Source organism: Rhinoderma darwinii, unplaced genomic scaffold, assembly GCF_050947455.1.
Source record: "Rhinoderma darwinii isolate aRhiDar2 unplaced genomic scaffold, aRhiDar2.hap1 Scaffold_569, whole genome shotgun sequence".
Lineage (NCBI taxonomy): Eukaryota > Metazoa > Chordata > Amphibia > Anura > Rhinodermatidae > Rhinoderma > Rhinoderma darwinii.
Window position 1 is genome coordinate 9,662 of NW_027464121.1, and position 264,591 is coordinate 274,252.

The 264,591-nt window shown below is 48.7% G+C and overlaps 1 protein-coding gene across 1 annotated transcript; it reads left to right on the forward strand.

Moving 5' to 3' along the window:
- Positions 1-129,451: 129,451 nt before the first annotated feature.
- On the forward strand, positions 129,452-242,854 carry LOC142724073 (transient receptor potential cation channel subfamily M member 2-like). Its single transcript, XM_075848952.1, has 24 exons — positions 129,452-129,623; positions 133,337-133,419; positions 133,643-133,805; positions 134,014-134,194; positions 134,956-135,116; positions 135,918-136,098; positions 137,544-137,605; positions 138,856-139,056; positions 141,904-142,006; positions 142,457-142,578; positions 143,121-143,453; positions 143,706-143,834; positions 181,986-182,115; positions 182,200-182,345; positions 218,207-218,319; positions 218,411-218,527; positions 219,317-219,521; positions 221,077-221,195; positions 223,792-223,927; positions 224,019-224,190; positions 224,283-224,463; positions 237,471-237,652; positions 239,276-239,408; positions 242,713-242,854. The coding sequence occupies exons 1-24, from the start codon at positions 129,471-129,473 to the stop codon at positions 242,852-242,854; spliced, it is 3,648 nt and encodes a 1,215-aa protein (XP_075705067.1). The 5' UTR covers positions 129,452-129,470.
- The last annotated feature ends 21,737 nt before the right edge of the window (positions 242,855-264,591 follow it).

Sequence of the window (264,591 nt, forward strand, 5' to 3'; positions counted from 1 at the left end):
CCCCCTCCTCTATATGTATATATTCTACAGCAGTGACCTCCTCCTCTATATGTATATATTCTACAGCAGTGACCCCCTCCTCTATATGTATATATTCTACAGCAGTGACCTCCTCTATATGTATATATTCTACAGCAGTGACCTCCTCCTCTATATGTATATATTCTACAGCAGTGACCCCCTCCTCTATATGTATATATTCTACAGCAGTGACCTCCTCCTCTATATGTATATATTCTACAGCAGTGACCTCCTCCTCTATATGTATATATTCTACAGCAGTGACCTCCTCTATATGTATATACTCTACAGCAGTGACCTCCTCCTCTATATGTATATATTCTACAGCAGTGACCTCCTCCTCTATATGTATATATTCTACAGCAGTGACCTCCTCCTCTATATGTATATATTCTACAGCAGTGACCTCCTCTATATGTATATATTCTACAGCAGTGACCTCCTCTATATGTATATATTCTACAGCAGTGTCCTCCTCCTCTATATGTATATATTCTACAGCAGTGACCTCCTCCTCTATATGTATATATTCTACAGCAGTGACCTCCTCCTCTATATGTATATATTCTACAGCAGTGACCTCCTCCTCTATATGTATATACTCTACAGCAGTGACCTCCTCCTCTATATGTATATATTCTACAGCAGTGACCTCCTCCTCTATATGTATATATTCTACAGCAGTGACCTCCTCCTCTATATGTATATATTCTACAGCAGTGACCTCCTCTATATGTATATATTCTACAGCAGTGACCTCCTCTATATGTATATATTCTACAGCAGTGTCCTCCTCCTCTATATGTATATATTCTACAGCAGTGACCTCCTCCTCTATATGTATATATTCTACAGCAGTGACCTCCTCCTCTATATGTATATATTCTACAGCAGTGACCCCCTCCTCTATATGTATATATTCTACAGCAGTGACCTCCTCTATATGTATATATTCTACAGCAGTGACCTCCTCCTCTATATGTATATATTCTACAGCAGTGTCCTCCTCCTCTATATGTATATATTCTACAGCAGTGACCTCCTCCTCTATATGTATATATTCTACAGCAGTGACCCCCTCCTCTATATGTATATATTCTACAGCAGTGACCTCCTCTATATGTATATATTCTACAGCAGTGTCCTCCTCTATATGTATATATTCTACAGCAGTGTCCCCCTCCTCTATATGTATATACTCTACAGCAGTGACCTCCTCCTCTATATGTATATACTCTACAGCAGTGACCTCCTCCTCTATATGTATATATTCTACAGCAGTGACCTCCTCCTCTATATGTATATATTCTACAGCAGTGACCTCCTCCTCTATATGTATATATTCTACAGCAGTGTCCCCCTCCTCTATATGTATATACTCTACAGCAGTGACCTCCTCCTCTATATGTATATACTCTACAGCAGTGACCTCCTCCTCTATATGTATATATTCTACAGCAGTGACCTCCTCCTCTATATGTATATATTCTACAGCAGTGACCTCCTCCTCTATATGTATATATTCTACAGCAGTGACCTCCTCCTCTATATGTATATATTCTACAGCAGTGACCTCCTCCTCTATATGTATATATTCTACAGCAGTGTCCTCCTCCTCTATATGTATATATTCTACAGCAGTGACCTCCTCCTCTATATGTATATATTCTACAGCAGTGTCCTCCTCTATATGTATATATTCTACAGCAGTGACCTCCTCCTCTATATGTATATATTCTACAGCAGTGACCTCCTCCTCTATATGTATATATTCTACAGCAGTGTCCTCCTCTATATGTATATATTCTACAGCGGTGACCTCCTCCTCTATATGTATATATTCTACAGCAGTGTCCTCCTCCTCTATATGTATATATTCTACAGCAGTGACCTCCTCCTCTATATGTATATATTCTACAGCAGTGACCCCCTCCTCTATATGTATATATTCTACAGCAGTGTCCTCCTCCTCTATATGTATATATTCTACAGCAGTGACCTCCTCCTCTATATGTATATATTCTACAGCGGTGACCTCCTCCTCTATATGTATATATTCTACAGCAGTGACCTCCTCCTCTATATGTATATATTCTACAGCAGTGACCTCCTCCTCTATATGTATATATTCTACAGCAGTGACCTCCTCTATATGTATATATTCTACAGCAGTGACCCCCTCCTCTATATGTATATATTCTACAGCAGTGACCTCCTCTATATGTATATATTCTACAGCAGTGACCTCCTCTATATGTATATACTCTACAGCAGTGACCTCCTCCTCTATATGTATATATTCTACAGCAGTGACCTCCTCTATATGTATATATTCTACAGCAGTGACCTCCTCCTCTATATGTATATATTCTACAGCAGTGACCTCCTCTATATGTATATATTCTACAGCAGTGACCTCCTCTATATGTATATATTCTACAGCAGTGACCTCCTCTATATGTATATATTCTACAGCAGTGACCTCCTCTATATGTATATATTCTACAGCAGTGACCCCCTCTATATGTATATATTCTACAGCAGTGACCTCCTCCTCTATATGTATATATTCTACAGCAGTGACCTCCTCCTCTATATGTATATATTCTACAGCAGTGACCTCCTCCTCTATATGTATATACTCTACAGCAGTGACCTCCTCCTCTATATGTATATATTCTACAGCAGTGACCCCCTCCTCTATATGTATATATTCTACAGCAGTGACCTCCTCTATATGTATATATTCTACAGCAGTGACCTCCTCCTCTATATGTATATATTCTACAGCAGTGACCTCCTCCTCTATATGTATATATTCTACAGCAGTGACCCCCTCCTCTATATGTATATATTCTACAGCAGTGACCTCCTCCTCTATATGTATATATTCTACAGCAGTGACCTCCTCCTCTATATGTATATATTCTACAGCAGTGACCTCCTCCTCTATATGTATATATTCTACAGCAGTGACCCCCTCTATATGTATATATTCTACAGCAGTGACCCCCTCCTCTATATGTATATATTCTACAGCAGTGACCCCCTCCTCTATATGTATATATTCTACAGCAGTGACCTCCTCTATATGTATATATTCTACAGCAGTGACCTCCTCCTCTATATGTATATATTCTACAGCAGTGTCCTCCTCCTCTATATGTATATACTCTACAGCAGTGACCTCCTCCTCTATATGTATATATTCTACAGCAGTGACCTCCTCCTCTATATGTATATATTCTACAGCAGTGACCTCCTCTATATGTATATATTCTACAGCAGTGACCTCCTCCTCTATATGTATATATTCTACAGCAGTGACCTCCTCCTCTATATGTATATATTCTACAGCAGTGTCCTCCTCCTCTATATGTATATATTCTACAGCAGTGACCTCCTCCTCTATATGTATATATTCTACAGCGGTGACCTCCTCTATATGTATATATTCTACAGCAGTGACCTCCTCCTCTATATGTATATATTCTACAGCAGTGACCCCCTCCTCTATATGTATATATTCTACAGCAGTGACCTCCTCCTCTATATGTATATATTCTACAGCAGTGACCTCCTCCTCTATATGTATATATTCTACAGCAGTGACCTCCTCCTCTATATGTATATATTCTACAGCAGTGACCTCCTCCTCTATATGTATATATTCTACAGCAGTGACCTCCTCCTCTATATGTATATATTCTACAGCAGTGACCTCCTCCTCTATATGTATATATTCTACAGCAGTGACCCCCTCCTCTATATGTATATATTCTACAGCAGTGACCTCCTCCTCTATATGTATATATTCTACAGCAGTGACCCCCTCTATATGTATATATTCTACAGCAGTGTCCTCCTCCTCTATATGTATATATTCTACAGCAGTGACCCCCTCCTCTATATGTATATATTCTACAGCGGTGACCTCCTCCTCTATATGTATATACTCTACAGCAGTGACCTCCTCCTCTATATGTATATATTCTACAGCAGTGTCCTCCTCCTCTATATGTATATATTCTACAGCAGTGACCCCCTCCTCTATATGTATATATTCTACAGCAGTGTCCTCCTCCTCTATATGTATATATTCTACAGCAGTGACCCCCTCCTCTATATGTATATATTCTACAGCAGTGTCCTCCTCCTCTATATGTATATATTCTACAGCAGTGACCCCCTCCTCTATATGTATATATTCTACAGCAGTGTCCTCCTCCTCTATATGTATATATTCTACAGCAGTGACCCCCTCCTCTATATGTATATATTCTACAGCAGTGTCCTCCTCCTCTATATGTATATATTCTACAGCAGTGACCCCCTCCTCTATATGTATATATTCTACAGCAGTGTCCTCCTCCTCTATATGTATATATTCTACAGCAGTGTCCTCCTCCTCTATATGTATATATTCTACAGCAGTGACCCCCTCCTCTATATGTATATATTCTACAGCAGTGACCCCCTCTATATGTATATATTCTACAGCAGTGACCCCCTCCTCTATATGTATATATTCTACAGCAGTGACCTCCTCCTCTATATGTATATATTCTACAGCAGTGACCTCCTCCTCTATATGTATATATTCTACAGCAGTGACCCCCTCCTCTATATGTATATATTCTACAGCAGTGTCCTCCTCCTCTATATGTATATATTCTACAGCAGTGTCCTCCTCCTCTATATGTATATATTCTACAGCAGTGACCCCCTCCTCTATATGTATATATTCTACAGCAGTGACCCCCTCTATATGTATATATTCTACAGCAGTGACCTCCTCCTCTATATGTATATATTCTACAGCAGTGACCTCCTCCTCTATATGTATATATTCTACAGCAGTGACCTCCTCCTCTATATGTATATATTCTACAGCAGTGACCTCCTCCTCTACATGTATATATTCTACAGCAGTGACCTCCTCTATATGTATATATTCTACAGCAGTGAGCTCCTCCTCTATATGTATATATTCTACAGCAGTGACCCCCTCCTCTATATGTATATACTCTACAGCAGTGACCTCCTCCTCTATATGTATATACTCTACAGCAGTGACCTCCTCCTCTATATGTATATACTCTACAGCAGTGACCTCCTCCTCTATATGTATATATTCTACAGCAGTGACCTCCTCCTCTATATGTATATATTCTACAGCAGTGACCTCCTCTATATGTATATATTCTACAGCAGTGACCCCCTCTATATGTATATATTCTACAGCAGTGACCCCCTCCTCTATATGTATATATTCTACAGCAGTGACCTCCTCTATATGTATATATTCTACAGCAGTGACCTCCTCCTCTATATGTATATATTCTACAGCAGTGACCTCCTCCTCTATATGTATATATTCTACAGCGGTGTCCTCCTCCTCTATATGTATATATTCTACAGCAGTGACCTCCTCCTCTATATGTATATATTCTACAGCAGTGACCTCCTCCTCTATATGTATATATTCTACAGCAGTGACCCCCTCCTCTATATGTATATATTCTACAGCAGTGACCTCCTCCTCTATATGTATATATTCTACAGCAGTGACCTCCTCCTCTATATGTATATATTCTACAGCAGTGACCCCCTCCTCTATATGTATATATTCTACAGCAGTGACCTCCTCCTCTATATGTATATATTCTACAGCAGTGACCTCCTCCTCTATATGTATATATTCTACAGCAGTGACCCCCTCCTCTATATGTATATATTCTACAGCAGTGACCTCCTCCTCTATATGTATATATTCTACAGCAGTGACCTCCTCCTCTATATGTATATATTCTACAGCAGTGACCTCCTCTATATGTATATATTCTACAGCAGTGACCTCCTCCTCCTCTATATGTATATATTCTACAGCAGTGACCTCCTCCTCTATATGTATATATTCTACAGCAGTGACCTCCTCTATATGTATATATTCTACAGCAGTGACCTCCTCCTCCTCTATATGTATATATTCTACAGCAGTGACCTCCTCCTCTATATGTATATATTCTACAGCAGTGACCTCCTCCTCTATATGTATATATTCTACAGCAGTGACCTCCTCCTCTATATGTATATATTCTACAGCAGTGACCCCCTCCTCTATATGTATATATTCTACAGCAGTGACCTCCTCTATATGTATATATTCTACAGCAGTGACCTCCTCTATTTGTATATACTCTACAGCAGTGACCTCCTCCTCTATATGTATATATTCTACAGCAGTGACCTCCTCCTCTATATGTATATATTCTACAGCAGTGACCTCCTCCTCTATATGTATATATTCTACAGCAGTGTCCTCCTCCTCTATATGTATATATTCTACAGCGGTGTCCTCCTCCTCTATATGTATATATTCTACAGCAGTGACCTCCTCCTCTATATGTATATATTCTACAGCAGTGACCTCCTCCTCTATATGTATATATTCTACAGCAGTGACCTCCTCCTCTATATGTATATATTCTACAGCAGTGACCTCCTCTATATGTATATATTCTACAGCAGTGACCTCCTCCTCCTCTATATGTATATATTCTACAGCAGTGACCTCCTCCTCTATATGTATATATTCTACAGCAGTGACCTCCTCTATATGTATATATTCTACAGCAGTGACCTCCTCTATTTGTATATACTCTACAGCAGTGACCTCCTCCTCTATATGTATATATTCTACAGCAGTGACCTCCTCCTCTATATGTATATATTCTACAGCAGTGACCTCCTCCTCTATATGTATATATTCTACAGCAGTGTCCTCCTCCTCTATATGTATATATTCTACAGCGGTGTCCTCCTCCTCTATATGTATATATTCTACAGCAGTGACCTCCTCCTCTATATGTATATATTCTACAGCAGTGACCTCCTCCTCTATATGTATATATTCTACAGCAGTGACCTCCTCCTCTATATGTATATATTCTACAGCAGTGACCTCCTCTATATGTATATATTCTACAGCAGTGACCTCCTCCTCCTCTATATGTATATATTCTACAGCAGTGACCTCCTCCTCTATATGTATATATTCTACAGCAGTGACCTCCTCTATATGTATATATTCTACAGCAGTGACCTCCTCCTCCTCTATATGTATATATTCTACAGCAGTGACCTCCTCCTCTATATGTATATATTCTACAGCAGTGACCTCCTCTATATGTATATATTCTACAGCAGTGACCTCCTCCTCCTCTATATGTATATATTCTACAGCAGTGACCTCCTCCTCTATATGTATATATTCTACAGCAGTGACCTCCTCCTCTATATGTATATATTCTACAGCAGTGACCTCCTCCTCTATATGTATATATTCTACAGCAGTGACCCCCTCCTCTATATGTATATATTCTACAGCAGTGACCTCCTCTATATGTATATATTCTACAGCAGTGACCTCCTCTATTTGTATATACTCTACAGCAGTGACCTCCTCCTCTATATGTATATATTCTACAGCAGTGACCTCCTCCTCTATATGTATATATTCTACAGCAGTGTCCTCCTCCTCTATATGTATATATTCTACAGCAGTGACCTCCTCTATATGTATATACTCTACAGCAGTGACCCCCTCCTCTATATGTATATATTCTACAGCAGTGACCCCCTCCTCTATATGTATATATTCTACAGCAGTGACCTCCTCCTCTATATGTATATATTCTACAGCAGTGACCTCCTCCTCTATATGTATATATTCTACAGCAGTGTCCTCCTCTATATGTATATATTCTACAGCAGTGACCTCCTCCTCTATATGTATATACTCTACAGCAGTGACCCCCTCCTCTATATGTATATATTCTACAGCAGTGACCTCCTCCTCTATATGTATATATTCTACAGCAGTGACCTCCTCCTCTATATGTATATATTCTACAGCAGTGACCTCCTCCTCTATATGTATATATTCTACAGCAGTGACCTCCTCCTCCTCTATATGTATATATTCTACAGCAGTGACCCCCTCCTCTATATGTATATATTCTACAGCAGTGACCTCCTCCTCTATATGTATATATTCTACAGCAGTGACCTCCTCTATATGTATATATTCTACAGCAGTGACCTCCTCCTCTATATGTATATACTCTACAGCAGTGACCTCCTCCTCTATATGTATATATTCTACAGCAGTGACCTCCTCCTCTATATGTATATATTCTACAGCAGTGACCTCCTCTATATGTATATATTCTACAGCAGTGACCCCCTCTATATGTATATATTCTACAGCAGTGACCTCCTCCTCTATATGTATATATTCTACAGCAGTGACCTCCTCCTCTATATGTATATATTCTACAGCAGTGAGCTCCTCCTCTATATGTATATATTCTACAGCAGTGACCCCCTCCTCTATATGTATATATTCTACAGCAGTGACCTCCTCCTCTATATGTATATATTCTACAGCAGTGACCTCCTCCTCTATATGTATATACTCTACAGCAGTGACCTCCTCCTCTATATGTATATATTCTACAGCAGTGACCTCCTCCTCTATATGTATATATTCTACAGCAGTGACCTCCTCTATATGTATATACTCTACAGCAGTGACCTCCTCCTCTATATGTATATACTCTACAGCAGTGACCTCCTCCTCTATATGTATATATTCTACAGCAGTGACCTCCTCCTCTATATGTATATACTCTACAGCAGTGACCTCCTCCTCTATATGTATATATTCTACAGCAGTGACCTCCTCTATATGTATATATTCTACAGCAGTGACCTCCTCCTCCTCTATATGTATATATTCTACAGCAGTGACCCCCTCCTCTATATGTATATATTCTACAGCAGTGACCTCCTCTATATGTATATATTCTACAGCAGTGTCCTCCTCCTCTATATGTATATATTCTACAGCAGTGACCTCCTCCTCTATATGTATATATTCTACAGCAGTGACCTCCTCTATATGTATATATTCTACAGCAGTGACCTCCTCCTCTATATGTATATATTCTACAGCAGTGACCTCCTCCTCTATATGTATATATTCTACAGCAGTGACCTCCTCCTCTATATGTATATATTCTACAGCAGTGACCTCCTCCTCTATATGTATATATTCTACAGCAGTGACCTCCTCCTCTATATGTATATATTCTACAGCAGTGACCTCCTCCTCTATATGTATATATTCTACAGCAGTGACCTCCTCCTCTATATGTATATACTCTACAGCAGTGACCTCCTCCTCTATATGTATATATTCTACAGCAGTGACCTCCTCCTCTATATGTATATATTCTACAGCAGTGACCTCCTCCTCTATATGTATATATTCTACAGCAGTGACCTCCTCTATATGTATATATTCTACAGCAGTGTCCTCCTCTATATGTATATATTCTACAGCAGTGACCCCCTCCTCTATATATATATATTCTACAGCAGTGTCCCCCTCCTCTATATGTATATATTCTACAGCGGTGACCTCCTCCTCTATATGTATATATTCTACAGCAGTGACCTCCTCCTCTATATGTATATACTCTACAGCAGTGACCTCCTCTATATGTATATATTCTACAGCAGTGACCTCCTCCTCTATATGTATATATTCTACAGCAGTGACCTCCTCCTCTATATGTATATATTCTACAGCAGTGACCTCCTCCTCTATATGTATATATTCTACAGCAGTGACCCCCTCTATATGTATATATTCTACAGCAGTGACCCCCTCCTCTATATATATATATTCTACAGCAGTGTCCCCCTCCTCTATATGTATATATTCTACAGCGGTGACCTCCTCCTCTATATGTATATATTCTACAGCAGTGACCTCCTCCTCTATATGTATATATTCTACAGCAGTGACCTCCTCCTCTATATGTATATATTCTACAGCAGTGACCTCCTCCTCTATATGTATATATTCTACAGCAGTGACCTCCTCTATATGTATATATTCTACAGCAGTGTCCTCCTCCTCTATATGTATATATTCTACAGCAGTGACCTCCTCCTCTATATGTATATATTCTACAGCAGTGACCTCCTCCTCTATATGTATATATTCTACAGCAGTGACCCCCTCTATATGTATATATTCTACAGCAGTGACCTCCTCCTCTATATGTATATATTCTACAGCAGTGACCTCCTCCTCTATATGTATATATTCTACAGCAGTGACCTCCTCCTCTATATGTATATATTCTACAGCAGTGACCTCCTCCTCTATATGTATATATTCTACAGCAGTGACCCCCTCTATATGTATATATTCTACAGCAGTGACCTCCTCCTCTATATGTATATATTCTACAGCAGTGACCTCCTCCTCTATATGTATATATTCTACAGCAGTGACCTCCTCCTCTATATGTATATATTCTACAGCAGTGACCTCCTCCTCTATATGTATATATTCTACAGCAGTGACCTCCTCCTCTATATGTATATATTCTACAGCAGTGACCTCCTCCTCTATATGTATATATTCTACAGCAGTGACCCCCTCTATATGTATATATTCTACAGCAGTGACCTCCTCCTCTATATGTATATATTCTACAGCAGTGACCTCCTCCTCTATATGTATATACTCTACAGCAGTGACCTCCTCCTCTATATGTATATATTCTACAGCAGTGACCTCCTCCTCTATATGTATATATTCTACAGCAGTGACCTCCTCCTCTATATGTATATATTCTACAGCAGTGACCCCCTCTATATGTATATATTCTACAGCAGTGACCTCCTCCTCTATATGTATATATTCTACAGCAGTGACCTCCTCCTCTATATGTATATATTCTACAGCAGTGACCTCCTCCTCTATATGTATATATTCTACAGCAGTGACCTCCTCCTCTATATGTATATATTCTACAGCAGTGACCTCCTCCTCTATATGTATATATTCTACAGCAGTGACCTCCTCCTCTATATGTATATATTCTACAGCACTGACCTCCTCCTCTATATGTATATATTCTACAGCAGTGACCTCCTCCTCTATATGTATATATTCTACAGCAGTGACCTCCTCCTCTATATGTATATATTCTACAGCAGTGACCTCCTCCTCTATATGTATATATTCTACAGCAGTGACCTCCTCCTCTATATGTATATATTCTACAGCAGTGACCTCCTCCTCTATATGTATATATTCTACAGCAGTGACCTCCTCTATATGTATATATTCTACAGCAGTGACCTCCTCTATATGTATATATTCTACAGCAGTGACCTCCTCCTCTATATGTATATATTCTACAGCAGTGACCTCCTCCTCTATATGTATATATTCTACAGCAGTGACCTCCTCTATATGTATATATTCTACAGCAGTGACCTCCTCCTCTATATGTATATATTCTACAGCAGTGACCTCCTCTATATGTATATATTCTACAGCAGTGACCTCCTCCTCTATATGTATATATTCTACAGCAGTGACCTCCTCCTCTATATGTATATATTCTACAGCAGTGACCTCCTCCTCTATATGTATATATTCTACAGCAGTGTCCTCCTCCTCTATATGTATATACTCTACAGCAGTGTCCTCCTCTATATGTATATATTCTACAGCAGTGACCTCCTCTATATGTATATATTCTACAGCAGTGACCCCCTCCTCTATATGTATATATTCTACAGCAGTGACCCCCTCCTCTATATGTATATATTCTACAGCAGTGTCCTCCTCTATATGTATATATTCTACAGCAGTGACCCCCTCCTCTATATGTATATATTCTACAGCAGTGTCCTCCTCCTCTACATGTATATATTCTACAGCAGTGACCTCCTCCTCTATATGTATATATTCTACAGCAGTGACCTCCTCTATATGTATATATTCTACAGCAGTGACCCCCTCCTCTATATGTATATATTCTACAGCAGTGACCTCCTCCTCTATATGTATATATTCTACAGCAGTGACCTCCTCCTCTATATGTATATATTCTACAGCAGTGACCTCCTCTATATGTATATATTCTACAGCAGTGACCTCCTCCTCTATATGTATATATTCTACAGCAGTGACCTCCTCTATATGTATATACTCTACAGCAGTGACCTCCTCCTCTATATGTATATATTCTACAGCAGTGACCTCCTCCTCTATATGTATATATTCTACAGCAGTGACCTCCTCTATATGTATATACTCTACAGCAGTGACCTCCTCCTCTATATGTATATACTCTACAGCAGTGACCTCCTCCTCTATATGTATATACTCTACAGCAGTGTCCTCCTCCTCTATATGTATATATTCTACAGCAGTGACCTCCTCCTCTATATGTATATATTCTACAGCAGTGACCTCCTCCTCTATATGTATATACTCTACAGCAGTGACCTCCTCCTCTATATGTATATATTCTACAGCAGTGACCTCCTCCTCTATATGTATATATTCTACAGCAGTGACCTCCTCCTCTATATGTATATATTCTACAGCAGTGACCTCCTCCTCTATATGTATATATTCTACAGCAGTGACCTCCTCCTCTATATGTATATATTCTACAGCAGTGACCCCCTCCTCTATATGTATATACTCTACAGCAGTGACCTCCTCTATATGTATATATTCTACAGCAGTGACCTCCTCCTCTATATGTATATATTCTACAGCAGTGACCCCCTCCTCTATATGTATATATTCTACAGCAGTGACCTCCTCCTCTATATGTATATATTCTACAGCAGTGTCCTCCTCTATATGTATATATTCTACAGCAGTGACCTCCTCCTCTACATGTATATATTCTACAGCAGTGACCCCCTCCTCTATATGTATATATTCTACAGCAGTGACCTCCTCCTCTATATGTATATATTCTACAGCAGTGACCTCCTCCTCTATATGTATATATTCTACAGCAGTGTCCTCCTCCTCTATATGTATATATTCTACAGCAGTGACCTCCTCCTCTACATGTATATATTCTACAGCAGTGACCTCCTCCTCTATATGTATATATTCTACAGCAGTGACCTCCTCCTCTATATGTATATATTCTACAGCAGTGACCTCCTCCTCTATATGTATATATTCTACAGCAGTGACCTCCTCCTCTATATGTATATATTCTACAGCAGTGACCTCCTCCTCTATATGTATATATTCTACAGCAGTGTCCTCCTCCTCTATATGTATATACTCTACAGCAGTGTCCTCCTCTATATGTATATATTCTACAGCAGTGACCTCCTCCTCTATATGTATATATTCTACAGCAGTGACCCCCTCCTCTATATGTATATATTCTACAGCAGTGACCTCCTCCTCTATATGTATATATTCTACAGCAGTGACCTCCTCCTCTATATGTATATATTCTACAGCAGTGTCCTCCTCCTCTATATGTATATATTCTACAGCAGTGACCTCCTCCTCTACATGTATATATTCTACAGCAGTGACCTCCTCCTCTATATGTATATATTCTACAGCAGTGACCTCCTCCTCTATATGTATATATTCTACAGCAGTGACCTCCTCCTCTATATGTATATATTCTACAGCAGTGACCTCCTCCTCTATATGTATATATTCTACAGCAGTGACCTCCTCCTCTATATGTATATATTCTACAGCAGTGTCCTCCTCCTCTATATGTATATACTCTACAGCAGTGTCCTCCTCTATATGTATATATTCTACAGCAGTGACCTCCTCCTCTATATGTATATATTCTACAGCAGTGACCTCCTCCTCTATATGTATATACTCTACAGCAGTGACCTCCTCCTCTATATGTATATATTCTACAGCAGTGACCTCCTCCTCTATATGTATATATTCTACAGCAGTGACCTCCTCCTCTATATGTATATATTCTACAGCAGTGACCTCCTCCTCTATATGTATATATTCTACAGCAGTGTCCTCCTCTATATGTATATATTCTACAGCAGTGACCCCCTCCTCTATATGTATATACTCTACAGCAGTGACCTCCTCCTCTATATGTATATATTCTACAGCAGTGACCCCCTCCTCTATATGTATATATTCTACAGCAGTGACCTCCTCCTCTATATGTATATATTCTACAGCAGTGACCTCCTCCTCTATATGTATATACTCTACAGCAGTGACCCCCTCCTCTATATGTATATATTCTACAGCAGTGACCTCCTCCTCTATATGTATATACTCTACAGCAGTGACCTCCTCCTCTATATGTATATATTCTACAGCAGTGTCCTCCTCCTCTATATGTATATATTCTACAGCAGTGACCTCCTCCTCTATATGTATATATTCTACAGCAGTGACCTCCTCCTCTATATGTATATATTCTACAGCAGTGACCCCCTCCTCTATATGTATATATTCTACAGCAGTGACCTCCTCCTCTATATGTATATATTCTACAGCAGTGACCCCCTCCTCTATATGTATATATTCTACAGCAGTGTCCCCCTCCTCTATATGTATATATTCTACAGCAGTGACCTCCTCCTCTATATGTATATATTCTACAGCAGTGACCTCCTCCTCTATATGTATATATTCTACAGCAGTGTCCCCCTCCTCTATATGTATATATTCTACAGCAGTGTCCTCCTCCTCTATATGTATATATTCTACAGCAGTGTCCTCCTCTATATGTATATATTCTACAGCAGTGACCCCCTCCTCTATATGTATATATTCTACAGCAGTGACCTCCTCCTCTATATGTATATATTCTACAGCAGTGACCTCCTCCTCTATATGTATATATTCTACAGCGGTGACCCCCTCCTCTATATGTATATATTCTACAGCAGTGTCCTCCTCTATATGTATATATTCTACAGCAGTGACCCCCTCCTCTATATGTATATATTCTACAGCAGTGTCCTCCTCCTCTATATGTATATATTCTACAGCGGTGACCCCCTCCTCTATATGTATATATTCTACAGCAGTGTCCTCCTCTATATGTATATATTCTACAGCAGTGACCCCCTCCTCTATATGTATATATTCTACAGCAGTGACCTCCTCTATATGTATATATTCTACAGCAGTGACCTCCTCCTCTATATGTATATACTCTACAGCAGTGACCTCCTCTATATGTATATATTCTACAGCAGTGACCTCCTCCTCTACATGTATATATTCTACAGCAGTGACCTCCTCCTCTATATGTATATATTCTACAGCAGTGACCTCCTCTATATGTATATATTCTACAGCAGTGACCTCCTCTATATGTATATATTCTACAGCAGTGACCCCCTCCTCTATATGTATATATTCTACAGCAGTGACCTCCTCCTCTATATGTATATATTCTACAGCAGTGACCTCCTCTATATGTATATATTCTACAGCAGTGACCTCCTCCTCTATATGTATATACTCTACAGCAGTGACCTCCTCCTCTATATGTATATATTCTACAGCAGTGACCTCCTCCTCTATATGTATATATTCTACAGCAGTGACCTCCTCCTCTATATGTATATATTCTACAGCAGTGACCCCCTCTATATGTATATATTCTACAGCAGTGACCCCCTCCTCTATATGTATATATTCTACAGCAGTGACCTCCTCTATATGTATATATTCTACAGCAGTGACCTCCTCTATATGTATATATTCTACAGCAGTGACCCCCTCCTCTATATGTATATATTCTACAGCAGTGACCTCCTCTATATGTATATATTCTACAGCAGTGACCTCCTCCTCTATATGTATATACTCTACAGCAGTGACCTCCTCCTCTATATGTATATATTCTACAGCAGTGACCTCCTCCTCTATATGTATATATTCTACAGCAGTGACCTCCTCCTCTATATGTATATATTCTACAGCAGTGACCTCCTCTATATGTATATATTCTACAGCAGTGACCTCCTCCTCTATATGTATATATTCTACAGCAGTGACCTCCTCCTCTATATGTATATATTCTACAGCGGTGACAGAGAAGCGTCACCCCACAGAACACGTCATATAGAGAAGCGTCACTCCACAGAACACGTCATATAGAGAAGCGTCACTCCACAGAACACGTCACATAGAGAAGCGTCACTCCACAGGACACGTCACGTAGAGAAGCGTCACTCCACAGAACACGTCACATAGAGAAGAGTCACTACACAGAACACGTCACATAGAGAAGCGTCACTCCACAGAACACGTCACATAGAGAAGCGTCACTCCACAGAACACATCACATAGAGAAGCGTCACTCCACAGAACACGTCACACAGAGAAGCGTCACTCCACAGAACACGTCACACAGAAGCGTCACTCCACAGAACACGTCACATAGAGAAGCGTCACTCCACAGAACACGTCACATAGAGAAGCGTCACTCCACAGAACACGTCACATAGAGAAGCGTCACTCCACAGAACACGTCATATAGAGAAGCGTCACTCCACAGAACACGTCACATAGAGAAGCGGCACTCCACAGAACACGCCACATAGAGAAGCGTCACTCCACAGAACAAGTCACATAGAGAAGCGTCACTCCACAGAACACGTCACATAGAGAAGCGTCACTCCACAGAACACGTCACATAGAGAAGCGTCACCCCACAGAACACGTCATATAGAGAAGCGTCACCCCACAGAACACGTCATATAGAGAAGCGTCACTCCACAGAACACGTCACATAGAGAAGCGTCACTCCACAGAACACGTCACATAGAGAAGCGTCACTCCACAGAACACGTCACATAGAGAAGCGTCACTCCACAGAACACGTCACATAGAGAAGCGTCACTCCACAGAACACGTCACATAGAGAAGCGTCACTCCACAGAACACGTCACATAGAGAAGCGTCACTCCACAGAACACGTCACATAGAGAAGCGTCACTCCACAGAACACGTCATATAGAGAAGCGTCACTCCACAGAACACGTCACATAGAGAAGCGTCACTCCACAGAACACGCCACATAGAGAAGCGTCACTCCACAGAACACGTCACACAGAAGCGTCACTCCACAGAACACGTCACATAGAGAAGCGTCACTCCACAGGACACGTCATATAGAGAAGCGTCGCTCCACAGGACACGTCATATAGAGAAGCGTCACTCCACAGGACACGTCATATAGAGAAGCGTCACTCCACAGAACACGCCACATAGAGAAGCGTCACTCCACAGAACACGTCACATAGAGAAGCGTCACTCCACAGAACACGTCACATAGAGAAGCGTCACTCCGCAGAACACGTCACATAGAGAAGCGTCACTCCACAGAACGCGTCACATAGAGAAGCGTCACTCCGCAGAACACGCCATATAGAGAAGCGTCACTCCACAGAACACGTCATATAGAGAAGCGTCACTCCACAGAACACACCACATAGAGAAGCGTCACTCCACAGAACACGTCACATAGAGAAGCGTCACTCCACAGAACACGTCACATAGAGAAGCGTCACTCCACAGAACACGTCACATAGAGAAGCGTCACTCCACAGATCACGTCACATAGAGAAGCGTCACTCCACAGATCACGTCACATAGAGAAGCGTCACTCCACAGAACACGTCATATAGAGAAGCGTCACTCCACAGAACACGTCACATAGAGAAGCGTCACTTCACAGAACACGCCATATAGAGAAGCGTCACTCCACAGAACACGTCATATAGAGAAGCGTCACTCCACAGAACACGTCACAGAGAAGCGTCACTCCACAGAACATGTCATATAGAGAAGCGTCACTCCACAGAACACGTCACATAGAGAAGCGTCACTCCACAGAACACGTCACATAGAGAAGTGTCACTCCACAGAACACGTCACATAGAGAAGCGTCACTCCACAGAACACGTCACATAGAGAAGCGTCACTTCACAGAACACGTCAGATAGAGAAGCGTCACTCCACAGAACACGTCACATAGAGAAGCGTCACTCCACAGAACACGTCACGTAGAGAAGCGTCACTCCACAGAACACGTCACGTAGAGAAGCGTCACTCCACAGAACACGTCACATAGAGAAGCGTCACTCCACAGAACACGTCACATAGAGAAGCGTCACTCCACAGAACACGTCACATAGAGAAGCGTCACTCTACAGAACACATCATATAGAGAAGCGTCACTCCACAGAACACGTCACATAGAGAAGCGTCACTCCACAGGACACGTCACATAGAGAAGCGTCACTCTACAGAACACGTCACATAGAGAAGCGTCACTCTACAGAACACGTCACATAGAGAAGCGTCACTCCACAGGACACGTCATATAGAGAAGCGTCACTCCACAGAACACGTCACATAGAGAAGCGTCACTCCACAGAACACGTCACATAGAGAAGCGTCACTCCACAGAACACGTCACATAGAGAAGCGTCACTCCACAGAACACGTCACATAGAGAAGCGTCACTCCACAGAACACGTCACATAGAGAAGCGTCACTCCACAGAACACGTCACATAGAGAAGCGTCACTCCACAGATCACGTCACATAGAGAAGCGTCACTCCACAGAACACGTCATATAGAGAAGCGTCACTCCACAGAACACGTCACATAGAGAAGCGTCACTTCACAGAACACGCCATATAGAGAAGCGTCACTCCACAGAACACGTCACAGAGAAGCGTCACTCCACAGAACATGTCATATAGAGAAGCGTCACTCCACAGAACACGTCACATAGAGAAGCGTCACTCCACAGAACACGTCACATAGAGAAGTGTCACTCCACAGAACACGTCACATAGAGAAGCGTCACTTCACAGAACACGCCATATAGAGAAGCGTCACTCCACAGAACACGTCACATAGAGAAGCGTCACTTCACAGAACACGCCATATAGAGAAGCGTCACTCCACAGAACACGTCACAGAGAAGCGTCACTCCACAGAACATGTCATATAGAGAAGCGTCACTCCACAGAACACGTCACATAGAGAAGCGTCACTCCACAGAACACGTCACATAGAGAAGTGTCACTCCACAGAACACGCCATATAGAGAAGCGTCACTCCACAGAACACGTCACATAGAGAAGCGTCACTTCACAGAACACGCCATATAGAGAAGCGTCACTCCACAGAACACGTCACAGAGAAGCGTCACTCCACAGAACACGTCACATAGAGAAGCGTCACTCCACCGAACACGTCATATAGAGAAGCGTCACTCCACAGAACACGTCACATAGAGAAGCGTCACTCCACAGAACACGTCATATAGAGAAGCGTCACTCCACAGAACACGTCACATAGAGAAGCGTCACTCCACAGAACACGTCACATAGAGAAGTGTCACTCCACAGAACACGTCATATAGAGAAGCGTCACTCCACAGAACACGTCACATAGAGAAGCGTCACTCCACAGAACACGTCACATAGAGAAGCGTCACTCCACAGAACACGTCACATAGAGAAGCGTCACTCCACAGAACACGTCACATAGAGAAGCGTCACTCCACAGAACACGTCACATAAAGAAGCGTCACTCCGCAGAACACGTCACATAGAGAAGCGTCACTCCACAGAACACGTCATATAGAGAAGCGTCACTCCACAGAACACGTCACATAGAGAAGCGTCACTCCACAGAACACGTCATAGAGAAGCGTCACTCCACAGAACACGTCACATAGAGAAGCGTCACTCCGCAGAACACGTCACATAGAGAAGCGTCACTCCACAGAACACGTCACATAGAGAAGCGTCACTCCACAGAACACGTCATATAGAGAAGCGTCACTCCACAGAACACGTCACATAGAGAAGCGTCACTCCACAGAACACGTCACATAGAGAAGCGTCACTCCACAGAACACGTCAGATAGAGAAGCGTCACTCCACAGAACACGTCACATAGAGAAGCGTCACTCCACAGAACACGTCAGATAGAGAAGCGTCACTCCACAGAACACGTCACATAGAGAAGCGTCACTCCACAGAACACGTCACATAGAGAAGCGCCACTCCACAGAACACGTCAGATAGAGAAGCGTCACTCCACAGAACACGTCACATAGAGAAGCGTCACTCCACAGAACACGTCACATAGAGAAGCGTCACTCCACAGAACACGTCACATAGAGAAGCGTCACTCCACAGAACACGTCACATAGAGAAGCGTCACTCCACAGAACACGTCACATAGAGAAGTGTCACTCCACAGAACACGTCATATAGAGAAGCGTCACTCCACAGAACACGTCACATAGAGAAGCGTCACTCCACAGAACACGTCACATAGAGAAGCGTCACTCCACAGAACACGTCACATAGAGAAGCGTCACTCCACAGAACACGTCACATAGAGAAGCGTCACTCCACAGAACACGTCATATAGAGAAGCGTCACTCCACAGAACACGTCACATAGAGAAGCGTCACTCCACAGAACACGTCATATAGAGAAGCGTCACTCCACAGAACACGTCACATAGAGAAGCGTCACTCCACAGAACACGTCACATAGAGAAGCGTCACTCCACAGATCACGTCACATAGAGAAGCGTCACTCCACAGAACACGTCACATAGAGAAGCGTCACTCCGCAGAACACGTCACATAGAGAAGCGTCACTCCACAGATCACGTCACATAGAGAAGCGTCACTCCACAGAACACGTCACATAGAGAAGCGTCACTCCACAGAACACGTCACATAGAGAAGCGTCACTCCACAGAACACGTCACATAGAGAAGCATCACTCCACAGAACACGTCACATAGAGAAGCGTCACTCCACAGAACACGGCACATAGAGAAGCGTCACTCCACAGAACACGTCACATAGAGAAGCGTCACTCCACAGAACACGTCACATAGAGAAGCGTCACTCCACAGAACACGTCATATAGAGAAGCGTCACTCCACAGAACACGTCACATAGAGAAGCGTCACTCCACAGAACACGTCATATAGAGAAGCGTCACTCCACAGAACACGTCACATAGAGAAGCGTCACTTCACAGAACACGCCATATAGAGAAGCGTCACTCCACAGAACACGTCACAGAGAAGCGTCACTCCACAGAACACGTCATATAGAGAAGCGTCACTCCACAGAACACGTCATATAGAGAAGCGTCACTCCACAGAACACGTCACATAGAGAAGTGTCACTCCACAGAACACGTCACATAGAGAAGCGTCACTCCACAGAACACGCCACATAGAGAAGCGTCACTCCACAGAACACGTCACACAGAAGCGTCACTCCACAGAACACGTCACATAGAGAAGCGTCACTCCACAGAACACGTCACGTAGAGAAGCGTCACTCCACAGAACACGTCACATAGAGAAGCGTCACTCCACAGAACACGTCATATAGAGAAGCGTCACTCCACAGAACACGTCATATAGAGAAGCGTCACTCCACAGAACACGTCACATAGAGAAGCGTCACTCCACAGAACACGTCACGTAGAGAAGCGTCACTCCACAGAACACGTCACATAGAGAAGCGTCACTCCACAGAACACGCCACATAGAGAAGCGTCACTCCACAGAACACGTCACATAGAGAAGCGTCACTCCACAGAACACGTCATATAGAGAAGCGTCACTCCACAGAACACGTCACATAGAGAAGCGTCACTCCACAGAACACGTCACATAGAGAAGCGTCACTCCACAGAACACGTCACATAGAGAAGCGTCACTCCACAGAACACGTCACATAGAGAAGCGTCACTCCACAGAACACGTCACATAGAGAAGCGTCACTCCACAGAACACGTCATATAGAGAAGCGTCACTCCACAGAACACGTCACATAGAGAAGCGTCACTCCACAGAACACGTCAGAGAAGCGGCGGCTTTACACTCTCCATCTGACGCTGGGTGATGTTCGGCCATGAAGCTCCCGGACACAGTGTGGATGTTAATACCAGGGAGGTCTGTACTCTGCAGTTATGGAGTTTGCGGAGTGTTGGTGACTTTTCTGCACTTGCCCCCCCCCCCCCTGGATACAATGATGGGGGGGGGGCACATACTTTTCTCCATATAGTGTATTTTTGTGTTGCAGTAAGAAGTCCCCGGCCTGATCAGTGGAGACTGGACCTGGACTGGTTCTATAAGAAGGATGAATGATTTCGGCTCCCGGTTTAGTGGCTCCAGCAGAATCTAGAACCGTACGAGGTCGCGATCAGGGGGGGGGGGGGACGCTGAGTCCGGTCCCCGCAGTCACCAACGCGACACAAACATCTGACTAATTATCCACAATTGTTGAGTAATCACCAAGAACAGAAATGAAACTTCAAGGGGAAGTTCCTATTGAGGAAAAATCATTTTGCAAAAGGCGCTGCTAGCCGAGGTCTTCACTGCCGGTGCTGAGTGTCTGGAGATCGGGGAGATCGGGGTGATCGTCAGCTCTTCTGCTTCATTGCTGTGAGTTTAGTCTTATCTGGCTCCTCTCGTACTGTGACTTGTATCTGCTGTGACTACGTGTGAGCCCCTGCCTTGATCATGGGATGTAGTGATGGGGGTGTCGTTCTCTGTATGTGTCATGTGTACGGCTCTCCACCCCCATCATGGGTCACCAATGTCCTAGGAGTAGTACCAGTGGCGTAACTACCGCGGTAGCAGCAGTAGCGGCTGCTACGGGGCCCGGGGCTTGAGGGGGCCCGGTGGCGCCGCTAGCAGCCGTTATGGCTACTACAGCGGTAGCGTCGCTACTGTGGGGCCCGCGACGCCGAGCCTTACACAGGCCATCTCATGCCTGTAGGTGTCGCTAGCACCGGAGGGGGCCCCAGTGCTAGCGGCAGCCAAATACATGAATGGCCGGGCATGTTCCGTGCCTGACCATCCAGTGCCTTACAATGACACTGATTGGCTAGCGGCGCGATGACATCATCGCGCCGCTTCCATGCTTGGAAGGTGCTGATTGGCGGGGCAAGTCATTCTGCCCCGCCAATCAGCGTCATTGGAGGACGCTCGTTCAACTCCTGCAGACATGCTCAGAAGAGAGCATGTCTGCATCGCCAGTGAACAGCGTGGGAACCGGAGAATGTGAGTATGTCAAGATTTTGGTTTTTTTCCCCTCATAAAAATGTGAATGGCATTATCTATGGGGGGGGGTCATCTTTATGTGGGCTATTATATATAGGGGGTCTATATGTGGGGCAGTAGCTACAGGGGGGGTCTATATGTGGGGGTGTGGGCCATTATATACAGGGGGCTCTATATGTGGGCCATTATATACAGGGGGGTCTATATGTGGGGGTGTGGGCCACTATATACAGGGGGCTCTATATGTGGGCGATTATATACAGGGGGCTCTATATGTGGGCCACTATATACAGGGGGGGTCCATATGTGGGCCACTATATACAGGGGGGTTTATATGTGGGCCACTATATACAGGGGGGTCTATATGTGGGACACTATATACAGGGGTGGGTTACCTGTGGGGCACTAGCAACAGGGTGGCTATATGTAGTGCACAGTCTACAGGGGTGGGCTATATGTGGGACACTATATACAGGGGGAGCTATATGTGAGACACTATATACAGAGGTGGGCTATACGTGGAGCACTAACTATAGGGGAAGCTATATGTAGGGCAGCACGGTGGCTCAGTGGTTAGCACTATTGCCTTGCAGCTCTGGAGTCCATATGTGGGCACTATCTACAGGGGCTTCTATGTAGGTCACTATCTACAGGGGGCACGGTGTGTGTGTGAGACAGTTATATTTAGATGTGTTGAGAATTTTAACTTCGTTTTATAGGTGCAGAAATGTTTTAAAAGTGAGAAGCTGAAGACATCTGAACGGAAAACTGCAGAAATGGGTCATGGCGGGTAGAAATCCATCATAGATGTCTGAACCGGAGGGAGAAGAAAAGAACTAGAATCTGAGACGTCACCGGTGAGTCACTTAATGTAAATGTTTATTCTGCCTCTAATCAGTAATGTAGTCACTGTATGATCTGCAGCGAGATGATGGTGATAGGATTTTTTTTGTGAAACCGCATCTCCCAGCATATCCTTACCATTGTTCCGGCCATGCTGGGAGCTGTAGTTTTACGCCGTACAAACTTATACGCAGTGGCGTAACTACCGCTATAGCAGCCGTAGCGACTTCTACAGGGCCTGCAGCATGAGGGGGCCCGTGCCACCCGCCGGCACGGCCCCCTCCCATGGCCGCAGGCTCCGCTAGCAGCCGCTATGGCTGCTACAGCGCGACGCCACTGAAGGGGTTGTTCCTACATAAGACATGTATCCCCTATCCACAGGATAGGGTATACATGTGTGATCGCTGGCAGCGATGAGGAGAACGGGGGACCGAAAGTCCCCCCTAAGTTCTCCATGACAAACCTCGGACTTCCGGGGTCTGTGTCGGCAGCTCCGTAGAAATGAATGGAGCGCCGGTCGCGCTTGTGCGCATGCGTGACCAGCGCTCCTTTCATTTTTATTGAACTGCGCAGACGCCGGAAGTCCGAGGTTAGTCATGGAGAACTTCGGGGGACTTTCGGTCCCCCGTTCTCCTTATCGCTGCCAGTGATCACACATGTATCCCCTATCCTGTGGATAGGGGATGCATGTCTTTTGTAGGACAAACTATAGGACGTTTTTTTTTTGGGGGGGGGGGCTATATAGCGTTATCTACAGGGGGGGCTGTATGGCGTTATCTACAGGGGGGCTGTATGGCGTTATCTACAGGGGGGCTGTATGGCGTTATCTACAGAGGGAGTCTGTATGGCGTTATCTACAGGGGGGCTGTATGGCGTTATCTGCAGGGGCTGTGTATGGTGCTATCTATAGGGGGGCGCTGTGTGGTGGAATCTATAGGGAGGCACTATCTACAAGGGGGGGGGGGTTGTGTGATACCCAGCAGAGGGGGGGCCCCAGTCAAAAGTTTGCTATGGGGCCCAGTCTTTCCTAGTTACGCCCCTGAGTAGTACCGTGATGACAATAGGGGACATTGCCTGTCGAGCGAACACTAACCACAGGGGGGGGGGGGGTAAATGGACAGGCAGAGTCGTGATGTCAGCAGCCCGGGGATGACATCACAGGATCATCACTGTGTTCATGTGAGAAGCAATCACTCACCACTTAGGTCTATTGTTTATGGGAGGATACGCTCAGTATTAGGCCCTGTTCACACAGTTTATAGAGTTTTTTTGGTGCGGAAACCGCACCGAAAAAATTGTCAAAAAGCGCCCAAAAATGCCTCCCATTGATTTCAATGGGAGTTGGACAAGTTTTTTACTGCGTCACGGTAAAAATAAGCGGTTGATGTGTGTACAATGAGAAAGATGATGTAATTATAGGGGGACGAGCACAGGTCTGTATGGATGGAGGGGGCCCAGAATCTTCTCCTGGGGTGGGGCATTGTAACCAGTGAGCATCTTCTCTATGTATCATGTAGACCACAGAGCTGAATACCAGCAGACGTTATGTGACAGGTGAAAGACCGGCACCCCCAGGACACACAGGGGGAACCCACATATCTAACACCAGCTACAGTACAGGCTAGTGATTCACTCATGTGTAGCCAGTCTAATGCCCCCAGTGGATGTCTGTGGTGCTGCCCTGTATAGAGGGGTCGAGTGTCGCTCTGCCCTATTTACTGTAGATCCATTACCATGTAACAAAGGTGACGGGAGATGGGGGGGGGGGTCACATGAACCAAAGACGCCTCTGGCCTTAGAATGCTCCTAATTACTGCACCTCTATAATGTGTCAGGTACAAACTAGTCCGGCTCTCACCCAGAATAATGAAAGTCTATGAGGGAGAAGCTGATCATACAGTCATGTAGAGGAGACAGGAGGTGAGGAGAGAAGCTGATCATAGTCATGTAGTGGAGACAGGAGGTGAGAGGAGAAGCTCATCATACAGTCATGTAGTGGAGACAGGAGGTGAGGAGAGAAGCTGATCATAGTCATGTAGTGGAGACAGGAGGTGAGGAGAGAAGCTGATCATACAGTCATGTAGTGGAGACAGGAGGTGAGGAGAGAAGCTGATCGTACAGTCATGTAGTGGAGACAGGAGGTGAGGAGAAGCTGATCATACAGTCATGTAGTGGAGACAGGAGGTGAGGAGAGAAGCTGATCATACAGTCATGTAGAGGAGACAGGAGGAGAGGAGAGAAGCTGATCACACAGTCATGTAGAGGAGACAGGAGGTGAGGAGAGAAGCTGATCATACAGTCATGTAGTGGAGACAGGAGGTGAGAGGAGAAGCTGATCATACAGTCATGTAGTGGAGACAGGAGGTGAGAGGAGAAGCTGATCATACAGTCATGTAGTGGAGACAGGAGGTGAGAGGAGAAGCTGATCATACAGTCATGTAGAGGAGACAGGAGGTGAGAGGAGAAGCTGATAATACAGTCATGTAGTGGAGACAGGAGGTGAGAGGAGAAGCTGATCATACAGTCATGTAGTGGAGACAGGAGGTGAGGAGAGAAGCTGATCATACAGTCATGTAGTGGAGACAGGAGGTGAGGAGAGAAGCTGATCATACAGTCATGTAGAGGAGACAGGAGGTGAGAGGAGAAGCTGATCATACAGTCATGTAGTGGAGACAGGAGGTGAGGAGAAGCTGATCATACAGTCATGTAGAGGAGACAGGAGGTGAGGAGAGAAGCTGATCATGCAGTCATGTAGTGGAGACAGGAGGTGAGGAGAAGCTGATCATACAGTCATGTAGAGGAGACAGGAGGTGAGAGGAGAAGCTGATCATACAGTCATGTAGTGGAGACAGGAGGTGAGGAGAAGCTGATCATACAGTCATGTAGTGGAGTCAGGAGGTGAGGAGAGAAGCTGATCATACAGTCATGTAGTGGAGACAGGAGGTGAGAGGAGAAGCTGATCATACAGTCATGTAGTGGAGACAGGAGGTGAGAGGAGAGAAGCTGATCATACAGTCATGTAGTGGAGACAGGAGGTGAGAGGAGAGAAGCTGATCATACAGTCATGTAGTGGAGACAGGAGGTGAGGGGAGAAGCTGATCATACAGTCATGTAGTGGAGACAGGAGGTGAGGAGAGAAGCTGATCATACAGTAATGTAGAGGAGACAGGAGGTGAGGGGAGAAGCTGATTATACAGTCATGTAGTGGAGACAGGAGGTGAGGAGAGGAGCTGATCATACAGTCATGTAGTGGAGTCAGGAGGTGAGGAGAGAAGCTCATCATACAGTCATGTAGTGGAGACAGGAGGTGAGGGGAGAAGCTGATCATAGTCATGTAGTGGAGTCAGGAGGTGAGAGGAGAAGCTGATCATACAGTCATGTAGAGGAGACAGGAGGTGAGAGGAGAAGCTGATCATAGTCATGTAGTGGAGACAGGAGGTGAGGAGAAGCTGATCATACAGTCATGTAGAGGAGACAGGAGGTGAGGAGAGAAGCTGATCATAGTCATGTAGTGGAGACAGGAGGTGAGAGGAGAAGCTGATCATACAGTCATGTAGAGGAGACAGGAGGTGAGGAGAGAAGCTGATCATAGTCATGTAGTGGAGACAGGAGGTGAGGAGAAGCTGATCATACAGTCATGTAGAGGAGACAGGAGGTGAGAGGAGAAGCTGATCATACAGTCATGTAGTGGAGACAGGAGGTGAGGAGAAGCTGATCATACAGTCATGTAGTGGAGTCAGGAGGTGAGGAGAGAAGCTGATCATACAGTCATGTAGTGGAGACAGGAGGTGAGGAGAGGAGCTGATCATACAGTCATGTAGTGGAGTCAGGAGGTGAGGAGAGAAGCTGATCATACAGTCATGTAGTGGAGACAGGAGGTGAGGAGAGAAGCTGATCATACAGTCATGTAGAGGAGACAGGAGGTGAGGAGAGAAGCTGATCATACAGTCATGTAGTGGAGACAGGAGGTGAGGAGAGAAGCTGATCATACAGTCATGTAGTGGAGACAGGAGGTGAGGAGAGAAGCTGATCATACAGTCATGTAGTGGAGCCAGGAGGTGAGGAGAGAAGCTGATCATACAGTCATGTAGTGGAGACAGGAGGTGAGAGGAGAAGCTCATCATACAGTCATGTAGTGGAGACAGGAGGTGAGAGGAGAAGCTGATCATACAGTCATGTAGAGGAGACAGGAGGATAGGAGAGAAGCTGATCACACAGTCATGTAGTGGAGACAGGAGGTGAGGAGAGAAGCTGATCATACAGTCATGTAGTGGAGACAGGAGGTGAGAGGAGAAGCTGATCATACAGTCATGTAGTGGAGACAGGAGGTGAGAGGAGAAGCTGATCATACAGTCATGTAGTGGAGACAGGAGGTGAGGGGAGAAGCTGATCATACAGTCATGTAGAGGAGACAGGAGGTGAGGAGACAAGCTGATCATACAGTCATGTAGTGGAGACAGGAGGTGAGGAGAGAAGCTGATCATACAGTCATGTAGTGGAGACAGGAGGTGAGGAGAGAAGCTGATCATACAGTCATGTAGTGGAGACAGGAGGTGAGAGGAGAAGCTCATCATACAGTCATGTAGTGGAGACAGGAGGTGAGAGGAGAAGCTGATCATACAGTCATGTAGAGGAGACAGGAGGATAGGAGAGAAGCTGATCACACAGTCATGTAGTGGAGACAGGAGGTGAGGAGAGAAGCTGATCATACAGTCATGTAGTGGAGACAGGAGGTGAGAGGAGAAGCTGATCATACAGTCATGTAGTGGAGACAGGAGGTGAGAGGAGAAGCTGATCATACAGTCATGTAGTGGAGACAGGAGGTGAGGGGAGAAGCTGATCATACAGTCATGTAGAGGAGACAGGAGGTGAGGAGACAAGCTGATCATACAGTCATGTAGTGGAGACAGGAGGAGAGGGGAGAAGCTGATCATACAGTCATGTAGTGGAGACAGGAGGTGAGGAGAGAATCTGATCATACAGTCATGTAGTGGAGACAGGAGGTGAGGAGAGAAGCTGATCATACAGTCATGTAGTGCAGACAGGAGGAGAGGGGAGAAGCTGATCATACAGTCATGTAGTGGAGTCAGGAGGTGAGAGGAGAAGCTGATCATACAGTCATGTAGAGGAGACAGGAGGTGAGAGGAGAAGCTGATCATACAGTCATGTAGTGGAGACAGGAGGTGAGGAGAGAAGCTGATCATACAGTCATGTAGAGGAGACAGGAGGTGAGAGGAGAAGCTGATCATACAGTCATGTAGTGGAGACAGGAGGTGAGGAGAGAAGCTGATCATACAGTCATGTAGAGGAGACAGGAGGTGAGGAGAGAAGCTGATCACACAGTTATGTAGTGGAGACAGGAGGTGAGGAGAGAAGCTGATCATACAGTCATGTAGTGGAGACAGGAGGTGAGTGGAGAAGCTGATCATGCAGTCATGTAGTGGAGACAGGAGGTGAGGTGAGAAGCTGATCATACAGTCATGTAGAGGAGACAGGAGGTGAGGAGAGAAGCTGATCACACAGTCATGTAGTGGAGACAGGAGGTGAGGGGAGAAGCTGATCATACAGTCATGTAGTGGAGACAGGAGGTGAGGGGAGAAGCTGATCATACAGTCATGTAGTGGAGACAGGAGGTGAGGAGAGAAGCTGATCATACAGTCATGTAGAGGAGACAGGAGGTGAGGAGAGAAGCTGATCACACAGTCATGTAGTGGAGACAGGAGGTGAGGAGAGAAGCTGATCATACAGTCATGTAGAGGAGACAGGAGGTGAGGAGAGAAGCTGATCATACAGTCATGTAGTGGAGACAGGAGGTGAGGAGAGAAGCTGATCATACAGTCATGTAGTGGAGACAGGAGGTGAGGAGAGAAGCTGATCATACAGTCATGTAGTGGAGACAGGAGGTGAGGAGAGAAGCTGATCATACAGTCATGTAGTGGAGACAGGAGGTGAGGAGAGAAGCTGATCACACAGTCATGTAGTGGAGACAGGAGGTGAGGAGAGAAGCTGATCATACAGTCATGTAGAGGAGACAGGAGGTGAGGAGAGAAGCTGATCATACAGTCATGTAGTGGAGACAGGAGGTGAGGAGAGAAGCTGATCACACAGTCATGTAGTGGAGACAGGAGGTGAGGGGAGAAGCTGATCATACAGTCATGTAGTGTAGACAGGAGGTGAGGAGAGAAGCTGATCATACAGTCATGTAGAGGAGACAGGAGGTGAGAGGAGAAGCTGATCATACAGTCATGTAGTGGAGACAGGAGGTGAGGGGAGAAGCTGATCATACAGTCATGTAGTGGAGACAGGAGGTGAGGAGAGAAGCTGATCATACAGTCATGTAGTGGAGACAGGAGGTGAGGAGAGAAGCTGATCATACAGTCATGTAGTGGAGACAGGAGGTGAGGAGAGAAGCTGATCATACAGTCATGTAGAGGAGACAGGAGGTGAGGAGAAGCTGATCATACAGTCATGTAGTGGAGACAGGAGGTGAGGAGAGAAGCTCATCATACAGTCATGTAGAGGAGACAGGAGGATAGGAGAGAAGCTGATCATACAGTCATGTAGTGGAGACAGGAGGTGAGGAGAGAAGCTGATCATACAGTCATGTAGAGGAGACAGGAGGTGAGGAGAAGCTGATCATACAGTCATGTAGTGGAGACAGGAGGTGAGGAGAGAAGCTCATCATACAGTCATGTAGAGGAGACAGGAGGATAGGAGAGAAGCTGATCATACAGTCATGTAGTGGAGACAGGAGGTGAGGGGAGAAGCTGATCATACAGTCATGTAGTGGAGACAGGAGGTGAGGAGAAGCTGATCATACAGTCATGTAGAGGAGATAGGAGGTGAGGGGAGAAGCTGATCATACAGTCATGTAGTGGAGACAGGAGGTGATGGAGAAGCTGATCATACAGTCATGTAGTGGAGACAGGAGGTGAGGAGAGAAGCTGATCATACAGTCATGTAGTGGAGACAGGAGGATAGGAGAGAAGCTGATCATACAGTCATGTAGTGGAGACAGGAGGTGAGGAGAGAAGCTGATCATACAGTCATGTAGTGGAGACAGGAGGAGAGAGGAGAAGCTGATCATACAGTCATGTAGTGGAGACAGGAGATGAGGAGAGAAGCTCATCATACAGTCATGTAGAGGAGACAGGAGGATAGGAGAGAAGCTGATCATACAGTCATGTAGTGGAGACAGGAGGTGAGGGGAGAAGCTGATCATACAGTCATGTAGTGGAGTCAGGAGGTGAGGGGAGAAGCTGATCATACAGTCATGTAGTGGAGACAGGAGGTGAGGGGAGAAGCTGATCATACAGTCATGTAGTGGAGACAGGAGGTGAGGAGAGAAGCTGATCATACAGTCATGTAGTGGAGACAGGAGGTGAGGAGAGAAGCTGATCATACAGTCATGTAGTGGAGACAGGAGGTGAGGAGAAGCTGATCATACAGTCATGTAGTGGAGACAGAAGGTGAGAGGAGAGAAGCTGATCATACAGTCATGTAGTGGAGACAGGAGGTGAGGAGAGAAGCTGATCATACAGTCATGAAGTGGAGACAGGAGGTGAGGAGAGAAGCTGATCATACAGTCATGTAGTGGAGACAGGAGGTGAGGAGAGAAGCTCATCATACAGTCATGTAGAGGAGACAGGAGGATAGGAGAGAAGCTGATCATACAGTCATGTAGTGGAGACATGAGGTGAGGAGAGAAGCTGATCATACAGTCATGTAGTGGAGACAGGAGGATAGGAGAGAATCTGATCATACAGTCATGTAGTGGAGACAGGAGGTGAGGAGAAGCTGATCATACAGTCATGTAGTGGAGACAGGAGGTGAGGGGAGAAGCTGATCATACAGTCATGTAGTGGAGACAGGAGGTGAGGAGAGAAGCTGATCATACAGTCATGTAGTGGAGACAGGAGGTGAGGAGAGAAGCTGATCATACAGTCATGTAGAGGAGACAGGAGGTGAGGAGAGAAGCTGATCATACAGTCATGTAGAGGAGACAGGAGGAGAGGGGAGAAGCTGATCATACAGTCATGTAGTGGAGACAGGAGGTGAGGAGAGAAGCTGATCATACAGTCATGTAGTGGAGAAATGAGGTGAGGAGAGAAGCTGATCATACAGTCATGTAGTGGAGACAGGAGGATAGGAGAGAAGCTGATCATACAGTCATGTAGTGGAGACAGGAGGTGAGGAGAAGCTGATCATACAGTCATGTAGTGGAGACAGGAGGTGAGGGGAGAAGCTGATCATACAGTCATGTAGTGGAGACAGGAGGAGAGGGGAGAAGCTGATCATACAGTCATGTAGTGGAGACAGGAGGTGAGAGGAGAAGCTGATCATACAGTCATGTAGTGGAGACAGGAGGTGAGGAGAGAAGCTGATCGTACAGTCATGTAGAGGAGACAGGAGGTGAGGGGAGAAGCTGATCATACAGTCATGTAGTGGAGACAGAAGGTGAGAGGAGAGAAGCTGATCATACAGTCATGTAGTGGAGACAGGAGGTGAGGAGAGAAGCTGATCATACAGTCATGTAGTGGAGACAGGAGGTGAGGAGAGAAGCTGATCATACAGTCATGTAGTGGAGACAGGAGGTGAGGAGAGAAGCTCATCATACAGTCATGTAGTGGAGACAGGAGGATAGGAGAGAATCTGATCATACAGTCATGTAGTGGAGACAGGAGGTGAGGAGAAGCTGATCATACAGTCATGTAGTGGAGACAGGAGGTGAGGGGAGAAGCTGATCATACAGTCATGTAGTGGAGACAGGAGGTGAGGAGAGAAGCTGATCATACAGTCATGTAGTGGAGACAGGAGGTGAGGAGAGAAGCTGATCATACAGTCATGTAGAGGAGACAGGAGGTGAGGAGAGAAGCTGATCATACAGTCATGTAGAGGAGACAGGAGGAGAGGGGAGAAGCTGATCATACAGTCATGTAGTGGAGACAGGAGGTGAGGGGAGAAGCTGATCATACAGTCATGTAATGGAGACAGGAGGTGAGAGGAGAAGCTGATCATACAGTCATGTAGTGGAGACAGGAGGTGAGGGGAGAAGCTGATCATACAGTCATGTAGTGGAGACAGGAGGTGAGGGGAGAAGCTGATCATACAGTCATGTAGTGGAGACAGGAGGTGAGGAGAGAAGCTCATCATACAGTCATGTAGAGGAGACAGGAGGATAGGAGAGAAGCTGATCATACAGTCATGTAGTGGAGAAATGAGGTGAGGAGAGAAGCTGATCATACAGTCATGTAGTGGAGACAGGAGGATAGGAGAGAAGCTGATCATACAGTCATGTAGTGGAGACAGGAGGTGAGGAGAAGCTGATCATACAGTCATGTAGTGGAGACAGGAGGTGAGGGGAGAAGCTGATCATACAGTCATGTAGTGGAGACAGGAGGTGAGGAGAGAAGCTGATCATACAGTCATGTAGAGGAGACAGGAGGTGAGGAGAGAAGCTCATCATACAGTTATGTAGTGGAGACAGGAGGTGAGGGGAGAAGCTGATCATACAGTCATGTAGTGGAGACAGGAGGTGAGAAGACAAGGTGATCATACAGTCATGTAGAGGAGACAGGAGGTGAGGAGAGAAGCTGATCACACAGTCATGTAGTGGAGACAGGAGGTGAGGGGAGAAGCTGATCATACAGTCATGTAGTGTAGACAGGAGGTGGGAAGAGAAGCTGATCATACAGTCATGTAGTGGAGACAGGAGGTGAGGGGAGAAGCTGATCATACAGTCATGTAGTGGAGACAGGAGGTGAGAGGAGAAGCTGATCATACAGTCATGTAGAGGAGACAGGAGGTGAGAGGAGAAGCTGATCATACAGTCATGTAGTGGAGACAGGAGATGAGGAGAGTAGCTGATCATACAGTCATGTAGAGGAGACAGGAGGTGAGGAGAGAAGCTGATCATACAGTCATGTAGTGGAGACAGGAGGTGAGGAGAGAAGCTGATCACAGTCATGTAGAGGAGACAGGAGGTGAGGAGAGAAGCTGATCATACAGTCATGTAGTGGAGACAGGAGGTGAGAGGAGAAGCTGATCACACAGTCATGTAGTGGAGACAGGAGATGAGGAGAGAAGCTGATCATACAGTCATGTAGTGGAGACAGGAGGTGAGGAGAGAAGCTGATCATACAGTCATGTAGAGGAGACAGGAGGTGAGGAGAGAAGCTGATCATACAGTCATGAAGAGGAGACAGGAGGTGAGAGGAGAAGCTGATCGTACAGTCATGTAGTGGAGACAGGAGGTGAGGGGAGAAGCTGATCATACAGTCATGTAGTGGAGACAGGAGATGAGGAGAGAAGCTGATCATACAGTCATGTAGTGGAGACAGGAGGTGAGGGGAGAAGCTGATCATACAGTCATGTAGTGGAGACAGGAGGTGAGAGGAGAAGCTGATCGTACAGTCATGTAGTGGAGACAGGAGGTGAGGGGAGAAGCTGATCATACAGTCATGTAGTGGAGAGAAGCTGATCATACAGTCATGTAGAGGAGACAGGAGGTGAGGAGAGAAGCTGATCATACAGTCATGTAGTGGAGACAGGAGGTGAGAGGAGAAGCTGATCATTCAGTCATGTAGAGGAGACAGGAGGTGAGAGGGGAAGCTGATCATACAGTCATGTAGTGGAGACAGGAGGTGAGAGGAGAAGCTGATCATACAGTCATGTAGAGGAGACAGGAGGTGAGAAGCTGATCATACAGTCATGTAGAGGAGACAGGAGGTGAGGAGAGAAGCTGATCATACAGTCATGTGGTGGAGACAGGAGGTGAGAGGGGAAGCTGATCATACAGTCATGTGGTGGAGACAGGAGGTGAGGAGAGAAGCTGATCATACAGTCATGTACTGGAGACAGGAGGTGAGGAGAGAAGCTGATCATACAGTCATGTAGAGGAGACAGGAGGTGAGAAGAGAAGCTGATCATACAGTCATGTAGAGGAGACAGGAGGTGAGGAGAGAAGCTGATCATACAGTCATGTAGAGGAGACAGGAGGTGAGGAGAGAAGCTGATCATACAGTCATGTAGTGGAGACAGGAGGTGAGGAGAGAAGCTGATCATACAGTCATGTAGTGGAGACAGGAGGTGAGAGGAGAAGCTGATCATACAGTCATGTAGTGGAGACAGGAGGTGAGAGGAGAAGCTGATCACACAGTCATGTAGTGGAGACAGGAGATGAGGAGAGAAGCTGATCATACAGTCATGTAGTGGAGACAGGAGGTGAGGGGAGAAGCTGATCATACTGTCATGTAGTGGAGACAGGAGGTGAGGAGAGAAGCTGATCATACAGTCATGTAGTGGAGACAGGAGGTGAGGAGAGAAGCTGATCATACAGTCATGTAGAGGAGACAGGAGGTGAGGAGAGAAGCTGATCATACAGTCATGAAGAGGAGACAGGAGGTGAGAGGAGAAGCTGATCGTACAGTCATGTAGTGGAGACAGGAGGTGAGGGGAGAAGCTGATCATACAGTCATGTAGTGGAGAGAAGCTGATCATACAGTCATGTAGTGGAGACAGGAGGTGAGGGGAGAAGCTGATCATACAGTCATGTAGTGGAGACAGGAGGTGAGGGGAGAAGCTGATCATACAGTCATGTAGTGGAGACAGGAGGTGAGAGGAGAAGCTGATCGTACAGTCATGTAGTGGAGACAGGAGGTGAGGGGAGAAGCTGATCATACAGTCATGTAGTGGAGACAGGAGATGAGGAGAGTAGCTGATCATACAGTCATGTAGAGGAGACAGGAGGTGAGGAGAGAAGCTGATCATACAGTCATGTAGTGGAGACAGGAGGTGAGGAGAGAAGCTGATCACAGTCATGTAGAGGAGACAGGAGGTGAGGAGAGAAGCTGATCATACAGTCATGTAGTGGAGACAGGAGGTGAGAGGAGAAGCTGATCACACAGTCATGTAGTGGAGACAGGAGATGAGGAGAGAAGCTGATCATACAGTCATGTAGTGGAGACAGGAGGTGAGGAGAGAAGCTGATCATACAGTCATGTAGAGGAGACAGGAGGTGAGGAGAGAAGCTGATCATACAGTCATGAAGAGGAGACAGGAGGTGAGAGGAGAAGCTGATCGTACAGTCATGTAGTGGAGACAGGAGGTGAGGGGAGAAGCTGATCATACAGTCATGTAGTGGAGACAGGAGATGAGGAGAGAAGCTGATCATACAGTCATGTAGTGGAGACAGGAGGTGAGGGGAGAAGCTGATCATACAGTCATGTAGTGGAGACAGGAGGTGAGAGGAGAAGCTGATCGTACAGTCATGTAGTGGAGACAGGAGGTGAGGGGAGAAGCTGATCATACAGTCATGTAGTGGAGAGAAGCTGATCATACAGTCATGTAGAGGAGACAGGAGGTGAGGAGAGAAGCTGATCATACAGTCATGTAGTGGAGACAGGAGGTGAGAGGAGAAGCTGATCATTCAGTCATGTAGAGGAGACAGGAGGTGAGAGGGGAAGCTGATCATACAGTCATGTAGTGGAGACAGGAGGTGAGAGGAGAAGCTGATCATACAGTCATGTAGAGGAGACAGGAGGTGAGAAGCTGATCATACAGTCATGTAGAGGAGACAGGAGGTGAGGAGAGAAGCTGATCATACAGTCATGTGGTGGAGACAGGAGGTGAGAGGGGAAGCTGATCATACAGTCATGTGGTGGAGACAGGAGGTGAGGAGAGAAGCTGATCATACAGTCATGTACTGGAGACAGGAGGTGAGGAGAGAAGCTGATCATACAGTCATGTAGAGGAGACAGGAGGTGAGAAGAGAAGCTGATCATACAGTCATGTAGAGGAGACAGGAGGTGAGGAGAGAAGCTGATCATACAGTCATGTAGAGGAGACAGGAGGTGAGGAGAGAAGCTGATCATACAGTCATGTAGTGGAGACAGGAGGTGAGGAGAGAAGCTGATCATACAGTCATGTAGTGGAGACAGGAGGTGAGAGGAGAAGCTGATCATACAGTCATGTAGTGGAGACAGGAGGTGAGAGGAGAAGCTGATCACACAGTCATGTAGTGGAGACAGGAGATGAGGAGAGAAGCTGATCATACAGTCATGTAGTGGAGACAGGAGGTGAGGGGAGAAGCTGATCATACTGTCATGTAGTGGAGACAGGAGGTGAGGAGAGAAGCTGATCATACAGTCATGTAGTGGAGACAGGAGGTGAGGAGAGAAGCTGATCATACAGTCATGTAGAGGAGACAGGAGGTGAGGAGAGAAGCTGATCATACAGTCATGAAGAGGAGACAGGAGGTGAGAGGAGAAGCTGATCGTACAGTCATGTAGTGGAGACAGGAGGTGAGGGGAGAAGCTGATCATACAGTCATGTAGTGGAGAGAAGCTGATCATACAGTCATGTAGTGGAGACAGGAGGTGAGGGGAGAAGCTGATCATACAGTCATGTAGTGGAGACAGGAGGTGAGGGGAGAAGCTGATCATACAGTCATGTAGTGGAGACAGGAGGTGAGAGGAGAAGCTGATCGTACAGTCATGTAGTGGAGACAGGAGGTGAGGGGAGAAGCTGATCATACAGTCATGTAGTGGAGAGAAGCTGATCATACAGTCATGTAGAGGAGACAGGAGGTGAGGAGAGAAGCTGATCATACAGTCATGTAGTGGAGACAGGAGGTGAGAGGAGAAGCTGATCATTCAGTCATGTAGAGGAGACAGGAGGTGAGAGGGGAAGCTGATCATACAGTCATGTAGTGGAGACAGGAGGTGAGAGGAGAAGCTGATCATACAGTCATGTAGAGGAGACAGGAGGTGAGAAGCTGATCATACAGTCATGTAGAGGAGACAGGAGGTGAGGAGAGAAGCTGATCATACAGTCATGTGGTGGAGACAGGAGGTGAGAGGGGAAGCTGATCATACAGTCATGTGGTGGAGACAGGAGGTGAGGAGAGAAGCTGATCATACAGTCATGTACTGGAGACAGGAGGTGAGGAGAGAAGCTGATCATACAGTCATGTAGAGGAGACAGGAGGTGAGGAGAGAAGCTGATCATACAGTCATGTAGTGGAGACAGGAGGTGAGGAGAGAAGCTGATCATACAGTCATGTAGTGGAGACAGGAGGTGAGGAGAGAAGCTGATCATACAGTCATGTAGAGGAGGCAGGAGGTGAGGGGAGAAGCTGATCATACAGTCATGTAGAGGAGACAGGAGGTGAGGGGAGAAGCTGATCATACTGTCATGTAGTGGAGACAGGAGGTGAGGAGAGAAGCTGATCATACAGTCATGTAGTGGAGACAGGAGGTGAGGAGAGAAGCTGATCATACAGTCATGTAGTGGAGACAGGAGGTGAGGAGAGAAGCTGATCATACAGTCATGTAGTGGAGACAGGAGGTGAGGAGAGAAGCTGATCATACAGTCATGTAGTGGAGACAGGAGGTGAGAGGAGAAGCTGATCATACAGTCATGTAGTGGAGACAGGAGGTGAGGGGAGAAGCTGATCATACAGTCATGTAGTGGAGACAGGAGGTGAGGAGAGAAGCTGATCATACAGTCATGTAGTGTAGACAGGAGGTGAGGAGAGAAGCTGATCATACAGTCATGTAGAGGAGACAGGAGGTGAGGGGAGAAGCTGATCATACAGTCATGTAGAGGAGACAGGAGGTGAGGGGAGAAGCTGATCATACAGTCATGTAGTGGAGACAGGAGGTGAGAGGAGAAGCTGATCATACAGTCATGTAGAGGAGACGGCGTGAGGAGAGAAGCTGATCATACAGTCATGTAGTGGAGACAGGAGGTGAGAGGAGAAGCTGATCATACAGTCATGTAGAGGAGACAGTAGGTGAGGAGAGAAGCTGATCATACAGACATGTAGTGGAGACAGGAGGTGAGGGGAGAAGCTGATCATACTGTCATGTAGTGGAGACAGGAGGTGAGGAGAGAAGCTGATCATACAGTCATGTAGTGGAGACAGGAGGTGAGGAGAGAAGCTGATCATACAGTCATGTAGTGGAGACAGGAGGTGAGGAGAGAAGCTGATCATACAGTCATGTAGTGGAGACAGGAGGTGAGGAGAGAAGCTGATCATACAGTCATGTAGTGGAGACAGGAGGTGAGAGGAGAAGCTGATCATACAGTCATGTAGTGGAGACAGGAGGTGAGGGGAGAAGCTGATCATACAGTCATGTAGTGGAGACAGGAGGTGAGGAGAGAAGCTGATCATACAGTCATGTAGTGTAGACAGGAGGTGAGGAGAGAAGCTGATCATACAGTCATGTAGAGGAGACAGGAGGTGAGGGGAGAAGCTGATCATACAGTCATGTAGTGGAGACAGGAGGTGAGGAGAGAAGCTGATCATACAGTCATGTAGTGGAGACAGGAGGTGAGAGGAGAGAAGCTGATCATACAGTCATGTAGTGGAGACAGGAGGTGAGGAGAGAAGCTGATCATACAGTCATGTAGTGTAGACAGGAGGTGAGGAGAGAAGCTGATCATACAGTCATGTAGAGGAGACAGGAGGTGAGGGGAGAAGCTGATCATACAGTCATGTAGTGGAGACAGGAGGTGAGAGGAGAAGCTGATCATACAGTCATGTAGAGGAGACGGCGTGAGGAGAGAAGCTGATCATACAGTCATGTAGTGGAGACAGGAGGTGAGAGGAGAAGCTGATCATACAGTCATGTAGAGGAGACAGTAGGTGAGGAGAGAAGCTGATCATACAGACATGTAGTGGAGACAGGAGGTGAGGAGAGAAGCTGATCATACAGTCATGTAGAGGAGACAGGAGGTGAGGGGAGAAGCTGATCATACAGTCATGTAGTGGAGACAGGAGGTGAGGAGAGAAGCTGATCATACAGTCATGTAGTGGAGACAGGAGGTGAGGAGAGAAGCTGATCATACAGTCATGTAGTGGAGACAGGAGGTGAGGAGAGAAGCTGATCATACAGTCATGTAGAGGAGACAGGAGGTGAGAGGAGAAGCTGATCATACAGTCATGAAGAGGAGACAGGAGGTGAGGAGAGAAGCTGATCATACAGTCATGTAGTGTAGACAGGAGGTGAGGAGAGAAGCTGATCATACAGTCATGAAGTGGAGACAGGAGGTGAGGAGAGAAGCTGATCATACAGTCATGTAGAGCAGACAGGAGGAGAGGGGAGAAGCTGATCATACAGTCATGTAGTGGAGACAGGAGGTGAGGGGAGAAGCTGATCATACAGTCATGTAGAGGAGACAGGAGGTGAGGAGACAAGCTGATCATACAGTCATGTAGTGGAGACAGGAGGTGAGGAGAGAATCTGATCATACAGTCATGTAGTGGAGACAGGAGGTGAGGAGAGAAGCTGATCATACAGTCATGTAGTGCAGACAGGAGGAGAGGGGAGAAGCTGATCATACAGTCATGTAGTGGAGTCAGGAGGTGAGAGGAGAAGCTGATCATACAGTCATGTAGTGGAGACAGGAGGTGAGGAGAGAAGCTGATCATACAGTCATGTAGTGGAGACAGGAGGTGAGGAGAGAAGCTGATCATACAGTCATGTAGAGGAGACAGGAGGTGAGAGGAGAAGCTGATCATACAGTCATGTAGTGGAGACAGGAGGTGAGGGGAGAAGCTGATCATACAGTCATGTAGTGGAGACAGGAGGTGAGGAGAGAAGCTGATCATACAGTCATGTAGTGGAGACAGGAGGTGAGGAGAGAAGCTGATCATACAGTCATGTAGTGGAGACAGGAGGTGAGGAGAGAAGCTGATCATACAGTCATGTAGAGGAGACAGGAGGTGAGGAGAAGCTGATCATACAGTCATGTAGTGGAGACAGGAGGTGAGGAGAGAAGCTCATCATACAGTAATGTAGAGGAGACAGGAGGATAGGAGAGAAGCTGATCATACAGTCATGTAGTGGAGACAGGAGGTGAGGAGAGAAGCTGATCATACAGTCATGTAGTGGAGACAGGAGGATAGGAGAGAAGCTGATCATACAGTCATGTAGTGGAGACAGGAGGTGAGGAGAGAAGCTGATCATACAGTCATGTAGTGGAGACAGGAGGTGAGGAGAAGCTGATCATACAGTCATGTAGTGGAGACAGAAGGTGAGAGGAGAGAAGCTGATCATACAGTCATGTAGTGGAGACAGGAGGTGAGGAGAGAAGCTGATCATACAGTCATGTAGTGGAGACAGGAGGTGAGAGGAGAAGCTGATCATACAGTCATGTAGTGGAGACAGGAGGTGAGGAGAGAAGCTGATCATACAGTCATGTAGTGGAGACAGGAGGTGAGGAGAGAAGCTGATCATACAGTCATGTAGTGGAGACAGGAGGTGAGGAGAGAAGCTGATCATACAGTCATGTAGTGGAGACAGGAGGTGAGGGGAGAAGCTGATCATACAGTCATGTAGTGGAGACAGGAGGTGAGGAGAGAAGCTGATCATACAGTCATGTAGTGGAGACAGGAGGTGAGGAGAGAAGCTGATCATACAGTCATGTAGAGGAGACAGGAGGTGAGGAGAGAAGCTGATCATACAGTCATGTAGTGGAGACAGGAGGTGAGGGGAGAAGCTGATCATACAGTCATGTAGTGGAGACAGGAGGTGAGGGGAGAAGCTGATCATACAGTCATGTAATGGAGACAGGAGGTGAGGGGAGAAGCTGATCATACAGTCATGTAGTGGAGACAGGAGGTGAGGAGAGAAGCTGATCATACAGTCATGTAGTGGAGACAGGAGGTGAGGGGAGAAGCTGATCATACAGTCATGTAGTGGAGACAGGAGGTGAGGGGAGAAGCTGATCATACAGTCATGTAGTGGAGACAGGAGGTGAGGAGAGAAGCTGATCATACAGTCATGTAGTGGAGACAGGAGGTGAGGAGAGAAGCTGATCATACAGTCATGTAGTGGAGACAGGAGGTGAGGAGAGAAGCTGATCATACAGTCATGTAGTGTAGACAGGAGGTGAGGGGAGAAGCTGATCATACAGTCATGTAGTGGAGACAGGAGGTGAGGGGAGAAGCTGATCATACAGTCATGTAGTGGAGACAGGAGGTGAGGAGAGAAGCTGATCATACAGTCATGTAGTGGAGACAGGAGGTGAGGAGAGAAGTTGATCATACAGTCATGTAGTGGAGACAGGAGGTGAGGGGAGAAGCTGATCATACAGTCATGTAGTGGAGACAGGAGGTGAGGAGAGAAGCTGATCATACAGTCATGTAGAGAGGAGACAGGAGGTGAGGAGAGAAGCTGATCATACAGTCATGTAGTGGAGACAGGAGGTGAGAGGAGAAGCTGATCATACAGTCATGTAGTGTAGACAGCAGGTGAGGGGAGAAGCTGATCATACAGTCATGTAGAGGAGACAGGAGGTGAGGAGAGAAGCTGATCATACAGTCATGTAGTGTAGACAGGAGGTGAGAGGAGAAGCTGATCATACAGTCATGTAGAGAGGAGACAGGAGGTGAGGAGAGAAGCTGATCATACAGTCATGTAGTGGAGACAGGAGGTGAGAGGACAAGCTGATCATACAGTCATGTAGAGTAGACAGGAGGTGAGGGGAGAAGCTGATCATACAGTCATGTAGTGGAGACAGGAGGTGAGAGGAGAAGCTGATCATATAGTCATGTAGTGGAGACAGGAGGTGAGGAGAGAAGCTGATCATACAGTCATGTAGAGGAGACGGGGTGAGGAGAGAAGCTGATCATACAGTCATGTAGTGGAGACAGGAGGTGAGGAGAGAAGCTGATCATACAGTCATGTAGAGGAGACAGGAGGTGAGGAGAGAAGCTGATCATACAGTCATGTAGTGGAGACAGGAGGTGAGAGGAGAAGCTGATCATACAGTCATGTAGTGGAGACAGGAGGTGAGAGGAGAAGCTGATCATACAGTCATGTAGTGGAGACAGGAGGTGAGAGGAGAAGCTGATCATACAGTCATGTAGTGGAGACAGGAGGTGAGGAGAGAAGCTGATCATACAGTCATGTAGTGGAGACAGGAGGTGAGGGGAGAAGCTGATCATACAGTCATGTAGTGGAGACAGGAGGTGAGGAGAGAAGCTGATCACACAGTCATGTAGTGGAGACAGGAGGTGAGGAGAGAAGCTGATCATACAGTCATGTAGAGAGGAGACAGGAGGTGAGGAGAGAAGCTGATCATACAGTCATGTAGAGGAGACAGGAGGTGAGAGGAGAAGCTGATCATACAGTCATGTAGTGGAGACAGGAGGTGAGAGGAGAAGCTGATCATACAGTCATGTAGTGTAGACAGGAGGTGAGGGGAGAAGCTGATCATACAGTCATGTAGAGGAGACAGGAGGTGAGGAGAGAAGCTGATCATACAGTCATGTAGAGGAGACAGGAGGTGAGGGGAGAAGCTGATCATACAGTCATGTAGAGGACACAGGAGGTGAGGGGAGAAGCTGATCATACAGTCATGTAGAGGAGACAGGAGGTGAGGAGAGAAGCTGATCATACAGTCATGTAGTGGAGACAGGAGGTGAGGGGAGAAGCTGATCATACAGTCATGTAGTGGAGACAGGAGGTGAGGGGAGAAGCTGATCATACAGTCATGTAGTGGAGACAGGAGGTGAGGAGAGAAGCTGATCATACAGTCATGTAGTGGAGACAGGAGGTGAGGAGAGAAGCTGATCATACAGACATGTAGTGGAGACAGGAGGTGAGGAGAGAAGCTGATCATACAGTCATGTAGTGGAGACAGGAGGTGAGGGGAGAAGCTGATCATACAGTCATGTAGTGGAGACAGGATAGGAGAGAAGCTGATCATACAGTCATGTAGTGTAGACAGGAGGTGAGGGGAGAAGCTGATCATACAGTCATGTAGAGGAGACAGGAGGTGAGGAGAGAAGCTGATCATACAGTCATGTAGTGGAGACAGGAGGTGAGGGGAGAAGCTGATCATACAGTCATGTAGTGGAGACAGGAGGTGAGGAGAGAAGCTGATCATACAGTCATGTAGTGGAGACAGGAGGTGAGGAGAGAAGCTGATCATACAATCATGTAGTGGAGACAGGAGGTGAGGGGAGAAGCTGATCATACAGTCATGTAGTGGAGACAGGAGGTGAGGGGAGAAGCTGATCATACAGTCATGTAGTGGAGACAGGAGGTGAGGGGAGAAGCTGATCATACAGTCATGTAGAGGAGACAGGAGGTGAGGGGAGAAGCTGATCATACAGTCATGTAGAGGAGACAGGAGGTGAGGAGAGAAGCTGATCATACAGTCATGTAGTGGAGACAGGAGGTGAGGGGAGAAGCTGATCATACAGTCATGTAGTGGAGACAGGAGGTGAGGAGAGAAGCTGATCATACAGTCATGTAGTGGAGACAGGAGGTGAGGAGAGAAGCTGATCATACAATCATGTAGTGGAGACAGGAGGTGAGGGGAGAAGCTGATCATACAGTCATGTAGTGGAGACAGGAGGTGAGGGGAGAAGCTGATCATACAGTCATGTAGAGGAGACAGGAGGTGAGGGGAGAAGCTGATCATACAGTCATGTAGAGGAGACAGGAGGTGAGGAGAGAAGCTGATCATACAGTCATGTAGTGGAGACAGGAGGTGAGGGGAGAAGCTGATCATACAGTCATGTAGTGGAGACAGGAGGTGAGGAGAGAAGCTGATCATACAGTCATGTAGTGGAGACAGGAGGATAGGAGAGAAGCTGATCATACAGTCATGTAGTGGAGACAGGAGGTGAGGAGAGAAGCTGATCATACAGTCATGTAGTGGAGACAGGAGGTGAGGAGAAGCTGATCATACAGTCATGTAGTGGAGACAGAAGGTGAGAGGAGAGAAGCTGATCATACAGTCATGTAGTGGAGACAGGAGGTGAGGAGAGAAGCTGATCATACAGTCATGTAGTGGAGACAGGAGGTGAGAGGAGAAGCTGATCATACAGTCATGTAGAGGAGACAGGAGGTGAGGAGAGAAGCTGATCATACAGTCATGTAGTGGAGACAGGAGGTGAGGAGAGAAGCTGATCATACAGTCATGTAGTGGAGACAGGAGGTGAGGAGAGAAGCTCATCATACAGTCATGTAGAGGAGACAGGAGGATAGGAGAGAAGCTGATCATACAGTCATGTAGTGGAGACATGAGGTGAGGAGAGAAGCTGATCATACAGTCATGTAGTGGAGACAGGAGGTGAGGAGAAGCTGATCATACAGTCATGTAGTGGAGACAGGAGGTGAGGGGAGAAGCTGATCATACAGTCATGTAGTGGAGACAGGAGGTGAGGAGAGAAGCTGATCATACAGTCATGTAGTGGAGACAGGAGGTGAGGAGAAGCTGATCATACAGTCATGTAGTGGAGACAGGAGGTGAGGGGAGAAGCTGATCATACAGTCATGTAGTGGAGACAGGAGGTGAGGAGAGAAGCTCATCATACAGTCATGTAGAGGAGACAGGAGGATAGGAGAGAAGCTGATCATACAGTCATGTAGTGGAGAAATGAGGTGAGGAGAGAAGCTGATCATACAGTCATGTAGTGGAGACAGGAGGATAGGAGAGAAGCTGATCATACAGTCATGTAGTGGAGACAGGAGGTGAGGAGAAGCTGATCATACAGTCATGTAGTGGAGACAGGAGGTGAGGGGAGAAGCTGATCATACAGTCATGTAGTGGAGACAGGAGGTGAGGAGAGAAGCTGATCATACAGTCATGTAGAGGAGACAGGAGGTGAGGAGAGAAGCTCATCATACAGTCATGTAGTGGAGACAGGAGGTGAGGAGAGAAGCTGATCACACAGTCATGTAGTGGAGACAGGAGGTGAGGGGAGAAGCTGATCATACAGTCATGTAGAGGAGACAGGAGGTGAGAGGAGAAGCTAATCACACAGTCATGTAGTGGAGACAGGAGGTGAGGAGAGAAGCTGATCATACAGTCATGTAGTGGAGACAGGAGGTGAGGAGAGAAGCTGATCATACAGTCATGTAGTGGAGACAGGAGGTGAGGAGAGAAGCTGATCATACAGTCATGTAGTGGAGACAGGAGGTGAGGGGAGAAGCTGATCATACAGTCATGTAGTGGAGACAGGAGGTGAGGAGAGAAGCTGATCATACAGTCATGTAGTGGAGACAGGAGGTGAGGAGAGAAGCTGATCATACAGTCATGTAGAGGAGACAGGAGGTGAGGAGAGAAGCTGATCATACAGTCATGTAGTGGAGACAGGAGGTGAGGGGAGAAGCTGATCATACAGTCATGTAGTGGAGACAGGAGGTGAGGGGAGAAGCTGATCATACAGTCATGTAATGGAGACAGGAGGTGAGGGGAGAAGCTGATCATACAGTCATGTAGTGGAGACAGGAGGTGAGGAGAGAAGCTGATCATACAGTCATGTAGTGGAGACAGGAGGTGAGGGGAGAAGCTGATCATACAGTCATGTAGTGGAGACAGGAGGTGAGGGGAGAAGCTGATCATACAGTCATGTAGTGGAGACAGGAGGTGAGGAGAGAAGCTGATCATACAGTCATGTAGTGGAGACAGGAGGTGAGGAGAGAAGCTGATCATACAGTCATGTAGAGGAGACAGGAGGTGAGGAGAGAAGCTGATCATACAGTCATGAAGAGGAGACAGGAGGTGAGAGGAGAAGCTGATCGTACAGTCATGTAGTGGAGACAGGAGGTGAGGGGAGAAGCTGATCATACAGTCATGTAGTGGAGAGAAGCTGATCATACAGTCATGTAGTGGAGACAGGAGGTGAGGGGAGAAGCTGATCATACAGTCATGTAGTGGAGACAGGAGGTGAGGGGAGAAGCTGATCATACAGTCATGTAGTGGAGACAGGAGGTGAGAGGAGAAGCTGATCGTACAGTCATGTAGTGGAGACAGGAGGTGAGGGGAGAAGCTGATCATACAGTCATGTAGTGGAGAGAAGCTGATCATACAGTCATGTAGTGGAGACAGGAGGTGAGGAGAGAAGCTGATCATTCAGTCATGTAGAGGAGACAGGAGGTGAGAGGGGAAGCTGATCATACAGTCATGTAGTGGAGACAGGAGGTGAGAGGAGAAGCTGATCATACAGTCATGTAGAGGAGACAGGAGGTGAGGGGAGAAGCTGATCATACAGTCATGTAGTGGAGACAGGAGGTGAGGAGAGAAGCTGATCATACAGTCATGTAGAGGAGACAGGAGGTGAGGGGAGAAGCTGATTATACAGTCATGTAGAGGAGACAGGAGGTGAGGAGAGAAGCTGATCATACAGTCATGTAGTGGAGAGAGGAGAGAAGATGATCATACAGTCATGTAGTGGAGACAGGAGGTGAGGGGAGAAGCTGATCATACAGTCATGTAGTGGAGACAGGAGGTGAGGAGAGAAGCTGATCATACAGTCATGTAGAGGAGACAGGAGGTGAGGAGAGAAGCTGATCATACAGTCATGTAGTGGAGACAGGAGGTGAGGAGAGAAGCTGATCATATAGTCATGTAGAGGAGACAGGAGGTGAGAAGAGAAGCTGATCACACAGTCATGTAGTGGAGACAGGAGGTGAGGAGAGAAGCTGATCATACAGTCATGTAGTGGAGAGAGGAGGTGAGAGGAGAAGCTGATCATACAGTCATGTAGTGGAGACAGGAGGTGAGGAGAGAAGCTGATCATACAGTCATGTAGAGGAGACAGGAGGTGAGGAGAGAAGCTGATCATACAGTCATGTAGTGGAGACAGGAGGTGAGGGGAGAAGCTGATCATATAGTCATGTAGAGGAGACAGGAGGTGAGAAGAGAAGCTGATCACACAGTCATGTAGTGGAGACAGGAGGTGAGAGGAGAAGCTGATCATACAGTCATGTAGTGGAGACAGGAGGTGAGAGGAGAAGCTGATCATACAGTCATGTAGTGGAGACAGGAGGTGAGGAGAGAAGCTGATCATACAGTCATGTAGTGGAGACAGAAGGTGAGGAGAGAAGCTGATCATACAGTCATGTAGTGGAGACAGGAGGTGAGGAGAGAAGCTGATCATACAGTCATGTAGTGGAGAGAGGAGAGAAGATGATCATACAGTCATGTAGTGGAGACAGGAGGTGAGGGGAGAAGCTGATCATACAGTCATGTAGTGGAGACAGGAGGTGAGGAGAGAAGCTGATCATACAGTCATGTAGAGGAGACAGGAGGTGAGGAGAGAAGCTGATCATACAGTCATGTAGTGGAGACAGGAGGTGAGGAGAGAAGCTGATCATACAGTCATGTAGTGGAGACAGGAGGTGAGGAGAGAAGCTGATCATACAGTCATGTAGTGGAGACAGGAGGTGAGGAGAGAAGCTGATCATATAGTCATGTAGAGGAGACAGGAGGTGAGAAGAGAAGCTGATCACACAGTCATGTAGTGGAGACAGGAGGTGAGGAGAGAAGCTGATCATACAGTCATGTAGTGGAGACAGGAGGTGAGAGGAGAAGCTGATCATACAGTCATGTAGTGGAGACAGGAGGTGAGAGGAGAAGCTGATCATACAGTCATGTAGTGGAGACAGGAGGTGAGAGGAGAAGCTGATCATACAGTCATGTAGTGGAGACAGGAGGTGAGGAGAGAAGTTGATCATACAGTCATGTAGTGGAGACAGAAGGTGAGGAGAGAGAAGCTGATCATACAGTAATGTAGTGGAGACAGGAGGTGAGGAGAGAAGCTGATCATACAGTCATGTAGAGGAGACAGGAGGTGAGGAGAGAAGCTAATCATACAGTCATGTAGTGGAGACAGGAGGTGAGGAGAGAAGCTGATCATACAGTCATGTAGTGGAGACAGGAGGTGAGGAGAGAAGCTGATCATACAGTCATGTAGAGGAGACAGGAGGTGAGGGGAGAAGCTGATCATACAGTCATGTAGTGGAGACAGGAGGTGAGGGGAGAAGCTGATCATACAGTCATGTAATGGAGACAGGAGGTGAGGGGAGAAGCTGATCATACAGTCATGTAGAGGAGACAGGAGGTGAGGAGAGAAGCTGATCATACAGTCATGTAGAGGAGACAGGAGGTGAGAGGAGAAGCTGATCATACAGTTATGTAGTGGAGACAGGAGGTGAGGAGAGAAGCTGATCATACAGTCATGTAGAGGAGACGGGGTGAGGAGAGAAGCTGATCATACAGTCATGTAGTGGAGACAGGAGGTGAGAGGAGAAGCTGATCATACAGTCATGTAGTGGAGACAGGAGGTGAGAGGAGAAGCTGATCATACAGTCATGTAGTGGAGACAGGAGGTGAGGAGAGAAGCTGATCATACAGTCATGTAGTGGAGACAGGAGGTGAGGAGAGAAGCTGATCATACAGACATGTAGTGGAGACAGGAGGTGAGGAGAGAAGCTGATCATACAGTCATGTAGTGGAGACAGGAGGTGAGAGGAGAAGCTGATCATACAGTCATGTAGTGGAGACAGGAGAAGCTGATCATACAGTCATGTAGAGGAGACAGGAGGTGAGGAGAGAAGCTGATCATACAGTCATGTAGTGGAGACAGGAGGTGAGAGGAGAAGCTGATCATACAGTCATGTAGTGGAGTCAGGAGGTGAGAGGAGAAGCTGATCATACAGTCATGTAGTGGAGACAGGAGGTGAGAGGAGAAGCTGATCATACAGTCATGTAGTGGAGACAGGAGGTGAGGAGAGAAGATGATCATACAGTCATGTAGTAGAGACAGGAGGTGAGGAGAGAAGCTGATCATACAGTCATGTAGTGGAGACAGGAGGTGAGGAGAGAAGCTGATCATACAGTCATGTAGAGGAGACAGGAGGTGAGAGGAGAAGATGATCATACAGTCATGTAGTGGAGACAGGAGGTAAGGAGAAGCTGATCATACAGTCATGTAGTGGAGAGAGGAGAGAAGCTGATCATACAGTCATGTAGTGGAGACAGGAGGTGAGGAGAGAAGCTGATCATCCAGTTATGTAGTGGAGACAGGAGGTGAGAGGAGAAGCTGATCATACAGTCATGTAGAGGAGACAGAAGGTGAGGGGAGAAGCTGATCATACAGTCATGTAGTGGAGACAGGAGGTGAGAGGAGAAGCTGATCATACAGTCATGTAGTGGAGACAGGAGGTGAGGAGAGAAGCTGATCATACAGTCATGTAGTGGAGACAGGAGGTGAGGAGAGAAGCTGATCATACGGTCATGTAGAGGAGACAGGAGGAGAGGAGAGAAGCTGATCATACAGTCATGTAGTGGAGACAGGAGGTGAGAGGAGAAGCTGATCATACAGTCATGTAGTGGAGACAGGAGGTGAGGGGAGAAGCTGATCATACAGTCATGTAGAGGAGACAGGAGGTGAGAGGAGAAGCTGATCATACAGTCATGTAGTGGAGACAGGAGGTGAGGCGAGAAGCTGATCATACAGTCATGTAGAGGAGACAGGAGGTGAGGAGAGAAGCTGATCATACAGTCATGTAGTGGAGACAGGAGGTGAGGAGAGAAGCTGATCATACAGTCATGTAGTGGAGACAGGAGGTGAGGAGAGAAGCTGATCATACGGTCATGTAGAGGAGACAGGAGGAGAGGAGAGAAGCTGATCATACAGTCATGTAGTGGAGACAGGAGGTGAGAGGAGAAGCTGATCATACAGTCATGTAGTGGAGACAGGAGGTGAGGGGAGAAGCTGATCATACAGTCATGTAGAGGAGACAGGAGGTGAGAGGAGAAGCTGATCATACAGTCATGTAGTGGAGACAGGAGGTGAGGCGAGAAGCTGATCATACAGTCATGTAGAGGAGACAGGAGGAGAGGAGAGAAGCTGATCATACAGTCATGTAGAGGAGACAGGAGGTGAGGGGAGAAGCTGATCATACAGTCATGTAGTGGAGACAGGAGGTGAGGGGAGAAGCTGATCATACAGTCATGTAGTGGAGACAGGAGGTGAGGAGAGAAGCTGATCATGCAGTCATGTAGAGGAGACAGGAGGTGAGTAGAGAAGCTGATCATACAGTCATGTAGTGGAGACAGGAGGTGAGGAGAGAAGCTGATCATACAGTCATGTAGAGGAGACAGGAGGTGAGTAGAGAAGCTGATCATACAGTCATGTAGTGGAGACAGGAGGTGAGGAGAGAAGCTGATCATACAGTCATGTAGAGGAGACAGGAGGTGAGAGGAGAAGCTGATCATACAGTCATGTAGAGGAGACAGGAGGTGAGAGGAGAAGCTGATCATACAGTCATGTAGTGGAGACAGAAGGTGAGGGGAGAAGCTGATCATACAGTCATGTAGTGGAGACAGGAGGTGAGGGGAGAAGCTGATCATACAGTCATGTAGTGGAGACAGGAGGTGAGGGGAGAAGCTGATCATACAGTCATGTAGTGGAGACAGGAGGTGAGGGGAGAAGCTGATCATACAGTCATGTAGAGGAGACAGGAGGTGAGGGGAGAAGCTGATCATACAGTCATGTAGAGGAGACAGGAGGTGAGAGGAGAAGCTCATCATACAGTCATGTAGTGGAGACAGGAGGTGAGGAGAGAAGCTGATCATACAGTCATGTAGTGGAGAGAGGATACAATACACACACGCAATCTATGAGACCCTCCAATGTATCCCTAACTTTTACCTATACACTAAAGGGTTAAATAGCTGGAGTTAATAGTGGTGAAGAGTTTACCGGGGAAACCTCTCAGGAAAGGGCGTTGTTTCTGATTTCCCGTATGGGAAGGTTGATTTCTTGCACTGTAATTTCCGGTCATTGGGAAGCTTCTTCTGAATAACGGACGGCCACTCTAATCTTCTAGCTGCCCCCAATGAATCTGGATGAAGCTGCTCCGTTGACCAATCTCCCCTGAGGAATCGTTTGGTCAGGAGGAAACGAGTTGGGAGAACATTCATCTATCATTTATCATTGAACTGAGGTTTCCCACTTTCTTGGCATTGGATTGAACTGATGGAGGACTACTAACACCAAAAAAAGGGTAGGAGGGCAACAGTCCCTAAAATCTCCATATTACCTCTATGTAATTCATGCAACATAAATAAAACGAACAAATGTGGGGGAACCTCCAGAGAAGAGAAACCACAAAGATTAATAACCCTTACAAAGGTGGACTATTTGGGGTCTTAAAAATATGCTGAAAATGCAGATCATAAAGAATATATGAAATATTGCAGGCGGCGGCGGCGTGGGAAATCTTCATGTCAAGAAACACAGAAAAAGTTATATTTTATATATACTCCCAATCTATTCTCTCTTTTTTACTAATATTACAGAGAACGAAATTAAAATCATTGTTGTCCAGGTGGTGGACTCTAAATAATACCACCAGAAGTTATTCAAAAATCCCCCTGTATATAGTGCCACACAGCCCCCTCCCTTGTATATAGTGCCACACAGCCCCCTCCCTTGTATATAGTGCCACACAGCCCCCTCCCTTGTATATAGTGCACCACAGCCCTACCCCTAGTAAATAGGGGCACACAGCCCCCTCCCTTGTGTATAGGGGCACACAGCCCCCTCCCTTGTGTATAGGGGCACACAGCCCCCTCCCTTGTGTATAGGGGCACACAGCCCCCTTCCTTGTGTATAGGGGCACACAGCCCCCTCCCTTGTGTATAGGGGCACACAGCCCCCTCCCTTGTGTATAGGGGCACACAGCCCCCTCCCTTGTGTATAGGGGCACACAGCCCCCTCCCTTGTGTATAGGGGCACACAGCCCCCTCCCTTGTGTATAGGGGCACACAGCCCCCTCCCTTGTGTATAGGGGCACACAGCCCCCTCCCTTGTGTATAGGGGCACACAGCCCCCTCCCTTGTGTATAGGGGCACACAGCCCCCCCACCTGTGTATAGGGGCACAAGGCAATGGCGCATCCGAGAAAGTTGTATCAGCCAGGGAGATGTCAATCAAACATGAAAAGTTGGGTTTGGAGGCCGAACTATGTGACTCTTCAGGACAGCAGCACCGACCCATGACCCTCTAATGAGTAATTAGCATATAGCGGCACTGCCCCATGACCCTCTGAGTAATTAGCATATAGCGATGACCGAGAAGTTAGCAATGAATCTCCTGTAATAATTAGCGAACCCCAAAAAACACTGTAACGCCTTCAGGGAGGCAGGTTGGACCCATTCCGCCACAGCCTGAACCTTGGCGGGGTCCATGCGGAATTCATGAGGAGTGAGGATTTGACCCAAAAATGGTATCTCCTGTACCCCAAACACACATTTTTCGGTTTTTGCAAACAGTTTATTTTCCCGAAGGACCTGGAGCACCTTCCTGACATGCTCAATGTGGGAGGACCAGTCCTTGGAAAACACCAGTATGTCATCAAGGTACACTACAAGAAATATTCCCAGGTAATCTCTCAAAATCTCATTTATGAAATTCTGGAAGACCGCCGGCGCATTACACAACCCAAAGTGCATGACGAGGTATTCGAAATGACCTTCGGGCATGTTAAACGCAGTCTTCCACTCATCCCCCTCTTTGATGCGGATAAGGTTATACGCCCCCCTGTAGATCAAACTTAGAGAACCATTGGGCCCCCTGAACCTGATTAAAGAGATCAGGAATCAAAGGAAGGGGATACTGGTTCCTTACAGTGACCTTATTCAGGTTACGGTAGTCAATGCATGGCCTAAGACCACCATCCTTCTTCCCTACGAAGAAGAAACCAGCACCTACCGGAGAAGTAGAGGGGCGAATGTAACCCTTGGCCAGGCATTCCTGGATATACTCTCTCATGGCTTCACGTTCGGGACAAGAAAGATTAAATATCCTACCCTTAGGGAGCTTAGCTCCTGGTACCAATTCGATAGCGCAATCGTATTCTCTATGAGGAGGTAACACTTCGGAGGCCTCCTTAGAGAAAACATCAGCGAAGTCCTGAACAAACTCAGGTAGAGTGTTCACCTCCTCAGGGAGAGAAATAGAATTAACAGAAAAACATGACGTCAAGCATTCATTACCCCATTTGGTACGATCCCCAGTATTCCAGTCAAACGTGGGATTATGCAACTGCAACCAGGGAAGGCCTAAAACCAAATCGGACGATAATCCCTGCATCACCAATACAGAGCACTGCTACAAATGCATGGAGCCAACAAGGAGTTCAAAAACAGGGGTATGCTGTGTAAAATAACCATTAGCAAGAGGAGTGGAGTCGATACCCACTACCGGGACAGGTTTAGGCAAATCAATCAATGGCATAGCTAGAGACATAGCAAATTCCACAGACATAATATTAGCAGAAGACCCTGAATCCACGAAGGCACTGCCGGTAGCAGACCTACCACCAAAAGAGACCTGAAAGGGAAGCAAGATCTTATTAGGTTTCATATATACGGGAAAAACCTGTGCGCCCAAGTGACCTCCCCGATGATCACTTAGGCGCGGAAGTTTTCCGGCTGCTTATTCTTACGCCTAGGACAGGTGTTCACTTGATGCTTGTCATCCCCACAGTAGAAGCAGAGACCATTCTTCCTGCGGAAATCTCTACGTTGTTGGGGGGACACGAAGGCCCCGAGTTGCATAGGTACCTCCGAGTCTTCCGGGGAAGAACGAAGCAACGGAACCTCGGGAGGCATCATGGGGGAGTCGGAGGAGAAAACACATAAACGTTCGCGTTGTCGTTCCCTGAGACGTCGGTCAAGTCGTACCGCTAAAGCCATAACCTGGTCTAGGGAGTCAGAAGAGGGATAACTAACTAACAGGTCTTTCAGGGCATTCGACAGACCCAACCTAAACTGGCACCTTAAGGCAGGGTCATTCCACCGAGAAGCTACGCACCACTTCCTAAAGTCAGAACAATACTCCTCAACAGGTCTCTTACCCTGACGTAAGGTCACCAGCTGACTCTCAGCAAAGGCAGTCTTGTCAGTCTCGTCATAAATGCGTCCGAGAGCAGAAAAGAAAAGATCAACGGAGGAAAGTTCAGGGGTGTCAGGAGCCAAGGAGAAGGCCCATTCTTGGGGCCCGTCCTGGAGCCGGGACATAATTATACCCACTCGCTGGCTCTCAGAACCTGAGGAGTGGGGCTTTAAGCGAAAGTAAAGCCTACAACTCTCCCGAAAGGAGAGAAAAGCCCTCCGGTCCCCTGAGAACCGGTCGGGCAACTTGAGGTGGGGTTCAGGAGTTGAGGTGAGGGGAACTACCAAGGTAGCATCAGGCTGGTTGACCTGAGCCAGGGCCTGGACCTGTATGGAGAGACCATGCATTTGCTGAGCCAGGGTCTCAAGGGGGTCCATAGTAGAGTCAGGGACCAGGGTAGACTAGGTATATGGGCTTGTGATTATGTAATGATAGGGGTAGGGAAACGGACAAGTGAGCCCTAATCTACCCGCCACTCTGTCCCTGCCTACTTGCAACGACCCGCCCTAGGCGACGGGGTACAACTGGGCGGCGGTCCCTACGCTCAGTAAGTGCACAAGACAAACATACAAGGGAATATAAAGCAAAGGGAAAGGGGCAGTTGCCCACGGCAACACCGTGAGCAACAGAGTGGTGAACGAGCCAAGTCAAACCAGGAGAGCACGAGGTACCAAACGCAGAGCAGAAGAGTAGTCAGAAAGCCAGGGTCAGAATGGAGCAGGATCAAATTGTTAGGAGCTGTAGCTGGGCCAGGAAACCACACGGAAAGAATCACAAGCAAGGAGGAACAGGAAAGGCAGGTATAAATAGACAGAGGGCGGGAGCTAGCTGAGTCTGGCCAGGCTGCGATTGGCTCTCCCACTCCTAAGCCTGCCAGCCTGAGTGGTGGAAGCTGGAGTCAGTCTCAGAGAGATAGACTCAGGTGAAGACTGATTACCTATGGAAGTTAACCCCGAAGCTGTGCCTGGCAGATCCTTTACATCTATATAATAAACCGAAGGACGTCCAGCCTCTAACTAATACATTCAGTGTCCCTCACTAAGAGGCCCTGAGCCTTGGGCCCAATACCTCACAACATACCCAGTTTTACCATACCTGGTGGTGACTCTCACAGGCCAGCAATACCTGTCCTCCCCAGACTGAGAGACCTGTGTGAACAGCACACACCTGATATAAAGAGCCGTCTCAGGTGAAGCCCAACCAGGCCCATCAGACAGCCCAAGACCCGGACAGTCAGTATGGAGTGGAAGCCCAAGACCCGGTGTAATGGCAGGAAGGAGGTGAAGGGAAAGTGAGCCCTAATCTACCCACCGCCCTGTCCCTGCCTACTTGCAACGACCCGCCCTAGGCGACGGGGTACAACTGGGCGGCGGTCCCTACGCTGTCTAAGTGCACGGGAGAACAAACAGGGAACACTCAAGGGAAAGGGCAGTAGTCCACGGAACGCCGCGAGGAAACGGAGCGGTGAATGAGTAGTCCGGACCAGGATGAAGTGGAGTATACCCAAGTGAGCACGGAGGAGGAAGCAAGCCAGAGGCAAAGCAAAGCAGGTTAAGCGGAACTGCAGCAAGGCAGAAGCATGGCAGAAGCAGGCTGGAGCAAGCAGCAGTGGGGCCAGGAATCCAGAAGAATTACAAGCACTGAGGAGGAGAACACGGCAGGTCATAAAGGACAGGGGGCGGAGCTAACTCCGACTGACCAGGCCGCGATAGGCTCTCCCACTCCTGAGCCTGCCACCCTGGTTGGTGGGAGATGGTGTCAGTCGAACAGGTCTGGCCTCAGGTGTGGATTGATTAATCCCAGGAGTATACCTAGACGTAGTACCTGGCAGATCCCTAACAGTACTCCCCCTTTTATGAGGGGCCACCGGACCCTTACTAAGAGGACCCGGTTTAGTAGGGAAGAGAAGGTGGAACCTCCTGATCAATACCCCAGCGTGAACATCACGGGCAGGTACCCAAGTCCTCTCCTCCGGCCCGTATCCTCTCCAATGGACCAGGTACTGGAGGGAGCCCTGGACCATCCTACTGTCCATAATCTTGGCCACCTCGAATTCCACCCCCTCAGGGGTGAGAACAGGAACAGGAGGTTTCCTCGAGGGGGACCAGGACGGGGAGCAGCGTTTAAGGAGGGAGGCATGGAAGACGTCATGTATGCGAAAGGATGGGGGCAGCTCCAGACGGAAGGATACAGGGTTGAGGACTTCAATGATCTTATAAGGTCCAATAAATCGGGGAGCAAACTTCCTGGACGGGACCTTAAGGCGCAAGTTCCTGGACGACAACCAGACCAAATCCCCAACGACAAACCGGGGGTTAGCAGAACGTCTACTATCCGCCTGAATGTTTTGTGCGCTCTGGGACGCCTCTAGGTTCTTCTGAACCTGGGCCCAGACAGTGCACAGTTCCCGATGAACATCCTCTACCTCAGGATTATTGGAACAACCAGGGGAAACGGAGGAGAACCTTGGGTTAAACCCGAAATTACAGAAAAACGGGGAGACCCCTGACTAGTTACTGACCCGGTTATTCAGGGAAAATTCAGCAAGGGGAAGGAATGAGACCCAATCGAATTGACAGTCAGAGATGAAACACCTTAAATATTGTTTCAGGGATTGGTTAGTCCTTTCCGTTTGGCCATTAGTTTCGGGATGGAAGGCGGAGGAGAAGGACAGATCAATCTCCAACTTTTTACAAAAAGCTCTCCAAAATAAGGAAACAAATTGTACCCCCCTGTCAGAAACGATATTGACTGGGGCCCCATGGAGACGCAGGATGTGTTTCACAAACAAAGAAGCTAACGTCTTGGCATTAGGTAGCTTCTTAAGGGGCACAAAGTGGCACATCTTGCTGAAGCGGTCTACTACCACCCACATCACCGACTTGCCCTGAGATGGAGGCAAATCGGTGATAAAATCCATGGAGATATGGGTCCAAGGTCTCTGGGGAATGGGCAAGGAACGTAGTAGGCCCGCAGGTCGGGACCTAGGGGTTTTGGACCTAGCGCAAACCTCACAAGTGGCGACGTAGGCCTTAACGTCTTTAGGCAACCCAGGCCACCAATACTTTCTGGTAATGAGGTGTTTGGTGCCCAAGATGCCAGGATGACCAGATAGAGCGGAGTCATGGTTTTCCCTGAGTACCCTTAGCCGGTATTGCAGGGGAACAAACAGTTTGTCCCGAGGGACGTTCCCGGGAGCTGCACCCTGATCAGCCGCGATATCAGAAGCTAAATCAGAATCCGTGGCAGAAACGATTATACCAGGGGGTAAAATACAAGCAGGATCCTTCTCGGAAGGAGGATTGGCCATGAAACTACGTGACAGGGCATCAGCCTTAATATTCTTGGACCCAGCCCTATAGGTAACCAAGAAATTAAATCTGGTAAAGAATAGTGCCCACCGAGCTTGTCTAGGATTAAGCCTCCGGGCCGATTCTAGGAAAACCAGATTCTTGTGATCCGTAAGGACCGTTACCTGGTGTCTGGCCCCCTCCAGGAAGTGCCGCCACTCTTCAAAAGCCCATTTAATGGCTAGAAGTTCGCGGTTGCCAATATCATAGTTACTCTCCGTGGGCGAAAACTTCCTAGAGAAGTAATCACAGGGGCGTAGATGGGTGAGGGAGCTGGTACCCTGGGACAAGACGGCCCCCACTCCCACCTCGGATGCGTCAACCTCCACAATAAATGGCTCCTCTTGGTTGGGCTGAATCAGCACGGGGGCCGAGATAAAGCACTTCTTGAGGGTCTCAAAGGCCTGGACGGCCTCAGGGGGCCAATGGAGGACATCAGCACCCTTGCGAGTAAGGTCCGTAAGAGGCTTAGCGACGACCGAGAAGTTGGCAATAAATCTCCTGTAATAGTTGGCGAACCCTAAAAAACACTGCAACGCCTTAAGGGAGGCAGGTTGGACCCATTCCGCCACAGCCTGAACCTTGGCAGGGTCCATGCGGAATTCATGAGGAGTGAGTATTTGCCCTAAAAATGGTATCTCCTGTACCCCAAAGACACATTTTTCAGTCTTAGCAAACAGATTATTCTCCCGAAGGACCTGGAGCACCTTCCTGACATGCTCCACGTGGGAGGACCAGTCCTTGGAAAACACCAGTATGTCATCAAGGTACACAACAAGAAAATTACCCCGGTAATCTCTCAGGATTTCATTAATAAAATTCTGGAAGACAGCAGGGGCATTACACAACCCAAAGGGCATGACCAGGTATTCGAAATGACCCTCGGGTGTGTTGAACGCAGTTTTCCACTCATCCCCCTCTTTGATGCGGATAAGGTTATATGCCCCCCGTAGATCGAACTTAGAAAACCATTGGGCTCCCTGAACCTGATTAAAAAGATCCGGAATCAAAGGAAGTGGGTACTGGTTCCTTACGGTGACCTTATTCAGGTTACGATAATCAATGCACGGCCTAAGACCACCATCCTTCTTCCCCACGAAGAAGAAGCCAGCACCTACAGGAGAAGTCGAGGGGCGAATGAAACCCTTGGCCAAGCATTCTTGGATATACACCCTCAGCTTCACGTTCAGGACATGAAAGGTTAAATATCCTACCCTTAGGAAGCTTGGCACCAGGCACCAAATCGATGGCGCAATCGTAATCTCTATGGGGGGCAACACCTCGGAGGCCTCCTTAGAAAACACATCGGCGAAGTCCTGAACAAACTCAGGTAGCGTGTTTACCTCCTCCCGGGGAGAAATAGAGTTAACAGAAAGACATGACATAAGACATTCACTACCCCATTTGGTGAGATCCCCAGTATTCCAATCAAACGTGGGATTATGCAACTGCAACCAGGGAAGGCCTAAAACCAAATCAGACGATAATCCCTGCATCACCAGTACAGAGCACTGCTCCAAATGCATGGAGCCAACAAGGATTTCAAAAACAGGAGTATGCTGAGTAAAATAACCATTAGCAAGGGGAGTTGAGTCGATACCCACTACAGGGATAGGATAAGGCAAATCAATAAATGGCATCTTTAGAGACATGGCAAATTCCACAGACATGATATTAGCAGATGAGCCAGAATCCACGAAAGCACTGCCCGTGGCAGCCCGGCCAGCAAACGAGACCTGAAAGGGAAGCAAAATTTTATTGCGTTTCACATTAACGGGAAATACCTGTGCGCCCAAGTGACCTCCCCGATGATCACTTAGGCGCGGAAGTTTTCCGGCTTTTTATTCTTGCGCCTGGGACAGGTGTTCAGAAGATGCTTGTCGTCCCCACAGTAGAAGCAGAGACCATTCCTTCTGCGAAACTCCCTACGTTGTCGAGGGGACATGGAGGCCCCGAATGGCATAGGTACCTCCGAGTCCTCCGTGGAGGGGCGAGGAGACGGGACCTCGGGGGGGGGGGGGGGAATCGCAGAAAAGTCAGAAGGGAGCACATTGAAGCGTTCAAGCTGACGTTCCCTGAGACGTCGGTCAAGTCGTACTGCTAGGGCCATAATCTGGTCAAGAAGAGGGGTAGCTAACCAGCAGATCCTTCAGGGCGTCAGATAATCCTAACCTAAACTGGCACCTTAGGGCCGGATCGTTCCACCGAGAAGCTACGCACCACTTTCTAAAATCAGAACAGTATTCCTCAACAGGTCTCCTACCCTGACGTAAGGTCACCAGCTGACTCTCGGCTAAAGCAGTCCTGTCAGTCTCGTCGTAAATGAGTCCGAGGGCAGAGAAAAAACGATCAACGGAGGAAAGTTCAGGGGCGTCAGGAGCCAAGGAGAAGGCCCACTCTTGGGGCCCTTCCTGGAGTCGGGATATGATGATACCCTCCCGCTGGTTCTCGGAACCTGAGGAGTGGGGTTTTAGGCGGAAATACAGTCTGCAACTCTCCCGGAAGGAGAGAAACGTCTTACGGTCCCCTGAGAACCGGTCAGGTAACTTGAGGTCGGGTTCTAGAGGTGAGGTAAGGGGAACTACTAAGGCAGCGTCACCCTGGTTGACCCTCTGGGCCAGGGCCTGGACCTGTAGGGAGAGGCCCTGCATCTGCTGGGTCAGGGTCTCAAGGGGGTCCATGATAGCGTCAGCGTAGGAGAAATGGTAGACTAGGTATGGGCTTGTAATTATGTAATGGCAGGAAGGAGGTGAAGGGAAAGTGAGCCCTAATCTACCCACCGCCCTGTCCCTGCCTACTTGCAACGACCCGCCCTAGGCGACGGGGTACAACTGGGCGGCGGTCCCTACGCTGTCTAAGTGTACGGGAGAACAAACAGGGAACACGCAAGGGAAGGGGCAGTAGCCCACGGAACGCCGCAAGGAAACGGAGCGGTGAATGAGTAGTCCGGACCAGGATGAAGTGGAGTATACCCAAGTGAGCACGGAGGAGGAAGCAAGCCAGAGGCAAAGCAAAGCAGGTTAAGCGGAACTGCACTAAGGCAGAAGCACGGCAGAAGCAGGCTGGAGCAAGCAGCAGTGGGGCCAGGAATCCAGAAGAATTACAAGCACTGAGGAGGAGAACACGGCAGGTAATAAAGGACAGGGGGCGGAGCTAACTCCGACTGACCAGGCCGCGATAGGCTCTCCCACTCCTGAGCCTGCCACCCTGGTTGGTGGGATATGGTGTCAGTCGAACAGGTCTGGCCTCAGGTGTGGATTGATTAATCCCAGGAGTATACCTAGACGTAGTACCTGGCAGATCCCTAACACCCGGACTGTCTGCATGGAGTGGAAGCCCAAGACCCGGACAGTCAGTATGGAGTGGAAGCCCAAGACCCGGACAGTCAGTATGGAGTGGAAGCCCAAGACCCGGACAGTCAGTATGGAGTGGAAGCCCAAGACACGGACTGTCTGCATGGAGTGGAAGCCCAAGACCCGGACTGTCTGCATGGAGTGGAAGCCCAAGACCTGGACAGTCAGTATGGAGTGGAAGCCCAAGACCCGGACTGTCTGCATGGAGTGGAAGCCCAAGACCCGGACTGTCTGCATGGAGTGGAAGCCCAAGACCCGGACAGTCAGTATGGAGTGGAAGCCTAAGACCCGGACTGTCTGCATGGAGTGGAAGCCCAAGACCTGGACTGTCTGCATGGAGTGGAAGCCTAAGACCCGGACAGTCAGTATGGAGTAGAAGCCTAAGACCCGGACAGTCAGTATGGAGTGGAAGCCGCCCTTCTCCTTCACACTCCAGCAAACCAGGTCTTATTCCGAGTGTTACACCCGAGCAACAGCAGAGAAAACCCTCCCTAAACATGCTCCCCGCTGTACGTGCCCCCTGCTATACATGCCCCATGGTTGCTTCAAATACATACATTTATATGTATACACACATACATATAAACATACATACACACATACATATACACATACATACACACATTCATACATACATACATACATACATACAGACACACATACATACATACATACAGACATACACACACATACATAAATATACATACATATATATATATATATATATATACATACATACATGCATACACACATATATACACATACATATACGCACACTTACATAAATACATACATATATACATACACACACATATATACATATATACATACACACACACACACACATACATACATACATACACACACACACACACACACAAACATAAATCCATACATACATACATATATGCACACATACATACACACACACACACACACACACACACACACACACACACACACACACATATATATATACACACACACATACATTCATACATATATACACACACACATACATACACACATACACACATATATATATACACACACACATACATTCATACATATATACACACACACATACATACACACATACACACATATATACATACATACACACACACATACATACATACATACATACATACATATATAAAGACATACACACATACATACACACACATACATTCATACATATATGCACACATACATACATAGGTACATACACACATACACACATATATACATACACACATACATATATACATACATACATATATACACAGACATATATACATACACACACAGATGCATACATACATACACACATACATACATAAATCGATGCACACATACATACACACACATACATATATACAATACATACACACACACACACACACACACATATACATACATACATACACACACACACATGTACATACATACATACACATATATAGATACATACATACATATACACATTCATACATCTACCTCCACCAGTGCACCCACCACCACATCTACCTCAACCAATACACCAACCAAAACCACCACCTCCAACAATACACCCACCACCACATCTACCTCCACCAGTACACCCACCCCCAAATCTACCTCCACCAGTACACCCACCACCTCAACTACCTCCACCAGTACACCCACCACCACAACTACCTCCACCACAACACCCACCACCACGAGTATACCCATCCCCACATCTACCTCCACCAATACACCCACCTCCACCAGTACACCCACCACCACAACCACCACTACATCCAGAAATACACCCACCACCAAAACTACCTCCTCCAGTAAATGCACCACCACAACTACCTCAACCAATACATCCACCACTACCAATACACCCACCACATCTACCTACACCAATACACCCACCACCACCATTCCCTCCACCAGTATACCCACCACCAACATTCCCTCCACCAGTACACCCACCACCACATCTACCTCCACCAGTACACTCACCAACAAAACGACTTCCACCAATACACCCACCACCACAACTACCTCCACAAGTACACCCACCGCCACATCTACCTCCACCAGTATACTCACCACCACCACTACTTCCACCAATACACACACCACCACATCTACCTCCACCAGTACACCCACCACCACATCTACCTCCACCAGTACACCCACCACAACAACTAACTCCACCAATACACCCACCACCACAACTTCTTCCACCAGAAAACCCACCACCACATCTACCTCCAGCAGTACACCCACCACCACATCTACCTCCACCAGTACACCCACCACCACAACTACCTCCACCAGTACACCCACCACCACATCTACCTCAACCAATACACCCACCACCACCGCCACATCCACCAATACACCCACCACCACATCTACCTCCACCAGTACACACACCACCACATCTACCTCCAGCAGTACACCCACCACCACAACTACCTCCATCACAACACCCACCACCACTAGTACACCCACCACCACATCTACCTCCACCAGTACACACACTAAAACATCTACCTCCACCAGTAAACCCACCACCACAACTACCTCCACCAATACAACTACCCACCTCCACAACTACCTCCACCAGTACACACACCACCACAAATACCTCCACTAATACACCCACCACCACATCTACCTACACTAATACACCCACCACCACCACTCCCTCCACCAGTACACCCACCACCACATCTACCTCCACCAATACACTCACCACCAAAACTACCTCCACCAATACACCCACCACCACAACTACCTCCACCAGTACACCCACCACCACAACTACCTCCACCAGTAAACCCACCACCACAACAACCTCCAAAAGTACACCCACCACCACCACTACCTGCAACAGTACAACCACCACCACCACAACTACTACCTCCACCACAACACCCACCACGAGTACACCCACCACTACATCCACCTCCACCAATAATAAATCAAAAAGGATTTCTTGAAATCATGCAATTAGTTTCATCAAAATGCAATTTTATTAAACAAATTTTACAATTTATTATATATCAGTACAAAGTACAAATATAACCCCCCTCCCAAGTATATACTATAGACATTTAAAATATGTTAAAGGAAAGCTAGGTGATTCCTAATATAATGTCGTAGATCAAAAATTTTAATGATTCCTCACACAATATATCAAAACACCTCAGGTAGAATACAGGTTAAATACCATGTGTGTTGCTATGTACACACGATCAATCAGAACAATGCTGTATGTGTTCCTGTGTACATAAAATACAAAGCACAATCAATTTAGAGCAATGCTAGATGAATGTCAAAGAATGTTTGCTCATAAGGAATGGTAAAGCCATTCTAGTCATCCTATTTCAAAGCAGTGTAGGAGAAAGGATAACAGTGCAATAAGTAACACATACTGGTAGAAAGTTACTAGTGGTATAAAGTCAGCATACCTGAGGATGACATAATGAGAGTGGGATAGGACACCTGGACACCGAGCACCTCCACCAATACACCCACCACCAAAACTACCTCAACCAATACACTTACCACCACAACTACCTCCACCACTACATCCACCACATCCAATACACCCACCACCACATATACCTCCACCAATGCACCCACCACCACATCTACCTCCACCAATACACCCACCACCACCACCACATCTACCTCCACCAATACACCCACCACCAAAACTACATCCACCAATACACCCACCACCACAACTACCTCCACCACTACATCCACCACCACCAATACACCAACCACCACATCTACCTCCACCAATGCACCCACCCCCACATCTACCTCCACCAATACACCCACCACAACTACCTCCACCACTATATCCACCACGACCAATACACCCACCACCATATCTACCTCCACCAATGCACCCACCACCACCACCACATTTACCTCCACCAATACACCCACCAACACAACTACCTCCACAAGTACACCCACCACCACAACTACCTCCACGAATACACCAACCACCACATCTACCTCCAACAGTACAGCCACCACAACTAACTTCACCAGTGCACCCACCATCGCAACTACGCCCACCAGTACACCAACCACATCTACCTCCACCAATACACACACCACCACCACTACCTCCACAAATACACACACCACCACAACTACCTCCACAAATACACATACCACCACCACCACTACCTCCACCAGCACACCCACCACCACATCTACCTACACCAATACACCCACCTCCAAAACTTCCTCCACCAGTACACCAACCAACACATCTACCTCCACCACTACACCCACCACCACATCTACCTACACCATTACACCGACCGCCACAACTACCTGCACCAATACACCCACCACCACCACAACTACCTCCACCAGTACACCCACCACCTCAACCAATACACCCACCACCACAGCTACCTCCACCACAACTTCCTCCACCAATACACACCACCACAACAACTACCTTCACCTGTAAATCCACCCCCACCAAATCCACCCACCACCACATCTTCCTCCACCATACACCCACCACCAGCACATATACCTCCACCAATAAACACACCACCACAACTACCTCCACCAGTACTCCCACCACCCCAACTACCTCCACCAGTACATCCACCACCACCAATACACCCACCACCACATATACCTCCACTAATACACCCACCACCACATTTACCTCCACCAGTACACCAACCACCCCAACAACCTCCAACAGTGCACCCACAAACCCAACTACCTCCACCAGTAAACCCACCACCATGACTACCTCCACCAGTACACCCACCAACACAACTACCTGCACCAATAAACCCACCACCACCACTACCTCCAACAGCACAACCATCACCAAAATTACCTCCACCAGAACACTCACCACCACATCTACCTCCACGAATACATCCACCACCATCTCCAGATCTACCTCCACCAATACACCCACCACCACAACTACCTCCACCTGTACACCCACACCACAACTACGTCCACCAATACACCACCACCAAAACTACCTCCACCAATACACCCACCACCACAACTACCTCCACCAGTATAGCCACCACCACCAATACACCCACCACCACAACTACCTCCACCAGTACACCCACAATCACAACTTCCTTCACCAGTACACCCACCACCACAACTACCTCCACCAGTACACCCACCACCATAACTACCTCCACCAGTACACCCACTGCCACAACTTCCTCCACCAAAACACCCACCACCACACCTACCTCCACCAGTGCAACCACCAACACAACTAACTCCACCGGTACACCCACCACCACATCTACCTCCACCAATACACCCACCACCACAACAACCTCCACCAATACACCCAACACCACATCTATCTACACCAGTACACCCACCACCACAACTTCCTCCACCAGTACACCCACAACCACCACTACCTCCACCAATACACACACCACCACCACTACCTCCACCAGTACACCCACCTCCACAACTACCTCAACCAATACAACCAGCACCACAACTACCTCCAACCATACACCAACCACGACAACTACCTCCAACAGTACACCCACAACGACCAATACACCCACCACCAAAACTACCATCTCCAGTACACCCACCATCACAACCACCACTACATCCAGAAATACACCTACCACCAAAACTTCCTCCTCCAGTACATGCGCCACCACAACCACCTCCAATAGTACACCCACAACGACCAATACACCCACCACCAAAACTACCATCTCCAGTACACCCACCACCACAACTACCTCCACCAGTACACCCACCGCCTCAACTACCTCCACCAATACACCCACCACCACAACTACCTCCCCCAGTACACCCACCACCACCACTACATCCACAAATACACTCTCCACCAAATCTATCTCCTCCAGTACACCCACCCCCACAACTTCCTCCACCAGTACACCCACAACCACCAACACACCCACCACCAAAACTTCCTCCACCAGTACACCCACCACAACTACCTTCACCAGTATACTCACCACCACCAATACACCCACCTCCACAACTATCTCCACCAGTAAACCCACCACTACATTTACCTGCACCAATACACTCACCACAACTACCTCCACCAATACAACCATCACCACCACAACTACCTCCACCAATACAACCATCACCACCACAACTACCTCCAACAATACACCCATCAACAAAACTACCTCCACCAATACAGCAACCATGACAACTACCTCCACCAGTACATCCACCACCACAACTACCTCCACCAGTGTACCCACCACCACCAATACAACCACCACCACAACTACCTCAACCAGTACACCCACTACCACAACTACCTCCACCAATACACCGACCACTACCAATACACCCAACACCACAACTACCTCCACCAGTACTCCCATTACCACTACTACTTTCACCAGTATACCAATACCCACCACAAGCAATACACCCACAATCACAACTACCTCCACCAGTACACCGAACTCCACAACTACCTCCATCAGTACACCCACCACCAAAACTTCCTCTTGCAATACACCTCCTCTTCCACTACAATTAACTCCACCAGTGCAACCACCAACACAACTACCTCTGCCAGTACACCCACCACCACAACTACCTCCACCAGTACATCCAGCTCCACAACTACCTTCACCAGTACACCCACCACCACATCTACCTCCACCAGTACATCCAGCACCAAAACTACCTCCACCAGTACAGCCACGCCCACAATTACCTCATCTAATACACCCACCACCACCACTACCTCCACCAGTACACCCACCACCGCAACTACCTCCACTAATACACCCACCACACAAACTACCTCCACCAATGCACCCACCACCACAAATACCACCACCAAAACACACACCACCACATCTACCTCGACCAGTACACCCACCACCACAACTACCTCCACCAGTACACCCACCACCACAACTACCTCCAACAGTACACCCACAACGACCAATACACCCACCACCAAAACTACCATCTCCAGTACACCCACCATCACAACCACCACTACATCCAGAAATACACCGACCACCAAAACTTCCTCCTCCAGTACATGCGCCACCACAACCACCTCCAATAGTACACCCACAACGACCAATACACCCACCACCAAAACTACCATCTCCAGTACACCCACCACCACAACTACCTCCACCAGTACACCCACCGCCTCAACTACCTCCACCAATACACCCACCACCACAACTACCTCCCCCAGTACACCCACCACCACCACTACATCCACAAATACACTCTCCACCAAATCTATCTCCTCCAGTACACCCACCCCCACAACTTCCTCCACCAGTACACCCACCACCACAACTACCTTCACCAGTACACCCACAACCACCAACACACCCACCACCAAAACTTCCTCCACCAGTACACCCACCACCACAACTACCTCCACCAGTATACTCACCACCACCAATACACCCACCTCCACAACTATCTCCACCAGTAAACCCACCACTACATTTACCTGCACCAATACACTCACCACAACTACCTCCACCAATACAACCATCACCGCCACAACTACCTCCACCAATACAACCATCACCACCACAACTACCTCCAACAATACACCCATCAACAAAACTACCTCCACCAATACAGCAACCATGACAACTACCTCCACCAGTACATCCACCACCACAACTACCTCCACCAGTGTACCCACCACCACCAATACAACCACCACCACAACTACCTCCACCAATACACCGACCACTACCAATACACCCACCACCACAACTACCTCCACCAGTACTCCCATTACCACTACTACCTTCACCAGTATACCAATACCCACCACAACCAATACACCCACAATCACAACTACCTCCACCAGTACACCGAACTCCACAACTACCTCCATCAGTACACCCACCACCAAAACTTCCTCTTGCAATACACCTCCTCTTCCACTACAATTAACTCCACCAGTGCAACCACCAACACAACTACCTCTGCCAGTACACCCACCACCACAACTACCTCCACCAGTACATCCAGCTCCACAACTACCTTCACCAGTACACCCACCACCACATCTACCTCCACCAGTACATCCAGCACCAAAACTACCTCCACCAGTACAGCCACGCCCACAATTACCTCATCTAATACACCCACCACCACCACTACCTCCACCAGTACACCCACCACCGCAACTACCTCCACTAATACACCCACCACACAAACTACCTCCACCAATGCACCCACCACCACAAATACCACCACCAAAACACACACCACCACATCTACCTCCACCAGTACACCCACCACCACAACTACCTCCACCAGTACACCCACCACCACAACTACCTTCACCAGTACAAACACCACCCCTACTACCTCCACCAGTACACTCACCACCACAACTATCTCCACTATAACACCCAGCACCACAACTACCTACACCAGTACATCCACTACCACAACCACCTCCCCCAGTACAACCACCACCACAACTACCTCCACCAATGCACCCACCACCACCACTACCTCCACCAGTACACCCACCACCACAATTATCTCCACCAGTACACCCACCACCACAACTACCTCCACTAATACATCCACCACCACCACCAATATAACCACCACCAAGAAACAACTACCTCCACCAGTACACCCACCACCACAACTACCTTCACCAATACACGCACAACCACGACTACCTCCAACAGTACACCCACCACCAAAACTCCCACCACCTCAACTACCTCCACCAGTACAAACACCACCACAACTGCCTCCACCAATACACCCACCACCTCAACTACCTTCACCAAGACACGCACAACCACGAATACCTCCACCAGTACACCCACCACCTAACCTACCTCCACCAATACACCCACCACCTCAACTACCTCCACCACAACTACCTCCACCAGTACAAACACCACCACAACTACCTCCACCAATACACCCACCACCTCAACTACCTCCACCCAAACACCCAGCACCACAACTACCTCCACCAGTACAAACACCACCACAACTACCTCCACCAGTACAACCACCACAACTAACTCCATCAATACACCCACCACCACAACTACCTCTACCAATACACTCACCACCACCACTACCTCCACCAGTACACCCACCTCCACAACTACCTCAACCAATACAACCAGCACCACAACTACCTCCAACCATACACCAACAGTACACACACAACGACCAATACACCCACCACCAAAACTACCATCTCCAGTACACCCACCATCACAACCACCACTACATCCAGAAATACACCTACCACCAAAACTTCCTCCTCCAGTACATGCGCCACCACAACCACCTCCAATAGTACACCCACAACGACCAATACACCCACCACCAAAACTACCATCTCCAGTACACCCACCACCACAACTACCTCCACCAGTACACCCACCGCCTCAACTACCTCCACCAATACACCCACCACCACAACTACCTCCCCCAGTACACCCACCACCACCACTACATCCACAAATACACTCTCCACCAAATCTATCTCCTCCAGTACACCCACCCCCACAACTTCCTCCACCAGTACACCCACAACCACCAACACACCCACCACCAAAACTTCCTCCACCAATACACCCACCACCACAACTACCTTCACCAGTATACTCACCACCACCAATACACCCACCTCCACAACTATCTCCACCAGTAAACCCACCACTACATTTACCTGCACCAATACACTCACCACAACTACCTCCACCAATACAACCATCACCACCACAACTACCTCCACCAATACAACCATCACCACCACAACTACCTCCAACAATACACCCATCAACAAAACTACCTCCACCAATACAGCAACCATGACAACTACCTCCACCAGTACATCCACCACCACAACTACCTCCACCAGTGTACCCACCACCACCAATACAACCACCACCACAACTACCTCAACCAGTACACCCACTACCACAACTACCTCCACCAATACACCGACCACTACCAATACACCCACCACCACAACTACCTCCACCAGTACTCCCATTACCACTACTACCTTCACCAGTATACCAATACCCACCACAACCAATACACCCACAATCACAACTACCTCCACCAGTACACCGAACTCCACAACTACCTCCATCAGTACACCCACCACCAAAACTTCCTCTTGCAATACACCTCCTCTTCCACTACAATTAACTCCACCAGTGCAACCACCAACACAACTACCTCTGCCAGTACACCCACCACCACAACTACCTCCACCAGTACATCCAGCTCCACAACTACCTTCACCAGTACACCCACCACCACATCTACCTCCACCAGTACATCCAGCACCAAAACTACCTCCACCAGTACAGCCACGCCCACAATTACCTCATCTAATACACCCACCACCACCACTACCTCCACCAGTACACCCACCACCGCAACTACCTCCACTAATACACCCACCACACAAACTACCTCCACCAGTACACCCACCACCCCTACTACCTCCACCAGTACACTCACCACCACAACTATCTCCACTATAACACCCAGCACCACAACTACCTACACCAGTACATCCACTACCACAACCACCTCCCCCAGTACAACCACCACCACAACTACCTCCACCAATGCACCCACCACCACCACTACCTCCACCAGTACACCCACCACCACCACAATTATCTCCACCAGTACACCCACCACCACAACTACCTCCACTAATACATCCACCACCACCACCAATATAACCACCACCAAGAAACAACTACCTCCACCAGTACACCCACCACCACAACTACCTTCACCAATACACGCACAACCACGACTACCTCCAACAGTACACCCACCACCAAAACTCCCTCCACCAATACACCCACCACTTCAACTACCTCCACCAGTACAAACACCACCACAACTGCCTCCACCAATACACCCACCACCTCAACTACCTTCACCAAGACACGCACAACCACGAATACCTCCACCAGTACACCCACCACCTAACCTACCTCCACCAATACACCCACCACCTCAACTACCTCCACCAATACACCCACCACCACCACAACTACCTCCACCAGTACAAACACCACCACAACTACCTCCACCAATACACCCACCACCTCAACTACCTCCACCAAAACACCCAGCACCTCAACTACCTCCACCAGTACAAACACCACCACAACTACCTCCACCAGTACAACCACCACCACAACTAACTCCATCAATACACCCACCACCACAACTACCTCTACCAATACACTCACCACCACCAATACACACACCACCACAACTACCTCCACCAATACACCCACCACAACTACCTCCACCAATACACCTACCTCCACCAATACACCCATCACAACAATACACCCACCACACAAACTACCTCCACCAGTACACCCACCACCCCTACTACCTCCACCAGTACACTCACCACCACAACTATCTCCACTATAACACCCAGCACCACAACTACCTACACCAGTACATCCACTACCACAACCACCTCCCCCAGTACAACCACCACCACAACTACCTCCACCAATGCACCCACCACCACCACTACCTCCACCAGTACACCCACCACCACCACAATTATCTCCACCAGTACACCCACCACCACAACTACCTCCACTAATACATCCACCACCACCACCAATATAACCACCACCAAGAAACAACTACCTCCACCAGTACACCCACCACCACAACTACCTTCACCAATACACGCACAACCACGACTACCTCCAACAGTACACCCACCACCAAAACTCCCTCCACCAATACACCCACCACTTCAACTACCTCCACCAGTACAAACACCACCACAACTGCCTCCACCAATACACCCACCACCTCAACTACCTTCACCAAGACACGCACAACCACGAATACCTCCACCAGTACACCCACCACCTAACCTACCTCCACCAATACACCCACCACCTCAACTACCTCCACCAATACACCCACCACCACCACAACTACCTCCACCAGTACAAACACCACCACAACTACCTCCACCAATACACCCACCACCTCAACTACCTCCACCAAAACACCCAGCACCTCAACTACCTCCACCAGTACAAACACCACCACAACTACCTCCACCAGTACAACCACCACCACAACTAACTCCATCAATACACCCACCACCACAACTACCTCTACCAATACACTCACCACCACCAATACACACACCACCACAACTACCTCCACCAATACACCCACCACAACTACCTCCACCAATACACCTACCTCCACCAATACACCCATCACAACAATACACCCACCACCACAACTAACTCCACCAATACACCCACCACCACAAATACCTACAGGTAAGGTGCCGTCTCTCTCTAGTCAACACAAGTAAAGGACTGTCTCTCTGGTCAGCATAGATAAGGGGCTGTCTCTCTGGTCAGCACAGATAAGGGGCTGTCTCTCTGGTCAGCACAGATAACGGGCTGTCTTTCTGGTCAGCACAGATAAGGGGCTGTCTCTCTGGTCAGCACAGATAAGGGGCTGTCTCTCTGGTCAGCACAGATAAGGGGCTGTCTCTCTGGTCAGCACAGATAAGGGGCTGTCTCTCTGGTCAGCACAGATAAGGGGCTGTCTCTCTGGTCAGCACAGGTAAGGGGCTGTCTCTCTGGTCAGCACAGGTAAGGGGCTGTCTCTCGTCAGCACAGATAAGGGGCTGTCTCTCTGGTCAGCACAGATAAGGGGCTGTCTCTCTGGTCAGCACAGATAAGGGGCTGTCTCTCTGGTCAGCACAGATAAGGGGCTGTCTCTCTGGTCAGCACAGATAAGGGGCTGTCTCTCTGGTCAGCACCAGTGAGTAGCTGCTGTTTTGGCATGAACAGTTGTCGGGCAGTAACACTGACCACCATCATGATATGAGATCTCAGATGAATACCTGTCTCCACAGTCATCATAAATCATGGGCAGCATTTAGGCCGGGGTTACACAGACTTTTAGTAGGACTACATCATTGATTTTAACTATTTAACTACAGCTGAAGTCCAAAGGAGTTCATTGAGTGGCATGTAATCCTGGACCGCAGCTGTCACTCAAGAGTTATAATCAATTATGTAGCACCACAAAACCTCTAGTGGTCTCCTTGGTTAGTCACACAGGTTAGAAGCAGTCTCTGGTCATCTTAGATAAGGTGCAGTTTCTGCTGAGCGGTGCTCCCTATAATCTGGTACAGGAGAGGTCAGGTGCAGGAGAGGTCAGATACAGGAGGGGTCAGGTGCAGGAGGGGTCAGGTGCAGGAGTGGTCAGGTACAGGAGGGGTCAGGTGCAGGAGAGGTCAGGTACAGGAGAGGTCAGGTGCAGGAGTGGTCAGGTACAGGAGGGGTCAGGTGCAGGAGAGGTCAGGTGCAGGAGGGGTCAGGTGCAGGAGAGGTCAGATACAGGAGGGGTCAGGTGCAGGAGGGGTCAGGTGCAGGAGAGGTCAGGTACAGGAGGGGTCAGGTACAGGAGGGGTCAGGTGCAGGAGAGGTCAGGTGCAGGAGGGGTCAGGTGCAAGAGAGGTCAGGTACAGGAGGGGTCAGGTGCAGGAGGGGTCAGGTACAGGAGGGGTCAGGTGCAGGAGGGGTCAGGTGCAGGAGGGGTCAGGTACAGGAGGGGTCAGGTGCAGGAGGGGTCAGGTACAGGAGGGGTCAGGTACAGGAGGGGTCAGGTGCAGGAGGGGTCAGTTGCAGGAGAGGTCAGGTGCAGGAAGGGTCAGGTACAGGAGAGGTCAGGTGTAGGAGAGGTCAGGTACAGGAGGGGTCAGGTACAGGAGGGGTCAGGTACAGGAGGGGTCAGGTACAGGAGGGGTCAGGTGCAGGAGAGGTCAGGTGCAGGAGTGGTCAGGTGCAGGAGAGGTCAGGTGCAGGAGGGGTCAGGTGCAGGAGGGGTCAGGTGCAGGAGGGGTCAGGTGCAGGAGAGGTCAGGTGCAGGAGGGGTCAGGTGCAGGAGAGGTCAGGTGCAGGAGAGGTCAGGTGCAGGAGAGGTCAGGTGCAGGAGAGGTCAGGTGCAGGAGGGGTCAGGTGCAGGAGGGGTCAGGTACAGGAGGGGTCAGGTGCAGGAGGGGTCAGGTGCAGGAGAGGTCAGGTACAGGAGGGGTCAGGTGCAGGAGAGGTCAGGTACAGGAGGGGTCAGGTACAGGAGAGGTCAGGTACAGGAGGGGTCAGGTACAGGAGAGGTCAGGTACAGGAGAGGTCAGGTACAGGAGGGGTCAGGTACAGGAGGGGTCAGGTACAGGAGGGGTCAGGTACAGGAGGGGTCAGGTACAGGAGGGGTCAGGTACAGGAGGGGTCAGGTACAGGAGGGGTCAGGTACAGGAGGGGTCAGGTACAGGAGGGGTCAGGTGCAGGAAGGGTCAGGTACAGGAAGGGTCGGCAGACGTCAGGTGGAGGGTATTTAGGTGTCGCCTGGAGGGGCTTTTGTTCTTTGCTGTAACTCGACTCCTTAGTTACTATGAATAGAAGGCAAAGCTTCAGTTATCACGAATACAACAATCCTGCAGCACAGGGACACGCGAGTCCCTGCGAGAGGAAGGACCGGGACCCCAGGTGAGTACCTGATAGCACCCCCGCATGTGTGGGCTTCTCCGAAACTGTATCACACATGATAGGATTAGATACACAGCTCATCAGACAGTATCACACATGATAGGATTAGATACAGTGGCTCAGCAGACAGTATCACACATGATAGGATTAGATACACAGCTCAGCAGACAGTATCACACATGATAGGATTAGATACAGTGGCTCAGCAGACAGTATCACACATGATAGGATTAGATACACGGCTCATCAGACAGTATCACACATGATAGGATTAGATATACAGCTCAGCAGACAGTATCACCCCTGATAGGATTAGATACACGGCTCAGGAGACAGTATCACCCCTGATAGGATTAGATACACGGCTCAGCAGACAGTATCACACATGATAGGATTAGATACACAGCTCAGCAGACAGTATCACACATGATAGGATTAGATACACAGCTCATCAGATAGTATCACACATGATAGGAGTAGATACAGTGGCTCAGCAGACAGTATCACACATGATAGGATTAGATACATTGGCTCAGCAGACAGTATCACACATGATAGGATTAGATACACAGCTCAGCAGACAGTATCACATATGATAGGATTAGATACACAGCTCTGCAGACAGTATCACCCCTGATAGGATTAGATACACGGCTCAGCAGACAGTATCACCCCTGATAGGATTAGATACACGGCTCAGCAGACAGTATCACACATGATAGGATTAGATACACAGCTCAGCAGACAGTATCACACATGATAGGATTAGATACACAGCTCATCAGATAGTATCACACATGATAGGAGTAGATACAGTGGCTCAGCAGACAGTATCACACATGATAGGATTAGATACACGGCTCATCAGACAGTATCACACATGATAGGATTAGATATACAGCTCAGCAGACAGTATCACATATGATAGGATTAGATACACAGCTCAGCAGACAGTATCACACATGATAGGATTAGATACACAGCTCAGCAGACAGTATCACACATGATAGGATTAGATACACAGCTCAGCAGACCGTATCACACATGATAGGATTAGATACAGGTTCAGCAGACAGTATCACACATGATAGGATTAGATACACAGCTCAGCAGACAGTATCACACATGATAGGATTAGATACACAGCTCAGCAGACAGTATCACACATGATAGGATTAGATACAGGGCTCATCAGACAGTATCACCCCTGATAGAATTAGATACACGGCTCAGCAGACAGTATCACACATGATAGGATTAGATACACAGCTCAGCAGACAGTATCACACATGATAGGATTAGATACAGTGACTCAGCAGACCGTATCACACATGATAGGATTAGATACACAGCTCAGCAGACAGTATCACACATGATAGGATTAGATACACGGCTCATCAGACAGTATCACACATGATAGGATTAGATACACAGCTCAGCAGACAGTATCACACATGATAGGATTAGATACACAGCTCATCAGACAGTATCACCCCTGATAGAATTAGATACACGGCTCAGCAGACAGTATCACACATGATAGGATTAGATACACAGCTCAGCAGACAGTATCACACATGATAGGATTAGATACACAGCTCAGCAGACAGTATCACACATGATAGGATTAGATACAGGGCTCATCAGACAGTATCACCCCTGATAGAATTAGATACACGGCTCAGCAGACAGTATCACACATGATAGGATTAGATACACAGCTCAGCAGACAGTATCACACATGATAGGATTAGATACAGTGACTCAGCAGACCGTATCACACATGATAGGATTAGATACAGTGACTCAGCAGACAGTATCACACATGATAGGATTAGATACACGGCTCAGCAGACAGTATCACACATGATAGGATTAGATACACAGCTCAGCAGACAGTATCACACATGATAGGATTAGATACACAGCTCAGCAGACAGTATCACACATGATAGGATTAGATACACAGCTCAGCAGACAGTATCACACATGATAGGATTAGATACACAGCTCAGCAGACAGTATCACACATGATAGGATTAGATACAGTGACTCAGCAGACCGTATCACACATGATAGGATTAGATACACAGCTCAGCAGACAGTATCACACATGATAGGATTAGATACACGGCTCATCAGACAGTATCACACATGATAGGATTAGATACACAGCTCAGCAGACAGTATCACACATGATAGGATTAGATACACAGCTCATCAGACAGTATCACCCCTGATAGAATTAGATACACGGCTCAGCAGACAGTATCACACATGATAGGATTAGATACACAGCTCAGCAGACAGTATCACACATGATAGGATTAGATACACAGCTCAGCAGACAGTATCACACAGGATAGGATTAGATACACAGCTCAGCAGACAGTATCACACATGATAGGATTAGATACACAGCTCAGCAGACAGTATCACACATGATAGGATTAGATACACAGCTCAGCAGACAGTATCACACATGATAGGATTAGATACACAGCTCATCAGACAGTATCACCCCTGATAGAATTAGATACACGGCTCAGCAGACAGTATCACACATGATAGGATTAGATACACAGCTCAGCAGACAGTATCACACATGATAGGATTAGATACAGTGACTCAGCAGACCGTATCACACATGATAGGATTAGATACAGTGACTCAGCAGACAGTATCACACATGATAGGATTAGATACACGGCTCAGCAGACAGTATCACACATGATAGGATTAGATACACAGCTCAGCAGACAGTATCACACATGATAGGATTAGATACACAGCTCAGCAGACAGTATCACACATGATAGGATTAGATACACAGCTCAGCAGACAGTATCACACATGATAGGATTAGATACACAGCTCAGCAGACAGTATCACACATGATAGGATTAGATACACAGCTCAGCAGACAGTATCACCCCTGATAGAATTAGATACACGGCTCAGCAGACAGTATCACACATGATAGGATTAGATACACAGCTCAGCAGACAGTATCACACATGATAGGATTAGATACAGTGACTCAGCAGACCGTATCACACATGATAGGATTAGATACAGTGGCTCAGCAGACAGTATCACACATGATAGGATTAGATATACAGCTCAGCAGACAGTATCACATATGATAGGATTAGATACACAGCTCAGCAGACAGTATCACACATGATAGGATTAGATACACAGCTCAGCAGACAGTATCACACATGATAGGATTAGATACACAGCTCAGCAGACAGTATCACACATGATAGGATTAGATACAGGGCTCATCAGACAGTATCACCCCTGATAGAATTAGATACACGGCTCAGCAGACAGTATCACACATGATAGGATTAGATACACAGCTCAGCAGACAGTATCACACATGATAGGATTAGATACACAGCTCAGCAGACAGTATCACACATGATAGGATTAGATACAGTGACTCAGCAGACCGTATCACACATGATAGGATTAGATACAGTGACTCAGCAGACAGTATCACACATGATAGGATTAGATACACAGCTCAGCAGACAGTATCACACATGATAGGATTAGATACACGGCTCAGCAGACAGTATCACACATGATAGGATTAGATACACAGCTCAGCAGACAGTATCACACATGATAGGATTAGATACACAGCTCAGCAGACAGTATCACACATGATAGGATTAGATACACAGCTCAGTAGACAGTATCACACATGATAGGATTAGATACACAGCTCAGCAGACAGTATCACACATGATAGGATTAGATACACAGCTCAGCAGACAGTATCACACATGATAGGATTAGATACACAGCTCAGCAGACAGTATCACACATGATAGGATTAGATACACAGCTCAGCAGACAGTATCACCCCTGATAGAATTAGATACACGGCTCAGCAGACAGTATCACACATGATAGGATTAGATACACAGCTCAGCAGACAGTATCACACATGATAGGATTAGATACAGTGACTCAGCAGACCGTATCACACATGATATGATTAGATACAGTGACTCAGCAGACAGTATCACACATGATAGGATTAGATACACAGCTCAGCAGACAGTATCACACATGATAGGATTAGATATACAGCTCAGCAGACAGTATCACATATGATAGGATTAGATACAGCGGCTCAGTAGACAGTATCACACATGATAGGATTAGATACACAGCTTAGCAGACTGTATCACACATGATAGGATTAGATACACAGCTCAGCAGACAGTATCACACATGATAGGATTAGATACAGCAGCTCAGCAGACAGTATCACATATGATAGGATTAGATACACAGCTCAGCAGACAGTATCACACATGATAGGATTAGATACACAGCTCAGCAGACAGTATCACACATGATAGGATTAGATACACAGCTCAGCAGACAGTATCACACATGATAGGATTAGATACACAGCTCAGCAGACAGTATCACACATGATAGGATTAGATACACAGCTCAGCAGACAGTATCACACATGATAGGATTAGATATACAGCTCAGCAGACAGTATCACATATGATAGGATTAGATACAGCGGCTCAGTAGACAGTATCACACATGATAGGATTAGATACACAGCTTAGCAGACTGTATCACACATGATAGGATTAGATACACAGGTCAGCAGACAGTATCACACATGATAGGATTAGATACAGCAGCTCAGCAGACAGTATCACATATGATAGGATTAGATACACAGCTCTGCAGACAGTATCACACATGATAGGATTAGATACACAGCTCAGCAGACAGTATCACACATGATAGGATTAGATACACAGCTCAGCAGACAGTATCACACATGATAGGATTAGATATACAGCTCAGCAGACAGTATCACACATGATAGGATTAGATACAGCAGCTCAGCAGACAGTATCACACATGATAGGATTAGATACAGGGCCCAGCATACAGTATCACACATGATAGGATTAGATACACAGCTCAGCAGACAGTATCACACATGATAGGATTAGATACACAGCTCAGCAGAGAGTATCACACATGATAGGATTAGATACACATTTATTTTTTTGTCCAGAGATATTAAGGGAATTTATTTCTGAGGATAGAGGGGGTCGGTTGGATTGCCTGCCCTCTGGTGGTCGGTGGTGCCCTCGCCATTCACCACTTTTCCCTCCATACACACAGGGCCGCCATCAGAAATTTCTGGGCCCCATACAGCCAAGGAGTCTGGGGCCCCCCTCACTATTGGGGCGGGCACAAAGTAAAGTGGTCGGAGGTAAGGCAGCGGTGAAAAGCAAACTAGTAGGAGATCTCTTTGGAGGGGCAGGGCAGAGCTAGCTGGTGGGTATCAGGGGGCAAGGTGGAGAGACTAAGTGCCAGGGCTCAGCGGGGGAAGGAGGAGGGGATTTCTGGGAGAACAGAAAGTGGCATGGGTGGTGACACCGGGCATGAGGGCGCCCGTGCCGCCCGTTGGAAAAGGCCCCCCCATGGCCGGCGGCGAACTATAGCAGAGCAGGGAGGTATCTCCCTGCACTGTAATCTACTAGCACCACTGTAGCTCCCTGAAGGAGCGAAATCCCTGTGTGGCCGGGGATTCCGCTCCTGGAGCGCTCCGCTTGATGTCTCTGTCCGTATATGGACAGTGACATCAGGGCAACTCCTGAAGGGGCATCCCCGTTTACAGCGTCGCCGACGCTGTGACCGGTGATTCCACTCCAGGAGAAGCCCTTGACGTCACTGTCCATAAATTGACACAGACGACAGGGGCTTCTCCTGGAGTAGAATCCCCGGTCACAGCGTCGGCAACGCTGTGGACTGGGATTCTGCTTCAGGAGTTGCCCCTGATGTCACTGTCCATATACGGACAGAGACATCAAGTGGAGCGCTCCAGGAGCGGAATTCCTGGCCACAGGGGATTCCGCTCTTTCAGGGAGCTACAGTGCAGCTATCTACAGGAAGTAGGGGTGCTATCTATAAGAGGGGTTTTGTGGGGCACTACCTGCAAGGGGGCTGTATGGCACTACCTACCATGGGGCTGTGTGGCAATACCTACCACTTGGCTTTGTAGCACTACCTACACGGGGCTGTGTGGCACTACCTACAGGGGGCTGTGTGGCACAACCTACAAGGGGGCTGTGTGGCACAACCTACAAGGGGGCTGTGTGGCACAACCTACAGGGGGCTGTGTGGCACAACCTACAGGGGGCTGTGTGGCACAACCTACAGGGGGCTGTGTGGCACAACCTACAGGGGGCTGTGTGGCACAACCTACAACGGGGCTGTGTGGCACTACCTACAACGGGGCTGTGTGGCACTACCTACAACGGGGCTGTGTGGCACTACCTACAACGGGGCTGTGTGGCACTACCTACAGGGGGCTGTGTGGCACTATCTACATGGGGCTGTGTGGCACTATCTACAGAGGGCTGTGTGGCACTATCTACAGAGGGCTGTGTGGCACTATCTACAGAGGGCTGTGTGGCACTATCTACAGGGGGCTGTGTGGCACTATCTACAGAGGGCTGTGTGGCACTATCTACAGGGGGAATATGTGAGTGACGGGCTGATGGTTATTTTACTGTGAGGGGGGGGGCTGATGGTCATTTTACTGTGAGTGGGGGCCGATGATTATTTTACTGGGAGTGGGGAGCTGATGTTCTTCAAGTGGTTTCCACCTCTGAGCTCCAATTGAAATTAATAGTTGGTAGTAAATATCGTTTGGAGCTTTTTTTTCTTGCATCTTTTGCATTCGCTTCAACAGCTTAAAAAAAACTCAAAAAAAAAAAAAAAAAAAAAAAAAGGTCACACGCGCTGTCAGTTCCTGAAGGAATTTTGAGGCAGATTTTTTTTGCCTTACAAAAAACGCTGTGTGAACAGACCCTACGAGTGTAGTGCTTGTTTTTAGCCATTTTCTGTCTTTCTCTAAAGTAGGGGTGCCCTGAGGAAATTTTCTTTTTCCAGTGGTGCCTCGAGTCCGAAAATGTTGGGAAACTCTGTACTAGGCTACAGGATCACCCCGGCCAACGCAAGGATCCCGTCGTGGAGCAGCTCAGTTCATCGTGGGAACGGGGCCTAGCGGAGTACAACTTGTTTTGTTTGTTTGGGGGCGCTGTCTACAAGGAAGGGGTGGGGGGGCTGTACGGCTCGATCTACAAGGGGAGGTGGGGGGCTGTATGGCACTGTCTACATGAGGGAGGTGGGGGGGCTGTACGGCTCGATCTACAAGGGGAGGTGGGGGCTGTATGGCACTGTCTACATGAGGGAGGTGGGGGGCTGTATGGCACTGTCTACATGAGGGAGGTGGGGGGCTGTATGGCACTGTCTACATGAGGGAGGTGGGGGGCTGTATGGCACTGTCTACATGAGGGAGGTGGGGGGCTGTATGGCACTGTCTACATGAGGGAGGTGGGGGGCTGTATGGCACTGTCTACATGAGGGAGGTGGGGGGCTGTATGGCACTGTCTACATGAGGGAGGTGGGGGGCTGTATGGCACTGTCTACATGAGGGAGGTGGGGGGCTGTATGGCACTGTCTACATGAGGGAGGTGGGGGCTGTATGGCACTGTCTACATGAGGGAGGTGGGGGCTGTATGGTACTGTCTACATGAGGGGGGTGGGGGGCTGTATAGCACTGTCTACAAGGGTGAGGTGGGGGGCTGTATGGCACGATCTACAAGGGGGAGGTGGGGGCTGTATGGCACTGTCTACATGAGGGAGGTGGGGGGGCTGTATGGCACAGTCTACATGAGGGAGGTGGGGGGCTGTATGGCACTGTCTACATGAGGGAGGTGGGGGGCTGTATGGCACTGTCTACATGAGGGAGGTGGGGGCTGTATGGCACTGTCTACATGAGGGAGGTGGGGGGCTGTATGGCACTGTCTACATGAGGGAGGTGGGGGGGCTGTATAGCACTGTCTACAAGGGTGAGGTGGGGGGCTGTATGGCACGATCTACAAGGGGGAGGTGGGGGCTGTATGGCACTGTCTACAAGGGGAGGTGGGGGGGCTGTATGGCACTGTCTACAAGGGGAGGTGGGGGATGTATGGCACTGTCTACATGAGGGAGGTGGGGGGGCTGTATGGCACTGTCTACATGAGGGAGGTGGGGGGGCTGTATGGCACTGTCTACATGAGGGAGGTGGGGGGGCTGTATGGCACTGTCTACATGAGGGAGGTGGGGGGCTGTATGGCACTGTCTACATGAGGGAGGTGGGGGGCTGTATGGCACTGTCTACATGAGGGAGGTGGGGGGCTGTATGGCACTGTCTACATGAGGGAGGTGGGGGGCTGTATGGCACTGTCTACATGAGGGAGGTGGGGGGCTGTATGGCACTGTCTACATGAGGGAGGTGGGGGGCTGTATGGCACTGTCTACATGAGGGAGGTGGGGGGCTGTATGGCACTGTCTACATGAGGGAGGTGGGGGATGTATGGTACTGTCTACATGAGGGAGGTGGGGGGGCTGTATGGCACTGTCTACATGAGGGAGGTGGGGGGGCTGTATGGCACTGTCTACATGAGGGAGGTGGGGGGCTGTATGGCACTGTCTACATGAGGGAGGTGGGGGGGCTGTATGGCACGATCTACAAGGGGGAGGTGGGGGCTGTATGGTACTGTCTACAAGGGGAGGTGGGGGGGCTGTATGGCACTGTCTACATGAGGGAGGTGGGGGGCTGTATGGCACTGTCTACATGAGGGAGGTGGGGGGCTGTATGGCACTGTCTACATGAGGGAGGTGGGGGGCTGTATGGCACTGTCTACATGAGGGAGGTGGGGGGCTGTATGGCACTGTCTACATGAGGGAGGTGGGGGGGCTGTATGGCACTGTCTACAAGGGGAGGTGGGGGGCTGTATGGCACTGTCTACATGAGGGAGGTGGGGGCTGTATGGCACTGTCTACATGAGGGAGGTGGGGGCTGTATGGCACTGTCTACATGAGGGAGGTGGGGGCTGTATGGCACTGTCTACATGAGGGAGGTGGGGGGGCTGTATGGCACTGTCTACATGAGGGAGGTGGGGGGGCTGTATGGCACTGTCTACATGAGGGAGGTGGGGGGGCTGTATGGCACTGTCTACATGAGGGAGGTGGGGGGGCTGTATGGCACTGTCTACATGAGGGAGGTGGGGGGCTGTATGGCACTGTCTACATGAGGGAGGTGGGGGGGCTGTATGGCACGATCTACAAGGGGGAGGTGGGGGGGCTGTATGGTACTGTCTACAAGGGGAGGTGGGGGGGCTGTATGGCACTGTCTACATGAGGGAGGTGGGGGGCTGTATGGCACTGTCTACATGAGGGAGGTGGGGGGGCTGTATGGCACTGTCTACATGAGGGAGGTGGGGGGCTGTATGGCACTGTCTACATGAGGGAGGTGGGGGGGCTGTATGGCACTGTCTACAAGGGGAGGTGGGGGCTGTATGGCACTGTCTACATGAGGGAGGTGGGGGGCTGTATGGCACTGTCTACATGAGGGAGGTGGGGGGCTGTATGGCACTGTCTACATGAGGGAGGTGGGGGGCTGTATGGCACTGTCTACATGAGGGAGGTGGGGGGCTGTATGGCACTGTCTACATGAGGGAGGTGGGGGGGCTGTATGGCACTGTCTACAAGGGGAGGTGGGGGGCTGTATGGCACTGTCTACATGAGGGAGGTGGGGGGGCTGTATGGCACTGTCTACATGAGGGAGGTGGGGGGGCTGTATGGCACTGTCTACAAGGGGAGGTGGGGGCTGTATGGCACTGTCTACATGAGGGAGGTGGGGGGCTGTATGGCACTGTCTACATGAGGGAGGTGGGGGGCTGTATGGCACTGTCTACATGAGGGAGGTGGGGGGCTGTATGGCACTGTCTACATGAGGGAGGTGGGGGGCTGTATGGCACTGTCTACATGAGGGAGGTGGGGGGCTGTATGGCACTGTCTACATGAGGGAGGTGGGGGGGCTGTATGGCACTGTCTACAAGGGGAGGTGGGGGCTGTATGGCACTGTCTACATGAGGGAGGTGGGGGGCTGTATGGCACTGTCTACATGAGGGAGGTGGGGGGCTGTATGGCACTGTCTACATGAGGGAGGTGGGGGCTGTATGGCACTGTCTACAAGGGGGAGGTGGGGGGCTGTATGGCACTGTCTACATGAGGGAGGTGGGGGGCTGTATGGCACTGTCTACATGAGGGAGGTGGGGGGCTGTATGGCACTGTCTACATGAGGGAGGTGGGGGGCTGTATGGCACTGTCTACATGAGGGAGGTGGGGGGCTGTATGGCACTGTCTACATGAGGGAGGTGGGGGGCTGTATGGCACTGTCTACATGAGGGAGGTGGGGGGCTGTATGGCACTGTCTACATGAGGGAGGTGGGGGGCTGTATGGCACTGTCTACATGAGGGAGGTGGGGGGCTGTATGGCACTGTCTACATGAGGGAGGTGGGGGGCTGTATGGCACTGTCTACATGAGGGAGGTGGGGGGCTGTATGGCACTGTCTACATGAGGGAGGTGGGGGGCTGTATGGCACTGTCTACATGAGGGAGGTGGGGGGCTGTATGGCACTGTCTACATGAGGGAGGTGGGGGGCTGTATGGCACTGTCTACATGAGGGAGGTGGGGGGCTGTATGGCACTGTCTACATGAGGGAGGTGGGGGGCTGTATGGCACTGTCTACATGAGGGAGGTGGGGGGCTGTATGGCACTGTCTACATGAGGGAGGTGGGGGGCTGTATGGCACTGTCTACATGAGGGAGGTGGGGGGCTGTATGGCACTGTCTACATGAGGGAGGTGGGGGGCTGTATGGCACTGTCTAAAGGAAGGCTGTATCGCATAATCTACAGGGGGCACTATCTACAGGGGGCTGTGTGTGGCAGGAAGGGGAGGGGGGCATTATACTGTATGGGGGCCACTAAGCGGACATTATACTGTGTAGGGGTAGTACAGGGGACATAATACTGTGGGCACAATTAGAGGACAAAATACTGTGTCCTTGAAGGGGTTCTAATATATTATTATTATACTGTATGGGAGGAACTAAAGGGGCATTATACTGTGGAGGGCATTATATCGGGCATTATACTGTGGAGGGCATTATACTTTTTTTTATGGCCCATTTTTTTATGATGAGGTGGGGCGCCGAAAGATAATTTTGCACGGAGCTCCATCTATCCTAGGGCCGGCCCTGTCTCTACCCACCACAGGTTTGAAGGCTGTGTAAAGTGAGTGTGGTATTTGTTGTTTTAGCAGTCTGTTTGGTGCTACTTTGTAAATACTTTTAAAAAATATATATTTTTACTTTATGAGATACAGAGCAGCTAAATCATGCACTGAAACCTTTATCTGCGTGCCCCTGTTCATAATTTAGATTTGATCGATAACAGGTGGATCCTGGCCCGCCGACACTGAACCCGTCAGTCCCCCGGACCTGACAGATACAGGTCTCTGCGCACGATACAGCTGCTCTGTATACAGGATACAAAGCAGCTGTATCACATAAAGTAAAAAGTATTTACAAAGTTTCAGAACACACACTAATAAACTTTTTTGTATAAAAAAAAAAAAAGTGGTGTACATAGCCTTAAAGATCTCCCCCTCCCCCACGTATCCTCTCTCCCCCCCCCCTCCCTTCATATATCCCCTTTTCCCCCAGTTATCATCCCCCTAGTATAATGTCTCCTTCAGTGTCACCCGCCCTCCATTATTATCTCCTCCCCACTACACCATCATCTCCCTGCCCCCATTGTCATCCAACCACCCCCGCCCCCCTCCGTAGAAAGCAAGTGTCTTCCCCAGGTCTGTATGATCCTCCGGACACTGAAGCATAGCATTGTATCACTAGTAGCAGCTCTGCGATGGCTCTTATCTCCTGGACTGCGTATAACGGGACAATAAACCTGTCTTCTCCCTCTGATACACAGCCCGGGAGATAAGAGGTAAGAAATGCTACTAGCGATACAAGGATATGAAGCAGAGCTGAGAGGGTATGGTGTGACATGGGTAACACTGCTTTTTATTGTGGGGATGTGATGTGAGGAGGCTCCGGGCAGCAGCAGCCTGACAGACAGACATGACATATTGTACTCACTGTGTCAGGAGTCTTCGTCTTCTGCTGCTGCTTCTTGTCGCCTCCACTGCATTCAAACCTCCCGCCACCTTCATGACGTCTCCTCCACACGCGCTGTCACGCCGCTGTAGAGGAGGAGGAGGGGCGGGCTCTATGTGAACAGCGGGCCCTTATGATTTTACTCTGATGCAAACAACGGGCCCCGGCTCCGTGATGGGACCTGTTCCTTTCACCAAAGTGAAATCATAAGGGCCCGTGAGCAAATGCATTCCGGCAGTGGGGCACGGGCCCCGGTTTTTTCAAATTTTGACCAGGCCCCTGACAGCAGTACCGGCAGTACCTCCCTGATGGCGGCCATGCATACACATATCATGCTCTTGGACTGGGCACAATATGGGCAGTGGTCTACAGTTTTTTGATGCCTCGCCCCCCCCCCCCCATAACTTTCAAGTACCACAAAAAGGGACAACCGGCCCGTTGCACCAATTTTTTGTTGTTTTAAGCCACGCCTGTAATCACACCCAATCCCTGCCCATACACACCCGTTTCAGCCCACACAGTATAATGCCCTTCAGCTGCCACCATAGAGTATAATGCAGTATGCCTAAACAGATTCCCCCATACAGCATAATGCCCCATCGCTGCCCCTGACGTAAATGTCCATATATGGATAGAGACCTAGGGGTTTCCTCTGGGCCAGATTATCGGCAACGGGGATTCCGCTCAAAGAGTAGCCACTAAATCTGAAGCAGGGAACCATCAGCTCCCTGCTTCAGAATTAGTTCAGAGCGGAGGAGCAGAGGGAGCGCATCCGTTCACCGAGGACTCCCCTGGCACAGCGCTACTTTAAGCGCTGTGCTCGGGGAAGCCCTTGATGTTAGGCCTTATTTACACGAGTGTAGTTCACGTCCGTCATACGCGCGTGAAAATCACTCACTTCGCACAGACCTATGCTAGTCAATGGGGCCAGTCAGACATTACGTATTTTTCACGCAGCGTTTGTCCGCTGCGTAAAACTCACAGCATATCCTATACTTTAGCATATTTTGCACATCACGCTCCCAATGAAGTCAATGAACGGCACTCAGACTCACTCCCGTGTGCCGCGTGTGATTCCCGCTACAGTTGTTAAAGAAATAAAGGGAAACATAAAACTACATCCTTCATTTCTGTTTATAAACATCAAAACCACGTGTCATAAGGATGCCATACGCAATTAGGAACGCAAAGAGGGGAGTGCGTGACAAGGTGGTGTGGGAAGAGGAGCGTAATGAAGAGAGCGCGTGACAAGGTGGTGTGGGTAGAGGAACGTGATGAAGAGAGCGCGTGACGAGGTGGTGTGGGTAGAGGAACGTCATGAAGAGAGCGCGTGACAAGGTGTTGTGGGTAAAGGAACGTCATGAAGAGAGCGCGTGACATGGTGGTGTGGGTAGAGGAACGTAATGAAGAGAGCGCGTGACAAGGTGGTGTGGGTAGAGGAACGTCATGAAGAGAGCGCGTGACAAGGTGGTGTTGGTAGAGGAACGTAATGAAGGGAGCACGTGACAAGGTGTTGTGGGTAGAGGAACGTAATGAAGAGAGCGCGTGACAAGGTGGTGTGGGTAGAGGAACGTAATGAAGAGAGCGCGTGACAAGGTGTTGTGGGTAGAGGAACGTCATGAAGAGAGCGCGTGACAAGGTGGTGTGGGTAGAGGAACGTAATGAAGAGAGCGCGTGACAAGGTGGTGTGGGTAGAGGAACGTAATGAAGAGAGCGCGTGACAAGGTGTTGTGGGTAGAGGAACGTAATGAAGAGAGCGCGTGACAAGGTGGTGTGGGTAGAGGAACGTAATGAAGAGAGCGCGTGACAAGGTGTTGTGGGTAGAGGAACGTCATGAAGAGAGCGCGTGACAAGGTGTTGTGGGTAGAGCAACGTAATGAAGAGAGCGCGTGACAAGGTGTTGTGGGTAGAGGAACGTAATGAAGGGAGCGCGTGACAAGGTGTTGTGGGTAGAGGAACGTCATGAAGAGAGCGCGTGACAAGGTGTTGTGGGTAGAGGAACGTCATGAAGAGAGCGCGTGACAAGGTGTTGTGGGTAGAGCAACGTAATGAAGAGAGCGCGTGACAAGGTGGTGTGGGTAGAGGAACGTCATGAAGAGAGCGCGTGACAAGGTGGTGTGGGTAGAGGAACGTAATGAAGAGAGCGCGTGACAAGGTGTTGTGGGTAGAGGAACGTAATGAAGGGAGCGCGTGACAAGGTGTTGTGGGTAGAGGAACGTCATGAAGAGAGCGCGTGACAAGATGGTGTGGGTAGAGGAACGTCATGAAGAGAGCGCGTGACAAGGTGGTGTGGGTAGAGGAACGTAATGAAGAGAGCGCGTGACAAGGTGTTGTGGGTAGAGGAACGTCATGAAGAGAGCGCGTGACAAGGTGGTGTGGGTAGAGGAACGTAATGAAGAGAGCGCGTGACAAGGTGGTGTGGGTAGAGGAACGTAATGAAGAGAGCGCGTGACAAGGTGTTGTGGGTAGAGGAACGTAATGAAGAGAGCGCGTGACAAGGTGGTGTGGGTAGAGGAACGTCATGAAGAGAGCGCGTGACAAGGTGTTGTGGGTAGAGGAACGTAATGAAGAGAGCGCGTGACAAGGTGGTGTGGGTAGAGGAACGTAATGAAGAGAGCACGTGACAAGGTGGTGTGGGTAGAGGAACGTAATGAAGGGAGCGCGTGACAAGGTGTTGTGGGTAGAGGAACGTCATGAAGAGAGCGCGTGACAAGGTGGTGTGGGTAGAGGAACGTCATGAAGAGAGCGCGTGACAAGGTGGTGTGGGTAGAGGAACGTAATGAAGACAGTGCGTGACAAGATGGTGTGGGTAGAGGAACGTCATGAAGAGAGCGCGTGACAAGGTGGTGTGGGTAGAGGAACGTAATGAAGAGAGCGCGTGACAAGGTGGTGTGGGTAGAGGAACGTGATGAAGAGAGCGCGTGACAAGATGGTGTGTGTAGAGGAACGTCATGAAGAGAGCGCGTGACAAGGTGGTGTGGGTAGAGGAACGTCATGAAGAGAGCGCGTGACATGGTGGTGTGGGTAGAGGAACGTGATGAAGAGAGCGCGTGACAAGATGGTGTGTGTAGAGGAACGTCATGAAGAGAGCGCGTGACAAGGTGTTGTGGGTAGAGGAACGTAATGAAGAGAGCACGTGACAAGGTGGTGTGGGTAGAGGAACGTCATGAAGAGAGCGCGTGACAAGGTGTTGTGGGTAGAGGAACGTAATGAAGAGAGCACGTGACAAGGTGGTGTGGGTAGAGGAACGTAATGAAGAGAGCGCGTGACAAGGTGGTGTGGGTAGAGGAACGTAATGAAGAGAGCGCGTGACAAGGTGGTGTGGGTAGAGGAACGTAATGAAGGGAGCGCGTGACAAGGTGTTGTGGGTAGAGGAACGTCATGAAGAGAGCGCGTGACAAGATGGTGTGGGTAGAGGAACGTAATGAAGAGAGCGCGTGACAAGGTGGTGTGGGTAGAGGAACGTAATGAAGAGAGCGCGTGACAAGGTGTTGTGGGTAGAGGAACGTCATGAAGAGAGCGCGTGACAAGGTGGTGTGGGTAGAGGAACGTAATGAAGAGAGCGCGTGACAAGGTGGTGTGGGTAGAGGAACGTAATGAAGAGAGCGCGTGACAAGGTGTTGTGGGTAGAGGAGCGTAATGAAGAGAGCGCGTGACAAGGTGTTGTGGGTAGAGGAACGTCATGAAGAGAGCGCGTGACAAGGTGTTGTGGGTAGAGGAACGTCATGAAGAGAGCGCGTGACAAGGTGTTGTGGGTAGAGGAACGTAATGAAGAGAGAGCGTGACAAGGTGGTGTGGGTAAAGGAACGTAATGAAGAGAGCGCGTGACAAGGTGGTGTGGGTAGAGGAACGTAATGAAGAGAGCGCGTGACAAGGTGTTGTGGGTAGAGGAACGTCATGAAGAGAGCGCGTGACAAGGTGGTGTGGGTAGAGGAACGTCATGAAGAGAGCGCGTGACAAGGTGGTGTGGGTAGAGGAACGTAATGAAGAGAGCACGTGACAAGGTGGTGTGGGTAGGGGAACGTAATGAAGAGAGCGCGTGACAAGGTGGTGTGGGTAGAGGAACGTGATGAAGAGAGCGCGTGACGAGGTGGTGTGGGTAGGGGAACGTAATGAAGAGAGCGCGTGACAAGGTGGTGTGGGTAGAGGAACGTGATGAAGAGAGCGAGTGACGAGGTGGTGTGGGTAGAGGAACGTGATGAAGAGAGCGCGTGACGAGGTGGTGTGGGTAGAGGAACGTGATGAAGAGAGCGCGTGACGAGGTGTTGTGGGTAGAGGAACGTAATGAAGAGAGTGCGTGACGAGGTGGTGTGGGTAGGGGAACGTGATGAAGAGAGCGCGTGACAAGGTTGTGTGGGTAGGGGAACGTAATGAAGAGAGCGCATGACAAGGTGGTGTGGGTAGAGGAACGTGATGAAGAGAGCGCATGACGAGGTGGTGTGGGTAGAGGAACGTAATGAAGAGAGCGCGTGACGAGGTGGTGTGGGTAGAGCAACGTATTGAAGAGCGCGCGTGACAAGGTGGTGTGGGTAGAGGAACATAAGGAAGAGAGCGCGCGACAAGGGGATTTGGGTAGAGCAACGTAATGAAGAGAGCGAGCGACAAGGTGGTGTGGGTAGAGCAACATAATGAAGAGAGTGCGTAACAAGGTGGTGTGGGTAGAGCAACGTATTGAAGAGAGCGCGTGACAAGGTGGTGTGGGTAGAGCAACATAATGAAGAGAGTGCGTAACAAGGTGGTGTGGGTAGAGCAACGTAATGAAGAGAGCGAGTGACAAGGTGGTGTGGGTAGAGCAACATAATGAAGAGAGTGCGTAACAAGGTGGTGTGGGTAGAGCAACGTAATGAAGAGAGCGAGTGACAAGGTGGTGTGGGTAGAGCAACGTAATGAAGAGAGCGCGTGACAAGCTGGTGTGGGTAGGTCAACGTGATGAGGAGAGCGCATGACAAGGTGGTGTGGGTAGAGCAACGTAATGTAGAGAGCGAGTGACAAGGTGGTGTGGGTAGAGGAACGTAATGAAGAGAGTGCGTAACAAGGTGGTGTCGGTAGAGCAACGTAATGAAGAGAGCGCGTGACAAGGTGGTGTGGGTAGAGCAACGTAATGAAGAGAGCGCGTGACAAGGTGGTGTGGATAGAGCAACTTAATGAAGAGAGCGCATGACAAGGTGGTGTGGGTAGAGCTACGTAATGAAGAGAGTGCGTGACAAGCTGGTGTGGGTAGGTCAACGTGATGAGGAGAGCGCGTGACAAGGTGGTGTGGGTAGAGCAACATAATGAAGAGAGCGAGTGACAAGGTGGTGTGGGTAGAGCAACGTAATGAAGAGAGGGCATGGCAAGGTGGTGTGGGTAGAGCAACGTAATGAAGAGAGGGCATGGCAAGGTGGTGTGGGTAGAGGAACATAAGGAAGAGAGCGCGCGACAAGGGGATTTGGGCAGAGAAGCGTAATGAAGAGAGCGCGAAACGAGATGGTGTGGGTAGAGATACGTAATGAAGAGATCGCATGACGAGCTATTGTGGGTAGGACAACGTGATGAAGAGAGCACGTAACGAGGTGCTGTGAGTAGCCCAACATAATGAAGGGAGCGCGTGACAAAGTGGTTTGGGTAGAGTAACGTGATGAAGAGAGCGCTTGACACGGTGGTGTAAGTGGAGCAACGTAATGAAGAGAGCGCTTGACATGGTGGTGTGAGTGGAGCAACGTAATGAAGAGAGCGCGTAACATGATGGTGTGGGTGGAGCAATGTAATGAAGAGAGCGCGTGACAAGATTGTGTGGGTGGAGCAACGTGATGAAGAGAGCGCGTGACAAGGTGGTGTGAGTGGAGCAACGTAATGAAGAGAGCGCGTGACAAGGTTGTGTAGGTAGAGCAACTTAATGAAGAGAGCGCGTGACAAGGTGGTGTGGGTGGAGCAACGTGATGAAGAGAGCGCGTGACAAGATTGTGTGGGTGGAGCAACGTGATGAAGAGAGCGTGTGACAAGGTGGTGTGAGTGAAGCAACGTAATGAAGAGAGCGCGTGACATGGTGGTGTGGGTAGAGGAACGTAATGAAGAGAGCGTGTGACAAGGTGGTGTGGGTAGAGGAACGTAATGAAGAGCGCGCGTGACAAGGTGTTGTGGGTAGAACAACGTAATGAAGAGAGCGCGTGACGAGGTGGTGTGGGTAGAGGAGCGTGATGAAGAGAGTGCGTGACAAGATGGTGTGAGTAGAGGAACGTAATGAAGAGAGCGCATGACAAGGTGGTGTAAGTAGAGGAACGTAATGAAAAGAGCGCGTGACGAGGTGGTGTGGGTAGAGGAACGTAATGAAGAGAGCGCGTGACAAGGTGTTGTGGGTAGAGGAACGTCATGAAGAGAGCGCGTGACAAGGTGGTGTGGGTAGAGGAACGTCATGAAGAGAGCGCGTGACAAGGTGTTGTGGGTAGAGGAACGTCATGAAGAGAGCGCGTGACAAGGTGTTGTGGGTAGAGGAACGTCATGAAGAGAGCGCCTGACAAGGTGTTGTGGGTGAACCAATGTAATGAAGAGAGCGCGTGACAAGGTGCTGTGGGTAGAGAAACGTACTGAAGAGAGCGCGTGACAAGATGGTGTGGGTAGAGGAACATAATGAAGAGAGCGCGTGACGAGGTGGTGTGGGTAGAGGAACTTAATGAAAAGAGCGCGTGACGTGGTGGTGTGGGTAGAGGAGCGTGATGAAGAGAGCGCGTCACAAGGTGGTGTGGGTAGGTCAACGTGATGAAGAGAGCGCGTGAGAAAGTGGTCTGGGTAGAGTAACTTAATGAAGAGAGCGCGTCACGAGGTGGTGTGGGTAGAGGAACGTAATGAAGAGAGCGCGTCACGAGGTGGTGTGGGTTGAGGAACGTAATGAAGAGAGCGTGTGATAAGGTGGTGTGGGTAGAGGAACGTAATGAAGAGAGCGCACGACATCGTGGTGTGGGTAGAGCAACGTGATGAAGAGAGCGTGTGACAAGGTGGTGTGGGTAGAGGAACGTAATGAAGAGCGCGCGTGACAAGGTGTTGTGGGTAGAACAACGTAATGAAGAGAGCGCGTGACAAGGTGGTGTGGGTAGAGCAACGTAATGAAGAGAGCGCATGACAAGGTGGTGTGGGTAGAGGAGCGTAATGAAGAGAGCGCATGACAAGGTGGTGTGGGTAGAGGAACGTCATGAAGAGAGCGCGTGACAAGGTGGTGTGGGTAGAGGAACGTGATGAAGAGAGCTCGTCACGAGGTGGTGTGGGTAGAGGAACGTAATGAAGAGAGCGCCTGACAAGGTGGTGTGGGTAGAGGAAAGTGATGAAGAGAGCGCATGACAAGGTGGTGTGGGTAGAGGAACGTAATGAAGAGAGCGCGTGACAAGGTGGTGTGGGTAGAGGAACGTAATGAAGAGAGCGCGTCACGAGGTGGTGTGGGTAGAGGAACGTAATGAAGAGAGCGCGTGACAAGGTGCTGTGGGTAGAGAAACGTACTGAAGAGAGCGCGTGACAAGATGCTGTCGGTAGAGGATGATAATGAAGAGAGCGCGTGACAAGGTGGTTTGGGTAGAGGAGCATGATGAAGAGATCGCGTCACAAGGTGGTGTGGGTAGGTCAGCGTGATGAAGAGATCGCGTCACAAGGTGGTGTGGGTAGGTCAACGTGATGAAGAGAGCGCGTGAGAAAGTGGTGTGGGTAGAGTAACGTAATGAAGAGAGCGCGTCACGAGGTGGTGTGGGTAGAGGAACGTGATGAAGAGAGCGCGTCACGAGGTGGTGTGGGTAGAGGAACGTAATGAAGAGAGTGCGTGACAATGTGGTGTGGGTAGAGGAACGTAATGAAGAGAGCGCGTTACAAGGTGTTGTGGGTAGAGGAACGTGATGAAGAGAGCGCGTGATGAGGTGGTGCGGGTAGAGCAACGTGATGAAGAGAGCGCGTGACATGGTGGTGTGGGTAGAGGAACGTAGTGAAGAGCGCGCGTGACAAGGTGGTGTGGGTAGAACAACGTAATGAAGAGAGCGCGTGACGAGGTGGTGTGGGTAGAGCAACGTAATGAAAATATCGAGTGACAAGGTGGTGTGGGTAGAGGAGCGTGATGAAGAGAGTGCGTGACAAGATGGTGTGGGTAGAGGAACGTAATGAAGAGAGCGCGTGACAAGGTGGTGTGGGTAGAGGAACGTAATGAAAAGAGCGCGTGACGAGGTGGTGTGGGTAGAGGAACGTAATGAAGAGAGCGCGTGACAAGGTGGTGTGGGTAGAGGAACGTAATAAAAAGAGCGCGTGACGAGGTGGTGTGGGTAGAGGAACGTAATGAAGAGAGCGCGTGACATGGCGGTGTGGGTAGAGCAACTTAATGAAGAGAGCGCGTGACGTGGTGGTGTGGTTAGAGGAGCGTGATGAAGAGAGCGCGTCACAAGGTGGTGTGGGTAGGTCAACGTGATGAAGAGAGCGCGTGACAAAGTGGTGTGGGTAGAGCAACTTAATGAAGAGAGGGCGTGACGAGGTGGTGTGGGTAGAGGAACGTCATGAAGAGAGCGCGTGACAAAGTGGTGTGGGTAGAGCAACTTAATGAAGAGAGGGCGTGACAAGGTGGTGTGGGTAGAGGAACGTGATGAAGAGAGCGTGTGACGAGGTGGTGTGGGTAGAGGAACGTGATGAAAAGAGCGCGTCACAAGGTGGTGTAAGTAGAGGAACGTAATGAAGATAGCATGTGACGAGGTGGTGTTTGTGAAGCAATGTAATGAAGAGAGTGCGTGACAAGATTTTGTGGGTAGAGCAACTTAATAAAGAGAGCGCGTCAAAAGGTGGTGTGGGTAGTGGAACCGTGTTATCCCAGATAAAAGTAACCGTGTGATCCCAAATAATAGTTACCGTGTGATGCCAGATAATAGTAACCATGTGATCCCAGATAATATTAATCGTGTGATCCCGGATAATAGTAATCGTGTGATCTCAGATAATAGTAATCGTGCGGTCCCAGATAATAGTAATCGTGTGATACCAGATAATAGTAATCGTGTGGTCCCAGATAATAGTAATCGTGTGATCCCAGATAATAGTAACCGTGTGATCCCAGATAATAGTAACCGTTTGATCCCAGATAATAGTAATCGTGTTAACCCAGATAATAGTAACCATGTGATCCCAGATAATAGTAACCGTGTGATCCCAGATAATAGTAACCATGTGATCCCAGATAATAGTAACCGTGTGATCCCAGATAATAGTAATCGTGTGATCCCAGATAATAGTAAACGTGTGATCGCAGATAAAAGTAACAGTGTGATCCCATTTGATATTAATCGGGTGATGCCAGATAATAGTAACTGTGAGATCCCAGATAATAGTAACCGTGTGATCCCAGATAATAGTAATCATGTGATCCCAGATAATAGTAACCGTGTGATGCCAGATAATAATAATTGTGTTAAACCAGATAATAGTAACCGTCTGATCAAAGATAATAGTAACCGTGTGATCCCAGATAATAGTAATCGTGTGATCCCAGATAATAGTAACCGTGCGATCCCAGATAATAGTAATCATGTTATACCAGATAATAGTAACCGTGTGATCCCAGATAATAGTAATCGTGTGATCCCAGATAATAGTAACCGTGCGATCCCAGATAATAGTAATCATGTTATACCAGATAATAGTAACCGTGTGATCCCAGATAATAGTAATCGTGTGATACCAGATAATAGTAATCGTGTGATACCAGATAATAGTAATCGTGTGATATCAGATAATAGTAACCGTGTGATCTCAGATAATAGTAATCGTGTGATCCCAGGTAATAGTAATCGTGTGATACCAGATAATAGTAACCGTGTGATACCAGATAATAGTAATCGTGTGATACCAGATAATAGTAATCGTGTGATGCCAGATAATAGTAATCGTGTGATACCAGATAATAGTAACCGTGTGATCCCAGATAATAGTAACCGTGTGATCCAAAATTAATAGTAATCATACGATCCCAGAAAATAGTAATCACATGATCCCAGATAATAGTAATTGTGTGATGCCAGATAATAGTAACCGTGTGATCCCAGATAATAGTAATCGTGTGATACCAGATAATAGTAACCGTGTGATCCCAGATAATAGTAATCGTGTGATACCAGATAACAGTAATCGTGTGATCCCAGATAATAGTAACCGTGTGATTCCAGATAATAGTAACCGTGTGATCCCAGATAATAGTAATAGCGTGATTCCAGATAAGAGTAACCCTTTTGATTCCAGATAATAGTAACCGTGTGATCCCAGATAATAGTAATCGCGTGATCCCAGATAATAGTAATCATGTGATCCCAGATAATAGTAATAGTGTGATCCTAGATAATAGTAACCGTGTGATCCCAGATAATAGTAATCGTGTGATCCTAGATAATAGTAATCGTGTGATCGCAGATAATAGTAATAGTGTGATCCCAGATAATAGTAACTGTGTGATCCCAGATAATAGTAATCGTGTGATCCCAGATAATAGTAATCGTGTGATCCCAGATAATAGTAACCGTGTGATCCCAGATAATAGTAATCGTGTGATCCTAGATAATAGTAATCGTGTGATCGCAGATAATAGTAATAGTGTGATCCCAGATAATAGTAATCGTGTGATCCTAGATAATATTAATCGTGTGATGCCAGATAATAGTAACCGTGTGATCCCAGATAATATTAATCGTGTGATCCCGGATAATAGTAATCGTGTGATCTCAGATAATAGTAATCGTGTGGTCCCAGATAATAGTAACCGTGTGATCCCAGATAATAGTAACCGTGTGATCCCAGATAATAGTAATCGTGTTAACCCAGATAATAGTAAAGATGTGATCACAGATAATAGTAACCATGTGATACCAGATAATAGTAACCGTGTGATCCCAGTTAATAGTAACCATGTGATCCCAGATAATAGTAACCGTGTGATACCAGATAATAGTAATCGTGTGATGCCAGATAATAGTAACTGTGTGATCCCAGATAATAGTAACCGTGTGATCCCAGATAAAAGTAATCATGTGATCCCAGAAAATTATAATAATCGTGTGATGCCAGATAATAATAATTGTGTTAAACCAGATAATAGTAACTGTCTGATCAAAGATAATAGTAACCGTGTGATCCCAGATAATAGTAACCGTGTGATCCCAGATAATAGTAATCATGTTATACCAGATAATAGTAACCGTGTGATCCCAGATAATACTAACCATGTTATCCCAGATAATAGTAACCATGTGATCCCAGATAATAGTAATCATGTTATACTAGATAATAGTAACCGTGTGATCCCAGATAATAGTAATCGTGTGATGCCAGATAATAGTAATCGCGTGATGCCAGATAATAGTAACCGTGTGATCCCAGATAATAGTAATCTTGTGATCCCATTTACTAGTAATCGTGTGATACCAGATAATAGTAATCGTGTGATGCCAGATAATAGTAACCGTGTGATCCAAAATTAATAGTAATCATATGATCCCAGAAAATAGTAATCGCATGATCCCAGATAATAGTAATTGTGTGATGCCAGATAATAGTAATCATGTGATCCCAGATAATAGTAATCGTGTGATCTCAGATAATAGTAATCGTGTGATACCAGATAACAGTAATCGTGTGATCCCAAATAATAGTAACCGTGTGATTACAGATAATAGTAACCGTGTGATCCCAGATAATAGTAATAGCGTGATTCCAGATAATAGTAACCGTGTGATCCCAGATAATAGTAATCGCGTGATCCCAGATAATAGTAATCATGTGATCCCAGATAATAGTAATAGTGTGATCCTAGATAATAGTAACCGTGTGATCCCAGATAATAGTAATCGTGTGATCCTAGATAATAGTAATCGTGTGATCGCAGATAATAGTAATAGTGTGATCCCAGATAATAGTAACTGTGTGATCCCAGATAATAGTAATCGTGTGATCCCAGATAATAGTAATCGTGTGATCCCAGATAATAGTAACCGTGTGATCCCAGATAATAGTAATCGTGTGATCCTAGATAATAGTAATCGTGTGATCGCAGATAATAGTAATAGTGTGATCCCAGATAATAGTAATCGTGTGATCCTAGATAATATTAATCGTGTGATGCCAGATAATAGTAACCGTGTGATCCCAGATAATATTAATCGTGTGATCCCGGATAATAGTAATCGTGTGATCTCAGATAATAGTAATCGTGTGGTCCCAGATAATAGTAACCGTGTGATCCCAGATAATAGTAACCGTGTGATCCCAGATAATAGTAATCGTGTTAACCCAGATAATAGTAAAGATGTGATCACAGATAATAGTAACCATGTGATACCAGATAATAGTAACCGTGTGATCCCAGTTAATAGTAACCATGTGATCCCAGATAATAGTAACCGTGTGATACCAGATAATAGTAATCGTGTGATGCCAGATAATAGTAACTGTGTGATCCCAGATAATAGTAACCGTGTGATCCCAGATAAAAGTAATCATGTGATCCCAGAAAATTATAATAATCGTGTGATGCCAGATAATAATAATTGTGTTAAACCAGATAATAGTAACTGTCTGATCAAAGATAATAGTAACCGTGTGATCCCAGATAATAGTAACCGTGTGATCCCAGATAATAGTAATCATGTTATACCAGATAATAGTAACCGTGTGATCCCAGATAATACTAACCATGTTATCCCAGATAATAGTAACCATGTGATCCCAGATAATAGTAATCATGTTATACTAGATAATAGTAACCGTGTGATCCCAGATAATAGTAATCGTGTGATGCCAGATAATAGTAATCGCGTGATGCCAGATAATAGTAACCGTGTGATCCCAGATAATAGTAATCTTGTGATCCCATTTACTAGTAATCGTGTGATACCAGATAATAGTAATCGTGTGATGCCAGATAATAGTAACCGTGTGATCCAAAATTAATAGTAATCATATGATCCCAGAAAATAGTAATCGCATGATCCCAGATAATAGTAATTGTGTGATGCCAGATAATAGTAATCATGTGATCCCAGATAATAGTAATCGTGTGATCTCAGATAATAGTAATCGTGTGATACCAGATAACAGTAATCGTGTGATCCCAAATAATAGTAACCGTGTGATTACAGATAATAGTAACCGTGTGATCCCAGATAATAGTAATAGCGTGATTCCAGATAATAGTAACCGTGTGATTCCAGATAATAGTAACCGTGTGATCCCAGATAATAGTAATCGTGTGATGCCAGATAATAGTAATCGCGTGATCCCAGATAATAGTAACCGTGTGATTAGAGATAACAGTAACTGTGTGATCCCAGATAATAGTAATCGTGTGATCGCAGATAAAAGGAACAGTGTGATCCCAGTTAATAGTAATCGTGTGATGCCAGATAATAGTAATCGTGTGATCCCAGTTAATAGTAATCGTGTGATGCAAGATAATAGTAATCACGTGATCCCAGATAATAGTAACCGTGTGTTCCCAGATAATAGTAATCGTGTGATCCCAGATAATAGTAATCGTGTGATGCCAGATAATAGTAATTGTGTGATCCCAGATAATAGTAATAGTGTGATCCCAGATAATAGTAACCGTGTGATCCCAGATAAAAGGAACAGTGTGATCCCAGTTAATAGTAATCGTGTGATGCCAGATAATAGTAATCGTGTGATTCCAGTTAATAGTAATCGTGTGATGCCAGATAATAGTAATCGTGTGATCCCAGTTAATAGTAATCGTGTGATGCAAGATAATAGTAATCACGTGATCCCAGATAATAGTAACCGTGTGTTCCCAGATAATAGTAATCGTGTGATCCCAGATAATAGTAATCGTGTGATCTAAGATAATAGTAATCGTGTGATGCCAGATAATAGTAATTGTGTGATCCCAGATAATAGTAATAGTGTGATCCCAGATAATAGTAACCGTGTGATCCCAGATAATAGTAATCGTGTGATTCCAGATAATAGTAATCGTGTGATCCCAGATAATAGTAATCATGTGATCCCAGATAATAGTAATCGAGTGATCCCAGATAATAGTAATCATGTGATCCCAGATAATAGTAATAGTGTGATCCCAGATAATAGTAACCGTGCGATCCCAGATAATAGTAATCATGTGATTCCAAATAATAGTAACTGTGTGCTCCCAGATAGTAGTAATCGTGTGATCCCGGATAATAGTAATCGTGTGATCCCAGATAATAGTATTCATGTTATCCCATTTAATAGTAATCGTCTGATCCCAGATAATAGTAATCGTGTAATCCCAGATAATAGTAATCGTGTGATCCCAGATAATAGTAATCGTGTGATCTAAGATAATAGTAATCGTGTGATCCAAGATAATAGTAATCGTGTGATCTAAGATAATAGTAATCGTGTGATCCCAGATAATAGTAATAGTGTGATCCCAGATAATAGTAACCGTGTGATCCCAGATAATAGTAATCGTGTGATTCCAGATAATAGTAATCGTGTGATCCCAGATAATAGTAATCATGTGATCCCAGATAATAGTAATCGAGTGATCCCAGATAATAGTAATCATGTGATCCCAGATAATAGTAATAGTGTGATCCCAGATAATAGTAACCGTGCGATCCCAGATAATAGTAATCATGTGATTCCAAATAATAGTAACTGTGTGCTCCCAGATAATAGTAATCGTGTGATCCCGGATAATAGTAATCGTGTGATCCCAGATAATAGTATTCATGTTATCCCATTTAATAGTAATCGTCTGATCCCAGATAATAGTAATCGTGTAATCCCAGATAATAGTAATCGTGTGATCCCAGATAATAGTAATCGTGTGATCTAAGATAATAGTAATCGTGTGATCCAAGATAATAGTAATCGTGCGATCCCAGATAATAGTAATCCTGTGATCCCAAATAATAGTAACTGTGTGATCCCAGATAATAGTAATCGTGTGATCCCAGATAATAGTAATCGTGTGATCCCAGATAATAGTAATCGTGTGATCCCAGATAATAGTAATCGTGTGATCCCAGATAATAATAATCGTGTGATCCCAGATAATAGTAATCGTGTGATCTCAAATAATAGCAATTGTGTGATCCCATGTAATAGTAATTGTGTGATCCCAGATAATAGTAATCGTGTGATCTCAAATAATAGCAATTGTGTGATCCCATGTAATAGTAATTGTGTGATACCAGATAATAGTAACCGTGTGATCCCAGATAATAGTAATCGTCTGATCTCAGATAATAGTAACCGTGTGATAGCAGATAATAGTAATCTGTGATAGCAGATAATAGTAATTGTCACGGTCACAGGGTATGTGGACTCACTAGGCCGCTCCGCTGTAGGCGGGAGGCAGTTGACCAAGTAACAGTCTATACGAAAGTCAATAGCAGATAGTAACACTTGGGTACCTGAACTAGTCCAGATGGTGGCTGTGGCTTCAGCACGGATGGAGGCCGGTGTGGCAGGTAGCGCCAGACGTGGCGGGCAGTATCCGATGTGGCAAAAGACACTGGATGTGGCAGAAGACACTGGATGTGGCAAACGACAGCAGGTGCAGTAGACACGACTCTAACACTAGTAGGCACAGGAACAAGAACAATACGGGATACAGGAACGGGTAACCGGGCACGGGTGACAACTGGAACGGGGAACACTAAGGGACCATTTGCAAGACAGACTGGGATAAACTAACAACGCTCAGGCAAGGATCAGGGGCCTTCTTATTGACCAGGAAATTGTGGCAGTTGATGATGATGACGATTTCCTTTGTGCCAGGGACACAGCAGACCGGAGCGGAAATAAGGACAGCCAGACTTTGGTACCTAGAAGATACTGAGGCGGCTCTCTTCTCCTAGTATCTGCCTTTCACTTCATGCGATCTACCGCCAGCCAAATATAGGACCGGGTCTGTTGCCAGATTTGCAGGAAGTCCCCATATGCAGAGTCAGCAGCGGGTACCTGAGATGAAGTCGACACAGGAAGAGGGACTCTAGAATGTTGACTATATACAATGTGAAATGGAGTGGAAGTGGTGGACTCACTTGTGTGGTTGTTGTATGAGAACTTTGCCCATGGAAGAAGCTGTACCCAGTTATCGTGCTGTGAAGAGATGAAGTGGTGGAGATAATTGTAATGCCGGGGTAGGGAGACAGACAGGTGAGCACTAATCTACCCGCCACTCAGTCCCTGCCTACTTGCAACGGCCCGTCCTAGGCGACGGCGTACAACTGGGCGACGGTCCCTACGCTCACTATGTGCATGACAGACAAACAGACAAGGGTACACAGAAGCTAGGGGAATGGGGCAGTTGCCCATGGCAACACCGTGAGCAACAAGAGTAGTGAGCGAGCCGAGTCAAACCAGGAATGTACGAGGTACCAAACGCAGAACAGGAAGACTAGTGAACGAGCCGAGTCAAACCAGGAGTGTACGAGGTACCAAGCGCAGATCAGGAGAGTAGTCAGTAAGCCATGGTCTATATAGAGCAGAGGACAAAAGTACAAGCAGCAGCAGCAGCAGAGCCAGGAAACAGGAGAATCACAGGCAAAGGAGGAGCAGGAAATGAGGGTATAAATAGACAGAGGGCGGGAGCTAGCTCCGTCTGGCCAGGCTGTGTTAGGCTCTCCCACTCCTCAGCCTCCCAGCCTGATTGGTAGAAGGAGGGGTCACTCGATCAGACTTAGGAGCAGGTGCAGACTGACTAACCACGGGCGTCGACACAGAAGCTGTGTCTGGCAGATCCTTTACAATAATTCTCCATGATCTGGTAAATCCTCTCAACTTGCCCATTGGACTGGGGGACATATGCTGAGGAAAAGTCCAATCTCACATCCAGGAGTTTACAGAGGGCTCTCCAGAACTTTGACGTAAACTGAACACCCCGATCTGACACAATGTGAAGAGGCAAGCCATTCAAGCGGAAGATGTGCTGAATGAAGAGACTCGCCAGACGAGGAGCAGAAGGTAGGCCAGTCAGCAGGATAAAATGAGACATCTTTGAGAACCGGTCCACCACCACCCAGATGGTGTTGCATCCTGCTGAGGGAGGAAGGAATGTCTGTGACGAAGTCAATTGCGATGTTGTAAAGGATCTGCCAGGCACAGCTTCGGGGTTAACTCCCATAATTAATCAGTCAGCACCTGAATCTACATCCCTGAGACTGACTCCAGCTTCCACCACTCAGGCTGGCAGGCTTAGGAGTGGGAGAGCCTATCGCAGCCTGGCCAGACTCAGCTAGCTCCCGCCCTCTGTCTATTTATACCTGCATTTCCTGTTCCTCCTTGCTTGTTATTCTTTTTCGTGTGGTTTCCTGGCCCAGCTACAGCTCCTTCTATTTTGTTCCTGCTCCATACAGACCCTGGCTTACTGACTACTCTTCTGCTCTTCGTTTGGTACCTCGCACACTCCTGGCTTGACTCGGCTCGTTCACCACTCTGGTTGCTCACGGTGTTGCCGTGGGCAACTGCCCCTTTCCCTTGCTTGTATTCCCTTGTATGTTTGTCGTGTTTGTCGTGCACTTACTGAGCGCAGGGACCGCTGCCCAGTTGTACCCCGTCGCCTAGGGCGGGTCGTTGCAAGTAGGCAGGGACAGAGTGGCGGGTAGACTAGGGCTCACTTGTCCGTTTCCCTACCCCCCGTCATTACATAATCACAAGCCCATACCTAGTCTACCCTGGTCCCTGACACCACTATGGACCCCCGTGAGACCCTGGCTCAGCAAATGCAGGGTCTCTCCCTACAGGTCCAGGCCCTGGCTCAGAGGGTCAACCAGCCTGATGCTACCTTGGTAGTTCCCCTCACCTCACCTCTTGAACCCCACCTCAAGTTGCCCGACCGGTTCTCAGGGGACCGGAGGGCTTTTCTCTCCTTTCGGGAGAGTTGTAGGCTTTACTTTCATTTAAAGCCTCATTCCTCAGGTTCTGAGAGCCAGCGGGTGGGTATAATTATGTCCCGGCTCCAGGAAGGGCCCCAAGAGTGAGCCTTCTCCTTGGCTCCTGACGCCTCTGAACTTTCCTCCGTTGATTGTTTCTTTTCTGCTTTCTGACTTATTTATGACGAGACTGACAGGACTGCCTTTGCCGAGATTCAGCTGGTGACCTTACGTCAGGGTAAGAGACCTGTTGAGGAGTATTGTTCTGACTTTAGGAAGTGGTGCGTAGCTTCTCGGTGGAATGACCCTGCCTTAAGGTGACAGTTTAGGTTGGGTCTGTCGAATGCCCTGAAAGACCTGCTAGTTAGCTATCCCTCTTCTGACTCCCTAGACCAGGTTATGGCTTTAGCGGTACGACTTGACCGACGTCTCAGGGAACGACAACGTGAACGTTTATGTGTTTTCTCCTCCGACTCCCCCATGATGCCTCCCGAAGTTCCGTTGCTTCGTTCCTCCCCTAAAGACTCAGAGATACCTATGCAACTCGGGGCCTCCGTGTCCCCCCAACAACGTAGAGAATTCTGCAGGAAGAATGATCTCTGCTTCTACTGTGGGGATGACAAGCATCAAGTGAACAACTGTCCTAAGCGTAAGAATGCAGCCAGAGAACTTCCGCGCCTAAGTGATCATCGGGGAGGTCACTTGGGCGCACAGGTATTTCCCGTAAATAGAAAACGTACTAAGATCTTGCTTCCCTTTCAGGTCTCTTTTGGTGGTAGGTCTGCTACCGGCAGTGCCTTCGTGGATTCAGGGTCCTCTACTAATATCATGTCTGTGGAATTTGCTATGTCTCTTGATATGCCTCTGATTCATTTGCCTAAACCTGTCCCGGTAGTGGGTATCGACTCCACTCCTCTTGCTAATGGTTATTTTACACAGCATACCCCTGTTTTTGAACTCCTTGTTGGCTCCATGCATTTGGAGCAGTGCTCTGTACTGGTGATGCAGGGATTATCGTCCGATTTGGTTTTAGGCCTTCCCTTATTGCAGTTGCATAATCCCACGTTTGACTGGAATACTGGGGATCTTACCAAATGGGGTAATGAATGCTTGACGTCATGTTTTTCTGTTAATTCTATTTCTCTCCCTGAGGAGGTGAACACGCTACCTGAGTTTGTTCAGGACTTCGCTGATGTTTTCTCTAAGGAGTCCTCCGAAGTGTTACCTCCTCATAGAGAATACGATTGCGCTATCGATTTGGTACCAGGAGCTAAGCTCCCTAAGGGTAGGATATTTAATCTTTCTTGTCCCGAATGTGAAGCCATGAGAGAGTATATCCAGGAATGCCTGGCCAAGGGTTACATGCGTCCCTCTACTTCTCCGGTAGGTGCTGGCTTCTTCTTCGTAGAGAAGAAGGATGGTGGTCTTAGGCCATGCATTGACTACCGTAGCCTGAATAAGGTCACGGTAAGGAACCAGTATCCCCTTCCTTTGATTCCTGATCTCTTCAATCAGGTTCAGGGGGCCCAATGGTTCTCTAAGTTGGATCTACGGGGGGCTTATAACCTTATCCGCATCAAAGAGGGGGATGAGGGGAAGACTGCGTTTAACTCGCCCGAAGGCCATTTCGAAACTATTGGTGGCCTGGGTTGCTTAAAGACGTTACAGGCAGAGGTTGGAGCAAGGGAAAATTCAGCGAGGGAAATAAAGGAGACCCAATCATATTGACAGTCAGAGATAAAACACCTTAAATATTGTTCTAGAGACTGATTAGTCCTCTCAGTTTGGCCATTAGTTTCAGGATGGAAGGCCGAGGAGAAGGACAGATCAATCTCCAACTTCTCACAGAAGGCTCTCCAAAACAATGATCAAATTGTACCCCTCTATCAGAAACTATATTGACAGGGACCCCATGGAGACGCAGGATGTGTTTGACAAACAAGGTAGCTAACGTCTTAGCATTGGGTAGTTTCTTGAGGGGCACCAAGTGGCACATCTTAGTGAAGCGGTCTACCCACACCACCGACTTGCCTTGAGATGGAGGCAGATCGGTGATAAAATCCATGGAGATATGGGTCCAAGGTCTCTGGGGAATGGGCAAAGAACATAGTAAGCCCGCTGGTCGGGACCTGGGAGTCTTGGACCTAGCACAAATTTCACAAGCGGCGACGTAGGCCTTAACGTCTTTAAGCAACCCAGGCCACCAATAGTCTCTGGCAATGAGGTGCTTGGTACCCAGGACGCCTGGATGACCAGATAGTGCAGAGTCATGATTTTCCCTAAGTACCCTTAGTCGGAATTGCAGGGAACCAAACAGCTTGTTCTCAGGAAGGTTCCCGGGAGCTGAACCTTGATCAGCCGCAATTTCGGAGACTAAGTCAGAATCAACAGAGGAAATGATTATACCTGGGGCAAAACACAAGCAGGGTCTTCCTCCGCAGGAGATCTGGCCATGAAGCTACGCGACAGCGCATCAGCCTTAATATTTTTAGACCCAGCCCTATAGGTGACCAAAAAGTTGAATCTAGTAAAGAATAGCGCCCATCGAGCTTGTCTCGGGTTTAGACTCCGGTCAGATTCTAGGAAAACCAGATTCTTGTGGTTGGTAAGGACCGTTACCTGTTGCCTAGCCCCCTCCAGGAAGTGGCGCCACTCTTCAAATGCCCATTTCGGAGGAGTCAACCTCCACGATGAATGGTTCCATTTGGTTAGGCTGAATCAGCACTGGGGCCGAGATAAAGCACTTCTTAAGGACCTCAAAAGCCTGGACAGCCTCCGGAGGCCAGTGGAGGAGATCAGCACCTTTGCGAGTGAGATCCGTAAGAGGCTTAGCGATGACCGAGAAGTTAGCAATAAATCTCCTGTAATAATTAGCAAACCCCAGGAAGCACTGTAACGCCTTCAGGGAGGCAGGTTGGACCCATTCCGCCACAGCCTGAACCTTGGCAGGGTCCATGCGGAATTCATGAGGAGTGAGGATTTGACCCAAAAGTGGTATCTCCTGCACCCCAAACACACATTTTTCGGTTTTAGCAAACAGTTTGTTTTCCCGAAGGACCTGGAGCACCTTCCTGACATGCTCCACGTGGGAGGACCAGTCCTTGGAAAACACCAGTATGTCATCAAGGTACACTACAAGAAATACCCCCAGGTAATCTCTTAAAATCTCATTTATGAAATTCTGGAAGACCGCGGGAGCATTACACAACCCAAAGGGCATGACGAGGTATTCGAAATGACCTTCGGGCGTGTTAAACGCAGTCTTCCACTCATCCCCCTCTCTGATGCGGATAAGGTTATAAGCCCTGTAACTGTGTGATCCCAGATAATAGTAACCGTGTGATACCAGATAATAGTAACCGTGTGATACCAGATAATAGTAACCGTGTGATCCCAGATAATAGTAATCATGTGATCCCAGATAATAGTAATCGTGTGATCCCAGATAATAGTAACCGTGTGATCCCAGATAATAATAACTGTGTGATACAAGATAATAGTAACCGTGTGATACCAGATAATAATAACCATGTGATCCCAGATAATAGTAATCGTGTGATCCCAGATAATAGTAACCGTGTGTTCCCAGATAATAGTAACTGTGTGATACCAGATAATAGTAACCGTGTGATCCCAGATAATAGTAATCATGTGATCCCAGATAATAGTAATCGTGTGATCCCAGATAATAGTAACTGTGTGATCCCAGATAATAGTAATCGTGTGATACCAGATAATAGTAACCGTGTGATCCCAGACAATAGTAATCGTGTGATCCCAGATAATAGTAATCGTGTGATACCAGATAATAGTAACCGTGTGATCCCAGATAATAGTGATCGTGTGATCCCAGATAATAGTAATCGTGTGATCTCAGATAATAGTAATCATGTGATGCCAGATAATAGTAATCATGTGATCCCAGACAATAGTAATCATGTGATCCCAGATAATAGTAATCGTGTGATCCCAGATAATAGTAATCATGTGATCACAGATAATAGTAATCGGGTGATACCAGATAATAGTAATCGTGTGATATCAGATAATAGTAATCGTGTGATCCCAGATAATAGTAACCGTGAGATCCCATATAATAGTAATCGTGTGATCCCAGATAATCGTAATCGTGTGATCCCAGACAATAGTATTCATGTGATCCCAGATAATAGTAACCGTGTGATCCCAGATAATAGTAATCGTGTGTTCCCCAGATAATAGTAATTGTGTGATCCCGGATATTAGTAATCGTTTTATCCCAAATAATAGTAATCGTGTGATTTTAGATAATAGTAACCGTGTGATCCCAAATAATAGTAATCGTGTGATCTCAGATAATAGTAATCGTGTGATACCAGATAATAGTAACCATGTGATCCCAGGTCCAGTTTAGATACACCACATCCAAAGCCTTACCCAGGTCCAGTCTAGATACACCTCATCAAGAGCGTTACAGTTGATTCTGCAGCAGCATCGGCGTTTGCAGGTAAGTAGCTACATCGACTGCAGAATCATCTGTAGCCTCTGGTGCCGATGTGTCCTCGCTCGTCTGACACGATGCAGAACCTGTGAGTGACGTCACAGCGTGATCTCTGGAGAACACGCTGTGTGTCTGCACTGCCAGAAGCTGGGCGTTGTGAAGAGAAGTGGGTGATACTTCTATACACAACGCCCAGCTAGTAAATGTAGTAAACACGCCCCGATATACGCACATAATACACGGCCCGATGTACACACACAATACACGCCCCGATGTACGCACATAATACACGCCCCGATGTACACACACAATACACGCCCCGATGTACGCACATAATACACGCCCCGATGTACACACATAATACACGCCCCGATGTACACACATAATACACGCCCCGATGTACGCACATAATACACGCCCCGATGTACGCACATAATACACGCCCCGATGTACGCACATAATACACGCCCCGATGTACGCACATAATACACGCCCCGATGTACACACATAATACACGCCCCGATGTACGCACATAATACACGCCCCGATGTACACACATAATACACGCCCCGATGTACGCACATAATACACGCCCCGATGTACGCACATAATACACGCCCCGATGTACACACATAATACACGCCCCGATGTACGCACATAATACACGCCCCGATGTACGCACATAATACACGCCCCGATGTACACACATAATACACGCCCCGATGTACGCACCTAATACACGCCCCGATGTACGCACATAATACACGCCCCGATGTACGCACATAATACACGCCCCGATGTACGCACATAATACACGCCCCGATGTACACACATAATACACGCCCAGATGTAACACACATAATACACGCCCCGATGTACACACATAATACACGCCTTGATGTACACATATAATACACGCCCCGATGTACGCACATAATACACGCCCCGATGTAACACACATAATACACGCCCCGATGTACGCACATAATACACGCCCCGATGTACACACATAATACACGCCCAGATGTACGCACATAATACACGCCCCGATGTACGCACATAATACACGCCCCGATGTACGCACATAATACACGCCCCGATGTACGCACATAATACACGCCCCGATGTACACACATAATACACGCCCCGATGTACGCACATAATACACGTCCCGATGTACGCACATAATACACGCCCCGATGTACACACATAATACACGCCCCGATGTACGCACATAATACACGCCCCGATGTACGCACATAATACACGCCCCGATGTACGCACATAATACACGCCCCGATGTAACACACATAATACACGCCCCGATGTACGCACATAATACACGCCCCGATGTACACACATAATACACGCCCCGATGTACGCACATAATACACGCCCCGATGTACGCACATAATACACGCCCCGATGTAACACACATAATACACGCCCCGATGTACGCACATAATACACGCCCCGATGTACGCACATAATACACGCCCCGATGTACACACATAATACACGCCCCGATGTACGCACATAATACACGCCCCGATGTACACACATAATACACACCCCGATGTACGCACATAATACACGCCCCGATGTACGCACATAATACACGCCCCGATGTACACACATAATACACGCCCCGATGTACACACATAATACACGCCCCGATGTACGCACATAATACACGCCCCGATGTACGCACATAATACACGCCCCGATGTAACACACATAATACACGCCCCGATGTACGCACATAATACACGCCCCGATGTACGCACATAATACACGCCCCGATGTACGCACATAATACACGCCCCGATGTACGCACATAATACACGCCCCGATGTACGCACATAATACACGCCCCGATGTACACACATAATACACGCCCCGATGTACGCACATAATACACGCCCCGATGTACACACATAATACACGCCCCGATGTACGCACATAATACACGCCCCGATGTACACACATAATACACACCCCGATGTACGCACATAATACACGCCCCGATGTACGCACATAATACACGCCCCGATGTACGCACATAATACACACCCCGATGTACACACATAATACACGCCCCGATGTACGCACATAATACACGCCCCGATGTACACACATAATACACGCCCCGATGTACGCACATAATACACGCCCCGATGTACGCACATAATACACGCCCCGATGTACGCACATAATACACGCCCCGATGTACGCACATAATACACGCCCCGATGTACACACATAATACACGCCCCGATGTACACACATAATACACGCCCCGATGTACGCACATAATACACGCCCCGATGTACGCACATAATACACGCCCCGATGTAACACACATAATACACGCCCCGATGTACGCACATAATACACGCCCCGATGTACGCACATAATACACGCCCCGATGTACACACATAATACACGCCCCGATGTACGCACATAATACACGCCCCGATGTACGCACATAATACACGCCCTGATGTACGCACATAATACACGCCCTGATGTACACACATAATACACGCCCCGATGTAACACACATAATACACGCCCCGATGTACACACATAATACACGCCCCGATGTACGCACATAATACACGCCCCGATGTACACACATAATACACGCCCCGATGTACACACATAATACACGCCCCGATGTACACACATAATACACGCCCCGATGTACACACATAATACACGCCCCGATGTACGCACATAATACACACCCCGATGTACGCACATAATACACGCCCAGATGTAACACATAATACACGCCCCGATGTACGCACATAATACACGCCCCGATGTACGCACATAATACACGCCCCGATGTACACACATAATACACGCCCCGATGTACGCACATAATACACGCCCCGATGTACGCACATAATACACGCCCCGATGTACGCACATAATACACGCCCCGATGTACGCACATAATACACGCCCCGATGTACGCACATAATACACGCCCCGATGTACGCACATAATACACGCCCCGATGTACGCACATAATACACGCCCCGATGTACGCACATAATACACGCCCTGATGTACACACATAATACACGCCCCGATGTAACACACATAATACACGCCCCGATGTACACACATAATACACGCCCCGATGTACGCACATAATACACGCCCCGATGTACGCATATAATACACGCCCCGATGTACGCACATAATACACGCCCCGATGTACACACATAATACACGCCCCGATGTACGCACATAATACACGCCCCGATGTACGCACATAATACACGCCCCGATGTACACACATAATACACGCCCCGATGTATGCACATAATACACGCCCCGATGTACGCACATAATACACGCCCCGATGTACGCACATAATACACGCCCTGATGTACACACATAATACACGCCCCGATGTAACACACATAATACACGCCCCGATGTACACACATAATACACGCCCCGATGTACGCACATAATACACGCCCTGATGTACACACATAATACACGCCCCGATGTAACACACATAATACACGCCCCGATGTACACACATAATACACGCCCCGATGTACGCACATAATACACGCCCCGATGTACGCATATAATACACGCCCCGATGTACGCACATAATACACGCCCCGATGTACACACATAATACACGCCCCGATGTACGCACATAATACACGCCCCGATGTACGCACATAATACACGCCCCGATGTACACACATAATACACGCCCCGATGTATGCACATAATACACGCCCCGATGTACGCACATAATACACGCCCCGATGTACACACATAATACACGCCCCGATGTACACACATAATACACGCCCCGATGTACACACACAATACACGCCCCGATGTACGCACATAATACACGCCCCGATGTACGCACATAATACACGCCCCGATGTACGCACATAATACACGCCCCGATGTACACACATAATACACGCCCCGATGTACACACACAATACACGCCCCGATGTACGCACATAATACACGCCCCGATGTACGCACATAATACACGCCCCGATGTACGCACATAATACACGCCCCGATGTACGCACACAATACACGCCCCGATGTACGCACATAATACACGCCCCGATGTACACACATAATACACGCCCAGATGTAACACACATAATACACGCCCCGATGTACACACATAATACACGCCTTGATGTACACATATAATACACGCCCCGATGTACGCACATAATACACGCCCCGATGTAACACACATAATACACGCCCCGATGTACGCACATAATACACGCCCCGATGTACACACATAATACACGCCCAGATGTACGCACATAATACACGCCCCGATGTACGCACATAATACACGCCCCGATGTACGCACATAATACACGCCCCGATGTACGCACATAATACACGCCCCGATGTACACACATAATACACGCCCCGATGTAACACACATAATACACGCCCAGATGTACGCACATAATACACGCCCCGATGTACGCACATAATACACGCCCCGATGTACGCACATAATACACGCCCCGATGTACGCACATAATACACGCCCCGATGTACGCACATAATACACGTCCCGATGTACGCACATAATACACGCCCCGATGTACACACATAATACACGCCCCGATGTACGCACATAATACACGCCCCGATGTACGCACATAATACACGCCCCGATGTACGCACATAATACACGCCCCGATGTAACACACATAATACACGCCCCGATGTACGCACATAATACACGCCCCGATGTACACACATAATACACGCCCCGATGTACGCACATAATACACGCCCCGATGTACGCACATAATACACGCCCCGATGTAACACACATAATACACGCCCCGATGTACGCACATAATACACGCCCCGATGTACGCACATAATACACGCCCCGATGTACACACATAATACACGCCCCGATGTACGCACATAATACACGCCCCGATGTACACACATAATACACACCCCGATGTACGCACATAATACACGCCCCGATGTACGCACATAATACACGCCCCGATGTACACACATAATACACGCCCCGATGTACACACATAATACACGCCCCGATGTACGCACATAATACACGCCCCGATGTACGCACATAATACACGCCCCGATGTAACACACATAATACACGCCCCGATGTACGCACATAATACACGCCCCGATGTACGCACATAATACACGCCCCGATGTACGCACATAATACACGCCCCGATGTACGCACATAATACACGCCCCGATGTACGCACATAATACACGCCCTGATGTACGCACATAATACACGCCCTGATGTACACACATAATACACGCCCCGATGTAACACACATAATACACGCCCCGATGTACACACATAATACACGCCCCGATGTACGCACATAATACACGCCCCGATGTACACACATAATACACGCCCCGATGTACACACATAATACACGCCCCGATGTACACACATAATACACGCCCCGATGTACGCACATAATACACGCCCCGATGTACGCACATAATACACGCCCCGATGTACACACATAATACACGCCCCGATGTACGCACATAATACACGCCCCGATGTACGCACATAATACACGCCCCGATGTACACACATAATACACGCCCCGATGTACGCACATAATACACGCCCCGATGTACGCACATAATACACGCCCCGATGTACGCACATAATACACGCCCCGATGTACACACATAATACACGCCCCGATGTACACACACAATACACGCCCCGATGTACGCACATAATACACGCCCCGATGTACGCACATAATACACGCCCCGATGTACGCACATAATACACGCCCCGATGTACGCACATAATACACGCCCCGATGTACGCACATAATACACGCCCCGATGTACGCACATAATACACGCCCCGATGTACGCACATAATACACGCCCCGATGTACGCACATAATACACGCCCCGATGTACGCACACAATACACGCCCCGATGTACGCACATAATACACGCCCCGATGTACGCACATAATACACGCCCCGATGTACGCACATAATACACGCCCCGATGTACGCACATAATACACGCCCCGATGTACGCACATAATACACGCCCCGATGTACGCACATAATACACGCCCCGATGTACGCACATAATACACGCCCCGATGTACGCACATAATACACGCCCCGATGTACACACATAATACACGCCCCGATGTACACACATAATACACGCCCCGATGTACACACACAATACACGCCCAGATGTACACACACAATACACGCCCCGATGTACGCACATAATACACGCCCCGATGTACGCACATAATACACGCCCCGATGTACACACATAATACACGCCCTGATGTAACACACATAATACACGCCCCGATGTACACACATAATACACGCCCCGATGTAACACACATAATACACGCCCAGATGTAACACACATAATACACGCCCCGATGTACGCACATAATACACGCCCCGATGTACGCACATAATACACGCCCCGATGTAATACACATAATACACGCCCCGATGTACACACATAATACACGTCCCGATGTACACACATAATACACGCCCCGATGTACACACATAATACACGCCCCGATGTACACACATAATACACGCCCCGATGTACGCACATAATACACGCCCCGATGTACACACATAATACACGCCCCGATGTACACACATAATACACGCCCAGATGTAATACACATAATACACGCCCCGATGTACGCACATAATACACGCCCCGATGTACACACATAATACACGCCCCGATGTACGCACATAATACACGCCCCGATGTATGCACATAATACACGCCCCGATGTAACACACATAATACACGCCCAGATGTAACACACATAATACACGCCCCGATGTACACACATAATACACGCCCCGATGTACGCACATAATACACGCCCCGATGTACACACATAATACACGCCCCGATGTACACACATAATACACGCCCAGATGTACGCACATAATACACGCCCCGATGTACGCACATAATACACGCCCCGATGTACGCACATAATACACGCCCCGATGTACGCACATAATACACGCCCCGATGTACGCACATAATACACGCCCCGATGTACACACATAATACACGCCCAGATGTAACACACATAATACACGCCCCGATGTACACACATAATACACGCCCCGATGTACGCACATAATACACGCCCCGATGTACGCACACAATACACGCCCCGATGTACGCACATAATACACGCCCCGATGTACACACATAATACACGCCCCGATGTACACACATAATACACGCCCAGATGTAACACACATAATACACGCCCAGATGTAACACACATAATACACGCCCCGATGTACACACATAATACACGCCCTGATGTACGCACATAATACACGCCCCGATGTACACACATAATACACGTCCCGATGTACACACATAATACACGCCCCGATGTACGCACATAATACACGCCCCGATGTACGCACATAATACACGCCCCGATGTACGCACATAATACACGCCCCGATGTACGCACATAATACACGCCCCGATGTACGCACATAATACACGCCCCGATGTAATACACATAATACACGCCCCGATGTACGCACATAATACACGCCCCGATGTACACACATAATACACGCCCCGATGTACGCACATAATACACGCCCCGATGTACGCACATAATACACGCCCCGATGTAACACACATTATACACGCCCAGATGTAACACACATAATACACGCCCCGATGTACACACATAATACACGCCCCGATGTACGCACATAATACACGCCCCGATGTACACACATAATACACGCCCCGATGTACACACATAATACACGCCCAGATGTAGGCACATAATACACGCCCCGATGTACGCACATAATACACGCCCCGATGTACGCACATAATACACGCCCCGATGTACACACATAATACACGCCCCGATGTACACACATAATACACGCCCCGATGTACGCACATAATACACGCCCCGATGTACGCACATAATACACGCCCCGATGTACGCACATAATACACGCCCCAATGTACGCACACAATACACGCCCCGATGTACACACATAATACACGCCCCGATGTAACACACATAATACACGCCCCGATGTACGCACATAATACACGCCCCGATGTACGCACATAATACACGCCCCGATGTACGCACATAATACACGCCCCGATGTACGCACATAATACACGCCCCGATGTACACACATAATACACGCCCCGATGTAACACACATAATACACGCCCCGATGTAACACACATAATACACGCCCCGATGTACGCACATAATACACGCCCCGATGTACGCACATAATACACGCCCCGATGTACGCACATAATACACGCCCCGATGTACGCACATAATACACGCCCCGATGTACACACATAATACACGCCCCGATGTAACACACATAATACACGCCCCGATGTACACACATAATACACGCCCCGATGTACGCACATAATACACGCCCCGATGTACACACATAATACACGCCCCGATGTACACACATAATACACGCCCCGATGTACGCACATAATACACGCCCCGATGTAACACACATAATACACGCCCCGATGTACACACATAATACACGCCCCGATGTACACACATAATACACGCCCAGATGTAACACACATAATACACGCCCAGATGTAACACACATAATACACGCCCCGATGTACACACACAATACACGCCCAGATGTAACACACATAATACACGCCCCGATGTACGCACATAATACACGCCCCGATGTACACACATAATACACGCCTTGATGTACACACATAATACACGCCCCGATGTACGCACATAATACACGCCCCGATGTACACACATAATACACGCCCCGATGTACGTACATAATACACGCCCCGATGTACGCACATAATACACGCCCAGATGTACACACATAATACACGCCCCGATGTACACACATAATACATGCCCCAATGTACGCACATAATACACGCCCCGATGTACGCACATAATACACGCCCCGATGTACGCACATAATACACGCCCCGATGTACGCACATAATACACGCCCCGATGTACGCACATAATACACGCCCCGATGTACGCACATAATACACGCCCCGATGTACGCACATAATACACGCCCCGATGTACGCACATAATACACGCCCCGATGTACACACATAATACACGCCCAGATGTAACACACACAATACACGCCCCGATGTACGCACATAATACACGCCCCGATGTACGCACATAATACACGCCCCGATGTACGCACATAATACACGCCCCGATGTACGCACACAATACACGCCCCGATGTACACACATAATACACGCCCCGATGTACGCACATAATACACGCCCAGATGTAACACATAATACACGCCCTGATGTACACACACAATACACGCCCCGATGTACACACATAATACATGCCCCAATGTACGCACATAATACACGCCCCGATGTACACACATAATACACGTCCAGTTGTACACACATAATACACGCCCCGATGTACGCACATAATACACGCCCCGATGTACGCACATAATACACGCCCCGATGTACGCACATAATACACGCCCCGATGTAACACACATAATACACGCCCCGATGTACGCACATAATACACGCCCCGATGTACACACATAATACACGCCCCGATGTACGCACATAATACACGCCCCGATGTACGCACATAATACACGCCCCGATGTAACACACATAATACACGCCCCGATGTACGCACATAATACACGCCCCGATGTACGCACATAATACACGCCCCGATGTACACACATAATACACGCCCCGATGTACGCACATAATACACGCCCCGATGTACACACATAATACACACCCCGATGTACGCACATAATACACGCCCCGATGTACGCACATAATACACGCCCCGATGTACACACATAATACACGCCCCGATGTACACACATAATACACGCCCCGATGTACGCACATAATACACGCCCCGATGTACGCACATAATACACGCCCCGATGTAACACACATAATACACGCCCCGATGTACGCACATAATACACGCCCCGATGTACGCACATAATACACGCCCCGATGTACGCACATAATACACGCCCCGATGTACGCACATAATACACGCCCCGATGTACGCACATAATACACGCCCCGATGTACGCACATAATACATGCCCTGATGTACGCACATAATACACGCCCTGATGTACACACATAATACACGCCCCGATGTAACACACATAATACACGCCCCGATGTACACACATAATACACGCCCCGATGTACGCACATAATACACGCCCCGATGTACGCACATAATACACGCCCCGATGTACACACATAATACACGCCCCGATGTACACACATAATACACGCCCCGATGTACGCACATAATACACGCCCCGATGTACGCACATAATACACGCCCCGATGTACACACATAATACACGCCCCGATGTACACACATAATACACGCCCCGATGTACACACATAATACACGCCCCGATGTACACACATAATACACGCCCCGATGTACACACATAATACACGCCCCGATGTACACACATAATACACGCCCCGATGTACGCACATAATACACGCCCCGATGTACGCACATAATACACGCCCCGATGTACGCACATAATACACGCCCCGATGTACGCACATAATACACGCCCCGATGTACGCACATAATACACGCCCCGATGTACGCACATAATACACGCCCCGATGTACGCACATAATACACGCCCCGATGTACGCACATAATACACGCCCCGATGTACGCACATAATACACGCCCTGATGTACGCACATAATACACGCCCTGATGTACACACATAATACACGCCCCGATGTAACACACATAATACACGCCCCGATGTACACACATAATACACGCCCCGATGTACGCACATAATACACGCCCCGATGTACACACATAATACACGCCCCGATGTACACACATAATACACGCCCCGATGTACACACATAATACACGCCCCGATGTACGCACATAATACACGCCCCGATGTACGCACATAATACACGCCCCGATGTACACACATAATACACGCCCCGATGTACGCACATAATACACGCCCCGATGTACGCACATAATACACGCCCCGATGTACACACATAATACACGCCCCGATGTACGCACATAATACACGCCCCGATGTACGCACATAATACACGCCCCGATGTACACACATAATACACGCCCCGATGTACACACATAATACACGCCCCGATGTACACACACAATACACGCCCCGATGTACGCACATAATACACGCCCCGATGTACGCACATAATACACGCCCCGATGTACGCACATAATACACGCCCCGATGTACGCACATAATACACGCCCCGATGTACGCACATAATACACGCCCCGATGTACGCACATAATACACGCCCCGATGTACGCACATAATACACGCCCCGATGTACGCACATAATACACGCCCCGATGTACGCACACAATACACGCCCCGATGTACGCACATAATACACGCCCCGATGTACGCACATAATACACGCCCCGATGTACGCACATAATACACGCCCCGATGTACGCACATAATACACGCCCCGATGTACGCACATAATACACGCCCCGATGTACGCACATAATACACGCCCCGATGTACGCACATAATACACGCCCCGATGTACGCACATAATACACGCCCCGATGTACACACATAATACACGCCCCGATGTACACACATAATACACGCCCCGATGTACACACACAATACACGCCCCGATGTACGCACTTAATACACGCCCCGATGTACACACATAATACACGCCCCGATGTAACACACATAATACACGCCCAGATGTAACACACATAATACACGCCCCGATGTACGCACATAATACACGCCCCGATGTACGCACATAATACACGCCCCGATGTAATACACATAATACACGCCCCGATGTACACACATAATACACGCCCCGATGTACACACACAATACACGCCCAGATGTAACACACATAATACACGCCCCGATGTACACACATAATACACGCCCCGATGTACACACATAATACACGCCCCGATGTACGCACATAATACACGCCCCGATGTACACACATAATACACGTCCCGATGTACGCACATAATACACGCCCCGATGTAACACACATAATACACGCCCCGATGTACGCACATAATACACGCCCCGATGTACACACATAATACACGTCCCGATGTACACACATAATACACGCCCCGATGTAACACACATAATACACGCCCCGATGTACGCACATAATACACGCCCCGATGTACGCACATAATACACGCCCCGATGTACGCACATAATACACGCCCCGATGTACGCACATAATACACGCCCCGATGTACACACATAATACACGCCCAGATGTAACACACATAATACACGCCCCGATGTACACACATAATACACGCCCCGATTTACGCACATAATACACGCCCCGATGTACGCACACAATACACGCCCCGATGTACGCACATAATACACGCCCCGATGTACACACATAATACACGCCCAGATGTAACACACATAATACACGCCCAGATGTAACACACATAATACACGCCCCGATGTACACACATAATACACGCCCTGATGTACGCACATAATACACGCCCCGATGTACACACATAATACACGTCCCGATGTACACACATAATACACGCCCCGATGTAACACACATAATACACGCCCCGATGTACACACATAATACACGCCCCGATGTAACACATAATACACACCCCGATGTACGCACATAATACACGCCCCGATGTACACACATAATACACGCCCCGATGTAACACTCATAATACACGCCCCGATGTAACACACATAATACACGCCCAGATGTAACACACATAATACACGCCCAGATGTAACACACATAATACACGCCCCGATGTACACACATAATACACGCCCTGATGTACGCACATAATACACGCCCCGATGTACACACATAATACACGTCCCGATGTACACACATAATACACGCCCCGATGTACGCACATAATACACGCCCCGATGTACGCACATAATACACGCCCCGATGTAATACACATAATACACGCCCCGATGTACGCACATAATACACGCCCCGATGTACACACATAATACACGCCCCGATGTACGCACATAATACACGCCCCGATGTACACACATAATACACGCCCCGATGTAACACACATAATACACGCCCAGATGTAACACACATAATACACGCCCCGATGTACACACATAATACACGCCCCGATGTACGCACATAATACACGCCCCGATGTACACACATAATACACGCCCCGATGTACACACATAATACACGCCCAGATGTACGCACATAATACACGCCCCGATGTACGCACATAATACACGCCCCGATGTACGCACATAATACACGCCCCGATGTACGCACATAATACACGCCCCGATGTACGCACATAATACACGCCCCGATGTACACACATAATACACGCCCAGATGTAACACACATAATACACGCCCCGATGTACACACATAATACACGCCCCGATGTACGCACATAATACACGCCCCGATGTACGCACACAATACACGCCCCGATGTACGCACATAATACACGCCCCGATGTACACACATAATACACGCCCCGATGTACACACATAATACACGCCCAGATGTAACACACATAATACACGCCCAGATGTAACACACATAATACACGCCCCGATGTACACACATAATACACGCCCTGATGTACGCACATAATACACGCCCCGATGTACACACATAATACACGTCCCGATGTACACACATAATACACGCCCCGATGTACGCACATAATACACGCCCCGATGTACGCACATAATACACGCCCCGATGTACGCACATAATACACGCCCCGATGTACGCACATAATACACGCCCCGATGTACGCACATAATACACGCCCCGATGTAATACACATAATACACGCCCCGATGTACGCACATAATACACGCCCCGATGTACACACATAATACACGCCCCGATGTACGCACATAATACACGCCCCGATGTACGCACATAATACACGCCCCGATGTAACACACATAATACACGCCCAGATGTAACACACATAATACACGCCCCGATGTACACACATAATACACGCCCCGATGTACGCACATAATACACGCCCCGATGTACACACATAATACACGCCCCGATGTACACACATAATACACGCCCAGATGTACGCACATAATACACGCCCCGATGTACGCACATAATACACGCCCCGATGTACGCACATAATACACGCCCCGATGTACACACATAATACACGCCCCGATGTACACACATAATACACGCCCCGATGTACGCACATAATACACGCCCCGATGTACGCACATAATACACGCCCCGATGTACGCACATAATACACGCCCCGATGTACGCACACAATACACGCCCCGATGTACACACATAATACACGCCCCGATGTAACACACATAATACACGCCCCGATGTACGCACATAATACACGCCCCGATGTACGCACATAATACACGCCCCGATGTACGCACATAATACACGCCCCGATGTACGCACATAATACACGCCCCGATGTACACACATAATACACGCCCCGATGTAACACACATAATACACGCCCCGATGTAACACACATAATACACGCCCCGATGTACGCACATAATACACGCCCCGATGTACGCACATAATACACGCCCCGATGTACGCACATAATACACGCCCCGATGTACGCACATAATACACGCCCCGATGTACACACATAATACACGCCCCGATGTAACACACATAATACACGCCCCGATGTACACACATAATACACGCCCCGATGTACGCACATAATACACGCCCCGATGTACACACATAATACACGCCCCGATGTACACACATAATACACGCCCCGATGTACGCACATAATACACGCCCCGATGTAACACACATAATACACGCCCCGATGTACACACATAATACACGCCCCGATGTACACACATAATACACGCCCAGATGTAACACACATAATACACGCCCAGATGTAACACACATAATACACGCCCCGATGTACACACACAATACACGCCCAGATGTAACACACATAATACACGCCCCGATGTACGCACATAATACACGCCCCGATGTACACACATAATACACGCCTTGATGTACACACATAATACACGCCCCGATGTACGCACATAATACACGCCCCGATGTACACACATAATACACGCCCCGATGTACGTACATAATACACGCCCCGATGTACGCACATAATACACGCCCAGATGTACACACATAATACACGCCCCGATGTACACACATAATACATGCCCCAATGTACGCACATAATACACGCCCCGATGTACGCACATAATACACGCCCCGATGTACGCACATAATACACGCCCCGATGTACACACATAATACACGCCCCGATGTAACACACATAATACACGCCCAGATGTACACACATAATACACGCCCCGATGTACACACATAATACATGCCCCAATGTACGCACATAATACACGCCCCGATGTACGCACATAATACACGCCCCGATGTACGCACATAATACACGCCCCGATGTACGCACATAATACACGCCCCGATGTACGCACATAATACACGCCCCGATGTACGCACATAATACACGCCCCGATGTACGCACATAATACACGCCCCGATGTACACACATAATACACGCCCAGATGTACACACATAATACATGCCCCAATGTACGCACATAATACACGCCCCGATGTACGCACATAATACACGCCCCGATGTACGCACATAATACACGCCCCGATGTACGCACATAATACACGCCCCGATGTACACACATAATACACGCCCAGATGTAACACACACAATACACGCCCCGATGTACGCACATAATACACGCCCCGATGTACGCACATAATACACGCCCCGATGTACGCACATAATACACGCCCCGATGTACGCACACAATACACGCCCCGATGTACACACATAATACACGCCCCGATGTAACACACATAATACACGCCCCGATGTACACACATAATACACGCCCCGATGTACGCACATAATACACGCCCCGATGTACACACATAATACACACCCCGATGTACGCACATAATACACACCCCGATGTACACACATAATACACGCCCCGATGTACACACATAATACACGCCCCGATGTACACACATAATACACGCCCCGATGTACGCACATAATACACGCCCCGATGTACGCACATAATACACGCCCCGATGTACGCACATAATACACGCCCCGATGTACGCACATAATACACGCCCCGATGTACGCACATAATACACGCCCCGATGTACACACATAATACACGCCCAGATGTACACACATAATACATGCCCCAATGTACGCACATAATACACGCCCCGATGTACGCACATAATACACGCCCCGATGTACGCACATAATACACGCCCCGATGTACGCACATAATACACGCCCCGATGTACACACATAATACACGCCCAGATGTAACACACACAATACACGCCCCGATGTACGCACATAATACACGCCCCGATGTACGCACATAATACACGCCCCGATGTACGCACATAATACACGCCCCGATGTACGCACATAATACACGCCCCGATGTACGCACATAATACACGCCCCGATGTACGCACACAATACACGCCCCGATGTACGCACATAATACACGCCCCGATGTAACACACATAATACACGCCCCGATGTACACACATAATACACGCCCAGATGTAACACACACAATACACGCCCCGATGTACGCACATAATACACGCCCCGATGTACACACATAATACACGCCCCGATGTACACACATAATACACGCCCCGATGTACGCACATAATACACGCCCCGATGTACGCACATAATACACGCCCCGATGTACGCACATAATACACGCCCCGATGTACGCACACAATACACGCCCCGATGTACGCACATAATACACGCCCCGATGTAACACACATAATACACGCCCCGATGTACGCACATAATACACGCCCAGATGTACACACATAATACACGCCCCGATGTAACACACATAATACACGCCCCGATGTACACACATAATACACGCCCCGATGTACGCACATAATACACGCCCCGATGTAACACACATAATACACGCCCCGATGTACGCACATAATACACGCCCAGATGTACACACATAATACACGCCCCGATGTAACACACATAATACACGCCCCGATGTACACACATAATACACGCCCCGATGTACGCACATAATACACGCCCCGATGTACACACATAATACACGCCCCGATGTACGCACATAATACACGCCCCGATGTACGCACATAATACACGCCCCGATGTAACACACATAATACACGTCCAGTTGTACTTTTGCAAGCCTCATTTGCATAAATATAAAAATGGTCATAACTTGGCCAAAAATGCTCGTTTTTTAAAACTAAAAACGTTACTGTAATCTACATTGCAGCGCCGATCACAGGCAATAGCAGATAGGGGTGCAAAATCTGGTGACAGAGCCTCTTTAAGTATCAGAAATAAGGGTGTCTGTCACGGTACTTAATTCCTGCAGAACGCAGAAGCGTATATCATCCGGACCCGGGGATTTGTCCATTTTCGTTTTTTAGGCAGCGCTGCACTTCTTGCCGGGTTAAGCAGAGACATTTAATGGAGAACTTACTTTATCCCTAATTACGTCATGTGACATTGGATTTCCCTGTGTAAAGACGTTTATAGATCGGCCTCCTCCCCCATTACACCCGGATTATTTATAGGCGATTCTTCCCGTTTCTTCTTATCTTTGGAGCTGAGGGATATTTTTGGGTTATTTCCACTTTCTCTGGCGATGATTTTCTCTCTTTTCTTTGCTCCTTTATTTGTCTTTTACACAGATAATCATTTTTCTTTATAATAATTTGATGCCTCGTCACTATCGTCCGGCTTTGTTTCTTTTCATCATTTATTCCCCCCCTTACTGGTGTATTTATCGGTTTCGTCCCGTTTCTCGCTTGTTTATTCCCATCAGGTATATATATACATTGTATATATATATCACCTATTTAAGAGGCTTTTATAAATGTCCCACTTAGTTTGTGTATTTTTATTTTTGAGGACATTGTCCCGGTTTTTGGCCTTGAGGTCGTCCCTTAGCCCATGAGAATTGTCCTTTCTGAAGTTTTGTGTTTTTTTATCTCCTCCACCAAACATCGTATTATGGGACACATGGAAACGTATTACTTTGTGGTCACTACTTCCTAAGTGGCCCCCGACCTGCACTTGTGATATCCCGTCCATTCTATTGGCTATATTTCGGTCTAGATGTCCCCCTCCCCCCCTGTTGGGTTCTGCACCAGTTAATTGTCTTCAATTCTTGTCATAAACCTTTTACTTGTGGGACCTGCAGGTTTCTGCCTCCAGTTCATTTTCTGGTACTTAAACTGATGCTTAAAAAGTAATCTCCACGTAACGCCCCCAGCGCAGGAGCCCACGTCCGGCTTAACGGCTCCCAGTCAACACTGGTCTTGGTGGCACCTGGGGCTGGTAATGACTACCCATTTTTTTATTATCCATTGATTGGAGGGCGTTCAGTGATACTATTGGGTCGTGTCCTCCACCCCTGTTCACGTGAATTATTTTTAAACGTTTTTATTTACAGGTTAAGGCACAAGTCTGATGGGTGATGCTCCAGGTTATCTCACCGAGTCATCCAATATTAGAAGGATACCTGTATAACACCACAGAAAACACATGATGCTAAAGTGAAAAACTCAGCTCTGCTACATATGTAATACAGAATAAATCTGTGGCTGCGTAATGTGACGGGGCTATTCTCCATACACGGGGAGGTCATGGACCTGGAGGATAGACATTGGGCTATGGGTTTCTGGTGACCCCCTCAGCGTGTGCGCTCTCATGTCCAGGGTGTTGTATGATTGTGTAGTCTCACCTGTGTCCTGCTTATATTCTAGTCTCCCATCACATAAGACGTTCTTTGGACCTTGGTCACCATGGGGAACACAAGGAGCAGCAACAAAGCCCTCCAAGAGGTGGACGGCGCTGAGCTTCACCACATGAATATCTTACCGTTTCCGTATCGTCCGAGAACTGCTGACGCCAAGAAAAAGAAGAAGACGTCACCACGATTCCTGCATGGAGCAAAGGTAAAAGATTTCATATAAAAGAGAGAAACATCAAGTCACAATATTTACTGCTTCATCTTCCTCCAATCTACGACCCCAAAGGGTAAAGTAGGGGGAAACCGGGGAAAGAATAATTAGGTTCCACCCTCCCCTTACAAGTTTAATAGAAATGTATGAAGAGCAGCGGAGTGTTCTGGTCAGTTCTGTAGCCCCATCTGTGATCCCATCACTCGGGAGAAGGAAACGTTCTTAAATGTGCTCCCCTGTTCAGACATTCGTTCGCATTTTTACTGAAGAACAGACTGAAGAATAGACCTCAAATGATAACGAGACTTCTGGACATCGGATGGGTCTTCACTTCCAAGAAAAATACCCAAACTAAACACAGAGTGTAATGTCATAGGTGTCAAATGGCCGGAGCCTCATATAAACCCCATAACTAGAGCAGAACCATATAAATCAGGTAACGCACCAGACGAATATCCACTGAGGCCACCAGAAAAAGTACATGGAAGAATTCACAGCAAATACAACAATTATCTGATACAAAAAAGGACACAAATTAAAAACATTTTATGAAAAAGAACCAACCGTGATCCACAATAAGATTCACCCTAAAGTGCATGTAAACCCCGAGCTGAGGAAGCCAGACTATGTGGGGAATCCCAACTTGGGCCCCAACACAAGAGAAGAGATATATAGACCACAGGAGATGTGACATGTAATGCAATAAAGCACAAACCTAAACCATAGTAAGAATCAAACAATAGGTCTAAGCCCGGCAGGGGGAATATCCACTAAATGTTATATCCACTGAGAGCCACAGATACCACAAGATCCCAACCACCGGCCAGACAACCACCGGCCAGACAACCACGGGCCAGACATCCACCGGCCAGACAATCACCGACCAGACAATCACCGGCCAGACATCCACCGGCCAGACATCCACCGGCCAGACAACCACCGGCCAGACAACCACCGGCCATACATCCACCGGCCAGACAATCACCGACCAGACAATCACCGGCCATACATCCACCGGCCATACATTCACCGGCCAGACGACCACCAGCCAGATATCCACCGGCCAGACATCCACCGGCCAGACATCGACCGGCCTGGCAGCTACCAGCCAGACATCTACCGGCCAGACATCCACCAGCCAGACATCGACCGGCCAGACAACCACCGGCCATACATCCACCGGCCAGACAATCACCGACCAGACAATCACCGGCCATACATCCACCGGCCATACATTCACCGGCCAGACGACCACCAGCCAGACATCCACCGGCCAGACATCCACCGGCCAGACATCGACCGGCCTGGCAGCTACCAGCCAGACATCTACCGGCCAGACATCCACCGGCCAGACATCCACCGGCCAGACAACCACCGGCCAGACATGCACTGGCCAGACAACAACCGGCCAGACAACCACCGGCCAGACAACCACCGGCCAGACATCCACCGGCCTGACATCCACCGGCCTGACATCCACCGGCCAGACAACCACCGGCCAGAGAACCACCGGCCAGACAACCACCGGCCAGAGAACCACCGGCCAGACAACCACCGGCCAGAGAACCACCGGCCAGACAATCACCGGCCATACATACACCGGCCATACATTCACCGGCCAGACGACCACCAGCCAGACATCCACCGGCCAGACATCCACCGGCCAGACATCGACCGGCCTGGCAGCTACCAGCCAGACATCTACCGGCCAGACATCCACCAGCCAGACATCCACCGGCCAGACAACCACCGGCCATACATCCACCGGCCAGACAATCACCGGCCAGACAATCACCGGCCATACATCCACCGGCCATACATTCACCGGCCAGACGACCACCAGCCAGACATCCACCGGCCAGACATCCACCGGCCAGACATCGACCGGCCTGGCAGCTACCAGCCAGACATCTACCGGCCAGACATCCACCAGCCAGACATCCACCGGCCAGACAACCACCGGCCAGACATCCACTGGCCAGACAACAACCGGCCAGACAACCACCGGCCAGACAACCACCGGCCAGACATCCACCGGCCTGACATCCACCGGCCTGACATCCACCGGCCAGACAACCACCGGCCATACATCCACCGGCCAGACAATCACCGATCAGACAATCACCAGCCATACATCCACCGGCCATACATTCACCGGCCAGACGACCACCAGCCAGACATCCACCGGCCAGACATCCACCGGCCAGACATCGACCGGCCTGGCAGCTACCAGCCAGACATCTACCGGCCAGACATCCACCAGCCATACATCCACCGGCCAGACAATCACCCACCAGACAATCACCGGCCATACATCCACCGGCCATACATTCACCGGCCAGACGACCACCAGCCAGACATCCACCGGCCAGACATCCACCGGCCAGACATCGACCAGCCTGGCAGCTACCAGCCAGACATCTACCGGCCAGACATCCACCAGCCAGACATCCACCGGCCAGACAACCACCGGCCAGACATCCACTGGCCAGACAACAACCGGCCAGACAACCACCGGCCAGACAACCACCGGCCAGACATCCACCGGCCTGACATCCACCGGCCTGACATCCACCGGCCAGACAACCACCGGCCAGAGAACCACCGGCCAGACAACCACCGGCCAGAGAACCACCGGCCAGAGAACCACCGGCCAGACAACCACCGGCCAGAGATCCACCGGCCAGACATCCACCGGCCAGAGAACCACCGGCCAGACAACCACTGGCCAGACAACCACCGGCCAGAGATCCACCGGCCAGACATCCACCGGCCAGACAACCACCGGCCAGAGAACCACCGGCCAGACAACCACCGGCCTGGCAGCCACCGGCCAGACATCCACCGACCAGACAACCACCGGCCAGACATCCACCGGCTAGACATCCACCGGCCAGACAACCACCGGCCAGACAACCACCGGCCAGACAACCACCGGCCAGACATCCACCGACCAGACATCCACCGGCCAGACATCCACCGGCCAGACAACCACCGGCCAGACAACCACCGGCCAGACAACCACCGGCCAGACATCCATCGTCCTGACATTCACCGTCCAGACATCCATCGGCCAGACATCCACCGGCCAGACTGCCACCATGGGGAGCACGCTCTGGCTGCCATTCTACCATGTGTAGGACACTATGGACATCAATGACCTCCCTGAAGATCCTCACTCCTGTGCAGAACCTCATTGCCCGCCTCGGATGACATGTGCCACCACTTCACCCGGTCACCACAGCTTCTATTAGTTAAGAGCAATCCTTTATAACTGACCTGCTCCTTACCCCTGACTGTTCACAGTGGGACACTACATATATGATATCATAGTTTTCTAGTTGCCATGCCTCACATACCGCCTGCCAATACCAGGGTCAATACACATACAATACAACCCTGCTGTATTTGTCTCAGGACAATACTCCGGGGGCTTCTGGTGTTTTACTGAGCCATGTCCTGGGTTCTGTTATGGTCCGGCCTTCCTTGAGAACAAGGTTTTGCTTTCAGGTCCCATCTTCTCATCCTGCTATTCACATTTTTGTGATATTTTTGATGAGTTCTCAGATTCTGATTGTGATTGGGTTGTTTTTTCCAATCTGACGCATCTCATCTGGTAACATCGGCCACTCTTGGACTGACGGGCTTCCTCCTCATTGCCAGTTCTTGTGCTCTGCTTCATTGACGATGTTCCTTTTCACTTGCAGGTTGATGTCCTCAACTCATGGGTGTCCAAGAATATTAAGAAAAAAAAATGTGTGGCCTTCATTCCCAGATCATCGGGGGAGGAGTGAGTAATGAGCACATTTCTGATAGTGGAACCTTCATTCTCTGAAAGTTCTTCTTCATATCTACCTACATGGACTCTTCTTCCTTTTCATAGACCATACTGTACCATCACTTTTGGCAGTCGCCTAGTTTCTTACATTGAGATATATTTCCAACATGTAGGAAAGTCTAAAGGTAACGAGGAATAGACTTTTTTTTCATTATTGACCATTATTTTCTCTCAGACACATCTGCGGCTGTGGTCACACCAAAGATCTCCACTCTCAGGATTCGATAATGAATGTGTCACCAGGAATCTCATGGGACCCTCAGAAACATGTCAGAGAAGAACCTAGCAATGCCCACGGGGACATGACCTTCACAGGAACCAACAGAACCTGGGCCAAGGTGAAAGCCTGACTGAGTAGATCTTCATAGGACACCTATTCCTTATGGACATGCGGATGGTGGTTCATTTAGGGTTTGGTATCTGTGACTGTACCATGGCTGGTTTTCGTTTTTCTTTTGTCCCTCTGCTTAGTATAAATGAGCTATAACACATTTCTTGCTACTTTTCTGCAGTTCATATGTAAAACACATTCCTTACCCCTTACAGTATGTACGCGCCTCATGTGACACGAACCCCAGTGTTTTGTTTGACCTGATGACACAACAATGGGGACTGAACATGCCCAGCCTACTGATATGCGTGACCGGAGGAGCGAAAAACTTCAACATAAGCCCAAGACTGAAGAACCAATTTAGCCGTGGACTCGTGAAAGCAGCGCAGAGCACAGGTGAGGTGGGGGCTCTTATCCGTAGGGCTGCGCTCTGGTCATCAAGTTCTGGCCATGGAGCCGTGGATGCAGCAAGACCGTCTAGATAAGTGACACAAGTGAAGGAAACTGAATATAGAAATAAATAGAGGGGTACATAGAAAATAGGGGACCCCATAGCAAAGATCAAAATAAACCCCTAAAATAATGCTGGGTTTTGCCGCCCAGGACAAAAGAGCCTCCCTGCAACCTGTCCATGACCAGTGTGCCAAATCCTCACCCCTTGTATGCAAACAATACAGTTCATCCAGAAAGGGGAGCGCTGCGCAGGTTCCCACCACCAAGTAGCAACGGAGATGACATCGACATGGGCGGGACCCTCTATCCAAGGCCCTATAGCCTCCCTATGGTGGACTTCTATGGTATATATATGCCCTTGAGATTAAATCATCTACTCAACTAGTGTGATATTTGTGCTACTGCTGGGACCAGTGGTGGTCTACAATGAGGGCTCCGGATTCCCAGGGTTGTGACTTTCCACCTTTCACATCTCCCTCTGTCTCATTGTGAGATGCTCATCCTCTAGACGGGTGACTGCTCTTATTATTACTTGGTGTTTGACACTTCCACATCTGCCATGTCAATGTTTTGTTATTTGACTTAGCGGGTGGGGTGGCATTGGCTTTACTTTCATGGCATGGGAAGCAGGAGCCAGAGTTAGAGCCCCTCACAGGTTGTCCCCATGTTCCTTGGCAGACGTTTGTATGTGTTTCCCCGTTCAGGTGCCTGGATCATCACCGGAGGTTCTCATGCTGGGGTCATGAAGCATGTGGGAGAGGCAATTCGAGATTTCAGTGGAGACCAGCAAGGCTCAGAGATTGTCGTCATTGGCATTGCCACCTGGGGCATTGTCCACAAGAGAGAATACCTGCTGAGTGAAGCGGTGAGACCCCAAATACCCCTAGAGCCCTATATAAAGCAGGATTCCCATTTTTAGTGGTTGATGTGCAGATGAAGCGATCAGCCCCAACAGGCTCCTATTTACTGTACTGTATTTTTGGGATCAGGGGTCTTCCCTCTAATCATGAGCAGTTGGGTTTAAGGGGCACCTGGATGTCACTGATCTGCCTGACGATCACGAACAACTAGAGGCACTTGGACGGCATTGACCTGCCCTCTAATCATTAGGGTCACTTGCTCGTTGCCACCTTTAATAATACACCAGGGGCTATTGCAGCAAGTGAAGAAGAATCCTAATGACATGTGAGACTTGTGCAGCTGGAATATTGTCCTGTATAGACCTTGCGGAGTACGTGGTGACACGTCCAGGGTCTGTTGGTCAGGCAGGCAGGAGAAGCAGCTCCCGGACACCTTGGATTTTCTTATCTAGTTTGTTTCCTTTAATTATAGCGTTTCCCCGAATATGTAACAGTTCAAAGACAGGACGGGCAGAGTAGAGAAGTGCAGGGTCTGGACCAGGAGAGCAGTTACATTTGGAGAGTCCATGTACAATGCTGGGCAGGGGACGATGCATTGACTGAGGTAACTTAGGTATTTACTGGGTGGTGATCCATCCAAGTCTTGAGGGATCATGTCTGAGGGACTGGGGCAGAGCTGAAGGTTTGGATTTATTGGTCACAGTGGTGAATATGGAGATTCTTCCATCACATAAGGGACATCAGATGCCCAGTGAGAGATTCAGGAACATTTTGGATAAACTTTTACACTCTTGTTCCCCCTACAGGGCGGCGCTCCAGCACTGTACCCAATGGAAGAAGGATCCCAGGGAGCATTGTGCTGTCTGGATAACAACCACACTCACTTTATTCTGGTGGATGATGGAACACATGGAAAGTACGGAGTGGAAATCCCTCTGAGAAGTCGACTAGAGAAATACATCTCCCAACAAACAATGCACAAAGGAGGTGAGAGGGGTCTGAGCGGGGATGTAGACCTCCAAAACTGTAGATATAGGAAGCGGGGACACAATATCAATCATTACCCATCCCAGTCCCTATAACTAGTCTCTACCATAGAGGTAAACGCTTACACATCCCACAATCCTGCTCTAGAAGTGACCCCTGAGGCCGACGCGTCCTGCACACGGTGCTCAGATAACAAAGCTCACTCGTTTCCATTATGTGGCAATCCTGAGCCTCGATGGAAGTCTTGTGTAGACCTCTTCCAAGGAACATCACCTGGACCAGTCCGTCACGTCCTAGAGCTGTTCTTCTTCTGGACACATTGAAGCATCTTAGTAGTGATAAGGGAGCAGCCAGTCTGACAACTCTGACAACTCTGACCCGGGGACATCATGACCAGGATACAGAATATAGGACTTACAGATAGGATCCCACGGCCACGTTCACATGTAGTATTGTGTGTTTTTGTTGCAGGTTTTTTTTTACATTGGGGCTGATTTACTAAACTGTCGAACATTTACACAGTGTAAACTTAGACTTGGCGGTCAGAAGATTTGCCAAATGTAAGTGGCGCACGCTGTATGATGAATTTGGCATCTGGACATATTAGACACTTTTCTCTTCTTTACACCACGTCTTAAAGGGGAACGATAAAAGAAACGCGCCGCCCCACGGTGCAGGTCACCAATGTGATGCAAAGAGGTGGCGGGGAATATCCTGACCTAAAAAAGTAGGGCAACTTCAGGCACAACCCTGGTGTAGTGAGGGGATAACGGTGAAGTCCGGCTGCAGCTCAGCTTAACCAGTAATGTTACCGCAATATTCATAACGGCCTGATGAAGTTCCTGGAACAGCGTCGAAACGCGAAGCCGCAAATGAAGCCGTTATCTTTGTATATCACCATCCTTTGATTCATTCCTGATGACAGTAGCGCTTTTTATAGTTCCTGGTTTTTAACCCCTCAATTCTCCTTACTTATACCACTTCATGTCGGTTTGGTGCGCCACAATTTTGGCGCACCTTGGTGCATTATTCACGCCCTTTTTTCTAGACATTTTTGAAAAGTATTAAGTGAGGTGCAAATATTATGCACTAAAGTCAGTAAACCAAGAGGTGGTATAAATACAGAATGTGGCTAAAGATGCGCCAAATCTATCATCCAGCGTGAGCCACTGCGATAAATTTGGTGCTTTTTGTCTAATTTGACGCTCTCTGATTTAAGGACAAGTTAGTGAATCTGCCCCGTTATCTTTCAAGTGTTTCATAAATAAAAATTGAAGGCCACAATAGGGACAAAACCTACTGTGAAATTCTCCCAGAAGATGTCCATGCCACGGCCGCCCCGTCCTACACACATTACACCGGACCCTACGACCGGCCCTGTAGACCTGTAGGAATGTTTGGCTCCTCTTACCATTCTTCCACCATAAGATCTTTCTATCTTTTAGGGATGGCATTAAAGATCCCGATTGTCTGTGTGGTACTGGAAGGAGGCCCAGGAACCCTGGATGTGAGTATCTGATACCCCCGACTAGTCTGTCCTCTCTTGTCATTGGTTGTCTGTTTCCCAATATCTCCTGGCCCTTGGTCTTTGTTCAGCACTTCATATACGTATAAAGATGTCCACATTTGTATGTCCGGCTTTTCCATTGTGCTTGAGAAGCTCGGACCAGTCCCTTAGTTCTGATAGGTCCTGGACACAGGTGACTTGGTGGAGTCTGATCTCCAGAATGACCTGCACTGGCGAGAGACATTCCTGGTGCTGAAGATCTGACACAATGTTCTCCGAGAAGGTCCATCCAGGTCAGTGTGGAATGGAGAAGGTTGTGTTGGGTTTTCTCTCTGATCAGTGCAGGGTCTGATCTCTCTATAAAGCCTTTCATTCTGGAGATCACTGATGTGCGAGATCATAAGGGTCAGCAATGCCATCTACTCGCATGGATCGATGGCATACACGGGGTCATTGTCTGTAATCTGTCCTAATAAAGCATTGTCTGCTGTCTTCTCCTCCCACTGCAGACAAAGGCCGGGGTCTGGAGATGAGGACAACCACATATAGAAATAATGGACGTCTTGTAAGATGTCACCTGTTATGAAGACATTGGTCACTTGTGTGCCGCAAAAGCTCCAGATTCTTCAACTTCTCAGTTCCAAGTGGAGGGTTGTGGTCTGATTAAGATCTCACCAGTCTATCGGGAGATGAGAACTTCATTATTACATGTGTGGCCACCTTCTCTACCAGTCTCATTTGCTACATCATTGGCCATTCATTCTTAGAGGATTCATAGAAGGGCGTAGGTGTAGATATGCTTTGACTTATCCACTTATTTGGAAATCTTTTGTTCTTTGTTATCAGCCATTTCAGCCTAGAGAGAAGTGGACTGTAGATGAATACGATGTATTGCTCATTGTTATCAGGGAGTTCAGTCCGGGGAGTGGTGACCGCCATGACAGGTGGGGCCCCCAGGGTCACTACTTTATATCTCATATCTCCAGGAACATTTCCATCCATATGTGTGACTGATATCTTATGCAGGGTGTTCAGGTTCCTGGAAACCTCCATTTGTAATACTAGAAGAGTTTGGATTTATTAGTCAGTGATGGGATCTTGGAAATCCTCACTTAGACCTTTATCGCTCCATCATGATATTGAGACTGAAAGGTCTGAGATAATAATCCGGCTCCAGCTCTGATTGTCCAGTGTTATTCCCATGATTGGTCCCCACCACATATCATGTCAATACTTTCACCCTTTTCCAGACGATCTACAGCTCCATGTGTAATAACACGCCATGCGTCATCGTGGAGGGGTCTGGGCGCGTCGCTGACATCATTGCACAAGTGGCACATCTTAATTCTTCAAGGATTACCATCTCTCTCATCAAGGACAAGTTGAGGAACCTCTTCCAGGACACTTATGACAGTTTCACAGAAGCGCAGATCATCATGTGGACAAAGAAGGTGAGTTACAAAGCAGGGTCAGCCAAGGAACACGTGAAGCCGCCGGCAGAGGGACACGCTCAGAGAATCTGGGGTCCGGGCCCATTTGTTTCCCACATCAGTGTGACGGAGACTTTACCTCAACTCTCCGCTGAAGATGGCCCTCCTAATATTGTGGCCCTGCTGTGCAGATCTCTAGTGACACCACATCTAGAATACCAGGTTCAGTCCTGGAGACCTCACCTACCAAATAGACAAAGATGAAATAAAACGGGTCTAAGGAAAGCTACAAAAACGGGGGAAGGTCATGAAGAGGATCGGTCTTATATTTATCCTGTCTGAGGGCAATGTGAATATATAAATATATCCGTCACAAGTAAAACGACTAAATACTCAGAGACAACGGTACATTAACTATTAAGTGACCGCGTGCTGAAATCAGTGTTTGTTTCTTAAGACAGGGAAGCGTGAATATGAGACATCTGCTTTAACGTTCCCTTCTAATTGTACTTATTGGGGCCGGGGACTGGGTATTACTCCACAAGTCCACGCAGGGTTAAATTGCACCCAATATAGTTGCCAGCTTTGGGCTGTCATTCAGTGCAGCTGTAGGTCTCTGGGAGGATACCCCTGCCGCAACCGACCCCACCCAGGGGCTCCTCGTGGGGTTGCTCCAGTCAATTTGTCTAGATCTGCCCAATGCTTCCGTGGGTCCTCGTGACGGCTAGGCCATTAACTTTCACAGAATTAACTCCTAACCACCCACTGTTGCCTCTGTGCATGCCGCCCGAATGTGTGCACAACAAGAGTAGGGTCCCAAACCATGGAGTGGTCAACATAGTCCCAGTCCTTGTTAACAATGGGTATCGCCTCTCCAGGACCGCTCACTTTTCAGCTGGAACAGCAGCAGAAATACAGAAGTAAATGTTCTCTACACTCAGACCAACTCCAACCTGACGCAGGTCAAATTTACCGGGCAGCAGATTGTACATTGAAAGGGTTAAAGATTGGATCTGGATTTTAATAACTTTTATTCTACCCTGATGTGCAGCACTGTAGGCAAATAGCAAATAATAGGGAAAAGGGACCGGGATAAGGAAAAGGGAAAAACTTACTTGGATCATTCGATCAGTTCTCAGCAGTGTTTTCATGCACTAAATTCTGGATTATTAGGGATTCAGCCTTAAAGAGGCTGTCACCAGATTATAAGTGTCCTATCACCTACATAATGCGATCAGCGCTGTAATGTAGATAACAGTGGTCCTAGTAATAAAGAGGCTGTCACCAGATTATAAGTGTCCTATCTCCTACATAATGTGATCAGCGCTGTAATGTAGAGAACAGTGGTCCTAGTAATAAAGAGGCTGTCACCACATTATAAGTGCCCTATGTCCTACATAATGTGATCAGTGCTGTAATGTAGATAACAGTGGTCCTAGCAATAAAGAGGCTGTCACCAGATTATAAGTGTCCTGTCTCCTACATAATGTGATCAGCGCTGTAATGTAGATAACAGTGGTCCTAGTAATAAAGAGGCTGTCACCAGATTATAAGTGTCCTGTCTCCTACATAATGTGATCAGCGCTGTAATGTAGATAACAGTGGTCCTAGTATAAAGAGGCTGTCACCAGATTATAAGTGTCCTGTCTCCTACATAATCTGATCAGCGCTGTAATGTAGATAACAGTGGTCCTAGTAATAAAGAGGCTGTCACCAGATTATAAGTGTCCTGTCTCCTAGATAATGTGATCAGTGCTGTAATGTAGATAACAGTGGTCCTAGTAATAAAGAGGCTCTGTCACTAGATTATAAGTGCCCTGTCTCCTACATAATGTGATCAGCACTGTAATGTAGATAACAGTGGTCCTAGTAATAAAGAGGCTCTGTCGCCAGTTTATACGTTTCCTGTCTCCTACATAATGTGATCTGCGCTGTAATGTAGATAACAGTGGTCCTAGTATTAAAGAGACTATCACCAGATTATAAGTGTCCTATCGCCTACATAATGTGATCAGCGCTGTAATGTAGACAACAGTGGTCCTAGTAATAAAGAGGCTGTCATCAGATTATAAGTGCCCTGTCTCCTACATAATGTGATCAGTGCTGTAGGAGTGTATGACACTGACCAATCAGTGACCAATCAGCGTCATACACTTCTGTCTATTCATTTTTAGCAGTACTTGTAACACAGTGTGATCTCACGAGATCACGTTGTGCTGTCACTTACTCCCACATTAACTTTACTGAAGTGTCTTGAGAGTGAATAGACATCTGCTCCATCCAGGACGCCATTTCTATTCACACTCCCGACACTTCGGTGAAGTTTCTGTGAATGACAGCACAGCGTGATCCTCACGAGATCACACTGTGCTGAGAGAGTAAGTCCCCAAGAAACTTTACCAAAGTGTCGGGAGTGTGAATAGACATGGCATCCTGGCTGGAGGTGATGTCTAGTCACTCACAAGACACTTCAGTAAAGTTAATGTGGATGTATGTGACAGCACAGCGAGATCTCGTGAGATCACGCTGTGCTGTGAATACAGATGGACATGAATGGAGAGAAGTGTATGACGCTGATTGGTGCACAGTCAGTCTGGGACACAGAACAACATGTTATAACACAACATATACAATAATGTCCTCGTCCATTGAGTGAAGGACCCAAAAATGTTCACCCGCTTTTCAGATGTGGTGGGAGAATCAGCATTAAGTGAATGTGAACCGGCTCAGGATAATCCTATGTCTATAAGGGGGAGATAATATTGGGGATGGACCATGTGCTCCCCTCCTGCCGACATCTTCTCTGTTTCTAAGATCACTTTCTACGTTGGAGGAAGCTGTTAATTTTTCCTGATTTCTCCTCTACAGATTCAGGACATTGTACGGATGGGGTCACTGCTCACCATCCTGAGTGAAGAGAAAGTAGGCGATCAAAAAATGGACGTAGCTATTCTGCAAGCATTACTAAAGGGTTAGTGTCATTCATATACAGCAGTGGTCCCCAAGCAGTGGCTCGTGTCCGTGGCTCGTATCCCCCAGTTGTGTGGCTCATGATAGGAGTTATTATACATTTATTATGTCTCACATGGAGTCAAATGTAATTCACAAGGTCCAAAAGGTTGTGGACCTCTGATATACAGTATTACAGGGGGTCGAAAGAGGCATTGAGTTCTCCAAGAGCCTCCCCAGGAAGTTCTTCTCCACGACTCCAGTGATCACAATGAAGAGGTAAATGTATCATCTGGGGTAAATGTGAGACGTCTCTGGCCCGAGGGGTGGGGTACGGGGCATGATGGGGGTCACGGGTCATATGTTTGTATTCTCTAGTAGCAGCTCTGTCATTGTTCATAGTCCTATGATGAGTTATATCAGTGACCACAGAATGGTGGCCAAGAAGCTCACGAGAGCCGATGTCTTTCAGCGTCCCACAGTAATGATCGTTACGGAGAAGAAAACTGGGACCATCAGCTGAAGCTCGCGGTGTCCTGGAACCGGCCAGATATTGCTGAGACACAGATCTTTACTGAGGACTGGACGTGGAAGGTGAGGACATGGTGGGGCGGAGGTCATGGTGGAGCGGAGGTCATGGTGGAGCGGAGGTCATGGTGGAGCGGAGGTCATGGTGGAACGGAGGTCATGGTGGAGCTGAGGTCATGGTGGAGCTGAGGTCATGGTGGAGCGGAGGTCATGGTGGAGCGGAGGTCATGGTGGAGCGGAGGTCATGGTGGAACGGAGGTCATGGTGGAGCTGAGGTCATGGTGGAGCGGAGGTCTGCAGTGGTCCCTCCTGTTGTTCTGGCTTCTCCACCATCACCCCCATCATTTCCCCGCACCTCTTACCCGCTGTTACTTTTTGATGTCTCATTTTTCCTTCCTGTTCTTGTTGCCCCTGATTTAGGGTTTTGTTCATAGATTAACATTCAGGGACTTATAACTTTCAGGGGGTCAGTAACTAGATGTGGAGCTCCTCAGGACAGGTGCCATTATTGTAACACTGGAAGCTCAGGATCTTCATGTGGCCTGGGCTCTGGTCCCGCCACCTGAGGCGTCTGGGTGTAACCGCCGGACCTGTTTTCTATGTTTCAGCCCTCTGACCTGTACCCTTGCCTGACGATGTCCTTAGTTGAGGATAAGCCTTTGTTTGTCCGCCTTTTCCTGGAACGTGGAGTGACTTTATCAGAATTCCTCACTTGGGAAACTCTCACAAACTTGTACAGAAACACGGACCCTTCCAGTCTAATTCACAGCAAACTGGAGAGAAAGATCACAGGAGAAGGATCAAGAAAGAGAGTGGAGGCCGCCGTAGACCTTCACCGCGTGTCCCGCGTCCTGCAGGAGCTTCTGGGAGATCTCTCTGAACCTCTGTATCCTGAAGAAAAGCCTCCCCGAAACCCCGGCCACAAACCGCTTAACATGAAGGTGAATATCACAAGCCGGGACGAGTGAGGTATATATATCTAGGACAACGCCCGCGGCAGTCCCCGGCACCCTCAGTGTTGTCAGCTCGTGTGCTCTCTGTTATCTGCCACTACACACTAGGTATCTCTTGTCCTGCATGCTGGATACTGTTGGGCCCTGGATCTCTGGGTCCTCCAGTTCATTGCACCCCATTATTGTATAGTACTGCTGGTCCCTGGAGGGACATGAATATGTTTTTTATTACATTTTCAGGTGAATGAGGAAACATCTGGGGGGACGGACTCCATTATCATTCAGCATCTGGAGAACCCTGTGCGCGATCTTCTTATATGGAGCATTGTCCAAAATCGGGCAGAACTCGCGGATATTTTCTGGAGTCTGGTAATTTTTCCTACGTCTAATATGCCCACTGTAAAAGGGGGGTTCACTGGCTAGAGTCTCCCACTAGTACTACCTCCTTTATATTGGGGTCACTAGGGTTATGCGTACACCCCCTACCTTTTTCCTTGTATGACGCGATCTATTTGCTTTGCTACTAAGGGTTTATTCAGACGAACATATAATACGTCGGTGCCACGCGTGTGATTTTCACGCGCCTCGCACGGACCTATGTTAGTCTATGGGGCTGGTCAGACTGTCGGTGATTTTCACGCAGCGTGTGTCCGTGTGTCCGCAGGTGTCCGCTGCGTAAAACTCACGACATGTCCTATATTTGGCCGTTTTTCGCGCATCACGCACCCATTGAAGTCAATGGGTGCGTGAAAACCGTGCATGGCACATGGAGGCACTTCCGTGTGCCGCACGTGTTTCGCGCTACAGTAGTCAAGTCTATGAATGAAAACAGAAAAGCACCACCTGCTACAAACATACAAGCAGAGTGTCATAATGATGGCGGCCGCGCAAAAATCACACATCATACGCTGCTGCCACACGGAGCTGTTATGGACCTTTTGCGCGCGCAAAACACACATGCTGGTGTGAATCCGGCCTAAGTGTGTGTGCGTGCGGTGATTCATGACACAAGTGTATAGCAAAGATAATGTTTATTACCAACACAAATCCCACTCCGTTATTAAACACCAAATGCACAATATATATATACAGTAGATGGTATAGTATCTGTGTACCGCAATACATATAATATCTAAAGTATACGAACACTACACGTGGCACAGAACTAGTACAATATATTACCATATTATCCTAATACCCACCCATGTACCTAAACATACATATACAATACAAGGCACTCACGCTATCTTCTATGTCCCACCCCCACCTGACCCAAACTGTTCCTGTTACTAATGGGTTAATACAATAAGGGGCTGTAGAGAAAGGGCAAAGGGTAGCTTGTAGTTGCATCTGTAAAGCAGTGAAAGAGTTAACTTAGCTGCTGATGGACTGTAGTATAGGGTTAGGATAGGAGGGGGTTAGTGTGTGGCCTAGGAGAGGTTGTTGTATAGGGAAAGTAAGAGTTAAATGTAGGGGGAAAGAGCTGCAGGGGATAAGCTATTGCGGCAGCTTGAGCAGTTATGGCAGGGTAGGGAAGGGTTAGGAATGATACTTGCTGGTCTTGTAGAGTCAGTTCAGCAGGGCCTGCAATGATGGTATAAAGCTTCTGTCCAAATGAGGGCTGATGTGCAGCTCTCCTCAGGTCTCGGGCTGATGTGCAGCTCTCCTCAGGTGTGGGGCTGATGTGCAGCTCTCCTCGGGTCTGGGGCTAATGTGCAGCTCTCCTCGGGTCTGGGGCTGATGTGCAGCTTTCCTCAGGTCTGGGGCTGATGTGCAGCTCTCCTCGGGTTTGGGGCTGATGTGCAGCTCTCCTCGGGTTTGGGGCTGATGTGCAGTCTTCCTCGGGTCTGGGGCTAATGTGCAGCTCTCCTCGGGTCTGGGGCTGATGTGCAGCTCTCCTCAGGTCTCGTGCTGATGTGCAGCTCTCCTCAGGTCTCGTGCTGATGTGCAGCTCTCCTCAGGTCTCGTGCTGATGTGCAGCTCTCCTCAGGTCTCGTGCTGATGTGCAGCTCTCCTCAGGTCTTGGGCTGATGTGCAGCTCTCCTCAGGTCTCGTGCTGATGTGCAGCTCTCCTCAGGTCTGGGGCTAATGTGCAGCTCTCCTCGGGTTTGGGGCTGATGTGCAGCTCTCCTCAGGTCGGCAGCTGATGTGCAGCTCTCCTCAGATCTGGGGCTGATGTGCAGCTCTCCTCAGGTCTGGGGCTGATGTGCAGCTCTCCTCAGGTCTGGGGCTGATGTGCAGCTCTCCTCAGATCTGGGGCTGATGTGCAGCTCTCCTCAGGTCTGGGGCTAATGTGCAGCTCTCCTCAGGTCGGCGGCTGATGTGCAGCTCTCCTCAGATCTGGGGCTGATGTGCAGCTCTCCTCAGGTCGGCGGCTGATGTGCAGCTCTCCTCAGGTCTCGGGCTAATGTGCAGCTCTCCTCGGGTCTGGGACTAATGTGCAGCTCTCCTCGGGTCTGGGGCTAATGTGCAGCTCTCCTCGGGTCTGGGGCTAATGTGCAGATCTCCTCGGGTCTGGGGCTGATGTGCAGCTCTCCTCAGGTCTGGGGCTGATGTGCAGCTTTCCTCAGGTCTGGGGCTGATGTGCAGCTCTCCTCGGGTTTGGGGCTGATGTGCAGCTCTCCTCGGGTTTGGGGCTGATGTGCAGTCTTCCTCGGGTCTGGGGCTAATGTGCAGCTCTCCTCGGGTCTGGGGCTGATGTGCAGCTCTCCTCAGGTCTTGGGCTGATGTGCAGCTCTCCTCAGGTCTCGTGCTGATGTGCAGCTCTCCTCAGGTCTGGGGCTAATGTGCAGCTCTCCTCGGGTTTGGGGCTGATGTGCAGCTCTCCTCAGGTCGGCAGCTGATGTGCAGCTCTCCTCAGATCTGGGGCTGATGTGCAGCTCTCCTCAGGTCTGGGGCTGATGTGCAGCTCTCCTCAGGTCTGGGGCTGATGTGCAGCTCTCCTCAGATCTGGGGCTGATGTGCAGCTCTCCTCAGGTCTGGGGCTAATGTGCAGCTCTCCTCAGGTCGGCGGCTGATGTGCAGCTCTCCTCAGATCTGGGGCTGATGTGCAGCTCTCCTCAGGTCTGGGGCTGATGTGCAGCTCTCCTCAGGTTTGGGGGTGGTGTGCAGCTCTCCTCAGGTCTGGGGCTGATGTGCAGCTCTCCTCAGGTCTGGGGCTGATGTGCAGCTCTCCTTAGGTCTGGAGCGATGTACAGCTCTCCTCGGGTCTGGGGGTGATGTGCAGCTCTCTTCAGGTTGGCGGCTGATGTGCAGCTCTCCTCAGGTCTGGCGCTGATGTGCAGCTCTCCTCAGGTCTGGGGCTGATGTGCAGCTCTCCTCAGGTCTGGAGCGATGTACAGCTCTCCTCGGGTCTGGGGCTGATGTAAAGCTCTCCTCAGGTGTGGGGGTGTTGTGCCGCTTTCCTCGAGTCCGGGGGTGGTGTGCAGCTCTCCTCAGGTCTGGGGCTGATGTGCAGCTCTCCTCGGGTCTGGGGATGATGTGCAGCTCTCCTCCGGTTGGCGGCTGATGTGCAGTTCAACTCAAGTAAGGGGCTGATGTGCAGCTCTCCTCAGGTCTCGGGCTGATGTGCAGCTCTCCTCAGGTCTGGGGCTAATGTGCAGCTCTACTCGGGTCTGGGGCTGATGTGCGGCTCTCCTCAGGTCTGGGGCTGATGTGCAGCTCTCCTCAGGTCTGAGGCTGATGTGCAGCTCTCATCAGGTCTGGGGCTGATGTGCAGCTTTCCTCAGGTCTGGGGCTGATGTGCAGCTCTCCTCAGGTCTGGGTGTGGTGTGCAGCTCTCCTCAGGTTTTGGGGGTGGTGTGCAGCTCTCCTCAGGTCTGGGGCTGATGTGCAGCTCTCCTCAGGTCTGGGTGTGGTGTGAAGCTCTCCTCAGGTCCTGGGCTGATGTACAGCTCTCCTCAGGTCTCGGGCTGATGTGCAGCTCTCCTCAGGTCTGGGGCTGATGTGCAGCTCTCCTCAGGTCTGGGGCTGATGTGCAGCTCTCCTCAGGTCTGGAGCTGATGTGCAGTTCTCCTGAGGTCTCGGGCTGATGTGCAGCTCTCCTCAGGTCGGCAGCTGATGTGCAGCTCTCCTCAGATCTGGGGCTGATGTGCAGCTCTCCTCAGGTCTCGGGCTGATGTGCAGCTCTCCTCAGGTCTCGGGCTGATGTGCAGCTCTCCTCAGGTGTGGGGCTGATGTGCAGCTCTCCTCGGGTCTGGGGCTAATGTCCAGCTCTCCTCGGGTCTGGGGCTAATGTGCAGCTCTCCTCGGGTCTGGGGCTGATGTGCAGCTCTCCTCGGGTCTGGGGCTAATGTGCAGATCTCCTCGGGTCTGGGGCTGATGTGCAGCTCTCCTCAGGTCTGGGGCTGATGTGCAGCTCTCCTCGGGTCTGGGGCTAATGTGCAGCTCTCCTCGGGTCTGGGGGTGATGTGCAGCTCTCCTCAGGTCTGGGGCTGATGTGCAGCTTTCCTCAGGTCTGGGGCTGATGTGCAGCTCTCCTCGGGTTTGGGGCTGATGTGCAGCTCTCCTCGGGTTTGGGGCTGATGTGCAGTCTTCCTCGGGTCTGGGGCTAATGTGCAGCTCTCCTCGGGTCTGGGGCTGATGTGCAGCTCTCCTCAGGTCTTGGGCTGATGTGCAGCTCTCCTCAGGTCTCGTGCTGATGTGCAGCTCTCCTCAGGTCTGGGGCTAATGTGCAGCTCTCCTCGGGTTTGGGGCTGATGTGCAGCTCTCCTCAGGTCGGCAGCTGATGTGCAGCTCTCCTCAGATCTGGGGCTGATGTGCAGCTCTCCTCAGGTCTGGGGCTGATGTGCATCTCTCCTCGGGTCTGGGGCTGATGTGCAGCTCTCCTCAGGTCTGGGGCTGATGTGCAGCTTTCCTCAGGTCTGGGGCTGATGTGCAGCTCTCCTCGGGTTTGGGGCTGATGTGCAGCTCTCCTCGGGTTTGGGGCTGATGTGCAGTCTTCCTCGGGTCTGGGGCTAATGTGCAGCTCTCCTCGGGTCTGGGGCTGATGTGCAGCTCTCCTCAGGTCTTGGGCTGATGTGCAGCTCTCCTCAGGTCTCGTGCTGATGTGCAGCTCTCCTCAGGTCTGGGGCTAATGTGCAGCTCTCCTCGGGTTTGGGGCTGATGTACAGCTCTCCTCAGGTCGGCAGCTGATGTGCAGCTCTCCTCAGATCTGGGGCTGATGTGCAGCTCTCCTCAGGTCTGGGGCTGATGTGCAGCTCTCCTCAGGTCTGGGGCTGATGTGCAGCTCTCCTCAGATCTGGGGCTGATGTGCAGCTCTCCTCAGGTCTGGGGCTAATGTGCAGCTCTCCTCAGGTTGGCGGCTGATGTGCAGCTCTCCTCAGATCTGGGGCTGATGTGCAGCTCTCCTCAGGTCTGGGGCTGATGTGCAGCTCTCCTCAGGTCTCGGGCTAATGTGCAGCTCTCCTCGGGTCTGGGGCTAATGTGCAGCTCTCCTCGGGTCTGGGGCTAATGTGCAGCTCTCCTCGGGTCTGGGGCTAATGTGCAGATCTCCTCGGGTCTGGGGCTGATGTGCAGCTCTCCTCAGGTCTGGGGCTGATGTGCAGCTTTCCTCAGGTCTGGGGCTGATGTGCAGCTCTCCTCGGGTTTGGGGCTGATGTGCAGCTCTCCTCGGGTTTGGGGCTGATGTGCAGTCTTCCTCGGGTCTGGGGCTAATGTGCAGCTCTCCTCAGGTCTGGGGCTGATGTGCAGCTTTCCTCAGGTCTGGGGCTGATGTGCAGCTCTCCTCGGGTTTGGGGCTGATGTGCAGCTCTCCTCGGGTTTGGGGCTGATGTGCAGTCTTCCTCGGGTCTGCGGCTAATGTGCAGCTCTCCTCGTGTCTGGGGCTGATGTGCAGCTCTCCTCAGGTCTTGGGCTGATGTGCAGCTCTCCTCAGGTCTCATGCTGATGTGCAGCTCTCCTCAGGTCTGGGGCTAATGTGCAGCTCTCCTCAGGTCGGCAGCTGATGTGCAGCTCTCCTCAGATCTGGGGCTGATGTGCAGCTCTCCTCAGGTCTGGGGCTGATGTGCAGCTCTCCTCAGGTCTGGGGCTGATGTGCAGCTCTCCTCAGATCTGGGGCTGATGTGCAGCTCTCCTCAGGTCTGGGGCTAATGTGCAGCTCTCCTCAGGTCGGCGGCTGATGTGCAGCTCTCCTCAGATCTGGGGCTGATGTGCAGCTCTCCTCAGGTCTGGGGCTGATGTGCAGCTCTCCTCAGGTTTGGGGGTGGTGTGCAGCTCTCCTCAGGTCTGGAGCTGATGTGCAGCTCTCCTCAGGTCTGGGGCTGATGTGCAGCTCTCCTTAGGTCTGGAGCGATGTACAGCTCTCCTCGGGTCTGGGGGTGATGTGCAGCTCTCTTCAGGTTGGCGGCTGATGTGCAGCTCTCCTCAGGTCTGGCGCTGATGTGCAGCTCTCCTCAGGTCTGGGGCTGATGTGCAGCTCTCCTCAGGTCTGGAGCGATGTACAGCTCTCCTCGGGTCTGGGGCTGATGTAAAGCTCTCCTCAGGTGTGGGGGTGTTGTGCAGCTTTCCTCGAGTCCGGGGGTGGTGTGCAGCTCTCCTCAGGTCTGGGGCTGATGTGCAGCTCTCCTCGGGTCTGGGGATGATGTGCAGCTCTCCTCCGGTTGGCGGCTGATGTGCAGTTCAACTCAAGTAAGGGGCTGATGTGCAGCTCTCCTCAGGTCTCGGGCTGATGTGCAGCTCTCCTCAGGTCTGGGGCTAATGTGCAGCTCTACTCGGGTCTGGGGCTGATGTGCGGCTCTCCTCAGGTCTGGGGCTGATGTGCAGCTCTCCTCAGGTCTGAGGCTGATGTGCAGCTCTCATCAGGTCTGGGGCTGATGTGCAGCTTTCCTCAGGTCTGGGGCTGATGTGCAGCTCTCCTCAGGTCTGGGTGTGGTGTGCAGCTCTCCTCAGGTTTGGGGGTGGTGTGCAGCTCTCCTCAGGTCTGGGGCTGATGTGCTGCTCTCCTCAGGTCTGGGTGTGGTGTGAAGCTCTCCTCAGGTCCTGGGCTGATGTACAGCTCTCCTCAGGTCTCAGGCTGATGTGCAGCTCTCCTCAGGTCTGGGGCTGATGTGCAGCTCTCCTCAGGTCTGGGGCTGATGTGCAGCTCTCCTCAGGTCTGGAGCTGATGTGCAGTTCTCCTGAGGTCTCGGGCTGATGTGCAGCTCTCCTCAGGTCTGGGGATGATGTGCAGCTCTCCTCCGGTTGGCGGCTGATGTGCAGTTCAACTCAAGTAAGGGGCTGATGTGCAGCTCTCCTCAGGTCTCGGGCTGATGTGCAGCTCTCCTCAGGTCTGGGGCTAATGTGCAGCTCTACTCGGGTCTGGGGCTGATGTGCGGCTCTCCTCAGGTCTGGGGCTGATGTGCAGCTCTCCTCAGGTCTGAGGCTGATGTGCAGCTCTCATCAGGTCTGGGGCTGATGTGCAGCTTTCCTCAGGTCTGGGGCTGATGTGCAGCTCTCCTCAGGTCTGGGTGTGGTGTGCAGCTCTCCTCAGGTTTGGGGGTGGTGTGCAGCTCTCCTCAGGTCTGGGGCTGATGTGCTGCTCTCCTCAGGTCTGGGTGTGGTGTGAAGCTCTCCTCAGGTCCTGGGCTGATGTACAGCTCTCCTCAGGTCTCAGGCTGATGTGCAGCTCTCCTCAGGTCTGGGGCTGATGTGCAGCTCTCCTCAGGTCTGGGGCTGATGTGCAGCTCTCCTCAGGTCTGGAGCTGATGTGCAGTTCTCCTGAGGTCTCGGGCTGATGTGCAGCTCTCCTCAGGTCGGCAGCTGATGTGCAGCTCTACTCAGATCTGGGGCTGATGTGCAGCTCTCCTCAGGTCTCGGGCTGATGTGCAGCTCTCCTCAGGTCTCGGGCTGATGTGCAGCTCTCCTCAGGTGTGGGGCTGATGTGCAGCTCTCCTCGGGTCTGGGGCTAATGTGCAGCTCTCCTCGGGTCTGGGGCTAATGTGCAGCTCTCCTCGGGTCTGGGGCTAATGTGCAGCTCTCCTCGGGTCTGGGGCTGATGTGCAGCTCTCCTCGGGTCTGGGGCTAATGTGCAGATCTCCTCGGGTCTGGGGCTGATGTGCAGCTCTCCTCAGGTCTGGGGCTGATGTGCAGCTCTCCTTGGGTCTGGGGCTAATGTGCAGCTCTCCTCGGGTCTGGGGGTGATGTGCAGCTCTCCTCAGGTCTGGGGCTGATGTGCAGCTTTCCTCAGGTCTGGGGCTGATGTGCAGCTCTCCTCAGGTCTGGAGCGATGTACAGATCTCCTCGGGTCTGGGGCTGATGTGCAGCTCTCCTCGGGTCTGGGGCTAATGTGCAGCTCTCCTCGGGTCTGGGGCTGATGTGCAGCTCTCCTCAGGTCTGGGGCTGATGTGCAGCTCTCCTCAGGTCTGGAGCGATGTACAGCTCTCCTCGGGTCTGGGGCTGATGTAAAGCTCTCCTCAGGTGTGGGGGTGTTGTGCAGCTTTCCTCGAGTCCGGGGGTGGTGTGCAGCTCTCCTCAGGTCTGGGGCTGATGTGCAGCTCTCCTCGGGTCTGGGGATGATGTGCAGCTCTCCTCCGGTTGGCGGCTGATGTGCAGTTCAACTCAAGTAAGGGGCTGATGTGCAGCTCTCCTCAGGTCTCGGGCTGATGTGCAGCTCTCCTCAGGTCTGGGGCTAATGTGCAGCTCTACTCGGGTCTGGGGCTGATGTGCGGCTCTCCTCAGGTCTGGGGCTGATGTGCAGCTCTCCTCAGGTCTGAGGCTGATGTGCAGCTCTCATCAGGTCTGGGGCTGATGTGCAGCTTTCCTCAGGTCTGGGGCTGATGTGCAGCTCTCCTCAGGTCTGGGTGTGGTGTGCAGCTCTCCTCAGGTTTGGGGGTGGTGTGCAGCTCTCCTCAGGTCTGGGGCTGATGTGCAGCTCTCCTCAGGTCTGGGTGTGGTGTGAAGCTCTCCTCAGGTCCTGGGCTGATGTACAGCTCTCCTCAGGTCTCGGGCTGATGTGCAGCTCTCCTCAGGTCTGGGGCTGATGTGCAGCTCTCCTTAGGTCTGGGGCTGATGTGCAGCTCTCCTCAGGTCTGGAGCTGATGTGCAGTTCTCCTGAGGTCTCGGGCTGATGTGCAGCTCTCCTCAGGTCGGCAGCTGATGTGCAGCTCTCCTCAGATCTGGGGCTGATGTGCAGCTCTCCTCAGGTCTCGGGCTGATGTGCAGCTCTCCTCAGGTCTCGGGCTGATGTGCAGCTCTCCTCAGGTGTGGGGCTGATGTGCAGCTCTCCTCGGGTCTGGGGCTAATGTGCAGCTCTCCTCGGGTCTGGGGCTAATGTGCAGCTCTCCTCGGGTCTGGGGGTGATGTGCAGCTCTCCTCAGGTCTGGGGCTGATGTGCAGCTTTCCTCAGGTCTGGGGCTGATGTGCAGCTCTCCTCGGGTCTGGGGCTAATGTGCAGCTCTCCTCGGGTCTGGGGCTAATGTGCAGATCTCCTCGGGTCTGGGGCTGATGTGCAGCTCTCCTCAGGTCTGGGGCTGATGTGCAGCTTTCCTCAGGTCTGGGGCTAATGTGCAGATCTCCTCGGGTCTGGGGCTGATGTGCAGCTCTCCTCAGGTCTGGGGCTGATGTGCAGCTCTCCTCGGGTCTGGGGCTAATGTGCAGCTCTCCTCGGGTCTGGGGGTGATGTGCAGCTTTCCTCAGGTCTGGGGCTGATGTGCAGCTCTCCTCGGGTTTGGGGCTGATGTGCAGCTCTCCTCGGGTTTGGGGCTGATGTGCAGCTCTCCTCGGGTTTGGGGCTGATGTGCAGTCTTCCTCGGGTCTGGGGCTAATGTGCAGCTCTCCTCGGGTCTGGGGCTGATGTGCAGCTCTCCTCAGGTCTTGGGCTGATGTGCAGCTCTCCTCAGGTCTCGTGCTGATGTGCAGCTCTCCTCAGGTCTGGGGCTAATATGCAGCTCTCCTCGGGTTTGGGGCTGATGTGCAGCTCTCCTCAGGTCGGCAGCTGATGTGCAGCTCTCCTCAGGTCTGGGGCTGATGTGCAGCTCTCCTCAGGTCTGGGGCTGATGTGCAGCTCTCCTCAGATCTGGGGCTGATGTGCAGCTCTCCTCAGGTCTGGGGCTAATGTGCAGCTCTCCTCAGGTCGGCGGCTGATGTGCAGCTCTCCTCAGATCTGGGGCTGATGTGCAGCTCTCCTCAGGTCTGGGGCTGATGTGCAGCTCTCCTCAGGTCTCGGGCTAATGTGCAGCTCTCCTCGGGTCTGGGGCTAATGTGCAGCTCTCCTCGGGTCTGGGGCTAATGTGCAGCTCTCCTCGGGTCTGGGGCTAATGTGCAGATCTCCTCGGGTCTGGGGCTGATGTGCAGCTCTCCTCAGGTCTGGGGCTGATGTGCAGCTTTCCTCAGGTCTGGGGCTGATGTGCAGCTCTCCTCAGGTCTTGGGCTGATGTGCAGCTCTCCTCAGGTCTCGTGCTGATGTGCAGCTCTCCTCAGGTCTGGGGCTAATGTGCAGCTCTCCTCGGGTTTGGGGCTGATGTGCAGCTCTCCTCAGGTCGGCAGCTGATGTGCAGCTCTCCTCAGATCTGGGGCTGATGTGCAGCTCTCCTCAGGTCTGGGGCTGATGTGCAGCTCTCCTCAGGTCTGGGGCTGATGTGCAGCTCTCCTCAGATCTGGGGCTGATGTGCAGCTCTCCTCAGGTCTGGGGCTAATGTGCAGCTCTCCTCAGGTCGGCGGCTGATGTGCAGCTCTCCTCAGATCTGGGGCTGATGTGCAGCTCTCCTCAGGTCGGCGGCTGATGTGCAGCTCTCCTCAGGTCTCGGGCTAATGTGCAGCTCTCCTCGGGTCTGGGGCTAATGTGCAGCTCTCCTCGGGTCTGGGGCTAATGTGCAGCTCTCCTCGGGTCTGGGACTAATGTGCAGATCTCCTCGGGTCTGGGGGTGATGTGCAGCTTTCCTCAGGTCTGGGGCTGATGTGCAGCTCTCCTCGGGTTTGGGGCTGATGTGCAGCTCTCCTCGGGTTTGGGGCTGATGTGCAGTCTTCCTCGGGTCTGGGGCTAATGTGCAGCTCTCCTCGGGTCTGGGGCTGATGTGCAGCTCTCCTCAGGTCTTGGGCTGATGTGCAGCTCTCCTCAGGTCTCGTGCTGATGTGCAGCTCTCCTCAGGTCTGGGGCTAATGTGCAGCTCTCCTCGGGTTTGAGGCTGATGTGCAGCTCTCCTCAGGTCGGCAGCTGATGTGCAGCTCTCCTCAGGTCTGGGGCTGATGTGCAGCTCTCCTCAGGTCTGGGGCTGATGTGCAGCTCTCCTCAGATCTGGGGCTGATGTGCAGCTCTCCTCAGGTCTGGGGCTAATGTGCAGCTCTCCTCAGGTCGGCGGCTGATGTGCAGCTCTCCTCAGATCTGGGGCTGATGTGCAGCTCTCCTCAGGTCTGGGGCTGATGTGCAGCTCTCCTCAGGTCTCGGGCTAATGTGCAGCTCTCCTCGGGTCTGGGGCTAATGTGCAGCTCTCCTCGGGTCTGGGGCTAATGTGCAGCTCTCCTCGGGTCTGGGGCTAATGTGCAGATCTCCTCGGGTCTGGGGCTGATGTGCAGCTCTCCTCAGGTCTGGGGCTGATGTGCAGCTTTCCTCAAGTCTGGGGCTAATGTGCAGATCTCCTCGGGTCTGGGGCTGATGTGCAGCTCTCCTCAGGTCTGGGGCTGATGTGCAGCTCTCCTCGGGTCTGGGGCTAATGTGCAGCTCTCCTCGGGTCTGGGGGTGATGTGCAGCTTTCCTCAGGTCTGGGGCTGATGTGCAGCTCTCCTCGGGTTTGGGGCTGATGTGCAGCTCTCCTCGGGTTTGGGGCTGATGTGCAGTCTTCCTCGGGTCTGGGGCTAATGTGCAGCTCTCCTCGGGTCTGGGGCTGATGTGCAGCTCTCCTCAGGTCTTGGGCTGATGTGCAGCTCTCCTCAGGTCTCGTGCTGATGTGCAGCTCTCCTCAGGTCTGGGGCTAATGTGCAGCTCTCCTCGGGTTTGGGGCTGATGTGCAGCTCTCCTCAGGTCGGCAGCTGATGTGCAGCTCTCCTCAGGTCTGGGGCTGATGTGCAGCTCTCCTCAGGTCTGGGGCTGATGTGCAGCTCTCCTCAGATCTGGGGCTGATGTGCAGCTCTCCTCAGGTCTGGGGCTAATGTGCAGCTCTCCTCAGGTCGGCGGCTGATGTGCAGCTCTCCTCAGATCTGGGGCTGATGTGCAGCTCTCCTCAGGTCTGGGGCTGATGTGCAGCTCTCCTCAGGTCTCGGGCTAATGTGCAGCTCTCCTCGGGTCTGGGGCTAATGTGCAGCTCTCCTCGGGTCTGGGGCTAATGTGCAGCTCTCCTCGGGTCTGGGGCTAATGTGCAGATCTCCTCGGGTCTGGGGCTGATGTGCAGCTCTCCTCAGGTCTGGGGCTGATGTGCAGCTTTCCTCAGGGTTTGGGGCTGATGTGCAGTCTTCCTCGGGTCTGGGGCTAATGTGCAGCTCTCCTCGGGTCTGGGGCTGATGTGCAGCTCTCCTCAGGTCTTCGGCTGATGTGCAGCTCTCCTCAGGTCTCGTGCTAATGTGCAGCTCTCCTCGGGTCTGGGGCTAATGTGCAGCTCTCCTCGGGTCTGGGGCTAATGTGCAGCTCTCCTCGGGTCTGGGGCTAATGTGCAGATCTCCTCGGGTCTGGGGCTGATGTGCAGCTCTCCTCAGGTCTGGGGCTAATGTGCAGCTCTCCTCAGGTCTGGGGCTAATGTGCAGCTCTCCTCAGGTCGGCGGCTAATGTGCAGCTCTCCTCGGGTCTGGGGCTGATGTGCAGCTCTCCTCAGGTCTTGGGCTGATGTGCAGCTCTCCTCAGGTCTCGTGCTGATGTGCAGCTCTCCTCAGGTCTGGGGCTAATGTGCAGCTCTCCTCGGGTTTGGGGCTGATGTGCAGCTCTCCTCAGGTCGGCAGCTGATGTGCAGCTCTCCTCAGGTCTGGGGCTGATGTGCAGCTCTCCTCAGGTCTGGGGCTGATGTGCAGCTCTCCTCAGATCTGGGGCTGATGTGCAGCTCTCCTCAGGTCTGGGGCTAATGTGCAGCTCTCCTCAGGTCGGCGGCTGATGTGCAGCTCTCCTCAGATCTGGGGCTGATGTGCAGCTCTCCTCAGGTCTGGGGCTGATGTGCAGCTCTCCTCAGGTCTCGGGCTAATGTGCAGCTCTCCTCGGGTCTGGGGCTAATGTGCAGCTCTCCTCGGGTCTGGGGCTAATGTGCAGCTCTCCTCGGGTCTGGGGCTAATGTGCAGCTCTCCTCAGGTCGGCGGCTGATGTGCAGCTCTCCTCAGATCTGGGGATGATGTGCAGCTCTCCTCCGGTTGGCGGCTGATGTGCAGTTCAACTCAAGTAAGGGGCTGATGTGCAGCTCTCCTCAGGTCTCGGGCTGATGTGCAGCTCTCCTCAGGTCTGGGGCTAATGTGCAGCTCTACTCGGGTCTGGGGCTGATGTGCGGCTCTCCTCAGGTCTGGGGCTGATGTGCAGCTCTCCTCAGGTCTGAGGCTGATGTGCAGCTCTCATCAGGTCTGGGGCTGATGTGCAGCTTTCCTCAGGTCTGGGGCTGATGTGCAGCTCTCCTCAGGTCTGGGTGTGGTGTGCAGCTCTCCTCAGGTTTGGGGGTGGTGTGCAGCTCTCCTCAGGTCTGGGGCTGATGTGCAGCTCTCCTCAGGTCTGGGTGTGGTGTGAAGCTCTCCTCAGGTCCTGGGCTGATGTACAGCTCTCCTCAGGTCTCGGGCTGATGTGCAGCTCTCCTCAGGTCTGGGGCTGATGTGCAGCTCTCCTCAGGTCTGGGGCTGATGTGCAGCTCTCCTCAGGTCTGGAGCTGATGTGCAGTTCTCCTGAGGTCTCGGGCTGATGTGCAGCTCTCCTCAGGTCGGCAGCTGATGTGCAGCTCTCCTCAGATCTGGGGCTGATGTGCAGCTCTCCTCAGGTCTCGGGCTGATGTGCAGCTCTCCTCAGGTCTCGGGCTGATGTGCAGCTCTCCTCAGGTGTGGGGCTGATGTGCAGCTCTCCTCGGGTCTGGGGCTAATGTGCAGCTCTCCTCGGGTCTGGGGCTAATGTGCAGCTCTCCTCGGGTCTGGGGGTGATGTGCAGCTCTCCTCAGGTCTGGGGCTGATGTGCAGCTTTCCTCAGGTCTGGGGCTGATGTGCAGCTCTCCTCGGGTCTGGGGCTAATGTGCAGCTCTCCTCGGGTCTGGGGCTAATGTGCAGATCTCCTCGGGTCTGGGGCTGATGTGCAGCTCTCCTCAGGTCTGGGGCTGATGTGCAGCTTTCCTCAGGTCTGGGGCTAATGTGCAGATCTCCTCGGGTCTGGGGCTGATGTGCAGCTCTCCTCAGGTCTGGGGCTGATGTGCAGCTCTCCTCGGGTCTGGGGCTAATGTGCAGCTCTCCTCGGGTCTGGGGGTGATGTGCAGCTTTCCTCAGGTCTGGGGCTGATGTGCAGCTCTCCTCGGGTTTGGGGCTGATGTGCAGCTCTCCTCGGGTTTGGGGCTGATGTGCAGCTCTCCTCGGGTTTGGGGCTGATGTGCAGTCTTCCTCGGGTCTGGGGCTAATGTGCAGCTCTCCTCGGGTCTGGGGCTGATGTGCAGCTCTCCTCAGGTCTTGGGCTGATGTGCAGCTCTCCTCAGGTCTCGTGCTGATGTGCAGCTCTCCTCAGGTCTGGGGCTAATGTGCAGCTCTCCTCGGGTTTGGGGCTGATGTGCAGCTCTCCTCAGGTCGGCAGCTGATGTGCAGCTCTCCTCAGGTCTGGGGCTGATGTGCAGCTCTCCTCAGGTCTGGGGCTGATGTGCAGCTCTCCTCAGATCTGGGGCTGATGTGCAGCTCTCCTCAGGTCTGGGGCTAATGTGCAGCTCTCCTCAGGTCGGCGGCTGATGTGCAGCTCTCCTCAGATCTGGGGCTGATGTGCAGCTCTCCTCAGGTCTGGGGCTGATGTGCAGCTCTCCTCAGGTCTCGGGCTAATGTGCAGCTCTCCTCGGGTCTGGGGCTAATGTGCAGCTCTCCTCGGGTCTGGGGCTAATTTGCAGCTCTCCTCGGGTCTGGGGCTAATGTGCAGATCTCCTCGGGTCTGGGGCTGATGTGCAGCTCTCCTCAGGTCTGGGGCTGATGTGCAGCTTTCCTCAGGTCTGGGGCTGATGTGCAGCTCTCCTCAGGTCTTGGGCTGATGTGCAGCTCTCCTCAGGTCTCGTGCTGATGTGCAGCTCTCCTCAGGTCTGGGGCTAATGTGCAGCTCTCCTCGGGTTTGGGGCTGATGTGCAGCTCTCCTCAGGTCGGCAGCTGATGTGCAGCTTTCCTCAGATCTGGGGCTGATGTGCAGCTCTCCTCAGGTCTGGGGCTGATGTGCAGCTCTCCTCAGGTCTGGGGCTGATGTGCAGCTCTCCTCAGATCTGGGGCTGATGTGCAGCTCTCCTCAGGTCTGGGGCTAATGTGCAGCTCTCCTCAGGTCGGCGGCTGATGTGCAGCTCTCCTCAGATCTGGGGCTGATGTGCAGCTCTCCTCAGGTCTGGGGCTGATGTGCAGCTCTCCTCAGGTCTCGGGCTAATGTGCAGCTCTCCTCGGGTCTGGGGCTAATGTGCAGCTCTCCTCGGGTCTGGGGCTAATGTGCAGCTCTCCTCGGGTCTGGGGCTAATGTGCAGATCTCCTCGGGTCTGGGGCTGATGTGCAGCTCTCCTCAGGTCTGGGGCTGATGTGCAGCTTTCCTCAAGTCTGGGGCTAATGTGCAGATCTCCTCGGGTCTGGGGCTGATGTGCAGCTCTCCTCAGGTCTGGGGCTGATGTGCAGCTCTCCTCGGGTCTGGGGCTAATGTGCAGCTCTCCTCGGGTCTGGGGGTGATGTGCAGCTTTCCTCAGGTCTGGGGCTGATGTGCAGCTCTCCTCGGGTTTGGGGCTGATGTGCAGCTCTCCTCGGGTTTGGGGCTGATGTGCAGTCTTCCTCGGGTCTGGGGCTAATGTGCAGCTCTCCTCGGGTCTGGGGCTGATGTGCAGCTCTCCTCAGGTCTTGGGCTGATGTGCAGCTCTCCTCAGGTCTCGTGCTGATGTGCAGCTCTCCTCAGGTCTGGGGCTAATGTGCAGCTCTCCTCGGGTTTGGGGCTGATGTGCAGCTCTCCTCAGGTCGGCAGCTGATGTGCAGCTCTCCTCAGGTCTGGGGCTGATGTGCAGCTCTCCTCAGGTCTGGGGCTGATGTGCAGCTCTCCTCAGATCTGGGGCTGATGTGCAGCTCTCCTCAGGTCTGGGGCTAATGTGCAGCTCTCCTCAGGTCGGCGGCTGATGTGCAGCTCTCCTCAGATCTGGGGCTGATGTGCAGCTCTCCTCAGGTCTGGGGCTGATGTGCAGCTCTCCTCAGGTCTCGGGCTAATGTGCAGCTCTCCTCGGGTCTGGGGCTAATGTGCAGCTCTCCTCGGGTCTGGGGCTAATGTGCAGCTCTCCTCGGGTCTGGGGCTAATGTGCAGATCTCCTCGGGTCTGGGGCTGATGTGCAGCTCTCCTCAGGTCTGGGGCTGATGTGCAGCTTTCCTCAGGGTTTGGGGCTGATGTGCAGTCTTCCTCGGGTCTGGGGCTAATGTGCAGCTCTCCTCGGGTCTGGGGCTGATGTGCAGCTCTCCTCAGGTCTTCGGCTGATGTGCAGCTCTCCTCAGGTCTCGTGCTAATGTGCAGCTCTCCTCGGGTCTGGGGCTAATGTGCAGCTCTCCTCGGGTCTGGGGCTAATGTGCAGCTCTCCTCGGGTCTGGGGCTAATGTGCAGATCTCCTCGGGTCTGGGGCTGATGTGCAGCTCTCCTCAGGTCTGGGGCTAATGTGCAGCTCTCCTCAGGTCTGGGGCTAATGTGCAGCTCTCCTCAGGCCGGCGGCTAATGTGCAGCTCTCCTCGGGTCTGGGGCTGATGTGCAGCTCTCCTCAGGTCTTGGGCTGATGTGCAGCTCTCCTCAGGTCTCGTGCTGATGTGCAGCTCTCCTCAGGTCTGGGGCTAATGTGCAGCTCTCCTCGGGTTTGGGGCTGATGTGCAGCTCTCCTCAGGTCGGCAGCTGATGTGCAGCTCTCCTCAGGTCTGGGGCTGATGTGCAGCTCTCCTCAGGTCGGCGGCTGATGTGCAGCTCTCCTCAGATCTGGGGCTGATGTGCAGCTCTCCTCAGGTCTGGGGCTGATGTGCAGCTCTCCTCAGGTCTCGGGCTAATGTGCAGCTCTCCTCGGGTCTGGGGCTAATGTGCAGCTCTCCTCGGGTCTGGGGCTAATGTGCAGCTCTCCTCGGGTCTGGGGCTAATGTGCAGCTCTCCTCAGGTCGGCGGCTGATGTGCAGCTCTCCTCAGATCTGGGGATGATGTGCAGCTCTCCTCCGGTTGGCGGCTGATGTGCAGTTCAACTCAAGTAAGGGGCTGATGTGCAGCTCTCCTCAGGTCTCGGGCTGATGTGCAGCTCTCCTCAGGTCTGGGGCTAATGTGCAGCTCTACTCGGGTCTGGGGCTGATGTGCGGCTCTCCTCAGGTCTGGGGCTGATGTGCAGCTCTCCTCAGGTCTGAGGCTGATGTGCAGCTCTCATCAGGTCTGGGGCTGATGTGCAGCTTTCCTCAGGTCTGGGGCTGATGTGCAGCTCTCCTCAGGTCTGGGTGTGGTGTGCAGCTCTCCTCAGGTTTGGGGGTGGTGTGCAGCTCTCCTCAGGTCTGGGGCTGATGTGCAGCTCTCCTCAGGTCTGGGTGTGGTGTGAAGCTCTCCTCAGGTCCTGGGCTGATGTACAGCTCTCCTCAGGTCTCGGGCTGATGTGCAGCTCTCCTCAGGTCTGGGGCTGATGTGCAGCTCTCCTCAGGTCTGGGGCTGATGTGCAGCTCTCCTCAGGTCTGGAGCTGATGTGCAGTTCTCCTGAGGTCTCGGGCTGATGTGCAGCTCTCCTCAGGTCGGCAGCTGATGTGCAGCTCTCCTCAGATCTGGGGCTGATGTGCAGCTCTCCTCAGGTCTCGGGCTGATGTGCAGCTCTCCTCAGGTCTCGGGCTGATGTGCAGCTCTCCTCAGGTGTGGGGCTGATGTGCAGCTCTCCTCGGGTCTGGGGCTAATGTGCAGCTCTCCTCGGGTCTGGGGCTAATGTGCAGCTCTCCTCGGGTCTGGGGGTGATGTGCAGCTCTCCTCAGGTCTGGGGCTGATGTGCAGCTTTCCTCAGGTCTGGGGCTGATGTGCAGCTCTCCTCGGGTCTGGGGCTAATGTGCAGCTCTCCTCGGGTCTGGGGCTAATGTGCAGATCTCCTCGGGTCTGGGGCTGATGTGCAGCTCTCCTCAGGTCTGGGGCTGATGAGCAGCTTTCCTCAGGTCTGGGGCTAATGTGCAGATCTCCTCGGGTCTGGGGCTGATGTGCAGCTCTCCTCAGGTCTGGGGCTGATGTGCAGCTCTCCTCGGGTCTGGGGCTAATGTGCAGCTCTCCTCGGGTCTGGGGGTGATGTGCAGCTTTCCTCAGGTCTGGGGCTGATGTGCAGCTCTCCTCGGGTTTGGGGCTGATGTGCAGCTCTCCTCGGGTTTGGGGCTGATGTGCAGCTCTCCTCGGGTTTGGGGCTGATGTGCAGTCTTCCTCGGGTCTGGGGCTAATGTGCAGCTCTCCTCGGGTCTGGGGCTGATGTGCAGCTCTCCTCAGGTCTTGGGCTGATGTGCAGCTCTCCTCAGGTCTCGTGCTGATGTGCAGCTCTCCTCAGGTCTGGGGCTAATGTGCAGCTCTCCTCGGGTTTGGGGCTGATGTGCAGCTCTCCTCAGGTCGGCAGCTGATGTGCAGCTCTCCTCAGGTCTGGGGCTGATGTGCAGCTCTCCTCAGGTCTGGGGCTGATGTGCAGCTCTCCTCAGGTCTCGTGCTGATGTGCAGCTCTCCTCAGGTCTGGGGCTAATGTGCAGCTCTCCTCGGGTTTGGGGCTGATGTGCAGCTCTCCTCAGGTCGGCAGCTGATGTGCAGCTCTCCTCAGATCTGGGGCTGATGTGCAGCTCTCCTCAGGTCTGGGGCTGATGTGCAGCTCTCCTCAGGTCTGGGGCTGATGTGCAGCTCTCCTCAGATCTGGGGCTGATGTGCAGCTCTCCTCAGGTCTGGGGCTAATGTGCAGCTCTCCTCAGGTCGGCGGCTGATGTGCAGCTCTCCTCAGATCTGGGGCTGATGTGCAGCTCTCCTCAGGTCGGCGGCTGATGTGCAGCTCTCCTCAGGTCTCGGGCTAATGTGCAGCTCTCCTCGGGTCTGGGGCTAATGTGCAGCTCTCCTCGGGTCTGGGGCTAATGTGCAGCTCTCCTCGGGTCTGGGGCTAATGTGCAGATCTCCTCGGGTCTGGGGGTGATGTGCAGCTTTCCTCAGGTCTGGGGCTGATGTGCAGCTCTCCTCGGGTTTGGGGCTGATGTGCAGCTCTCCTCGGGTTTGGGGCTGATGTGCAGTCTTCCTCGGGTCTGGGGCTAATGTGCAGCTCTCCTCGGGTCTGGGGCTGATGTGCAGCTCTCCTCAGGTCTTGGGCTGATGTGCAGCTCTCCTCAGGTCTCGTGCTGATGTGCAGCTCTCCTCAGGTCTGGGGCTAATGTGCAGCTCTCCTCGGGTTTGAGGCTGATGTGCAGCTCTCCTCAGGTCGGCAGCTGATGTGCAGCTCTCCTCAGGTCTGGGGCTGATGTGCAGCTCTCCTCAGATCTGGGGCTGATGTGCAGCTCTCCTCAGGTCTGGGGCTAATGTGCAGCTCTCCTCAGGTCGGCGGCTGATGTGCAGCTCTCCTCAGATCTGGGGCTGATGTGCAGCTCTCCTCAGGTCTGGGGCTGATGTGCAGCTCTCCTCAGGTCTCGGGCTAATGTGCAGCTCTCCTCGGGTCTGGGGCTAATGTGCAGCTCTCCTCGGGTCTGGGGCTAATGTGCAGCTCTCCTCGGGTCTGGGGCTAATGTGCAGATCTCCTCGGGTCTGGGGCTGATGTGCAGCTCTCCTCAGGTCTGGGGCTGATGTGCAGCTTTCCTCAGGTCTGGGGCTAATGTGCAGATCTCCTCGGGTCTGGGGCTGATGTGCAGCTCTCCTCAGGTCTGGGGCTGATGTGCAGCTCTCCTCGGGTCTGGGGCTAATGTGCAGCTCTCCTCGGGTCTGGGGGTGATGTGCAGCTTTCCTCAGGTCTGGGGCTGATGTGCAGCTCTCCTCGGGTCTGGGGCTGATGTGCAGCTCTCCTCAGGTCTGAGGCTGATGTGCAGCTCTCATCAGGTCTGGGGCTGATGTGCAGCTTTCCTCAGGTCTGGGGCTGATGTGCAGCTCTCCTCAGGTCTGGGTGTGGTGTGCAGCTCTCCTCAGGTTTTGGGGGTGGTGTGCAGCTCTCCTCAGGTCTGGGGCTGATGTGCAGCTCTCCTCAGGTCTGGGTGTGGTGTGAAGCTCTCCTCAGGTCCTGGGCTGATGTACAGCTCTCCTCAGGTCTCGGGCTGATGTGCAGCTCTCCTCAGGTCTGGGGCTGATGTGCAGCTCTCCTCAGGTCTGGGGCTGATGTGCAGCTCTCCTCAGGTCTGGAGCTGATGTGCAGTTCTCCTGAGGTCTCGGGCTGATGTGCAGCTCTCCTCAGGTCGGCAGCTGATGTGCAGCTCTCCTCAGATCTGGGGCTGATGTGCAGCTCTCCTCAGGTCTCGGGCTGATGTGCAGCTCTCCTCAGGTCTCGGGCTGATGTGCAGCTCTCCTCAGGTGTGGGGCTGATGTGCAGCTCTCCTCGGGTCTGGGGCTAATGTGCAGCTCTCCTCGGGTCTGGGGCTAATGTGCAGCTCTCCTCGGGTCTGGGGCTGATGTGCAGCTCTCCTCGGGTCTGGGGCTAATGTGCAGATCTCCTCGGGTCTGGGGCTGATGTGCAGCTCTCCTCAGGTCTGGGGCTGATGTGCAGCTCTCCTCGGGTCTGGGGCTAATGTGCAGCTCTCCTCGGGTCTGGGGGTGATGTGCAGCTCTCCTCAGGTCTGGGGCTGATGTGCAGCTTTCCTCAGGTCTGGGGCTGATGTGCAGCTCTCCTCGGGTTTGGGGCTGATGTGCAGCTCTCCTCGGGTTTGGGGCTGATGTGCAGTCTTCCTCGGGTCTGGGGCTAATGTGCAGCTCTCCTCGGGTCTGGGGCTGATGTGCAGCTCTCCTCAGGTCTTGGGCTGATGTGCAGCTCTCCTCAGGTCTCGTGCTGATGTGCAGCTCTCCTCAGGTCTGGGGCTAATGTGCAGCTCTCCTCGGGTTTGGGGCTGATGTGCAGCTCTCCTCAGGTCGGCAGCTGATGTGCAGCTCTCCTCAGATCTGGGGCTGATGTGCATCTCTCCTCGGGTCTGGGGCTGATGTGCAGCTCTCCTCAGGTCTGGGGCTGATGTGCAGCTTTCCTCAGGTCTGGGGCTGATGTGCAGCTCTCCTCGGGTTTGGGGCTGATGTGCAGCTCTCCTCGGGTTTGGGGCTGATGTGCAGTCTTCCTCGGGTCTGGGGCTAATGTGCAGCTCTCATCGGGTCTGGGGCTGATGTGCAGCTCTCCTCAGGTCTTCGGCTGATGTGCAGCTCTCCTCAGGTCTCGTGCTGATGTGCAGCTCTCCTCAGGTCTGGGGCTAATGTGCAGCTCTCCTCGGGTTTGGGGCTGATGTACAGCTCTCCTCAGGTCGGCAGCTGATGTGCAGCTCTCCTCAGATCTGGGGCTGATGTGCAGCTCTCCTCAGGTCTGGGGCTGATGTGCAGCTCTCCTCAGGTCTGGGGCTGATGTGCAGCTCTCCTCAGATCTGGGGCTGATGTGCAGCTCTCCTCAGGTCTGGGGCTAATGTGCAGCTCTCCTCAGGTTGGCGGCTGATGTGCAGCTCTCCTCAGGTCTGGGGCTGATGTGCAGCTCTCCTCAGGTCTCGGGCTAATGTGCAGCTCTCCTCGGGTCTGGGGCTAATGTGCAGCTCTCCTCGGGTCTGGGGCTAATGTGCAGCTCTCCTCGGGTCTGGGGCTAATGTGCAGATCTCCTCGGGTCTGGGGCTGATGTGCAGCTCTCCTCAGGTCTGGGGCTGATGTGCAGCTTTCCTCAGGTCTGGGGCTGATGTGCAGCTCTCCTCGGGTTTGGGGCTGATGTGCAGCTCTCCTCGGGTTTGGGGCTGATGTGCAGGTTTCCTCGGGTCTGGGGCTAATGTGCAGCTCTCCTCAGGTCTGGGGCTGATGTGCAGCTTTCCTCAGGTCTGGGGCTGATGTGCAGCTCTCCTCGGGTTTGGGGCTGATGTGCAGCTCTCCTCGGGTTTGGGGCTGATGTGCAGTCTTCCTCGGGTCTGGGGCTAATGTGCAGCTCTCCTCAGGTCTGGGGCTGATGTGCAGCTTTCCTCAGGTCTGGGGCTGATGTGCAGCTCTCCTCGGGTTTGGGGCTGATGTGCAGCTCTCCTCGGGTTTGGGGCTGATGTGCAGTCTTCCTCGGGTCTGGGGCTAATGTGCAGCTCTCCTCAGGTCTGGGGCTGATGTGCAGCTCTCCTCGTGTCTGGGGCTGATGTGCAGCTCTCCTCAGGTCTTGGGCTGATGTGCAGCTCTCCTCAGGTCTCATGCTGATGTGCAGCTCTCCTCAGGTCTGGGGCTAATGTGCAGCTCTCCTCAGGTCGGCAGCTGATGTGCAGCTCTCCTCAGATCTGGGGCTGATGTGCAGCTCTCCTCAGGTCTGGGGCTGATGTGCAGCTCTCCTCAGGTCTGGGGCTGATGTGCAGCTCTCCTCAGATCTGGGGCTGATGTGCAGCTCTCCTCAGGTCTGGGGCTAATGTGCAGCTCTCCTCAGGTCGGCGGCTGATGTGCAGCTCTCCTCAGATCTGGGGCTGATGTGCAGCTCTCCTCAGGTCTGGGGCTGATGTGCAGCTCTCCTCAGGTTTGGGGGTGGTGTGCAGCTCTCCTCAGGTCTGGGGCTGATGTGCAGCTCTCCTCAGGTCTGGGGCTGATGTGCAGCTCTCCTTAGGTCTGGAGCGATGTACAGCTCTCCTCGGGTCTGGGGGTGATGTGCAGCTCTCTTCAGGTTGGCGGCTGATGTGCAGCTCTCCTCAGGTCTGGCGCTGATGTGCAGCTCTCCTCAGGTCTGGGGCTGATGTGCAGCTCTCCTCAGGTCTGGAGCGATGTACAGCTCTCCTCGGGTCTGGGGCTGATGTAAAGCTCTCCTCAGGTGTGGGGGTGTTGTGCAGCTTTCCTCGAGTCCGGGGGTGGTGTGCAGCTCTCCTCAGGTCTGGGGCTGATGTGCAGCTCTCCTCGGGTCTGGGGATGATGTGCAGCTCTCCTCCGGTTGGCGGCTGATGTGCAGTTCAACTCAAGTAAGGGGCTGATGTGCAGCTCTCCTCAGGTCTCGGGCTGATGTGCAGCTCTCCTCAGGTCTGGGGCTAATGTGCAGCTCTACTCGGGTCTGGGGCTGATGTGCGGCTCTCCTCAGGTCTGGGGCTGATGTGCAGCTCTCCTCAGGTCTGAGGCTGATGTGCAGCTCTCATCAGGTCTGGGGCTGATGTGCAGCTTTCCTCAGGTCTGGGGCTGATGTGCAGCTCTCCTCAGGTCTGGGTGTGGTGTGCAGCTCTCCTCAGGTTTGGGGGTGGTGTGCAGCTCTCCTCAGGTCTGGGGCTGATGTGCTGCTCTCCTCAGGTCTGGGTGTGGTGTGAAGCTCTCCTCAGGTCCTGGGCTGATGTACAGCTCTCCTCAGGTCTCAGGCTGATGTGCAGCTCTCCTCAGGTCTGGGGCTGATGTGCAGCTCTCCTCAGGTCTGGGGCTGATGTGCAGCTCTCCTCAGGTCTGGAGCTGATGTGCAGTTCTCCTGAGGTCTCGGGCTGATGTGCAGCTCTCCTCAGGTCTGGGGCTGATGTGCAGCTCTCCTCGGGTCTGGGGATGATGTGCAGCTCTCCTCCGGTTGGCGGCTGATGTGCAGTTCAACTCAAGTAAGGGGCTGATGTGCAGCTCTCCTCAGGTCTCGGGCTGATGTGCAGCTCTCCTCAGGTCTGGGGCTAATGTGCAGCTCTACTCGGGTCTGGGGCTGATGTGCGGCTCTCCTCAGGTCTGGGGCTGATGTGCAGCTCTCCTCAGGTCTGAGGCTGATGTGCAGCTCTCATCAGGTCTGGGGCTGATGTGCAGCTTTCCTCAGGTCTGGGGCTGATGTGCAGCTCTCCTCAGGTCTGGGTGTGGTGTGCAGCTCTCCTCAGGTTTGGGGGTGGTGTGCAGCTCTCCTCAGGTCTGGGGCTGATGTGCTGCTCTCCTCAGGTCTGGGTGTGGTGTGAAGCTCTCCTCAGGTCCTGGGCTGATGTACAGCTCTCCTCAGGTCTCAGGCTGATGTGCAGCTCTCCTCAGGTCTGGGGCTGATGTGCAGCTCTCCTCAGGTCTGGGGCTGATGTGCAGCTCTCCTCAGGTCTGGAGCTGATGTGCAGTTCTCCTGAGGTCTCGGGCTGATGTGCAGCTCTCCTCAGGTCGGCAGCTGATGTGCAGCTCTCCTCAGATCTGGGGATGATGTGCAGCTCTCCTCAGGTCTCGGGCTGATGTGCAGCTCTCCTCAGGTCTCGGGCTGATGTGCAGCTCTCCTCAGGTGTGGGGCTGATGTGCAGCTCTCCTCGGGTCTGGGGCTAATGTGCAGCTCTCCTCGGGTCTGGGGCTAATGTGCAGCTCTCCTCGGGTCTGGGGCTAATGTGCAGCTCTCCTCGGGTCTGGGGCTGATGTGCAGCTCTCCTCGGGTCTGGGGCTAATGTGCAGATCTCCTCGGGTCTGGGGCTGATGTGCAGCTCTCCTCAGGTCTGGGGCTGATGTGCAGCTCTCCTTGGGTCTGGGGCTAATGTGCAGCTCTCCTCGGGTCTGGGGGTGATGTGCAGCTCTCCTCAGGTCTGGGGCTGATGTGCAGCTTTCCTCAGGTCTGGGGCTGATGTGCAGCTCTCCTCAGGTCTGGAGCGATGTACAGATCTCCTCGGGTCTGGGGCTGATGTGCAGCTCTCCTCGGGTCTGGGGCTAATGTGCAGCTCTCCTCGGGTCTGGGGCTGATGTGCAGCTCTCCTCAGGTCTGGGGCTGATGTGCAGCTCTCCTCAGGTCTGGAGCGATGTACAGCTCTCCTCGGGTCTGGGGCTGATGTAAAGCTCTCCTCAGGTGTGGGGGTGTTGTGCAGCTTTCCTCGAGTCCGGGGGTGGTGTGCAGCTCTCCTCAGGTCTGGGGCTGATGTGCAGCTCTCCTCGGGTCTGGGGATGATGTGCAGCTCTCCTCCGGTTGGCGGCTGATGTGCAGTTCAACTCAAGTAAGGGGCTGATGTGCAGCTCTCCTCAGGTCTCGGGCTGATGTGCAGCTCTCCTCAGGTCTGGGGCTAATGTGCAGCTCTACTCGGGTCTGGGGCTGATGTGCGGCTCTCCTCAGGTCTGGGGCTGATGTGCAGCTCTCCTCAGGTCTGAGGCTGATGTGCAGCTCTCATCAGGTCTGGGGCTGATGTGCAGCTTTCCTCAGGTCTGGGGCTGATGTGCAGCTCTCCTCAGGTCTGTGTGTGGTGTGCAGCTCTCCTCAGGTTTGGGGGTGGTGTGCAGCTCTCCTCAGGTCTGGGGCTGATGTGCAGCTCTCCTCAGGTCTGGGTGTGGTGTGAAGCTCTCCTCAGGTCCTGGGCTGATGTACAGCTCTCCTCAGGTCTCGGGCTGATGTGCAGCTCTCCTCAGGTCTGGGGCTGATGTGCAGCTCTCCTCAGGTCTGGGGCTGATGTGCAGCTCTCCTCAGGTCTGGAGCTGATGTGCAGTTCTCCTGAGGTCTCGGGCTGATGTGCAGCTCTCCTCAGGTCGGCAGCTGATGTGCAGCTCTCCTCAGATCTGGGGCTGATGTGCAGCTCTCCTCAGGTCTCGGGCTGATGTGCAGCTCTCCTCAGGTCTCGGGCTGATGTGCAGCTCTCCTCAGGTGTGGGGCTGATGTGCAGCTCTCCTCGGGTCTGGGGCTAATGTGCAGCTCTCCTCGGGTCTGGGGCTAATGTGCAGCTCTCCTCGGGTCTGGGGCTGATGTGCAGCTCTCCTCGGGTCTGGGGCTAATGTGCAGATCTCCTCGGGTCTGGGGCTGATGTGCAGCTCTCCTCAGGTCTGGGGCTGATGTGCAGCTCTCCTCGGGTCTGGGGCTAATGTGCAGCTCTCCTCGGGTCTGGGGGTGATGTGCAGCTCTCCTCAGGTCTGGGGCTGATGTGCAGCTTTCCTCAGGTCTGGGGCTGATGTGCAGCTCTCCTCGGGTTTGGGGCTGATGTGCAGCTCTCCTCGGGTTTGGGGCTGATGTGCAGTCTTCCTCGGGTCTGGGGCTAATGTGCAGCTCTCCGCGGGTCTGGGGCTGATGTGCAGCTCTCCTCAGGTCTTGGGCTGATGTGCAGCTCTCCTCAGGTCTCGTGCTGATGTGCAGCTCTCCTCAGGTCTGGGGCTAATGTGCAGCTCTCCTCGGGTTTGGGGCTGATGTGCAGCTCTCCTCAGGTCGGCAGCTGATGTGCAGCTCTCCTCAGATCTGGGGCTGATGTGCAGCTCTCCTCAGGTCTGGGGCTGATGTGCAGCTCTCCTCGGGTCTGGGGCTGATGTGCAGCTCTCCTCAGGTCTGGGGCTGATGTGCAGCTTTCCTCAGGTCTGGGGCTGATGTGCAGCTCTCCTCGGGTTTGGGGCTGATGTGCAGCTCTCCTCGGGTTTGGGGCTGATGTGCAGTCTTCCTCGGGTCTGGGGCTAATGTGCAGCTCTCCTCGGGTCTGGGGCTGATGTGCAGCTCTCCTCAGGTCTTGGGCTGATGTGCAGCTCTCCTCAGGTCTCGTGCTGATGTGCAGCTCTCCTCAGGTCTGGGGCTAATGTGCAGCTCTCTTCGGGTTTGGGGCTGATGTGCAGCTCTCCTCAGGTCGGCAGCTGATGTGCAGCTCTCCTCAGATCTGGGGCTGATGTGCAGCTCTCCTCAGGTCTGGGGCTGATGTGCAGCTCTCCTCAGGTCTGGGGCTGATGTGCAGCTCTCCTCAGATCTGGGGCTGATGTGCAGCTCTCCTCAGGTCTGGGGCTAATGTGCAGCTCTCCTCAGGTCGGCGGCTGATGTGCAGCTCTCCTCAGATCTGGGGCTGATGTGCAGCTCTCCTCAGGTCTGGGGCTGATGTGCAGCTCTCCTCAGGTTTGGGGGTGGTGTGCAGCTCTCCTCAGGTCTGGGGCTGATGTGCAGCTCTCCTCAGGTCTGGGGCTGATGTGCAGCTCTCCTTAGGTCTGGAGCGATGTACAGCTCTCCTCGGGTCTGGGGGTGATGTGCAGCTCTCTTCAGGTTGGCGGCTGATGTGCAGCTCTCCTCAGGTCTGGCGCTGATGTGCAGCTCTCCTCAGGTCTGGGGCTGATGTGCAGCTCTCCTCAGGTCTGGAGCGATGTACAGCTCTCCTCGGGTCTGGGGCTGATGTAAAGCTCTCCTCAGGTGTGGGGGTGTTGTGCAGCTTTCCTCGAGTCCGGGGGTGGTGTGCAGCTCTCCTCAGGTCTGGGGCTGATGTAAAGCTCTCCTCAGGTGTGGGGGTGTTGTGCAGCTTTCCTCGAGTCCGGGGGTGGTGTGCAGCTCTCCTCAGGTCTGGGGCTGATGTGCAGCTCTCCTCGGGTCTGGGGATGATGTGCAGCTCTCCTCCGGTTGGCGGCTGATGTGCAGTTCAACTCAAGTAAGGGGCTGATGTGCAGCTCTCCTCAGGTCTGGGGCTGATGTGCAGCTCTCCTCGGGTCTGGGGCTAATGTGCAGCTCTCCTCAGGTCTGGGGCTGATGTGCAGCTCTCCTCGGGTCTGGGGCTAATGTGCAGCTCTCCTCGGGTCTGGGGCTGATGTGCAGCTCTCCTCAGGTCTGGGGCTGATGTGCAGCTCTCCTCGGGTCTGGGGCTAATGTGCAGCTCTCCTCGGGTCTGGGGGTGATGTGCAGCTCTCCTCAGGTCTGGGGCTGATGTGCAGCTTTCCTCAGGTCTGGGGCTGATGTGCAGCTCTCCTCGGGTTTGGGGCTGATGTGCAGCTCTCCTCGGGTTTGGGGCTGATGTGCAGTCTTCCTCGGGTCTGGGGCTAATGTGCAGCTCTCCTCGGGTCTGGGGCTGATGTGCAGCTCTCCTCAGGTCTTGGGCTGATGTGCAGCTCTCCTCAGGTCTCGTGCTGATGTGCAGCTCTCCTCAGGTCTGGGGCTAATGTGCAGCTCTCCTCGGGTTTGGGGCTGATGTGCAGCTCTCCTCAGGTCGGCAGCTGATGTGCAGCTCTCCTCAGATCTGGGGCTGATGTGCAGCTCTCCTCAGGTCTGGGGCTGATGTGCAGCTCTCCTCAGGTCTGGGGCTGATGTGCAGCTCTCCTCAGATCTGGGGCTGATGTGCAGCTCTCCTCAGGTCTGGGGCTAATGTGCAGCTCTCCTCAGGTCGGCGGCTGATGTGCAGCTCTCCTTAGATCTGGGGCTGATGTGCAGCTCTGCTCAGGTCTGGGGCTGATGTGCAGCTCTCCTCAGGTTTGGGGGTGGTGTGCAGCTCTCCTCAGGTCTGGGGCTGATGTGCAGCTCTCCTCAGGTCTGGGGCTGATGTGCAGCTCTCCTTAGGTCTGGAGCGATGTACAGCTCTCCTCGGGTCTGGGGGTGATGTGCAGCTCTCTTCAGGTTGGCGGCTGATGTGCAGCTCTCCTCAGGTCTGGCGCTGATGTGCAGCTCTCCTCAGGTCTGGGGCTGATGTGCAGCTCTCCTCAGGTCTGGAGCGATGTACAGCTCTCCTCGGGTCTGGGGCTGATGTAAAGCTCTCCTCAGGTGTGGGGGTGTTGTGCAGCTTTCCTCGAGTCCGGGGGTGGTGTGCAGCTCTCCTCAGGTCTGGGGCTGATGTGCAGCTCTCCTCGGGTCTGGGGATGATGTACAGCTCTCCTCCGGTTGGCGGCTGATGTGCAGTTCAACTCAAGTAAGGGGCTGATGTGCAGCTCTCCTCAGGTCTGGGGCTGATGTGCAGCTCTCCTCGGGTCTGGGGCTAATGTGCAGCTCTCCTCAGGTCTGGGGCTGATGTGCAGCTCTCCTCGGGTCTGGGGCTAATGTGCAGCTCTCCTCGGGTCTGGGGCTGATGTGCAGCTCTCCTCGGGTCTGGGGGTGATGTGCAGCTCTCCTCAGGTCTGGGGCTGATGTGCAGCTTTCCTCAGGTCTGGGGCTGATGTGCAGCTCTCCTCGGGTTTGGGGCTGATGTGCAGCTCTCCTCGGGTTTGGGGCTGATGTGCAGTCTTCCTCGGGTCTGGGGCTAATGTGCAGCTCTCCTCGGGTCTGGGGCTGATGTGCAGCTCTCCTCAGGTCTTGGGCTGATGTGCAGCTCTCCTCAGGTCTCGTGCTGATGTGCAGCTCTCCTCAGGTCTGGGGCTAATGTGCAGCTCTCCTCGGGTTTGGGGCTGATGTGCAGCTCTCCTCAGGTCGGCAGCTGATGTGCAGCTCTCCTCAGATCTGGGGCTGATGTGCAGCTCTCCTCAGGTCTGGGGCTGATGTGCAGCTCTCCTCAGGTCTGGGGCTGATGTGCAGCTCTCCTCAGATCTGGGGCTGATGTGCAGCTCTCCTCAGGTCTGGGGCTAGTGTGCAGCTCTCCTCAGGTCGGCGGCTGATGTGCAGCTCTCCTCAGATCTGGGGCTGATGTGCAGCTCTCCTCAGGTCTGGGGCTGATGTGCAGCTCTCCTCAGGTCTCGGGCTAATGTGCAGCTCTCCTCGGGTCTGGGGCTAATGTGCAGCTCTCCTCGGGTCAGGGGCTAATGTGCAGCTCTCCTCGGGTCTGGGGCTAATGTGCAGATCTCCTCGGGTCTGGGGCTGATGTACAGCTCTCCTCAGGTCTGGAGCGATGTACAGCTCTCCTCGGGTCTGGGGCTGATGTAAAGCTCTCCTCAGGTGTGGGGGTGTTGTGCAGCTTTCCTCGAGTCCGGGGGTGGTGTGCAGCTCTCCTCAGGTCTGGGGCTGATGTGCAGCTCTCCTCGGGTCTGGGGATGATGTGCAGCTCTCCTCCGGTTGGCGGCTGATGTGCAGTTCAACTCAAGTAAGGGGCTGATGTGCAGCTCTCCTCAGGTCTGGGGCTGATGTGCAGCTCTCCTCGGGTCTGGGGCTAATGTGCAGCTCTCCTCAGGTCTGGGGCTGATGTGCAGCTCTCCTCGGGTCTGGGGCTGATGTGCAGCTCTCCTCAGGTCTGGGGCTGATGTGCAGCTCTCCTCGGGTCTGGGGCTAATGTGCAGCTCTCCTCGGGTCTGGGGGTGATGTGCAGCTCTCCTCAGGTCTGGGGCTGATGTGCAGCTCTCCTCGGGTCTGGGGCTAATGTGCAGCTCTCCTCAGGTCTGGGGCTGATGTGCAGCTCTCCTCAGGTCTGGGGCTGATGTGCAGCTCTCCTCGGGTCTGGGGCTAATGTGCAGCTCTCCTCGGGTCTGGGGGTGATGTGCAGCTCTCCTCAGGTCTGGGGCTGATGTGCAGCTCTCCTCGGGTCTGGGGCTGATGTGCAGCTCTCCTCAGGTCTGGGGCTGATGTGCAGCTCTCCTCGGGTCTGGGGCTAATGTGCAGCTCTCCTCGGGTCTGGGGGTGATGTGCAGCTCTCCTCAGGTCTGGGGCTGATGTGCAGCTTTCCTCAGGTCTGGGGCTGATGTGCAGCTCTCCTCGGGTTTGGGGCTGATGTGCAGCTCTCCTCGGGTTTGGGGCTGATGTGCAGTCTTCCTCGGGTCTGGGGCTAATGTGCAGCTCTCCTCGGGTCTGGGGCTGATGTGCAGCTCTCCTCAGGTCTTGGGCTGATGTGCAGCTCTCCTCAGGTCTCGTGCTGATGTGCAGCTCTCCTCAGGTCTGGGGCTAATGTGCAGCTCTCCTCGGGTTTGGGGCTGATGTGCAGCTCTCCTCAGGTCGGCAGCTGATGTGCAGCTCTCCTCAGATCTGGGGCTGATGTGCAGCTCTCCTCAGGTCTGGGGCTGATGTGCAGCTCTCCTCAGGTCTGGGGCTGATGTGCAGCTCTCCTCAGATCTGGGGCTGATGTGCAGCTCTCCTCAGGTCTGGGGCTAATGTGCAGCTCTCCTCAGGTCGGCGGCTGATGTGCAGCTCTCCTCAGATCTGGGGCTGATGTGCAGCTCTCCTCAGGTCTGGGGCTGATGTGCAGCTTTCCTCAGGTCTGGGGCTGATGTGCAGCTCTCCTCGGGTTTGGGGCTGATGTGCAGCTCTCCTCTGGTTTGGGGCTGATGTGCAGCTCTCCTCGGGTCTGGGGCTGATGTGCAGCTCTCATCAGGTCTGGGGCTGATGTGCAGCTCTACTCGGGTCTGGGGCTGATGTGCGGCTCTCCTCAGGTCTGGGGCTGATGTGCAGCTCTCCTCAGATCTGAGGCTGATGTGCAGCTCTCATCAGGTCTGGGGCTGATGTGCAGCTCTCCTCAGCTCTGGGGCTGATGTGCAGCTTTCCTCAGGTCTGGGGCTGATGTGCAACTCTCCTCAGGTCTGGGTGTGGTGTGCAGCTCTCCTCAGGTTTGGGGGTGGTGTGCAGCTCTCCTCAGGTCTGGGGCTGATGTGCAGCTCTCCTCAGGTCTGGGTGTGGTGTGCAGCTCTCCTCAGGTCCTGGGCTGATGTACAGCTCTCCTCAGGTCTCGGGCTGATGTGCAGCTCTCCTCAGGTCTGGGGCTGATGTGCAGCTCTCCTCAGGTCTGGGGCTGATGTGCAGCTCTCCTCAGGTCTGGAGCTGATGTGCAGTTCTCCTGAGGTCTCCGGCTGATGTGCAGTTCTCCTCAGGTCTGGGGCTGATGTGCAGCTCTCCTCGGGTCTGGGGCTAATGTGCAGCTCTCCTCGGGTGTGGGGCTGATGTGCAGCTCTCCTCGGGTCTGGGGCTAATGTGCAGCTCTCCTCGGGTCTGGGGCTGATGTGCAGCTCTCCTCAGGTCTGGGGCTGATGTGCAGATTTCCTCAGGTCTGGGGCTGATGTGCAGCTCTCCTCGGGTTTGGGGCTGATGTGCAGCTCTCCTCTGGTTTGGGGCTGATGTGCAGCTCTCCTCGGGTCTGGGGCTGATGTGCAGCTCTCCTCGGGTCTGGGGCTGATGTGCAGCTCTCCTCAGGTCTTGGGCTGATGTGCGTCTCTCCTAAGGTCTGTGGGTGGTGTACAGCTCTCCTCAGGTCTGTGGCTGATGTGCTGCTCTCCTCAGGTCTGGGGCTGATGTGCAGCTCTGGTCAGGTCTGGGGCTTACGTGCAGCTCTTTTTAGGACTGAGGCTGATCTGCAGCTCTCCTCATGTCTGGGGGTGGTGTGTAGGACTCATGAGGTTGGCGGTGGAGTGTAAGACTGGGGAGCAATGCAGAGAGAGGTCCTTAGTTGATGGTGGGAGCAGGCAAAGAGATAAAGCGAGAGAAGAACTTTGGATTATTTAACCCTCCCGTGCACTTCTGTATGACATTACATACTCATGCACGTGCGGGGGGGGCAAGCCATGGGAGCCTCCTGTAATGTGGGAATGCATCACAGAATGTTTCCACTGTTTATGCCTGCCCCCCCCCCTCGGAGGGTAGGAGGAAAGAGAATCAAAGCAGATCCGCTTGTCTTTCCTTTAGCAAACAAGACAAGACCATGGCTGATGTTGTTTTGCCTGGGGAATTTTCCAATGGGCATATATGTGAATACACACGTATGTCTGATGGGACAATAGATACATATATACCCACACACATACATATATACATACCTATACACACACACATACATACATACATACACACATACACACCTATATATATATATATACACACATACGTACGTACGTACGTACGTACGTACGTACGTACGTACGTAGTACGTACACACACACACACACACATATATCTATACATACCTATACATACATATATATATATATATATATATATACATACCTATATATACATACCTATACATACATATATAATATACATACACATATATACACACACATATATACATACATACACACATACATATATACATTTATATATACATACACACATACATACATACTTACATACATATATACATATACATACATACATACATACATACACACATACATATAGACATACATACATAAATAAATATACACATACATACATACATACATATGAATATATATACATACATACATACATATACACATACATACATACATACATACATACATATACACATATACACACACACACACACACACACACATACATACATACATACATACACATACATACATACATACATACACACACATACATACATACATACATACATACATACACGCACATATATACATACATATATACATACATACACACACACACACACACACATACATACATACATACATACACATACATACATACATACATACACACACATACATACATACATACATACATACATACATACACGCACATATATACATACATATATACATACATACACACACACACACACACACATACATACATACAGACATATATACATACATAAAACACTTCCATTTACACTCACTATATCTTAACTCGATCAAAGTCCCGGTAGTTACTGTCCTTATTGCCACCATAATGTCTTGTTACATGCGGCATAACCTTTAGTATAAGGCTACATTGACACGAGCATGACACATTTACGTGTGTAAAAAATGCCCGTAAATCTGTCGGTGTGCGTTGCGTTTTGCATCAGTGTTCTTCGCGTGTGTGACATGTGTTTTTTACGCACTCACAAGCACTTTTTTTGTTTTTTATTATGTAATTGATGCGTAAAACACGGACAGCACATGAATGTGCATGCGCGTTCTGTCCGTGGATTCACGCACCTATCGACTTCAATGGGCGGCTAGGTGTGTGAAACGCAGCAATATAGGACATGCGGTGACTGCATGACAACTCACATGTGTGAACGGCGGCATTGATACTAACGGGTCCGAGTGCTGCGCGTTATTTCATCAGACAGCACCGGGATGAGAATCACACGCGTCTGAATGACCCGAACACCCTATTATTGACCAAATGACTGTACTTAGGGCTCCTTCCCGGTCATTATCTGAGTCCTAGCTAGACTTTCCTTCACCCCAAGAGGGTGCAGAGGGGCTCGTGGTCACCCCCAGGACCCCCCCTGACAATGTCCCACGCGAGTCGTACGGTATTCTGTGTAACATTGATCACTGCAGGAAGCCTCATGTAAAGTGGTTGTAGATCTCTACACAGATGACAAACGTCTCCAGGTACAGGGGGTCCTCATCATCCCCCGGAGTATAAATCCTCTATTATTGGGGTCATGTGACAGCACATTGTCTTCTGTCCTGCAGATTCAGGACTGTACAGGGGTCCTCATCATCCCCCGGGGTATAAATCCTCTATTATTGGGCTCATGTGACAGCACATTGTCTTCTGTCCTGCAGATTCAGGACTGTACAGGGGTCCTCATCATCCCCCGGAGTATAAATCCTCTATTATTGGGGTCATGTGACAGCACATTGTCTTCTGTCCTGCAGATTCAGGACTGTACAGGGGTCCTCATCATCCCCCGGAGTATAAATCCTCTATTATTGGGGTCATGTGACAGCACATTGTCTTCTATCCTGCAGATTCAGGACTGTACAGGGGTCCTCATCATCCCCCGGAGTATAAATCCTCTATTATTGGGGTCATGTGACAGCACATTGTCTTCTATCCTGCAGATTCAGGACTGTACAGGGGGTCCTCATCATCCCCCGGAGTATAAATCCTCTATTATTGGGCTCATGTGAACAGCACATTGTCTTCTATCCTGCAGATTCAGGACTGTACAGGGGGTCCTCATCATCCCCCGGAGTATAAATCCTCTATTATTGGGCTCATGTGACAGCACATTGTCTTCTGTCCTGCAGATTCAGGACTGTACAGGGGGTCCTCATCATCCCCCGGAGTATAAATCCTCTATTATTGGGGTCATGTGACAGCACATTGTCTTCTGTCCTGCAGATTCAGCACTATACAGGGGGTCCCATCATCCCCCGGGGTATAAATCCTCTATTATTGGGGTCATGTGACAGCACATTGTCTTCTGTCCTGCAGATTCAGGACTGTACAGGGGTCCTCATCATCCCCCGGAGTATAAATCCTCTATTATTGGGGTCATGTGACAGCACATTGTCTTCTGTCCTGCAGATTCAGGACTGTACAGGGGTCCCATCATCCCCCGGAGTATAAATCCTCTATTATTGGGCTCATGTGACAGCACATTGTCTTCTGTCCTGCAGATTCAGGACTGTACAGGGGTCCTCATCATCCCCCGGAGTATAAATCCTCTATTATTGGGCTCATATGACAGCACATTGTCTTCTATCCTGCAGATTCAGGACTGTACAGGGGTCCTCATCATCCCCCGGAGTATAAATCCTCTATTATTGGGCTCATGTGACAGCACATTGTCTTCTATCCTGCAGATTCAGGACTGTACAGGGGTCCCATCATCCCCCGGAGTATAAATCCTCTATTATTGGGCTCATATGACAGCACATTGTCTTCTATCCTGCAGATTCAGGACTGTACAGGGGTCCTCATCATCCCCCGGAGTATAAATCCTCTATTATTGGGCTCATGTGACAGCACATTGTCTTCTGTCCTGCAGATTCAGGACTGTACAGGGGGTCCTCATCATCCCCCGGAGTATAAATCCTCTATTATTGGGCTCATGTGACAGCACATTGTCTTCTGTCCTGCAGATTCAGGACTGTACAGGGGGTCCTCATCATCCCCCGGAGTATAAATCCTCTATTATTGGGGTCATGTGACAGCACATTGTCTTCTGTCCTGCAGATTCAGGACTGTACAGGGGTCCTCATCATCCCCCGGAGTATAAATCCTCTATTATTGGGCTCATGTGACAGCACATTGTCTTCTGTCCTGCAGATTCAGGACTGTACAGGGGTCCTCATCATCCCCCGGAGTATAAATCCTCTATTATTGGGCTCATGTGACAGCACATTGTCTTCTATCCTGCAGATTCAGGACTGTACAGGGGGTCCCATCATCCCCCGGAGTATAAATCCTCTATTATTGGGCTCATGTGACAGCACATTGTCTTCTATCCTGCAGATTCAGGACTGTACAGGGGTCCCATCATCCCCCGGAGTATAAATCCTCTATTATTGGGGTCATGTGACAGCACATTGTCTTCTGTCCTGCAGATTCAGGACTGTACAGGGGTCCTCATCATCCCCCGGAGTATAAATCCTCTATTATTGGGCTCATGTGACAGCACATTGTCTTCTGTCCTGCAGATTCAGGACTGTACAGGGGGTCCTCATCATCCCCCGGAGTATAAATCCTCTATTATTGGGCTCATGTGACAGCACATTGTCTTCTGTCCTGCAGATTCAGGACTGTACAGGGGGTCCCATCATCCCCCGGGGTATAAATCCTCTATTATTGGGGTCATGTGACAGCACATTGTCTTCTATCCTGCAGATTCAGGACTGTACAGGGGTCCTCATCATCCCCCGGAGTATAAATCCTCTATTATTGGGCTCATGTGACAGCACATTGTCTTCTATCCTGCAGATTCAGGACTGTACAGGGGTCCTCATCATCCCCCGGAGTATAAATCCTCTATTATTGGGGTCATGTGACAGCACATTGTCTTCTATCCTGCAGATTCAGGACTGTACAGGGGTCCTCATCATCCCCCGGAGTATAAATCCTCTATTATTGGGGTCATGTGACAGCACATTGTCTTGTGTCCTGCAGATTCAGGACTGTACAGGGGGTCCTCATCATCCCCCGGAGTATAAATCCTCTATTATTGGGCTCATGTGACAGCACATTGTCTTCTATCCTGCAGATTCAGGACTATACAGGGGGTCCCATCATCCCCCGGGGTATAAATCCTCTATTATTGGGGTCATGTGACAGCACATTGTCTTCTGTCCTGCAGATTCAGGACTGTACAGGGGTCCTCATCATCCCCCGGAGTATAAATCCTCTATTATTGGGGTCATGTGACAGCACATTGTCTTCTGTCCTGCAGATTCAGGACTGTACAGGGGTCCCATCATCCCCCGGAGTATAAATCCTCTATTATTGGGCTCATGTGACAGCACATTGTCTTCTGTCCTGCAGATTCAGGACTATACAGGGGGTCCTCATCATCCCCCGGAGTATAAATCCTCTATTATTGGGCTCATGTGACAGCACATTGTCTTCTATCCTGCAGATTCAGGACTGTACAGGGGTCCTCATCATCCCCTGGAGTATAAATCCTCTATTATTGGGGTCATGTGACAGCACATTGTCTTCTGTCCTGCAGATTCAGGACTGTACAGGGGTCCCATCATCCCCCGGGGTATAAATCCTCTATTATTGGGCTCATGTGACAGCACATTGTCTTCTGTCCTGCAGATTCAGGACTGTACAGGGGGTCCCATCATCCCCCGGAGTATGAATCCTCTATTATTGGGCTCATGTGACAGCACATTGTCTTCTGTCCTGCAGATTCAGGACTGTACAGGGGTCCTCATCATCCCCCGGAGTATAAATCCTCTATTATTGGGGTCATGTGACAGCACATTGTCTTCTATCCTGCAGATTCAGGACTGTACAGGGGTCCCATCATCCCCCGGGGTATAAATCCTCTATTATTGGGCTCATGTGACAGCACATTGTCTTCTGTCCTGCAGATTCAGGACTGTACAGGGGGTCCCATCATCCCCCGGAGTATGAATCCTCTATTATTGGGCTCATGTGACAGCACATTGTCTTCTGTCCTGCAGATTCAGGACTGTACAGGGGTCCTCATCATCCCCCGGAGTATAAATCCTCTATTATTGGGGTCATGTGACAGCACATTGTCTTCTATTCTGCAGATTCAGGACTGTACAGGGGTCCTCATCATCCCCCGGATTATAAATCCTCTATTATTGGGCTCATGTGACAGCACATTGTCTTCTGTCCTGCAGATTCAGGACTGTACAGGGGTCCTCATCATCCCCCGGAGTATAAATCCTCTATTATTGGGCTCATGTGACAGCACATTGTCTTCTATTCTGCAGATTCAGGACTGTACAGGGGGTCCCATCATCCCCCGGAGTATGAATCCTCTATTATTGGGCTCATGTGACAGCACATTGTCTTCTATCCTGCAGATTCAGGACTGTACAGGGGTCCTCATCATCCCCCGGAGTATAAATCCTCTATTATTGGGCTCATGTGACAGCACATTGTCTTCTGTCCTGCAGATTCAGGACTGTACAGGGGTCCTCATCATCCCCCGGGGTATAAATCCTCTATTATTGGGCTCATGTGACAGCACATTGTCTTCTGTCCTGCAGATTCAGGACTGTACAGGGGGTCCCATCATCCCCCGGAGTATAAATCCTCTATTATTGGGGTCATGTGACAGCACATTGTCTTCTATTCTGCAGATTCAGGACTGTACAGGGGTCCTCATCATCCCCCGGATTATAAATCCTCTATTATTGGGGTCATGTGACAGCACATTGTCTTCTATTCTGCAGATTCAGGACTGTACAGGGGGTCCTCATCATCCCCCGGAGTATAAATCCTCTATTATTGGGGTCATGTGACAGCACATTGTCTTCTGTCCTGCAGATTCAGGACTGTACAGGGGTCCTCATCATCCCCCGGAGTATAAATCCTCTATTATTGGGCTCATGTGACAGCACATTGTCTTGTGTCCTGCAGATTCAGGACTGTACAGGGGGTCCTCATCATCCCCCGGAGTATAAATCCTCTATTATTGGGGTCATGTGACAGCACATTGTCTTCTGTCCTGCAGATTCAGGACTGTACAGCTGGAGCTTTGGTTTGTACCAATATCCTGAAGGCCCTTTCTAGAGAGGAGGAGGACACGGAGAACAAGGCTGAGATGAAGGTGTTGGCGGATCTGTATGAGGAGCGGGCTGTAGGTGAGATGTGACCATGATTGGCCCCGGGGTCCGGATGATATTCCTCACATTCTTCTGATGTTTGACGACTCTTTCTTTGGGCAGGAATCTTTTCTGAATGTTATAGATATGATGAAAAACGAGCAGAACTTCTCCTGATCCGAGTGTCTCCTCAATGGGGTAAAACCACCGCCCTAGAACTGGCGCAGGAATCCCATGCCCAGAACTTCATGTCTCACGGAGGAGTCCAGGTTCGTACAATCACATGATTTATTATACAGGTGAAGAAATGAAGAAAATGGTTGTAAGAGGAAATAGTTCCCCCGGGGACGTCCTAATAAAGGACCGCGCTGGAGGTCCCTGATCTCTTTACCACGACCCGTTCTATCACTAATGTCTGTAACGTGACCGCAGGGCGAGCGCCGGATGTTATACACCGGGGGGAACGAGTGCCGGATGTTATACACCGGGGGGAACGAGTGCCGGATGTTATACACCGGGGGGAACGAGTGCCGGATGTTATACACCGGGGGGAACGAGTGCCGGATGTTATACACCGGGGGGGACGAGTGACGGATGTTATACACCGGGGGGAACGAGTGGCGGATGTTATACACCGGGGGGGATGAGTGCCGGATGTTATACACCGGGGGGGACGAGTGCCGGATGTTATACACCGGGGGGGACGAGTGCCGGATGTTATACACCGGGGGGGGACGAGTGACGGATGTTATACACCGGGGGGGACGAGTGCCGGATGTTATACACCGGGGGGAACGAGTGGCGGATGTTATACACCGGGGGGGATGAGTGCCGGATGTTATACACCGGGGGGGATGAGTGCCGGATGTTATACACCGGGGGGAACGAGTGGCGGATGTTATACACCGGGGGGGATGAGTGCCGGATGTTATACACCGGGGGGGATGAGTGCCGGATGTTATACACCGGGGGGGACGAGTGCCGGATGTTATACACCGGGGGGAACAAGTGCCGGATGTTATACACCGGGGGAACGAGTGGCGGATGTTATACACCGGGGGGGATGAGTGCCGGATGTTATACACCGGGGGGGACGAGTGCCGGATGTTATACACCGGGGGGGACGAGTGCCGGATGTTATACACCGGGGGGGGACGAGTGACGGATGTTATACACCGGGGGGGACGAGTCGCGGATGTTATACACCGGGGGGAACGAGTGGCGGATGTTATACACCGGGGGGGATGAGTGCCGGATGTTATACACCGGGGGGGACGAGTGCCGGATGTTATACACCGGGGGGGATGAGTGCCGGATGTTATACACCGGGGGGGACGAGTGCCGGATGTTATACACCGGGGGGAACAAGTGCCGGATGTTATACACCGGGGGAACGAGTGGCGGATGTTATACACCGGGGGGGACGAGTGCCGGATGTTATACACCGGGGGGGACGAGTGCCGGATGTTATACACCGGGGGGGGACGAGTGACGGATGTTATACACCGGGGGGGACGAGTGCCGGATGTTATACACCGGGGGGAACGAGTGGCGGATGTTATACACCGGGGGGGATGAGTGCCGGATGTTATACACCGGGGGGGACGAGTGCCGGATGTTATACACCGGGGGGAACAAGTGCCGGATGTTATACACCGGGGGAACGTACGGAGGAAACAATTTAATATAATGATGAAGAGGGGGTCACATACTTTACTCTATATAGTGTTTATAGACGTGGGTCCTGCCCCATTGACTAATATCACCTCCAAATTACAGAAGCAAATAAATAATTTCATATATCATATACCATAACCCCATATATCATATACCATAACCCCATATATCACATACCATAACCCCATATATCATATACCATAACTCCATATATCATATACCATAACCCCATATATCACATACCATAACCTCATATATCATATACCATAACCCCATATATCACATACCATAACCCCATATATCATATACCATAACTCCATATATCATATACCATAACCCCATATATCACATACCATAACCTTGTATATCATATACCATAACCCCATATATCATATACCATAACCTCATATATGACATACAATAACCCCATATATCATAAACCATAACCCCATATATCATATACCATAACCCCATATATCATACACCATAACCCCATATATCATATACCATAACCGAATATATCATATACCATAACCCCATATATCATATACCATAACCCCATATATCACATACCATAACCCCATATATCATATACCATAACCCCATATATCACATACCATAACCCCATATATAATATACCATAACCCCATATATCACATACCATAACCCCATATATCATAACCCCATATATCGTATACCATAACCCCATATATCACATACCATAACCCCATATATCATATACCATAACCCCATATATCATATACCATAACCCCATATATCACATACCATAACCCCATATATCATATACCATAACCCCATATATCATATACCATAACCCCATATATCATATAAAATAACCCCATATATCACATACCATAACCCGATATATCATACACCATAACCCCATATATCATATATCATAACCCCATATATCATATACCATAACCGAATATATCATATACCATAACCCCATATATCATATACCATAACCCCATATATCATATACCATAACCCCATATATCACATACCATAACCCCATATATCATATACCATAACCCCATATATCATATACCATAACCCCATATATCACATACCATAACCCCATATATCATATACCATAACCCCATATATCATACACCATAACACCATATATCATATACCATAACCTCATATATGACATACCATAACCCCATATATAATAACCCCATATATCACATACCATAACCTCATATATCATATACCATAACACCATATATCACATACCATAACCCCATATATCATATACCATAACCCCATATATCATATACCATAACCCCATATATCACATTCCATAACCCAATATATCATACACCATAACCGAATATATCATATACCATAACCCTTATATCATATGCCATAACCCCATATATCACATACCATAACCCCATATATCATATACCATAACAACATATATCACATAGCATAACCCCATATATCATATACCATAACCCCATATATCACATACCATAACCCCATATATCATACACCATAACCCCATATATCATATACCATAACACCATATATCACATACCATAACCCCATATATCATATACCATAACCCCATATATCATATACCATAACCCCATATACCATAACCCCATATATCATATACCATAACCCCATATATCATATACCATAACCCCATATAAAACATACCATAACCGAATATATCATATACCATAACTCCTATATCATATACCATAACCCCATATATCATATACCATAACTCCATATATGATATACCATAACCCCATATATCATATACCATAACCCCATATATCATATACCATAACCCCATATATTATATATCATAACCCCATATATCATACACCATAACCTCATATATCACATACCATAACCCCATATATCATATACCATAACCCCATATATCATATACCATAACCCCATATATTATATATCATAACCCCATATATCATATACCATAACCCCATATATCATACACCATAACCCCATATATCATATACCATAAACCCATATATCATATACCATAACCCCATATATCATATTCCATAACTGAATATATCACATACCATAACCCCATAAATCACATACCATAACCCCACATATCATATACCATAACCCCATATATCATATACCATAACCCATATATCATATACCATAACCCCATACATCACATACCATAACCCCATGTATCACATACCATAACCCCATATATCACATACCATAACCCCATATATCATATACCATAACCCCATACACCACATACCATAACCCCATATATCATATACCATAACCCCATATATCATATACCATAACCCCATATATCATATACCATAACCCCATATATCACATACCATAACACCATATACCATAACCCCATATATCACATACCATAACCCCATATATCATACACCATAACCCCATATATCACATACCATAACTCCATATATGATATACCATAACCCCCATATATCACATACCATAACCCCATATATCATATACCATAACCATATACCATAACCCCATATATCATATACCATAACCCCATATATCATATACCATAACCCCATATATCACATACCATAACACCATATACCATAACCCCATATATCACATACCATAACCCCATATATCATACACCATAACACCATATATCATATACCATAACTCCATATATGATATACCATAACCCCATATATCATATATCATAACCCCATATATCACATACCATAACCTCATATATCATATACCATAACCTCATATATCATATACCATAACCCCATATATCATATACCATAACCCCATATATCACATACCATAACCCCAAATGTCATATACCATAACCCCATATATTTTATTCCATAACCTCATATATCATATACCATAACCCCATATATCATATTCCATAACTCAATATATCACATACCATAACCCCATATATCACATACCATAACCCCATATATCATATACCATAACCCCATACATCACATACCATAACCCCATATATCACACACCATAACCCCACATATCATATACCATAACCCCATATATCATATACCATAACTCCATATATCATATACCATAACCCCATATATCACATACCATAACCCCATATATCATACACCATAACACCATATATCATACACCATAACCCCATATATCATACACCATAACACCATATATCATACACCATAACCCCATATATCATATACCATAACCCCCTATATCACATACCATAACCCCATATATCATATACCATAACCCCATGGTTATGGTATATGGCGCGGCATGAGTCCGTACCTGGAATCTGCTATATGGCGCAGGAGCTTTGGAAGGCACATTGGATAAAATTGGGAACTTTCTAACACGATTCACACGAGGCATTATGTACGATGCTAGGAGTCCCTGCCTCGCTCCAGGACAACTGTCCCGTACTGTAATCATGTTTTCAGTACGGGACAGTAGTTCTGCGGAGAGGCAGGGACTCCTAGCGTACATAACTATGATGCTAGGAGCCCGGCTACCTGCACTGTGTTCAGTCCGGGACTTGCGGCCGAAATACGTTCCGTCCATTACGGAGGTAACATGCTCATGTGAATCCAGCCTAAGAGGAAACAGGGGACGTCTTTATGGGTGAACTGTCCCTTTAAAAGCGGTTGTATTGCTCCCGGCACAGGACGGCATCGTGGTGTTCAGCACTGGGAGGTCGGATGTGTGACTGAAGAATGAGGTCCGGGGGGGGGGGAGGCTTTCTTTTTCTTCCCTCCTCTTCTTGGCCTTTGTCTCTTGTGGAATTTACCTCCCTATTAAATACAGCGGGGAAAACCCGCAAAAGATAAGGCGCGTTTACGCAAATACAATTGACGTTCTGCAGAATAAAACTCCGCACCGCAGCTCAGTATTTCCGCTCAGTATTTCCGCTCAGTATTTCCGCTCAGTATTTCCGCTCAGTATTTCCGCCGCGTGTGGGGGAGATTTGTTTTATATCATTCTGTTTCGGAAAATCTGCAGCATTTATACAACGTGTGAACGGGCCCTTACTCCGATTACTGAAAGGCTGTCACCGGTATAACAGGAAAAACGGTGAAAGTGGCCGCCGCGTGGCGATGCCGGGACTTTCTATCTCTTCGGAATGCGGTGAAACATTTTTGGTCTATTGTAACAAATAGTTCTCTTTATAAAAGTAGTAAAATCTATAAATAACCTCTAGACATATAAAGTATCACCGTAATCGTATTGAGCCGCGGAAAAAAGTTATGTTTTCATTTTAACCGCACGATGAAAGCCGTAAAATCGAAACCCAAAATACTATGAAGGAATCCGTTTTTTTCTCATTTTAGCCCACAAAGATTTTTTTCAGTTTCCCGGTACATTATACGGTGCCAATAGAAAGTCATGCCGCGAAAAATAATCCCTCACACCGCCCTACTGACGGAAAAATAATCCCTCACACCGCCCTACTGAGGGAAAAATAATCCCTCACACCGCCCTACTGACGGAAAAATAATCCCTCACACCGCCCTACTGACGGAAAAATAATCCCTCACACCGCCCTACTGACGGAAAAATAATCCCTCACACCGCCCTACTGACGGAAAAATAATCCCTCACACCGCCCTACTGACGGAAAAATAATCCCACACACCGCCCTACTGACGGAAAAATAATCCCTCACACCGCCCTACTGAGGGAAAAATAATCCCACACACCGCCCTACTGACGGAAAAATAATCCCTCACACCGCCCTACTGACGGAAAAATAATCCCTCACACCGCCCTACTGACGGAAAAATAATCCCTCACACCGCCCTACTGACGGAAAAATAATCCCTCACACCGCCCTACTGACGGAAAAATAATCCCTCACACCGCCCTACTGACGGAAAAATAATCCCTCACATCGCCCTACTGAGGGAAAAATAATCCCTCACACCGCCCTACTGAGGGAAAAATAATCCCTCACACCACCCTACTGACAGAAAAATAATCCCACACACCGCCCTACTGACGGAAAAATAATCCCTCACACCGCCCTACTGAGGGAAAAATAATCCCTCACACCGCCCTACTGACGGAAAAATAATCCCTCACACCGCCCTACTGAGGGAAAAATAATCCCTCACACCGCCCTACTGAGGGAAAAATAATCCCTCACACCGCCCTACTGAGGGAAAAATAATCCCTCACACCGCCCTACTGACAGAAAAATAATCCCTCACACCGCCCTACTGACGGAACAATAATCCCTCACACCGCCCTACTGAGGGAAAAATAATCCCACACACCGCCCTACTGACAGAAAAATAATCCCTCACACCGCCCTACTGACGGAACAATAATCCCTCACACCGCCCTACTGAGGGAAAAATAATCCCACACACCGCCCTACAGAGGGAAAAATAATCCCTCACACCGCCCTACTGAGGGAAAAATAATCCCACACACCGCCCTACTGATGGAACAATAATCCCTCACACCGCCCTACTGAGGGAAAAATAATCCCACACACCGCCCTACTGAGGGAAAAATAATCCCACACACCGCCCTACTGACGGAACAATAATCCCTCACACCGCCCTACTGACGGAAAAATAATCCCTCACACCGCCCTACTGAGGGAAAAATAATCCCACACACCGCCCTACTGACGGAACAATAATCCCTCACACCGCCCTACTGAGGGAAAAATAATCCCACACACCGCCCTACTGAGGGAAAAATAATCCCACACACCGCCCTACTGACAGAAAAATAATCCCACACACCGCCCTACTGACGGAACAATAATCCCTCACACCGCCCTACTGACGGAAAAATAATCCCTCACACCGCCCTACTGACGGAAAAATAATCCCACACACCGCCCTACTGACGGAAAAATAATCCCTCACACCGCCCTACTGAGGGAAAAATAATCCCACACACCGCCCTACTGACGGAAAAATAATCCCACACACCGCCCTACTGACGGAAAAATAATCCCTCACACCGCCCTACTGACGGAAAAATAATCCCTCACACCGCCCTACTGACGGAAAAATAATCCCTCACACCGCCCTACTGACGGAAAAATAATCCCTCACACCGCCCTACTGACGGAAAAATAATCCCTCACACCGCCCTACTGACGGAAAAATAATCCCACACACCGCCCTACTGACGGAAAAATAATCCCACACACCGCCCTACTGACGGAACAATAATCCCTCACACCGCCCTACTGAGGGAAAAATAATCCCTCACACCGCCCTACTGACGGAACAATAATCCCTCACACCGCCCTACTGAGGGAAAAATAATCCCTCACACCGCCCTACTGACGGAAAAATAATCCCTCACACCGCCCTACTGAGGGAAAAATAATCCCACACACCGCCCTACTGACGGAAAAATAATCCCTCACACCGCCCTACTGAGGGAAAAATAATCCCTCACACCGCCCTACTGAGGGAAAAATAATCCCACACACCGCCCTACTGAGGGAAAAATAATCCCACACACCGCCCTACTGACGGAAAAATAATCCCTCACACCGCCCTACTGACGGAAAAATAATCCCACACACCGCCCTACTGACGGAAAAATAATCCCTCACACCGCCCTACTGACGGAAAAATAATCCCACACACCGCCCTACTGACGGAAAAATAATCCCTCACACCGCCCTACTGAGGGAAAAATAATCCCTCACACCGCCCTACTGAGGGAAAAATAATCCCACACACCGCCCTACTGAGGGAAAAATAATCCCACACACCGCCCTACTGAGGGAAAAATAATCCCACACACCGCCCTACTGAGGGAAAAATAATCCCTCACACCGCCCTACTGACGGAAAAATAATCCCTCACACCGCCCTACTGAGGGAAAAATAATCCCTCACACCGCCCTACTGACGGAAAAATAATCCCACACACCGCCCTACTGAGGGAAAAATAATCCCACACACCGCCCTACAGACGGAAAAATAATCCCTCACACCGCCCTACTGAGGGAAAAATAATCCCTCACACCGCCCTACTGACGGAAAAATAATCCCTCACACCGCCCTACTGACGGAAAAATAATCCCTCACACCGCCCTACTGAGGGAAAAATAATCCCTCACACCGCCCTACTGACGGAAAAATAATCCCTCACACCGCCCTACTGAGGGAAAAATAATCCCTCACACCGCCCTACTGACGGAAAAATAATCCCTCACACCGCCCTACTGACGGAAAAATAATCCCTCACACCGCCCTACTGAGGGAAAAATAATCCCTCACACCGCCCTACTGAGGGAAAAATAATCCCTCACACCGCCCTACTGACGGAAAAATAATCCCTCACACCACCCTACTGACGGAAAAATAATCCCTCACACCGCCCTACTGACGGAAAAATAATCCCTCACACCGCCCTACTGAGGGAAAAATAATCCCTCACACCGCCCTACTGACGGAAAAATAATCCCTCACACCGCCCTACTGAGGGAAAAATAATCCCTCACACCGCCCTACTGAGGGAAAAATAATCCCTCACACCGCCCTACTGAGGGAAAAATAATCCCTCACACCGCCCTACTGACGGAAAAATAATCCCTCACACCGCCCTACTGACGGAACAATAATCCCTCACACCGCCCTACTGAGGGAAAAATAATCCCACACACCGCCCTACTGAGGGAAAAATAATCCCTCACACCGCCCTACTGACGGAACAATAATCCCTCACACCGCCCTACTGAGGGAAAAATAATCCCTCACACCACCCTACTGACGGAAAAATAATCCCACACACCGCCCTACTGAGGGAAAAATAATCCCTCACACCGCCCTACTGACAGAAAAATAATCCCACACACCGCCCTACTGAGGGAAAAATAATCCCACACACCGCCCTACTGAGGGAAAAATAATCCCTCACACCGCCCTACTGAGGGAAAAATAATCCCACACACCGCCCTACTGATGGAACAATAATCCCTCACACCGCCCTACTGAGGGAAAAATAATCCCACACACCGCCCTACTGAGGGAAAAATAATCCCACACACCGCCCTACTGACAGAAAAATAATCCCACACACCGCCCTACTGACGGAACAATAATCCCTCACACCGCCCTACTGACGGAAAAATAATCCCTCACACCGCCCTACTGAGGGAAAAATAATCCCACACACCGCCCTACTGACGGAACAATAATCCCTCACACCGCCCTACTGAGGGAAAAATAATCCCACACACCGCCCTACTGAGGGAAAAATAATCCCACACACCGCCCTACTGACAGAAAAATAATCCCACACACCGCCCTACTGACGGAACAATAATCCCTCACACCGCCCTACTGACGGAAAAATAATCCCTCACACCGCCCTACTGAGGGAACAATAATCCCTCACACCGCCCTACTGACGGAAAAATAATCCCTCACACCGCCCTACTGAGGGAAAAATAATCCCTCACACCGCCCTACTGAGGGAAAAATAATCCCTCACACGCCCTACTGACGGAAAAATAATCCCTCACACCGCCCTACTGACGGAAAAATAATCCCACACACCGCCCTACTGACGGAAAAATAATCCCTCACACCGCCCTACTGAGGGAAAAATAATCCCTCACACCGCCCTACTGACGGAAAAATAATCCCTCACACCGCCCTACTGACGGAAAAATAATCCCACACACCGCCCTACTGACGGAAAAATAATCCCTCACACCGCCCTACTGAGGGAAAAATAATCCCTCACACCGCCCTACTGAGGGAAAAATAATCCCACACACCGCCCTACTGAGGGAAAAATAATCCCACACACCGCCCTACTGAGGGAAAAATAATCCCACACACCGCCCTACTGAGGGAAAAATAATCCCTCACACCGCCCTACTGACGGAAAAATAATCCCTCACACCGCCCTACTGAGGGAAAAATAATCCCTCACACCGCCCTACTGACGGAAAAATAATCCCACACACCGCCCTACTGAGGGAAAAATAATCCCACACACCGCCCTACAGACGGAAAAATAATCCCTCACACCGCCCTACTGAGGGAAAAATAATCCCTCACACCGCCCTACTGACGGAAAAATAATCCCTCACACCGCCCTACTGACGGAAAAATAATCCCTCACACCGCCCTACTGAGGAAAAATAATCCCTCACACCGCCCTACTGACGGAAAAATAATCCCTCACACCGCCCTACTGAGGGAAAAATAATCCCTCACACCGCCCTACTGACGGAAAAATAATCCCTCACACCGCCCTACTGACGGAAAAATAATCCCTCACACCGCCCTACTGAGGGAAAAATAATCCCTCACACCGCCCTACTGAGGGAAAAATAATCCCTCACACCGCCCTACTGACGGAAAAATAATCCCTCACACCACCCTACTGACGGAAAAATAATCCCTCACACCGCCCTACTGACGGAAAAATAATCCCTCACACCGCCCTACTGAGGGAAAAATAATCCCTCACACCGCCCTACTGAGGGAAAAATAATCCCTCACACCGCCCTACTGAGGGAAAAATAATCCCTCACACCGCCCTACTGAGGGAAAAATAATCCCTCACACCGCCCTACTGAGGGAAAAATAATCCCTCACACCGCCCTACTGACGGAAAAATAATCCCTCACACCGCCCTACTGACGGAACAATAATCCCTCACACCGCCCTACTGAGGGAAAAATAATCCCTCACACCACCCTACTGACGGAAAAATAATCCCACACACCGCCCTACTGAGGGAAAAATAATCCCTCACACCGCCCTACTGACAGAAAAATAATCCCACACACCGCCCTACTGAGGGAAAAATAATCCCACACACCGCCCTACTGAGGGAAAAATAATCCCTCACACCGCCCTACTGAGGGAAAAATAATCCCACACACCGCCCTACTGATGGAACAATAATCCCTCACACCGCCCTACTGAGGGAAAAATAATCCCACACACCGCCCTACTGAGGGAAAAATAATCCCACACACCGCCCTACTGACAGAAAAATAATCCCACACACCGCCCTACTGACGGAACAATAATCCCTCACACCGCCCTACTGACGGAAAAATAATCCCTCACACCGCCCTACTGAGGGAAAAATAATCCCACACACCGCCCTACTGACGGAACAATAATCCCTCACACCGCCCTACTGAGGGAAAAATAATCCCACACACCGCCCTACTGAGGGAAAAATAATCCCACACACCGCCCTACTGACAGAAAAATAATCCCACACACCGCCCTACTGACGGAACAATAATCCCTCACACCGCCCTACTGACGGAAAAATAATCCCTCACACCGCCCTACTGAGGGAACAATAATCCCTCACACCGCCCTACTGACGGAAAAATAATCCCTCACACCGCCCTACTGAGGGAAAAATAATCCCTCACACCGCCCTACTGAGGGAAAAATAATCCCTCACACGCCCTACTGACGGAAAAATAATCCCTCACACCGCCCTACTGACGGAAAAATAATCCCACACACCGCCCTACTGACAGAAAAATAATCCCTCACACCGCCCTACTGACGGAAAAATAATCCCTCACACCGCCCTACTGAGGGAAAAATAATCCCTCACACCGCCCTACTGAGGGAAAAATAATCCCTCACACGCCCTACTGACGGAAAAATAATCCCTCACACCGCCCTACTGACGGAAAAATAATCCCACACACCGCCCTACTGACAGAAAAATAATCCCTCACACGCCCTACTGACGGAAAAATAATCCCTCACACCGCCCTACTGAGGGAAAAATAATCCCTCACACCGCCCTACTGAGGGAAAAATAATCCCTCACACGCCCTACTGACGGAAAAATAATCCCTCACACCGCCCTACTGACGGAAAAATAATCCCACACACCGCCCTACTGACGGAAAAATAATCCCACACACCGCCCTACTGAGGGAAAAATAATCCCACACACCGCCCTACTGACGGAAAAATAATCCCACACACCGCCCTACTGACGGAAAAATAATCCCTCACACCGCCCTACTGACGGAAAAATAATCCCTCACACCGCCCTACTGACGGAAAAATAATCCCTCACACCGCCCTACTGACGGAAAAATAATCCCTCACACGCCCTACTGACGGAAAAATAATCCCTCACACCGCCCTACTGACGGAAAAATAATCCACACACCGCCCTACTGACGGAAAAATAATCCCACACACCGCCCTACTGAGGGAAAAATAATCCCACACACCGCCCTACTGACGGAAAAATAATCCCTCACACCGCCCTACTGATGGAAAAATAATCCCTCACACCGCCCTACTGAGGGAAAAATAATCCCTCACACCGCCCTACTGACGGAAAAATAATCCCTCACACCGCCCTACTGAGGGAAAAATAATCCCTCACACCACCCTACTGACGGAAAAATAATCCCTCACACGCCCTACTGACGGAAAAATAATCCCACACACCGCCCTACTGACGGAACAATAATCCCTCACACCGCCCTACTGAGGGAAAAATAATCCCACACACCGCCCTACTGAGGGAAAAATAATCCCTCACACCGCCCTACTGAGGGAAAAATAATCCCTCACACCGCCCTACTGACGGAAAAATAATCCCACACACCGCCCTACTGAGGGAAAAATAATCCCTCACACCGCCCTACTGACGGAAAAATAATCCCTCACACCGCCCTACTGACGGAAAAATAATCCCTCACACCGCCCTACTGACGGAAAAATAATCCCTCACACCGCCCTACTGAGGGAAAAATAATCCCACACACTGCCCTACTGACGGAAAAATAATCCCACACACCGCCCTACTGACGGAAAAATAATCCCTCACACCGCCCTACTGACGGAAAAATAATCCCTCACACCGCCCTACTGAGGGAAAAATAATCCCACACACCGCCCTACTGACGGAAAAATAATCCCTCACACCGCCCTACTGAGGGAAAAATAATCCCACACACCGCCCTACTGACGGAAAAATAATCCCACACACCGCCCTACTGACGGAAAAATAATCCCTCACACCGCCCTACTGACGGAAAAATAATCCCTCACACCGCCCTACTGACGGAAAAATAATCCCTCACACCGCCCTACTGACGGAAAAATAATCCCTCACACCGCCCTACTGACGGAAAAATAATCCCTCACACCGCCCTACTGACGGAAAAATAATCCCACACACCGCCCTACTGACGGAAAAATAATCCCACACACCGCCCTACTGACGGAACAATAATCCCTCACACCGCCCTACTGAGGGAAAAATAATCCCTCACACCGCCCTATTGACGGAACAATAATCCCTCACACCGCCCTACTGAGGGAAAAATAATCCCTCACACCGCCCTACTGACGGAAAAATAATCCCACACACCGCCCTACTGACGGAAAAATAATCCCTCACACCGCCCTACTGAGGGAAAAATAATCCCTCACACCGCCCTACTGAGGGAAAAATAATCCCACACACCGCCCTACTGAGGGAAAAATAATCCCACACACCGCCCTATTGACGGAAAAATAATCCCTCACACCGCCCTACTGAGGGAAAAATAATCCCACACACCGCCCTACTGACGGAAAAATAATCCCTCACACCGCCCTACTGACGGAAAAATAATCCCACACACCGCCCTACTGACGGAAAAATAATCCCTCACACCGCCCTACTGAGGGAAAAATAATCCCTCACACCGCCCTACTGAGGGAAAAATAATCCCACACACCGCCCTACTGACGGAAAAATAATCCCTCACACCGCCCTACTGACGGAAAAATAATCCCACACACCGCCCTACTGAGGGAAAAATAATCCCTCACACCGCCCTACTGACGGAACAATAATCCCTCACACCGCCCTACTGAGGGAAAAATAATCCCTCACACCGCCCTACTGACGGAAAAATAATCCCACACACCGCCCTACTGACGGAAAAATAATCCCTCACACCGCCCTACTGAGGGAAAAATAATCCCTCACACCGCCCTACTGAGGGAAAAATAATCCCACACACCGCCCTACTGAGGGAAAAATAATCCCACACACCGCCCTACTGACGGAAAAATAATCCCTCACACCGCCCTACTGACGGAAAAATAATCCCACACACCGCCCTACTGACGGAAAAATAATCCCTCACACCGCCCTACTGACGGAAAAATAATCCCACACACCGCCCTACTGACGGAAAAATAATCCCTCACACCGCCCTACTGAGGGAAAATAATCCCTCACACCGCCCTACTGAGGGAAAAATAATCCCACACACCGCCCTACTGAGGGAAAAATAATCCCACACACCGCCCTACTGAGGGAAAAATAATCCCACACACCGCCCTACTGAGGGAAAAATAATCCCTCACACCGCCCTACTGACGGAAAAATAATCCCTCACACCGCCCTACTGAGGGAAAAATAATCCCTCACACCGCCCTACTGACGGAAAAATAATCCCACACACCGCCCTACTGAGGGAAAAATAATCCCACACACCGCCCTACAGACGGAAAAATAATCCCTCACACCGCCCTACTGAGGGAAAAATAATCCCTCACACCGCCCTACTGACGGAAAAATAATCCCTCACACCGCCCTACTGACGGAAAAATAATCCCTCACACCGCCCTACTGAGGGAAAAATAATCCCTCACACCGCCCTACTGACGGAAAAATAATCCCTCACACCGCCCTACTGAGGGAAAAATAATCCCTCACACCGCCCTACTGACGGAAAAATAATCCCTCACACCGCCCTATTGACGGAAAAATAATCCCTCACACCGCCCTACTGAGGGAAAAATAATCCCTCACACCGCACTACTGAGGGAAAAATAATCCCTCACACCGCCCTACTGACGGAAAAATAATCCCTCACACCACCCTACTGACGGAAAAATAATCCCTCACACCGCCCTACTGACGGAAAAATAATCCCTCACACCGCCCTACTGAGGGAAAAATAATCCCTCACACCGCCCTACTGAGGGAAAAATAATCCCTCACACCGCCCTACTGAGGGAAAAATAATCCCTCACACCGCCCTACTGAGGGAAAAATAATCCCTCACACCGCCCTACTGAGGGAAAAATAATCCCTCACACCGCCCTACTGACGGAAAAATAATCCCTCACACCGCCCTACTGACGGAACAATAATCCCTCACACCGCCCTACTGAGGGAAAAATAATCCCACACACCGCCCTACTGAGGGAAAAATAATCCCTCACACCGCCCTACTGACGGAACAATAATCCCTCACACCGCCCTACTGAGGGAAAAATAATCCCTCACACCACCCTACTGACGGAAAAATAATCCCACACACCGCCCTACTGAGGGAAAAATAATCCCTCACACCGCCCTACTGACAGAAAAATAATCCCACACACCGCCCTACTGAGGGAAAAATAATCCCACACACCGCCCTACTGAGGGAAAAATAATCCCTCACACCGCCCTACTGAGGGAAAAATAATCCCACACACCGCCCCCCTGATGGAACAATAATCCCTCACACCGCCCTACTGAGGGAAAAATAATCCCACACACCGCCCTACTGAGGGAAAAATAATCCCACACACCGCCCTACTGACAGAAAAATAATCCCACACACCGCCCTACTGACGGAACAATAATCCCTCACACCGCCCTACTGACGGAAAAATAATCCCTCACACCGCCCTACTGAGGGAAAAATAATCCCACACACCGCCCTACTGACGGAACAATAATCCCTCACACCGCCCTACTGAGGGAAAAATAATCCCACACACCGCCCTACTGAGGGAAAAATAATCCCACACACCGCCCTACTGACAGAAAAATAATCCCACACACCGCCCTACTGACGGAACAATAATCCCTCACACCGCCCTACTGACGGAAAAATAATCCCTCACACCGCCCTACTGAGGGAACAATAATCCCTCACACCGCCCTACTGACGGAAAAATAATCCCTCACACCGCCCTACTGAGGGAAAAATAATCCCTCACACCGCCCTACTGAGGGAAAAATAATCCCTCACACGCCCTACTGACGGAAAAATAATCCCTCACACCGCCCTACTGACGGAAAAATAATCCCACACACCGCCCTACTGACAGAAAAATAATCCCTCACACCGCCCTACTGACGGAAAAATAATCCCTCACACCGCCCTACTGAGGGAAAAATAATCCCTCACACCGCCCTACTGAGGGAAAAATAATCCCTCACACGCCCTACTGACGGAAAAATAATCCCTCACACCGCCCTACTGACGGAAAAATAATCCCACACACCGCCCTACTGACAGAAAAATAATCCCTCACACGCCCTACTGACGGAAAAATAATCCCTCACACCGCCCTACTGAGGGAAAAATAATCCCTCACACCGCCCTACTGAGGGAAAAATAATCCCTCACACGCCCTACTGACGGAAAAATAATCCCTCACACCGCCCTACTGACGGAAAAATAATCCCTCACACCGCCCTACTGAGGGAAAAATAATCCCTCACACCGCCCTACTGACGGAAAAATAATCCCTCACACCGCCCTACTGAGGGAAAAATAATCCCTCACACCGCCCTACTGACGGAAAAATAATCCCACACACCGCCCTACTGACGGAAAAATAATCCCTCACACCGCCCTACTGACGGAAAAATAATCCCACACACCGCCCTACTGACGGAAAAATAATCCCTCACACCGCCCTACTGAGGGAAAAATAATCCCTCACACCGCCCTACTGAGGGAAAAATAATCCCACACACCGCCCTACTGAGGGAAAAATAATCCCACACACCGCCCTACTGAGGGAAAAATAATCCCACACACCGCCCTACTGAGGGAAAAATAATCCCTCACACCGCCCTACTGACGGAACAATAATCCCTCACACCGCCCTACTGAGGGAAAAATAATCCCTCACACCACCCTACTGACGGAAAAATAATCCCACACACCGCCCTACTGAGGGAAAAATAATCCCTCACACCGCCCTACTGACAGAAAAATAATCCCACACACCGCCCTACTGAGGGAAAAATAATCCCACACACCGCCCTACTGAGGGAAAAATAATCCCTCACACCGCCCTACTGAGGGAAAAATAATCCCACACACCGCCCTACTGATGGAACAATAATCCCTCACACCGCCCTACTGAGGGAAAAATAATCCCACACACCGCCCTACTGAGGGAAAAATAATCCCACACACCGCCCTACTGACAGAAAAATAATCCCACACACCGCCCTACTGACGGAAAAATAATCCCACACACCGCCCTACTGACGGAAAAATAATCCCTCACACCGCCCTACTGACGGAAAAATAATCCCTCACACCGCCCTACTGAGGGAAAAATAATCCCTCACACCGCCCTACTGAGGGAAAAATAATCCCTCACACGCCCTACTGACGGAAAAATAATCCCTCACACCGCCCTACTGACGGAAAAATAATCCCACACACCGCCCTACTGACAGAAAAATAATCCCTCACACGCCCTACTGACGGAAAAATAATCCCTCACACCGCCCTACTGAGGGAAAAATAATCCCTCACACCGCCCTACTGACGGAAAAATAATCCCACACACCGCCCTACTGACGGAAAAATAATCCCACACACCGCCCTACTGAGGGAAAAATAATCCCACACACCGCCCTACTGACGGAAAAATAATCCCTCACACCGCCCTACTGATGGAAAAATAATCCCTCACACTGCCCTACTGACGGAAAAATAATCCCTCACACCGCCCTACTGAGGGAAAAATAATCCCTCACACCGCCCTACTGAGGGAAAAATAATCCCTCACACCGCCCTACTGACGGAACAATAATCCCTCACACCGCCCTACTGAGGGAAAAATAATCCCTCACACCGCCCTACTGACGGAAAAATAATCCCTCACACCGCCCTACTGAGGGAAAAATAATCCCTCACACCGCCCTACTGAGGGAAAAATAATCCCACACACCGCCCTACTGACGGAAAAATAATCCCTCACACCGCCCTACTGAGGGAAAAATAATCCCTCACACCGCCCTACTGAGGGAAAAATAATCCCACACACCGCCCTACTGAGGGAAAAATAATCCCACACACCGCCCTACTGACGGAAAAATAATCCCTCACACCGCCCTACTGACGGAAAAATAATCCCACACACCGCCCTACTGACGGAAAAATAATCCCTCACACCGCCCTACTGACGGAAAAATAATCCCACACACCGCCCTACTGACGGAAAAATAATCCCTCACACCGCCCTACTGAGGGAAAAATAATCCCTCACACCGCCCTACTGAGGGAAAAATAATCCCACACACCGCCCTACTGAGGGAAAAATAATCCCACACACCGCCCTACTGAGGGAAAAATAATCCCACACACCGCCCTACTGAGGGAAAAATAATCCCTCACACCGCCCTACTGACGGAAAAATAATCCCTCACACCGCCCTACTGAGGGAAAAATAATCCCTCACACCGCCCTACTGACGGAAAAATAATCCCACACACCGCCCTACTGAGGGAAAAATAATCCCACACACCGCCCTACAGACGGAAAAATAATCCCTCACACCGCCCTACTGAGGGAAAAATAATCCCTCACACCGCCCTACTGACGGAAAAATAATCCCTCACACCGCCCTACTGACGGAAAAATAATCCCTCACACCGCCCTACTGAGGGAAAAATAATCCCTCACACCGCCCTACTGACGGAAAAATAATCCCTCACACCGCCCTACTGAGGGAAAAATAATCCCTCACACCGCCCTACTGACGGAAAAATAATCCCTCACACCGCCCTACTGACGGAAAAATAATCCCTCACACCGCCCTACTGAGGGAAAAATAATCCCTCACACCGCCCTACTGAGGGAAAAATAATCCCTCACACCGCCCTACTGACGGAAAAATAATCCCTCACACCACCCTACTGACGGAAAAATAATCCCTCACACCGCCCTACTGACGGAAAAATAATCCCTCACACCGCCCTACTGAGGGAAAAATAATCCCTCACACCGCCCTACTGAGGGAAAAATAATCCCTCACACCGCCCTACTGAGGGAAAAATAATCCCTCACACCGCCCTACTGAGGGAAAAATAATCCCTCACACCGCCCTACTGAGGGAAAAATAATCCCTCACACCGCCCTACTGACGGAAAAATAATCCCTCACACCGCCCTACTGACGGAACAATAATCCCTCACACCGCCCTACTGAGGGAAAAATAATCCCACACACCGCCCTACTGAGGGAAAAATAATCCCTCACACCGCCCTACTGACGGAACAATAATCCCTCACACCGCCCTACTGAGGGAAAAATAATCCCTCACACCACCCTACTGACGGAAAAATAATCCCACACACCGCCCTACTGAGGGAAAAATAATCCCTCACACCGCCCTACTGACAGAAAAATAATCCCACACACCGCCCTACTGAGGGAAAAATAATCCCACACACCGCCCTACTGAGGGAAAAATAATCCCTCACACCGCCCTACTGAGGGAAAAATAATCCCACACACCGCCCTACTGATGGAACAATAATCCCTCACACCGCCCTACTGAGGGAAAAATAATCCCACACACCGCCCTACTGAGGGAAAAATAATCCCACACACCGCCCTACTGACAGAAAAATAATCCCACACACCGCCCTACTGACGGAACAATAATCCCTCACACCGCCCTACTGACGGAAAAATAATCCCTCACACCGCCCTACTGAGGGAAAAATAATCCCACACACCGCCATACTGACGGAACAATAATCCCTCACACCGCCCTACTGAGGGAAAAATAATCCCACACACCGCCCTACTGAGGGAAAAATAATCCCACACACCGCCCTACTGACAGAAAAATAATCCCACACACCGCCCTACTGACGGAACAATAATCCCTCACACCGCCCTACTGACGGAAAAATAATCCCTCACACCGCCCTACTGAGGGAACAATAATCCCTCACACCGCCCTACTGACGGAAAAATAATCCCTCACACCGCCCTACTGAGGGAAAAATAATCCCTCACACCGCCCTACTGAGGGAAAAATAATCCCTCACACGCCCTACTGACGGAAAAATAATCCCTCACACCGCCCTACTGACGGAAAAATAATCCCACACACCGCCCTACTGACAGAAAAATAATCCCTCACACCGCCCTACTGACGGAAAAATAATCCCTCACACCGCCCTACTGAGGGAAAAATAATCCCTCACACCGCCCTACTGAGGGAAAAATAATCCCTCACACGCCCTACTGACGGAAAAATAATCCCTCACACCGCCCTACTGACGGAAAAATAATCCCACACACCGCCCTACTGAGGGAAAAATAATCCCTCACACCGCCCTACTGAGGGAAAAATAATCCCTCACACGCCCTACTGACGGAAAAATAATCCCTCACACCGCCCTACTGACGGAAAAATAATCCCTCACACCGCCCTACTGAGGGAAAAATAATCCCTCACACCGCCCTACTGAGGGAAAAATAATCCCTCACACGCCCTACTGACGGAAAAATAATCCCTCACACCGCCCTACTGACGGAAAAATAATCCCACACACCGCCCTACTGACGGAAAAATAATCCCACACACCGCCCTACTGAGGGAAAAATAATCCCACACACCGCCCTACTGACGGAAAAATAATCCCTCACACCGCCCTACTGATGGAAAAATAATCCCTCACACCGCCCTACTGAGGGAAAAATAATCCCTCACACCGCCCTACTGACGGAAAAATAATCCCTCACACCGCCCTACTGAGGGAAAAATAATCCCTCACACCACCCTACTGACGGAAAAATAATCCCTCACACGCCCTACTGACGGAAAAATAATCCCACACACCGCCCTACTGACGGAACAATAATCCCTCACACCGCCCTACTGAGGGAAAAATAATCCCACACACCGCCCTACTGAGGGAAAAATAATCCCTCACACCGCCCTACTGAGGGAAAAATAATCCCTCACACCGCCCTACTGACGGAAAAATAATCCCACACACCGCCCTACTGAGGGAAAAATAATCCCTCACACCGCCCTACTGACGGAAAAATAATCCCTCACACCGCCCTACTGACGGAAAAATAATCCCTCACACCGCCCTACTGACGGAAAAATAATCCCACACACCGCCCTACTGAGGGAAAAATAATCCCACACACTGCCCTACTGACGGAAAAATAATCCCACACACCGCCCTACTGACGGAAAAATAATCCCTCACACCGCCCTACTGACGGAAAAATAATCCCTCACACCGCCCTACTGAGGGAAAAATAATCCCACACACCGCCCTACTGACGGAAAAATAATCCCACACACCGCCCTACTGACGGAAAAATAATCCCTCACACCGCCCTACTGAGGGAAAAATAATCCCTCACACCGCCCTACTGAGGGAAAAATAATCCCACACACCGCCCTACTGAGGGAAAAATAATCCCACACACCGCCCTACTGAGGGAAAAATAATCCCACACACCGCCCTACTGAGGGAAAAATAATCCCTCACACCGCCCTACTGACGGAAAAATAATCCCTCACACCGCCCTACTGAGGGAAAAATAATCCCTCACACCGCCCTACTGACGGAAAAATAATCCCACACACCGCCCTACTGAGGGAAAAATAATCCCACACACCGCCCTACAGACGGAAAAATAATCCCTCACACCGCCCTACTGAGGGAAAAATAATCCCTCACACCGCCCTACTGACGGAAAAATAATCCCTCACACCGCCCTACTGACGGAAAAATAATCCCTCACACCGCCCTACTGAGGGAAAAATAATCCCTCACACCGCCCTACTGACGGAAAAATAATCCCTCACACCGCCCTACTGAGGGAAAAATAATCCCTCACACCGCCCTACTGACGGAAAAATAATCCCTCACACCGCCCTACTGACGGAAAAATAATCCCTCACACCGCCCTACTGAGGGAAAAATAATCCCTCACACCGCACTACTGAGGGAAAAATAATCCCTCACACCGCCCTACTGACGGAAAAATAATCCCTCACACCACCCTACTGACGGAAAAATAATCCCTCACACCGCCCTACTGACGGAAAAATAATCCCTCACACCGCCCTACTGAGGGAAAAATAATCCCTCACACCGCCCTACTGAGGGAAAAATAATCCCTCACACCGCCCTACTGAGGGAAAAATAATCCCTCACACCGCCCTACTGAGGGAAAAATAATCCCTCACACCGCCCTACTGAGGGAAAAATAATCCCTCACACCGCCCTACTGACGGAAAAATAATCCCTCACACCGCCCTACTGACGGAACAATAATCCCTCACACCGCCCTACTGAGGGAAAAATAATCCCACACACCGCCCTACTGAGGGAAAAATAATCCCTCACACCGCCCTACTGACGGAACAATAATCCCTCACACCGCCCTACTGAGGGAAAAATAATCCCTCACACCACCCTACTGACGGAAAAATAATCCCACACACCGCCCTACTGAGGGAAAAATAATCCCACACACCGCCCTACTGAGGGAAAAATAATCCCTCACACCGCCCTACTGAGGGAAAAATAATCCCTCACACCGCCCTACTGACGGAAAAATAATCCCTCACACCGCCCTACTGAGGGAAAAATAATCCCTCACACCGCCCTACTGACGGAAAAATAATCCCTCACACCGCCCTACTGACGGAAAAATAATCCCTCACACCGCCCTACTGAGGGAAAAATAATCCCTCACACCGCACTACTGAGGGAAAAATAATCCCTCACACCGCCCTACTGACGGAAAAATAATCCCTCACACCACCCTACTGACGGAAAAATAATCCCTCACACCGCCCTACTGACGGAAAAATAATCCCTCACACCGCCCTACTGAGGGAAAAATAATCCCTCACACCGCCCTACTGAGGGAAAAATAATCCCTCACACCGCCCTACTGAGGGAAAAATAATCCCTCACACCGCCCTACTGAGGGAAAAATAATCCCTCACACCGCCCTACTGAGGGAAAAATAATCCCTCACACCGCCCTACTGACGGAAAAATAATCCCTCACACCGCCCTACTGACGGAACAATAATCCCTCACACCGCCCTACTGAGGGAAAAATAATCCCACACACCGCCCTACTGAGGGAAAAATAATCCCTCACACCGCCCTACTGACGGAACAATAATCCCTCACACCGCCCTACTGAGGGAAAAATAATCCCTCACACCACCCTACTGACGGAAAAATAATCCCACACACCGCCCTACTGAGGGAAAAATAATCCCTCACACCGCCCTACTGACAGAAAAATAATCCCACACACCGCCCTACTGAGGGAAAAATAATCCCACACACCGCCCTACTGAGGGAAAAATAATCCCTCACACCGCCCTACTGAGGGAAAAATAATCCCACACACCGCCCTACTGATGGAACAATAATCCCTCACACCGCCCTACTGAGGGAAAAATAATCCCACACACCGCCCTACTGACGGAAAAATAATCCCACACACCGCCCTACTGACAGAAAAATAATCCCACACACCGCCCTACTGACGGAACAATAATCCCTCACACCGCCCTACTGACGGAAAAATAATCCCTCACACCGCCCTACTGAGGGAAAAATAATCCCACACACCGCCCTACTGACGGAACAATAATCCCTCACACCGCCCTACTGAGGGAAAAATAATCCCACACACCGCCCTACTGAGGGAAAAATAATCCCACACACCGCCCTACTGACAGAAAAATAATCCCACACACCGCCCTACTGACGGAACAATAATCCCTCACACCGCCCTACTGACGGAAAAATAATCCCTCACACCGCCCTACTGAGGGAACAATAATCCCTCACACCGCCCTACTGACGGAAAAATAATCCCTCACACCGCCCTACTGAGGGAAAAATAATCCCTCACACCGCCCTACTGAGGGAAAAATAATCCCTCACACGCCCTACTGACGGAAAAATAATCCCTCACACCGCCCTACTGACGGAAAAATAATCCCACACACCGCCCTACTGACAGAAAAATAATCCCTCACACCGCCCTACTGACGGAAAAATAATCCCTCACACCGCCCTACTGAGGGAAAAATAATCCCTCACACCGCCCTACTGAGGGAAAAATAATCCCTCACACGCCCTACTGACGGAAAAATAATCCCTCACACCGCCCTACTGACGGAAAAATAATCCCACACACCGCCCTACTGACAGAAAAATAATCCCTCACACGCCCTACTGACGGAAAAATAATCCCTCACACCGCCCTACTGAGGGAAAAATAATCCCTCACACCGCCCTACTGAGGGAAAAATAATCCCTCACACGCCCTACTGACGGAAAAATAATCCCTCACACCGCCCTACTGACGGAAAAATAATCCCTCACACCGCCCTACTGAGGGAAAAATAATCCCTCACACCGCCCTACTGACGGAAAAATAATCCCTCACACCGCCCTACTGAGGGAAAAATAATCCCTCACACCGCCCTACTGACGGAAAAATAATCCCACACACCGCCCTACTGACGGAAAAATAATCCCTCACACCGCCCTACTGACGGAAAAATAATCCCACACACCGCCCTACTGACGGAAAAATAATCCCTCACACCGCCCTACTGAGGGAAAAATAATCCCTCACACCGCCCTACTGAGGGAAAAATAATCCCACACACCGCCCTACTGAGGGAAAAATAATCCCACACACCGCCCTACTGAGGGAAAAATAATCCCACACACCTCCCTACTGAGGGAAAAATAATCCCACACACCGCCCTACTGACGGAAAAATAATCCCTCACACCGCCCTACTGAGGGAAAAGTAATCCCACACACCGCCCTACTGACGTAAAAATAATCCCCACACACCGCCCTACTGACGGAAAAATAATCCCTCACACCGCCCTACTGACGGAAAAATAATCCCTCACACCGCCCTACTGACGGAAAAATAATCCCTCACACCGCCCTACTGACGGAAAAATAATCCCTCACACCGCCCTACTGACGGAAAAATAATCCCTCACACCGCCCTACTGACGGAAAAATAATCCCTCACACCGCCCTACTGACGGAAAAATAATCCCACACACCGCCCTACTGACGGAAAAATAATCCCACACACCGCCCTACTGACGGAACAATAATCCCTCACACCGCCCTACTGAGGGAAAAATAATCCCTCACACCGCCCTACTGACGGAACAATAATCCCTCACACCGCCCTACTGAGGGAAAAATAATCCCTCACACCGCCCTACTGACGGAAAAATAATCCCACACACCGCCCTACTGACGGAAAAATAATCCCTCACACCGCCCTACTGAGGGAAAAATAATCCCTCACACCGCCCTACTGAGGGAAAAATAATCCCACACACCGCCCTACTGAGGGAAAAATAATCCCACACACCGCCCTACTGACGGAAAAATAATCCCTCACACCGCCCTACTGACGGAAAAATAATCCCACACACCGCCCTACTGACGGAAAAATAATCCCTCACACCGCCCTACTGACGGAAAAATAATCCCTCACACCGCCCTACTGACGGACAAATAATCCCTCACACCGCCCTACTGAGGGAAAAATAATCCCACACACCGCCCTACTGACGGAAAAATAATCCCTCACACCGCCCTACTGACGGAAAAATAATCCCACACACCGCCCTACTGACGGAAAAATAATCCCTCACACCGCCCTACTGACGGAAAAATAATCCCTCACACCGCCCTACTGACGGACAAATAATCCCTCACACCGCCCTACTGAGGGAAAAATAATCCCTCACACCGCCCTACTGACGGACAAATAATCCCTCACACCGCCCTACTGAGGGAAAAATAATCCCACACACCGCCCTACTGACGGAAAAATAATCCCTCACACCGCCCTACTGACGGAAAAATAATCCCACACACCGCCCTACTGACGGAAAAATAATCCCACACACCGCCCTACTGACGGAACAATAATCCCTCACACCGCCCTACTGAGGGAAAAATAATCCCTCACACCGCCCTACTGACGGAACAATAATCCCTCACACCGCCCTACTGAGGGAAAAATAATCCCTCACACCGCCCTACTGACGGAAAAATAATCCCACACACCGCCCTACTGACGGAAAAATAATCCCTCACACCGCCCTACTGAGGGAAAAATAATCCCTCACACCTCCCTACTGAGGGAAAAATAATCCCACACACCGCCCTACTGACGGAAAAATAATCCCTCACACCGCCCTACTGACGGAAAAATAATCCCACACACCGCCCTACTGACGGAAAAATAATCCCACACACCGCCCTACTGACGGAACAATAATCCCTCACACCGCCCTACTGAGGGAAAAATAATCCCTCACACCGCCCTACTGACGGAACAATAATCCCTCACACCGCCCTACTGAGGGAAAAATAATCCCTCACACCGCCCTACTGACGGAAAAATAATCCCACACACCGCCCTACTGACGGAAAAATAATCCCTCACACCGCCCTACTGAGGGAAAAATAATCCCTCACACCTCCCTACTGAGGGAAAAATAATCCCACACACCGCCCTACTGAGGGAAAAATAATCCCACACACCGCCCTACTGACGGAAAAATAATCCCTCACACCGCCCTACTGACGGAAAAATAATCCCACACACCGCCCTACTGATGGAAAAATAATCCCTCACACCGCCCTACTGACGGAAAAATAATCCCTCACACCGCCCTACTGAGGGAAAAATAATCCCTCACACCGCCCTACTGAGGGAAAAATAATCCCACACACCGCCCTACTGAGGGAAAAATAATCCCACACACCGCCCTACTGAGGGAAAAATAATCCCACACACCGCCCTACTGAGGGAAAAATAATCCCTCACACCGCCCTACTGACGGAAACATAATCCCTCACACCGCCCTACTGAGGGAAAAATAATCCCTCACACCGCCCTACTGAGGGAAAAATAATCCCACACACCGCCCTACAGAGGGAAAAATAATCCCTCACACCGCCCTACTGAGGGAAAAATAATCCCACACACCGCCCTACTGACGGAAAAATAATCCCACACACCGCCCTACTGAGGGAAAAATAATCCCACACACCGCCCTACTGACGGAAAAATAATCCCTCACACCGCCCTACTGAGGGAAAAATAATCCCTCACACCGCCCTACTGACGGAAAAATAATCCCACACACCGCCCTACTGAGGGAAAAATAATCCCACACACCGCCCTACAGACGGAAAAATAATCCCTCACACCGCCCTACTGACGGAAAAGTAATCCCTCACACCGCCCTACTGACGGAAAAATAATCCCTCACACCGCCCTACTGACGGAAAAATAATCCCTCACACCGCCCTACTGAGGGAAAAATAATCCCTCACACCGCCCTACTGACGGAAAAATAATCCCACACACCGCCCTACTGAGGGAAAAATAATCCCTCACACCGCCCTACTGACGGAAAAATAATCCCACACACCGCCCTACTGAGGGAGAAACCACATAAAGTTATGGCTCTAGGGGAGAACGTACATGGCTGGTCTGGACCTGGAGAACTTGTCCTTATTGGGGGATTCATAAATTCTGCTCTGGACATAAACGTCCCCGAGGTTGTAGATGTGGAGGAGCCGGTGTGAACCCCAAGAATCTGACCTCATATAACAAGTAAAAGAACCAACAGGGAGAAGGGACATGGCGGCTCCCTACTGGTCCTGGTAGGACAGAGAAGGTCACGTTGTGGACATGGAGGGGATATTATGGGGATGTATCTGCGCCTGTAGGAGGGGCCGTTATCTTGTTGGGATCTCGGGTTCCTTTTATGTAATATTTACTGCTCAGAAGCTGATGGTGATAAGACGGGACATCTGGGGTAATTCACCGCACATTAATTGTCCTATTCAGATTGAATCATAATGAAGGTGTCTTTGGTGTGACCGGTGGTGTGTACAGGTGGTGTGACCGGTGGTGTGTACAGGTGGTGTGACCGGTGGTGTGTACAGGTGGTGTGACCGGTGGTGTGTACAGGTGATGTGACCGGTGGTGTGTACAGGTGATGTGACCGGTGGTGTATACAGGTGGTGTGACCGGTGGTGTATACAGGTGGTGTGACCGGTAGTGTATACAGGTGGTGTGACTGGTGGTGTATACAGGTGATGTGACGGGTGGTGTGACCGGTGGTGTATACAGGTGGTGTGACCGGTAGTGTATACAGGTGATGTGACCGGTGGTGTATACATGTGGTGTGACCGGTAGTGTATACAGGTGGTGTGACCGGTGGTGTATACAGGTGGTGTATACAGGTGATGTGACCGGTGGTGTGACCGGTGTTGTATACAGGTGATGTGACCGGTGGTGTGTACAGGTGATGTGACCGGTGGTGTGTACAGGTGATGTGACCGGTGGTGTGTACAGGTGGTGTGACCGGTGGTGTATACAGGTGATGTGACCGGTAGTGTATACAGGTGATGTGACCGGTAGTGTATACAGGTGATGTGACCGGTAGTGTATACAGGTGGTGTGACCGGTGGTGTATACAGGTGATGTGACCGGTAGTGTATACAGGTGATGTGACCGGTGGTGTATACAGGTGATGTGACCGGTGGTGTATACAGGTGGTGTGACCGGTAGTGTATACAGGTGGTGTGACCGGTGGTGTATACAGGTGGTGTGACCAGTGGTGTGTACAGGTGATGTGACCGGTGGTGTGTACAGGTGGTGTGACAGGTGGTGTATACAGGTGATGTGACCGGTTGTGTATACAGGTGGTGTGACCGGTGGTGTATACAGGTGGTGTGACAGGTGGTGTATACAGGTGATGTGACCGGTGGTGTATACAGGTGATGTGACCGGTGTTGTATACAGGTGGTGTGACCGGTGGTGTATACAGGTGATGTGACCGGTGGTGTATACAGGTGGTGTGACCGGCGGTGTATACAGGTGGTGAGACCGGTGGTGTATACAGGTGATGTGACAGGTGGTGTATACAGGTGGTGTGACCGGTGGTGTATACAGGTGGTGTGACCGGTGGTGTATACAGGTGATGTGACCGGTGGTGTATACAAGTGGTGTGATTGGTGGTGTATACAGGTGATGTGACCGGTGGTGTATACAGGTGGTGTGACTGGTGGTGTAACCGGTGGTGTATACAGGTGGTGTGACCGGTGGTGTATACAGGTGATGTGACCGGTGGTGTATACAGGTGGTGTGACCGGTGGTGTATACAGGTGGTGTGACCGGTAGTGTATACAGGTGGTGTATACAGGTGGTGTGACAGGTGGTGTGACCGGTGGTGTATACAGGTGATGTGACCGGTGGTGTGACCGGTGGTGTATACAGGTGGTGTGACCGGTGGTGTATACAGGTGATGTGACCGGTGGGGTATACAGGTGATGTGACCGGTGGTGTATACAGGTGGTGAGACTGGTGGTGTATACAGGTGGTGTGTGACCGGTGGTGTATACAGGTGGTGTGACCGATGGTGTATACAGGTGATGTGACCATTGGTGTATACAGGTGGTGTGACTGGTCAGGGGCGTAGCTAAAGGCTCAAGGGCCCGGGTGCAAGAATTCAGCTTGGGCCCCCCTACCCCTCCCCAACACCACCATCATCAGATCCCTGCGCGCCTATGCCCAGACACCTTGCCCAACAGTCCCCATAGTATAATGCCCCCACACAGCATAATTCTCTCATAGCTGCCCCCATACTGTATAATGCCCAATACCGTATAATGTCCCCCATACCGTATGATGCTCCCCATATCAGCCCCCACATTATAATGCCCCACATAGCTGCCCCTATAGAGTAAAATGCCCCCATACAGTATAATGCCCCTCCATATCAGCCCCCATACAATATAATGCCCCCCATACCGTATGATGCTCCCCATATCAGCCCCCATAGTATAATGCCCCACAGAGCTGCCCCTATCGAGTAAAATGCCCCCCATACAGTATAATGCCCCCATATCAGCCCCCATACAATATAATGCCCCCATATGAGCTCCCCATACAGTATAATGCCCCCCATACAGTATAATGCCCCCTCTATCAGCTCCCCATTCAGTATAGTGCTCCCCATATCAGCCCCCACAGTATAATGCCCCACATAGAGGCCCCCATACAGTAAAATGCCCCCATACAGTATAATGTCCCTCCATATCAGCTCCCCATACAGTATAATGCCCCCTATATCAGCTCCCAATACTGTATAATGCCCCCCATATCAGCTCCCCATACAGTATAATGCCCCCCATACAGTATAATGCCCCTCCATATCAGCTCCCCATACAGTATAATGCCCCCCATATCAGCTCCCCATACCGTATAATGCCCTCCATATCAGCTCCCCATACAGTATAATTCCCCCATATCAGCTCCCCATACAGTATAATGCCCCCCATACAGTATAATGCCCCTCCATATCAGCTCCCCATACAGTATAATGCCCCCCATATCAGCTCCCCATACCGTATAATGCCCCCCATATCAGCTCCCCATACAGTATAATTCCCCCATATCAGCTCCCCATACAGTATAATGCCCCCCATACAGTATAATGCCCCTCCATATCAGCACCCCCATACGGTATAATGCCCCCCATATCAGCTCCCCATACAGTATAATGCCCCCCATATCAGCTCCCCATACAGTATAATGCCCCTCCATATCAGCCCCCCATACAGTATAATGCCCCCCATATCAGCTCCCCATACAGTATAATGTCCCTCCATATCAGCCCCATACAGTATAATGCCCCCCATATCAGCCCCCCCATACAGTATAATGCCCCCATATCAGCCCCCCATACAGTATAATGCCCCCATATCAGCTCCCCATACAGTATAATTCCCCCATATCAGCTCCCTATACAGTATAATGCCCCCCATATCAGCTCCATACAGTATAATGCCCCCATATCAGCCCCCCATACAGTATAATGCCCCCATATCAGCTCCCCATACAGTATAATGTCCCTCCATATCAGCCCCATACAGTATAATGCCCCCCATATCAGCCCCCCATACAGTATAATGCCCCCATATCAGCCCCCATACAGTATAATGCCCCCATATCAGCTCCCCATACAGTATAATGTCCCTCCATATCAGCCCCATACAGTATAATGCCCCCCATATCAGCCCCCCATACAGTATAATGCCCCCATATCAGCTCCCTATACAGTATAATGCCCCCATATCAGCTCCCCATACAGTATAATGCCCCCATATCAGCTCCCCATACAGTATAATGCCCCCCATATCAGCCCTCCATACAGTATAATGCCCCCCATATCAGCTCCCTATACAGTATAATGTCCCCATATCAGCTCCCTATACAGTATAATGCCCCCATATCAGCCCCCCATACAGTATAATGTCCCTCCATATTAGCCCCATACAGTATAATGCCCCCATATCAGCCCCCCATACAGTATAATGCCCCCATATCAGCTCCCCATACAGTATAATGCCCCCCATACAGTATAATGCCCCTCCATATCAGCCCCATACAGTATAATGCCCCCCATATCAGCTCCCTATACAGTATAATGCCCCCATATCAGCCCCCCATACAGTATAATGTCCCTCCATATTAGCCCCATACAGTATAATGCCCCCATATCAGCCCCCCATACAGTATAATGCCCCCATATCAGCTCCCCATACAGTATAATGCCCCCCATACAGTATAATGCCCCTCCATATCAGCCCCATACAGTATAATGCCCCCATATCAGCCCCCCATACAGTATAATGCCCCCATATCAGCTCCCCATACAGTATAATGCCCCCCATATCAGCCCTCCATACAGTATAATGCCCCCCATATCAGCCCCCCATACAGTATAATGCCCCCCATATCAGCCCTCCATACAGTATAATGCCCCCCATATCAGCCCCCCATACAGTATAATGCCCCCCATATCAGCCCTCCATACAGTATAATGCCCCCCATATCAGCCCCCCATACAGTATAATGCCCCCCATATCAGCTCCCTATACAGTATAATGCCCCCCATATCAGCTCCCCATACAGTATAATGTCCCTCCATATCAGCCCCATACAGTATAATGCCCCCATATCAGCCCCCCATACAGTATAATGCCCCCATATCAGCTCCCCATACAGTATAATTCCCCCATATCAGCCCCCCATACAGTATAATGCCCCCATATCAGCTCCCCATACAGTATAATTCCCCCATATCAGCTCCCCATACAGTATAACGCCCCTCCATATCAGCTCCATACAGTATAATGCCCCCATATCAGCCCCCCATACAGTATAATGCCCCCATATCAGCTCCCCATACAGTATAATGTCCCTCCATATCAGCCCCATACAGTATAATGCCCCCCATATCAGCCCCCCATACAGTATAATGCCCCCATATCAGCCCCCCATACAGTATAATGCCCCCATATCAGCTCCCCATACAGTATAATGCCCCCCATACAGTATAATGCCCCTCCATATCAGCCCCATACAGTATAATGCCCCCATATCAGCCCCCCATACAGTATAATGCCCCCATATCAGCTCCCCATACAGTATAATGCCCCCCATATCAGCCCCCCATACAGTATAATGCCCCCCATATCAGCCCCCCATACAGTATAATGCGCCCATATCAGCTCCCCATACAGTATAATGCCCCCATATCAGCTCCCCATACAGTATAATGCCCCCATATCAGCTCCCCATACAGTATAATGTCCCTCCATATTAGCCCCATACAGTATAATGCCCCCATATCAGCCCCCCATACAGTATAATGCCCCCATATCAGCTCCCCATACAGTATAATGCCCCCCATACAGTATAATGCCCCTCCATATCAGCCCCATACAGTATAATGCCCCCATATCAGCCCCCCATACAGTATAATGCCCCCATATCAGCTCCCCATACAGTATAATGCCCCCCATATCAGCCCTCCATACAGTATAATGCCCCCCATATCAGCCCCCCATACAGTATAATGCCCCCCATATCAGCCCTCCATACAGTATAATGCCCCCCATATCAGCCCCCCATACAGTATAATGCCTCCCATATCAGCCCTCCATACAGTATAATGCCCCCATATCAGCCCTCCATACAGTATAATGCCCCCATATCAGCTCCCTATACAGTATAATGCCCCCCATATCAGCTCCCTATACAGTATAATGCCCCCCATATCAGCCCTCCATACAGTATAATGCCCCCCATATCAGCCCCCCATACAGTATAATGCCCCCATATCAGCCCTCCATACAGTATAATGCCCCCCATATCAGCCCCCCATACAGTATAATGCCTCCCATATCAGCCCCCCATACAGTATAATTCCCCCCATATCAGCCCTCCATACAGTATAATGCCCCCCATATCAGCTCCCTATACAGTATAATGCCACCCATATCAGCCCTCCATACAGTATAATGCCCCCCATATCAGCCCCCCATACAGTATAATGCCCCCCATATCAGCCCTCCATACAGTATAATGCCCCCCATATCAGCTCCCTATACAGTATAATGCCCCCCATATCAGCTCCCTGTACAGTATAATGCCCCCCATATCAGCCCCCCATACAGTATAATGTCCCTCCATATCAGCCCCATACAGTATAATGCCCCCATATCAGCCCCATACAGTATAATGCCCCCATATCAGCCCCCCATACAGTATAATGTCCCTCCATATCAGCCCCATACAGTATAATTCCCCCATATCAGCCCCATGCAGTATAATGCCCCCCATATCAGCTCCCTATACAGTATAATGCCCCCATATCAGCCCCCCATACAGTATAATGCCCCCATATCAGCCCCCCATACAGTATAATGTCCCTCCATATCAGCCCCATACAGTATAATGCCCCCATATCAGCCCCCCATACAGTATATTTGCCCCCATATCAGCTCCCCATACAGTATAATTCCCCCATATCAGCCCCATGCAGTTTAATGCCCCCCCATAACAGCCCCATGCCATATCAGCCCCCATACAGTATAATGCCCCCATATGTGCATAATAGAAAAATAGCATAATTACTTACCTATCCCCGTTCCTTCGCCTCCTCCGGTGTGTGCTATCAGTGACAGGCGCGATGATGTCGCTACATCCCGCCTGCCTGCGTCGAACCGCTCAGGGCACCGTGAATGCTGGAGCAAGGAGACCTCAGCTCCCTGCTCCGGCATTGAATGGAACTGGGACCTCGGTGAGTGACTCGCGACCCCCCGGAGGTCTCCACACGAATCCCCAGGGGGACGCGACCCACAGTTTGTAATGTTTTGTGTTGTATTGTGCAGTTTGCGGTGGAGAGAGGAGGGTGGCTGTCATTTAACGGGCCCCCCCCCTCCACCGTAAACAGCACAATACATTACAAGGCAACGCAATACATTACAACACATTACAAGACAACACAACACAATACATTACAAGACAACACAATACATTACATTACATTACAAGACAACACAACACAATACATTACATTACAAGACAACACAACACAATACATTACATTACAAGACAACACAACACAATATATTACATTACAAGACAACACAACACAATACAACACAACACAATACATTACATTACAAGACAACACAACACAACACAATACATTACATTACAAGACAACCCAACACAATACAACACAACACAATACATTACATTACAAGACAACACAACACAATACATTACAAGGCAACTCGATACATTACATTACAAGACAACACAACACAATACATTACAAGACAACACAACACAACACAATACATTACAAGACAACACGACACAATACATTACATTACAAGACAACACAACACAACACAATACAACACAACCCAACACAATACAACACAACACAATACATTACATTACAAGACAACCCAACACAAGACAACACAACACAATACATTACATTACAAGACAACACAACACAATACAACACAACACAATACATTACAACACATTACAAGACAACACAACACATTACATTACAATACAGACTTTGCAGCTCACCTGGAGTCCTCCGCACTGGCTCTTCCACTGCACTGGCTGGAAGACGTGTCATGTGACAACACGGTCACATGGTACACGAAGTGTACCATGTGACCGTAACCAGGAAGTGCCGGCTTCACGGCACAGAAAATTAATTTAACCAGCATGCTGTATGGCAACGGGGGCCTGTGGCCCCCCCCAGGCTTAGGGGCCTGGTCGCAACTGTGACTGCTGCGATGACCGGTGGTGTATACAGGTGGTGTGACCGGCGGTGTATACAGGTGATACGTGTCATTGTGGGGGTGTTGCTGCCTTTATATCATGGAGTGTGGAGATTGAGCCTTTATTTGTGCTCGTCTTCTTCTCACCAGATGTTCCTCACTAAGACGTGGTGGGGGCGGCTGACCGTGGACAATGGTTTTATCCCGATTTCTCTGTGTATGATATTGTTCCCCCTCATCTACAGCGGAGTCATCACATTCAGGTAGGTCTGACGCACAGAACCAATGAACAGGATGATATGAATCTGCTGTAACCCATGAATAACAGAGCCCCCCACGTGGTCTCCATTACAGGAAAGGATTCGGTAGGAACCAGTCTACACTGGAAGGAACCGCAAATAAACGACAGAGCATAAAAATGCAGAATGAGCAGCGGAACAACCAAACCTACGAGAGGACATCTCGCCACGGGTGAGGGTGGAGGAGGTGACGGTCCTGAGGAACTCGTGACTGCATGTCGCCTGTTTCACAATGAATATGGAAAAGAGACCACCCATCCCATGCCCACCCCATGCCCATCCCATGCCCACCCCATGCCCATCCCGTGCTCAATATCCAATCATGTCCAAATCTGACACCACGAAGTCCTTCACATGGTTATGGGGAGAAACGAGCTCTAAGCAATCAGATAGACTCCCGGTGTCACTGCTCAGGGGGTTACCTGCCAATATTCAGGTGTACAGAATGGAAGGCCCAGATGGTTGGGATGGAAGGGCCAGTGATCAGTCCCCTATATCAGAGTCCAGCTCCCCATATAGCACGCCACGCTGGCCATACTCTATAAGGCTTAGCTAATACCACTGTCCACGTGATCACACACTAAGAACGTGCAGCAACAACTTGTGTCTGTACTGACGGCCTGACTCCGGATTAAGCGAGTGATCAGCTCAGATTAATGTCCGTTACCAAATTTAAGACTGGGTGGAATTTCAGAACACTTAAATCTCGTGGCGTTCCCACCAGATGTGGAGATGGTCCCAGCCGCTTGGTGTTTGGGTAATATGAAGTGATTTGAGTCGGGACCTTGAATAGACAGTGGAGACCCTTCTATCCTTCCACAAGAAACTCTTAGACCACAGGCATTTTAGGGTTAACAGAATAACAGGTCAAAGTCTGGATGGAGATTGTTGCTATTGAGGTCGTTGTTGTTGTTGTTGTTGTGGTTTTTCCTTGACGCTGATGCCCTCATGTCTCTCACAGGCCTAAACCTTACAGCTGCTTCTGGAAATTCATGGCTTTCTATAATGCCCCGATAGTCAAGTTCTACCACAATGTGGTGTCGTACACCGGCTTCCTTTGGCTCTTTGCTTATGTCTTGATGATCGATTTCCAGACGTCTCCATCCTGGAGGGAATACATATTGTATGCTTGGGTCTTCACCTTCCTGTGTGAGGAGTTGCGGCAGGTATGGTACACGCGTCTACTTGTGACATTACCCTAGACTACATAACTATGAGACGCTGAGGAGGCCGTCCTTACACCATTGGGTCTTCACCGTCCTGTGTGAGGAGTTGCGGCAGGTATGGTACACGCGTCTACTTGTGACATAACCCTAGACCACATAACTATGAGACACTGAGGAGGCCGTCCTTACACCATTGGGTCTTCACCTTCCTGTGTGAGGAGTTGCGGCAGGTATGGTACACGCGTCTACTTGTGACATTACCCTAGACCACATAACTATGAGACGCTGAGGAGGCCGTCCTTACACCATTGGGTCTTCACCTTCCTGTGTGAGGAGTTGCGGCAGGTATGGTACACGCGTCTACTTGTGACATTACCCTAGACCACATAACTATGAGACACTGAGGAGGCCGTCCTTACACCATTGGGTCTTCACCTTCCTGTGTGAGGAGTTGCGGCAGGTATGGTACACGCGTCTACTTGTGACATAACTCTAGACCACATAACTATGAGACACTGAGGAGACCGTCCTTACACCATTGGGTCTTCACCTTCCTGTGTGAGGAGTTGCGGCAGGTATGGTACACGCGTCTACTTGTGACATAACCCTAGACCACATAACTATGAGACGCTGAGGAGGCCGTCCTTACACCATTGGGTCTTCACCTTCCTGTGTGAGGAGTTGCGGCAGGTATGGTACACGCGTCTACTTGTGACATAACCCTAGACCACATAACTATGAGACACTGAGGAGGCCGTCCTTACACCATTGGGTCTTCACCTTCCTGTGTGAGGAGTTGCGGCAGGTATGGTACACGCGTCTACTTGTGACATAACCCTAGACCACATAACTATGAGACACTGAGGAGACCGTCCTTACACCATTGGGTCTTCACCTTCCTGTGTGAGGAGTTGCGGCAGGTATGGTACACGCGTCTACTTGTGACATAACCCTAGACAACATAACTATGAGACGCTGAGGAGACCGTCCTTACACCATTGGGTCTTCACCGTCCTGTGTGAGGAGTTGCGGCAGGTATGGTACACGCGTCTACTTGTGACATAACCCTAGACCACATAACTATGAGACGCTGAGGAGACCGTCCTTACACCATTGGGTCTTCACCGTCCTGTGTGAGGAGTTGCGGCAGGTATGGTACACGCGTCTACTTGTGACATAACCCTAGACCACATAACTATGAGACGCTGAGGAGACCGTCCTTACACCATTGGGTCTTCTTTCTTCCTCTTGCTCCATAAAAGAGTGGATCCATCTCCACCCCAGTTGGATTCCTGGCACATCGGAGATGGTCGGCATGGGACCTCATGTTGACCATCCCTGCTGATGCCTTCACCCTGTACTTATGTATTCCTGCCGAGTCCTTCCATTCCTGTCCCCGAGTAGTAGAGGGATTCCCAATAAGTGACTACCTTCTACCTCACAAGATGAGTTCTATCTCTTTCTAGACTGTGGTTATGCTTCTCCTCCCGGCTGCTTGTTTGCTCTCCACTAGTAATGTCCCACAACTCTCAGTTGGTATTTCTCTGTTTTCCAGTTATTTTATGATCCAGAACGCCGTGGATTTGTCTTGAAATCCGTCCAGTACATCACAGAGTTTTGGAACCAGGTGGACACAGTGGCCCTGCTGCTATTCATTGTAGGGCTGATCTGCAGGTGAGGTGTATAGTCACATGTCACGGATACATTCAGACAATGAGGGGGGGGGGCAATAATTAGCAGTCAGGAAATACATAGTACATGCAGATGACGGACACTGCAGTCAATGTATGCACCTACAAACAAAAAGTCAAGCAAAATAGATAGAGAGGACCCCACTGTCAACAGAGCTTGCAATCTATGAGGAGCAAGGGAGGTAGAGCAGCCACATAGTTACCAGGGGTTATAAACCATGCGGAAAGTGCTGGTTACCTAGGTAAAGTGAGGAGAGCAGAAGATCAGAGAGAAGACGAGCAGTAACACTGTAAGAGAGAAGGTAGAAAGTCAATGACTGCATTGGCATCATGGTATTATGTGGAGTCAGAGCGGCATAAGCCGGGCCAGACATGCCAACCTGTGCGTCTATGAGCCCGCCGCCATATCAGTCTATAGATGTTAGGGACTGTGATAATGATTTCCATGCCTCATCGAAATTACTGGCTGATCCCCAGAAAGTGGCACAAAGGTGAAGAACCATCACCTCGTCTCCATCCCTGACATCCAGTACTATAACCATGAACATCCAGGATACACTACATACAACAGATCAGAGCAGGAGACGTGTTCCAGAGCACAGGATGAGAACCAGCACCTCGTCTCCACCCCTGACATCCAGTACTATAACCATGAACATCCAGGATACACTACATAAAACAGGTCAGAGCAGGAGACGTGTTCCAGAGCACAGGATGAGAACCAGCACCTCGTCTCCACCCCTGGCATCCAGTACTAGAACCATGAACATCCAGGATACACTACATACAACAGATCCGAGCAGGAGACGTGTTCCAGGGCACAGGATGAGAACCATCACCTCGTCTCCACCCCTGACATCCAGTACTATAACCATAAACATCCAGGATACACTACATACAACAGGTCAGAGCAGGAGATGTGTTCCAGAGCACAGGATGAGAATCAGCACCTCGTCTCCATCCCTGACATCCAGTACTATAACCATGAACATCCAGGATACACTACATACAACAGATCAGAGCAGGAGACGTGTTCCAGAGCACAGGATGAGAACCAGCACCTCGTCTCCACCCCTGGCATCCAGTACTATAACCATAAACATCCAGGATACACTACATACAACAGGTCAGAGCAGGAGATGTGTTCCAGAGCACAGGATGAGAATCAGCACCTCGTCTCCATCCCTGACATCCAGTACTATAACCATGAACATCCAGGATACACTACATACAACAGATCAGAGCGGGAGACGTATTCCAGAGCACAGGATGAGAACCAGCACCTCGTCTCCACCCCTGACATCCAGTACTAGAACTATGAACATCCAGGATACACTACATACAACAGATCAGAGCAGGAGACGTGTTCCAGGGCACAGGATGAGAACCATCACCTCGTCTCCACCCCTGGCATCCAGTACTATAACCATGAACATCCAGGAAACACTACATATAACAGGTCAGAGCAGGAGACGTGTTCCAGAGCACAGGATGAGAACCATCACCTCGTCTCCACCCCTGACATCCAGTACTATAACCATGAACATCCAGGATACACTACATACAACAGGTCAGAGCGGGAGACGTGTTCCAGAGCACAGGATGAGAACCATCACCTCGTCTCCACCCCTGGCATCCTGTACTAGAACCATGAATATCCAGTATACACTACATACAACAGGTCAGAGCAGGAGAAGTGTTCCAGAGCACAGGATGAGAACCAGCACCTCGTCTCCACCCCTGGCCTCCAGTACTATAACCATGAACATCCAGGATACACTATATATAACAGGTCAGAGCAAGTGACGTGTTCCAGAGCAATGGATGAGAACCAGCACCTCGTCTCCACCCCTGACATCCAGTACTATAACCATGAACATCCAGGATACACTACATATAACAGGTCAGAGCGGGAGACGTATTCCAGAGCACAGGATGAGAACCAGCACCTCGTCTCCACCCCTGGCATCCAGTACTATAACCATGAACATCCAGGATACACTACATACAACAGGTCAGAGCGGGAGACGTATTCCAGAGCACAGGATGAGAACCAGCACCTCGTCTCCACCCCTGGCATCCAGTACTATAACCATGAACATCCAGGATACACTACATACAACAGGTCAGAGCAGGAGACGTGTTCCAGAGCACAGGATGAGAACCATCACCTCGTCTCCACCCCTAGCATCCAGTACTATAACCATGAACATCCAGGATACACTACATATAACAGATCAGAGCAGGAGACGTGTTCCAGAGGACAGGATGAGAACCAGCACCTCGTCTCCACCCCTGACATCCAGTACTAGAACCATGAACATCCAGGATACACTACATACAACAGATCAGAGCGGGAGACGTGTTCCAGAGCACAGGATGAGAACCACAACTTTATCTGTCTTCTGGAGTGAATAGGCGGCTGGGACTGGCATAGAACAGTTGAGTTATTAGAAGTCAGGGGATCCAGTTTGTAGAAAGTTACCATGGTCTGAGAGGGATGATGGGAGTTGTCAGCAGCAGGAGATAACTCTGACAACTTCATGTCATAAGTAAATGAGAATCTCTTAATCTTCTAGATTGCTCTACACAGACACTGTCTACTTGGGTCGTGTGTTCTTGTCTTTGGACTTCATGATATTCTGTGTTCGCTTCATGCATATATTCGCCGTCAGTAAAGTTTTAGGGCCGAAGATTATTATTCTTCGTCGAATGGTGAGTTGTCTGTGGAGGAAACCAAGTTACAAGTCAGATTCAGCTGTGATTTCTATGCCCTAGAACTTGAAAGCCCGGTTGTCTTCCACAGGTAAAGGACATTTTCTTCTTCCTTTTCCTTTTGGCCATCTGGATTATATCCTATGGAGTTGCTAAACAGGCGATTCTGATCACGAACGAAGATCGGTTGGGTTGGATCTTTCGGAATGTCATCTATGGTCCGTACCTCACCCTTTTTGGACAGATTCCATCTGATGTAGACAGTAAGTGACTCGGCTCATGGTTACTTTGTGTGAATGATGAGATACGGCCATCTGCGGAGAGGACCCAGTAACTGCTATATCTCTGATTTCAGGTTTGAACTTTGACCCCACTAAATGTTCCCAGAACGGCACCGATCCCAATCTTCCTAAATGTGTTTACAATGATGGAAATGGAAAAGCTCTGTTCCCGGAGTGGCTTACCATTATACTGATGTCCCTGTACCTACTGCTGGCAAACATTCTTCTGCTCAACCTTCTTATCGCCATGTTCAGGTAGGAGCCCCATTGTCTGTACTGTATACACAAATTGAGGGTACACAAGGAAAGATGAGAGGGATTTGCTGGTACTATGACTGATACCTATACAACAATTCATTGTATTCATCTTTCCTACAGCCTGACATGTCTGATAGCAGAGAGCAATAGATTATATTCACCTGTCATACAGTAATCATCCCCCAGACTAACATGTATGATAACAGAAAACAATTGATTGCATTCACCTGTCCTACAGTCATCCTCCCCCAGCCTGACATGTCTGATAACAGAAAACAATAGATTGTATTCACCTGTCCTACAGTCATCCTCCCCCAACGTGACATGTCTGATAACAGAGAACAATAGATTGTATTCAACTGTCCTACAGTAATCCTCCCCCAGCCTGACATGTCTGATAACAGAGAACAATAGATTGTATTCACCTGTCCTACAGTCATCCTCTCCCCAGCCTGACATGTCTGATAACAGAGAGCAATAGATTGTATTCACCTGTCCTACAGTCATCCTCCCCCAGCCTGACATGTCTGAGAACAGAGAACAATAGATTGTATTCACCTGTCCTACAGTCATCCTCCCCCAGCCTGACATGTCTGATAACAGAGAACAATAGATTGTATTCACCTGTCCTACAGTCATCCTCCCCCCAGCCTGACATGTCTGATAACAGAGAACAATAGATTGTATTCACCTGTCATACAGTCATCCTCTCCCAGCCTGACATGTCTGATAACAGAGAACAACAGATTGTATTCACCTGTCCTACAGTCATCCTACCCCAGCCTGACATGTCTGATAACAGAGAACAATAGATTATATTCACCTGTCCTACAGTCATCCTCCCCTTTGCCTGACATGTCTGATAACAGAGAACAATAGATTGTATTCACCTGTCCTACAGTCATCCTCCCCCCGCCTGACATGTCTGATAACAGAGATCAATAGATTGTATTCACCTGTCCTACAGTCATCCTCTCCCAGCCTGACATGTCTCATAACAGAGAACAATAGATTGTATTCACCTGTTCTACAGTCATCCTCTCCCAGCCTGACATGTCTCATAACAGAGAACAATAGATTGTATTCACCTGTCCTACAGTCATCCTCTCCCAGCCTGACAAGTCTGATAACAGATGTCCTACAGTCATCCTCTCCCAGCCTGATATGTCTGATAACAGAGAACAATAGTTTGTATTCACCTGTCCTACAGTCATCCTCCCCCAGCCTGACATGTCTGATACCAGATTGTATTCACCTGTCCTACAGTCATCCTCTCCCAGCCTGACATGTCTCATAACAGAGAACAATAGATTGTATTCACCTGTCCTACAGTCATCCTCCCCCCGCCTGACATGTCTGATAACAGCGAACAATAGATTGTATTCTCCTGTCCTACAGTCATCCTCCCCCTGCCTGACATGTCTGATAACAGAGAACAATAGATTGTATTCACCTGTCCTACAGTCATCCTCTCCCAGCCTGATATGTCTGATAACAGAGAACAATAGTTTGTATTCACCTGTCCTACAGTCATCCTCCCCCAGCCTGACATGTCTGATACCAGATTGTATTCACCTGTCCTACAGTCATCCTCTCCCAGCCTGACATGTCTCATAACAGAGAACAATAGATTGTATTCACCTGTCCTACAGTCATCCTCCCCCCGCCTGACATGTCTGATAACAGAGAACAATAGATTGTATTCACCTGTCCTACAGTCATCCTCTCCCAGCCTGACATGTCTGATAACAGAGAACAATAGATTGTATTCACCTGTCCTACAGTCATCCTCTCCTCCCTCTTCACTAGCTGTGGGGTCCTCCTGCCTCTATTCTTGCTGTGAGGTCCTCCTCCCTTTACACTTGCTGTGGGGTCTTGCTCCTTCCTCTACACTTGCTGTGGGGTCCTCCTCCCTCGACATTTGCTGTGGGGTCCTCCTGCCTCTACACTTTCTGAGGGGTCCTCCTCCCTCTACACTTGCTTCAGGGTACTCCTTCCTCTACACCTGCTTTGGGGTCCTCCTCCCTCTACACTGTCTGTGGGGGTCCTTCTCCCTCTGCTCTTGATGTGGGGTCCTCATCCCTCTACACTTGCTGTGGGCTCCTCCTCCCTCTACTCTTGATGTGGGGTTCTCCTCCCTCTACACTTGCTGTGTGGTCCTCCCTCTACACTTGATGTGGGGTCCTCCTCTCTCGACACTTGCTGTGGGGTCCTCCTCCCTCTACACTGTCTGTGGGGGTCCTCCTCCCTCTACACTTGATTTGGGGTCCTCCTCCTTCTTCTACACTTGCTGTGTGGTCCTCCCTCTACACTTGATGTGGGGTCTTCCTCCCTCTACATTCGCTGTGGGGTCTTCCTTCCTCTACACTTGCTGTGGGATCCTCCACCCTCTACACTTTCTGTGGGGTCCTCCTCCCTCTACATTTGCTGTGGGGTCCTCCTCCCTCTACACTGTCTCTGGGGTCTGTCACGAAGCAGGTTAGTGGACCCACTAGGCCGTTCCGCTGTAGCAGGGAGGCAGTTGGCCAAACAACAGGAAACCCCAGCAATACAATGTCCCGCACAAGGGTACCTGGATAGTCCAGACAGTGGCCGCAGCTCTGGTACAGATGGAGATGGGTGCAGCAGGTAACACCAAACTTTGCGGATGACACAGGTGCCGCAGGTTGCGCCAGACGTGGCGAATTCTTCCGTATGTGGCAGATGTCACAGGACGTGGCGGATTCCTCCGGACGTGGCTGATGACACCAGATGTGACACGACTCTAATAGGCACAGGAGCAAGAACAGTACGGGACACAGGAACAGGTAACAAAGCACGGGTAACAACTGGAACGGGAAACACTAAGGGACCATTTGCAAGATAGTCTGGGAAAACGAACAACGCTCAGGCAAGGATCAGAAGGCCTAAAGGCCTGGGAAGGAGATGGGGACCAGCACTCATGGATCCATGGCTGCGGGTGTCAGGAGGTGAGTAAACCCGATGGCCCGTGGCCATGGACGCTACAGTATCCCCCCTCTTGCGCCCCCTCTTCTTGGGGCCAGAGCGAGAGAGGAATTTTTTAATGAGAGCAGGAGCACTGAGGTTCTCTTCTGGCTCCCAGGACCTCTCCTCAGGACCAAATCCTCTCCGGTCCACCAAATAGAAAGTTCTTCCTCCTACCCTTTTGCAGTCCAGGATCTCCTTTACCTCGAATATATCAGAAGAACCGCTGGGAGCAACTATGGAACTAGAAGTCTTGTTGTAGTAGTTCAGGACCACTGGTTTCAGGAGGGACACATGGAAGGAGTTGGGGATTCTGAGGGTAGGAGGCAGCCACAGCTCATAGGAGACAGGGTTTATCTGTTGCAGAATCTCGAAAGGACCAAGGAACCTGGTGGAAAACTTGTATGAGGGTACCTTCAAGCGAATGTTCCGAGAGGACAGCCAGACTTTAGTCCCCGGAAGATACTGAGGCGGCTCTCCCCTCTCTTAGTATCTGCCTTTCGCTTCATGCGATCTACTGCCAGCAAAATAGAGGACCGGGTCTGTTGCCAGATTTGCAAGAAGTCCCCATATGCAGAGTCAGCAGCGGGTACCTGAGATGAAGTCGACACAGGAAGAGGGACTCTGGGATGTTGACTGTACACGATGTGAAACGGAGTGGAAGTGGTGGACTCACTTGTGTGGTTGTTGTAGGAAAACTCGGCCCATGGAAGAAGCTGTACCCAGTTATCGTGCTGTGAAGAGATGAAGTGGCGGAGATAATTCTCCATGATCTGGTTGATCCTCTTAACTTGCCCATTGGACTGGGGGTGATAGGCAGAGGAAAAGTCTAAACTCACATCCAGGAGTTTACAGAGGGCTCTCCAGAACTTAGAGGTAAACTGAACCCCCCGGTCGGAGACAATGTGAAGAGGCAAGCCATGCAAGCGAAAGATGTGTCGAATGAAGAGACTCGTCAGACGAGGAGCAGAAGGTAGGCCGGTCAGCGGGATAAAATGTACCATCTTAGAGAACCGGCCCACCACCACCCAGACGGTGTTGCATCCTGCTGAGGGGGGAAGGTCTGTGACGAAGTCCATCGCAATGTGCTGCCAGGGGGCATTGGGTACAGGCAGAGGTAGAAGTAGGCCGGCAGGCTTGGAGTGAGTAACTTTGTTAGAAGCACACACCGTGCAAGAAGAGACAAAGTCCAGAACATCTTTAGGTAGCGTGGGCCACCAGAAGGGACGAGCAATCGGGTCTAAGGTTTTACGGACACCAGCGTGCCCAGCTAATTTAGTACTGTAGAAACCAAGAGAAAAAGGAGTCATAGACTATAAGTACACAAGAAAAATAATTTTATTATTACAATCGAAAATACACAAATATAAAAACACAAATACACAACGAGATGTTTTAAAATTGAAAGTAGATAGGTGGATCAGGTATCAAAAAACCCTCAACACGGGTATGCCATAAGTACAAAAATATGAGAGGTTCCATTAGTATATAGATATGTGGAGGAGAGAAAGCACATCGCCGCAACATACAGACAGTGCTGGTTTAATGAAACGGAATCTGCGCCATCTCTCCACCAAGTAGTACATGCACATAAGCAGTAGATGAAATAACATCTACAAACTAGTAGTAAAAGAGTTACGTCTAACTCTTCAAAGACATGGTTCCAGAAATAGAACAATGAAAACAGGGGGGGAGCCAGCCCACTATACCCTGGTGTAAAGAGGAACCATAAGTCCGCTTAACAGAACCGCAGATAAAACAAAACCAAAACTGAAGGCTTACCCATGGAGGTGTTATGGAGGTAAAGTGACCCACCGAGTAATGAGGCACCCCGACGCGCGTTTCGCAAATATCGCTTCCTCAGGGGGTGTAAATTGCTGTGTGTCCTGTCCGTATATATCGCTCTTACCTCTATCTGTAAGTGTGATCAGCTGTGTCCTTTTCCAAGGTCCACGGCGCATGTGCGGAAGTGCTCGGGGTCACGGGCCCTCCACCCCCCGTCGTCATACAAGCACCGCGCCTGTGTCCCCAGCGGAGAATTCTTTTTCTGTCTGCCAACCGAACAAACGTCCTCCCAGGAGGGATGTCTTTAACCTGCAGAGGATTAGCAGTGACAATGCAGGACGGGTCTATGATCATCTGAAGGAACTCCACCGTGTCTTCCGTCTCAAACGATCTGGACAGGGCATCGGCCCTCACATTCTTGTCCGCGAGACGGTAGTGGAGCAGAAACTGTAAACAAGTGAAGAACAGCGACCACCTGGCATGACGGGGATTCAGTGGTTGTGCTGAATGAAGGTAGGTGAGGTTTTTGTGGTCGGTGAAGATCAGGATGGGGTGAGCAGCGCCCTCCAGAAGATGCCTCCACTCCTCCAGAGCCAATTTGATGGCCAGTAGCTCCTGATCTCCAATAGAGTAATTTCGCTCAGCAGAAGAAAACAGTCTTGAGTAGTAGCCACATACTACTGGGTTTCCTTTGGAGCTCCTCTGGAACAGAAGTGCGCCAGCACCAACAGAGGAAGCGTCCACCTCTAGAGAGAACTGCTGAGATACGTCAGGGTGATGGAGGATCGAAGCTGAAGTGAAGGATTTCTTGCGGCTAATAAATGCGGACTCTGCCTCTGGAGTCCACACTTTGGCGTTCACACCCTTCTTGGTAAGGGTAGAGATGGGAACCGTCAGAGATGAGAAATTTGGAATAAACTGCCGTTAGAAATTGGCGAATCCCAGGAACCGCTGTATGGCCCTTAAGCCTTGAGGGCGTGGCCACTCCAGGACAGCTCTCACTTTCTCAGAATCCATCTTGAGACCTTGATCTGAGATGATGTAGCCCAGGAAGGGCAGAGAACTCCTTCAAAGACTCACTTCTCCAGCTTGGCGTATAAATGATTCTCCCTTAATCATAGTAGAACCTGACGAACATGCCTCCGATGAGTCGTCTGATCTGGGGAGAAAATCAAAATATCATCGAGATAAACAACAACACAGACATAGAGTAGATCTCGGAAGATGTCGTTAACGAACTCCTGAAACACTGCGGGAGCGTTACACAGTCCAAAGGGCATCACTAGGTATTCGTAGTGCCCGTCCCGGGTGTTAAATGCCGTCTTCCATTCATCACCCCGGCGAATCCGGACTAGATTATAAGCAACCCGTAGGTCTAGGTTAGAAAAAATGTTGGCTCATCGTATGCGATCAAACAGCTTGGATATAAGTGGCAACGGGTATTTGTTCTTGACCATTATCTGCTTGAGACCACGGTAGTCAATGCAGGGTTGAAGGGATCCGTCCATCTTTTTAACGAAGAAGAATCCAGCCCCGGCCGGGGAGGAAGACTTTCGTATGAAACCCTTTTACAGTCCCGCCAATAACTGAGGCAGAGGAGGCTTGACAGGATGTATCTGCAACAGACAACGACCAAGATACTTGGAGCCCCATTGGAGAACCTCTCCAGAATTCCAGTCCAGGACTGGGGCATGTAGTCGAAGCCAAGGCAGGCACAGCAGAACAGGATTGATGGCCTTGGGCAAAACAAGGAAAGAAATCAGTTCAAAATGAAGGACTCCAACATGGAGCCTCAACGGCTTGGTTTTTGAAATGATGGGATTAGGCAGAGGCAGTCCATTAACTGAGGCAACAGCCAAAGACTTCTCTAGGGGGACTGTGGGCAACTGAAGATGATCCACAAGCTCTTTCTGGATGAAATTTGCCGCAGAACCAGAGTCAAAATAGACAGAAACTTGATGCGTCCTCTCGCCGGATTCTAGGGTCACAGGAATAGTCAGTTGGAGCAGAATGCTTTATTAGGTACCGTTCCATCTAGGGTTGTCTCTCCAATCAATCCTAGGCAATGGGGTCTCTCTGTCCTCTGGGGACACAGACGCACAATATGGCCTCCGAGGCCGCAATACAGACAAAGTCCAGAAGTGCGTCTGCGTTGTTTCTCCTGGGTAGACAATTTGACATAGTTACTCTGCATAGGATCCTCTGGTGGGATGACTGAGGGGGATTGCTGGAAAGTAGAATCCAGCCTAGGAAGTTCTCTCCCGGAGAAGCTCTTGGGAATGCTCCCGGATCCTCATGTCAACCCGGGTGGCGAGTAGGATAAGATCGTCCAGGGTAGATGGCAGATCGCCAGTGGCCATCTCGTCCTTGCACTTGCACTGCAAGTCACGGATCTCTGGTCCCTGATGTTACCACAGAGGATTAGCCCATGCCAGGGCTTTGCCAGTAAGGAGAGAGATGATGAAGGTGATCCTGACGTCATCCGAAGAGAAGGATCTGGCATGTAGTCTGAAGTGGATCAGGCACTCATTCAAAAATCCCCTGCAGGTCCTCGGGTCATAACGTGGAAGTAGCGGCAAGTAGCACAGGGGATTGGTACCGGTACAGACAGGAAGTGCAGCAGGAGGAAAAGCGGAAATGGGTGCAGTGACGACTGTGGTAAGAACAAGCAGCCGATGGGCTATGGCGTTCACAGACAGGAGTAGTTGGTCTTGTCGTGACTGGAGATCCTCCATCTCAGCCAGCATGGCTTGTGTCGTTAATCTCTCAGGTTGACCAGCGGGGTCCATTGCCTGAGCCTTCCTGTCATGAAGCAGGTTAGTGGACCCACTAGGCCGTACCGCCGTAGCGGGGAGGCAGCTGGCCAAACAACAGGAAACCCCAGCAATACAATGTCCCGCACAAGGGTACCTGGATAGTCCAGACAGTGGCCGCAGTTCTGGTACAGATGGAGATGGGTGTAGCAGGTAACGCCAAATGTGGCGGATGACACAGGTGGGGCAGGTTGCGCCAGACAGGCGAATTCCTCCGGACGTGACAGATGACACAGGACGTGGCATGACTCCGACACTAATAGGCACAGGAACAAGAACAGTACGGGATACAGGAACAGGTAACAAGGCACGGGTAACAACTGGAACGGGAAATACTAAGGGACCGTTTGTAAGACAGACTGGGAAAACTAACAATGCTCAGGCAAGGATCAGAAGGCCTGAAGCCTTCTTATAGACCAGTAAATCGTGGCAGTTGATGATGATGACGACTTCCATTTCCTTTAAGGCCGGGCACGAGCGTGCGCGCGCACCCCTCACGACACAGCAGACCGGAGCGAAAGTGAACGCTGCTGTCTCCTAGGAAGGGGATGGGGACCAGCGCTCACGGATACAATGCTGTGGGGTCCTCCTCCTTCCTCTACACTTGCTGTGGGGTCCTCCTTCCTCTACACTTGCTGTGTGGTCCTCCTTCCTCTACACTTGCTGTGGGATCCTCCTTCCTCTACACTTTCTGTGGGGTCCTCCACCCTCTACACTTGCTGTGGGGTCCTCCTTCCTCTACACTTTCTGTGGGGTCCTCCACCCTCTACACTTGCTGTGGGGTCCTCCTTCCTCTAAACTTGCTGTGGGGTCCTCCTGCCTCTACACTTTCTGTGGGGTCCTTCACCCTCTACACTTGCTGTGGGGTCCTCCTTCCTCTACACTTGCTGTGGGGTCCTCCTCCCTCTACACTTGCTGTGGGGTCCTCCTCTCTCTACACTTGCTGTGGGGTCCTCCACCCTCTACACTTGCTGTGGGGTCCTCCTCTCTCTACACTTGCTGTGGGGTCCTCCTTACTCTACACTTGCTGTGGGGTCCTCCTCCCTCTACACTTGCTGTGGGGTCCTCCTCTCTCTACACTTGCTGTGGGGTCCTCCACCCTCTACACTTGCTGTGGGGTCCTCCTCTCTCTACACTTGCTGTGGGGTCCTCCTTACTCTACACTTGCTGTGGGGTCCTCCTCCCTCTACACTTGCTGTGGGGTCCTCCTCTCTCTACACTTGCTGTGGGGTCCTCCTTCCTCTACACTTGCTGTGGGGTCCTCCTTCCTCTACACTTTCTGTGGGGTCCTCCACCCTCTACACTTGCTGTGGGGTCCTCCTTCCTCTACACCTGCTTTGGGGTCCTCCTCCCTCTACACTTGCTGTGGGGTCCTCCTCCCTCTACACTTGCTGTGGGGTCCTCCTCCCTCTACACTTGCTGTGGGGTCCTCCTCCCTCTACACTTGCTGTGGGGTCCTCCTCTCTCTACACTTGCTGTGGGATCCTCCTTCCTCTACACTTGCTGTGGGGTCCTCCTTCCTCTACACTTGCTGTGGGGTCCTCCTCCCTCTACACTTGCTGTGGGGTCCTCCTCCTCCCTCTACACTTGCTGTGGGGTCCTCCTCCTCCCTCTACACTTGCTGTGGGGTCCTCCTCCCTCTACACTTGCTGTGGGGTCCTCCTCTCTCTACACTTGCTGTGGGATCCTCCTTCCTCTACACTTGCTGTGGGGTCCTCCACCCTCTACACTTGCTGTGGGGTCCTCCTTCCTCTACACTTGCTGTGGGGTCCTCCTTCCTCTACACTTGCTGTGGGGTCCTCCTCCCTCTACACTTGCTGTGGGGTCCTCCTCCTCCCTCTACACTTGCTGTGGGGTCCTCCTCCTCCCTCTACACTGTCTGTGGGGTCCTCCTCCCTCTACACTTACTGTGGGATCCTCCTTCCTTTATACTTGCTGTGGGGTCCTCCTCCCTTTACACTTGCTGTGGGGTCCTCCACCCTTTACACTTGCTGTGGGGTCCTCCTCCCTCTACACTTGCTGTGGGGTCCTCCTTCCTCTATACTTGCTGTGGGGTCCTCCTCCCTCTACACTTGCTGTGGGGTCCTCCTCGCTCTACACTTGTTGTGGGGTCCTCCTTCCTCTATACTTGCTGTGGGGTCCTCCTCCCTCTACACTTGCTGTGGGGTCCTCCACCCTCTACACTTTCTGAGGGGTCCTCCTACCTCTACACTTTCTGTGGGGTCCTCCACCCTGTATACTTGCTGTGGGGTCCTCCTCCTTCTAGACTTGCTGTGGGGTTCTCCTCCCTCTACACTTGCTGTGGGGTTCTCCTCCCTCTACACTTGCTGTGGGGTTCTCCTCCTTCTTGACTTGCTGTGGGGTTCTACTCCTTCTACACTTGCTGTGGGTTCCTCCTCCCTCTACACATGTTGTGGGGTCCTCCTTCCTGTACATTTGGTGTGGGGTCCTCCTTCCTGTATATTTGGTGTGGGGTCCTCCTCCCTCTACAATTGCTGTGGGGTTCTCCTTCTTCTACATTGCTGTGGAATCCTCCTCCCTCTACACTTGCTCTGGGGTCCTCCACCCTCTACACTTTCTGTGAGGTCCTCCACCCTCTACACTTGCTTTGGGGTCCTCCTCCTTCCTCTACATATGCTGTTGGGTCCTCCTCCCTCTACACTTGCTGTGGGGGTCCTCCTCCCTGTACACTTGCTGTGGGGTCCTCCTCCCTCTACACTTTCTGTGGGGTCCTCCACCCTGTATACTTGCTGTGGGGTCCTCCTCCTTCTAGACTTGCTGTGGGGTTCTCCTCCCTCTACACTTGCTGTGGGGTTCTCCTCCCTCTACACTTGCTGTGGGGTTCTCCTCCTTCTTGACTTGCTGTGGGGTTCTACTCCTTCTACACTTGCTGTGGGTTCCTCCTCCCTCTACACATGTTGTGGGGTCCTCCTTCCTGTACATTTGGTGTGGGGTCCTCCTTCCTGTATATTTGGTGTGGGGTCCTCCTCCCTCTACAATTGCTGTGGGGTTCTCCTTCTTCTACATTGCTGTGGAATCCTCCTCCCTCTACACTTGCTGTGGGGTCCTCCTCCCTCCACACTTGCTGCGGGGTTCTCCTCCTTCTTCTACATTTGCTGTGGGGGTCCTCCTCCTCCCTCTACACTTGCTGTGGGGTCCTCCTCCCTCTACACTGTCTGTGGGGTCCTACTCCCTCTACACTTGCTGTGGGGTCCTCCTTCCTCTATACTTGCTGTGGGGTCCTCCTCCCTCTACACTTTCTGTGGGGTCCTTCTCCCTCTACTCTTTCTGAAGGGTCCTCCTTCCTCTACACTTTCTGAGGGGTTCTCCTTCCTCTACACTTGCTGTGGGGTCCACCTTCCTCTACACTTGCTGTGGGGTCCTCCTCCCTCTACTCTTGCTCTGGGGTCCTCCACCCTCTACACTTTCTGTGAGGTCCTCCACCCTCTACACTTGCTTTGGGGTCCTCCTCCTTCCTCTACATATGCTGTTGGGTCCTCCTCCCTCTACACTTGCTGTGGGGGTCCTCCTCCCTCTACACTTGCTGTGGGGGTCCTCCTCCCTCTACTCTTGCTGTGGGGTCCTCCTCCCCCTACACTTGCTGTGGGGTCCTCCTCCCTCTACACTCACTGTGGGGTCCTCCTCCCTCTACACTTGCTGTGGGGTCCTCCACCCTCTACACTTGCTGTGGGGTCCTCCTCCCTCTACACTTACTGTGGGGTCCTCCTCCCTCTACACTTGCTGTGGGGTCCTCCTCCCTCTACACTTGCTCTGGGGTCCTCCTTCCTATACACTTTCTGTGGGGTCCTCCACCCTCTACACTTGCTTTGGGGTCTACCTTCCTCTACACTTGCTGTGGGGTCCTCCTGCCTCTACACTTTGAAGGGTTCTCCTTCCTCTACACTTTCTGTTGGGTCCTCCACCCTCTACACTTGCTGTGGGGTCCGCCTTCCTCTACACTTGCTGTGGGGTCCGCCTTCCTCTACACTTGCTGTGGGGTCCTCCTCCCTCTACACTTGCTCTGGGGTCCTCCACCCGCTACACTTTCTGTGAGGTCCTCCACCCTCTACACTTGCTTTGGGTTCCTCCTCCTTCCTCTACATATGCTGTTGGGTCCTTCTCCCTTTACACTTGCTGTGGGGGTCCTCCTCCCTCTACACTTGCTGTGGGGTCCTCCTCCCTCTACACATGTTGTGGGGTCCTCCTTCCTGTACATTTGGTGTGGGGTCCTCCTTCCTGTATATTTGGTGTGGGGTCCTCCTCCCTCTACACTTGCTGTGGGGTTCTCCTTCTTCTACACTTGCTGTGGAATCCTCCTCCCTCTACACTTGCTGTGGGGTCCTCCTCCCTCCACACTTGCTGCGGGGTTCTCCTCCTTCTTCTACACTTGCTGTGGGGGTCCTCCTCCTCCCTCTACACTTGCTGTGGGGTCCTCCTCCTTCCTCTACATTTGCTGTGGGGTCCTCCTCCCTCTACACTGTCTGTGGGGTCCTCCTCCCTCTACACTGTCTGTGGGGTCCTCCTTCCTCTATACTTGCTGTGGGGTCCTCCTCCCTCTACACTTTCTGTGGGGTCCTCCTCCCTCTACTCTTTCTGAGGGGTCCTCCTTACTCTACACTTGCTGTGGGGTCCTCCTTACTCTACACTTGCTGTGGGGTCCTCCTTCCTCTACACTTGCTGTGGGGTCCACCTTCCTCTACACTTGCTGTGGGGTCCTCCTCCCTCTACACTTTCTGTGAGGTCCTCCACCCTCTACACTTGCTTTGGGGTCCTCCTCCTTCCTCTACATATGCTGTTGGGTCCTCCTCCCTCTACACTTGCTGTGGGGTCCTCCTCCCTCTACACTTACTGTGGGGTCCTCCTCCCTCTACACTTGCTGTGGGGTCCTCCTCCCTCTACACTTGCTGTGGGGTCCGCCACCCTCTACACTTGCTGTGGGGTCCTCCTTCCTCTACACTTACTGTGGGGTCCTCCTCCCTCTACACTTGCTGTGGGGTCCTCCTCCCTCTACACTTGCTGTGGGGTCCGCCACCCTCTACACTTGCTTTGGGGTCCTCCTCCTTCCTCTACATATGCTGTTGGGTCCTCCTCCCTCTACACTTGCTGTGGGGTCCTCCTCCCTCTACACTTACTGTGGGGTCCTCCTCCCTCTACACTTGCTGTGGGGTCCTCCTCCCTCTACACTTGCTGTGGGGTCCGCCACCCTCTACACTTGCTGTGGGGTCCTCCTCCCTCTACACTTACTGTGGGGTCCTCCTCCCTCTACACTTGCTGTGGGGTCCTCCTCCCTCTACACTTGCTCTGGGGTCCTCCTTCCTATACACTTTCTGTGGGGTCCTCCACCCTCTACACTTGCTTTGGGGTCCTCCTTCCTCTACACTTGCTGTGGGGTCCTCCTCATTGGCTTTTCTCCTGCCCTAGTTACACCTTTGCGGATATTGAGAGTCACACGGATCAGGTTTGGAAGTTCCAGCGCTTTGGTTTGATAAAGGAATATAATGAGCGTCCGGCGGCTCCTCCACCTCTCATCCTCCTCAGCCATGTCTACACCCTCCTGAAGCTTCTTCTCTGCAGACGTCCCGCCCGGGGCCATAAAGTGTTGAGTGAGTTCAAGCGAAATGTTTTTGATTGTTTGGGGAGTTCATTAATCTGAACAGGACATCCTGGGGAGCGAAATAATTTGGCTTCTTTTTCCGGGGCTCATTAAACCCTCCCCCGTTATTAGAGTTCTGCTTATATTGTTTTGAGTCACATTAATATTGACAGGGGAAGGAGAAGGGTCAGAGATCTCCAGAGGATGTGTACGCAGGTCTGTCATTTGCTTAGGTTAGGGAGTGGAGGGGTCTTTTCTGGAACGGTAACGCACTACGAGAGTGATAAATATTAGTATAGAACATCTGGTTTAGTTGGAATGGTGGGACAGCCAAACGCCCACACCAATAATCATTAGTAACACAATTAGAGTAATGTGTAGGGCACACAATGTTGGGTCCACCCGGGGACAAGGGTATGGGGGTCAACAGTAGAAAATACCAACAGGTCTATGCCAACGCCACCACCCCTAGTGGAAGGAGGATTTCTCAGCACTCACTCGGCTCCTACAGGACATCTATCAGCGAGACACCCGACTGTCTGCACAAAACCTCCGAGTCCAGCTAAATAGAGTTACCCAGTGTGTGTAAGAAAATGCCCAAAACTGTAGAAAGTTTCTCAAGCAACAGAGGGTTCTGGGAACATATAGTAATGCTACATGTCAATTAGCTCAGGGGCAGAGTTGCAGCCTAGGGACAGGCCGTCTAAAACTGTGGGATATCAGGTGCTGGCCATGTTGATCCTTTTGGAAGTCAGTTTTCCAGACTTCTTACAGGCCTTGGACCCTCTCCTGGATCCTGCCGGGGGGAGCAATGGAAGAAAGTGATGACAAGTCTTGCACCTGGGCCCAATAGGGAATGATTCAGTTAGGTCCATGGCAGATGAAGCCTCATGTCTGCGGATGATCAGTCTTTTGCCGTTGGTTTGGAAGGAAATACCAAACAGAAACAATATATGGAATGTTTTGGTTGCGCAGGAGATCGGTCAAGGGTTTCAAGACCCTCCTTTTGGAGTGTGAGGTTGGAGAGGTCCTGAAAGTAGAAGAGTTGGGATCCTTCATACAATATGAGGTCTCTGTCTGTAGAAATCCTCAGGATGTCGCCTCTCACGCGTGAATTGAATAGTCTGCATAGTATATCCCTACGAGGGTCTCAAGGGAGGTTTTATCTTATTTATTTTTGTAAGCCGTTGAAAGGTCTCATATCCGCGGGAATGATATTTTTTTTCTCTTACTGAGAGCAATAACAGTAGAGTCTAAGGGTAACGCTGGTTATAGAAAAAATAACCGACCAATAGGAGAGATTTGACAATACTGAAGATCTCTCACAAAGATTCCCCGTGCCTTCGCTGCAGACCCTTCTACGAACTCCAGAACAAAATTTCCATTGACCGATGACTAGACCTAAAGTAGTTGGTACCAACCTACAGGCAGTGACTGGAGAAGATGATGGAGACATTCTGGGATGGTTCTCTTATCTTTTCATCCTTCTGGTCAAGACAACGACATCAGATAATAGCAAATAGCTGCTGAACTAGCGATATAGTGAGCAACAGACTAGCCGTGGACCTGGAGATGAAGCCTGGACTGTGAGGGGGGTCCGGACCGCACTGTATTAATCCATGAATGCTTGCAGGATGTCACCTAGATGAAGGCCAGGAATCATCCCTACTGTCCTGGGAGTCCTATATGAAGGACAATTATCATCAAATGACGCAACAGCAAGATGGACAAAGCCAAGAGCATCTGGTGAAGGAAACTGCTCAGAGGTGAGAAGTCTATAAGCTTTACAATTTTATAGACTTTATATAGTTTGTCCAGTTTTATACAGTTATAGTTTATACCGATTATGTGGTGTATATAGTTTATATAGTTTTATACAGTTTTACATCGTTTATATAGCTTATGCGGTTTATATAGTTTTATAATTTATACAGATTTATACAATTTATACATTTATATGGTTTAAGATTATAAAGCTTAGAGTTTTATACAGTTTATAATGTTTTTTTTGTTTACACAGTATATATAGTTAATACAGTTTATGTCGTTTATTCAGTTATAGTGTATACAGTTTATATTTTGTACAGTGTATATTTTGTATACAGTTTATATTTTGTATACAGTTTATATTTTGTATACAGTTTACAGCTTATATAGTCTATATTGTTTACATAGTTGATATACTTTTTACAATTTATATAGTTTGTTTAGTTTGCACAGATTTATACTCATCATACAGTTTTTTTTCGTTTATTCAGTTTTTATATTTTCTACAGTTTCATATAATTGATATCGTTTATGATGTTTATATCGTTTTATACAGTTTGTATAAAATAAATTGTATTAAGCTATATAAACAAACTGTATAAAACGATATAAACATCATAAACGATATCAATTATATGAAACTGTAGAAAATATAAAAACTGAATAAACGAAAAAAAACTGTATGATGAGTATAAATCTGTGCAAACTAAATAAACCATATAAACTATAAACCATATAAATGGTAGAAAACAGTATAAATTATATAAACTATATAATACTGTGTAAACTAAATAAACTATATAAACCGTATAAATTATATCCATTTTATAAAACTGCATAAACTATATGAACTGTATTTATTATATAAAAATGATATAAACAATAAAAACAAAATTCTATAGAATAGCGTAAACTAAATAAACCATTTAAATTATATAAAACTGTATAAAATAAATTGTATTAAGCTATATAAACAGTTTTATATAATTTAAATGGTTTATTTAGTTTACGCTATTCTATAGAATTTTGTTTTTATTGTTTATATCATTTTTATATAATAAATACAGTTCATATAGTTTATGCAGTTTTATAAAATGGATATAATTTATACGGTTTATATAGTTTATTTAGTTTACACAGTATTATATAGTTTATATAATTTATACTGTTTTCTACCATTTATATGGTTTATAGTTTATATGGTTTATTTAGTTTGCACAGTTTTAAAGTTTATTCAGTAATATAGTTTCTAGAGTTCATACAGTCTTTATAAGTTTATATAGTTTGTACAGTATTTCAGTTTATAGTTCATTTATTTTACCGTTTTATCTAGTTCATATACTTTTTACAGTTTAAAATAATTTATACAGTTTTATACAGATTGTATTGTTTAGTTATAGGTTTATGCAGTGTATAAGTTTTGTAAGTTTTTTTATATTGTGTGTGTGTGTATATAGCTTACAGCTTACAGATTTGTTTATACAGTTTATATGGTTTATATGGTTGATTTCGGTTTCACTGTTCTATGCAGTTTAGTTTATTTTGTTTTTCTATAGGTTATATAGTTTATATAGTTTATATGAACTGTTGAAATTATAAAAACTATATAAACCATACAGTTTTATATATAATTCATGCAAACCGGCGCTCAGATTTCATTCAGACCAAATACATTTATTGCAAATCAAAAGTGCCCCGAAAAGATGTGTATGACACTCTGAACTAATATTATTGAAGAATAACTAACACACTGACACGGACTCCTACGTGTATTTAAAATCTCTCTATCACATTATTGTAAGGGCATGACCAGACGTGGCGGAATTGCTCTGGAAATCCGTAGCGGACCCGTTTCTCCATTGCCTTCCACAGCTTTGTGGTTGGGTTCATTTACACGTTGCGGACAATTCCGCTGCGGAGCATAGGCTGCGGTGCGGAATTTGGTGTCCGCAGCATACACTGGTTGTTGCGGACCAGTGGCGGACTGGTTGCGGACTCATTGCGGAATTTCTCCATTGACTTCAATGGAGATTCTAAATTCCGCAATGAAGTCCGCAGCTGTCATGCACATGTTATGTGTGCTGCGGAGCGTATTGCTTTTTTAACATGACATTTCTTCATTCTGGCTGGACCTATGTATTTCTAGGTCTACAGCCAGACTGAGGAAGTCAATGGGGCTCCCGTAATTACGGGTGACTATCTGTGTGCAGCCATAATTACGGGAGCGTTGCTAGGCGACGTCAGTAAATAGTCACTGTCCAGGGTGCTGAAAGAGTTAAGCGATCGGCAGTAACTGTTTCTGCACCCTGGACAGTGACTACCGATCCCAATATACAGCAACCTGTAAAAAAAATAGAAGTTCATACTTACCGAGAACTCCCTGCTTCTTTCTCCAGTCCGGCCTCCCAGGATGACGTTTCAGTCTAAGTGACGGCTGCAGCCAATCACAGGCCAATCACAGGCTGCAGCCAATCACAGGCCAATAACAACCTGCAGCCAATCACAGGCCAATCACTGGCTGCAGCCAATCACAGGCCAATCACAGGCTGCAGCCAATCACAGGCCAATCACAGGCTGCAGCGGTCACATGGACTGCCGCGTCATCCAGGGAGGTCGGGCTGGATGTTGAAAGAGGGACGCGTCACCAAGACAACGGCCGGTAAGTAGGAAATTATTTTTACTTTCATTAGGGAAAGTGCTGTCCCTTCTCTCTGTCCTGCACTGATACAGAGAAGCGAAGAACTTTCACCTCAATACGCAGCGGCCAGTCCGCATCAATTCAATGCCCATTTTAGGCAAAGCCGCAACAGAATCTGCAACCCAGATTCTGTGCGCCATTGATGCGGACAGTGGCATAAGAACTCCGCCACGTCTGGGCATGCCCTAAGTCTAACTCTCTATTCTCTTCTCCTCACTATGAAACACACTCACTGACACTGATCCACTATCTATCTGTATTCTGTGTCTTACTCGCTCTCTCTCTCGCTCTCTCGCTCGCTCTCTCGCTCGCTCTCTCTCTCTCGCTCTCTCTCTCGCTCTCTCTCGCTCTCTCTCTCGCTCTCTCTCTTCCCCTCTCTCTCTCTTTCTCTCTCATTTGATTTGTGTATAATTTATTCGCTCACCTCTGATTAATTTATGCAGTTGTATACAATTTATACATTTATAAGTTTATATTGTTTATTTAGATTTTGCCGTTTTATATAGTTTATAGATTATACAGTTTATACTCTTCATCCTCCTTGGGTTCAGCTGCAGAATGTCCACGTGTCTCACTTACGCCTCCATCTTGTGTCCCCCATGCAGTGTCTCCACCATGATGGGGCTATTAAAAGTGGAGAAGGGCAGTTTGGTCCCTCAGCTAGAAACAAGGCTGTCAGTGCTGGAGGAGCAGGTAAATGTCCTCTCCAATCTTATATATTATATCTTATACCAGAGGGGCTTCTGACTAATGTTCAACTAAACCGCCCCTCAGTAATGAAGCCAATTGTGATGATTGTCATTAACAATCTAATCTATCTATCGCTAGGGAACGGTTATTGACATCACGGAGTAAAAATCCTCCAATAGAGTAGCATTGGTTTCCACATTTTGTGACATTAGCTACAGGATTTCTAATATTATACGTATAGTGGCATGTTCTTGGGAACCTGTCTGGTGCGGTCCCTGAATTTGGTAAATCCCCAATGATGGCCTTTAGGCGTCAAAAATACCTAAGGGATCAACTTGTACATGCCGATGTGGGGTCCTTACAAAAAGTCGCCAATTAACCTTGGCCCCCAAAAATTGGGTTGTTTTCCTTGCTTGAATTGCGTGAATTGTAATATCATGATGAAGGGAAACGTTTTTACACACCCGACAAATGGCACGACTTTCCATATCAAACAATCTTTGAGCTGTGCATCCTCCTTTGTTATACAGTGAAGGAAATAAGGATTTGATCCCTTGCTGATTTTGTAGGTTTGCCCACTGTCAAAGACATGAACAGTCTAGAATGTTTAGGCTAGGTTAATTTTACCAGTGAGAGATAGATTATATAAAAAAAAAAAAACAGAATATCACATTGTCAAAATGATCTCTATTTATTTGCATTGTGCACAGAGAAATAAGTATGTGACCCCCTACCAACCATTAAGAGTTCAGCCTCCTCCAGACCAGTTACACGCTCCAAATCAACTTGGTGCCTGCATTATAGACAGCTCTTACATGGTCACCTGTATAAGAGACTCCTGTCCACAGACTCAATGATCAGTCTGACTCTAACCTCTACAACATGGGCAAGACCAAAGAGCTTTCTAAGGATGTCAGGGACAAGATCATAGACCTGCACAAGGCTGGAATGGCTACAAAACCATAAGTAAGACGCTGGCTGAGAAGGAGACAACTGTTGGTGCAATAGTAAGAAAATGGAAGACATACAAAATGACTGTCAATCCACATCGATCTGGGGCTCCATGCAAAATCTCACCTCGTGGGGTATCCTTGATCCTGAGGAAGGTGAGAGCTCAGCCGAAAACTACACGGGGGGAACTTGTTAATGATCTCAAGGCAGCTGGGACCACAGTCACCAAGAAAACCATTGGTAACACATTACAATCCTGCAGTGCCCGCAAGGTCCCCCTGCTCAAGAAGGCACATGTACAGGCCCGTCTGATGTTTGCCAATGAACATCTGGATGATTCTGAGAGTGATTGGGAGAAGGTGCTGTGGTCAGATGAGACTAAAATTGGGCTCTTTGGCATTAACTCAACTCGCCGTGTTTGGAGGAAGAGAAATGCTGCCTATGACCCAAAGAACACCGTCCCCACTGTCAAGCATGGAGGTGGAAACATTATGTTTTGGGGGTGTTTCTCTGCTAAGGGCACAGGACTACTTCACCGCATCAATGGGAGAATGGATGGAGCCATGTACCGTCAAATCCTGAGTGACAACCTCCTTCCCTCCACCAGGACATTAAAAATGGCTCGTGGCTGGGTCTTCCAGCATGACAATGACCCGAAACATACAGCCAAGGCAACAAAGGAGTGGCTCAAAAAGAAGCACATTAAGGTCATGGAGTGGCCTAGCCAGTCTCCAGACCTTAATCCCATCGAAAACTTATGGAGGGAGCTGAAGATCCGCGTTGCCAAGCGACATCCTCGAAATCTTAATGATTTACAGATGATCTGCAAAGAGGAGTGGGCCAAAATTCCATCTAACATGTGTGCAAACCTCATCATCAACATCAAAAAACGTCTGACTGCTGTGCTTGCCAACAAGGGTTTTGCCACCAAGTATTAAGTCTTGTTTGCCAAAGGGATCAAATACTTATTTCTCTGTGCACAATGCAAATAAATATAGATCATTTTGACAATGTGATTTTCAGTTTTTTTTTATATAATCTATCTCTCACTGGTAAAATTAACCTAGCCTAAAAATTCTAGACTATTCATGTCTTTGACAGCGGGCAAACTTACAAAATCAGCAAGGGATCAAATACTTATTTCCTTCATTGTATAGTGTATCACAGGCCCATGCAATTTGTTGTACGTGGGGGAAACCACACAGGAATGTCGCGCACGTATTAACAAACATAGATCCACTATTAGGACAAAGACACTTGACCTTCCTGTTCCAGCACATTTTGTCTCAGCAGGACATATGGTCAGCGATGTGAGATTTCTGGTCATTGACCTTGTGCCCCTACATAGGAGGGTCGTGACAGAGATGCTAAATTAAAACATAAAGAACTTGAGTGGATTTATAGGTTGACTGACAGGTTCCGGGGCCTCCGCAAGAAGCGGACTCTGCTCAGCGAAACAAACGTCGGGACTAGAGATGAGCGAACTTATGAAAAGTTTGGTTCGGCTAGTTCGCCGAAATTCACAAAAAAGTTCGATTCGGACCGAACCTGTAATTTCCGTGCGCCGAGCATGGTACTGTCCAGGGTGCTGATAGACTTAATGGGCTGCACTGACTCTTTCAGCTCCCTGGACAGTACATGCTCGGCGCGCGGAAAATACAATTTTAATGTAATAAAAAAAATAATAAATACGTTCATATTTACATTCCTCCTGTCCGGCCTCCAGCGATGACGTTTCATCCATGTCGCCGCTGCAGCCAATCACAGGCTGCACCGGCCTCTGCAGCCAATCACAGGCTGCACCGGCCTCTGCAGCCAATCACAGGCTGCACCGGCCTCTGCAGCCAATCACACGCTCCTCTCCTGAAATACTCTGTGCTGCCTTAAACTCTGTGGACAGGTCAGGATCCTGTTTCTTTTAAATGCTGCTGGGGAACCCGCTCGATCCACTATATAAGGCTGCACTACAGTGCAGCATTTAAAAGAAACAGGATCCTGACCTGTCCACAGAGTTTAAGGCAGCACAGAGTATTTCAGGAGATGAGCGTGCAGATTCAGTGCTGCTGTGAACTCTGCTCTTACCATTACGTAGCTCTCAGTCTGTTACCTCTCCTCCACTCCTGTCCTCATTAACAGCGCAGCCTTATATAGTGGATCGATCGGGTTCCCCAGCAGCATTTAAAAGAAACAGGATCCTGACCTGTCCACAGAGTTTAAGGCAGCACAGAGTATTTCAGCAGATCAGCATGGCCGGCCACGGGCAGCCGGTCGTTTTTCCGAGCCGTGCTCCCATTATAAAGTATAGGAGCACGGCCCATAAAATAAAAAAATAGAACATGTTCTATCTTTTTAACGGCACGGGCACCTTCCCGTGAGAAAACGGGAAGGTACCCGTGGCTAACAGAAGTCTATGGGCCCGCTATTTCGGGTCGTAATTACGACCCGTAATAACGGGTGTTTTTACGGTCGTGTGCATGAGGCCCCGTAATGACGGGTGGCTACATGTGTGCACCCGTCATTACGGCAGCGTTGCTAGGCGACGTCAGTAAATAGTCACTGTCCAGGGTGCTGAAAGAGTTAACTGATCGGCAGTAACTCAGCATCCTGGACAGTGACTACCGATCCCAATATACAGCAACCTGTAAAATAAAAAGACGTTCATACTTACCGGGAACTCCCTGCTTCCTCCAGTCCGGTCTCCCGGCCGTTGCCTTGGTGACGCGTCCCTCTCGACATCCAGCCCGACATTCCTGGATGACGATACAGCCCATGTGACCGCTGCAGCCAATCACAGGCCAATCACAGGCTGCCGCGTCAGAAAAGAAGGTCGGACTGGAGGAAGAAGAGGGACTCGTCACCAAGACAACGACCAGGTACGTATGAAATGCTTTTTATTTTATTTTTAATCAGCAGCCTCTTTTCTCTATCAGTGATTGATAGAGATAAGTGGCTGCCGATTTGTATAATATTTTGGACCGGGTTCGGTCAAAACGGGTTCGGCCGAACCCGGTGAAGTTCGGATTCGCTGCGAACCGAACTTTTCCCGATGTTCGGACCGAAACCGGGTTCGGTTGTCCCGGTTCGCTCATCTCTAGTCGGGACAATACCGACCAGATAATAGGGAAAGGAATAATGAGGGAGACACTGAATGTTTGCAGGCGCGACACGGCCTGTGATCTCCATCTCTCTGTTCGGAAGTGTGTGTTTGCAGACTGGGAGCGTGTCTACCCCGGTGCAGTGAAAGCTGCGATCCCGGTCCCGCTGCTGGACTGACCGGTCCTGGTGCAGCGATACTCGGGACTGTATATAAAGCCCGGACGACACAACGACGGGCTGGGAGATTTACTTTCTCCCAGTGCAGTCAAAGTGTTTGTACAAGTCCTAATACACACAACCATAAATGATATGAACGAGGAAACGTCCCTTCTCCTGGTGTGATCCGACCAGCTGCTCGTCCGACACCGGCTGCAGATTTGAACTCTATGTTGTGGGAATTCATGGCCTAAGTCATAATCACAACACAAGTCTTTGGAGCGCTCCCTCCTTTTTCCCATTGATGAGGAATAGCCATATAATGGCCTCTTAATCAATGGGATTTGAAATACAAATAAAACATTTACAACAAATGAAGTAATAAAAATACAAAAATGTCAAAATAAAAAATTCAACATAATTAAAAATTGTTGTGCAATAAAAGGAAAAGGGGACGTTGCACAATAAATTCCTTTTCCTATACCAGTCGGTATCAATTAAAAGAATTGAAGGCGACATTGACCGATCTTGCTCCATTTTCCTCTTTCCCCATACCTACAATTTCTATGACTTAAGTTAATTCCCCCGGTTTGAGTTTTGTTTTTGGTGAATTTATAATAAAATAGTGGAATTGATTCTCCCTTTGTATTCATATTTGGTTCCAATACTTGTTTTCTTTCTATTCTGACTCATTTTTTGCTTTTTCTAGTAGGTCTATTGTTAGGACACAATCTGTTAATAAATTCATCTGTTCTATTCAGTTTATTGTATTGGTGCAGGTCCTACAAATGCATTTGAATTGACCTCAGGGAACATTCCTTTTCCATTTTGTATCATGACTGCTGTGAAAATATAAACGGCTATTTACTCGGTTTGAAATGTGATTCGTTTCAATATTTTGAATTTATATTATAAGATCTAAGAAATTAATTTACGGCCATGGTGGGTCTCAAATTTTAGGTTGAAGGAGTTATTGTTGAGATAATCTTGAAATATATCTATCACAGAGGATGGACCGTTTCATAGGATTTTAAATATAATTGATATCTCTACTGTATTAGTATATATATGAAAAGCAAGGGTTATTATTAAATATGTGTTCTGTACATACCCCCAGCATCCCATGAATAAATTCACAAAACTAGGCATGAATATCGTGCCCATGGCTGTACCACATCGCTGAAGTTTTTTTTTTTTAGCTGTAGAAACTCAATGATCTAAAAAAAACTAGCATTTTGAGCATTAGACATTAACACCTTCACGTCAGCCATATGGCTATATATGTTCCAACTGCTGATGCCCTGTGCAGTTTTCATGTATATAAACGTAGGAACAGGCTTTAATGTGTGCAGCACTGCAATCTCCTGTCTGCCGGCTCTCTCCCCAATGGAGTCCCCGGCCAGAGCATCGCAAGCACTCTGGCCGAGGACTCCTGTCTTGGGAGAACCTGATGGAGCGTACTGATGTGGCGTACTGATGGGATGTACTGATGGGGCATCTGCGACACTCTCATAACTCCTTGCTGGAGCCCCAATTTCAGTCACCACTGGGAGAGTAGATGAACCAGCCCAACTCATAGGCCCTGGTGCAAGAATACAGTGTGGGTCCCCCTACCACTCCCCAACACCACCAGACCCCTGTGCATGCCTATGCCCAACAGACCCATGGATGCCCCCACGGTATAATGCCCCAAATAGCTGCTTCCACAGTATAATTCCCCCACATAGTATAATGCTCCCCATAGCTGCCCCACACAGTATAACGCTCACCATAGCTGCCCCACACACAGTATAATGCCCCCACCGTATAATGCCCCCACACAGAATAAAGCTTCCCACAGCTGCCCCATAAGGCTGGGCAATTATTCCAATTAATTTTATTAATTCACCTTTGAGGCCTCTCTGACGATTCTGTGTTTAGACAGAATCGTTATCAGTTTAATGGTGTCGTCAGGCCGAGCTACAGAACGAAGCTCCACCCCGCCACGTCGTCACCACCTTGCCGCCCTCTTGCGACGTTTACATGTGAGTGAGGAGACAGCGTACAGGATGTAACAATGTTGTTTCCTCCCAAATCCTGTGGCTGCCCAACTTAATGCTCCGCAGTACTGGCACAGTATGTCAGTACTGCAGCTACTAGCCTACTACCCGGCACAGCGCTATTATAGGCTCTGCTCTGGGACTCTGGGGAAGCCTCTGACATCACTATGCATATATATTGACCGTGATGGCAGGAGCAGAGCTGTAATCCCAGGCAGAGTGCTAGAATCGGCTCTGCTTTGGGACTCTGGCTCTGGGCAAGCCCCTAGCATCACTGTCCATATATGGACAGTGATGTCAGGGGCTTCCCCAGAGTTCTGGAGCAGAGCCTAAACTAGTGCTCTCCTCTGGGACACCGGCTCTGGGACACCGGCTCCGTGATTGCCCCTGACATCACATACCGGTCAAGGAGGATCCCCTGATGTCACTGTCTATGGACAATGAAGTCTGGGGCTCCTCCAGTAGACAAATCCCCATCCAGAGCGTCAGTAAGGCTCTGACTGGGGATGCCACTCCAAGAGGGAGCCCCAATGGAGCTATCTACTTGGGTGTGTCTGTGTGTGTGTGTGTGTGTGTGTGTGTGTGTGTGTGTGTCACTATCTACAAGGGGTGTATGTGACATTATCTACAGGAGGCACTGGCACTATCTACAGAAGGCACTGTGGCATTATCTAGGGGGAGGCATTATCTACAGGTGGGTGTGTGGCATTGGCTACAGAGGCGACTGTGGCATTAGCTACCGAGCGCACGGTGGCATTATCTACGGGTGGGTGTGTGGCATTATCTACAGAGGGCACTGTGGCATTATCTACAGAGGGCACTGTGACATTATCTACAGAGGGCACTGTGGCACTATCTACAGAGGGCACTGTGGCACTATCTACAGAGGGCACTGTGGCATTATTTACAGAAGGCACTGTGGCATTACCATTCAAATATAGTAATGTAGTATTATTATAGTATTACAGTATTATTGTTATAGTAATGTAGTAGTATTATAATAATATAGTATTTTTATAGTAATTCAGTATTATTATAGTAATGTAGTATTACAGTAATGTAGTAGTATTATAATAATGTAGTATTTTTGTAGTAATGTAGTGTTATTATTAATGTAGAATTATTATAGTAATGTAGTGTTATAGTAATGTAGTATCGCTGTTATAGTAATGTAGTATTATAGTAATGTAGTGTTATAGTAATGTAGTGTTATAGTAATGTAGTGTTATAGTAATGTAGTGTTATAGTAATGTAGTGTTATAGTAATGTAGTGTTATAGTAATGTAGTGTTATAGTAATGTAGTGTTATAGTAATGTAGTGTTATAGTAATGTAGTGTTATAGTAATGTAGTGTTATAGTAATGTAGTGTTATAGTAATGTAGTGTTACAGTAATGTAGTGTTATAGTAATGTAGTATTATGGTAATGTAGTGTTATAGTAATGTAGTATTATAGTAATGTAGTATTATAGTAATGTAGTGTTATAGTAATGTAGTGTTATAGTAATGTAGTGTTATAGTAATGTAGTATTATAGTAATGTAGTGTTATAGTAATGTAGTGTTATGGTAATGTAGTGTATAGTAATGTAGTGTTATAGTAATGTAGTGTTATAGTAATGTAGTGTTATAGTAATGTAGTATTATGGTAATGTAGTGTTATAGTAATGTAGTGTTATAGTAATGTAGTGTTATAGTAATGTAGTATTTAGTGTTATAGTAATGTAGTGTTATAGTAATGTAGTGTTATAGTAATGTAGTGTTATAGTAATGTAGTGTTATAGTAATGTAGTGTTATAGTAATGTAGTGTTATAGTAATGTAGTGTTATAGTAATGTAGTGTTACAGTAATGTAGTGTTATAGTAATGTAGTGTTATAGTAATGTAGTGTTATAGTAATGTAGTGTTATAGTAATGTAGTGTTATAGTAATGTAGTGTTATAGTAATGTAGTATTATAGTAATGTAGTGTTATAGTAATGTAGTGTTATAGTAATGCAGTGTTATAGTAATGTAGTGTTATAGTAATGCAGTGTTATAGTAATGTAGTGTTATAGTAATGTAGTATTATAGTAATGTAGTGTTATAGTAATGTAGTATTATAGTAATGTAGTGTTATAGTAATGTAGTGTTATAGTAATGTAGTGTTATAGTAATGTAGTGTTATAGTAATGTAGTATTATAGTAATGTAGTGTTATAGTAATGTAGTGTTATAGTAATGTAGTATTATAGTAATGTAGTGTTATAGTAATGTAGTGTTATAGTAATGTAGTGTTATAGTAATGCAGTGTTATAGTAATGTAGTGTTATAGTAATGTAGTGTTATAGTAATGTAGTGTATAGTAATGTAGTGTTATAGTAATGTAGTGTTATAGTAATGTAGTGTTATAGTAATGTAGTGTTATAGTAATGTAGTGTATAGTAATGTAGCGTTATAGTAATGTAGCGTTATAGTAATGTAGTGTTATAGTAATGTAGTGTTATAGTAATGTAGTGTTATAGTAATGTAGTGATATAGTAATGTAGTGTTATAGTAATGTAGTGTTATAGTAATGTAGTATTATAGTAATGTAGTGTATAGTAATGTAGTGTTATAGTAATGTAGTGTTATAGTAATGTAGTGATATAGTAATGTAGTGTTATAGTAATGTAGTGTTATAGTAATGCAGTGTTATAGTAATGTAGTATTATAGTAATGTAGTGTTATAGTAATGTAGTGTTATAGTAATGTAGTATTATAGTAATGTAGCGTTATAGTAATGTAGTGTTATAGTAATGTAGTGTATAGTAATGTAGTGTTATAGTAATGTAGTGTTATAGTAATGTAGTGTTATAGTAATGTAGTGTTATAGTAATGTAGTGTTATAGTAATGTAGTGTTATAGTAATGTAGCGTTATAGTAATGTAGTGTTATAGTAATGTAGTGTTATAGTAATGTGGTGTTATAGTAATGTAGTGTTATAGTAATGTAGTGTTATAGTAATGTAGTATTATAGTAATGTAGTGTTATAGTAATGTAGTGTTATAGTAATGTAGTGTTATAGTAATGTAGTATTATAGTAATGTAGTGTTATAGTAATGTAGTGTTATAGTAATGTAGTGTTATAGTAATGTAGTGTTATAGTAATGTAGCGTTATAGTAATGTAGTATTATAGTAATGTAGTGTTATAGTAATGTAGTATTATAGTAATGTAGTATTATAGTAATGTAGCGTTATAGTAATGTAGTGTTATAGTAATGTAGTGTATAGTAATGTAGTGTTATAGTAATGTAGTGTTATAGTAATGTAGTGTTATAGTAATGTAGTGTTATAGTAATGTAGTGTTATAGTAATGTAGTGTTATAGTAATGTAGCGTTATAGTAATGTAGTGTTATAGTAATGTAGTGTTATAGTAATGTGGTGTTATAGTAATGTAGTGTTATAGTAATGTAGTGTTATAGTAATGTAGTATTATAGTAATGTAGTGTTATAGTAATGTAGTGTTATAGTAATGTAGTATTATAGTAATGTAGTGTTATAGTAATGTAGTGTTATAGTGATGTAGTGTTATAGTAATGTAGTGTTATAGTGATGTAGTGTTATAGTAATGTAGTGTTATAGTAATGTAGTATTATAGTAATGTAGTGTTATAGTAATGTAGTGTTATAGTAATGATGTAGTGTTATAGTAATGTAGTGTTATAGTAATGTAGTGTTATAGTAATGTAGTGTTATAGTAATGTAGTGTTATAGTAATGTAGTGTTATAGTAATGTAGTGTTATAGTAATGTAGTGTTATAGTAATGTAGTGTTATAGTAATGTAGTGTTATAGTAATGTAGTGTTATAGTAATGTAGTGTTATAGTAATGTAGTGTTATAGTAATGTAGTGTTATAGTAATGTAGTGTTATAGTAATGTAGTGTTATAGTAATGTAGTGTTATAGTAATGTAGCGTTATAGTAATGTAGTATTATAGTAATGTAGTGTTATAGTAATGTAGTATTATAGTAATGTAGCGTTATAGTAATGTAGTGTTATAGTAATGTAGTGTATAGTAATGTAGTGTTATAGTAATGTAGTAGTGTTATAGTAATGTAGTGTTATAGTAATGTAGCGTTATAGTAATGTAGCGTTATAGTAATGTAGTGTTATAGTAATGTAGTGTTATAGTAATGTAGTGTTATAGTAATGTAGTGTTATAGTAATGTAGTGTTATAGTAATGTAGTGTTATAGTAATGTAGTGTTATAGTAATGTAGTGTTATAGTAATGTAGTGTTATAGTAATGTAGCGTTATAGTAATGTAGTGTTATAGTAATGTAGTGTTATAGTAATGTGGTGTTATAGTAATGTAGTGTTATAGTAATGTAGTGTTATAGTAATGTAGTATTATAGTAATGTAGTGTTATAGTAATGTAGTGTTATAGTAATGTAGTATTATAGTAATGTAGTGTTATAGTAATGTAGTGTTATAGTAATGTAGTGTTATAGTAATGATGTAGTGTTATAGTAATGTAGTGTTATAGTAATGTAGTGTTATAGTAATGTAGTGTTATAGTAATGTAGTGTTATAGTAATGTAGTGTTATAGTAATGTAGTGTTATAGTAATGTAGTGTTATAGTAATGTAGTGTTATAGTAATGTAGTGTTATAGTAATGTAGTGTTATAGTAATGTAGTATTATAGTAATGTAGTGTTATAGTAATGTAGTGTTATAGTAATGTAGTGTTATAGTAATGCAGTGTTATAGTAATGTAGTGTTATAGTAATGTAGTGTTATAGTAATGTAGTGTTATAGTAATGTAGTGTTATAGTAATGTAGTGTTATAGTAATGCAGTGTTATAGTAATGTAGTGTTATAGTAATGTAGTGTTATAGTAATGTAGTGTTATAGTAATGTAGTGTTATAGTAATGTAGTGTTATACTAATGTAGTGTTATAGTAATGTAGTGTTATAGTAATGTAGTGTTATAGTAATGTAGTGTTATAGTAATGTGGTGTTATAGTAATGTAGTGTTATAGTAATGTTGTGTTATAGTAATGTAGTGTTATAGTAATGCAGTGTTATAGTAATGTAGTGTTATAGTAATGTAGTGTTATAGTAATGTAGTGTATAGTAATGTAGTATTATAGTAATGTAGTGTTATAGTAATGTAGTGTTATAGTAATGTAGTGTTATAGTAATGTAGTGTTATAGTAATGTAGTGTTATAGTAATGCAGTGTTATAGTAATGTAGTGTTATAGTAATGTAGTGTTATAGTAATGTAGTGTTATAGTAATGTAGTATTATAGTAATGTAGTATTATAGTAATGTAGTGTTATAGTAATGTAGTGTTATAGTAATGTAGTGTTATAGTAATGTAGTGTTATAGTAATGTAGTGTTATAGTAATGTAGTGTTATAGTAATGTAGTGTTATAGTAATGTAGCGTTATAGTAATGTAGTGTTATAGTAATGTAGTGTTATAGTAATGTGGTGTTATAGTAATGTAGTGTTATAGTAATGTAGTGTTATAGTAATGTAGTATTATAGTAATGTAGTGTTATAGTAATGTAGTGTTATAGTAATGTAGTGTTATAGTAATGTAGTGTTATAGTAATGTAGTGTTATAGTAATGTAGTGTTATAGTAATGTAGTGTTATAGTAATGTAGTGTTATAGTAATGTAGTGTTATAGTAATGTAGTGTTATAGTAATGTAGTGTTATAGTAATGTAGTGTTATAGTAATGTAGTATTATAGTAATGTAGTGTTATAGTAATGTAGTGTTATAGTAATGTAGTGTTATAGTAATGTAGTGTTATAGTAATGTAGTGTTATAGTAATGTAGTGTTATAGTAATGTAGCGTTATAGTAATGTAGTGTTATAGTAATGTAGTGTTATAGTAATGATGTAGTGTTATAGTAATGATGTAGTGTTATAGTAATGATGTAGTGTTATAGTAATGTAGTGTTATAGTAATGTAGTGTTATATAGTGTTATAGTAATGTAGTGTTATAGTAATGTAGTGTTATAGTAATGTAGTGTTATAGTAATGTAGTGTTATAGTAATGTAGTGTTATAGTAATGTAGTGTTATAGTAATGTAGTGTTATAGTAATGTAGTGTTATAGTAATGTAGTGTTATAGTAATGTAGCATTATAGTAATGTAGTGTTATAGTAATGTAGTGTTATAGTAATGTAGCATTATAGTAATGTAGTGTTATAGTAATGTAGTGTTATAGTAATGTAGTGTTATAGTAATGTAGTGTTATATAGTGTTATAGTAATGTAGTGTTATAGTAATGTAGTGTTATAGTAATGTAGTGTTATAGTAATGTAGTGTTATAGTAATGTAGTGTTATAGTAATGTAATGTTATAGTAATGTAGTGTTATAGTAATGTAGCGTTATAGTAATGTAGTGTTATAGTAATGTAGTATTATAGTAATGTAGTGTTATAGTAATGTAGTGTTATAGTAATGTAGCGTTATAGTAATGTATAGTTATAGTAATGTAGCGTTATAGTAATGTAGTGTTATAGTAATGTAGTGTTATAGTAATGTAGTGTTATAGTAATGTAGTGTTATAGTAATGATGTAGTGTTATAGTAATGATGTAGTGTTATAGTAATGTAGTGTTATAGTAATGTAGTGTTATTATTATAGTAATGTAGTGTTATAGTAATGTAGTGTTATAGTAATGTAGTGTTATAGTAATGTAGTGTATAGTAATGTAGTGTTATAGTAATGTAGTGTTATAGTAATGTAGTGTTATAGTAATGTAGTGTTATAGTAATGTAGTGTTATAGTAATGTAGTGTTATAGTAATGTAGTGTTATAGTAATGTAGTGTTATAGTAATGTAGTGTTATAGTAATGTAGTGTTATAGTAATGTAGTATTATAGTAATGTAGTATTATAGTAATGTAGTGTTATAGTAATGTAGTGTTATAGTAATGTAGTGTTATAGTAATGTAGTATTGTTATAGTGATGTAGTGTTATAGTAATGTAGTGTTATTATAGTAATGTAGTGTTATAGTAATGTAGCGTTATAGTAATGTAGTGTTATAGTAATGTAGTGTTATAGTAATGTAGTGTATATTATAGTAATGTAGTGTTATAGTAATGTAGTGTTATAGTAATGTAGTGTTATAGTAATGTAGTGTTATAGTAATGTGGTGTTATAGTAATGTAGTGTTATAGTAATGTAGTGTTATAGTAATGTAGTGTTATAGTAATGTAGTGTTATAGTAATGTAGTATTATAGTAATGTAGTGTTATAGTAATGTAGTGTTATAGTAATGTAGTGTTATAGTAATGTAGTGTTATAGTAATGTAGCGTTATAGTAATGTAGTGTTATAGTAATGTAGTGTTATAGTAATGTAGTGTTATAGTAATGTAGTATAGTAATGTAGTGTTATAGTAATGTAGCGTTATAGTAATGTAGTGTTATAGTAATGTAGTGTTATAGTAATGTAGTGTTATAGTAATGTAGTGTTATAGTAATGTAGTATAGTAATGTAGTGTTATAGTAATGTAGCGTTATAGTAATGTAGTGTTATAGTAATGTAGTATAGTAATGTAGTGTTATAGTAATGTAGCGTTATAGTAATGTAGTGTTATAGTAATGTAGTATTATAGTAATGTAGTGTTATAGTAATGTAGTGTTATAGTAATGTAGTGTTATAGTAATGTAGTGTTATAGTAATGTAGTATAGTAATGTAGTGTTATAGTAATGTAGCGTTATAGTAATGTAGTGTTATAGTAATGTAGTATTATAGTAATGTAGTGTTATAGTAATGCAGTGTTATAGTAATGTAGTGTTATAGTAATGTAGTGTTATAGTAATGTAGTGTTATAGTAATGTAGTATAGTAATGTAGTGTTATAGTAATGTAGCGTTATAGTAATGTAGTGTTATAGTAATGTAGTGTTATAGTAATGTAGTGTTATAGTAATGTAGTATAGTAATGTAGTGTTATAGTAATGTAGCGTTATAGTAATGTAGTGTTATAGTAATGTAGTATTATAGTAATGTAGTGTTATAGTAATGCAGTGTTATAGTAATGTAGTGTTATAGTAATGTAGTGTTATAGTAATGTAGTGTTATAGTAATGTAGTATAGTAATGTAGTGTTATAGTAATGTAGCGTTATAGTAATGTAGTGTTATAGTAATGTAGTGTTATAGTAATGTAGTGTTATAGTAATGTAGCGTTATAGTAGTGTAGTGTTATAGTAATGTAGCGTTATAGTAATGTAGTGTTATAGTAATGTAGTGTTATAGTAATGTAGTATTATAGTAATGTAGTGTTATAGTAATGTAGTATTATAGTAATGTAGTGTTATAGTAATGTAGTGTTATAGTAATGTAGTGTTATAGTAATGTAGTGATATAGTAATGTAGTGTTATAGTAATGTAGTGATATAGTAATGTAGTGTTATAGTAATGTAGCGTTATAGTAATGTAGCGTTATAGTAATGTAGCGTTATAGTAATGTAGCGTTATAGTAATGTAGCGTTATAGTAATGTAGCGTTATAGTAATGTAGCGTTATAGTAATGTAGTGTTATAGTAATGTAGTGATATAGTAATGTAGTGTTATAGTAATGTAGTGTTATAGTAATGTAGTGTTATAGTAATGTAGTGTTATAGTAATGTAATGTTATAGTAATGTAGTGTTATAGTAATGTAGTGTTATAGTAATGTAGTGTTATAGTAATGTAGTGTTATAGTAATGTAGTGTTATAGTAATGTAGTGTATAGTAATGTAGTGTATAGTAATGTAGTGTTATAGTAATGTAGTGTTATAGTAATGTAGCGTTATAGTAATGTAGCGTTATAGTAATGTAGCGTTATAGTAATGTAGCGTTATAGTAATGTAGTGTTATAGTAATGTAGTGATATAGTAATGTAGTGTTATAGTAATGTAGTGTTATAGTAATGTAGTGTTATAGTAATGTAGTGTTATAGTAATGTAATGTTATAGTAATGTAGTGTTATAGTAATGTAGTGTTATAGTAATGTAGTGTTATAGTAATGTAGTGTTATAGTAATGTAGTGTTATAGTAATGTAGTGTATAGTAATGTAGTGTATAGTAATGTAGTGTTATAGTAATGTAGTGTTATAGTAATGTAGTGTTATAGTAATGTAGTGTTATAGTAATGTAGTGTTATAGTAATGTAGTGTTATATAGTGTTATAGTAATGTAGTGTTATAGTAATGTAGTGTTATAGTAATGTAGTGTTATAGTAATGTAGTGTTATAGTAATGTAGTGTTATAGTAATGTAGTGTTATAGTAATGTAGTGTTATAGTAATGTAGTGTTATAGTAATGTAGTATTATAGTAATGTAGTGTTATAGTAATGTAGTGTTATAGTAATGTAGTGTTATAGTAATGTAGTGTTATAGTAATGTAGTATTATAGTAATGTAGTGTTATAGTAATGTAGTGTTATAGTAATGTAGTGTTATAGTAATGATGTAGTGTTATAGTAATGTAGTGTTATAGTAATGTAGTGTTATAGTAATGTAGTGTTATAGTAATGTAGTGTTATAGTAATGTAGTGTTATAGTAATGTAGTGTTATAGTAATGTAGTGTTATAGTAATGTAGTGTTATAGTAATGTAGTGTTATAGTAATGTAGTGTTATAGTAATGTAGTATTATAGTAATGTAGTGTTATAGTAATGTAGTGTTATAGTAATGTAGTGTTATAGTAATGTAGTGTTATAGTAATGTAGCGTTATAGTAATGATGTAGTGTTATAGTAATGATGTAGTGTTATAGTAATGATGTAGTGTTATAGTAATGTAGTGTTATAGTAATGTAGTGTTATATAGTGTTATAGTAATGTAGTGTTATAGTAATGTAGTGTTATAGTAATGTAGCGTTATAGTAATGTAGTGTTATAGTAATGTAGTGTTATAGTAATGTAGTGTTATAGTAATGTAGTGTTATAGTAATGTAATGTTATAGTAATGTAGTGTTATAGTATGTAGCGTTATAGTAATGTAGTGTTATAGTAATGTAGTGTTATAGTAATGTAGTGTTATAGTAATGTAGTGTTATAGTAATGTAGTGTTATAGTAATGTAGTGTTATAGTAATGTAATGTTATAGTAATGTAGTGTTATAGTAATGTAGCGTTATAGTAATGTAGTGTTATAGTAATGTAGTATTATAGTAATGTAGTGTTATAGTAATGTAGTGTTATAGTAATGTAGTATTGTTATAGTGATGTAGTGTTATAGTAATGTAGCGTTATAGTAATGTAGCGTATAGTAATGTAGTGTTATAGTAATGTAGTGTTATAGTAATGTAGTATTATAGTAATGTAGTGTTATAGTAATGTAGTGTTATAGTAATGTAGTGTTATAGTAATGTAGTGTTATAGTAATGTAGTGTTATAGTAATGTAGTATTATAGTAATGTAGTGTTATAGTAATGTAGTGTTATAGTAATGTAGTGTTATAGTAATGTAGCGTTATAGTAATGTAGTGTTATAGTAATGTAGTGTTATAGTAATGTAGTGTTATAGTAATGTAGTGTTATAGTAATGATGTAGTGTTATAGTAATGATGTAGTGTTATAGTAATGTAGTGTTATAGTAATGTAGTGTTATTATTATAGTAATGTAGTGTTATAGTAATGTAGTGTTATAGTAATGTAGTGTTATAGTAATGTAGTGTATAGTAATGTAGTGTTATAGTAATGTAGTGTTATAGTAATGTAGTGTTATAGTAATGTAGTGTTATAGTAATGTAGTGTTATAGTAATGTAGTGTTATAGTAATGTAGTGTTATAGTAATGTAGTGTTATAGTAATGTAGTGTTATAGTAATGTAGTATTATAGTAATGTAGTATTATAGTAATGTAGTGTTATAGTAATGTAGTGTTATAGTAATGTAGTGTTATAGTAATGTAGTATTGTTATAGTGATGTAGTGTTATAGTAATGTAGTGTTATTATAGTAATGTAGTGTTATAGTAATGTAGCGTTATAGTAATGTAGTGTTATAGTAATGTAGTGTTATAGTAATGTAGTGTTATTATAGTAATGTAGTGTTATAGTAATGTAGTGTTATAGTAATGTAGTGTTATAGTAATGTAGTGTTATAGTAATGTAGCGTTATAGTAATGTAGTATTATAGTAATGTAGTGTTATAGTAATGTGGTGTTATAGTAATGTAGTGTTATAGTAATGTAGTGTTATAGTAATGTAGTGTTATAGTAATGTAGTATTATAGTAATGTAGTATTATAGTAATGTAGTGTTATAGTAATGTAGTGTTATAGTAATGTAGTGTTATAGTAATGTAGTGTTATAGTAATGTAGTGTTATAGTAATGTAGTGTTATAGTAATGTAGTGTTATAGTAATGTAGTATTATAGTAATGTAGTGTTATAGTAATGTAGTGTTATAGTAATGTAGTGTTATAGTAATGTAGTGTTATAGTAATGTAGTGTTATAGTAATGTAGTGTTATAGTAATGTAGTGTTATAGTAATGTAGTATTATAGTAATGTGAGTGTTACCCCCGAAGGAGACATGTAGCATGTTACGTAGGGAGCTGTCACGTGTTATACGTTAAATGTAGCGTTATAGTAAAGAAGAGGCTGGACGCAGCTGCAGGCTTAAGGGAAGCCGACATGACCGTCCTGGTAGGGAAAGGGTTAATGTTACGAGGTCAGGGAAAGTTGAAGGAGCTGAAGGAGGGACGGGGAGGAGTTAAGGGGGGCGGGGGGGGCCGTTGCTGTGCTTCCCGCTGTTTCTCGGCATTGAGCCGGAAGCAGCGGGAGGAGTAACACACAGTAAGCAAAGCTCCCCGTTGCCTGGCTCTTTAGTAATGGCAGAGGCCCTGATTTTAGAGCGGCTGCGTGCCGCTGCTGTGCACCACGGTCCCGGATGGCTGGAGGAGACCGTGGCTGCATTAACGCGGATCCCGGACGCCGTTTCGCCACGCCGGGCACGGCGTTCGGGGTCTGTTGTAAGGGACAGGCTCCCCTCCCCCGGCCCCCTTACGAGCATGGCTATGGCGGCGGGGGGGGAGTCGGCAACAACCGCTCCTGCGCTGGGCAGGCAGAGAGCGGTGCCAGGGGTGACGGCGATGCGGGCTGTGTCGACCCGTCCCTCTCGGCGGTCCCGACCTCCAGAGCGCCTTAGTCCGGAGGTAGTCCCGCGGACACGGCGTCGCAGAGGGAGCCCGATCCCGGACGCTGCAGGCCAGGCAGCTGGGAGGACCGCCCCTTCCCAGGCCCTGCGTCCTGGCAGGAATCCCAGGCCGCGACGGGGTCCGGCGGTAAGCAGGGAGTCGCAGGCTGGGCTCCCTGTCACCCCTCCCCCATCAGATGGAAGATGTCGAGAGCAAGGTACGGCCGCCCCGCATGGTGATGTTCCGGCCAGGGGGCAGGCTTCGTCAGGATCGTCTAGACGGACGACTAGATCTGCAGCGACATCGAGGCAACAGGTCCGGTCGGAAGTCTGGGTCCCGGCGGTCGGGCGGCAGGTTGCCGGCCCATCGGTCAGCGCGTCCTCATCCCCTTTCCGAAGATGTCGTTGGGAGGGACAGTCGTCGGCGAGAGAAGAACTGGAGGAAGGTGAACTGGACGTCTATCGTCGAGGTCAGGATGGTCCGGCTGACGGGAACACAGCGCCTGTGCAGCCCGGTGAGTGTATAACTCCATTATTGTCTTATCCAGCGATTTTTATGTCGGGTGTCGGCGGGGGGGCTGCTAGCATAGCATCGGGGGCCGGTAGTGGCGCGGGCGGACGCGACGGAGCGGGTTTGGCAGATTTAGTGGGTTGCTTACGGGCTGGTGGGGCGCCTTGATAGGGCCGCGGCGCCGGTAGTAACGGAAGTGTCCCCTGCGGTAGTTTGGGAAGGCCCCAGGGACGTGGGATCGTTGCAGGCGCGTCCTGTGGTGGCGGTTAGAGAGGCGGTCGCGGTGTCGGTGCAGACTGAGGCACAGAAGGACGGCGATCGAGTGCGCATGGACGATCGTGCTCGGGGGGAGGTGTATGTTTGTTTTGAGGGTCCGTTGGGGGCGCATTTAAAGCAGGAGGTGCGTGATCGGATCTGGAAAGATGAATACGTTGAAATTTTTTTTCTCTCTTGCCGCTGGCTAAATTCAATTTGGATAAGGGCAAGCGGGATGAGAGTAAAAAGGACGAGGAGGAACGGCGGCGGTATAGGCTTATCCCGCAGACGTTCGTTAATTGGTCGCAGGCGTTCGCCATATTGGCTAGTGTGATAGGGGAAAAGGCGCCGGAAAATTGTTCGGCGTTATTTTGTTATTTTGATGCTATTGGGGAGGCTCATAGGGCGTATGGGGGTCAGGCGTGGCTGCGATATGATGAGCAATTCCGTCAGCGGAAGGCGGTTCGGCCGGCGATTCGGTGGGACCAGAAGGATATTGCTCTCTGGTTACGGGTTACGGCTCCGGTTAGGCAGCCCGTTCCCGGGAGCGGTGGCCAGGGAGGCCAGTCTAGTCAGAGTGGACCAAGCGGCGGGGGAAAGGCGGGGTTTTGCTGGCAATTCAATGAAGGCCAGTGCAAGTTTGGGGCCACGTGCAAGTTCAAGCACGTGTGCTCCGAGTGTAATGGTGCATCACACGGGGCGGCAAAATGTCTGCGAAAAAAGAGGTCCGGGAACCAGCACGGGGCTGGTCAAGGGGGTGTCGCCGGTGAGGGTGGAAAGGATGGCCCTTTATCTAAATGAGTATCCGGATAGGGCGGCAGCTAGGTTGCTTTATGAAGGGTTTAGTGTTGGTTTTGTTATTCCTCCGCCTCCTTATGAGGTTCCGGTTACGGGGAGAAATTTAAAATCGGCTTACTTGCATGTGGAAGTCGTGTCGGAAAAGTTGTTAAAAGAAGTTTCGTTGGGGCGCATGTCGGGGCCATTTGTGGAGTCGCCGGTGAAAGATTTAGTTGTGTCCCCTTTGGGTATTGTCCCTAAACGCGAGCCCGGAAAGTTTCGTTTGATTCAACATTTATCGTATCCCAAAGGTTCGTCGGTAAATGACGGGATTGATCACGAGTTGTGCTCCGTAGTTTATACCTCATTCGATAAGGCGGTGGGGTTAGTGCGGGCTGCGGGTCCTGGGGCGCTGCTAGCAAAAACTGACATCGAGGCGGCGTTCAGGTTGTTGCCGGTCCATACAGAAAGCAACGGCTGTTGGGTTGTTTTTGGAATGGGGCCTTTTACGTGGATCAGTGCCTTCCGATGGGGTGTTCCCTTTCTTGTGCATACTTCGAGGCGTTTAGTAGCTTCGTGGAGTGGGTAAAGAGGGGAGTATCCGGGGTCGACTCGTTGATCCATTACTTAGATGATTTGTTATGCGTTGGCCCGGGGGGTTCGCCGGTTTGCGGTAATTTGCTTCATGCTCTACAGAAGGTGGCGAGGGATTTTGGGATTCCTTTGGCGCCGAAAAAAAAAAACGGAGGGCCCGGTAGCGACGATTTGTTTTTTGGGAATCGAAATAGACTCGGTGGCAATGGAGTGTCGTCTCCCGGCGGATAAGTTGGGTGCTTTGAGGCTGGAGGTTCAACGGGCTTGTAGAATGAAGAAAGTGACGCTGAGGGAGCTTCAGTCGCTGCTGGGGAAGTTGAATTTCGCCTGCCGGATTATGCCGATGGGGAGGGTGTTTGGTAGGAGGTTGGCGGCGGCAACGGTGGGAGTGCGTGCGCCGCATCATTTTGTGCGGCTCAAGGAGGAGTACCGTGCTGATCTTCAGGTTTGGAATGACTTCTTGGGCCAGTTCAATGGTCGCTCGCTATGGATGGCCCCAGCGCAGGATACGAGTGTTTTGAATATTTTCACGGATGCGGCTGGGGCGGGTGGTTTTGGAGCTTACGGGGGAGGTCCGTGGTGCGCAGGTCAATGGCCGGCTAGCTGGGTGTCCAGTGGACTCACGCGGAATCTGGCCCTGCTCGAGCTGTTTCCCATCGGGGTGGCGGCTACCATTTGGGGGGACAGGCTCAGGGATAAGAAGGTCCGTTTTTTACTGCGACAACATGGGGGTGGTGCTTGCCATTAATAACATCACGGCGTCCTTTCCTCCGGTAGTTCAATTGTTGCGACATTTAGTGTTGGTATGTTTGTCGTTGAACGCGTGGGTGGTGGCGGTGCATGTCCCGGGTGTACGGAATTGTATCGCTGATGCTCTTTCTCGCTCGCAGTGGGACCGGTTTCGGCAATTGGCACCGGGAGCGGAACGTCTCGGTTTGGCTTGTCCGCAGCATCTTTGGGATCTGGTCTCGGTCCTGTAGAACAATTGGTACAAAGGTCTTTGGCGCGCACGACGTGGAGTGCTTATGCTGCTTGTTGGAGGCAGTGGGAGGAGTGGGTAAGAGAGTTGGGTGACGTCAATACGGATAGAGACAGGTTGGTGGCACTTTTGTACTGGTTAGGGGACGCCTGGGAGGCGGGGTTTTCAGTGGCGAAGGTGAACCGGTTCATGTCTGCGGTGGCGTTTGGGTTTAAGTTGCGGGGCTTTCAGGATGTATCGAAGGAATTTCTGGTATCGCAGGCTTTGAAGGGGTTGCGCCCCGGGGTCGGTTATGTGCCCAGTAGAGTGCATGCGGGGTTTTACGCCA

Coding starts and splice junctions, on each gene's coding strand:
- LOC142724073 (XM_075848952.1), top strand. CDS start 129,471: ATGGGGAACACAAGGAGCAGCAACAAAGCCCTCCAAGAGGTGGACGGC. Junction 134,195..134,955: donor GAAAGCAGCGCAGAGCACAG/GTGAGGTGGGGG, acceptor TTCCCCGTTCAG/GTGCCTGGATCATCACCGGA. Junction 135,117..135,917: donor AATACCTGCTGAGTGAAGCG/GTGAGACCCCAA, acceptor TTCCCCCTACAG/GGCGGCGCTCCAGCACTGTA.